This window comes from Apteryx mantelli, chromosome 1, assembly GCF_036417845.1.
Source record: "Apteryx mantelli isolate bAptMan1 chromosome 1, bAptMan1.hap1, whole genome shotgun sequence".
In the NCBI taxonomy this organism is placed as follows: domain Eukaryota; kingdom Metazoa; phylum Chordata; class Aves; order Apterygiformes; family Apterygidae; genus Apteryx; species Apteryx mantelli.
In genome coordinates this window covers 247,344-494,831 of record NC_089978.1, presented here as the reverse complement: position 1 = coordinate 494,831, position 247,488 = coordinate 247,344, and the positions used below count along the sequence as shown (strand labels likewise).

The following is a 247,488-nucleotide window of genomic DNA, read 5'->3' as shown; positions in this document are numbered from 1 at the left end:
ACTTTGCCCCAGCTGGCAACAGGGAAGATCACCAAGACCCGAGCAACGCTCTGCTGCACCTTTGCTGCCAGACTGGAAAAGCTGACGGGCCCCACCTTGCTGGCGGTGCAGCCGTGCGCCTCACGAGTGACCCACTGGTCACTATCTCCAGCCAGCTGGACGTCACGCTGGGGCCTGACTGATAAGCCAGAGCAAAAAAGAAATAAATGGACCTTACAACCCAATGAAGGCCTCTGTTTGCACCTGTGTGCTTTAACCATCCCCACACACAGGCACACGCAAACACACACACACACACACACACACACACACACACTCATGGTTTTCCCGTGGACACTGCAGGCAGCAAAGCTGAAACATCTGGTGACTCTCTATTTTCAACACTAAGCTACAGGGGGAGCCATGGGGCTCAGCATCGTTCTCTCTCCAGGTGGCCTGTCTGGTGCTTCTCGGTGCTCCTCTGGCACTACGTGATCCTCCGACATGCAGGCAGAGGCCCGCTGAAAGGGGTCTGATGAAAGGGGCAGGGTCTAACAAGCAATCAAATTTCACCTTTGCATTGCCCTGGTTCTCCCAGAAAGTGCAAAGGGGCATCGCCACGAGCTCATTCCTGCGGGCTCTCCAGGCCTCCCGCACTTTCTCTGCATCTTGCTGGCAAGAGCAACTCGGCTCTTTTTGCAAGGCCCAAGTCCTCTCCGGAGCAGCAGCACAGGCAGCATCCCCTCCCTCACCAGCAAAGCCCTCTCTGACTTGCAGAAGTGGCTCCCAAAGCCGTGGGGAGGCCCCCTCTCTCCCCTGCCCTGCAGCCCATGGGGGCAGGCACCTCCTGCCCCGGGGCCACGCAGGGGAAATGCAGCGGGTGGCCGTGACCTGGGAGCTCTTGGGCACATGAAGTCTAGGGAGAAGGTGAGGACAGGCCGCGTGGATCCCCAGAGAGCAGCAGCAGCTCCCTCCTGGCCCTGCGGCAGGGCTTTGCCGTGTGGCGGCCGCCAGGGAGCAGCTCAGCCAGGCGTGTTGGGTGGGGAAGCCGCTCTGACCTGTTAGTGGAGAGAGCAGCTGCCCACCCAGGCACACGAGCTCCCCAGACATTGCCCCACAAAGCACCAGCTCCAGCGTCCCCACGCGGCGCCAGAGACCCCAGCAGCGGCCAGGCAAGGGGACGCTGGGGCTGGCAGAAAGACAACACTGCACAGCGGGACAACAGCCACCGAGACACCGGCTCAGGAATGGCGCTGTCGGCTGAGATGGAAGGGACGCTGAGATGGGCAGCGGCAGCACTGGCACAGCCGTGTGCTGGCAACACCATGGTTTCAAGGACATCTTCACAGTCCCAGTTCCTGGAAGCAAGAGAGAAAGTCTGGAGAAAGGAAGACTTTCCCTTGGTTGAGGAGGATGGGGTTAGAGATCATTTAGGCAAACTTGACACCCACAAATCCATGGGCCCCGGTGGGATGCACCCGGGAGTGCTGAGGGAGCTGGCGCATGTTATTGCTAGGCCACTCTGCCTCATCTTGGCAAGGTCATGGAGAAGGGGTGAGGTGACTGGAGAAAAGCCTATGTCACCCCAGTCTTCCAAAAGGGCAAGAAGGAGGACCTGGGAAACTAGAGGCCAGTCAGCCTCACCTCCATCCCTGGAAAGGTGATGCAGCAGCTCATCGTGGAGGCCATCTGCAAGCATGTGGAGGACAAGAAGGTGATCAGGAGTAGTCAGCATGGCATCACCAGGGGAAAATCATGCTGAACCAAGCTGATAGCCTTCTCTGATGGAATGGCTGGCTGGGTAGATGAGGGGAGAGCAGTGGATGTTGTCTACCTTGACTGAAGCGAGGCTTTGCACACTGTCTCCCATAAGATCCCCACAGGGAAGCTCAGGAAGTGTGGGCTAGATGAGTGGAGAGTGAGGTGGCTTGAGAAGTGGCTGAATGGCAGAGCTCCGAGGGTTGTGCTCAGCGGCGAAGAGTCTAGTTGGAGGCCTGCAGCTAGCAGTGTCCCCCAGGGGTCAGGACTGGGTCCAGCCCTCTTCAACTTCTTCATCAATGACCTGGAGGAAGGGACAGAGTGCACCCTCAGCAAGTTTGCTGATGATACCAAAGTGGGAGGAGTGGCCGATACCCCAGAGGGCTGTGCTGCCATTCAGAGGGACATGGAGAGGCTGGAGAGGTGGGTGGAGAGGAACCTGCTGAAGTTCAACAAAGGCAAGTGCAGGGTCCTGCACCTGGGCAGGAATAACCCCATGCAGCAGTAGAGGTTGGGGGCTGACCTGCTGGAAAGCAGCTCTGAGGAGAAGGCCCTGGGAGTGCTGGTGGACACCAAGTTGAGCATGAGGCAGCAATGTGATCTTGTGGCCAAGAAAGCCAATGGTATGCTGGGGTGCCTCAGGAAGAGTGTTGCCAGCAGGTCAAGGGAGGTGATTCTTCTCCTCTCCTCAGCCCTGCTGAGGCCACATTCAGAGTACTGCGTCCAGTTCTGGGCTCCGCAGTGCAAGAGGGATGTGGAACTACTGGAGCAAGTCCAGCATATTGCTACAAAGATGATTAGGGGACTGGAACATCTCTCTTATGAGGAAAGGCTGAGAGAGCTGGGCCTTTTTAGCCTGGAGAAGAGAAGGCTGAGAGGAGATCTTATCAATGTGTACAAGTATCTTCAGGGAGGGTGTCAAGAGGATGGAGCCAGACTCTTTTCAGTGGTGCCCACCAACAGGACGTAAGGCAATGGGCACAAACTGAAACTCAGGAAGTTTCATGTGAACATGAGAAAAAACTACTTCACTGTGAGGGTGACAGAGCACTGGACCAGGTTGCCCAGAGAGGTTGTGGAGTCTCCTTCTCTGGAGATTTTCAAAACCCACCTGGACACCATCCTGTACAATGTGCTCTAGGTGACCCTGCTTGAGCATGGGCATTGGACTAGATGATCTGCAGAGGTCCCTTCCAACCTCAACCACTCTGTGATTCTGTGAAAACCAGGATCACCACAGGCAGCACGTTATGTTCACAGTGAAGAATACTCATCTAACACCATGCCAGACAAGTAGGGCAAAAATGACCTGGGAGTTATTTAAGAGCAGCGCTCGGAAAGGCTCCTAACAGATCACCCACTTCGGAAGCAGAAGCCCGACCTAGAAACTTGCGGGCTGAAAGCAGCTAAGTGCAAAGCAGCACAAGCCCCAAGGCCTGGACCGAGCAGTGAATGTGCCCTGCCCTGCACAAAACGCATGAAAGGGGGAACTGCAGTACAGCTGCTCAGCTCTAAGTGCACACAAAAATCAGGCGTTTGCAAGGAGCAGCCCTGGCACTGCCGACTGGCCCCACCAGCTTGCACTACCCGAGCCCCACGGCTGACAACAGCAGGGAGAGTGAAAATGTTGGTGGGCAATGCAGCACCCCGGGAAGGCACCGCCGCTGTAACCGGCACACGGGCCCTTGTGCCACCGGCGCGGCAGCACGCTAGAGCCTGCACGAAAACAAGGGGTGATGACAGCAATCACCTATGCTGCTTTATGGTGCATTAAATCAAGAATAGGCTTCAGTTCCTTAGAACACAAATGTCTTTCCTGACCAGTAAATACAGAGGGTTTAAGAGAAGAATGACAAAATAACTGTCCCAAGATGGGATGTCCTTGCCATTAACAGCAGCAGCATCACTGATCAGCTACCCCTCAGCAAAGCTGCTGTTTAATAAAAGCCTGCAGGCAGCAACACCTTTAAAGGCAACAACAATTTACCAGCCCCGACGATACCAGCAGCTGAAGTCTCTGACCAGGGCACATTGACTACACAAACTCTGGACAGAATGATTGTCCTTGTTCTTTATTAGGATCTCTGGCAATACCGAGTTGTGAATCCATTCCGTAGGGAAAAATATTCTTGCCACAGTTCTTTGTAGCAGCCTCTATTCCACTGTCATTGCACAAACTAATTCTAGGGTGGCAAAAACATCCCTCAGCGATGAGGAGGTCGTGTTCTGGTGTCCTTCTAACTGCTTCTCCTCTCCACAGTGCTGCTGGCTGTCACGTCCATGCTCTGAACTGGGAACCTGGGCGCATCGTTCACTGTAAGCTCAGCCCCCGTCTAGCATGGCTGCTTTTTGCCAAGTCCATCTGGATCAGCTGTAGTTCCCACCTCTAACTCGCTTTCCCTGCAGTTGGAGACAGCGTGCTCTGGAGATGTGCACTGTGCTGCCAAGACTGCCCAGGCAGCAGCTTTCCAAGCCCAGGCAACATCCCAGCGCTACTGATGGCAGCAGAGCACACCTGCAGCAGGCAGTGCTTCCAGGCACCAGTGTCTTGATGGGGCATAGATGGTCCAGCACCATCCAGCCATTCATTTGGCTACTGCCAAGGGATCTGTGAAGTGTTTCTTGTGCTGTGAGAGGTGCAGACACAGAGAACCTGCTACCAAAGGTGAGGGAGATGCTGGGAGAAAGCGGTGCATTTCCATATTGTCACAGACTCATGCAGTAATGCTGGAGGGTGCGATGGGACACGACGACAGAGCCAGAATCGCCTGGAAGAGCCAGGGCTGCAGACAGGAAACGTGCTGGCAGTGCAGACTGCAGGACGGGAGAGACACTTACCTCCTCGCCTGTGCATCAGGAGGGCTGTAGCTCACATTTCTCAGCAATCTGCACTCACCGAGGTTTTCCTTCTATGCCCCCCTCTCTGGGTGTCTCATCCCTGCCATGCAGATCCCTTGACAGCAATGAGAGGATTGGCATGGCTGATGCTTTCCCTTGTCCCCACAGGGCCTGGGCACAAGCGCATCACAGGCCTGCATGGAGACCTGGAGACCCTCGGAAATGATGCACCCCAGCTTTGCCTCCAAACACTTTTGCAGGAGCAGCATCTCTCTCTGCCTCGAACAAAGGCACAAGCTCTGAGCAAGGCAAAGAAACACCAGCCCCAATAAACAACTCAGTTTCTCTGGCTTCCCATCCAAGACAACATGGACATTACTGTCTCACGAATCTGCTTGCTGTTTACTCCATAAATGATGGGATTTAGCATGGGGGGAACCACTACGTAGAGACAGGCCAGCAGGATGTGGACGTGGCGGGGGATGCTGTGGCCACCAAACCGATGTGTGAAAAAGGAGAAGAACGCCGGCGTGTAGAACAGGAAGATGATGCACAGGTGGGAGCCGCAGGTGCTCATAGCTTTGCGACGGGCGCCTGCGGAGGGCAGCTGGAAGACAGCCCTGAGAATCAGTCCATAAGACACAGCAATGAACACTACATCTATCCCTGCCGACAGCAGGGCAACGGTTAAACCATACACAACATTGACTTTTATACTTGTGCAGGCCAGTCTGGCTACACCCATGTGCTCGCAGTATGAATGAGGGATAACGCGGTTTTTGCAGTAGGACAGCCTTAGAACCAGATGAATACCTGGGAGGACCATGCAGAGGCTTCTGACAACAGCTGCCAGCTCTATTCTCCATATGACTGAGTGGGTCAATAAAGTCACATATCTCAGGGGGTTGCAGATGGCAACATACCGATCAAAGGCCATGGCCACCAGAATTCCTGACTCTGCAATAAAAATAGAATGAACGAAAAATATCTGAGCAATGCATGCACCAAAAGAAATGTCCCTCACTCTGAACCAGAAAATAGCTAACATCCTGGGCACTGTAGTGGTAGATAAGAGCAAGTCTGCTAGTGTTAATGCAGAAAGGAAAAGGTACATAGGCTTGTGGAGGCTTTGTTCTCTCACTATGGTAAATAGCAAGACTAAGTTGCCTAGAAGGGCAAAAATATACATGGAGAAGAAGGGGAGAGAAATCCAGAGGTGAAACTTCTCCAGGCCTGGGATGCCAACAAGGAGGAATGTTCCTGGCCGGAAGGCTGTGTGATTGACGTCTGCCATAGGGGTCTTTGATCTTCTACTTAGAAACACCTGAAAAATAAAGGACAGCACAAGAGAAAGCATAAATGCCAGCAGAGCTCAGCAGCATTGCCAGCTGGGGAAATCCTGTCTCCGCTGAAGTCAATGCAAGTTTTAGCATTCATACCAGAAACTCCGTCACGCTGCAAAACATGAGGAGAGAGTGTGCAGAGCTGCACCCTGCACTGAGATCACATGGCAACTTTTCTGCCCCTCGGTCTGCATTTTGAGGAGGCATGAGGAAGCTGAAAGCTGCTGAGCTAGTCACTGGTTTGTGGGGAGAAAAACAAAAACCTAAGGCCGAGGTAACAGCAGACGCTGCTGGGCTCCATGTGAAGCCCAGTGCTCTGGGAAGGGAAGAGACGCAGCAACATCTGCTTGGAGTAGGCAAGAGGAAAAGCGGGAGGAAATTCAGAGAAAGCCCAGCTAGCAAGGTGGATGCTCACCAGTGCAGCAAAAGAAGGTCAAGGCAGCAAACACAAATTGAAAGGGGCGATTTACATTCAGCCCTAGGCAGAGGCTGCTTCTGGGTGCAGGCCACCCCGCACCCACGGAGCAGAGGTCGTTCCCCCGTTCGAGCCATGCTGGCGAAACACGGCAGCTCCTGCCGCTCGCGAGGGCAAGGCTGGGCTGCCGAGCTGGGAGCTGCACAACGGGCTTCTGCAGCACAGCCCTGGCTGTGATGACCATGCTCTATGCGCTCTCCACCCTGCTGCCACACCTGCCTCCCCCATCACACCCAAACACTCGTCCCTTACTCTGCTACACAGAGCAGCAGTGCCCCATTGCCTTGCAGCTTCGCAGCCCTCGCCTTTTGCAGAAGACAGCTCAGAGATCACCGTGCCGCAGCAACAAAAAGCAGCCCCAGCGCTGAGGACTGCACACGGTGACTCACCAGGTCTGGCCTCATGTGGCAAGGAGAGCTGCAGGCAGTGATCTTGGTGGAGCATTTGCAGTGCTGCTGTCTCAGACCTCAGCGTATTTATGCTCTCTTGCTGCAAGTCCCAGAAGGATGCTTAGGGCCAACAGGGAGCTGCAGCTCTCTGGTCTGCTCTGAGGCATCCAGATGCAGGTGATGAAATGTAAGTCTGAAAATGAGCAGTAGAGGCGCAGGAAGCAAATCCATCTGCCCAGGTGAGCAGGAGGGAGTGTGAAGAGGAGAAAGCTAGCAGAAAGTATAAATGATAATTTTGGAATGGTAACTCCTTCCCATGCAGATGAAAGGCAGCATCAAGCAGCAGCTTGCAGAATGTAGTGAGCCAGACAAAGCGTGGAAGAAAAGACACAACACTTATGATTGCTTTCCCAACAGCAGCTATAGCTGTCTGCCTTGGAGTGAATACCTGGGCCTTGCCCAGCCGTCACACAGACGCCTGACACAGCCCATCCTGCAGGAGTCCGAATCAAAGTGGATGTGCAAACCCTAGGAACTTCTTACAAGTCGCACGCCACCTGCTATTGTGCAGCATCGCTGTAGTGCCTGTCAACACGCCTCAGTTAACAGCGTGCACCTCCAAGGATGCATTACCACTAGTCAATTCTAACTAGCGTCACGTTCTTATCACATATACTCGGCAGAGTTCAGCTGTGAGAGTCTCAAGTATTGAAAGACTTTCCTGATGGGGAAGCAGATCTTCTCACCTGTGGCCTCAGCACCATCGAGAGCTTCACTGTAGCTGGTGCAGCTCTCATTGATGCATGCACACATTGAGTGGAGGAAAGACTCTTCTGTTCCCCCAGCTGCCTCTTGCCCTTGCACCTGGAGGCTCAGCAGTTTTCTGACGGACACCTTTCAGTCCAGTTTCTGGAAGACAGGAATAAAGCTTGTTTGAAAGGGCACGCCAAGCAGGTGCCCCCCACACGGAGCTAGTCCGATGCTCAGCAACCCTGCCTGACAGGACACATTCACATCAGTATGCAGTGAAACTCCCGTGAGGATCTCACAGTTCATGCTGGAGCTCTGCAGCACCTTTAGCCTTGCTGTCTCTCATTTGTTTCTGCAGACGGGAACCTGGGGCACACAACAAAGTTGTGATTTGCCTCCTGCGTTGCTTCTGCCTTCATACCTTGCTCCTCTCCAGCCCTGCAGAGGCAGAAGGTGTGTATGTGGTCTCTGGGTGTGAGAATTAACCACAGCAAATATTCTCATGGCACTCCGAAATGACAAAGAATTACATAGAATTACACGTACATGACTCTCAGTAAATCTGAAAGCCCTTCTCATTTGCCAGGTGCAGACAAAGGGCAACAGCTACCCAGAAGTCGCATAAGCAGGCATTCCCTCCTTAAAACTTCCTCAGCCCTTTTCTGGAGGCTGTTGAGCTCCCACCCGCTCATTTCTGAAGCGTGAGCTCCCTGCCTGGGGGAGAGCCCAGCTACTGCTCAGCCCCATTTTCCACATGGCAGAACCAGTCACCGCTCCAGGATCTCCCCAGGGCTGATGGGGATTAGCATGAGGACGGGTGCCAGCAGTGGGGTTTGGCCACCAACACATGCACATGGCAAGGGTTGCCGCAGCCAAAGCAGTGAGCAAAGACAGCAAGATACGGCACCATGTGGAGCATGGGATGGCCTTTTGCTCATGACAATGAAATTGAGGAAGAACATCTGGCTCACACAAGCACAGAAAGAGACTTCTCTGGAGCTGGACCGAAGGTTCTGCACACCACTATCACAGAATCACAGAATGGTTGAGGTTGGAAGGGACCTCTGCAGATCATCTAGTCCAACTCCCCTTCTCAACCAGGGTCACCTAGAGCACATTGCACAGGATTGCATCCAGGCAGATTTTGAATATCTGCAGAGAAGGAGACTCCACAACCTCTCTGGGCAACCTGCTCCAGTGCTCTGTCACCCTCACAGTGAAGAAATTTTTCCTCAAGTTCACATGAAACTTCCTGAGTTTCAGTTTGTGCCCGTTGCCTTACATCCTGTCACTGGGCACCACTGAAAGGAGTCTGGCTCCATCCTCTTGACACCCTCCCTGAAGATACTTGTACACATTGATAAGATCCCCTCTCAGCCTTCTCTTCTCCAGGCTAAACAGGCCCAGCTCTCTCAGCTTTTCCACCTAAGAGAGATGCTCCAGTCCCCTAATCATCTTTGTAGCACTACGCTGGACTTGCTCCAGTAGTGCCAAATGCCTCTGGGGCGCCCCGAACTGGATGCAATACTCTGGATGTGGCCTCACCAGGGCTGAGGAGAGGCGGAGGATCACCTCCCTCGACCTGCTGGCAACACTCTGCTTGAGGCACCCCAGGAGACCATTGGCCTTCTTGGCCACAAGGCCACATTGCTGCCTCATGCTTAACTGGGTGTCCACCAGCACTCCCAGGTCCTTCTCAGCAGAGCTGCTTTCCAGCAGCTCAACCCCCAACCTCTACTGCTGCATGGGGTTATTCCTGCCCAGGTGCAGGACCCTGCACTTGCCTTTGTTGAACTTCAGCAGGTTCCTCTCCGCCCACCTCTCCAGCCTCTCCACGTCTCTCTGAATGGCAGCACAGCCCTCTGGGGTATCAGCTTCTCCTCCCAGTTTTGGATCCTCAGCAAACTTGCTGAGGGTGCACTCTGTCCCTTCCTCCAGGTCATTGATGAAGAAGTTGAAGAGGGCTGGACCCAGTCCTGACCCCTGGGGGACACTGCTAGCTACAGGCCTCCAACTAGACTCTTCGCCGCTGAGCACAACCCTCGGAGCTCTGCCATTCAGCCACTTCTCAAGTAACCTCACTCTCCACTCATCTAGCCCACACTTCCTGAGCTTCCCTGTGGGGATCTTATGGGAGACAGTGTCGAAAGCCTTGCTGCAGTCAAGGCAGACAACATCCACTGCTCTCCCCTCATCTACCCAGCCAACCATTCCATCAGAGAAGGCTATCAGCTTGGTTCAGCATGATTTTCCCCTGGTGATGCCATGCTGACTACTCCTGATCACCTTCTTGTCCTACACATGCTTGCAGATGGCCTCCACAATGAGCTGCTGCATCACCTTTCCAGGGATGGAGGTGAGGCTGACTGGCCTCTAGTTCCCTGGGTCCTCCTTCTTGCCCTTTTGGAAGACTGGGGTGGCATTGGCTTTCCTCCAGTCTTCAGGCACCGCTCCTCTTCTCCATGACCTTGCCAAGATGAGGCAGAGTGGCCTAGCAATAACATGTGCCAGCTCCCTCAGCACTCCCGGGTGCATCCCATCGGGGCCCATGGATTTGTGGGTGTCAGGTTTGCCTAAATGATCTCTAACCCCATCCTCCTCAACCAAGGGAAAGTCTTCCTTTCTCCAGACTTTCTCTCTTGCCTCCAGGGTCTGGGATTCCTGAGCGCTGGCCTCAGCAGTAAAGACTGAAGCAAAGGCGGCATTCAGTAACTCTGCCTTCTCTGCATCCTTCGTCACCACGGCACCCACCCCATTCAGCAACGGGCCCACATTTTCCCTCGGCTTCCTTTACCTACTGAGGTATTTGAAGAAGCCCTTGTTGTCCTTGACATCCCTTGCCACATTTCATTCCAAATGGGCCTTAGCCTTCCTCGTTGCATCCCTGCACACTCTGACAACATTCCTATATTCCTCCCAAGTGGCCTGTCCCCCTTTCCACTTTCTCTATACTTCCTTCTTCTGGTTGAGTTTTGCCAGGAGCTCCTTGCTCATCCATGCAGCTCTCCTGCCCCCTTTGCTTGTCTTGCTACTCCAAGGGATGCACCACTCTTGAGCTTGGAGGAAGTGATGCTTGAATATTAAGCAACTCATGGGAGTCCTCCAAGTAGGTCCCTGAAGACGCCAAAGTTTGCTCTCCTGAATTCCAGAGTTGCCATCCTACTTAGTGCCCTGCCTCCTCCCCGCAGCATCCTGAACTCCACCATCTCATGGTCACTGCAGCCAAGGCTGCCCCCGACCTTCACATCTCCAACCACTCCTTCTTTGTTTGTTACTACGAGGTCCAGCAGCACACCTCTCCTCCTTGGCTCCTCCAACACCTGTGTCAAGAAGTTGTCACCAATGCTCTGCAGGAACCTCCGGGACTCTTTGAGCCTAGCTGTGCTGTCTCTCCAGCAGATATCACGGTGCTTCAAGTCCCCCATGAGAACCAGGGCCTGGGATTGTGAGGCTACTTCCAGTTGTCTGGAGAAGGCCTCAGCGACTTCCTCTTCCCGATCAGCTGGCCTGTAGTAAACACCCACAACACGGTCACCCATGCTAGCCTGCCCTTGAATCCTTACCCACAAGCTCTCCACTCGCTCTTCATCCACCCCTAGGCACAGCTCCATACATTCCAGTTGCTCTCTCACACAAAGAGCAGCTCCACCACCCCACCTTCCTGGCCTGTCTTTCCTAAAAAGCACGTAGCCATCCATGACAGCACTCCAGTCATGTGAGCTATCCCACCAGGTCTCTGTAACTGCAACGAGATCATGGCCCTGCAACTGCACACAGATCTCTAGTTCTTCCTGTTTGTTCCCCATGCTGCGTGCATTGGTGTACAGGCATTTCAGAGAGGTGATCGAGCATGCAGGTTTCCCAGGAGGGATGCAAGAGGATCCTCCATAGCCACATCCCACACACACTTCCCTGGCTGCATGCACCTGCTGGAGGCATCCTGACTTGAGCTGTGTTTTCCCAACTACCCTGTCACTATAACTCTCCCCTTCCCCCATCTTTCCTACTTTAAAGCTCTCCTTACCAGCTTGGCCAACCTCTTGGCAATGACACATGTGCCCTGCTTAGTGAGGTGGATCCCATCTCTCCCCAGCAGTTGTCGCTCTTCAAACAGGGTCCCATGTTCGTAGAAACCAAAACCCTGTTGCCAACACCAGCGGCGCAGCCAGTCATTAACTTGGAAAGTCTGTCTCCTCCTCCTCTCATCCATCCCCCTCACTGGCAGGATTGAGCAGAAGATGACCTGGGCTCCCAGACCCTTGACCACCATCCCCAGAGCTCCAAAATCCTCTTTGATGGTCTCCAGTTTGCCCTTGGTGTCATTAGTGCCCACATGGAAGAGCAGCAGAGGGGAATAGTCTGATGAGTGGACAAGCCCTGGCAGTCTTTCCATGACATCTCCCACACGAGCCCCTGGCAGGCCACAAACCTCTCTAGACAAGAGGTCAGGTCGGCAGATAGGTGCCTCCATCCCCTGCAGCAGGGAGTCCCCCACAACAATCATCCGTCGCTTCTTCCGGGTGTTCCCGCAAGGCACAGGGTCTGTTGTGCCAGTTGCTTCCCTTGCAGCCATGCCCATCTCCTCCTCATCCTGGAGGGCACTAAACCTCTTCCTCAATTGCAAGTCCTCAGGAGGAGGAGGAGCCTTCCTCCTCCTACAAGCAGCGACCAGCTTCCAGACACCTTCTACAGTGCTATGATGTACCATTTCACATGGCACACAGCCCTCCGGCAACTCCACTGCTGTGGGGGCTTGGGACTCCTGGAGCTGTACAGTCTCCGAGAATACCCTGTCTAGCTCTTGTTCATCCTCTCGGATGCTACGCAGCCTCCTGTCTTCCTCCCATAACTCCCTTACCTGACAACACAACTCATCAACAGCAGCACACCTCCTGCAGGAGAGCTGACTGCCAGCCCAGGCCTCCCGGACAGGCCCCAAGCACTCCCTGCAGCCTGAGACCTGCAGAGCTGCATCTGCTGTCAGTGGGTCTGTCCAGGTCCCAGCCTCTGACACAGGCGACGCAGCCACTCCAATGGCTGCTGGGGAATGTGCTCTGCAGCGTGTCATGACCACACTTGAGGAAGCGTACACCCCAGGGAGCAGAAAGGAAGGTGCCTCCTTGCACCCTTCTGCACAAACTGCTGCAGCTGTGCACTGCCTCTGGGAGCTGAGCTCTGGGCCTGGCTCTTATATAGGCCTCTCCCTAGCACTGACTCAAGGCTGCTTGACCTGCCCTAATCAAGGGCCACCTGAATCAAAGGCCCCAACTCCCTCTGGTCAGGGGCAGCCAACAGAGCTTGTCAGCCACTCCTAGCTAGAGCTTCTCCCAGGAGAAGTCAAGGCCTCCTGCAGTTGTCCTTGCCTAACTTCCCCTTTCCTGCTTGCAGCAATCACCTTCTAGTTCCTCAGGGGTCCTCAGAAAGCCCACAACTTCCAACAAGATCCTCAAGTTCTCGTCAGAGCCAAACACTGCTGCACAAACTGCTGCCTCTGTTCCCTGCCTCTCTTCGCTGTGCTCTCGTCCATGTTTTTGTCCCCATCCAGTGACTATAGGGGAAGGGGCTGTGCATCAAGGCAACTCTCAGAAGTGTGTACTGTGCCCTCATGCCATGAAGTGACACAAACTGTCACTTGTTCTTCTGAGGTAATGGGAATCATGCATGTCCTCGGTGTTCGTTAGGATTAGCCTCCCCTGCTCCTTCACTTGGTTGCTCCATGGATGCAAATGCACTGCTTCAGTATGCAAAGGAGAAACTGTACATGATGTGACAGCAAAATGTTGCCAGCAGCATTTAAGCAACGCTGGCATGTACTCCACCAAAGCTTGCATTGTGACAGCAGGTTTTCAGTTTTGTGAAATGGGTTTTCAGTTTTGTGAAGTTCCCCTCTAGAGCAGTTCTCTCAGGGGAGGGAAGCTCTGCAGAGCAAGAAATCAAACAATGAAATTCCTGCAACTTTGCAGCTCCTCGGGTGGGAAGGGCATTTAGATTTCAGCTCCCAGTCAAGTTTTCAAGTGGGGAAATGGGCATTTCAGTGCCCTAAGCCACGTTTTTCCACCCAAAACTCCTTCCCTGCTTTCACCCAAGCAAGGAGGCAAGGAAGTCTGCCGTGCGGGGCCATGCCAGCCTCAGGCTGCCCTGCACAGGCAGGGAAACGGAGGCATGGGGCTGCACAGTGCTGCTTTGCAAATGCCACCGAAGCCTTGGCTGTAGCCGCAGGTCAGGCAGGACTTGGGCAGACGGCTGGGAAGAGCCAGTGCAGCGGCTGGCTGGGCTGGCTGGGGCTAAGGCAGCAGCCCTGACCACTTCTCCTCCCCCAGACACTGGCGGGGGACCAAGGCGTCTGCGTCCGCTTGCTGGGAGCACAGAGCTGGAGCAGCCTCTGCAGCCCCGTGCCGTACTGGGCTGGGCTGTGCCGTGCAATGCTGGGGTGTGCGAGGTACGGGACCTCTTGGGGCTGTGCAGGGCTGGGGATGCTGTGCAGGGCTGGGGATGCTGTACAGGGATGGGAATGCACTGCAGGGCTGGGGATGCTGTACAGAGCCAGGGGAAGGATGCCACCACCATGACCTCAGCTGTGCTGGGAGGAGGAGATGACGAGTGCCAGCAAGCGCTTTCCAACTCCAGAGGAACAGGGCACATGGAAAGGTGTGACACTGTGCTCCTTTACCCCTGTGATGTGCTCTCTGCCCCTAAACCTGACCTCCCTGTAAACAGCACGTATGCAGGGGCTACTTGAGCATGGGCCAACTAAAGCCCGTCTAGCATGCAAATAGGACTATGAGTCAATCATATCCTCCCCCACCCCATAAATAGGGTGCAGCCCTGGTGATGAAGGATGCAGAGAAGGCAGAGTTACTGAATGCCGCCTTTGCTTCAGTCTTTACTGCTGAGGCCAGCCCTCAGGAATCCCAGACCCTGGAGGCAGGAGAGAAAGTCTGGAGAAAGGAAGACTTTCCCTTGGCTGAGGAGGATGGGGTTAGAGATCATTTAGGCAAACCTGACACCCACAAATCCATGGGCCCCGATGGGATGCACCCGGGAGTGCTGAGGGAGCTGGCGCATGTTATTGCTAGGCCACTCTGCCTCATCTTGGCAAGGTCATGAAGAAGGGGTGAGGTGACTGGAGAAAAGCCTATGTCACCCCAGTCTTCCAAAAGGGCAAGAAGGAGGACCTGGGAAACTAGAGGCCAGTCAGCCTCACCTCCATCCCTGGAAAGGTGATGAAGCAGCACATCGTGTAGGTCATCTGCAAGCATGTGTAGGACAAGAAGGTGATCAGGAGTAGTCAGCATGGCTTCACCAAGGGGAAATCATGCTGAACCAATCTGATTGATAGCCTTCTGGGATGGAATGGCTGGCTGGGTAGATGAGGGGAGAGCAGTGGATGTTGTCTACCTTGACTGCAGCAAGGCTTTCGACACTGTCTCCCATAAGATCCCCACAGGGAAGCTCAGGAAGTGTGGGCTAGATGAGTGGAGAGTGAGGTGGCTTAAGAAGTGGCTGAATGGCAGAGCTCTGAGGGTTGTGTTCAGTGGTGCAGAGTCTAGTTGGAGGTCTGTAGCTTCAATCAGGTGGGGGGACATCAGTAGCTAACTGCAAAGCAGCACAAGCCCCAAGGCCTGGACCGAGCAGTGAATGTGCCCTGCCCTGCACAAAACGCATGAAAGGGGGAACTGCAGTACAGCTGCTCAGCTCTAAGTGCACACAAAAATCAGGCGTTTGCAAGGAGCAGCCCTGGCACTGCCGACTGGCCCCACCAGCTTGTGCTACCCGAGCCCCATGGCTGACAACAGCAGGGAGAGTGAAAATGTTGGTGGGCAATGCAGCACCCCGGGAAGGCACCGCCGCTGTAACCGGCACACGGGCCCTTGTGCCACCTGCGCGGCAGCACGCTAGAGCCTGCACGAAAACAAGGGGTGGCGACAGCAATCACCTATGCTGCTTTATGGTGCATTAAATCAAGAATAGGCTTCAGTTCCTTAGAACACAAATGTCTTTCCCAACCAGTAAATACAAAGCGTTTAAGACAAGAATGACAAAATAACTGTCCCGAGATAGGAAGTCCTTGCCATTAACAGCAGCAGCATCACTGATCAGCTACCCCTCAGCAAAGCTGCTGTTTAATAAAAGCCTACAGGCAGCGACACCTTTGAAAGCAACAACAATTTACCAGCCCTGATGGTACCAGCAGCTGAAGTCTCTGACCAGGGCACATTGACTACACAAACTCTGGACAGAATGATTGTCCTTGTTCTTTATTAGGATCTCTGGCAATACCGAGTTGTGAGTCCATTCCGTAGGGAAAAATATTCTTGCCACAGTTCTTTGTAGCAGCCTCTATTCCACTGTCATTGCACAAACTAATTCTAGGGTGGCAAAAACATCCCTCAGCAATGAGGAGGTCGTGTTCTGGTGTCCTTCTAACTGCTTCTCCTCTCCACAGTGCTGCTGGCTGTCACGTCCACGCTCTGAACTGGGAACCCTGGGCGCATCGTTCACTGTAAGCTCAGCCCCCGTCTAGTATGGCTGCTTTTTGCCAAGTCCATCTGGATCAGCTGCAATTCCCACCTCTAACTCACTTTCCCTGCAGTTGGAGACAGCGTGCTCTGGAGATGTGCACTGTGCTGCCAAGACTGCCCAGGCAGCAGCTTTCCAAGCCCAGGCAACATCCCAGCGCTACTGATGGCAGCAGAGCACACCTGCAGCAGGCAGTGCTTCCAGGCACCAGTGTCTTCTCGGGGCATAGATGGTCCAACACCATCCAGCTATTCATTTGGCTACTGCCAAGGGATCTGTGAAGTGTTTCTTGTGCTGTGAGAGGCGCAGACACAGAGAACCTGCTACCAAAGGAGAGGCAGATGCTGGGAGAAAGCGGTGCATTTCCATATTGTCACAGACTCATGCAGTAATGCTGGAGGGTGCGATGGGACACGACGACAGAGCCAGAATCGCCTGGAAGAGCCAGGGCTGCAGACAGGAAACGTGCTGGCAGTGCAGACTGCAGGACGGGAGAGACACTTACCTCCTCGCCTGTGCATCAGGAGGGCTGTAGCTCACATTTCTCAGCAATCAGCACTCACCGAGGTTTTCCTTCTATGCCCCCTCTCCGGGTGTCTCATCCCCACCATGTAGATCCCTTGACAGCAATGAGAGGATTGGCATGGCTGATGCTTTCCCTTGTCCCCACAGGGCGTGGGTACAAGCGCGTCACAGGCCTGCATGGAGACCTGGAGTCCCTCGGAAATGATGCACCCGAGCTTTGCCTCCAAACACTTTTGCAGGAGCAGCGTCTCTCTGCCTCGAACTAATGCACAAGCTCTGAGCAAGGCTCGGAAAAACCAGCCCCATTAAACAACTCAGTTTCTGCGGCTTCCCATCCAAGACAACATGGACATTACTGTCTCACGAATCTGCTTGTTGTTCACTCCATAAATGACGGGATTTAGCATGGGGGGAACCACTACGTAGAGACAGGCCAGCAGGATGTGGACGTGGCGGGGGATGCTGTGGCCACCAAAGCGGTGCGTGAAAAAGGAAAAGAACGCTGGCGTGTAGAACAGGAAGATGATGCAGAGGTGGGAGGTGCAGGTGCTCATAGCCTTGCGACGGGCACCTGCGGAGGGCAGCTGGAAGACAGCCCTGAGAATGAGTCCATAAGACACAGCAATGAACACTACATCTATCCCCGCCGACAGCAGGGCAACGGTTAAACCATACACAGCATTGACTTTTATGCTTGTGCAGGCCAGTCTGGCTATACCCATGTGCTCGCAGTACGAATGAGGGATAACGCGGTTTCTGCAGTAGGACAGCCTTAGAACCAGATGAATACCTGGGAGTACGATGCAGAAGCTTCTGACAACAGCTGCCAGCTCTATTCTCCATATGACTGAGTGGGTCAATAAAGTCACATATCTCAGGGGGTTGCAGATGGCAACATACCGATCAAAAGCCATGGCCACCAGAATTGCTGACTCTGCAACAAAAATAAAATGAATGAGAAATGCCTGAGCAATGCATGCACCAAAAGAAATGTCCCCCACTCTGAACCAGAAAATAGCTAACATCCTGGGCACTGTAGTGGTAGATAAGAGCAAGTCTGCTACAGTTAATGCAGAAAGGAAAAGGTACATAGGCTTGTGGAGGCTTTGTTCTCTCACTATGGTGAATAGCAAGACTAAGTTGCCTAGAAGGGCAAAAATATACATGGAGAAGAAGGGGAGAGAAATCCAGAGGTGAAACTTCTCCAGGCCTGGGATGCCAACAAGGAGGAATGTTCCTGGCCGGAAGGCTGTGTGATTGACGTCTGCCATAGGGGTCTTTGGTCTTCTACTTAGAAACACCTGAAAAATAAAGGACAGCACAAGAGAAAGCATAAATGCCAGCAGAGCTCAGCAGCATTGCCAGCTGGGGAAATCCTGTCTGAAGTCAATGCAAGTTTTAACATTCATACCAGAAACTGCGTCACACTACAAAACATGAGGAGAGAGTGTGCAGAGCTGCACCCTGCACTGAGATCGCATGGCAACTTTTCTGCCCCTCGGTCCGCATTTTGAGGAGGCATGAGGAAGCTGAAAGCTGCTGAACTAGTCACTGGTTTGTGGGGAGAAAAACAAAAACCTAAGGCCGAGGTAACAGCAGACGCTGCTGGGCTCCATGTGAAGCCCAGTGCTCTGGGAAGGGAAGAGACCCAGCAACATCCACTTGGATTAGGCAAGAGGAAAAGCGGGAGGAAATTCAGAGAAAGCCCAGCTAGCAAGGTGGATGCTCACCAGTGCAGCAAAAGAAGGTCAAGGCAGCAAACACAAATTGAAAGGGGCGATTTACATTCAGCCCTAGGCAGAGGCTGCTTCTGGGTGCAGGCCACCCCGCGCCCACGGAGCAGAGGTCGTTCCCCCGTTCGAGCCATGCTGGCAAAACACGGCAGCTCCTGCCGCTCGCGAGGGCAAGGCTGGGCTGCCGAGCTGGGAGCTGCACAACGGGCTTCTGCAGCACAGCCCTGGCTGTGATGACCATGCTCCGTGTGCTCTCCACCCTGCTGCCACATCTGCCTCCCCCACTACACCCAAACGCTCGTCCCTTACTCTGCTACACAGAGCAGCAGCGCCCCATTGCCTTGCAGCTTCGCAGCCCTCGCCTTTTGCAGAAGACAGCTCAGAGATTGCTGAGCCACAGCAACAAAAAGCAGCCCCAGCACTGAGGACTGCACACAGTGACTCACCAGGTCTGGCCTTAAGCGGCGAGGAGGAGCTGCAGGCAGTGATCTTGGTGGCGCATTTACAGTGCTGCTGTCTCAGACCTCAGCGTATTTATGCTCTCTTGCTGCAAGTCCCAGAAGGATGCTTAGGGCCAACAGGGAGCTGCAGCTCTCTGGTCTGCTCTGAGGCATCCAGATGCAGGTGATGAAATGTAAGTCTGAAAATGAGCAGTAGAGGCGCAGGAAGCAAATCCATCTGCCCAGGTGAGCAGGAGGGAGTGTGAAGAGGAGAAAGCTAGCAGAAAGTATAAATGATAATTTTGGAATGGTAACTCCTTCCCATGCAGATGAAAGGCAGCATCAAGCAGCAGCTTGCAGAATGTAGTGAGCCAGACAAAGCGTGGAAGAAAAGACACAACACTTATGATTGCTTTCCCAACAGCAGCTATAGCTGTCTGCCTTGGAGTGAATACCTGGGCCTTGCCCAGCCGTCACACAGACGCCTGACACAGCCCATCCTGCAGGAGTCCGAATCAAAGTGGATGTGCAAACCCTAGGAACTTCTTACAAGTCGCACGCCACCTGCTATTGTGCAGCATCGCTGTAGTGCCTGTCAACACGCCTCAGTTAACAGCGTGCACCTCCAAGGATGCATTACCACTAGTCAATTCTAACTAGCGTCACGTTCTTATCACATATACTCGGCAGAGTTCAGCTGTGAGAGTCTCAAGTATTGAAAGACTTTCCTGATGGGGAAGCAGATCTTCTCACCTGTGGCCTCAGCACCATCGAGAGCTTCACTGTAGCTGGTGCAGCTCTCATTGATGCATGCACACATTGAGTGGAGGAAAGACTCTTCTGTTCCCCCAGCTGCCTCTTGCCCTTGCACCTGGAGGCTCAGCAGTTTTCTGACGGACACCTTTCAGTCCAGTTTCTGGAAGACAGGAATAAAGCTTGTTTGAAAGGGCACGCCAAGCAGGTGCCCCCCACACGGAGCTAGTCCGATGCTCAGCAACCCTGCCTGACAGGACACATTCACATCAGTATGCAGTGAAACTCCCGTGAGGATCTCACAGTTCATGCTGGAGCTCTGCAGCACCTTTAGCCTTGCTGTCTCTCATTTGTTTCTGCAGACGGGAACCTGGGGCACAGAACAAAGGTGTGATTTGCCTCCTGCGTTGCTTCTGCCTTCATACCTTGCTCCTCTCCAGCCCTGCAGAGGCAGAAGGTGTGTATGTGGTCTCTGGGTGTGAGAATTAACCACAGCAAATATTCTCATGGCACTCCGAAATGACAAAGAATTACATAGAATTACACGTACATGACTCTCAGTAAATCTGAAAGCCCTTCTCATTTGCCAGGTGCAGACAAAGGGCAACAGCTACCCAGAAGTCGCATAAGCAGGCATTCCCTCCTTAAAACTTCCTCAGCCCTTTTCTGGAGGCTGTTGAGCTCCCACCCGCTCATTTCTGAAGCGTGAGCTCCCTGCCTGGGGGAGAGCCCAGCTACTGCTCAGCCCCATTTTCCACATGGCAGAACCAGTCACCGCTCCAGGATCTCCCCAGGGCTGATGGGGATTAGCATGAGGACGGGTGCCAGCAGTGGGGTTTGGCCACCAACACATGCACATGGCAAGGGTTGCCGCAGCCAAAGCAGTGAGCAAAGACAGCAAGATACGGCACCATGTGGAGCATGGGATGGCCTTTTGCTCATGACAATGAAATTGAGGAAGAACATCTGGCTCACACAAGCACAGAAAGAGACTTCTCTGGAGCTGGACCGAAGGTTCTGCACACCACTATCACAGAATCACAGAATGGTTGAGGTTGGAAGGGACCTCTGCAGATCATCTAGTCCAACTCCCCTTCTCAACCAGGGTCACCTAGAGCACATTGCACAGGATTGCATCCAGGCAGATTTTGAATATCTGCAGAGAAGGAGACTCCACAACCTCTCTGGGCAACCTGCTCCAGTGCTCTGTCACCCTCACAGTGAAGAAATTTTTCCTCAAGTTCACATGAAACTTCCTGAGTTTCAGTTTGTGCCCGTTGCCTTACATCCTGTCACTGGGCACCACTGAAAGGAGTCTGGCTCCATCCTCTTGACACCCTCCCTGAAGATACTTGTACACATTGATAAGATCCCCTCTCAGCCTTCTCTTCTCCAGGCTAAACAGGCCCAGCTCTCTCAGCTTTTCCACCTAAGAGAGATGCTCCAGTCCCCTAATCATCTTTGTAGCACTACGCTGGACTTGCTCCAGTAGTGCCAAATGCCTCTGGGGCGCCCCGAACTGGATGCAATACTCTGGATGTGGCCTCACCAGGGCTGAGGAGAGGCGGAGGATCACCTCCCTCGACCTGCTGGCAACACTCTGCCTGAGGCACCCCAGGAGACCATTGGCCTTCTTGGCCACAAGGCCACATTGCTGCCTCATGCTTAACTGGGTGTCCACCAGCACTCCCAGGTCCTTCTCAGCAGAGCTGCTTTCCAGCAGCTCAACCCCCAACCTCTACTGCTGCATGGGGTTATTCCTGCCCAGGTGCAGGACCCTGCACTTGCCTTTGTTGAACTTCAGCAGGTTCCTCTCCGCCCACCTCTCCAGCCTCTCCACGTCTCTCTGAATGGCAGCACAGCCCTCTGGGGTATCAGCTTCTCCTCCCAGTTTTGGATCCTCAGCAAACTTGCTGAGGGTGCACTCTGTCCCTTCCTCCAGGTCATTGATGAAGAAGTTGAAGAGGGCTGGACCCAGTCCTGACCCCTGGGGGACACTGCTAGCTACAGGCCTCCAACTAGACTCTTCGCCGCTGAGCACAACCCTCGGAGCTCTGCCATTCAGCCACTTCTCAAGTAACCTCACTCTCCACTCATCTAGCCCACACTTCCTGAGCTTCCCTGTGGGGATCTTATGGGAGACAGTGTCGAAAGCCTTGCTGCAGTCAAGGCAGACAACATCCACTGCTCTCCCCTCATCTACCCAGCCAGCCATTCCAACCCAGAAGGCTATCAGCTTGGTTCAGCATGATTTTCCCCTGGTGATGCCATGCTGACTACTCCTGATCACCTTCTTGTCCTACACATGCTTGCAGATGGCCTTCACAATGAGCTGCTGCATCACCTTTCCAGGGATGGAGGTGAGGCTGACTGGCCTCTAGTTCCCTGGGTCCTCCTTCTTGCCCTTTTGGAAGACTGGGGTGGCATTGGCTTTCCTCCAGTCTTCAGGCACCGCTCCTCTTCTCCATGACCTTGCCAAGATGAGGCAGAGTGGCCTAGCAATAACATGTGCCAGCTCCCTCAGCACTCCTGGGTGCATCCCATCGGGGCCCATGGATTTGTGGGTGTCAGGTTTGCCTAAATGATCTCTAACTCCATCCTCCTCAACCAAGGGAAAGTCTTCCTTTCTCCAGACTTTCTCTCTTGCCTCCAGGGTCTGGGATTCCTGAGCGCTGGCCTCAGCAGTAAAGACTGAAGCAAAGGCGGCATTCAGTAACTCTGCCTTCTCTGCATCCTTCGTCACCACGGCACCCACCCCATTCAGCAACGGGCCCACATTTTCCCTCGGCTTCCTTTACCTACTGAGGTATTTGAAGAAGCCCTTGTTGTCCTTGACATCCCTTGCCACATTTCATTCCAAATGGGCCTTAGCCTTCCTCGTCGCATCCCTGCACACTCTGACAACATTCCTATATTCCTCCCAAGTGGCCTGTCCCCCTTTCCACTTTCTCTATACTTCCTTCTTCTGGTTGAGTTTTGCCAGGAGCTCCTTGCTCATCCATGCAGCTCTCCTGCCCCCTTTGCTTGTCTTGCTACTCCAAGGGATGCACCACTCTTGAGCTTGGAGGAAGTGATGCTTGAATATTAAGCAACTCATGGGAGTCCTCCAAGTAGGTCCCTGAAGACGCCAAAGTTTGCTCTCCTGAATTCCAGAGTTGCCATCCTACTTAGTGCCCTGCCTCCTCCCCGCAGCATCCTGAACTCCACCATCTCATGGTCACTGCAGCCAAGGCTGCCCCCGACCTTCACATCTCCAACCACTCCTTCTTTGTTTGTTACTACGAGGTCCAGCAGCACACCTCTCCTCCTTGGCTCCTCCAACACCTGTGTCAAGAAGTTGTCACCAATGCTCTGCAGGAACCTCCGGGACTCTTTGAGCCTAGCTGTGCTGTCTCTCCAGCAGATATCACGGTGCTTCAAGTCCCCCATGAGAACCAGGGCCTGGGATTGTGAGGCTACTTCCAGTTGTCTGGAGAAGGCCTCAGCGACTTCCTCTTCCCGATCAGCTGGCCTGTAGTAAACACCCACAACACGGTCACCCATGCTAGCCTGCCCTTGAATCCTTACCCACAAGCTCTCCACTCGCTCTTCATCCACCCCTAGGCACAGCTCCATACATTCCAGTTGCTCTCTCACACAAAGAGCAGCTCCACCACCCCACCTTCCTGGCCTGTCTTTCCTAAAAAGCACGTAGCCATCCATGACAGCACTCCAGTCATGTGAGCTATCCCACCAGGTCTCTGTAACTGCAACGAGATCATGGCCCTGCAACTGCACACAGATCTCTAGTTCTTCCTGTTTGTTCCCCATGCTGCGTGCATTGGTGTACAGGCATTTCAGAGAGGTGATCGAGCATGCAGGTTTCCCAGGAGGGATGCAAGAGGACCCTCCATAGCCACATCCCACACGCACTTCCCTGGCTGCATGCACCTGCTGGAGGCATCCTGACTTGAGCAGTCTTTTGCCAACTACCCTGTCACTATAACTCTCCCCTTCCCCCATCTTTCCTACTTTAAAGCTCTCCTTACCAGCTTGGCCAACCTGTTGGCAAAGACACGCGTGCCCCGCTTAGTGAGGCGGATCCCATCTCTCCCCAGCAGTTGTCGCTCTTCAAACAGGGTCCCATGGTCGTAGAAACCAAAACCCTGTTGCCAACACCAGCGGCAAAACTGTTGTTAACTTGGAAAGTCTGTCTCCTCCTCCTCTCATCCATCCCCCTCACTGGCAGGATTGAGCAGAAGATGACCTGGCCTCCCAGACCCTTGACCACCATCCCCAGAGCTCCAAAATCCTCTTTGATGGTCTCCAGTTTGCCCTTGGTGTCATTGGTGCCCACATGGAAGAGCGGCAGAGGGGAATAGTCTGATGAGTGGACAAGCCCTGGCAGTCTTTCCATGACATCTCCCACACGAGCCCCTGGCAGGCAACAAACCTCTCTAGACAAGAGGTCAGGTCGGCAGATAGGTGCCTCCATCCCCTGCAGCAGGGAGTCCCCCACAACAATCATCCGTCGCTTCTTCCGGGTGTTCCCGCAAGGCACAGGGTCTGTTGTGCCAGTTGCTTCCCTTGCAGCCTTGCCCATCTCCTCCTCATCCTGGAGGGCACTAAACCTCTTCCTCAATTGCAAGTCCTCAGGAGGAGGAGGAGGAGCCTTCCTCCTCCTACAAGCAGCGACCAGCTTCCAGACACCTTCTACAGTGCTATGATGTACCATTTCACATGGCACACAGCCCTCCGGCAACTCCACTGCTGTGGGGGCTTGGGACTCCTGGAGCTGTACAGTCTCCGAGAATACCCTGTCTAGCTCTTGTTCATCCTCTCGGATGCTACGCAGCCTCCTGACTTCCTCCCATAACTCCCTTACCTGACAACACAACTCATCAACAGCAGCACACCTCCTGCAGGAGAGCTGACTGCCAGCCCAGGCCTCCCGGACAGGCCCCAAGCACTCCCTGCAGCCTGAGACCTGCAGAGCTGCATCTGCTGTCAGTGGGTCTGTCCAGGTCCCAGCCTCTGACACAGGCGACGCAGCCACTCCAATGGCTGCTGGGGAATGTGCTCTGCAGCGTGTCATGACCACACTTGAGGAAGCGTACACCCCAGGGAGCAGAAAGGAAGGTGCCTCCTTGCACCCTTCTGCACAAACTGCTGCAGCTGTGCACTGCCTCTGGGAGCTGAGCTCTGGGCCTGGCTCTTATATAGGCCCCCCCCTAGCACTGACTCAAGGCTGCTTGACCTGCCCTAATCAAGGGCCACCTGGATCAAAGGCCCCAACTCCCTCTGGTCAGGGACAACCAACAGAGCTTGTCAGCCACTCCTAGCTAGAGCTTCTCCCAGGAGAAGTCAAGGCCTCCTGCAGTTGTCCTGGCCTAGTTTCCCCTTTCCTGTTTGCAGCAATCACCTTCTGGTTCCTCAGGGGTCCTCGGAAATCCCACAACTTCCAAAAAGGTCCTCAAGTAAATCTGAAAGCCCTTCTCATTTGCCAGATGCAGACGAAGGGCAACAGCTACCCAGAAGTCAGATAAACAGGTATTCCCTCCTTAAGACTTTCTCAGCCCATTTCTGGATGTTGCTGAGCTCCCCACCTGCTCATTTCTGAAGCGTGAGGACATGATGGACGAGGGTGAAATGCAGCTCCAGGATCACCACAGGCAGCACCTTATGTTCACAGTGAAGAATAATCATCTACCACGGTACCAGACAAGGAGGGTAAAAATAGCCTGGGAGTTATTTTACAGCAGCGCTCAGAAAGGCTCCTAATGGATCACCCATGCATGGGACAAAATATGTCTTCTACCAGAGCAAAAGCAAGAGCAAAGGGCTCATGATGCTCAGACAGCCCAGCACAGGTGGCTGCATGTGTACAAAATGCAGGAATGAGGAAGACAGGCATCAGAAAGAAGCCATTTGCTGATCCTGACTCATTGCATGGCAGCACAGCTCCACTGCCAGAGACACAAGGAGGACTCAGCCAAAAAACAGGGCTGTGACTAGAGCAGAGCGGCACGGTGTCCACGATGATGAAATGCTCCCAGGCGATTTGCTGAAGCAGAAGCCCGAGCTAGAAGCTCGCGTGCTGAAAGCAGCTAAGTGCAAAGCAGCACAAGCCCCAAAGCCTGGCCGGAGCAGTGAAAGTGCCCTGCCCTGCACAAAACGCATGAAAGGGGGAACTGCAGTACAGCTGCTCAGCTCTAAGTGCACACAAAAATCAGGCGTTTGCAAGGAGCAGCCCTGGCACTGCCGACTGGCCCCGCCAGCTTGCGCTACTCAAGCCCCACGGCTGACAACAGCAGGGAGAGTGAAAATGTTGGTGGGCAATGCAGCACCCCGGGAAGGCACCGCTGCTGTAACCGGCACACGGGCCCTTGTGCCACCGGCGCGGCAGCACGCTAGAGCCTGCATGAAAACAAGGGGTGATGACAGCAATCACCTATGCTGCTTTATGGTGCGTTAAATCAAGAATAGGCTTCAATTCCTTAGAATACAAATGTCTTTCCCGACCAGTAAATACAGAGCTTTTGGAAGAAGAATGACAAAATAACTGTCCCGAGATAGGAAGTCCTTGTCATTAACAGCAGCAGCAGCACTGATCAGCTACCCCTCAGCAAAGCTGCTGTTTAATAAAAGCCTGCAGGCAGCGACACCTTTAAAGGCAACAACAATTTACCAGCCCCGATGATACCAGCAGCTGAAGTCTCTGACCAGGGCACATTGACTACACAAACTCTGGACAGAATGATTGTCCTTGTTCTTTATTAGGATCTCTGGCAATACCGAGTTGTGAATCCATTCCGTAGGGAAAAATATTCATGCCAGAGTTCTTTGTAGCAGCCTTTATTCCACTGTCATTGCACAAACTAATTCCAGGGTGGCAAAAACAAAAGTCCGTCTGGATCAGCTGTAGTTCCCACCTCTAACTTGCTTTCCCTGCAGTTGGAGACAGCGTGCTCTGGAGATGTGCACTGTGCTGCCAAGACTGCCCAGGCAGCAGCTTTCCAAGCCCAGGCAACATCCCAGCGCTACTGATGGCAGCAGAGCACACCTGCAGCAGGCAGTGCTTCCAGGCACAAGTGTCTTGTCGGGGCATAGATGGTCCAACACTTCCCTGGGTAAAAGCAGGTCACAGGCCTGGAGACATGGAGACCCTCGGAAATGCTGCACCCCAGCTTTGCCTCCAAACCCTTTTGCAGGAGCAGCGTCTCTCTCTGCCTGGAACAAATGCACAAGCTCTGAGCAAGGCTCGGAAACACCAGCCCCAATAAACAACTCAGTTTCTCTGGCTTCCCATCCAAGACAACATGGACATTACTGTCTCACGAATCTGCTTGCTGTTTACTCCATAAATGATGGGATTTAGCATGGGGGGAACCACTACGTAGAGACAGGCCAGCAGGATGTGGACATGGCGGGGGATGCTGTGGCCACCAAAGCGGTGCGTGAAAAAGGAAAAGAACGCCGGCGCATAGAACAGGAAGATGATGCAGAGGTGGGAGCCACAGGTGCTCATAGCTTTGTGACGGGCACCTGCAGAGGGCAGCTGGAAGACAGTCCTGAGAATGAGTCCATAAGACACAGCAATGAGCACTACATCTATCCCTGCCGACAGCAGGGCAGCTGTTAAACCATACACAATATTAACTTTTATGCTTGTGCAGGCCAGTCTGGCTATACCCATGTTCTCGCAGTACGAATGAGGGATAATGCGGTTTCTGCAGTAAGACAGCCTTAGAAGCAGATGAAAACCTGGGAGGACGAGGCAGAAACTTCTGACAACAGCTGCCAGCTCTATTCTCCATATGACTGAGTGGGTCAATAAAGTCACATATCTCAGGGGGTTGCAGATGGCAACATACCGATCAAAGGCCATGGCCACCAGAATTGCTGACTCTGCAACAAAAATAAAATGAATGAGAAATGCCTGAGCAATGCATGCACCAAGAGAAATGTCCCCCACTCTGAACCAGAAAATAGCTAACATCCTGGGCACTGTAGTGGTAGATAAGAGCAAGTCTGCTACAGTTAATGCAGAAAGGAAAAGGTACATAGGCTCGTGGAGGCTTTGTTCTCTCACTATGGTAAATAGCAAGACTAAGTTGCCTAGAAGGGCAAAAATATACATGGAGAAGAAGGGGAGAGAAATCCAGAGGTGAAACTTCTCCAGGCCTGGGATGCCAACAAGGAGGAATGTTCCTGGCCGGAAGGCTGTGTGATTGACGTCTGCCATAGGGGTCTTTGATCTTCTACTTAGAAACACCTGAAAAATAAAGGACAGCACAAGAGAAAGCATAAATGCCAGCAGAGCTCAGCAGCATTGCCAGCTGGGGAAATCCTGTCTCCGCTGAAGTCAATGCAAGTTTTAGCATTCATACCAGAAACTCCGTCACGCTGCAAAACATGAGGAGAGAGTGTGCAGAGCTGCACCCTGCACTGAGATCACATGGCAACTTTTCTGCCCCTCGGTCTGCATTTTGAGGAGGCATGAGGAAGCTGAAAGCTGCTGAGCTAGTCACTGGTTTGTGGGGAGAAAAACAAAAACCTAAGGCCGAGGTAACAGCAGACGCTGCTGGGCTCCATGTGAAGCCCACTGCTCTGGGAAGGGAAGAGACGCAGCAACATCTGCTTGGAGTAGGCAAGAGGAAAAGCGGGAGGAAATTCAGAGAAAGCCCAGCTAGCAAGGTGGATGCTCACCAGTGCAGCAAAAGAAGGTCAAGGCAGCAAACACAAATTGAAAGGGGCGATTTACATTCAGCCCTAGGCAGAGGCTGCTTCTGGGTGCAGGCCACCCCGCGCCCACGGAGCAGAGGTCGTTCCCCCGTTCGAGCCAGGCTGGCGAAAAACGGCAGCTCCTGCCGCTCGCGAGGGCAAGGCTGGGCTGCCGAGCTGGGAGCTGCACAACGGGCTTCTGCAGCACAGCCCTGGCTGTGATGACCATGCAGCAGTGCCCCATTGCCTTGTGGCTTCGCAGCCCTCGCCTTTTGCAGAAGATGGCTCAGAGATTGCCGTGCCGCAGCAACAAAAAGCAGCCCCAGCGCTGAGGACTGCACACGGTGACTCACCAGGTCTGGCCTTAAGCGGCGAGGAGGAGCTGCAGGCAGTGATCTTGGTGGAGCATTTGCAGTGCTGCTGTCTCAGACCTCAGCGTATTTATGCTCTCTTGCTGCAAGTCCCAGAAGGATGCTTAGGGCCAACAGGGAGCTGCAGCTCTCTGGTCTGCTCTGAGGCGTCCAGATGCAGGTGATGAAATGTAAGTCTGAAAATGAGCAGTAGAGGCGCAGGAAGCAAATCCATCTGCCCAGGTGAGCAGGAGGGAGTGTGAAGAGGAGAAAGCTAGCAGAAAGTATAAATGATAATTTTGGAATGGTAACTCCTTCCCATGCAGATGAAAGGCAGCATCAAGCAGCAGCTTGCAGAATGTAGTGAGCCAGGCAAAGCGTGGAAGAAAAGACGCAACACTTATGATTGCTTTCCCAACATCAGCTATAGCTGTCTGCCTTGGAGTGAATACCTGGGCCTTGCCCAGCCGTCACACAGACGCCTGACACAGCCCATCCTGCAGGAGTCCGAATCAAAGTGGATGTGCAAACCCTAGGAACTTCTTACAAGTCGCACGCCACCTGCTATTGTGCAGCATCGCTGTAGTGCCTGTCAACACGCCTCAGTTAACAGTGTGCACCTCCAAGGATGCATTACCACTAGTCAGTCCTTACTAGCGTCATGTTCTTATCACATATACTCGGCAGAGTTCAGCTGTGAGAGTCTCAAGTATTGAAAGACTTTCCTGATGGGGAAGCAGATCTTCTCACCTGTGGCCTCAGCACCATCGAGAGCTTCACTGTAACTGGTGCAGCTCTCATTGATGCATGCACACATTGAGTGGAGGAAAGACTCTTCTGTTCCCCCAGCTGCCTCTTGCCCTTGCACCTGGAGGCTCAGCAGTTTTCTGACGGACACCTTTCAGTCCAGTTTCTGGAAGAAAGGAATAAAGCTTGTTTCAAAGGGCACGCCAAGCAGGTGCCCCCCACACGGAGCTAGTCCAATGCTCAGCAACCCTGCCTGACAGGACACATTCACATCAGTATGCAGTGAAACTCCCATGAGGATCTCACAGTTCATGCTGGAGCTCTGCAGCACCTTTAGCCTTGCTGTCTCTCATTTGCTTCTGCAGAGGGGAAACTGGGGCACACAACAAAGTTGTGATTTGCCTCCTGCGTTGCTTCTGCCTTCATATATTGCTCCTCTCCAGCCTTGCAGAGGCAGAAGGTGCGTACGTGGGTGTCTGGGAGCGAGAGAGGGTGAACGCCATGCACACAGAAGACACTTTTGGCATGAAGTCTGCATCCAGCTGTGCTGAGGGGCTGTAGAAATGTCTCTACTAACCACCACAATCAGATGAGGATGACTATGAGAAAATCCATAAAGAAAGTGGTGTGGCAATCAGCCAGCATGTGAAATGGTACCTCAGGTTGCACTGAATAAACTACAGCAAATATTCTCATGGCATACCAAAATGGCAAAGAATTACATAGAATTACATGTACATGACTCACAGGAAATCACAGAATCACAGAATGGTTGAGGTTGGAAGGGACCTCTGCAGATCATCTAGTCCAACCCCCCTGTTCAAGCAGGGTCACCTACAGCACATTGGACATGATTGCATCCAGGCAGATTTTGAATATCTCCAGAGAAGGAGACTCCACAGCCTCTCTGGGCAACCTGCTCCAGTGCTCTGTCACCCTCACAGTGAAGAAGTTTTTTCTCATGTTCACATGGAACTTCCTGAGTTTCAGTTTGTGCCCGTTGCCTCGCGTCCTGTCGCTCAGCACCACTGAAAAGAGTCTGGCTCCATCCTCTTGACACCCTCCCTTCAGATACTTGTACACGTTGATAAGATCTCCTCTCAGCCTTCTCTTCTCCAGGCTAAACAGGCCCAGCTCTCTCAGCCTTTCCTCATAAGAGAAATGCTCCAGTCCCCTAATCATCTTTGTAGCCCTTCGCTGGACTTGCTTCGGTAGTGCCACATCCCTCTTGTACTAGGGAGCCCAGAACTGCACACACTACTCCAGAGGTGGCCTCAGCAGGGCTGAGGAGAGGGGAAGGATCACCTCCCTCCACCTGCTGGCAACACTCTGCCTGAGGCACCCCAGGAGACCATTGGCCTTCTTGGCCACAAGGCCACATTGCTGCCTCATGCTTAACTTGGTGTCCACCAGCACTCCCAGGGCCTTCTCCACAGAGCTGCTTTCCAGCAGGTCAGCCCCCAACCTCTACTGCTGCATGGGGTTATTCCTCCCCAGGTGCAGGACCCTGCACTTGCCTTTATTGATCTTCAGCAGGTTCCTCTCCGCCCACCTCTCCAGCCTCTCCACGTCTCTCTGAATGGCAGCACAGCCCTCTGGTGTATCGGCCACTCCTCCCAGTTTGGTACCATCAGCAAACTTGCTGAGGGTGCACTCTGTCCCTTCCTCCAGGTCATTGATGAAGAAGTTGAAGAGGGCTGGACCCAGTCCTGACCCCTGGGGGACACCGCTAGCTGCAGGCCTCCAACTAGACTCTTCGCCGCTGAGCACAACCCTCGGAGCTCTGCCATTCAGCCACTTCTCAAGTAACCTCACTCTCCACTCATCTAGCCCACACTTCCTGAGCTTGTCTGTAGGGATCTTATGGGAGACAGTGTCGAAAGCCTTGCTGCAGTCAAGGTAGACAACATCCACTGCTCTCCCCTCATCTACCCAGCCAGCCATTCCATCAGAGAAGGCTATCAGCTTGGTTCAGCATGATTTCCCCTTGGTGAAGCCATGCTGACTACTCCTGATCACCTTCTTGTCCTACACATGCTTGCAGATGGCCTCCACAATGAGCTGCTGCATCACCTTTCCAGGGATGGAGGTGAGGCTGACTGGCCTCTAGTTTCCCAGGTCCTCCTTCTTGCCCATTGGCTTTCTTCCAGTCTTCAGGCACCGCTCCTCTTCTCCATGACCTTGCCAAGATGAGGCAGAGTGGCCTAGCAATAACATGCGCCAGCTCCCTCAGCACTCCCGGGTGCATCCCATCGGGGCCCATGGATTTGTGGGTGTCAGGTTTGCCTAAATGATCTCTAACTCCATCCTCCTCAATCAAGGGAAAGTCTTCCTTTCTCCAGACTTTCTCTCTTGCCTCCAGGGTCTGGGATCCTGAGGGCTGGCCTCAGCAGTAAAGACTGAAGCAAAGGCGGCATTCAGAAACTCTGCCTTCTCTGCATCCTTCGTCACCACGGCACCCACCCCATTCAGCAACGGGCCCACATTTTCCCTCGGCTTCCTTTACCTACTGAGGTATTTGAAGAAGCCCTTCTTGTTGTCCTTGACATCCCTCGCCACATTTCATTCCAAATGGGCCTTAGCCTTCCTCGTCACATCCTTTCACACTCTGACAACGTTCCTATATTCCTCCCAAGTGGCCTGTCCCCCTTTCCACATTCTGTAGACTTCCTTCTTCTGGTTGAGTTTTGCCAGGAGCTCCTTGCTCATCCATGCAGCTCTCCTGCCCCCTTTGCTTGTCTTGCTACTCCAAGGGATGCACCACTCTTGAGCTTGGAGGAAGTGATGCTTGAATATTAACCAGCTCTCTTGCACCCCCCTTCCTTCTAGGGCCTGAACCCATGGGAGTCCTCCAAGGAGGTCCCTGGAGATGACAAAGTTTGCTCTCCTGAATTCCAGGGTTGCCATCCTACTTAGTGCCCTGCCTCCTCCTCACAGCATCCTGAACTCCACCATCTCATGGTCACTGCAGCCAAGGCTGCCCCCGACCTTCACATCTCCAACCACTCCTTCTTTGTTTGTTACTACGAGGTCCAGCAGCACACCTCTCCTCCTTGGCTCCTCCAACACCTGTGTCAAGAAGTTGTCACCAATGCTCTGCAGGAACCTCCGGGACTCTCTGAGCCTAGCTGTGCTGTCTCTCCAGCAGATATCAGGGTGCTTCAAGTCCCCCATGAGAACCAGGGCCTGGGATCGTGAGGCTACTTCCAGTTGTCTGGAGAAGGCCTCAGCGACTTCCTCTTCCCGATCAGCTGGCCTGTAGTAAACACCCACAACACGGTCACCCATGCTAGCCTGCCCTTGAATCCTTACCCATAAGCTCTCCACTCGCTCTTCATCCACCCCTAGGCACAGCTCCATACATTCCAGTTGCTGTCTCACACAAAGAGCAATTCCTTCACCTCACCTTCCTGGCCTGTCTTTCCTAAAAAGCACATAGCCATCCATGACAGCATTCCAGTCATGTGAGCTATCCCAGGTGGTCTCTGTAACTGCAATAAGATCATGGCCCTGCGACCACACACAGATCTCTAGTTCTTCCTGTTTGTTCCCCATGCTGCGTGCACTGGTGTACAGGCATTTCAGAGAGGTGATCGAGCATGCAGGTTTCCCAGGAGGGATGCAAGAGGATCCTCCATAGCCACATCCCATGCACACTTCCCTGGCTGCATTCACCTGCTGGACGCATCCCGACTTGAGCCGTGTTTTGCCAACTACCCTGTCACTATAGCTCTCCCCTTCCCCCATCTTTCCTACTTTAAAGCCCTCCTGAACAGGTTGGCCAACCTCTTGGCAAAGACACATGTGCCCTGCTTAGTGAGGCGGATCCCATCTCTCCCCAGCAGCTGTCACTCTTCAAGCAGGGTCCCATGATTATAGAAACTGTTGCCAACACCAGCGGCAAAACTGTTGTTGACTTGGAAAGTCCGTCTCCTCCTTCTCCCATCCATCCCCCTCACTGGCAGAACAGAGGAGAAAGAGGCGGTGGCCATCCCCGTCCTGGGCCTTGCCCACCACCTGGGGGCCCCGGCACGAGCTGGGCTCTGTCCCCTGCACCCTTCAGCTCACGGCCCTGCCCAACCCCGAGACCAGCAGCCTGGCTGTGCAGTTGACGCTGGCCTCTCTTGCTCCCGGGCAAAGGGTGGAGGACGTGGGACGAGGCCCTTCTGGCCTCTGCTTGCTCCTTTCCTTCCCTGCGTGTGTTGGCCCCACGTGTGGGTGGAAGAGCTCCCTGCCTGGGCAATAAGCAGGGGCTGTCGGGGAGGAAAGAGGGGTGGCAAGAGCAGCCCTGAATGTCTACTGCCAGCCTGTCCAGACGCCTGCCCTTTCAAACAAGCTGTATTCCTTTCTTCCAGAAACTGGACTGAAAGGTGTCCGTCAGAAAACTGCTGAGCCTCCAGGTGCAAGGGCAAGAGGCAGCTGGGGGAACAGAAGAGTCTTTCCTCCACTCAATGTGTGCATGCATCAATGAGAGCTGCACCAGTTACAGTGAAGCTCTCGATGGTGCTGAGGCCACAGGTGAGAAGATCTGCTTCCCCATCAGGAAAGTCTTTCAATACTTGAGACTCTCACAGCTGAACTCTGCCGAGTATATGTGATAAGAACATGACGCTAGTAAGGACTGACTAGTGGTAATGCATCCTTGGAGGTGCACACTGTTAACTGAGGCGTGTTGACAGGCACTACAGCGATGCTGCACAATAGCAGGTGGCGTGCGACTTGTAAGAAGTTCCTAGGGTTTGCACATCCACTTTGATTCGGACTCCTGCAGGATGGGCTGTGTCAGGCGTCTGTGTGACGGCTGGGCAAGGCCCAGGTATTCACTCCAAGGCAGACAGCTATAGCTGATGTTGGGAAAGCAATCATAAGTGTTGCGTCTTTTCTTCCACGCTTTGCCTGGCTCACTACATTCTGCAAGCTGCTGCTTGATGCTGCCTTTCATCTGCATGGGAAGGAGTTACCATTCCAAAATTATCATTTATACTTTCTGCTAGCTTTCTCCTCTTCACACTCCCTCCTGCTCACCTGGGCAGATGGATTTGCTTCCTGCGCCTCTACTGCTCATTTTCAGACTTACATTTCATCACCTGCATCTGGACGCCTCAGAGCAGACCAGAGAGCTGCAGCTCCCTGTTGGCCCTAAGCATCCTTCTGGGACTTGCAGCAAGAGAGCATAAATACGCTGAGGTCTGAGACAGCAGCACTGCAAATGCTCCACCAAGATCACTGCCTGCAGCTCCTCCTCGCCGCTTAAGGCCAGACCTGGTGAGTCACCGTGTGCAGTCCTCAGCGCTGGGGCTGCTTTTTGTTGCTGCGGCACGGCAATCTCTGAGCCATCTTCTGCAAAAGGCGAGGGCTGCGAAGCCACAAGGCAATGGGGCACTGCTGCATGGTCATCACAGCCAGGGCTGTGCTGCAGAAGCCCGTTGTGCAGCTCCCAGCTCGGCAGCCCAGCCTTGCCCTCGCGAGCGGCAGGAGCTGCCGTTTTTCGCCAGCCTGGCTCGAACGGGGGAACGACCTCTGCTCCGTGGGCGCGGGGTGGCCTGCACCCAGAAGCAGCCTCTGCCTAGGGCTGAATGTAAATCGCCCCTTTCAATTTGTGTTTGCTGCCTTGACCTTCTTTTGCTGCACTGGTGAGTGTCCACCTTGCTAGCTGGGCTTTCTCTGAATTTCCTCCCACTTTTCCTCTTGCCTAATCCAAGTGGATGTTGCTGCGTCTCTTCCCTTCCCAGAGCAGTGGGCTTCACATGGAGCCCAGCAGCGTCTGCTGTTACCTCGGCCTTAGGTTTTTGTTTTTCTCCCCACAAACCAGTGACTAGCTCAGCAGCTTTCAGCTTCCTCATGCCTCCTCAAAATGCAGACCGAGGGGCAGAAAAGTTGCCATGCGATCTCAGTGCAGGGTGCAGCTCTGCACACTCTCTCCTCATGTTTTGTAGTGTGACGCAGTTTCTGGTATGAATGCTAAAACTTGCATTGACTTCAGCGGAGACAGGATTTCCCCAGCTGGCAATGCTGCTGAGCTCTGCTGGCATTTATGCTTTCTCTTGTGCTGTCCTTTATTTTTCAGGTGTTTCTAAGTAGAAGATCAAAGACCCCTATGGCAGACGTCAATCACACAGCCTTCCGGCCAGGAACATTCCTCCTTGTTGGCATCCCAGGCCTGGAGAAGTTTCACCTCTGGATTTCTCTCCCCTTCTTCTCCATGTATATTTTTGCCCTTCTAGGCAACTTAGTCTTGCTATTTACCATAGTGAGAGAACAAAGCCTCCACAAGCCTATGTACCTTTTCCTTTCTGCATTAACACTAGCAGACTTGCTCTTATCTACCACTACAGTGCCCAGGATGTTAGCTATTTTCTGGTTCAGAGTGAGGGATATCTCTCTTGGTGCATGCATCGCTCAGGCATTTCTCATTCATTTTATTTTTGTTGCAGAGTCAGCAATTCTGGTGGCCATGGCCTTTGATCGGTATGTTGCCATCTGCAACCCCCTGAGATATGTGACTTTATTGACCCACTCAGTCATATGGAGAATAGAGCTGGCAGCTGTTGTCAGAAGCCTCTGCATTGTGCTCCCAATTTTTCAGCTGCTTCTAAGGCTGTCTTACTGCAGAAACCGCGTTATCGCTCATTCGTACTGTGAGCATATGGCTGTAGCCAGACTGGCCTGCACAAGCATAAAAGTCAATGTTGTGTATGGTTTAACAGTTGTCCTGCTTTCGGCAGGGATAGATGTAGTGTTCATTGCTGTGTCTTATGGACTGATTCTCAGGGCTGTCTTCCAGCTGCCCTCTGCAGGTGCCCGTCGCAAAGCTATGAGCACCTGCGGCTCCCACCTCTGCATCATCTTCCTGTTCTACACGCCGGCGTTCTTCTCCTTTTTCACGCACCGCTTTGGTGGCCACAGCATCCCCCACCACATCCACATCCTGCTGGCCTGTCTCTACGTAGTGGTTCCCCCCATGCTAAATCCCATCATTTATGGAGTGAACAACAAGCAGATTCGTGAGACAGTAATGTCCATGTTGTCTTGGATGGGAAACCGGAGAAACTGAGCTGTTTATTGGGGCTGGTGTTTCTGAGCCATGCTCAGAGCTTGTGCATTTGTTCGAGGCAGAGAGACGCTGTTCCTGCAAAAGGGTTTAGTGGCAAAGCTGGGGTGCAGCATTTCCGAGGGTCTCCAGGTCTCCATGAAGGCCTGTGACGTGCTTGTACCCAGGGAATTGCTGGACCATCTGTGCCCTGGTAAGACACTTGTGCCTGGAACCACTGCCTGCTGCAGGTGTGCTCTGCTGCCATCAGTAGCGCTGGGATGTTGCCTGGGCTTGGAAAGCTGCTGCCTGGGCAGTCTTGGCAGCACAGTGCACATCTCCAGAGCACGCTGTCTCCAACTGCAGGGAAAGCGAGTTAGAGGTGGGAACTACAGCTGATCCAGATGGACTTGGCAAAAAGCAGCCACGTTAGACGGGGGCTGAGCTTACAGTGAACGATGCGCCCAGGTTCCCAGTTCAGAGCGTGGACGTGACACCCAGCAGCACTGTGTAGAGGAGAAGCAGTTAGAAGGACACCAGAACACGACCTCCTCATCGCTGAGGGATGTTTTTGCCACCCTAGAATTAGTTTGTGCAATGACAGTGGAATAGAGGCTGCTACAAAGAACTGTGGCAAGAATATTTTTCCCGATGGAATGGACTCACAACTCGGTATTGCCAGAGATCCTAATAAAGAACAAGGACAATCATTCTGTCCAGAGTTTGTGTAGTCAATGTGCCCTGGTCAGAGACTTCAGCTGCTGGTATCGTCGGGGCTGGTAAATTGTTGTTGCCTTTAAAGGTGTCGCTGCCTGCAGGCTTTTATTAAACAGCAGCTTTGCTGAGGGGTAGCTGATCAGTGCTGCTGCTGCTGTTAATGACAAGGACTTCCTATCTCGGGACAGTTATTTTGTCATTCTTCTCCCAAAAGCTCTGTATTTATTGGTCGGGAAAGACATTTGTGTTCTAAGGAACTGAAGCCTATTCTTGATTTAATGCACCATAAAGCAGCATAGGTGATTGCTGTCATCACCCCTTGTTTTCGTGCAGGCTCTAGCGTGCTGCCGCGCCGGTGGCACAAGGGCCCGTGTGCCGGTTACAGCAGCGGTGCCTTCCCGGGGTGCTGCATTGCCCACCAACATTTTCACTCTCCCTGCTGTTGTCAGCCGTGGGGCTCGGGTAGTGCAAGCTGGTGGGGCCAGTCGGCAGTGCCAGGGCTGCTCCTTGCAAACGCCTGATTTTTGTGTGCACTTAGAGCTGAGCAGCTGTACTGCAGTTCCCCCTTTCATGCGTTTTGTGCAGGGCAGGGCACATTCACTGCTCGGTCCAGGCCTTGGGGCTTGTGCTGCTTTGCACTTAGCTGCTTTCAGCCCGCAAGTTTCTAGGTCGGGCTTCTGCTTCCGAAGTGGGTGATCTGTTAGGAGCCTTTCCGAGCGCTGCTCTTAAATAACTCCCAGGTCATTTTTGCCCTACTTGTCTGGCATGGTGTTAGATGAGTATTCTTCACTGTGAACATAACGTGCTGCCTGTGGTGATCCTGGTTTTCACAGTGCATTTCACAGAATCACAGAGTGGTTGAGGTTGGAAGGGACCTCTGCAGATCATCTAGTCCAACCCCCCTGTTCAAGCAGGGTCACCTAGAGCACATTGTACAGGATCACATCCAGATGGGTTTTGAATATCTCCAGAGAAGGAGACTCCACAACCTCTCTGGGCAACCTGGTCCAGTGCTCTGTCACCCTCACAGTAAAGAAGTTTTTTCTCATGTTCAGATGGAATTTCCTGCGTTTCCGCCTAAATATCATTCTGTTCTTCTCACATATACTTGGCAGAGTTCAGCTGTGAGAGTCTCAACTATTGAAAGACTTTCCTGATGGGGAAGCAGATCTTCTCACCTGTGGCCTCAGCAAAATTGAGAGCTTCACTGTAGCTGGTGCAGCTCTCATTGATGCATGCACACATTGAGTGGAGGAAAGACTCTTCTGTTCCCCCAGCTGCCTCTTGCCCTTGCACCTGGAGGCTCAGCAGTTTTCTGACGGACACCTTTCAGTCCAGTTTCTGGAAGACAGGAATAAAGCTTGTTTGAAAGGGCACGCCAAGCAGGTGCCCCCCACACGGAGCTAGTCCGATGCTCAGCAACCCTGCCTGACAGGACACATTCACATCAGTATGCAGTGAAACTCCCATGAGGATCTCACAGTTCATGCTGGAGCTCTGCAGCACCTTTAGCCTTGCTGTCTCTCATTTGCTTCTGCAGAGGGGAAACTGGGGCACACAACAAAGTTGTGATTTGCCTCCTGCGTTGCTTCTGCCTTCATATATTGCTCCTCTCCAGCCTTGCAGAGGCAGAAGGTGCGTACGTGGGTGTCTGGGAGCGAGAGAGGGTGAACGCCATGCACACAGAAGACACTTTTGGCATGAAGTCTGCATCCAGCTGTGCTGAGGGGCTGTAGAAATGTCTCTACTAACCACCACAATCAGATGAGGATGACTATGAGAAAATCCATAAAGAAAGTGGTGTGGCAATCAGCCAGCATGTGAAATGGTACCTCAGGTTGCACTGAATAAACTACAGCAAATATTCTCATGGCATACCAAAATGGCAAAGAATTACATAGAATTACATGTACATGACTCACAGGAAATCACAGAATCACAGAATGGTTGAGGTTGGAAGGGACCTCTGCAGATCATCTAGTCCAACCCCCCTGTTCAAGCAGGGTCACCTACAGCACATTGGACATGATTGCATCCAGGCAGGCTTTGAATACCTCCAGAGAAGGAGACTCCACAACCTCTCTGGGCAACCTGCTCCAGTGCTCTGTCACCCTCACAGTGAAGAAGTTTTTTCTCATGTTCACATGGAACTTCCTGAGTTTCAGTTTGTGCCCGTTGCCTCGCGTCCTGTCGCTCAGCACCACTGAAAAGAGTCTGGCTCCATCCTCTTGACACCCTCCCTTCAGATACTTGTACACGTTGATAAGATCTCCTCTCAGCCTTCTCTTCTCCAGGCTAAACAGGCCCAGCTCTCTCAGCCTTTCCACATAAGAGAGATGCTCCAGTCCCCTAGTCATCTTTGTAGCACTACGCTGGACTTGCTCCAGTAGTGCTACATCTCTCTCATACTGGGGAGCCCAGAACTGCACACACTACTCCAGAGGTGGCCTCCCCAGGGCTTTGGAAAGGGGCAGGATCACCTCCCTCCACCTGCTGGCAACACTTCCTAAGGCACCCCAGCATACCATTGGCCTTCTTGGCCACAAGGCCACATTGCTGCCTCATGCTTAACTTGGTGTCCACCAGCACTCCCAGGGCCTTCTCCACAGAGCTGCTTTCCAGCAGGTCAGCCCCCAACCTCTACTGCTGCATGGGGTTATTCCTCCCCAGGTGCAGGACCCTGCACTTACCTTTGTTGAACTTCAGCAGGTTCCTCTCCGCCCACCTCTCCAGCCTCTCCACATCTCTCTGAATGGCAGCACAGCCATCTGGGGTATCAGCCACTCCTCCCAGTTTGGTATCATCAGCAAACTTGCTGAGGGTGCACTCTGTCCCTTCCTCCAGGTCATTGATGAAGAAGTTGAAGAGGGCTGGACCCAGTCCTGACCCCTGGGGGACACCGCTAGCTGCAGGCCTCCAACTAAACTCTGTGCCGCTGAGCACAACCCTCGGAGCTCTGCCATTCAGCCACTTCTCAAGCCACCTCACTCTCCACTCATCTAGCCCACACTTCCTGAGCTTGTCTGTGGGGATCTTATGGGAGACAGTGTCGAAAGCCTTGCTGCAGTCAAGGTAGACAACATCCACTGCTCTCCCCTCATCTACCCAGCCAGCCATTCCACCCCAGAAGGCTATCAGCTTGGTTCAGCATGATTTTCCCCTGGTGATGCCATGCTGACTACTCCTGATCACCTTCTTGTCCTCCACATGCTTGCAGATGGCCTCCACAATGAGCTGCTGCATCACCTTTCCAGGGATGGAGGTGAGGCTGACTGGCCTCTAGTTCCCTGGGTCCTCCTTCTTGCCCTTTTGGAAGACTGGGGTGGCATTGGCTTTCCTCCAGTCTTCAGGCACCGCTCCTCTTCTCCATGACCTTGCCAAGATGAGGCAGAGTGGCCTAGCAATAACATGCGCCAGCTCCCTCAGCACTCCCGGGTGCATCCCATCGGGGCCCATGGATTTGTGGGTGTCAGGTTTGCCTAAATGATCTCTAACTCCATCCTCCTCAATCAAGGGAAAGTCTTCCTTTCTCCAGACTTTCTCTCTTGCCTCCAGGGTCTGGGATCCTGAGGGCTGGCCTCAGCAGTAAAGACTGAAGCAAAGGCGGCATTCAGTAACTCTGCCTTCTCTGCATCCTTCGTCACCACGGCACCCACCCCATTCAGCAACGGGCCCACATTTTCCCTCGGCTTCCTTTACCTACTGAGGTATTTGAAGAAGCCCTTCTTGCTGTCCTTGACATCCCTTGCCACATTGCATTCCAAATGGGCCTTAGCCTTCCTCGTCGCATCCCTGCACACTCTGACAACATTCCTATATTCCTCCCAAGTGGCCTGTCCCCCTTTCCACTTTCTGTATACTTCCTTCTTCTGGTTGAGTTTTGCCAGGAACTCCTTGCTCATCCATGCAGCTCTCCTACCTCCTTTGCTTGTCTTGCTACTCCAAGGGATGCACCACTCTTGAGCCTGGAGGAAGTGATGTTTGAATATTAACCAGCTGTCTTGGATCCCCTTCCCTCTAGGTCCCTAACCCTTGGGAGTCCTCCAAGGAGGTCCCTGAAGACGCCAAAGTTTGCTCTCCTGAATTCCAGAGTTGCCATCCTACTTAGTGCCCTGCCTCCTCCCCGCAGCATCCTGAACTCCACCATCTCATGGTCACTGCAGCCAAGGCTGCCCCCGACCTTCACATCTCCAACCACTCCTTCTTTGTTTGTTACTACGAGGTCCAGCAGCACACCTCTCCTCCTTGGCTCCTCCAACACCTGTGTCAAGAAGTTGTCACCAATGCTCTGCAGGAACCTCCGGGACTCTCTGAGCCTAGCTGTGCTGTCTCTCCAGCAGATATCAGGGTGCTTCAAGTCCCTCATGAGAACCAGGGCCTGGGATCGTGAGGCTACTTCCAGTTGTCTGGAGAAGGCCTCAGCGACTTCCTCTTCCCGATCAGCTGGCCTGTAGTAAACACCCACAACACGGTCACCCATGCTAGCCTGCCCTTGAATCCTTACCCACAAGCTCTCCACTCGCTCTTCATCCACCCCTAGGCACAGCTCCATACATTCCAGTTGCTCTCTCACACAAAGAGCAGCTCCACCACCCCACCTTCCTGGCCTGTCTTTCCTAAAAAGCACGTAGCCATCCATGACAGCACTCCAGTCATGTGAGCTATCCCACCAGGTCTCTGTAACTGCAACGAGATCATGGCCCTGCAACTGCACACAGATCTCTAGTTCTTCCTGTTTGTTCCCCATGCTGCGTGCATTGGTGTACAGGCATTTCAGAGAGGTGATCGAGCATGCAGGTTTCCCAGGAGGGATGCAAGAGGATCCTCCATAGCCACATCCCACACACACTTCCCTGGCTGCATGCACCTGCTGGAGGCATCCCGACTTGAGTTGTGTTTTGCCAACTACCCTGTCACTATAACTCTCCCCTTCCCCCATCTTTCCTACTTTAAAGCCCTCCTTACCAGCTTGGCCAACCTCTTGGCAAAGACACACGTGCCCTGCTTAGTGAGGCGGATCCCATCTCTCCCCAGCAGCTGTCGCTCTTCAAGCAGGGTCCCATGTTCGTAGAAACCAAAACCCTGTTGCCAACACAAGCGGCGAAACCGTTGTTAACTTGGAAAGTCCGTCTCCTCCTCCTCCTCCCATCCATCCCCCTCACTGGCAGAATAGAGGAGAAAGAGGCAGTGGCCATCCCCGTCCTGGGCCTTGCCCACCACCTGGGGGCCCCGGCACGAGCTGGGCTCTGTCCCCTGCACCCTTCAGCTCACGGCCCTGCCCAACCCCGAGACCAGCAGCCTGGCTGTGCAGTTGACGCTGGCCTCTCTTGCTCCCGGGCAAAGGGTGGAGGACGTGGGACGAGGCCCTTCTGGCCTCTGCTTGCTCCTTTCCTTCCCTGCGTGTGTTGGCCCCACGTGTGGGTGGAAGAGCTCCCTGCCTGGGCAACAAGCAGGGGCTGTCGGGGAGGAAAGAGGGGTGGCAAGAGCAGCCCTGAATGTCTACTGCCAGCCTGTCCAGAAGGGCCAGCCCACTTTGCAAAAGGGCTTTGGAAATCGTGAAGCCACACGTTCAAAACACCACTCCGGACATTGACAAAATCCTCTTTGGACACGTTTCCAAGGTTGTCCTCGACATGTTGGAAACACCGGCAAAAGAGGAGGGCTCGTGGCTGGTTTCTAGTGCAAGGAAAAGCCTGAGGCACAAGAGAGCCACCTCACGCCCCCGGGGGGAAGGCCCCAGCCGTCAACAAGAAAAAGGGTGGGGGCACCACTAGGCAGCCTGACCCGGCCAAAGGAAGAAGAAAGAGTGACAAGGCAGGCCGGACGCTGCAAAGGGGAACAGAAAGCCCTGAGGAAGAGGGCCCGGACACCGCCAGCACAGGAAACCTCTTGGAAAAGGGAGGGCTTTCGTCCATGGCAGCTCAGAAGAAGGGAGCAAATGGAAGCTGGAGCTGTTCCAAGTGTCCCCAGCACACACCAGGATGGAGAAGAGCCTGGTTAGTGAGGGGCCTCCACTTTTGGCTCCTGCAGCCTCTGCGCCTCAGGACTTTGCCCCAGCTGGCAACAGGGAAGATCACCAAGACCCGAGCAACGCTCTGCTGCACCTTTGCTGCCAGACTGGAAAAGCTGACGGGCCCCACCTTGCTGGCGGTGCAGCCGTGGGCCTCACGAGTGACCCACTGGTCACTATCTCCAGCCAGCTGGACGTCACGCTGGGGCCTGACTGATAAGCCAGAGCAAAAAAGAAATAAATGGACCTTACAACCCAATGAAGGCCTCTGTTTGCACCTGTGTGCTTTAACCATCCCCACACACAGGCACACGCAAACACACACACACTCATGGTTTTCCCGTGGACACTGCAGGCAGCAAAGCTGAAACTCTGTCTGATGACTCTCTATTTTCAACACTAAGCTACAGGGGGAGCCATGGGGCTCAGCATCGTTCTCTCTCCAGGTGGCCTGTCTGGTGCTTCTCGGTGCTCCTCTGGCACTACGTGATCCTCCAACATGCAGGCAGAGGCCCGCTGAAAGGGGTCTGATGAAAGGGGCAGGGTCTAACAAGCAATCAAATTTCACCTTTGCATTGCCCTGGTTCTCCCAGAAAGTGCAAAGGGGCATCGCCACGAGCTCATTCCTGCGGGTTCTCCAGGCCTCCCGCACTTTCTCTGCATCTTGCTGGCAAGAGCAACTCGGCTCTTTTTGCAAAGCCCAAGTCCTCTCCGGAGCAGCAGCACAGGCAGCATCCCCTCCCTCACCAGCAAAGCCCTCTCTGACTTGCAGAAGTGGCTCCCAAAGCCGTGGGGAGGCCCCCTCTCTTCCCTGCCCTGCAGCCCATGGGGGCAGGCACCTCCTGACCCGGGGCCACGCAGGGGAAATGCAGCAGGTGGCCGTGACCTGGCCACCGCAAGGGGAGGTCCAAGACCCCAGCACCACCAGGAGAGTGCCACCAGGACAGACACAGCTCCATGCTGAGACCCTGCAAGGGAGGCCGAATAGAGCCAAAGCTGCGGCAAGAGCAGCGGATGGAGGATGCCCATTATTTCTGGTGCTGGTTTTAAGTGCTATTTGTTTTCAATTTCACTGGAAATTGTTTGCACTGCTTTGTGCTGTTTTATCACAGCGCATTATTGTTCTGGTGTTTGTTTTCATTTTTGTATTTTGCATTTTCTTCCATTATCTGGTCTTTCCTCCCAATGCTTAGTGTTCTTTTTCCACTTCATTATTTGTACTAATTTACAGTCAGTTTGAGCAGTTCTGGGTAGCGCAAAGGAGGAACAATCATGGAGAGCTTCAGTGGGGATCTTTCAAGACAACAAGCACTAAAATTGCAGATGCAAGTCAATCTACATGAATATGATGCAATGCACATGAGGAAGAAGAGTCCCAAATTCCTGTATCAAACAACTTCTTTGCTGGCCTCAGCCTATTTAGCAGCAGAGTTTGCTCCCACTCGGGTCCTTTTGCACAGCTGCATGCCTCCCTGGTCCGGCTGTGCAGCATGCCCGGGGAGCAGAGCCCTTCCCAAACGAGGGCCCCGAATTACTCTAAGACTATCTGACTCCAGCCAACAACCCTGCCGAAACGTTCACTCATTCCTTTGGAGACCCTCCGCAACTGCTGGGCAACTCAGCAGCAACCCTTGTGGTTAATACAGTCCTGGGCTGGGCCCCGGCAGGAAAGTGACTCCGATCAGCGACCCCGGCACAGCTTGGAAACCTGCAGAGAGCAAATCATCACCGGCATGCGCAATGCAAGTGAAGAGCATGTGGAAGATGGCCTCGGGACCCTGACCTCCACTGGCAACCAGACAAGTGCTTGTAGGAGAAAACCCTTGCACGCTATTAAATACACAGACTGCAACAGGCTCAGGAAATGCCCTGAGCTGAAAATAGCCACCATCTGGAAGGACGCTTGGGAGAAGCATCCCACATGCTTGCCCTGCTTCTGCTCACCCCCCACTTCTGACAGAGGACAGGGCTAGGAAGACCCTTGGTCTGAACCAAAATGTTCAGTCCTACGCTCTGATGATGCAAGAAGCAGAGAGGGAGTTTGCAGGGAACTCTGAAAACCTCGTCTCCAACCCCCAGCGTCACATGGAGCCGCAGCACTCTGGCACTCCGGCAGCAGCTCCTGCAGAGCCGGTGGCCATGGGTTGCGGGTGCCCCCAGGACCAGCTGCAGCAGCACTTCGCCCATGTGGCCCATCCACCAAAGAGCAAGAACTTCATCAGTGCAACAGGCACCAGGCATGAGGAATCCCGCAAGAACAGGGTTGGGTTGTTACTGGTTTTGTAAAGGAAAATATGGGGTTTTTTTCAAAATTGCAAAGAAATAGCAACTAATACATTAATATTGTACTAATATTTGGTGGCTCCAGGGCTTTTAACAATTCAGTATTCTGCAAAGCTGAAAGTATCATAATTTATATTATGCTTGAAATTGCTTATAGCCAGTACAGAGTTAATCATGCAATAATAAGGCTGTTAAGCTTCATATGCCAATAAGTGCTGAGGTCGTTATCTCCTAATTACTTCAACAAATTTTAATTAGTCCAGAAAGTATTATCTCAAATCCCTTCAGAGAAGGCAGTGTCTCACTGAGGGACAGACCTCAGCAGATAAGGGTGGAGTGAGATTGCTCGGTCTTGCTACAGATCCTGTGCAGCCAAAGGGGGACCTAACCCAGTAGTGAACACTGTCCAAGCAGTGATAACCATGTGGCAGCCCTGTCCACGTGTCCCTCTGTCTGTACTGCTCTCTGGTTAAAGCAGAAAGGAACATATGAAATGCAACTTGAGGCTGTCCACAGAGAGCTCTGCAGCTCACAGGCTCCTTGGTGACTTTAACTCTCTCTAGAATTTGCATCAAGAGCTCAATAACTAACCATGGAGATGACTTGTTTTGCTCCTGTCTTTATGAAAATAGAAATTCCAGATTGTTGTACAGTCATCCAGGCTCATCACCCATGCTCTGCATGCAAATGATTGCAATGCCATGGGAACAAGGTTCCCATGTGCAAATGATCAGAGCAGCGACTCTGATCATAACCACCACTCGCTCCTGAACACAGCTGTTGTGGTCCTGGCTCGGGTAGAAGGAGGAGAAATTAGCAGAAGAAAGTCTAGAAACTTTCCAATACACTCTGAGTCACTGGGAGCCTTAACAAGCTCTGCAGCAACCTCGTTCTGCTTCAGTGCCTCAATGTTTATTAGTTGCCTCATTTTGGGCACCTTAATAAGAAAATATACATATAAAAACGCACTTTGAGGGCAAACCCTGTACTTAAAAAGTACACCTAGCAATGTAGTTTAAACATTTCCAAATGAGTAGCTGTATTTTTTTGCAATTCATCCACCCTTCCCTTTACATAGCAGCAGGCCTATTGGCAGCAAGACCTCCTCCCGAGAAATTCCCCTTCCAGTATGACATCAGGGTGCCTGCGCACCTGCACGGACCAAGGGTGCTCTCAGGACATGTAAATCAAACATCCTCCAGTTGCACCTCCCTTCTTTTCATACCCCCCTTCCACATCAGAACTGCCACTTCTCCCCTTTGCAAAAAAAACTGTTGCAAGGTTTTCTCTCCTGCCCCATAACTGGAACGAGCGAAGGCAGCAGACCTCACAACACGTCTGCACAGGCTCTGGGAGGTGCTGGGAAGGGCCTGGTGGCCATGGTCCATGTGGGTGTCAATGAGAGAAGGACAAGTGAGAGGTGGCTCTGGAGGCAAAACATAGGTCATTAGGAGAAAGCTGAGGACCTGCACCGCAATGGTCTCTGTGGCATGAGCCAGAGCAGAAAGGCAGGGGATTTATGCTTTATGTTTAGCTGAGAAAACAGCATAAAGAGTCCAGAGTCACCAGGAACTATGAAAAACCTCTGAAAAATAAAAGGAAGCCCATGCAGGAGGTGTGGACTTCAGATGAGCCATGAAAGTACAAGGAAGACCATGAGGGGGTGTTAAATTTAAGTGTGGTGAAACACCAACAGGTACAGAAGAAATGACTAAGGGTTTAGGAGTGAAAACATGGAAACTGAGTGTCCTCAAGTGAAGGATTGAGCAGAGGATGAAAACAGTCAAAAATAATATAGTGTCATTTAATAAAGATGCAGAGAACAGAACCAAAACAGTAATACATTTGCGTCAACGCTGCTGCTATCAGTCTAAGAAATAAGAGGAGAGCTGGAATGTCTGACGTTAATTGAAAGCATCAGTGTAATAAGCGTCCTAGAAACTCGATGGAAAAAAAACCACAGGGACAGTAATACCAAGAGAGAAACATACAGAAAGATAAAGTAGCCCATGCTGGCAGTGGAGTGCACCTGTACGTCAAAGAGAGCTTGAGATCAAATTGAATTAACAAATTAAATTCTTCAACAAATAACAAAATCCACATGGGCTGATATTCAAGACTCAGGAAGAATTTAGTACTGAACCTGTAATATCCCTGTGATGCGACCAGGGTATTCAAGAGGCAGGAGGTAGCGGGAACCACCCCACATGCACATTAGACCTGCTCAGTGTCTTGTGGAGCTGCTCCGACAGAGCTCCCAATGGGAAATGCAACCTAGATTCAGCCTTGCGGAGCTGCATTTCACAGAATAGCTGAGGTTGGATGGGACCTCTGGAGACCATCTAGTCCAATCCCCCTGCTCAACCAGGGTCATCTAAAGCACATTGCCCAGGACCATGTCCAGATGGCTTTTGAATATCTCCAAGGATGGACACTCTACAACCTCTCTGGAAAATCTGGTCCAGTCCTCAGTCACCTTCACAGTAAAGAAGTTTTTCCTCATATTCAGATGGAAGTGTCTGTGTTTCAGTTTGTGCCCATTGCCTCGCGTCCTATCGCTGGGCACCACTGAAAAGACTCTGACTCCATCCTCTTGACACCCTTCCTTAAGATACTTGTACACATTAATAAGATCCCCTCTCAGCCTTCTCTTCTCCAAGCTAAACAGGCCAAGCTCTCTCAGCCTTTCCTCATAAGAGAGATGCTCCAGACCCCTAATCAACTTTGTAGCCCTTCGCTGGACTTGCTCCAGTAGTGCTACATCTCTCTCATACTGGGGAGCCCAGAACTGCACACAGTACTCCAGATGTGACCTCAGCAGGGCTGAGGAGAGGGGAAGGATCACCTCCCTTGACCTGCTGGCAAAACTCTTCCTGAGGCACCCCAGGAGACCATTGGTCTTCTTGGCCACATTGCTGCCTTACGCTTAACTTGGTGTCCACCAGCACTCCCAGGGCCTTCTCAGCAGAGCTGCTTTCCAGCAGGTCAACCCCCAACCTGGACCGGTGCATGGGGTTATTCCTCCCCAGGTGCAGGACCCTGCACTTGCCTTTGTTGAACTTCAGCAGGTTCCTCTCTGCCCACCTCTCCAGCCTCTCCAGGTCTCTCTGAATGGCAGCACAGCCATCTGGTGTATTGGCCACCCCTCCCAGCTTTGTATCATCAGCAAACTTGCTGAGGGTGCACTCTGTCCCTTCATCCATGTCACTGATGACTCACCACACTCAGCTTCAGGAAGGGAACACTGCTGGGAGCGCTCCTGCATCTTGCTAGAAAGAAGCGAAAGGGAGAAGATAATCCTTATAGGCAGTCTGGGACCTAAGGGCATCACGTTGGAAGACTGCAGCCAAGGCGCACCTCCAATTCAGAGCAGCTGAAGGAAGGAGACAAGGGAGACAGCCTGGCTGGACGGGGCTATGGGGAAGGTCCAGCTGGGAGCAGCCTTCAAAAATGCTGCAGACATCTCTGAGAGAAGAAAATAGGTACAAACTCTGGTGGCTTGAATGCAAGTCAGGCCGAAACCCAGTCTGAGAAATAACAGGCGTGCAAACCAGCGCTAAACCCTTCTTCAAACCTCCAGAGCAGGAAGCGTGACAGAGCTCATAGGACCAAGGGATGGTCCCCACACACCGGGAGCACTTGTAGTGGATGAGGCATTTGAAACGCAGATCAACAAATTCTTCTCCGCGTCAGCATTTACGGCTGATGAATTATTGCTTCCCCAGAAGAAGGTGGGGGGACTCGCATGCCAGAACCCCTCTCTGGATGAAGGGCAGTCTTGCCCTGGCCACCGAGCATCCCCAAGGACATAAGGAATGCCTCTCTCCACCTTCAGAGGATGCGCGAGGAGGAGCAGCTTTCTCAGCCCATTGGTCAGCCTGTGCCTGATGCAAAAGGGTTGGTTCCTGTTCTCTTTTTCCCTCTTAAAAGCTTGTCCATCAGCACTGTGGTGGATCTCAGCAGTTTTAAGAGGCCTTCGGGCAGCAGGACAGGCAGCAAGTGCAACAGGTTAATTGTGCAGGATAGTCTTCTCATTCATCTACTTTAAAAGCGACTAATTTGCAATTTTAATGTGTGGCACTGCTTCTTGTGCTGAGAAGAGATAAATAAGGCTTTCCCAGACGGCCTTTCCACGGTTTATTTATGTTTAATACCTTCTGTGTAATTTATTAGATCAACGTAAAAGGCTGACTGCCAGCTCTCTCCCAAAGCAAGCTCAGACAGCTCCATCCTGCCAGCCTTTGTGTCTCCAGGTGCCCGCGGGGAACATCCGGGCATGCAGGAAACCCTTATCAGGAGACCCTGATAGAGACGAAAGCCCCGCGAGCGAGGCACTGCCAAGTGAGAGACATCCCTGCCTCGGGGACTGGACCCAAGTGTGGGAGAAATGCCCCAGACGGGCACTGCCTAAATTAAACATGCGCCGTTTCTCTGTCTCTTCAGCCCTTTAATCATTTTCATTGCTTCTGTCTGAGCGGACGGGGAAGCCTCGCCTGAATAAAGCACGCTAGCTGCATTAAATTTCAACGTTGAATTTCATCCAGAATGGTACAAATCATTCATTATCTTTAGTCACTTAAGTTCCTGTCATTCTTGCCTTGATATATATTTTATTGTGTCATCTGCAAAACAGTTCTGCCACATCTCATGGGCTTTCTAATTAATGCTGTTTCTCTATTAGCAATATTTTCTTGGTAAAAAGCAGGAATTGTATTTAATGAATTTAAACTGACTGATAACATCATTTTGACCTTTTCAGCTGCAGTTCTTCAAGACTCATCTTTAACCTGCTCTGTTTGAAGGAAGACACCACAACAGACACCAGGACAAGCACACCTGTCCTGTCTCACCGTTTGAGGAAAGGTGGACATCACAAAGGAAAGATATAATCAAAAACATTAAGGAGCCATTAGGTGAAAGCTGTGTGCTGATATCCTCACCAGGAGTGCATTTAGCATCACAAAAATGCATTTATCATTGTATCACCACAAGTGTACTGTTAACAATTTATTAATTATTAATCTTCTAAAATGTATTTTGTAACATTTGCATTGTTCCTCCTAGAAAATAGAAAAGAGGAAGAACATTGTAGATGAATTGCACAAACAAAAGACTGAGTCCAGCTGGCTGATGAAATGCTCTTCTATTAGCCACAGAAGTAGTAAATGCAAAGTCTGCATAGGCTTCTGGAAACAGCCAGATGCTACTAACTTCCATTTCTTTGGAACCGTACCTGTAAAGATAGTGTCTCTGGCATATATTTTCATTTATGATATTTAGCCTTTAAGAAACCTTCCCAGATTTACACCAAACCAAAAAATGGTTTGAATATTTTGAACTGTTCAAATCCTTCTGAAGTTGAGCATTTCTCCCCATTCTCTTGCTGTCAATCTTGCACTTCCTGCTGGGATGACAAAATTTAAGCCAGAATACTGTTTACCAAACATTACTACTGCAGAATCATGCTAGTTTGGTCTATAAACTCCTCATAAATACCAAGAAGATGCAGAAGAGGGAGCTCACGCATTTGCAAACCAAAAATAATTGCAGCAAGTGAGCAAGCTATCTAGGTATAACATGCCCGTGCATCAAATAAGGCTCAAATCTCTCTCTTGATGTGCTGTAAGATGAGGGGAGAGCAGTGGATGTTGTCTACCTTGACTGCAGCAAGGCTTTGCACACTGTCTCCCATAAGATCCCTACAGACAAACTCAGGAACCGTGGGCTAGGTGAGTGGACAGTGAGGTGGCTTGAGAAGTGGCTGAATGGCAGAGCTCCGAGGGTTGTGCTCAGCGGCGAAGAGTCTAGTTGGAGGCCTGTAGCTAGCGGTGTCCCCCAGGAGTCAGGACTGGGTCCAGCCCTCTTCAACTTCTTCATCAATGACCTGGAGGAAGGGACAGAGTGCACCCTCAGCAAGTTTGCTGATGATACCAAACTGGGAGGAGTGGCCGATACACCAGATGGCTGTGCTGCCATTCAGAGAGACCTGGAGAGGCTGGAGAGGTGGGTGGAGAGGAACCTTATGAAGTTCAACAAAGGCAAGTGCAGGGTCCTGCACCTGGGCAGGAATAACCCCATGCAGCAGTAGAGGTTGGGGGCTGACCTGCTGGAAAGCAGCTCTGAGGAGAAGGCCCTGGGAGTGCTGGTGGACACCAAGTTGAGCATGAGGCAGCAATGTGATCTTGTGGCCAAGAAAGCCAATGGTATGCTGGGGTGCCTCAGGAAGAGTGTTGCCAGCAGGTCAAGGGAGGTGATTCTTCTCCTCTCCTCAGCCCTGCTGAGGCCACATTCAGAGTACTGCGTCCAGTTCTGGGCTCCGCAGTGCAAGAGGGATGTGGAACTACTGGAGCAAGTCCAGCATATTGCTACAAAGATGATTAGGGGACTGGAACATCTCTCCTATGAGGAAAGGCTGAGAGAGCTGGGCCTGTTTAGCTTGGAGAAGAGAAGGCTGAGAGGAGATCTTATTAACGTGTACAAGTATCTTCAGGGAGGGTGTCAAGAGGATGGAGCCAGACTCTTTTCAGTGGTGCCGAGCTACAGGACGCGAGGCAATGGGCACAAACTGAAACTCAGGAAGTTTCATGTGAACATGAGGAAAAACTTCTTCACTGTGAGGGTGACAGAGCACTGGACCAGGTTGCCCAGAGAGGTTGTGGAGTCTCCTTCTCTGGAGATACTCAAAACCCACCTGGACGCGATCCTTTGCAATATGCTCTAGGTGACCCTGCTTGAGCAGGGGCGTTGGACTAGATGATCTGCAGAGGTCCCTTCCAATCTCAACCATTCTGTGATTCTGTGGTTCTGTAAGGAAAGTTCTCAGATCCCAGGAATATTTGCACCTATGCATTGCCACAATGGGGCAAGATCCGTCATGGAGCTGGATCCCACAACCACTACTCGTTCTGCAGACCCGGGCCTTCTTCGTCTCAGCATTAAAGATTACTTGATGAACTTCCAAACCCCTAAAAAACTGATCTTGTGTTCATTAAAACAAGAGTCACCTCCAGAGAATAAAGGAAACAGTGACTGCACTAAATGCAGACCGTGGCATTCCTCCCAAATACGCTGTGGAGGATGTGGCTGGGATCTGCTTGGGCACCAGGCCCAGGAGGGGCAGGCATGGTGGGGACAGCAGATCGGAGCTGGCCAGGAGAACACGAACCAGGAGCAGCCCCATGCACAGGCGGGAGGCAGAAAGAGCGCTGGAGATGAGCATGGGGCGGTGGGTGGAGAAGCTTCGCAGGGGGATGTGGGGACAGCAAAAAATTACTCACGATCACACCCTTTTTCGTGTCTGGAGACTGAATGAGAAGAAGGCATCTGGAGGACTCGCTGTTTGCCCCCAAGCTTTTCCCTCTTCCCTAAGATTCAAATTTCCAAGTTCTTCTGCGCACTTGCAATGCCCACGGAAATGCTGAAATCATCCACTCACCCTGAAATGCAGCAAAGGGCCGCGAGGACGTGGGAGGAGATTGGAGGTAACAACACAACCGAGCAGGAAAGTCACTTCTGCTCTACAGCCATCGTGCACATCTTCAGTTCTTTCAAATACAGCCTCTCTGAAAAGGTTTGGGCTTGATATAGGTTACACCAGTAAAAGAGAAATAAGTAACTGGCTTCTTTTGGTAAAAGTGTTAGTCCACGATATATATGGGACAGTGCTTTTTTGGTGGTTTCTTCCTTTTTTTCCTCTCAATCTCTATTTTTTTGTGTGTGTGTTTACTGTGTACACGGAGAGAGGAGAGCCATGAAAAGCACTCAGGCAGAAGTTAATAATTCAGCATCCTGGTGGGGGCGTTCATTCCCAGGCTGGTTCTGACAAACACTGACCTTCAGAAAGTTGGATGTAGAAAATAAGAAGTTGGCCAAATACATCCTGAGGCAGAGGCAATAATGAAATTATTGCTAGCGTGACCTGAGGGAGAAGGAGCATCGTTTCTCCAGCCCTTTAAAGCAGCCTGTGGCAAATGCGGATGCAGGAGAGCTCTCGCCATCCCTTTCAGCTCTTCTGCATTTCATCTGCAACTGCCTCTGCCAGATAAAGACCCAGAGATCCAGATTATTGGAGCAATAAGCCTTGGCAGGGGCACATTCAGGTTTTACACAGCCTCAGTTCTGCAGACTTTCAAGGTGTAATAAAATTCTCCATCCTGCAGAGCCTCCAAGCAGGACCAACAGTCCTTCCAAGAGATAAGGGGCAATAATTTTAAGAGCACATAAGTGATTCAAGACCCAAAGCCTGGGCTTCTTGGCTATCAACTTTCCACAGACCCCATAGTCTTACAAGAGCGCTAGCCAGCCGCACGGGAGGTTTGGGAAGGAGGGAATGGCGCAATGGAGGGAAATCCTGTTGATGCCAAGAACTGCCAGATGAAATGTCCCGGCATTTGTTGCACCAGTGGAAAAAGCTAACGGTGGTGGGAGTTCTTCAGCTACGAGGCGGTGACAGGGGACACATTGGGGATGCTAAACCATACACTGCTTTAAATGGAGCTTGAAAAGTTTATGAAAGGTATTAGGTGAGATCACTAACAGCACTAGCAGGCATGGGGCTCCAGGCTCTCTGCTGCTGGGCTGCAATCTCAGTGATCAGCTCTGTCCTTCAAGTTTATTAAATCATGCCCGCTGCCAAAGGAAATATCTTTTATTACTCTGCAGTTTATTACTCTGATTTGTGTTTATTTTTTTACTCTTCAGTTTTGGTTTATATTTCTATTCTGGCACAAGCTCTGCTTTTAAAGCCTGTTAAAATATTAATATATGCACTAACTCAGTATGTTTATTGACCCTACAGTTGATAAAAGCACCTTGCTCATTAGACGTCACACCTAATATGAAAAAAAATATACCTTGACATTATTACTACAAAGAAGCCTCCCACAGTAGCACAATAGACTGCTGTTTTTCTGTTTTTCACACTGAGCTGTGCCCATTTGAACAGCACCAAGAAATGCCGCCTCCAGGTCAGGGTTATCGGTGATGGTGACTAAGAAAACCAAAAGACCATGGGCTCGAGCTGAGCTCCCGCATCATCTCCTGGCATCTCTCAGACACAAACACGTGCTGCGTTTCAGGCATGTCCAAATCAGTGAGGCCAACCCATGCTGAGCGAGTCGCAGCCCTGCCTTGAGAAATTGCATAAAGAAGCTGGGGTCCCACCACCAGGAAATCAGAGGTGCACAACAGACCCCCTGACACCAGCCAAGAGATGCCTCCCACCACAAAATCCCATCTGCAAACTGGGGCCAAGCCACATGGGTCAGGTGCAACCAACCGCCACCGTGGCCCCCCAGGAGACCTGGAGTGGAGGAGCCCCCAAAAGCCTCGCTACGCAAATACCCCATAACGCGCCGCTTCGGGGCTGGGGACGCCGGGCAAGATGAGAGAGGAAGGACTGACACTGCTGTTGTTAAAGATAGCACAATTCCTCATGAATAGCTGGTGTGGCTTCAGGAGAAACATGGACAGCCATGGACAAACGAATGTGCGTACCCCAAAAAGATACAAGAATAATGAAGGAACCTTTCAAAAATGAGAGTTTTTCCCCTCACTCCAAACATTATATTTGGAATTCCGTTTTTTGCCTCTTCAAAAATGTTATGCTTCCTAGCCCATCTGCACAGCAGAGAGGGTCATGAAGATGGAAGTTCTCCTACATCCCTTTGAATGCACATCGAGGCCTTCACGAGACATCTTTCAAATGAGAGTTCACCACTCTGGAAATCAAGCAATCTGTAATACCTATAGGCATTTATGCAGTACCAAAAGGAGTGTCACTGAGAGGATTTGGAAACTGAGGTGTCATGGTCAGTTTGAAGGCTGGTAAAGTAATTTTCCATAGCATGACAGGTGAATTAGAGAGAACAAGAACCACCACAGGAGTGGCAGGGAGGAAATAAGGAGTTTTCTTAGTCAGCTGAAGTGAGTGCAATGCAGAATAATTCAGCTTCCCGATGGGAGAATTCATTCCAAAACTTATCTGAAAGGTACTGACCTTGAGCAAGCTGGATATGAAGTTGATCAAGTGCACCCTGAAACTGAAGCAATTAATGAAATTACCACTAGCGCATATCTGGGGTGGTGCAAACATCATTTATTCTGTGCTCTTAAAGCAGTCTGCGTTGACTGAGTGATCCATCCAGTGCTCTATAATAAGCCACCAACCCCTCCCAGTTCTCCTCCTCGTGCCAGGCAGGCGCTCCCCTGCCAGATATGAATCCATGCAGAGCCTCCTGCTGCACTCAGACCACAGTTATAGCAGCACCATTGGCCCCAGGCACCTTCAGGGTGACTAACAGCTGCTCTGTACACCCTTGCTCTGGCAGTGCATGTTTCCAGAAGTTATAATGCTCCATCCTTGGGAGCCACACTTTGTAAAAGTGTGAGGAAAAGACTCAGGAGAACAAAGATCCCAAATCCCACCGGATCAAGCACAGCTGCTTATCAGCTGGTGTTAAAAGGGATTAAGAGGGAAGGCTTTTAAACCTGAGATGGTCAGGACACCATTGCTGATGGGCAATCAAGGGGAACAAAAACTCACAGCAGGGCTCAGAGATGGGTCAGGCCACCCCACATCTCAGATGTCTATATTCTCTGAAAAGAATTGTGATTCAGTTGTTAAAAACAGGCTTGTTGGGATAATTCACAAGACCGGAACATTAGCAAGACACATCTTTAGGAAAGCACAAGACTAAAGAAGGACTAATTGCTCAGGTTAATAAAGACTCTGGTTAATGTTCCAAGGAGAAAACAATCAGGGCATTAGCACGTGGGAGACTGCTACAGAGAACAAGGAGGTGACAGGGGGTTTCTGAGCTGCCAGCAGAGCTGCTGATGGCACCAGGGCTTTCACTACCAGGAGATGTTAACTGCACACCCACGCAGCTAGGAAAGGCACCAGGAGACTGGGTCCACAAGCCCTGGTGCCGCACTGGTGACAGGCTGCTGGTACAGAAAGCCTGGGAGAATCAGGACCTAATGACGTCTCTCCTGGATTTGACTCTAACCAGTAGGAGGATATGCTTGGGAATGGAAATCACAGCTCCGAGGAGCGACCTTACAATATGATTCTTGAATCTTCTGAAGGGGAAGATGGCAACCTGCAGAATAAACACATGGACTCGAGAAGCAGATCAATAAAGCAAGCGCTTTTATCATGGGCTATCAGTACTGTGCAAAACAAGTTTCAGAAAATCTCATTTCAGCTTGAATCTTAAATTTACTCTGCTTGCCAGTCCTGTTGCTATCCTCCCATCTGCCGCTGGGTGCAACCTGCTGCTGCCACCCCCAGGTAATCTCTCCCCACCATTAACCTTCTGCCACATTCAGGTCTTTGCTGCGAGAGGCAGTCACGTCAGCATCCCTGATACTGCCACAGCAGCACTGAGATGGGTCTCTCTGAAACAGGAGGAAAAGGAGATGCTATCAGTTATGAAAAGGAGGGGGGGGAATGAGGAGGAGGATGGAGGATCTATTAGCTAGGAACTACCTTTTAGAGAAGACTGAATAAAGAAGTTTGATTTAGCAAGGGGGAAAATAGGGGAAGGACCACCAGCCAGGCAGGGAGGAAAGTGAAGAAGCAAAAAAGGCTACCAGATGAGGATTTGGGTCTGCATGGTCAAATCTGCACGAACAAGCAGTGTAGAGATTTGCGATAAAAACATTGCAGTTATTACAGATGAATGTTAATGCAAGGGTGCAAAAGCACCAGAAGGAACAACTAGAAGAAAGGATATGAGAAAGGCCAGGGCTGATGGCACCTGGATCGGGAGGTCATCAGGATCACAGCGCATCTACACACATTCTCGGGACAGCCTAAAACAAAGGATAGATTACACCTAGAAGAAGAGACAGGACAGGGAGGAAATCAGCTGTGCTGCTCAATGACTCAATAAGACAAGACAGAAAGACCACAATCACTGTTAGCTCCTAGAAACTGCAAAAAAACTGCAAAAGGTCACCAACCTAAGGAGCTGGATCTGCTATGGACTGAGGAGCTGCGCACCCATGGCTTTCTGAGGGCATCCAAACGCAGAGGGACGCAGTCCCAGCCTCAAGAGGACGCCGTGGTCCTGCGGAGGAGCCTGGGGCCCCTGCAGCAGGGTCTGCATCCCGCCCTGACCGCCAAGATGAGCACGCGACTGCCGCACGGGCTGCGGCGCTCCGCCAGGGCAGGGGCAGGAGCAGGACGCTGGCCTGTGCCAGGGCAGGCTGCTGCCAGCGGGCTTCGTGGGGGAAACACGTCGCCGGAGTCCTTTGAGACTCCAGGCTCTGCGGGATCGCTGCCACGGGTCTGGTTCAACGGTCACTGCACCCTCGCTGGGGGCTTTCAGGCAGAGCAGGATGCAGGGAGATTTTGCAGGTCAGTCCTCACCAACAGCGCTACAAATCACTCACAAAAGCAGGCTCTTCTACAGCGCTTCGAACAGCTCACTGATGAGGTCCCCATTTGGCTGTCTGCAGATATCACTGGCTAAAATGATGGAAAACAGGTGCTTATCTTCCAGACTATAAAGCATTATTCTAATGGACAAATTAGTGCAATTGCAACCAGCTTGAGGTTGAGTCTGGATCAACTCAAAACCAGTTTCAACAAGTAGATAAGTGCTCTTTCATATAACTAATAATAAATGTTTTTACATAAACCACCTCCAAGCACTCTGGCACTACTTCTCTAAAGCTGTTTTACTGCCAGAGCACCTCTGAAGGAAATAGCCTCCAAGTGGCAACCTTTTACTCCTTTAGAAGAGAGAGGCGATTTTTATTCAAAGCAACAAAAGCACCGTGAAGCAACTCAGCCAGCCCTGGCTGCCAGCTCATTATTCAGGCAACGACACTCCGCCAAAGAAGTGACTGTCATCTCTGGGCAAACCAGGTGGATCTGTCTGCAACTGGTAAATTAATTTCTCATTTCTCCTCTGGTTTAATCCCCGCTCTCAATGAAGCTGAATGGATCCAGGAGACATTCTAGCATCTCATAGACTAAATCCTTCTGCTAAAAAGCCGCACTTTTTTATGCACAGCCCCCTGTATTGCCTGAAGTGCTACCACTGCCCTGGCTTTAGCGAGCATGGGGGCCGTTTGCAGAAGAAACGCTGTTTAATGCTCCAAGGCAGCTCCTTCCTCGCTCCAGGTCCGGAGCGGCTGGGAATGCAGCGCCACAGCAGGCACGGGATACAAGGGAAGTGCCAGAGGAAGCGTGATGAAGTGGCACAGCCTCAGCCCCACCAATACATAGGGAAAGCCCACCGGTGCTCAAGAACAGCACTTTGGGACAACCCAAATGCACGTCAGGACTGCCCCACTGTTTCACCCCAACAGATAACATTTGAGCTTGCACCTGCGTCACTATTAGAGGCTTCCAGGCACCATTTATGCACCTACTGTAGCTGGAGCACAGCATGGACATGTGCACTGTCCACTGCAACAAGCAGCACTGGTGGGAGGGCGAGACCTTACCAGGACAGGAGCAAGGTGCATTTCAGCTTTGGTCATTGCAAAACAACCTTCGCTGTGGAGAAGTGAAAAGTTATCATGAAAAGTGCAAAGGTGCCAATATAGTATTCCTTCGTCTGCCTCCCAAAACTAATAGAAACCTGTGGGCAAGCGTCCTGTGCTCCAAGTCCAGACTTGCAGTACTGTAACCACAAATTGCATAGTAGTGGGGAAAATGTCCACAGGAAAAAAAAAATGTTAAATTGAAAAGCTACCATGAATGGTTCCTGGGTCGATAGTATAACTATCAAGAAGCCCCACTACCTTCAATTGTCTGCCTGCTTAGTCATGACAAATCTTGATGTTTTCTCTGAGGATCTGTAGCTCCATCTATTTCATGGTTTACTATTATTTGGCACAAAAAAAAGAAGCACTATATTTTGAGGCTCTCCAAGCAGAACATAATCCCGCATATAGCTATGCAGATAGAAGCCAAGTTATGTATTGGAAAGAATCTGAATGCCTGAGTATTCTACACAACAGAAAAAATTAATTTCCCTGTCATTTACATTTGGTGCTGATCCATGGCATTCTCTCCTCTGTGCTACCCCTGACTTGAGACATCCAGTCTGTCTGTGCCTGCTTTGCAAACACCCGGTAAGAAAGAACAATAACTGTACAACTAAGTGTTTCTGCAGCATGCAGTACCTGGGCACACGGTAAATCCAATAACTTCTGAGCAAAGCTTTATTTTTTTAATATGGAATGAGATTACTGGGTCGTTAGCATAAGCAGTAATGGCATTTCTTTTTTTAAGACCTTCAAGAAATTTCCAGGGAGATATAATTTCTTCCTCTGAAGATTTCCAGACAGTCCCTAATTTCCTAAACTTTCCAGATAAGCGTCTCTCTGCCTGCATGAGTTCATGCTGACATTAACAGTCCAGTAGATAAACAGATAACAGTCATGGAGCTGCAGCACCTTGGGCAACACTCTGCAGGCTCTGTTTTCCTAGTCAAGGGCCATGGTGAGTTTGCCTGAAGCACATCAATAGGAAACTGAATGGATTTTGTTTCAAGGCATGCTGAAATGAGATCTCGCTACACAGACAAATTGAAAGCGAACAGCAGCTGGTGGACCGTGATAACCGCTGGGGAGAGTCAAGCGCTGAAATGCAAGAGGGCACAAGAGCTGAAGACAGCTCACTTACGAGCTCTGCATGATGACCCCCTTCCAGAGGATGCCTGCGCCGTGCCGCAGTGTTTGGAAGTGAGACCAGACACTCTTTTAGAGCCAGAGGAGTATGTTAGTACGACCTGCGAAAGGGTCTTCCCAGAAGACAGCTTAGAGCCATTACCAAGCACTGAAGGCTGAAACTTCATTTGTTCAATAGTACTGAACTTCAGTAGTACTGAAGGACTATACATTTGCTTTTCACTCAAGTGTCCTTAAAAGACCTCTGTAATACAGAGCCTGCAGTCACTACTGGGCTATAGTTTTGTATAAATAATAAATAAACATGCTTTGCTGATTGTTCATTTGCTGTTGTTTTATTTACTGTGTTTTGTGCCTAGGCTGCAAATCATTTGAAGAATGCAGTGTACCTTATTTCTTACAGGACTTCAGTACATTGTAGAGTGAGTGCTACTACAAATTAACTTCTAAATCTGCTATTTTGAAATATCAAACGGTAATATTTGGAGAAAGGACTTTTGAGTCTATCAGAGGTCAGGATACTGGACTTCAGGCAAATAGAGAATCCTCTAGGACAGAAAATGGATGATTTGCAATACAGCCACAAGAACTCAGGTGGTTTCCATGTGCCTGCCATATGTAGGCCAGAGGCCTTTGGAGATGTACTAGATCTGACTGATTTTGTGGCTTTAGCTATATTTTAGGTTTGGATTGATTGCACAAGGATCAAAGTTTAAGCAAAGTTCATGTAATTACTATTAACTTCACTGGGTCTTCAGTGTCCCAATGCTAATCTATCACTTCCCAATTGACCATGAAACACAGATCTGCAAGAGCGGACGAGCAAGACTGTCACACATTTACGCTGAAAAACAGAGCGCGCAGTGCTTTAACATAAGAATGGGATGTGGGATCTGACGTACAGGGATAATGAGCAGCATGCAGAAGATTCTCCAGTCAGTCTGCAGGTCCTTACTGGTTTCCCCAGTTAAAGCTGATAACCCCTGTTACCATAGGAGGCACAACACTGGTCTCTATAACCACTGAACTGGGATTCTCTCAATTAGCTGGCTAATCAAAAGTCAATACTGGACGCAAAGAAGTATTTGTCAACACTTTGCCACCCAAAAGTGATTCCACAGCTCTGGGCCTAACAGGAGAGTTACCCCGGGTGGGTGGGAAAAGGGACATATTGTGGGGGCAAGAGCAGAAACACAGGACAGGGCAAACTGATGCCTTCAAACCAGGTTTCTAGGACAGAGAGGAAGTTCATGCCATGGAGCTCATTGGGCCACGACAGTACTGACTGACAGGCTTTCACAACATGGCAACTTGCTGCCCTACATCTAGGACCCTCCACTGTTCACCTTGGGACAACTGCATTATTAGGGACAATGACTTGGCTAATTGTATTTAATATGATAGTAAACACTTGAGGCACCCATTGCAATTCAGCTGCCCTGTGCATTTTATCAGGACGACTATGGACCATCAAGAGGGGAAAGTATTCCCAGGACAGCACCATCAGTGGGCTGCGACCCCTCTCCCTACGCACTGCCCTTCCCCACGGCCTGAATATGTGCTCACTCCTTCATGCCTGCCTTTTTGCAAAACTGTCTTAGAGGTTTCCACCCTCTCTCAGTGAGGAAGATCAAGCTGAAAATAGAAGCATTGTGCATTACTAGAAGATGTTTCTTTCCATCTGACAGCACTGAAGCTACCTGAGGTTTTGGCTGCTGGTCAGCCTGTGGGGCAGACTTGGAGCAGGCTCTAAGTATTTTGGGGGCAAGATTAGACAAACACCAGATATATGCTTCCTCCTAAGAGATGTTAGGGGTGTGATTCCCCTGACCGAAAACAGATGTCTAAGCACTTTGTAATAATCCATCTCAGCCAGCCCTTCACCCCGCCCAGGGCCCAGCACCCACCAGGTAATTACATTCAGATAGCAATTCAAAGGACTACACAGACTCTTTCACACACGTTCTTTACACCAGACACCGTAAATGGGAAACTAAGCCACAACCAAGAGCATTTGCAATTCACCTCCGGTATGCACACCAGGAGTGTACATCCAGAAATATCCTACTCAAGCATTTTCACAATGACAGTGAAATTCCACCTTCCTTAGCCCCTAAATCAAGAATTAGAAGGAGCATATGCTTGTTTGATACTCATAAGGGATACTCAGATTGGAATAACCACAAGATAAATTAGGTTAGATACAGGACAGTGACTCAGGGTGGCTTTCCCGAGCCACGTCCTTGCTCTGGATGCAAAGTTCCCTAAAGCCCTGCTCAAGACATTGTGGAAAATGGACTATTCATTTGCCTAAAATACCACCGTTGTCATCCTAGTTCTGAGAGCAATTTACATCAACTCTCTCATGCTCCTGGGACTCCAGATCAGCTTCACCCTACAAGCATCTCCATTTGCTGGGGCATCTATACACCACCACTGTACACACTCGGCACTGAAACTCAGGTGCCTGCAGTGCCACCTGAGCCAGCTCTGCCTGGCAAGTACCCATGGTCTTCTTGCAGACCCACAGAGAAGCTCTGTCTTCACCATTCCCGTGACAGGATAGATGACCACAGAGACCCTGTGCAATTTGGGGAGAGGGAGAGGTTTCCTTGTGCCTTTGACCCTGCACTGCCCCACCGCAGGACAGTTGGTCCTTGCCATGGTGTGGCATAAGCCCACCGCTGTCCCCACCAAGAGTTGCTGGGGGGTCCTGATGCTCCTAAGCGAGGGAGATTTCTGGCAGCGCTCACATTCCCCGCACCACGTCCTCTGCTTGTGCAGAGCTGAGCAGAGGGGCGTCTGTGTGGGTACTGAAGCGTGCCAGGAACACGTTACACTACTACTTCAGAAAACCTCACCATCAGGGATGTTAACAGGCACTGAAAGAGCTAATGAGACGTTAACAGGTGAGATATCAAGAAGATAACTGACAAAATACTTAAGGGGCTACTGCTTTAAAGCACTTAAATAGTAAGTGCTTTAAACTGAAAATCCAAAGAGATAGACAGTCTTTCTGTTGTAGAAGGCAATCAGACTGGTCAAGCACAATTTTCCCTTAGTAAATCTATGCTGGTTGTTCTCGATTGCCTTCCAGTCCTTCAGCTGTTTGGAGAGAGGGCTCCCAAGAAGACATGCTCCATGCTCTTTCCAGGGACTTAGCTGTGACTGAATGGTCCATAATCCTCTGGATCCTCCTTCTTTTCTCTCTGAAGGATGGCAGTAATTTTAGGCTTTTTCCAGTCACCAGGGAACTCCTCCAATCACCCCAATTTTTCACAGATGATAGACAGCAGCCTGGAAATCACACCAGACTGGAGACCTAAGAAAAAACACATCCTTATTCAAGAGTTAAGTTGCAGAGCAGAGTGAAGAAAAATGGCATCGGGGGGTCAGATTGTCATGAGTCAAACCTCTTTATGGCAGTTCAGAGAGCGGGTGCTATAATCTGCAGGCTGCACCCTGCAAAAGCTCAAATTGGGCAGCACTGCCGGGCAGGTGGCATGGGACCCCCTGCATTCAGGGTCCACGTGGGAAGCTCCTGAGGAAGCTGAGCAGACACATCAGGGCAGGAATTTATCACCCCAAAAAGGGTGGAATAGGGACCACTCTAGCTTTCAGGGACCAGTGCAGCTACTGAACCCCAGAAGTACATGTATTCAGGTCCAGAAAAGCAGTGTGAGTAGAGACCACTAAAGACCAGCACAGGCTTGAAATTAGGCACCTGGTTCCTAGACAGATGTTAGAGTCAAAAGGGGCACATGGCTAGCAGTAATTCCACAACTCCACCAGGCTACGACAAATACCTACAAATACTGATGGGCCCAGATGTGTTCCCACAGCTCTGCGCCTCATCAGCCTGACTATAAAACATGCTGTTTTAGTCAGCAGGGCGCCAGAAGAGCTGAAGACTACAGTGATCTGACACAGATGTCTTACAAATATTCCTGCCTAAATCTTGTCACTGTAACATCAAAACATCCGGGCAGAAAGATCATTCTTGAAATGTTTCGCTCTTCTTGTGACAGATTTAACAGGTTCAATGCACCAATTCCATCTGGTCACAGCGAGTGTCAGTTAAGCCCATCATAAGAAATGCTCCATAGGCTGTAACTTGCTGCCAAGGCACAGGGGAATTTATGAGAGCTGGTACCTTGGCACATTTGACAGCTGAAAGGTGCTGCCATCGCCTGCCACAGGGAGTCTGCAACCCTGACTACTGCACCGGGCAGACCGGCAAGGGAGTCCTTCTTCTTCTGTGGGGTCACTTCTTATGAAAACACAGGACTGACCGGAGAAAAGCAGTATTACAAATGAAGTAAGGAGGAGCTGATGAGCATGACTGGACAGCTAATACTAAATGAATAAGTATCAGTATCCTAACAAAGGTTTAAATGGGACATCTGAGGTACTGTGAGGAGGAGGATGTGCAGCTAGATCAATGTCTAACTAAACAATTAAAGATATAAAATGTACTGATCACACAATACTATAAATGTTTGGAGCTTGAGAGTACTTAACATATGGATAAAGTAGCTGATCAATCAATGCACAATAGACGTGATAGGAATGCCACTGGTATAAAACATTATGCAACAAGGATCTAATTAAGCATATGTAAAAAAGAATCATAGTTTGAATTCATTTCTGCTGCACAGTTATACCCCACTGTGTACTAACCGTCAGCTCAGTGTTTTTCTTGCTATCTACAGTTTTGCTGTGATTAAGAAACCAGACAAACAAACTCAGCACTGAGTGCTGCTTTGAAGTGAGCAAGACTGAAAGTGAATCCGTTCCAGAGCAAGACCCCAGCGCAGCTAGTGGTGTCCTGGAGTGTCAGTAGCATACATGTCCCTGGAGAGCCAGAAGTCCCCAAATGCAAACAGTGGCCAACTGAGAACAGCAAGAAATCTTGGGATCCACACAGAATAACAGAATCACAGTATAAGCTGAGGTTGGAAGGGACCTCTGGACATCATCTAGTCCAACAACCCTGCTCAAGCAGGGTCATCTAAAGCACATAGCACAGGACCATGTCCAGATGGCTTTTGAATATCTCCAGAGAAGGAGACTCCACAACCTCTCTGGGCAACCTGGTCCAGTGCTCTGTCACCCTCACAGTAAAGAAGTTTTTCCTCATATTCAGATGGAACTTCCTGTGTTTCAGTTTGTGCCCGTTGCCTCGCGTCCTGTCACTGGGCACCACTGAAAAGAGTCTGGCTCCATCCTCTTGACACCCTCCCTTCAGACATTGATAAGGTCCCCTCTCAGCCTTCTCTTCTCCAGGCTGAACAGGTCCAGCTCTCTCAGCCTTTCCTCATAAGAGAGATGCTCTTAATCATCTTTGTAGCCCTCCACTGGTCTCACTCCAGTAGCTCCATGTCTCTCTTGTTTTGGGGAGCCCAGAACTGGACACAGTACTCCAGATGCAGCCTCAGCAGGGCTGAGGAGAGGGGGAGAATCACCTCCCTCCACCTGCTGGCAACACTCTTCCTGATGCACCCCAGGAGACCATTGGCCTTCTTGGCCACAAGGCCACATTGCTGCCTCATGCTTAACTTGGTATCCACCAGGACCCCAAGGTCCTTCTCTGCAGAGCTGCTTTCCAGCAGGTCAGTCCCCAGCCTGTACTGGTGCCTGGGGTTATTCCTCCCTAGGTGCAGGACTCTGTGCTTCCCTGTGTTGAACTTCATGAGGTTCCTTTCTGCCCATTACTCCAGCCTGTCAAGTTCTGAATGGCAGCACAACCCTCTGGTGTATCCCTGTGTTTTTAACTCCTCTCTACCACATCACACCACACCTTCATGCTACTGTTCTTTTTTATTAAACTATGCATGATAGCACGGTAGGAAACACAGAAATGCAGGTCTGAAAGGGACCTTCAATATGTCATAAAGTCCAAAGCTACACAATGGTAAAGGATCAAGCCACCACAAACAGATCATGTTCAGTAGGTATTAGTCTATGTTAAAAACTTTCAGTGAAAGCAGTTCCATAATCTCTCTTGACAACTTAATGCTGCAGGTCATAAAACAAGAGCACCAGGATTTTCTGGTTTCTTCCTATATCATTTCACAGTACTTCAGAACTTTCTCTCCACCTGCCAGAAGAAAACGGTCAATACCTGCTACTGCGGCACTGCTGGTTTTCTCAACTCAATTTCCGAAGCTAACGAAGCTTCTTTCAGTTTCCTGTGTAATGGCAACATGGATTTTGCATATTTCCTTATGACAAAGGCTTGATGGTATCTTGTACAGCCAGACAATGCCCAGAGGAAAACTTCCTCTCTTGCAGGACAATGTGTATGCTCTACCTTTGCCATTTCCTTCTTAGATGCACAAAATTTTCTTAAGTTGTTTCCTGCTGAGGGTCATAAAAAGAAATTCTCAGCAGTGTCCTGATGGTTCTTAAACAAATGGGTACTAGCAGGTCAGCGGAAAACCACCCTGTACCACTGTTCTGGCGCATTAGCAACATTTGGAGAGAAGATTCCTCATCTCTCAGTCCGGATGATGTATTTTGATGAAAGGCTTCTCTTATTCCTTTGCTTTCCAGCACCCCACCACTGTTCACGTTCTCCCATAAAGCAGAAGCACTGTGCTCTGCCACTGATCACTGGGGTTCCTGATTAACCCGTTGTCTGAAACGCCCTTTTGCTTTGTTTTAGATCATCAGGACCAAGCTTGGTAGTTTGATAACACCATCTTCATCCTCTGTATCGAAACAGATCAGTCCCTTGTGGATACAGCTATTCTATAACTGCTGCTGCGGCTGCTGCATCCAAAGATGACACTCTCTTCACAGGCCACAGGCTGATCTGAGAAGCTGCAAAACACCCACAGAATTTGCCCACCTAAAAGAGAAAAAAAATGCTATCATTTCTTATTTCCCTGCTCTTCACAATTCCTGCTGAGTTAAAGGCAGTAGATGACTCAGTTTCATTTTCAGTGTCAGATGAGTAAGGAAATGTTATTTTCTTTATTTATTCATCGGCTTATGGGTAATTTGTGAAAAAGAATGGTAATTTTCAAGATAATTTTGTTATGCATCTCCATTTCATGTTGCTTTCCCCCAGAAAGTTTGAAAGGACTTTGAGGACAATAAACACAAGAATCCCTGAGATCTTCCCATGGCCTACTCAAGACCATGATACTGTAGTAACTCCACTGCAACTGCCTTATCCAGACTCTTATTTAAACATAGAAAGATCAGTGTCAAAATGACCAAAATTTTAAAATATTCTTTGCCCTCCTCCTGGCCAGGCAGCAGCCCACTTCAGCCCACTGAATGGGATCTTCCCACATCCCTGTCTGGATTGCAGATCCACAGCCCTTTCTAAGTTGAGGTTTGCTTTGATTCTCTTCAATATCCTACTTTCCCCAGAAGTGAAATTTGAAAGCTGCTCCATTCTTGGTATATTTAAACCTGGCAAATTGTTTCTCAGTTCCCAATACTGGTTTGTTACAGAGCAGGGCAGCATTTTTGCTAGGTGCTTGTAAGAAATTCATATGCTCTTTTACACTCCCTGCCCCTGTGCTTGTTCCCAAGAAAGTCAGAGTTGTATCTGCACATGTGCTCCTCCCTTTTACGAAAGACCAATATTTGCATACCCTGCCCCACTTCCATAACATTACAAAACCATTGCAGCTGTGTGTAAGGCGGCACTGGGTTAGCATGAAATGTCTCCAGCATGACCTGTAACAAGGTTAGTAGTGGAGGACCCATGACAAGGTAAGAGCACCTCCAAGGAAACAACAGCTGAAAAGCAGTACAGGAAAACAGAGGTTCACCTAGGATTGTTCAGCCTGGAGAAGAGAAGAGTGAGGGGGGATCTTATTAATGTGTATAAATATCTTCAGGGAGGGTGTAGAGAGGATGGGGCCAGACTCTTTTCAGTGGTGCCCAGCGACAGGACGCGAGGCAACGGGCACAAACTGAAACACAGACAGTTCCATCTGAACATGAGGAAAAACTTCTTTACTGTGAAGGCGCCTGAACTGAGCACTGGACCAGGTTGCCCAGAGAGGTTGTGGAGTCTCCATCCTTGGAGATATTGAAAAGCCATCCAGACATGGTCCTGGGCAGCGTGCTCTAGGTGACCCTGGTTGAGCAGGGGGGTTGGACTAGATGATCACCAGAGGTCTCTTCTAACCTCACCCAATCCGTGATTCTGTGAACCCCTGTAAACTTGCAACATCCACAACATCCTTTAGCAAGGAGCTCCATGATCAACTCCTGCACGAAGAACAAGCTGCTTTTTGTTTTGAACCTGACTCCCGCTAAGTTCCTTTTACAGTCCTTATTGCTTGCGCTGGAAGAGATAGTGAACAGGAAATCACTACCCATACAAGTTAACTCTTTATTACTAGAAATGACTTTGATTTTAGCAGCAAAGTTCCTGCATGCACTCAATCCCTAACAAGGCAGAGATGATGACTAACAGATAACACAATGCAGCATAAGAGCTCTAAAAAGCCATTATCCTCCCCTTCATCTTCAAACAATTGATTAATTAGGTGACATACAGTAAGCATGGCACCATATGTGGCTGGTTTAATATAACTTTATTTGCATCACAATAATGTCAAATTGTACAGTTATCTATATATAAAACTAAGTAAAGATAGATTTACTGCCCTTTCTGGGGGACCCTGCTGTGTAATAAATCTGTCAGGAAGCCATGATCACTGAGAATTTAAATTTAGGTCCAACTCTGGTAATATTGCTAACAATTTCTAAACAAGGCCTTGAGGTGACACAAATATTTGTCCAGACCCAGAGCTACCCATCCTGAACATCCCAGGTTTTCTGGAATTCAGGCTGTACACATGTGACTAGACCCCTTCTTTGTCAGTATACGCCCTTACAGCTGGTTATGAGTGTCCCCACCTGCTTCCAGGGGCCTAGGGAGCTCAGGAAAACCCAGCCCAGCCAGGGCAGCTCTCAAGATCTCATGTGAGTGAGATTTCAAGGGAGCCTTTTCTTCCACAGTTATGGCAGAAATTCAGGGGCTCCAGATATAAGACAATGCCCATCATCTTCCAAACCCTTTGCTTAAACAATAAATATAGGGAATATAATCTGGGGCTGCTTTAGTTACAGTAAGGAGCTGAACCCTTTTGGATCCCCGTGGATCAGCACAGAAGCCACTGTTTGTCCCAGCAGCCTAGGGCGAGGAGAAAATTCCCTACAAAACCTTGTTACATTTAAATCTCTGATCGCCCAGAGGAACTGGCTGTGGCAGGTCTTTGTATCAGGAAATTATGTACTTCCCCTTGGAATTTCTCTCTCTGCTGCCCAGATGGGGAACTACCACAGAAAAGATCTCGCCCCGATTTGTGAGGGGAGGCTGCGCAGGGCTCAGCGCCGAGCAACGTCTCCTTAGCCGCAGCCCGACCAGCGAAGCGGTTCAGCGGGGGCGCCCGAGCCGCTGAGGTACAACCGAGCGGCGGAACCGCCGGCGTCCAGCCCGCACCGCCGCGCTTTCCCACATCACAGCCATCCGGGCCGCCCTGGACGAGCCTCAAAGCCGCCTCAAAGCCCTTAGTTCTCAGGCCTAAGTCACCGCCCTGACCTATGTGTCTCCCCTTAACAGCCAGCGCCCAGCTCTGGCGCCCGCAGAGTCCCCGGGGCTGCACGACCGCCCGCCCCCTTGCCCCGATGCGTCACACGCAGGGTAAGAACCGCCCCGAACTGCCCCGAACCGCCCCGAACCGAGCCACCCCCCCCCCCGCCGGCCTCAGCGCCCCTCAGGCAGGCGGGCGGAGCGGACTACGGCAGCCGGCGGGGCCCAAACCGCACCCCTCCCTCCCCGGCAGCCGGCGGAGCTCACGCCACCGCTGCGCCGTGAGGTCACTTCCGGCGCCCCGCCCCCCCCCGCCCCCCCCCGCATAAGCCTCGCCGCGCGGGGGTTGCGGCCTCTTTGGCAGCGCGCGGGCCAAGATGGCGGACACGCAGGTAGGCGCCGCGCGGCTCCGGGCCGCGCCGGGCTCCTGGGGCCGGGCGGGAAGCGCCGGGGGTGCAGCGGGGGTCTGCGACCGCCTGCGACCCCCTGGGGGCTTGGCTGGGGCGGCGAGAGGCCTGTGGCTTGTGGCCCCGGGCGGGCGGCGGCGTGCCGGGTGGGGGAGGGGTGGGGCCCCCCGTGCCGGTGAGGTGCCGTGGCCCGGGTTGGGGGGGAGGGGGATGGGCCCCCGGTGCCGGTGAGGTGCCGTGGCCCCGGTTGGGGGGGGGGGCTCCCGGTGCTGGTGAGGTGCCATGCCTGTGTTGGGGGGTTCGGTGGCGATGGGCTCCCGGTGACGCTCCCCTCTCTCTCCCCCCAGACTGAGCGGGCTTACCAGAAGCAGCCCACGATCTTCCAGAACAAAAAGCGAGTGCTGCTGGGTGAGGGTGGCAAGGAGAAGCTACCCCGCTACTACAAAAACATCGGTCTCGGCTTCAAGACTCCCAAGGAGGTAGGCCCCAGCCTCCCTGCAGGGCCCCAGGCAGGGATACTTCAGTCCTTCGTGCTCCTCTGGCTCAGGCATCTGCTCCCTTTGTATCCCTGGGGATATGAGGGTCCTGCCATGTGGGGGCAGGTGTCAGGTCACAGACAGGTGCAGTTGTTTGGCTCTTCTGAGCATGGTCACTGGGGTGTCCTGTGGTATCTGAGCTCTGTTCACCCAAATGCTGACGCACACTTCTCTTGCAGGCTATTGAGGGCACCTACATCGACAAGAAGTGTCCCTTCACCGGTAATGTCTCTATTCGTGGCCGAATCCTGTCAGGTGAGCTGCAAAGGTTCCCTAAGGAGTAGTGCTTCAAATGTAATCGTGTGACTGCTGTACAGTGAGCAAACATACAAAGCCCGTGATGCAGGAGTGTTTGTCTAGAGCGGCCTGGAAACTCGGATGTGGTCCTTGAGCTGCACATGATGCCATTCTCACGATGGTCTTCCAAGTCTCATGGTGAAGGGGCTTTGACGACAATGCCGCATGGCTTTGCTGATGCCCAGTGAAAGGACCTACTACTGGTAGTTCTAGATGGGCTGTTCTGTAGCGCAGCTGCTAACATAATGCACCAGCAGATGATGCAGGGAACATAATTTTAGTAAGCATATCATTGTATACTTAGAAGGTCTTAGAAAAGACAAAGGATATAAGTTATTTTATAATACAGTGCCAGTTTAAAGGTTGCAGCCTGGCAATAAGGTGGAAACAGAGCCTTTTTACCCTGGTAGGATTAGGGTCCTAGAGCATCCCTCCAGGGGTGCCTTTTAACTTATGTTAAGGTAGCTCCAGGGGAAATTACTGAAATTACGGGTTACTGCTTTTAGATGTCGAATGTCACTTGTCAGTGCCAATGTTCTCGAACAGCTCTCCTAAAAACCTCTATTCTCTATTAGTTATAAATCAAATCTACGACCCAGTTTACTAATGGTCAGTGTTTGCTTGCTTGCTCTCATCGTTGTCATATTCCCTCCAATTTTGTCACCCAGGTGTGGTTACCAAGATGAAGATGCAGCGCACCATTGTCATCCGCAGGGATTACTTGCATTACATCCGCAAGTACAACCGTTTTGAAAAGCGCCATAAGAACATGTCTGTGCATCTCTCCCCCTGCTTCAGGTTTGTAGAAGTCTATTCTGTCTAGCAGTGATGGGGAGGAGAGTTACCATATGAAGGTCACATGTATAGAAGTACCACGCACGCTCAGAATGTCTAATATTCGTATTTGTAATGCTGAACTCGTGTTCTGTCTTAAGAACTGAAGTGAGCATGCACTTTAGTGCAACACGTGTAGTTTTGTTGCTGTTTCTGACCTGGAACCTGTTTGCTGGTGGTGATGTCTAAACTCACGATGGTCTTCAGAGCCCCTGTTGGTGAAGGGGAGCTGCTGACAATGCCAGTGGCAATTGCTGAACCGTAAGACATGTTCTGGTCAGTCTGCCTGTTGTGCTGTAAAACTAGAGAGCTGCAGCCTGCGGCTTTACAATATTTGAGAAAGGATAACAAACTTGGACAAATTGAGGTTGCCAAAGTAAATGCTGAGGCCAGAGGGAGCAGGTCTAAATCACTGACATTTTTGTCTGCTGAATGCCTCCTGCACCCATCTTTGGTACACAGAATTTCCAGAAGAACCTGGACTGGTATTTCAGTCCAGTTGATTGGCCAAGTTTAAGCCTGCGTGTGACTGAAAGCAAAGCTGGTCTCTGGAGGGTTTTCCTTCAGATGCTCAGTGCTCATTCTGCTTTTGTGAAAAGCTTGCATTTAGTCTTGTATTGGGTTTGAGCAAATGTGGAACGACAGACTCCAAGGCCTTGTGGCAGCAGGGGAGGATGACCGCTTCTTTTTAAGCACATTCTCGCCCTTGCAGCACTTAAGATTCTAAAATAAGCATAAGGTACCATTTAAGTACACAAGGTCATCACTTTCAGTACTGTATTATGCAGTGGCATTTCTGGCATCGTGTAATGCATATACAGAACTAACCAACTATACATGCAGAAAATTCAGAACCGCTAAGATACCTGTAATGTCTTTGCAGGGATGTCCAGATTGGGGATATTGTCACTGTGGGAGAGTGTCGTCCCCTCAGCAAGACTGTCCGATTCAATGTCCTCAAAGTCACAAAGGCTGCTGGTACCAAGAAGCAGTTCCAGAAGTTTTAAAAACAGCATATGGAAGATATTCAGGACAAATAAAACATTTTATAAAAATGTACTCTGTGTGTATAATCTGAAAGAAATAGCATAGGGATGCAATAGCATGTGTAAACTCATAGGACTACAAAAATGAGTGAAATAAGTATGTTTTTTGGGAAGTGTAAGAATATTGTGCAGATACTGTTCCAATATTTTGGGTTTTCTACTCAGAAGAGAGGAGAGTGGAGTGGATGAGGGAGAAGGGGTAAGAGTATTGTGCCTTTATTAATAAATAGGAATCCTGGTATTTTTCTATGGAAGTGACATGCAGTCTGCCTATGACCAATGAATGAATGTTCTTCAAACTGAAGTGTGGTATAGTCAGCTGTCGAAGAGCATGTTCAAAAGAAAAGTCGGCCTTTCTAATCAGTCTTCTCTCTTCCTGACTCTTGTATTCCAGGAAAGGCTGAACAAGACCTAAATATCTAACATGTGCGAAACCTGTGCATGGGAAAGAAGCAAAAAGGGATGTGTTTTGTATACTTTTTAGCTATTTCTGGAAGAGCTTCTGTGGCTTTCCAGTTCAAGCCTGATTCCTTGTATGCTTTTTCACCCTTCCACAGCATAGCTGCAGAAGATAACAGATAGAAAATTACATAGTAATTTGGTTTAAAGTGTAAAGCCTGTTAGTGATAACAAAGGAAGTTATATACTTAAAGATTTCATTTTTCATAAGGCTTAAATATATACTTCAGGAGAAAGATGCCATGTGCTGTGTTTGCACAAAAAGGTGTCTAAGCACATTTTGCAAGGATATGGTGTGTCGGCAGTTAAGCAAATGGGAGTTAATGCTAAAGAAATTTTGCTCTTCCTGCAGATTTTTCTAGAGGTGATAGCTGGTTATAGTTCCAACAGTCATGGAAAAACATGTTATTCTTAGAACTGAGTTAATCTTCCATGTAGGATACTGATCCCACATTCAGGGTAAAAAAAAAAAAAGTGATGGCATGATTCAATATGGATGAAACTTCTGTCTTGTTTTACAGCAGGAAGACAGTGTATATGGTAAGAACAAGAGGTGGAACAATCAAAATTCAGTATTTTAACCCAGTGTAGTTAAGCTGATAGTGTTATTTTAACCCAACACCCATTTAAAATGTGAAGAGGAAAAGAAACATGATTTTGAGCAAGAAAATCTGACCTGTGTTCTTGCAGATGTTAACTAGCCTAACGTTGACATAGCTCAGCATACAAAGTCTACTGTTGGGTTCCTTGTGCTCGTCATGAAGTGCCTAATAAAACAGTAGGGCAATGCTGAGGCTTGCATCTCTGTTCTGGTCATTATGATAGCTGGTATTAGATGGGGCTTCCGTGTACACTGCCAGTGAATTAGACCGTCTCTGGCAGCGTTGCTTATTGAATTAATGCTGAAGTGCTGCAAGAGATAAACGGTGCCCCACAGCTTGCAGAAAATCCTGGATCGTGGTGACTTCTGCATTAACATGGATCTGGCTTACGGAAGTTGCATACCAGTTGTGTATATGTGAGAGCTTCTGGTTTATGCTGCTTTAATCTGCGAGGAATTAGGTGCAAATTAGGAGGAATGCTTGTTCTGAGGCAGGCTGGATGTGTTATGAGTAAGGCTGATGTGCCAAGAAGTTTCTCTGCCTATCACTAACTAAATCCACAAACCTTGTGGGAAGCTTGGGGCAGGGGTGGGAGAAGAGGAGCGCGGGCTCAGCTGGTAGTACAGGATCCCTCTGAAGCGCTGGCAGGTGAGCAGCCAGCACCTGCAAGCGTCAGGGGCTCGAGTTCCCGTCAGGGCTGGGAGGAAGTCACAGCCTCATGTTTTGTTTCATCCCTCCTGTGGCCCCGCTGTGCCTCGTGCGGTGTGGCTGGGAGGGCAGCAGGTCAGGCCAAACTGGTGAAAATGAGGGGACCGGTGCTTTCCAAAAGTGATGGAGGCAAGAACTGAGGAAGCTGGGGGAAGGTCCTCTGCAGGTTTGAGAAGGGCTCTCAGGATGTCCCTGGGTGCCAAGAAGTTAGGGAAGAGCCTGTGCATGGAAGTGCAGCTGGCAAAGTGGTGGAGCTGGGGAGCCCTGGGCTGTAGGACCGCTCTGTAGCGTGGCTGGCTGGCAGAGCGTTTACCTGACTGTCCCTAGGAGATGTTTCTGGCCCTGTGGACCCAGCTGCCATGCAGCCTTTGCGGCTCCTTTGGGATGGTATCGTTAGCTTTGGCTGTGCTGAGCGTGCCGGACGCTTCTTAGTGGGAGTCCCAGTGTGCATCAAGCAGGTTTAGGTAAAACCTGAATTGTTCACCGCTTACACTTACAGCCAGACTAGATCAGAAAGGTCTCTCTGTCCCACTGCCTTGCTATAAAGGCTTTCCCAACACAGGAATGCCCTGGGGATTTAGGTTTTTCAGCGTAGCTTGGCTTGCAGACTCTTGGCAAGAGCACATTAGCTCTTCTAGCTATGTGAGTGTATGCAATCTGTCCCTTAGAAGCTTTTAGAGGAAAGAGATCAATCTGTTCCCCGCTTACTCAGACACTATTTAAGCGACGGGAGCAGCAACAGCAAGTGTCTGAGGGTAAGTTACATGATGCAGCGGGGCTCATTTAACAGCTCGCTGCTGCTGAGCAGAAGAGGTCTCGCTACCCTTCCTTCCCACACGCCCACTGGATCTCCCACTCCGCAGATTTAACTCGCTAACCTGCCAGAAAACAGTCAACTTTTCTTTTGTTCGGATTGTCTTCTGCTGGTTCAACGTCTTGAATCTTCTCACAGCGGGGCCTGGCAAGCGCAGAGTACTGAGAGGGAAGGGAGAGGGGCTCCTAGCCTCCAGCTGGGTTGGGGGAGGAAGGGGGAACCCTGCTTTCTTGTGGGGAGCTATTGGGTCTGCTCATCCCCCTTCCTCAGAGGGTTCAGTGTTGCTTGGTTAGATGAGGAGTCAACTCGGCTGGTTAATTAGCAATGCCTTGATTCAGGGAGGGCTAAAACATGCTTTTCCCTTCCTTTCTTGCATACGCTATAGTGACCAAAGAGTCTGGGGTCACTGGACTTTGTTTTGTACCGGTCTTCATGTTGAAGATATTTGACTCAAAAAGCTAAGCAGGATTAATGCATCTCACTACTGGATCCTCAGAACCATCTTGCCTGGTGCTGGGCCACTACTTTTGGGATGCCAATAGTTTGGGTCCCTTTTTGCTTGGGACTCTGTGTCACCATGACAGTATCCGTATATTATATCTGTATCTGGGCACCGCTGTAATGCAGGACAATCATTGCTGGGGGAGGGAAGGCAGAAAGGTTGAGGAGCAGGCCTTTCCCCTTCTGCTCAGACCAGGGAGAGGTCTGGGAAATAGAGCAGGGAAAAATGCAGCAAGTCAAAAGCAGCTGGAAAGAGGGAGGGTTAATTATTATGGAGAAATGGCAAACAGCTGGGACAAATCCGAGGAGAAAAAAACCATCAGCTCAAGATGAAGCAGGTGCCATCGAGGTTGTGATATTTCGTCCCAAGAAACCCTGGCCTAATGGAGTTGTACAAAATTTGGTTTGTTATATATATGAAACCAGGTGAGTGATCCAGAGGGAAAGAGAAATTCACAGGAAAGGTGTGAAAGGAGGCATAACTTGTAGGCAGATGTTGGGCTTGAGCTGTCTGGCAGCCTATCACATCACCAGAGGAGAGAGGTGGCACATCGCTCTTCTGCTCCTGCTTTCACAGTAGTTGAGTCCAACTTGCAAAAATTAAGGAGAGCTGCTCTGCCTAGAGCCTGTATTTTTAAACCTAAAACCCACTGGAGATGATATTCACCCACTACTACATGGAAATGATGCACAGTGTATTAATAACGTACCGAAGCAGGTAAATCATCTGCTCCGGCTTAGAGGGCGATGAACGCTTTGGTGCATGAGAAAGAGGCACTTTACCTCCCCTTCACTACCGGGGAGCTTGTTACGGGGTTTCTCCGAGAGATCCAGGTCTGAGCTCCAGCTCCTGTCCCGCTTGGGCTGTCGGGAGCGTTTGCTGGGGATGCGGCTTCCTTGTGTCTATGTTGGGTCAGGAGCGCTTCAGAGAGGGGATAGCGCTGGTAGGAGAGGCGGTGTGTGGTGGACCTGGGGAAGGTGCAGAGCAGCTCGGTCACGCCAGCGCTGTGCCGCTGGCTGGGGTCGGACCAGCCGGGATGGCAAAGGCAGCTACCACATTGCTCAAGCTGCTCTGGTCCCCTCGCAGCCGAGCAGCTCCAGGGGCAGATCGGGAGGGGCTGAAACCTCTATCAGAGGCAGCCAGGATCTCTTCTGTTTTATGCGGAAAAACTGGGGGTGGTAGAGCAGTGCGGCAGAACGGAGCCCATGGGTGCATGCAGCGAGTGCTTGCAATGGGAAACACGGAGGGTGTTCACAGGTATGTATTTTCCTAATCTACCGGGGAAAACGTGCATTGACCAGATTGCGTGACGAAGCCGGAGGAGGTCAAGCGAAGGGTGAGGCACTGTGTTAACAGAGTGATTGGCAGAAGCAGAGCTTTGCCTATGTTACCTGTGGGCATTGCTGCTTGCTGTCTCCCGGTTAAAAACCAGGTGTCTCCCCAGAAGATGCAGTCTCGCAGCACGATTTGTCAGAGCCGTTGTGAAACTTCGGGTCCCGCAGCCAGTTAACAACCCTGATGCCTCGTGGAAAGGTCATTCCTGTCCTTCAGAGCCACGGGGTCAGTCTGGTCCCATGGCGCATGGTTTGAAGGCTCCCCGCTGTGAGGGCCACGCTGTCCTGAGACGAGCGACGTAGGAAGGGCCAAGGGAGGAAAACCGCCCTGCCGGCACGTCTTGATGTGCAGTCACGTCTTTGTGATTGCTACCAAGGGGAAAACGAGCCTGGAAAGGGCGAACGCTGCGACGAAGGTAACTTACCCTATTTCCCTTCCGTGGACAGCAGCTTGTGGCTCTGATCTGGACCTTCAGTCTCCAGCGTGGTTCATGGCAGCGGTGACCAGGCCTCCTGCTATCCTGAGACTTTCTGATACGTCACAGCTGTCCCAACCTGTTCTGCTACTGTTTTCTGAGATTTCCACCAAAGTCTGGCAGGGCTACTGGGGAGCTTCCCTTCAGGCTCAGCCAGTGGTCTCCGCCTGTCCCAGCACCTCCCCTCCGGTGTTAATGTGTCGCTCCCCGGGACATGATCAGTGGGTTGAGTCCTCCTGGTGACGGTGGAATAAGGCACGCGATTTACCTTGTTTCGATGGACAGATGGCATAGGGAATGTTTTAATGCACCCAAAGCGCGGGGTTTATTCCTCTCTTTCACCGGGAAGGGTCTTATTTAGAAGAGACTGACACTTTACTCCTACATAGGAGTTTAAAATATGAATCCGCCTACCTTTAAGAGATGTTTATAAGACATATTTCAGACCCGAAGTTCTGCAAATATAAAAGGCCATGCACACCAGGCCAATTCCCATTGCACCAGCAATCCCTGTTTGGGCAGAAACATCCGTTATAACACTAGCAATGCCCAACTCTTGTACCGCTCGGATCAGTAGGTCTCTGTGACTCGGAAAAGCATCCGACAGTTGCTTCAGTTTTTCAAGGGGAGGAACGGAGGAAAATCGCAGAGGCTGGTTGTGGGGATATTTAAAGTGGGAAGGGGAGAAGTGGGTGGAACGAGAGCAATCGTAGCATGAACCCAATCGTGTAGCCAAGGAAGGTGATGGGGATGGGGTGCGACGCTGCGAGCCCCGCGGCTGCGCGCGAAGGCAGCCGGGGTGCGGGAGGTGGCAATAAGCACTGGCATGGGCTGTGCAGCTCCGCCGCGGACACGGTGAGGATGGTGGAACATCTCTAGGGGTAGCGAACCACCAGGTGCCGGTCCAAGGCCGTGAGCGTGAGGATGCCGGACCCTGTCCCGGTGACCGTGTGGGTGAAGAGTGCCCAGGCCAGGCAGGTGTCAAAGCCGATCTCCTGCAGCCTCAGCCAGGAGCTGCACGAGGCGCTGGGCTGGCCAAGGTGCTCCTCACTGCGTCTGCGCTGGGGAGCGCACGGGGCCTCTCGGTCCGGGTGCAACCCCAATAACCGCAGTTTTCTGCCCTGTCAGTGGGCTGCATGGAGCCAAGCAGGGAAGAAATACCCACGTCCATCAGTCCAGGCCTGGAGATGGCTCCAAATGGGAGCAGGGATCGTGAAGCTGGTGGAGCTGGGACCTGCTGCGCCAGACGCCCCAAAGCCACGTTCCTCCCCTCGGCAGCTCGTTTCCTTGCTCAGAGAAGTACGAGACTGAACACTGGTGACAGTCAGCAGCAGCAGCAGCTTTTCCCATCCCGGCCTTTCTCAGCTCTTGTCTCTTCTGCCACGAAATGTTGCAGTCTTTGCATGTACGGTTTTAAATAATTCAGCCTTATGGAGAGATAAAGCCACTGTGTTAAGATTCCCAAAACTCTTTTGGAAATCTTTATTAGACCTTCTAATCAGTCTCTAATAGCCCTGTTGCACGTCCACTTCAATGCTTTCGTTGTGGCTAATGTGTGCTCTAAGGTGTCTTCAAACCAACAGGACTTAGTGTGAAAAAAAAACCACCATTTTTACTATAAAAGTTTATGAGAGGCAAAATTTCACCAGAATTACAGTAGCTATCATTGGAGTTTTTAAATGAGACCTTAGCTTAGCCATACCCTACACGAGGCACCTTATCACCTTTAACAATTTAAAACAAATAGCTTCTTTTGCTTCCAAAAAATATGAGCTTTGGAAAATTGCACACGACACGTGTAGAATAAATGTTCCCATTAGCCGTGAGCAGATGCACGCAGGATTGGCCTGTTCTAAGAATGGTAACGTCTCCATCACGGCAGCAACACCAGACACCCTCAATAAATATTTATGTTCTGTGTCTCGAAAGCAGCTGTATGATGCATCTGTACAATTACGTTGCAGCACTTTATATTCTGTCGGCTGCAGAGCAGGGAGCTGAGCAGCATCCACCAACACCCTGATGAGCTGATTAGGAAACGCAGGATATCTCCCACATGGAAGTTTTGCAGAAGCAGCCGAGCTGCGCTTGGGCTGAGGGCAGCGATTCCCCCCCGAAAGGTGATGTTTTATGGGAGTAGGGAGGTGACCCGGGTCATCAGCGACATGTTAGTTTTCTTTTGATCCCAGGTACAGATAAAGAAAAACCTCATACTGAATTCAGTCAGTGAAGCTCTAGAAGCTGGTAACAGAAATTAATGGTGCAGCCTGTTTTTAATGGAAAATAGGTCCTGGTCAATTAACTTCTGGAAGGAGTTTTATTTAGCAATTGCATAACATTCTCATTAAAAATGTATCAGCGAATCACACAGTAAGTGGGTTACAAAGTGAATAGATTTCCAAATGTATCTGTTAACTGATTTAAATATTAAATAGCTTTGAACTAAGGGTCTATCCTGATTCTAACAGTCACAGTCTCACTGGGTGAAGATTACCAATTATCAAGGAAAAGGAATATGAAATCATTATTAATAAAAGTTGCATTTTTTCCCCAGGCACATGACTCCTTATTCGGCTGGTTCTGAAATGCACAGTTGGATTGTACCAGTGTTATTCAGTCCACGCTGCTCCCTGTCAGTAATTTGGCTTTCGTCCTTATTTATGAATTTCGAACACATCGGTCTCGGTGACAGGCTGGGGATTGTACCCTGCAAAGAAGGGACTGAAGGGACACATAGCCTGCGGTGGGGAACGTGTGCAGGATGCCACCAGGAGCAGATTGGCGACGCTGGGATCCTGCAGATGCTGTGATCCTGGGGCACACGAACAGGGAGGTGTCTACCAGGAGCAGAGGGGTTAGACAACATGCGTAGGGGATGGTGAGACCAGCGCTGGCAGGAATACTTCACAAAATGCTTTGAAAAGCTGCTGAGGGCTCAGAGGAAACCTACAGAGGTGGGTTGGAGCAGAAATTGTTTTGTATTGGAGATGAGGAACTGAACTGTTGAGCTTAAATACGAGGAGGCTGAAAAATGTTTCGATTCAGGCTTTACGTTCCTATGCAGGGGGAATGCATTCAGTGCTGCGGTGACGTTCTTCCACCTGGAAAAACCAAGAAAAACAAATTACTGTTGAGAGAAGCTGAGCACAGGGGATTTAAAAGGCTGTTCCAGAGGAGGGCTGCTCGAACCGCTTCCATCTGGGGACGGCATGCTGCTGCATGAGCTATTTTAGCCCGCCCTCCAGTCTTGAAGTCAGGACTTGGGCTGGTTCAGCCCGGACTCCTGGCTCTCAGGACGAGATCGGCAAGTCATGTTCTGCAGAGGGCTGTGCTGCATTTCCATCCTATGGGGCCTCCCTGATCCAAAGAGCGTGGCCGGGCATGAGTATTGAGAAATGGCCTAAAACTCAATACTTTGGCCAAGGCATCTTTTCCTGATCAGTTTACAGGATCATGCCTTTTCTTCACCTGCATAAGATCACGACAAATACACTTGTGGTTTTCCAACTAATAGGCATTAGCCTGCTTGCTCACATTTTCAAGGCAGCATCCCTTCTGGAGGTTTAACTGTTACTTGATAAAACTAAGCAGACATGTAAATAGCTGCTAGCACTGCAAAGCTGAGAGTGAGGTGTTGCGTTCACATGGGAACAGCTGGAGAGCAGGTTTTGAACTAGCAGGCTGACTTTTTAGCTATCGTTCATTTTGCCTTCTGCGTTGAAAGACCTTCCAGATAAGCCTTTAGAAATATAAATGGGGCACAAAAAGCTGGGGCTCAGTTTCTGCCGTTGGTCCGACGCAGGGAACTTGATGGTCACGGGATGAGGGCGGCTCCTGCTCTGCCCTCCTGGAGCTGCTAAGCAATGGAAGAGCAGAAACGTCTTAGAGGAGCTCTGTGCGCCTCCTGCTCCTGGAAGCTGCTCCCAGACAGGCTCTGGGATGCCAGGAGACCCAGCAAGCCCATGGTTGGAGACGGGCCATGCCAGGAGCCCTGTGATGCTGCTGGGTGTCTCGGTCCCGTCCACGGCCCCAGACGTGCTCAGCCCTTGTCCTGCCCAGAGGCAGCAATGGAGCCAGCCCGAGCGGGGCGTGCGCGGCACCAAGGCTGCCCCCGAGAAGCTTCTTCCCTCCCTGCCACGCGCACGGGGAACATTTTTTTTACCAGTGAGCCAAGGCTCAACGAAGCTCTGTTTTGTTACCCAATATGTCCCTATATCCTCCCAATCTTTTTAGAAACAGCTCTGAGATATTTGCAAATAACGAACCATCTTCCCAGAGCCTGAAGGGACACCGGAGCTCAGTCTGACAGCTCACACACATGCTATGGAGAAACACGCCTCCGCCTAGAACGGGGAGCAGATTTATAAAGCCTTTGTGCCAAACTCTTCTGAGGTTCCCCGCTTAATAGCGGCGCATCTGCTGCGCGCCTGCGCACGCCCGACGAGCCCCGAGCGAGCGACTGCGAGATCGTCTTGCCTTGGCATTTCAGGAAGGGGGAGAGAAGAACATTCTTATATTTAGAAGTAGTTATTTATGAATTAGAAAAATGAATACTTTCGTTGCTGGCGCTGCCGGCTGTGTGGAGGGCAGGTGTACTGGTGTAATGCGTTTTTGAGCTCCAGCAGAGAGCGAGGCAAAGTCAGGAAACACCGCCAATGTAGACAAAGGGCAGAATATTGCTCAGAAATAGCTGAATGATTTTGGAGACTGCAATAATTGAATTGGGATTAAATTTAACTGTATGAGGAACAAGGCCATGCACTGCAGACTAGCAAAAAGATGTTTTTCTCTAAAACAGGATCTTGTCTGTTAGGCAAAACAAAGAAGGTTCAGATGAAGACTATGAGCTGTGTAGTTAATATAGCTGCAAAATAAGGCAAAAAAGACTCTGTAATGCAAAAGATTTCATATTAGCTAAAGGCAAGTGTTTGTGCTATTGTAGAGGGCAGTGGTAGGATCTCACCTGGAACAGCACGTGCTGTTGTGTTTCAGAGAGGCCGTCTCAAACCCAATCAGGAATGCAGAAAGGCTACGGAAATGGCAGGGAAATTAACAGCCGACTCTGAGAAAAGTAACTTATAATACAGCTCGGCCTGTTTTGCTGTCTAAAGCTATAGTGTCTAAAGCTACAGAAAAGGGAAGGAGAATGCAGACAGAAAGGAAAATAAATAGGGGAAAATAAAATGCAGTTAAGCAAAAAGATGATCTTGGAACAAAAAAAGAGTAAGTTTAAAATGGTCACGGATCAGTCTGGGCTGGAGATTAGCAAAAGATGTCTCAGCAACAGGGATGTGAGGTCTGGAACAGCTTCCAGTTGGGATAGCAGGGCAAAAACCTGGATGATTCCAGGCTCAGTGGGCTGGTGATGGCAAGGAAATGGGCCAGGGCACTGAACATGAGGCCACCACACTGTCACCACCACAGCAACCACATGGGCAGAGGACATTTGGGCCAGGCTGGGGCTGAAGCTCACCTCCTTCAGCCTGAGCAGAAGATGCTCCATGGCATCGCCGACGGGCTGTCTGCAACACCCGCCAGGGATGACATCCCAAGGAGGCAGCAACAGGCCTGCGCAGGGTCTCCTCGGCTCGGGGACACCCAGGGTACCCGGGTCCCTCCCACAGCAGGCAGTCCTGGGCTGTGAGGGGAGAGTCCCCATCCTTGGGATCCCGTCCAGGACGAAGGTGGTGGAAGCTCTCCCAGTGTGGCAGGATCTCGCCATGGCCAGACTGAGCACCTTGCCCTTCACAGCAGCTTTTGCTTCCCAGGCAGGTGAAGAATAGGAAACAGCGCTGGCAGTAAAGTTACGGGCGTGCATTAAAATTCAACCCTGCAATGAAAACAGCTTTGTAATGTGGACTCCCATAACTTTCTGAAAAGTTCCTATTCTGGCCTGAACTTTTCCATCTCCATTCCACTGCTTCCTAGCAGGAAATCAAGCCAAAGCACATTTGAATATATCTCAGAGAGCGGAAAATGTCATCTGCCCACTGTATTTCTGGAATAAGGACACAAGAGACAGCAGATTCTTGAAATCGGAAAGCTACTTTGAGAAGCTAATAAATGATTTTCTTGCGTTAGGCACCTATGAAAGCCAAAAGCATAAATAAGTAAAAAAGGGATTAGCAAGATCAATCGATGGCTTGCAAACAGAGTGTTCTCTATTTAGTCTCCAGCACCGGGGGATCCTAAATTATTGATGGAGAAGAGCTAGGAGAAAGCAATTTTTATCTGCCCTTCTGTTATAATCTTCCCTAAATATCTGGCAACTGTTGGAGACCAGAGAGTGCAAGAGGCATCTTTGGCCTGACTCGGTTCTGCCATGTCTTCAGTAGCCAGCTGAAGAGGCACGTAGCAGTGTCACACGTGGCCCTTATGGCAAAGCATGACCGCAAGCATATCTGCAGGTGCCATGCAGACAAGGAGAACATTGACAAGGCGAAGGTTTTTAACCGTGATGGTTTGCACCACAGGGAACCATGTCCAGGGTTTGCAGGGATGCATGGTTCTTGCTCCACTTTCCTCTTCACGGTAGTTTGTCACCCTGCACCCACCTCTGCTCCCCCAAGCTGCTGCCTTCCATGGGCTGAGTTTTGTCCCATCTCAGGGAAGAGCCAGCACGTTTCCGCTTAGCAGTGTGATGTTTCTCCCCCACATGGCCCATAAAAATTCATCCTTTCTGGCAGAGAATGAATTGGGGAAAATAAAATTTCTTTCCCTTTGGAAATTGCCCTTTTCCCTGTCCTCCTGCCCACTCCGAGCCCTGTGCCAGGCAGCCCAGCATGGCTGCAGCGAAGGCACCCGGTCACCATTGGTGTCCCCTGGCCGCAAGGCACCCACGGTGCAAAGCGGAGCAGCAATGCTCCCGGCTCCTGCTGAGCCTGGGGCCAGGGGTGACCCATCAGCGCTGGCATCTGTCCCGTAAGGTCTTCTCCCTGCCCTGTCCTGCTGAGCCTGGGGCCAGGGATGACCTGTCATGCACTGGGTCTGTTCCATGAGGTCTTCTCCGTGCCCCGTCCCCAGCTGCTGGAGAAACTGACCCTGAATCCCCCAACCTGTCAGGAGAGCGGACATCCCAGCCACACAATGGACCTCCCAAGTCACCCAAGCTTGTCAGTTTTATGAACTGAAACACAGCTAAGGAAAAGCAGGGAGGGACTACACAGCAGCGGTGCCTGGTGGGGCATCACAGCTGCCTCCCCGTGTGTGCAGAACCAGGCATCTCACAGCGAGAAGGTGTCACTGAACCTCCTTGAGCAGGGGACCAAGCTCCAACCATGTCATCCCATCGCCCGCACACCACGGTTTGCTTCACCCGGACGTCCCTGTGTTCTGTCCGAGGACTCGCCACACCCCGGCACCTGCCCGTGCCACAGCAGTCCCTCAAGGCTTCATTCCCAGCAATACAGGGGTCTTAATTTCACTGGAGAGAGGCTCTTGCCTGAGTGTGCCAGGACCCTCACACGGGGAGTCTCCCACCTGCCCCACAAGTCAACTGAGTTTCAGCATAAACCTCCAAAATAACCTTCAGTGATGACTCACTTAAAAGTCTTTCGGCCTTTCTCCTCCCCACGGCACCATTTACAACGGGGTAATCGCTAGCACACCACAAACAGCGGTCTTTAAGTGTCTGACGTTCATATAATTTTAGTAATATTCCATTTAGGGTTTGTTTGTTTTTTCTTCAGGCCAAACATGACACATCAAATAAAAGAAGGCAGAAAACAGCTTTAAGGATATAGCGTCCAGGGTGTTGCTGGCAGTGTTGGGAGAAGCTGTCAGTTGTCACCAATAGCAAAGTCACAATGTCTCTGAGCATGAACCAACACAGAGAGCAAAAGTCGTAACTACAGGGTTTAATGCTTCACATCTGTAGAATTTGACTCCCAGGGTTGAGAAACAGGATGAATAGTCCTTTTCCACTTTGTTCTGCATTCCAGTAACTCACCCTGAACTACAGGCCACTGAATGCCTCCTTCAAACCCATTTTTTCCAGGACACCTGGCACAAATGCAGACTACAATAATGACTTGATTAAAAAAGCTTTCTAGGATCAAAAACGTTTATTTACAGAACAGCACAGTCTGCCTACATGAAGTGCATATACAATACGGACAGAATCCCCCTTTCTCTTCGCTGGCATGAACCCTGCAGTGTCTATTTTAGAGCACACACACTGTTTTCGCAGTCAGACCTAGCAGGGCAGTCAACAGGAGGTGCAATGGAAAGAAAATTCCTCCATGGTTCTTCTTGTTGGAACCAGGATGACAAAACTTTGGCTTCTTGCTTCGGCCAAAGAGGCTGCACACCCTGTCCTGGCTTTCCTTGGTCATCACAGCGTACACCAAGAGGTTCGCTCTGGGCGTCACCAGGAGGTAGGTGTGGATGCAGGGAGGCACGTTCCTGCCAAGGCGGTAGGTGAGGATGGTGGAGAGGGCAGGTGTGTATGAGACCAAAGTGGTGCAGACACGGGCAGCGCAGGTGCCTATGGCTTTGACTTGCACTTTCCTCAAAGACAACCTGAAGACAGCCCTGAGGATCAGGGCATGAAAGGTAGCAATGAACGCAAAATGAAGCACAGTCACCAGCAGAGCCACACAGCTATGTAGACCAGGTCGATGGCTGTGTCTGCACATGCAAGCTTCACCATGACCATGGGCTCACAGTATGTGTAGGGACGAGTGTATGGGAGCAGTAGGACAGACACTTGATGAGGAAGGGGCAGGAGAGCACCAGAATCACACTCCCAGCCTGGCAGTTGTGAGCTGGTGAGGATGGTGGTATCCTGGAGTGGAAAGCAGATGGCAATGTACCTGTGCAAGACCATGGCCACTGGTATGGTGGACTCAGTTATGCAGAAGGTGTGAATGAAGAACCACTGCATCAGGCAGGCACTGGAGCTGATTTCTTGGGTCTCCAGCCAGAAAACGCTGAGCTTTCTGAGAGTGCTGGAGGTGGTCATTTGTGGTCAGCACAAAGAGGGAGAGGTACACAGGCTTCTGGAGGCTGATCTATGTCTGAGAGACATATGGCACCCAAGAGCCTCCCAAACCCCTCCTGGAGCCCAAGCAATGACCCTGGGCAGCCCATGAAGGGCAGGGTCCATCTGAATGAAGCTTCCCCACCACCACCTCTACATCTCTTGCCCAGGGATGCCACCCATACATGGCCTGTGCTTCCAGCCCAGATAGATGCCAAATAAATTAGGCTCCTTTTCCATGAAAAAGGTTTTTATGAGCTACCACGGTACTGTCGGATCACAGCGAGAGCAGGTCTTCCTGATGAGCGCTGCTTCGCTGTAGTGCAGATCCACACATGGCTCCCGCGTTCCACCAGGAACGGAAGAACCTAGGGTTAGATGGACTGTTTTTCCAAGTTCAGTATGGGCCATTACTATTGTATTATGGAAAAAAAAGATAGTGGAACAGCCCTTGTACACTTATAAGATACAGAAATTGTTCTGTCAGGTCAGACCAAAGGCCCACATTGCCTCTCTTCTGCCTGGCACAGCAGCCAACAGCAGATGACTATAGAGAAGAGCGTGAGGACAGAGCACCCTTGCTGTGGCATTTCCCCAAAATACTTTTCCAAATTCTAACTGTTCAGAGTCAAGGGCTTCCAGAAGCAGATTTTGTGTCTTTGCTCTTAGAAGACCCCATGTATGTTTATTTCATAAATTTGTCCAATTCCTTTATGAATCCCTTTAAAATTTTTATCATCCATAATATCTTGGGACAAGAAGTTTCACAGCTTAATTGCCTGTGTTATGAAGAAATATTTCTTGTATCAGCTTTGAACTTTCCCCATGGTGATTTCATTTCATGTCACGTGGTTATTGTGTTGGAAGAAACAGTGAACTGGAGACTCTCCCCGCTTGCTTCATGCCTTGCCTAAATAAAATAAATAACTAAACAGATCTAGTATCCTCAGTAATTTAGACAGTGTCTCAGTAACTTTCTCACTCACTGTTCAACTTCTTTTCCAGACTATTTCTGAATATCTTTAACAGCACCATGTCACCTGTAGACAGCACAGACCCCTGTGAAGTGCTACCTGGGTCCTACCTGCACGGTGAAAATCAGCCTCTGACTCCTAAACTCTGCATCCTATCTCATCAGCAAGAGTGAACTACTCAATGAGGCTGGTGGTTTTGGGAACAGAGACAAGAGAGACTTCACAAAAAAATTTAAAAAATTTAGACAAAAAACTGGACAGCTGGTTCTCATGCTGACCCTAGAGCAGATTGCTCTGAGATTGGCATCCTCTTTATTTATGTTGACAAAACAGACACTGGGGAGAGGAGGAAGAAGGGACATCCATCGCTGAGGCTTGCAGGTGCTAGGCAGCCACTCTCTGGTCACTTGGATGCTGTCCATGGAGCTGTTGCCCTCAGTGGCCTGAGACTTTGGAAACATCCATGCTGATGAAGTTTTGATGATTTTGGCGGTTTTCCTGGTCTCCACAAACCTTCCAGCACCTGTTGATTAAAGCCAAGAGACCACTTGATTTAGGAGTGAAACCATCATGTGTCCCAGTTTTTTGAGTCAGGCTCCATCCACAAAATCCTCTGAAAGGCAGCTATGTCATACATCACCGGCTGAGGCCCATGTGCTTGTTCAGTACTGGCAAGCATTGGCTTGAGATGTACCCCGACACTGAGGGCTATTTGCTGTCCTCTCTGGGGACAAACAGCAGGCGAGCATGTGCTCTGCATTGCCTGAAGTGCCTGGCACACAAGGATGGTTTAATAGCACAGATCCGTGGTGTCCTGTGCACCCAGCACAAGGAGAGGTAGATCACTGCGCCGAGGTCAAGAGGTGCAGGGATTCCTGGGAGCCGGTGCCCAGGAACCTCACCAAAGCACAAAGGGAGCAAAAGCTCCACCGCCCACCACCTGCATGGATCGTCCTAACGCAGGGCAGTCCTCAGCAAGTACTCACAGGCCCTGATTCAGATGGTTTTGGCCAAAACAAAGGGGAGCAGCGAGGAGTAGACGTGGAGTCAGGAGTTCATCTCACCACCGCGCACGAGGGGTCACTGCTGGGCTAAAGGGCAGGGGAATAAGGCATGGTCTTTGTCACAGCCCAACTCCCATCCTCGGAGCTCCACAACAAATTTGCGCTCCAGGCTGCTGGCCAAGATAGATAGCTACAACATGGTCACCCACTACTCAGAGCTTGTGTGGGAAAACAGCTGATGAGCATGACATGATGCCCAAAAGCCCCAAGATTCAGTTGCTGACCACAGCAGAGCCGAGAGGTGCGGCAAGGTACCACAGCAAGGACTAAGCCCATCGCTGCACTTGTGCTACTCTGGATGCAGCCAAGTGCTGCTGCATCATCCAACTACAGCACCCATCTCTGAGCTTTTGGGGAGGTCAGTTCCCACAAGGAAAGTGCTCTGAAGGAAGAAAAACTGAAAACTTCTGAAAACTTCTGAAAAACTTCTTTACTGTGGGGGTGACAGAGCACTGGACCAGGTTGCCCAGAAGGGCTGCGAAGTCTCCATCCTTGGAGATATTCAAAAGCCACCTGGACAGGGTCCTGGGCAATGTGCTGTAGGTGACCCTGCTTGAGCAGGGCGGTTGGACTAGGTGATCTCCAGTGGTCCCTTCCAACCTCAACCATTCTGTGATTCTGTGATCCAGGGTGTGGGTATGCCACAGGCTGATTCCAGCATCTGTCCCACCATGAGAGCCGAGGAAGCCTCTGTTTCCAGAGCAGCCAAGGCCCTCAGCAGGAGTCCTCCCTGCAGCTCTCACCCCTGCAGCGCAGACCCCAAGCCGAGCCCAGCTGGCCGTAACATGCAGGGTTGCAGAGGGCTGTGGCGCTGCTGCAAGGAGACCCACAGCTCGCACTGCAGCAAGATTAACTGGCAGAGACTGAGGGGGTGCTTAAGCAAAAAAAAAAAAAAATAGTATTTTGTGGTACCTACAGGAGTGGATAGGAATTGTGCTTGAAATTGTGTGCAGAAATACTATAATAATAAACAGTCATTTTTACCTCCCACTATACTCATTAGAGGATGTGGCACAATGTTACTTCTCTAACAGTTAAGAATGTTTCTATGACTTAAATGTATTAATAACAATGTATCTCTGCTTGCCCTTCTGCCACAAATGATATTAAGCCTAAATAAGTCTTCTTGACCTCGCACCGCTGGTGTTTTGCTGGGCTGCTCAAGCCGCCCTCCCCTAGCATCCCCTTTAAAAGTCCCTCCTCCCTGAACAACCCCCTAGCTGTTTCCCATACCTGCTCCAGGGCACCGGAATAGAGGAAACATGCCCTCTCTCCAGATGCTGCAAATGCCATTTCATTAGCTCTAGGTTAATGTAAAGTCACATCTCAGAACTAATCTGATGTGCGCATGACACCAACAAGCTTGCATGCGCTCACCGTGGTGGGGACCGGAAAGGGCAGCAGGGGAATCCCAGCCCACAGAAGACAGAAGGAATAAATGCTTCTCCAGAAGTCGTCAAGCAGGAGACTATTTGTAATTCCTGACAACTTCTCCCCCAGGCAATTCATAACTGCGTGTCTCGGGTGAGTTATCTTTTCAAGTTTAAATAGCTTTTGGCCTCTAGAGACCAGCTGCTTAAATTTGACTGCGTGATTAAATAAGAGTGGGACGCTGAGCTGCTGCAGGGTGAACCCTGGACCTTCTGCAGAGAGAGTAATCTTGTAGGGAGCATGCAATCACAGAACAGTTGGGGTTGGAAGGGACGTCTGGAGAGACCATCTGGTCCAAGCCTGCTCAAGCAGGGTCAGCCTGAGTGGGTTGCCCAGGACTGTGTCCAGGCGGTTTTGGGGTTTCTCCAGGGATGGAGACTTCGCAACCTCTCTGGGCAACTTGCTCCAGTGTTTAACCACCAACACGGTAAAGAAATAGTTTCTTATGTTCAGAAGGAATTTCCTGCCTTTGTGCCTGTGGCCTCTCATCCTGTCACTGGGCACTGCTGAGAAGCGTCTGGCTCCATCTTCTTTATACCCTCCCTTCAGATATTTTGATAAACACATTGATAAAGTCTCCTCTGAAGCCTTCTCTTTTCCATGCTGACCAGTCCCAGCTCTCTCAGCATCTCCTTATATGAGAGGTGGTCCAGTCCCATCACCATCTCTGTGGCTCTTAGTTGGACTCACTCCGGTAGCTCCACTCTAGGTGGGCTTTAGCTAGCCTGACCCCATCCCTGCACACTCAGACTGTCTCTCGCTATTCCTCCCAGGTCATCAGTCCCTGCTTCCACCTCTTGTACACTTCCTTTATGTTTATTCAGGAGCTCCTTGTTCATCCATGCAGGCCTTCTGCCCCCTTTGCTTGATTTCCTGCTTGCTGGGATGGACCATGCTTGAGCTTGGAGGAGGCAATCCTTGAATATCAGCCACCTCTTTTGGAACCCTCTTCCCTCCAGGGCTGTCTCCTGTGGGATTCTCCCAAGCAGGTCACTGAACTGGCCAAAGGGCACTCTCCTGAAGTCCAGGGTTGTGATTCTGCTTTTCAGCTTTTTTCCTCTCCTCGCAGGATCCTGAACTCTACCATCTTGTGGTTGCTGCAGCCAAGGCTGCCCCTGATTTTCACCTCTCTGATCAGTCCTTCCTTGTTTGCAAGTACAAGGTCCAGCAGAGCACCTCTCCTAGTTGGCTCCTCTCTCACCTGTATCAGGAATTTATCATTGATGCTCTCCAGGAGCCTCCTGGACTGCTTGTGTGCTGCTGTGTTTTCCCTCTAGCAGATACCATGGTGGTTAAAGCCCACCATGAGGACCAGAGCCTGTCAACATGAGCCTTCTTCCAATTGCACTTTCCAGCTGAACCCTCACAGATGTCATTTCTTGGGGGTTCAGTCTCCTTTCCAGGCCCAACACAGACAGTGCAATTTGGGGTGCAAGCCTTGGTCTCTACAGTTTGAACATCCCTCCACAAGACCCATGCAGGGCACATGCTGAACCATCTCCCTCTTTGTGTCATGAGGTTTAAGGCCAAAAGGATCATGAGGCCATGTAATTTGACCTATTCACTGCAGGTCCTTTGCTCAGTCACCTGTGCACTGAGCCAGGTGATTTGGGGCTAGCCTGGAGCATTTCAGTCCTCAAGAGGCAGCACTCAGGTGGCACAGGTGTGACGGTGTGCTCCTTCCCCCTGCAATGTGCTCTTGCCCCCTCCTCCCCAACCTGACCTCTCCATAAACAGCACCTATGTAGGGGCTAGTTGAGCATGGGCCAACTAAGGCCCGTCTAGCATGCAAATAGGACTACGAGTCAATCATCTCCACCCCCCCAAAAATAGGTGGCAGCCCAGAGCCCATTCAGCTCTCCTGCATGGCAGTGGGCTGCACTGCAGAACCTCCCCTTGAGCAGGGACGCCTCTCAAGGTCACTCCTCCAGGTTGAGAGATTCCTTATCCGTGACAGATCCTTGGTAAGTGATTAATAGCATGCTGAACTTTTGCGAACTTTGCGAAACTTTGCTGAGTTATATCTCTAATTGATTGTGCACATAACCCTTTAGACATGAACTTTTGACCAAGTCTGGGGCTAAGACTGGATTGAGCCACAAAGATCTGCTTCGTATCAGTGATTAGAATGAACGTAGACTCAACACTCACGGGGAGGAAAGAAACAAGAAACTGATTTTTAAAGAGTAGAATGACATAAATGTTACAATATTTGCTAAGAAAGAAAGAAAGAAAAAGGGAAGGTCAAAAAGTAAATCCTGTCAAGCAGCATGAAAACTACTCAAAGATGCTATATTGAAGTCTCAGAGCAGATTCACACCTCCTGTGCAGACAACTTGACTGTACAGCAGGACAAGGGAAGATTTTGATGCAAGAAAGCATTCTTTTAGAAACAGAAGTTGGGCCCAAAAGAGGAAAAAGAAAATAACCATCAATCCCAAGAAACCATTATTCGGGAGACATCTGCATGGTGGAACAACATATTACCTCTAAGGATCATGAACTGCAGGCTCATCCACTGCCAACTAAAAGACAGAAACATCACTTCGTAATACTGATATTTATTGTTAGCAATAATAGTAGCAAAATTTCACATTAGCTCTCTATCCATGAGGCAGATTTTTACCCAAGTGCTGTGCAAAATATAAAAAGATACGCTTTAAAAATTACAACTGAAAAGGTCCTGCCAATGAGACCTTCCCAGTCGTGCAATTATCTTCGAGGTGGTGAGCAAGGAACATTGCCTGGAAATTGTGATGAAGCCAGACATGGTGCAATAAATCTTCCACCAGCAGGAGTACAGCATTGTCCACACTTTCCCTCTGTGTCCTCAGAGTTTGCCACTCCTGCTCTTTCTTGGTTCTTTGAGTCATAACTAGAGCCCAAAGACACATTTTCGCCTGGGAGTTCCAGGCTGCAGCGGTTGAGTGAAAGCTTCCTGCCTGGGAAAAAAAAAAAAGCCGCTTTAAGGAAAACTCCCCTCCCAAACCTCAAGCCTTTCATGTCATGGAAACCCAAAGAATGTGTTGGTTCCCACCCCCTCCCCATGGTCTCTATGTGACCAGGTGCCAACAGGCAGCTCCACACCACGTTCCCAGCACCCTGGCAATGCCCAGGGGAGACGGTCTGGCCCCACAGGCAGAGTCGGGACCTGGGCAATGCTGTGGCTACCACACGCAGTGCAAAGAATGGAGCAGCTGGTGGCACGTTGTCCCAGGCCAGCTGCACCCCTGCTCACTGAGAGGGTGCCAAAACTGCTGCGTGATGGTCTCAGCAAGGGTCTGCACGCATGCAACTCATTCCAGTGCTAATGGGAGAGCAAAGAGATCTGCTGTACACCACCAAATAGTTGGTCGTTCACAGCCCTGGGAGACCTGAGTCTCTCCAGTGCATTCAAAATCTTCAAGTCATGCCTGCCAGGCAGGGTTAAAAAAGGCAGGGTTAGTCAGTAAATTTAGCATAAGGACTACATTTTCTCTCTGGTTCCAGTTCTGGGTCCTGCCTGTGCAGACACTCGGTAAATAGGAGGCTGCAGGTGTGAGCCATCCATGAGGCATGAGGAGAAACAGTTCACGACAAGTTCCTCGTGGTAGGGAAGGGGCTGCTGGTGCCAGCGCAGATGGCCAGGCTTGTTTCACCAGCGTTCATGCCACGAGATCCTCCTTGCTCTTCAGCTGGGCTTCAAAGGCCCCCTGGGTCTTGGGCTGCAGGCTCCAAGGCCCACGGTGAGCAGTCACCGGGTGGAGAGCAGGGCATCATCTGGTGAGCCCTCCTTGGTGGATGAATGATACAGCCTAGGCTTTGGAGGAAGGACAACGCGTTTCCTCCCTGACCCACAGACCGTGGCGCTGTGGGAATGGCACGGCCAGTTCTGCGTGAGGAGCAAACCTTTTTCCCCTTCTCCACTTCCAGTGTGCTCGGCGCAGCTCAGCAGCACGGTGGGGTCAGTGCCAGGTGAAGACACTCCAGTTTTGTCTCTCCACTGCCGCCTGCGCTGTCACGGGAGCTGAGAGCAGCTCTGCTCAACGGACAGAGGCACCTGCTTGAGGGTGACCCAAGTTGCTCTCCCAGGCCACGAGATTCATTGATAGATCTCCAGGGAGCAGTTTAGGTGCCCAGAGAGACACCTTGCACTGCTCAAGGTGCCCAGGATGTCTGAGATGTCTGCACAGGGCCGTAGGGACCATGTCTGTGAGCGGGAGCTGGAGCCCAGGTGGGACACTGCAGGGCTCCCAGCGGCACCAGGCACCTTTCCCTGCACCCCAGGAAGGGCACAAGGATGCCTCTCTTCGCCCCCCAGGACTGCGGTGTGAGCAGGGCCGTGCTCAGGGGGCTCTTTGGGGGGCAAGACACATTGCCCACAAGCTTGTTCCCCGGCACATGTCCGCCTCTGTGGCTCTGGTATTCTTGGCACTGCCTGGCCCCGGGGATGCTCCTCCTTCAGTGCCCTTCACAGAGCAAATCAACACACGCGCGGCCACCGCACATCATGGGGTCCCACCGCAGCTGGCATGCAGGAGGCGTGCGAGGGCACACCAAGCCTGTGGCAGCACCAGGCAGCCTCTGCTCCTTGTCTCCGGATCCCCGGAGCATGGGCAGGAGCTGCAAATGCATCTCACCTCTCCAGGCGGGAGCCTGCTGCCCCTGCACAGGGGTGTTTCCAGGATGAGATGTCCCGGGAGATTTTGGAGCAGAGATGGGCCATTTCCAGCACGAGGGGAGCAGTGCTGTGCGGGCTTTCCCAGACCTCCTTCCCGACTTAAGCAATACTCTTCCTATGGCTCCCTCTAGACTCCAGAATGGGATGGCTACTTGGCAGGTTCCCACCTCAGTGCATCAGTGAGAGAGTTTCTGAGGCCTGAAGCGAGTTTTAGAGACTTTCATGGTGCGATGCTCACCCCTGCGCTGGAGGACAGGGCCTCCAGCTCCACGCAGCGGCGTGGTCCCAGCACAGCAGAAGCCCTTATCTCCTTCAGGGTCAAAGAGCCCTGTGCCACAGTGGCTTCAGCCTGGCTCTGCATCCCGGGAGCAAGGTGAGGGACGCTAATGGTGTTTACTCATCACTGCAGTCCTCCTTGGGGGCCATGGGACGAGCCCCGGCCCCGGGCAGCGATGGGAGTCCCCAAGGGAGTTCAGGAGCAAACGTTATAAACACAGCTCCTTGGCAATACCAGACGGACCTGCTCAGCTCCTGCTTCACCCCAACAGAGGCTAGCACCCACCAGCTGCTGCACGTGTGGTGAGTCAGTCTTTATTGCTTTTTGCCACCTCCTGGACATCTCCTGCTCTGGGACAAGCAGCAATGCACTGCAGGGTGCTCTGGCGACGGCTCTGCCTGAGTCCAGTTGCAGACAGCTGCAGTTTAATCACCAGAAACAAGTGAGGCGCGGTGAACCTGCTCCTCCCTGCTTCCTTCCTTCAGCCAAGAGTGCGGGAAACGGGGAGGCAGGAGGAATAAGCTATAAATACAAGATTTGTCACAACAGCGAGGAACATCCAGAAATGTGACAAGCCTCATGACCTGCTCAAGTCCTACCCCACTAGCACAGGGAGCACAGGGCAGCAGGAGGAGCAGAACCCAAATTGTCCTTGGGCAGAGCTTGATCAACGTGTCGCTGGTCTGCTGCTTGTCTGTGACAGGAGGGTTGGACCCTGTGGTCCTCACCTGCACTCTTCTGCTCTTGAGCATCCAAACGTGCGTGCTTCCACCCTGAGAGGCAACCAGAGTCGTACGCGAGATTGCAGGTGATGTCTCTCTGCCACCTGCTACCATGGTGCAAGAGTTCCCCATTGCACTACTTGGGAGAGACTGCCTTTCTCGCAGCTGCATCTCGTCACTAGCTTCATTTTCAGGGAGGATACTTAGGTCTTGGCCTTTCTCCACATTTCTGAATCACCAGCTCCTAGGACATAGCAGAAGTTCTTGACATTAGCCCTGACTGCAGTAATTTGCATTTTGTGTTATTGAATCTCGTCCCGTTGCTGTTACTTCAGTCCTCAAGGACATCTGCTCCTTTCCACATGATATTCCTGATCTCTTCAGTGTTTATGATGCCTTAGCTTGTTTTGTTAGTGATTTTTCATCAGCAAGTTTCCGTGTATTGTGACCTTTAAGAAAGCCCCTTTCTAATCTGCTTTCAGCCCTGTGCTGCCCTTACAACGTAGCTCTGCCCCGCAGCTCCTTGCCCTGCCGCTCCCAAACACTTTAATTGTTGTATTGAGCCACACTATATCCTTCTACCCAAAAATCTGCCAAAAGATGTGCTGTGATGCACAAGCCAAAGAAGTCCCACGTTCCTGTTGTTTGGCAGTCAGCTATTGAGGGAAGCTACCGAGTTAACCTGGCACCATCCACCTGTGCTCAATGCCTGTTGCATGCTGTCACACTCTCCCTTTTCCTCCAGGCCTTCAGCTGTGGCTTCCTTCTGCTCTAAAGTCCTGCTTGCTGTAGAGGTTGGACTAACAGACCTACCCTCACCCGGGTCACCATTTTCTCCTTTTAAACATTTGCTCTTCTCCAATTGCACAATACCCAAGTCTCAGCTAGAGAGATTTGCTAAAAATTGCAGATGCTTTGGAAAGGAATCACTATGTACAATGTGACACAACAGAAATAAAAGCAAAGGCTATTCAGCTTCATACGAAAAGAGGCTGGCATAAAAAGGCCAAAAGAAAAAAAAAACAAGCTTTTCAAGTTTATTCCATAAATATAAAAATAGAGGGGCCAGAATTTCTGTCTATCACAAAATTTGCAGCAGCTAGAGCATGGACCTGCTTTACAGGCAGGAAGATGCATCATGTTTTTGCCTGTACTTGGAGAATAACCCATGAAATCGAGCTCAGTCTGGAATCTCCATGCAGTTCTGGTTACTCAGCTTCAAAAAAAAAAAAAAAAAAGAAAGAAATGCAACACAAAGATGGGGTTGAAAGGACAGAGAAGGAGCAGAAAGACGGAGAAGAGTAATTGGAGGAGACTATTCTGCTCCCAGATCTGGGTCACTGCACTGCTCATAGCGCTGAATTAAGACCAGGTTGCTCAGGACTTTGTCCAGTCAGGTCCTGGAAACATCCAAGGGTGGAGACCACACTGTCTGGAGGCAACTTCTTTCACTGCTTGGCTGTCCCTGTGGGGACAATTCTTTTCCTTATATCCAATCTGAACCTCCCCTATTCCAATCTGTGATCGCTGTCTCTCATTTTCCCACTGTGCACTTCAGGAAAGAGCCTGGCTCCATCATATCTTATCTCCTCATAGGTCATGATGGGCTGCTATTAGCCCACCCGCTCCTGTTATCATGGCGGGATCTTTGGTACTTCACCCTCTGTGCACCTCAGGCCAGGCGAGTGCACGTGCAGCTCGTCACAGCTCTTGGATTCCTCCTGATTGGCATCAATGAACTGATTTCTGGGCATGCCTTTTATAAGTTTTCAGGGCCTTTCATATCAGTATTTCATCTCATCCCTCCTTATTCTTACAGCAAAAATGTCTTAGGACATTTTATGGCTCCAGCCCTGTTCTTTGTCTTGTCACCTTGTCACCTCGGTCAGCGTGTTGTTATTCTTCTTCCTGCTTGGTCATTTGAAGGAAATCGCACATACGGGGCTCTGTGGTAATTAACACAACCCATTCCTCTAGCCCTTCATCTGCAGGTTCTTCTGCCGCTTTCACCCACTCGCACACATGCACAAACACACACATCTGTCCATACTTCATCCAACCGATCTCCATAACGCTTGTTAAAAAATCGCTGCAATTTCTCTAGGCTGCCCCCAACATTTCCAGTCCTGAGCCCAGCAGCAGTGTAAACGTGCCTTTTGCGGGAATAGGGAGGAATCAAGTCCTTTTCTCGATCACTGATACAACATCTTGTTGTGATACAACAGCTCATGAGCTCTTCCAGGGTCAAACACCAGCGCATAAAATACCGGGAGGTGCGAGTCTCCCTCTCACTGATCACTGACCAGAAACGTCTCTGTTCTCTGTTGCACAGGTGCCACAAGATTGTTCCTGCGTTGTGGCTGTCGCCATGCTGGACCCCAATCTAACCACTGTGTATTTCAGCCCCACCTTCCTCACACTGTTGGGGATCCCCGGCCTCGAAGCTGTGCAGCACTGGATTGGCATCCCCTTCTCGCTCATGTTTTTCACCGCACTCCTGGGAAACAGCATCCTGCTCGCAACCATCTGGACTGAGCGCAGCCTCCACGAGCCCATGTACATTCTCCTGGCCATGCTGGTGGCCACTGACCTGGGCCTTTGCACCACCATCATGCCCAAAATGCTGGGCATCTTCTGGTTTGCCCTTCGAGACATCCGCTTCAACGCCTGCCTCACCCAGATGTTCTTCGTCCACACCTTCCAAGCCATCGAGTCAGGTGTGCTTTTAGCAATGGCCTTTGACCGCTTTGTGGCAATCTGCAAGCCCCTGAGACACTCTGCCATCCTCAGCAACCAGGTGCTCAGCACAATTGGGATCCTCTTGATCCTCAGGCCAACAGTCCTCATTGCACCAACTGCTTTTCTGATTAAGCGGCTGCGGACGTACAAGAGCACAGTCATCTCCCACTCCTACTGCGAGCACATGGCCGTCGTGAAGCTGGCAGCCGGCGACATCCGGGTCAACAAGGCTTACGGCCTCTTTGTGGCATTCACAATCCTGGGCTTTGACCTGGTGCTGATTATTGTCTCCTACTTCCTCATCCTCAGGGCTGTTTTCCGGCTGCCGAAGCGGGCGGCGCGGTTGAAGGCAGTGCAGACCTGCGCGGCCCACCTCTGCGTCTTCCTGGAGTTCTACGTCCTGGGCTTCTTCTCCTTCCTCGCCCACCGCTTTGGCCATGGCATGTCGCCCTATGTCCACATCCTCCTCTCCAGCTTCTACCTCCTGGTGCCCCCCACGCTCAATCCCATCATCTATGGCATCAGCAACGCAGCCATCCGCCAACAGGTGCAGAAGATGGTAGGTCTCAAGACATAGTGTCCTTGAGGGCTTGCCCCCTTCTCCCCTCGGCCTGCAGGACAAAATGCGGTGCTTCTCCCGCTGGTGCCCCACTGGCACAAGCCATGCAGTTCATTGGGCACGCAAAGGTGTCACAAAATGGCCTGTTTGCCCCTCCTCAAGGTGTCTTCACCGAGCCATCGATCCCCTTCCTGAGCAGTCCCTGCTCTCCACTCATGCAGTGACAACACTGCCAGCACTGGGGCTTCAGCTGCACCCTTCTTCTCCCCAGCACCTTCACATCTGCCCTGCCACGGAGACAAGGTGCTCCCCAGACAGCCGCAAGTCTCTGCTCTCCCACCCTATGTCACGTCCTCCCCACAGCTGCACCTGCTCCAGCTCCACCAGCTTAGCTCTCCTCACCTCTCCTGCACAAGGACCGGGGATGCATGGCCGCATCCTCCAGGAACCCATGGTCCTAAAAGGGCAGCAACTCTTGTTTACAGCTGTCAGCAGCTCTTGCATGGGCAAGATGTGCAGTCTCTAGCAGACAGTGGTGAAAAAAGACATACCCCTCTCAGTCTGTGCACCAGACCCACCAAGGAGCCAACGGCCTGGCTCTCAGTTCTTGTCAGAAGAGTAACCTGCATGTGGCAGGCACGATGGTGGGATGAATGCCACACGATGTGCCCTGTGCAGGGACCTGCAGGCTCAAGCCCTTGCTAGCCTTGTGCCAGAGGTGGAGCTGCTCTGACCAAGGAGCAGACACCTTGGGAAAGGGGGGACAAGGGAGAGCTGCCTTCAGGTTTACCTTGGACACTGCTGCTGAGCTGCGAAAGGGCACGAGACGGAGGCAGGCAGGAGCAGCAAGGATGCAGGCATGCAGTTGTTGAGATGGGGGTAGTATACAGATCAAGGAGTCGAGAGGAAAATGCTGCCATGAAGAGGTGCAAAAGCTCAAAGAGAAAGCTGAAGACAGGGAGGTGGCAGCTCAGCGATGCAGACGATCGGCCCGTACTGGTGAGCAGCAGGGGTTGCCCCATTCCTGCCGGACTGGCAGCAGCCGGCAGGCAGAGGCTCACGGGCGTGTGAGCAAAGTAATGCTCAGTCCCAGAGTGCATTAGGTCTAACATCTACCTTGCACCTCAGCTAATAAATATTTCTTGCTGTGTAATACGTTGTGTGTGTCATCTCTGCTAAGTGTCTTTGCATGTGGTAAAAGATGCCCGGACCGAGTGACCCAGAAAGGAGAGCTCTAAAGGGACCCTTCCGGAGAGGACAGGCATCCTGGTGGACAATGTAGAGGAAATGTCTATGTGAAATACATCCAGGGAAAGCATCAGGGCAAACATGGGCATTGATGTTTTACCTGCATGGAAATGTGTGCAAATGCATTTATTCAGACATGCTCCCATGAACACATTGCACTCACAACATTAAAAGGCCAGGCAGTAATACCAAGGGAGACACACACTGCCTTATTCCTGGAGGACACACTGATTTATTTCCACACGAAATAACATGGACTAGCAAAGCAATGTCCATTAGGGCTGGGGTGAGTCCCTTCTTGTTCACAGCTCTGCAGGACCAGGGCGATTCCTGCAACTCTCTTCAAAGGTCTTTGGGCTTCAGTCCCACCTCATCTGTGCTCAGCCTCTCTTTCTGTGGCACCTCTTCTCCCAGATCCCAGCACTGCAGAGCTCTCTGGGCACAAGGCAAGATGAGCACCAGCCCCTCATGGCCCCTTAGCGGGCCCGGCCAGCTGCCCCCAACAGGCCCATCTCGGTTTGCACCACCTGTGCTGCACCCTGGCCATCCCACAAGTCACCCTCCATGGGTGCAAGGCTGTGATGGGAGCAGGCTGCGATGCTCAGGCTCCCCAGCACCTCCAGCTCTTCTCTTGGACTTAGGGCAGGAGTCCCGGGAGCTTGTTACTGTGCCTGCTACTGGGCAGGGGTTTCAGCACCACCTTGGGCCTGTGGGGCTGCGCTGGGGGCAGAGGGGCCAGCTGATGTCCCGTGACAGCCGGTCCTCATTTCCCTGTGTCCAAGCAGGAGAGAGCACGGGCCACGTTGCGGCTCTGTGTTGCACCCCACACCAAAAGGCAGCAATGCTCGCACGTGTCCTGGGGCCGGCTCCCAGCACCCTGCATCCCTCCCCCTCCCTCGGCTCCCCTCTCCCCACGCACCTAGCCACACTGCGACACCGAGGTCCCTGGGTTCGGGCAGACAACTCAGAGACTGAGCAAGGAGAGCCGTCATGGCTGCCACGCGGAGGTGGGAACACTTGCAGCAGTGCCTCGTAGCTGTGCAAAGGTTGCCTTTAGCTTGCAGGCAGCAAACATCTCTACCAGGTTCCCTGCGGGAGCTCTGGACCATCAGTTCCCACCCAGCACGCAGGGGAAGCAGATACCCCTGGCTAGCAAGAAAAAGGCATTTATAGCTCCGACACACAACATCTCAGCAGGCATTTCCCTACAGCCCCAGAGACCTTGTCATGCTTTTCCAGGCAGAATTACTCTGGCCAGGGTGGGAGGGAGTTATCCCTTTCAGGTGTCCAGCTTTCTTGCAGTGACAGTGCACTACTTTCTGTTGGTCACTTTTTCTAGTGTACAGCTGTCTGTGCAGTGCCCCAAGCAGAGCATCACCCACAAGGGAGCTCCTGGAGGACAGCAACCCATTCACGCCAAAAAGCAGACCATTCCTGCCAAACATAACCCATTCCTGCCAGACACAACCCATTCCTGCTGCACAGCAACCCCTTCCTGACAGACACAACCCATTCCTGCTGCACAGCAACCCATTCCCACTGCCCTTATCAGGGTGAGAGCTTGGCACATGTGATAGGGATCAAAGGAGGGCACTGAACGTCATACTTTAGCTTCTAGCTGTCATTTTGATCCTATCCAACAGAGCACAGCATGTGTTCACATGAGTTGCTTGGGGAACTGTGGGTGTGTGGCATGGAAGAGCGCCTGGTTTCAGGGCAGCAAAGGTGTGAGTGAGAAATATCCATGTCAGGTTGAGGGGAAAACCTGGACTCCCCATAGCCAAACCTGCAGGTACTCCATACTGTTCCCTCCGGATACCACCCAGGCTGCCAGGCACCAGCAAAGCCAGCACTCGCTGGGGTGTCAGCGAGACAGAAACACTTTGCACTCTGCATTCCTCAGGCTGGGTCGGGACTGAAACCTTCCACCATCCAGAAGAGCAGTTTGCACTGCAGGAGCTTCCAGCGAGCAGCCTGCAATACGTAGGAAAGCCGGGACGTTCCCAGAGACCGCGCTGACAATGAACAAAGCGCCAGGTCTGCCCAGGTGAGGCCACTAAGATATTTACAGCCAGGCACTATGTCTATTTTCCTCCACCTCCTTTCTGAGGTAAGAGGCTCGGCTGTTTTTCACGTCCTTTTCCACCTTCTCGCCCTCAGCGGTCCTGCGGTACTTGTGTCAGAACGGCAATCAGCGGTGCACGCACTGTTCGGAGAGCGCTGCGCTATCCTGGTTGCACAAAGAGGCCACACTGCTCCCTGCTCCCTGGGTGTCCTGACGTCCTGGTCGGCCTGTGCCGACCACAGCTACACACGAACCAGATGGTCCCACTGAGATCCCCAGAACATTGCTAACCAACTTGCAGCTCTTGGCAGCAGTGTACCTTGTGCACTAATCTGCAGGTGAAAAGGCCAGATTTGGACTTGTCCTTTACCATGGGCCATTCAGTTCCTCAGCACTGTCCTCTGCAGTCACGATCACCCCAACTCCCTTCTGCCGCCTGCAAAGCCCAGACCCTGTTTTCTCTCTCTCAGCAAATCCTAGACTCTGTGTTCTCTCTCTCAGCCAATGCCTAATGCACAACACCACTGAGCCTCACACTCTACAACGACCAGGAAATCCAAGTTCCATTTTTGCAGTAGGTTTTCACTGCTGGAGGAGACAGGGAGCAATGATCCGGACTAATGGAGCGGTCGAGGCAAAAACTCCTGCTAGTTTGAAGATGGAGCTTGGTCGGTTTACATGAGGCAGCGGTGCCTGAGCTGGGACAGGGGTGGACGCGTCACCCCTCCTATGCCCCATGGTGTCACCTGCTCCCCTGGCCTCTGAGAGTAACCTCTTTGAAAGGCCACAGCAAGCAAGCAAGGATCCTGACAACTGGAAAAGGTCAGTGTCATGCCCATCTTCAAGAAGGACGAGAAGGAGGATGTGCCTGGGAGCTACAGGCTGGTCAGCCTCACATCGGTGCCTGGGCAGCTGATGGGGCAAACCCTCGGGGAAGCCCTGTCCAGGCACGCAAAGGACAGGAAGGCGGCAGGGAACAGCCAGCATGCACTTAGCGAGGGCACCTGGTGCCTGAGTAGCCCCACTGCCTCCTGCGATGAGGTGACTCTGCATGGATAGAGGGAGAGCAGAGGATGCTGCTCACCTTGGCATTAGCAAGTCGCAGTATCCGTATGGCCAAACTGGGTAGATAGCGACTGAATAAGCGGAAAATAAGGTGAGTGGAAGATTGGCTGGCTCATGGGCTCAGAAGTGGTGATCAGCAGCACAAAGTGCAGGTGATACTGAGGTCAGCACACTGGAGAGCAGGCTGCTACCCAAGAGGACCTCGACAGGCCGAGATGTGCCTGGCAGGGACGGCACGGGCCGCAGCAAAGGCAGGCGCCAAGTCCTGCCCTGGCGCTGGGGGAGCAGCTTTGGGAGTCCTGGGGGAGACACAGTGCCCACGAGGCAGCAGCAACCCGGGGGATGCAGGCAGCCAAACGCCACCACGTCCAGGCTGGGTCCCCCCAGCACCACACAGACAGTGACAGGCTGGAGTGAAGCCCATGCAGACCTGAGCTGGTCAAACACTGGGACAGGGCACAGAGGCACTTTGGCATCTCCATCCTTGGAGATCCTCAGAACAGGACTGCACACGGCACTGAGCAACCTGCTCTAACTGCCCTGGCTTAAGGGGGCTGGGGTGCACCAGAGACCTCCAGAGGTCCCTTCCCACCACCGTGTTTCTATGAGTCTGTGCTGGTGCAGACATGAAGCCAAAAGAGACCTGCCTGGTGCAATTCACTCAGACCCTCAGGAAGCAGCGGGAGGACCTGGGTCCCCATGGTAACACGCAAGGACACATGTACGTGCACTCACATGCACAACTGCGCGCACACGCAGGAGGCCCCACGAGTGCCAACGCACAGGCGCACGCGGGCAGAGCCAGTGCCGACGCCATCACGCCGAGGCTGCTTCACTGGCACTGCTATTTTCAGCTGATTGGGAATGCAGAGCGATCGCACACGCCCTGGTCCGAGGCGGAGGCGTCAGGCAGGTGCTGCCGCGCCGCGTGCCAGCGGCTCGCTGCCTGCTGGAGGAGCAAGCGGTGCAGACGGCATCGCAGAGAGCGGAGCACGTGCCCCAGCACGCGCAGCTCCCTCCCCAGCAGGCTCAGGCCTCCCCAAGCCCAGGCGAGCACATCTCTCAAAATAAACGCAACAGAAGCGTCTTTCACAGCTCCCCAGCACTCGCCTAGCAAATGGCTTTTTTTTGTATGCTTCAAACCCTGTCTCTGGACATGCCCTGTCCTCTCCTGGCAGGAGCAGGGCTCCAGCTATGGGCACCCAAGTGCCGGTGCTGCCAAGCTCCAGAGCAGGTCTGCAGGGACAGAGCCAGGCTGCGCTTTGCAGACACCTCCTCCTCCGCGCCCTGACGTCAGTCGTCATTCCTGGGAGCTGTGATGGGGAGCAAAGACTAAACTCAGAATTTTTGCACCCAAAAAGGGAATCACAGTGAGTCATAAGCACAGGACTTCTCCTGTGCTTGAGGGCACAGACCTTGTCCCACATTTGAGAGGAACGCTCTCCAAACATTAACAGTTCTCACGGTCCCTCCTGAGAGCATCACAAGTTTCCTCTGATCGTCTCCTGGCATCCTGAATATAGGACAATCTCTGCCTCTGTCCTGAGGAGGCAGAAGAAGAGCAGTAGGGGTCTTTGCCCCACTGAGTGCAGAAATGGAAATGCGGGCTCTTTCTCATGCGTCTCCATCGCCCCGTATGCACTTCCAGCATCCAGGCTGCACCCCACCCTCTGCCTCGCCACCTTTGCACGTGTCCACACTGCTAAAGCAGACCAGTTTCCACACATTTCTCTCTTCCCTGGCAAATCTTCCAACGTGATTCACAGCGCTCTGCATTGGCCAAGCCTGCAAGTAGGTGTGCGGGAACAGCAATGCTCGTTCCCATACCCTAGCTGATCACACGCCACCCTGCATGCTGCATCTCCACCATGGGCTGCACACACTCAAACACACCAGCTCTTCCCAGTCCTTCCTGGGATCATGGGTTCCACAAAACCCCACAAGGCTCCTTTTCTGGGTTCAGCCACTCCATGAAGCTGCACAGTCCAAGGAGCTCAGACCTGCCTCAGCTACGTGGAGCTGCAGCCTTTTGGCACAGAGACCTCTCGTCATGCCCAGGGTAGGCATCAGCATGGCTGACGTTGTGACCGTGTCTCCTCAAGGCAGGCCCCAAGGACCTTGCGCTCTGCCGGACACCAAACCAGGCTCCCCCACAGTCTGGCCCCAGGTGGCAGCCCCTATGCTCCTGGGAATGGAGGAAGGGATTCGAAACAACCCAGCGGGGACACGTCGAGAGCAAAGCAGACCAAACCAGTCTAATCTCTGTCCTTAACAGGATAATAGCAAGGAGCTAGGAGGAGAGCTGTGAGCGTAAAGTTGACCTGGGTAGGGCTTTTAGGACTGTTCCACATGATATTTCTGCACGCATGCTAAAGAGGCCTTTTCTCAGTGCATCACTGTGGGGTGATAACATGCACGTAGCTGGCTGGAAATTGCTCGTGGAGCAGTTACAGCAGATCAGTGTCAGCCTGTGAAAGCGTTCCAGCAGTGCTTGTCCGGCCCAGTCTAGAGAACAGCTTCGTCGTGGTTTCAGAGAACAGAACAGAGCGCAGTTTACAAAAGCAACAGGTCACATCAAGCAGGGAGGTCTGCAGGCACTTCTGAGGACAGCTGGAAGATTGGAAACTTGCACCACCAGCAGCAAGCTATTGCAGACATAAAAACCTGAGCAAGGGGCACAATCAGCAACATCATATGCAGGATGTAGAAGGTATTTGCTGTCCTTGGGGCCTGAACACCAAGAAGGATTTGAGCAGACTGGAGAGAGCCCATAGACACTAAGGAGGTTGGGAAGGCTGAAAGGAGCTGAGTATATCTCGAGGTGAAATGGCAGAGCAGTGATGCGATACCAGTCCTGGGAAACAAGGAGAAAAAGAGATGGAGATCAGGTATAAGCAAGAGCTTTCCAGCCAAGGAGGAAAGCAAAACCCTGAAGCTGCATCCTAAAGCATGCAGCCCCACGTGGCCACCAGCTCTCTGCTCCGTGCCAGACACCCATTCCCTGAGCATCCCTGGGCCACCCCCACGGGATCCACCCCCGCCCCATCCCCGAACACAGCTTCACAGCGGGAAATTTGTCTAAATTGACTCCTCCACACAAAACTTCCAGTTCCAGAAAATCAGTGGTTTCTCCTAGGAGCTGTTTTGAAAATGTTTCAAGCAGCTTCATCCACAGCTCACTGTGGGGGTACTTTCAGGGATTCATTAATTTTCCTCACAGCTAACAAATGTATTCCTAAACTGAATGTGTCTGCCTCCAGCTACTGGCTGCTGGTCCCTGACCGTCATGTTCCTCTTGACAACAGGGCCACCAGCACCCAGTGCTGCTCTTCATGACAGCTTTGATGCTCCACAACAAGTTGCCTTCAGTCTCCTTCCCAATAAACTCAGCAGATTAAACTCCTTCTTTCTGGCTAGGAGGCATTTTCCCCACCTGCATCTCCGTCCGTGGCTCTTTTCTTCTTATTCTCCACTTCCAGAGCTGCTCCTGTTCCCATGCCCGTGGTTCCACAGATCCCAGGGCTTTGCCCCCCGTGTCAGCCTGGAGCACATCAAGCTGCTTGTCTGCGACTCCTTTGAAAATCCAAGGCCAGAGCACGGTCCCCACTTGCGTGTCTGGCCAGCAGATGGGACATATTTTTCATCTCTGTTAACATGCATTTCATTTGAAGTGGCCCGTCTTGCCAAGCAATCCAGATGGCTCCGTAAGACTGCTCTGTCTCCATCATTAATTTTCACTCTGCTAATCTCTGCATCTCCTCACAGTTTTGCCAGACGAAATTTAGATTTATTCTCAGAGCATTGATGAAAATGTTGACATGGATAGACCAAGCACTGGCTCTGCAGCCCTCGCGGGGAGAGCCCTCTCCGAGGAGGAATTTCCCCAGCAGCTGCTCCCAGAGCACTGTGAGTCCCTCCTTGTTCTTCAACCTGCCACGCAGGATGACACAGAGCTGTTTTTAACTGAAAGTCGTGAAGAACAGTCACCTGCCTCACAAAGAACATTACATCTGCACCATTACTGGCACAATTAAGCAAGTCACGTCTAGAAAACATCTCTGATGGAGCTGCTTTCCATGGATGCATGGCGTAGTGTTACTGCTCAGTTTTCTGGCTCTTCCATTTCCATTTCCAGGTCTGGAGGCAGGTGAGCTGCCCAGCTTTGCTCAGCCATCCCACTCACCCCGTCAATACACACCACCAGCTGTCTCCTGTTGCAGCCTCTCTTCGTCCAGCCTCAGTGCTGATGGCCCTGTAGCAAGTCTGCAGCCTTCCCTTCTCACCAAAGGTCCAGGGTCTCCATCGCCGCCTGTCCAAGGGACCTGCTGCAGCAAAGGAAGACCCAAAACCCCTCCTGGAGACCACAGGGACCTGCTTCCCACCCTGCACTCACCACCCAACCGCAGCCTAAACTCTGCTGGTGGAGAGGAGCCGGAACGGTGGGATGTTCTCCAGCGGGAGCTGAGCACGGGACTGGGAAAGCTCATCCTCTACTGACCCCAGAGACCACCAGCCGTAAGAGCCTGGCTCAGCTGATTTGCTCTTCTCTGGACTGTCTCCAGCTGATCCACCTCTTCCCAAACAGCAGCACCCACCTGAGCACAGTGCTACAGCAGACATATTACCAGCACTAAGGGGAGACGGATTCACCTTGCAGATGGCACTGTTCGTGCAGCCAGCAGGGCATTGCCTGTTTTTGCACCATTTGGGCATTTTCAATTCACATTCTGCTTGTGGTGCACCACCATCCCAGCTCCTTTCTACAGAGCCGGTACCTGTTCAGCTGTTCCCCATCCCACCTTTATGCAGTTGATTTTAACCACACACATGGCACTTGTCCCAGTCAAACTTTATCCTTTTTTTTCCGGATCATTTTGAATTTGAATCAATTTTTCATTGTAATCCTGTTTTCTCAAATCCTTGAAACCCCTCCCAACTTTGCACTGTCTGCAAGTTTAACGGCTTTGTTCTCCTCCCCATTGTATAATTTGCTAATGAAAACAATTAACAGGACTCCACCTGGGACATCCCTGCAGAAGCCATTCCAGCACTTCCTTCCTGTTTTGACTTTGAGCTATGGTTGCTCCCAGATATGTTTATCCAACATGTTTTTTTCAGTTTCTATCAACATTTTTATCTGACTCATATTTCCCTAGCTTCCATGTGAGGATGCTATGTAAGACAGTGTCAAGAAATCTTGCAGGGCTCACGACACGTGGTATTTCCTGATTCTCCCTACCCCTGGGCTTATTATATATTGTAGAGAAAAACAGATCAATCTGATCTCGAGGAGAAGTCTTATGTTGCCTGTTACCCAGCTCCTTGTCACCTTCCAGGAGCTTAGAAACATCTGGTTATTTGATTCAGTTTTCTTCCAGGAAATGAAGCTAGACGCACTAATCCCCCAGGTCTCCAGCTTCTCCTTTCTCCCTTGTAAAGACAAGGGATACTTTTGCCTTCTCCATGCCCTGGTACCTCCCCATCCTCCACCACATCCCAGGTCTGCTAACGGCTCTGGGATCGGCTCTGCCTGCGCATTAGGTGGCCAAGGATGAAGGCCATCACCAATTGGAAAATATCAAGTTTGAAGGCAGAAAGTCTCAATCTCTCGGAGAAGGTGCCCCTGCTGAGGACAGCCCCATCTTGCAGGAGAGCCATTTGCCAAAGGCAAACACACGCGCACGTCCCAGAGAGCTCACATCCCGACCAGCTCCCTGCTGGTAAGCAGCTGCCCTGGAGATCCCCAGCGCGCAGGAGCCTCGCGCAGGACCCACCGCCACAGCAGGATGCCTGCGCCCCAGCAGCCACCCCAGACCAGGCTCACTCCTCTCCGTCGGCCGGGAACGGAGCCGCCGCGGGGACAGGAGCCGCCGCTGCAAGCGCCTGGTTTCAGTGCCGTGAACGCCACTCTGCACAGTGGGATTAGTCCCAAGGAAACGCAAAGCCTCCAGGGACCACCGCTTCCCACATTTTATGGTGGAAATCTGTTTGCGCACGTTGCAGACCCAATAAAAACACAATGCACCACCGGACGAGGCATCGTGGATGCTCTGGGCTTCCCCAGAAGTGGGACATTAATCAGGCACATCAGTCTGTGCCCAGAGAAGCCACCAAGGGGCCAGGACCTGCTGGTGGCCAGGCTAGACCCGTGGTGGGGCCATCCTCGGCTCCATCCATCTCAGATCTGTGCCTGTGACTCCGCTGTGGGGGACCCAGTTCCAGGATAAGCAACGTATCTTCAGGCAGTTTGTGCTGGGCGAATGATGTTGTTCAATACCACCAGGAAAAGATGTTTAAGTGAAGGCTCAGCTTGCTTTACTCCTGCTCTTTGGCTTGGGATGCTCAGGTATTTTCATCCTGTTTCACGCAGTGAAAGGCTGTTTTGAAAAAAATGAATGAATGGCATTAAAATATATACATAAAATACCAAAACAGGAGTACATTAGCAGCTTTCTGTAGCGGGTTTCTTTACATAGCTTAAAGAGATGTGAGGTTTATGACACTGGGAAGAGAAAAGAAATTGCTTCACCTGTGGTACCAGCAACACCTAAGAGCCGTTGTGAACCCAGGGATAGGAAATAACAAAACAGCCTACGAGAAAGGAGAAGAGTGGGGAGAGAAACACACAGCAGTCTATAGAAAATGCAAGCTACGGCACATTGGCGTTGGATAGCAGAAGTCAAACACTTTGCAAAAAACATCATGCCCAGCAGAGCCAAGAACAGGCAGAATCTGGGCTCGGCGGGCGCGTTGGAGTAGAAGGGGATCATAGGTGGGACTGCCGGACACAATAAATGCAGAACTGTAAAACCAATATTTCCTTCTCCTTTTGTTGAGCAGCAGGATGATGCATCCGTATCTCAGAGGACACAAAAGCACTTTCCAGTTCATTAGGAAATGTTAGAGAGCGTCTGCTATTCTTTTTATTACTTGGCTGAAATAACTCAAAATACACTCAAGGGTCCTAGACAAATTGAATGGGATTCTTGGCCTGCTGTCATTATTTGTTAATAAATCATGGAGAAACTACTGGGGAAACTACTGAGGTCTAAAAAAGTGCTAATGCTGTGCCAACGTGCAAGAAGAGTGCTCGGATCTCGGCAGCCACCGGCCAGCTCCACAATGCAAAATAAAACACACCACCGGGGACAACATCCCGCTGGCGGCAGCGATCAGGAGACCGGGACTCTCCCGTGTCCTTGGGCGCTTGCTGCAGTGGCGGAGCAGCTCCGGGACACAGCGTCAGGAAACCCTGCTCCAGGGCTGCAGCCGGGAGCAGCCGGAGCTCGGGGAAAGCCGGCGCCTCCCAGCCCAGCCCGGCAGCCCCAGGAAATGAATCATCCTCCACGTTTGCTAATTGCACAGGGGGAAGAAACAGAACCAACAAGAGGAAACTTGCAAAGTCACCTGGCAAGCTCCTTTCCAGCCGCTGCCTGTCGCTTCCCCCCAGGGCGTCCGTGCACACCCCCAGGGCAGGAGCGGTGTCTGTCCCTCGCGCCTCTGCAAGTCGGCACTGACCGAGGCACGGCAGGAGGGTACACAGCCAGCTCCCTAAAACCTAAACCTAAACCTAAAGCTGGATCCCTAAAACCATCCCTTCTCCCACGTCAGGAAAGGAAAGCTGCCCCGAGCAGCAGAGCAGCAGCGTTTTGGGTCTGAGAAACCTGGTTTGCTCAGCTAAGAGCAGATCTGAGCAACACTGGCAAGAAGGAAATCTTGAAATACAGAAACGTGAACGACAGCGGTGGCCTGAGAGCATCTAGCCTGCTGCTCCCGAATCCCGTCACCGGGGCCTCTGTGGTTATAAAGCCACCCTGTTAACGGGGAAGTGGAGACGCGGTGCAAGCCCACGGGCACGTCATCTCCACAAGCTTTTTGGGTCTAGATCTGCAAATCTCTGGTGGTGGGAATGGTTCCCAGGATGTAAAAGCAAAAAAATCCTTCGGGTGTCTAATTTTGGTTTTGGAGCACCGCCTCCCCCACCACTGTGGTTTTGCATGTGGAGGAAGGCGAGAGGTTGTTTATCAGCTCCAGATGGGGACGGAGCAGGCGCTTGGGGACCCCACGGCTCCGGTGGGAGCTCCTGCCCGGCTCGGCGCGTTCCCGGCAGACCAGGCGGCCGTCTCCCCGCAGGCAGCAGAGCAGGTGGGAGCAGGCACCGGGCTTGTTCTCCTGCCTCGCCCGGACTGCCCATCACAGGCAAACATCGCCCCTATTTTTATTCTTCTATAAATAGCCTTCTATTGCAACCCAGAATAAAAGTCTGTACATCTCCTACGACCCTTGAAAGAGCTTCAAACCCGGTGTGGCCACTGTTTGGCTTTTGGGGTGGGACACTTCGGGTTGCATGATATTAAGCTGCTTCTGATGACCTAAAAGCAGCCAAGGCACATTCCCTGAAATCAGTATCTATTTTGTGCTTGCCACCACCTTGACCAAAACAAGGTACATTTACCCCATCAGTGACGTCAGCAGGCTGCCGGGGTGACCTGGGAGGAGGCAGGGCAGGCAGAAGAGGCCGGTTTTATGGCCCTGTGTGCAAAACTACCCTGAGCTGTTGCTTGTGTTTAACTCCAGTAAGCAAAAGGGAAGCAGGTGAGGGGCGCACGGCACAGTGCCAGGGGCTGCCGGGGCCAGATCTGGTCCCAGCACCGCTGCCTGAGCGTGCTGCTGCCGGTGCCAGTGCACGAGCCAGGGACCCGCTCCACCAGCCGCATATCCCACCTGACCACGTCACCAGTCGCGGGACGGATCTGCGCCGCCCTCTGCTCCCCTCCCCGGCACGCTGTCAAAGCGCCCCGGGAAGCAGGTGTCCATCCAAGGGGGTGAGAACCACGTTGCAAGACCGCTGCACGAGCACGGATGGGTGGGCATCTCGGATCAGGCCCAACGCTTAACCTTCGTTTGCCAGTGCACTCAATAGACACCGTGATGTCTTCTAGTGCTGATGCTATGATCAAATTTCCCAGAAGACTGGAGGAACCAAAGTCCCTGCTGAAGTCTGGCACAACATTAGTTATGCACGGAAAAAACCCAAAGTACTGGAGAGAAAACACCATCCTTTACAATTCGTAATTAAGGACAAGACACACATATAGATAAGGAAGTTCTCCTAGGCAGTATCTCCCAAGAATAGCAAGGTTTTTTTAGAGGTGGCTTTAGGAGAGTTCAGAACAATAGCTCAAGTATATATCTTTGGCATGTTAGTACCCTTATTTCCTGCCCTGATGTCTGTTCCTCACGTGCCCATAAGAGAAAGACCTGCAGGAGGGATCCCAGCCCTTGCTGGGCCGGTGTGACCTCAGGCACCTTCCTGGTAGCCGACCCTCCAGCCTTGGCCCATCCTGCAGCCGCATTTGTCTCCTTCTCCTCTGACCAGGACCTTCCCAGCGCCTAAAGCACCTTCTCCTCTACCATCAAAGCCCTGGGCATGTCCTACTTTTTTATCTGGTGCAATCCCTTCTCAACAGAGCTCCCATATTTGTCTCCCAGTCCCCAAATGCAGAAATCACACCCACCCTGGCAGGAGCAAGACCCCTGGGCACAACAGCGCCGGATGCACCGGCGGCTGCCACTGGCCAGGCAGGATCCTGGAAGCGGTGGGCACTTCCGCACTGACCCTTCCTCCCTCCCAGGAGGCTCCAGAGAGCACGGCTGAGCGACAGAGGGGCACGGGGATGGGGACGGCAGGCGCAGAGCCTTCCTTGCTGGTGCCTCGGGCTCCCCGCGCGTTGCACCACCCAGCACAGGCGTGGATGTGTGGGTGCAAAAGTGGCAGCACGCGGGGCCAGGGTCAGGCCCCAGGCAGGGCCGCAGGAGATGTGCATCGGCTCCCTGCCGCCAGGCAGCACGGGACAGACCTGCCACCAGCAGATATCACTACGCGCCGCCCACAAGAGCTTTATGGTGAAACCCAGGTTAGGTAACGCAGTGTTAGCGGTTAGTTTATTCAAGTTGGAAAGCATAGCAGGGGTGTTAAAATGCACGGCAAATGCAAACTATGATGCATAAGTATGTTTTATTTCCTCGGTGCAGCTTCCAGCCCCTCACCCTTTCTTCACAATCTTGATGTCCCTCAGAGACGTCAGAGCAGCTCAGCAGGGTCTGGAGCCATCCCGCCGCCTGGCAAAGGTCTTGCTTTTGCACATTAAAAGCTGCGGAACTTCAGGAAGAAAATGAAAAGAGGCAATTTTGTTTGTTTTGGATTCCTTCGGACGTGACTGAACGGCACGCAACATTTGCACTGATCAGTTAGCAGCATGCAAAATCAGGGTTCATGGATGGCAAGCGGACCAGCTGAGCATCGGTGCACCCAGGGCAACCTGCACCATGAGGGTGGTGACAACAGCGAGCACTGGCTCTTCTGTGCGTGCAGCTCACCCCGGTCGCACTGGAGCACCTCTCCGCGCCCAGAGGCAGAGCCGCACACATCCAACGCACAGCCCCGGGCAGACAGCCGGGGTATCCTGGGAAGCCCCAAACCTCTGGCTCTGTGCTCAGCATGTTATCACTGCGGAGACCCAGGGGCTCCCTGAACACAACCCAGCCGCCCCTCGCCAGTGGGTCCCCCCACAACAGCTGCTCTCTGGACCTTGAGGGGCATGCACGGCCCTGGCCTTGGCGTGGCTGCTGCTAGCCGAAGGACTGTGCCGACACCCCAGACTGCAGCGCGTCCCCAGCAGCCCCAGCGGGGACAAGCCCCCGCTTCCTGGGTGCTCTCCCTGCTAAATCACCATTTCCCACCCGGTGTGTTCCCAGAGCTTTTGCTAGAGAGCTGTGAGCAGTCACTAGCCGGGGGGAGAGCGGTAATACCCGAGCACAGGGGAAAGGTAAAATCTGGAGAGTTTTACCCAGCCCCGGGGCACCCAGCAGCACAGGGGCCGACACGGCGGAGGCGGAGAGGCTGGAGAAGGCTGCGCTGGGGCCACCAGCTCTGGCACAGGGGACCACGTTCTGTGTGCAGCCTGCGGCCCTGGAGCGCCAGGAGTGACGGTCCCTGCACCTCGAGGCATGGTGGGGAGACCTTCCCTGGAGCACAACACCGTCCACGCTTGGGGGAATACCTCCGTGCCCGTCCGACCCTGGACACCACCATCGTTCGTCTTCGCGCTCCAGACACCAATGCACCCGACCGGTTGCAGCGTGGGAAACAATTTTAGGTACCACCAGCCTGGACGTCTGCTCTGCATTAATGTTCCCTACTGCAGTGACATCTAGGAGCGCGGTAGTACAGGCAATTTTCCCGTTGAATCTGCTGGGCCTGCACTGCAGAGCTTTTCAATGCCTGAGGAAAGCTGGCAGGCAGAAACAGTGCTAAAATCATGCCAAAACTCAGCTCATGCAAGCTGGAATTTATAAATGAAGGCTTAAAAGACTACGGAGATAATCAACACCTATCAACACTGCTCTGTGGAAAACAGTTCTGATGAAAGTTTGGGCTGATGAATGTAACTGCCTCGGTGTAACGTGTACTGATTGACACTGCTAACACACCACATAGTAGTCTACCAGGAAATTAGCATTAAGCAGCATCAATAAAACATGCTTTAATGCGAGGAACTTGAAAAGCGATAGATCTCTCAGAAGTAGCTTCCAGTGGTGAGGACTCCTCACCAAATACGGTATTTCTCATTCCAGAGGCACAGCTTTCTCAACATTTTCATTGTAATCTGGAAGTGAATTTAAAATAACTGTTGATAAAATTTATGAATGAGACAGACTTTGGCAGACTAGTCAATAGGCAGGATGCCTGGGCAGATATTCAAAGCACTCTGGATCATAAGGACACAGCAGAAGAGCAGCCGTGCCAGGTGAGACCAAGGCCCGCCTCCTCCATGGTGGACAGCAGGGAAGCCCAGAGAAGAGCTTAAGAACAGAGCAAGTGTTCCCCAAACGCTCTCTCAGCCTCCTCTCTTGGCCTCCATGGCTTGCTAGGCTGGAGCCGATGTCCTTGTGGCCACGGCATTCTGGTTTTCTCTTCCACAGTCTCCCCTTGAGCCATGCAAACTGTGAGCATCCGGGCCAAGGCATTCAGCTGCCCATGGCACAAAGAACCACCTGCCTGACTCCCACTGGCTCCTATGGTGGCCCCAAGTCGTGCTTGTGCTGGGACGGCAGCAAGCAGCCGTGCCACGTCACCCCTCTCTGCACCACTCGTGGTTTTATGAGCCTCGGTCACCTCGGCTGATGGCTCCCAGGCACCTTTTTCACTCTCGTGGTCTCCCTCCGGAGCGCTGAGGGACTGCTGAGACAGCAGGGATGTTCCCCACGGGCAGCGTATTACACTCAACGCCACCAAATTTCATTTGCTGTGTTATCAGCCAGGCACTCAGTCGTAGCGGGTTTCTCTGCGGTTCCTCAGACTCGTCCCTCCTCTGCCCTACCCTGCATTACCACTCAATGTCATGAGCAAAATTCTTCACTTTGCTATTCATTGCCTTTTCCAGGTCCTTTGGGGATGTGCAGAATAGCTCAAACCCCAGCACAGACCTCTGCAAACCCCGCAGCCACTGACCTTCCTCCTCAGCCAGAGCCAACCATTTACTCCTACCCCCTTTTAACCAGTTATTTCCCCATGCAGGGTCCTCGCTTCTTACGCCGGGGCTGCTGGGCATCCTCGGTGAGCCGGACCCACCTCATCAAACCTGCTTCTCGTACAGCTGAACGCAAAAGGTCTGTGCGCGAGGCAGACCAGAGCGGTCCCGGGCCAGGCTAAGGGTTTATTTCGTGCTGGGTTAGGCACCGGCCTGAGCGCGCTTCCCCCAGCTCCCCACTGCCGGGCAGTCACCAGGCGCGGCGGAGGGGCGGAAACGCGAGGCCGGGAGCCGAGGGAAGGGGAACTGCCCTCCCCACACCCCGCACAGCCTTGCACCGAGCGCAGCGCGCTGCGAGTCAGCAGCAGCTTCAGGGTGTGAACAGGCAGGGCCCAGAGCCGTCCCTGAGGGTGCCGGTGGCAGCAAGGTTGTGGTCACGACAAGGATGGAGCTTCCTACAACTAAGAGCCGTGCGCCAGCCTGGGACAGAGGGACAGACCCCTTTTGCCCCTTTCTGTGCCATGCTGAAAGGCCGCAGACAACACTGGCCGCTGCAAACGGCTCCTCGCGCCTTGGCCCAGGGCACTCGCGGCCACAGGAATGGCCAAAGCCACGAGTGACCCTGCTGGGATCCAAAAGCACGTCAGATGTGCAGGAACCAAGCGCGCTGAGGAACTGAGTGTAGGGAGAGGACGGCTTGAGAGCTCTGACGGGGAGGTGCTGATACCTAGGAGAAAAAAGCCCCGAAGCTAATTCAGATGGATGGGAGCTTTTAAACCAAAGCAAACATTTTCTCAAGGGCAGAAGGCACTAAAGAGCCCTCAGATGCTTTCAGGCTGGTATCAGATAAAGGTTTAGCAGAACAGGGAGAGTCTGGAAAGGTCTTCCAACAGGAGCGAGCAGACAAGAGAGGAAAAAATTCAGCCAGGAGCACAACCATTTCCTCCAGCTGCCTCCTTAGGAGCCATCCCTGCTCGCACCAGACCTGGGACCAGCCCGGTCGCAGCCATGGCCCAGAGCAGACCAGGAGCTCGTCCGTGGGGACAGGTCCCTGGCAGTCCCCGGCTGCTCTCCGGGGTGCCAGCACGGGGAAAGCATCACCATGGTTCCCACAGCCGCGCTGCCGGCACGGAGCACAGCGCGGCGGGGCTCGCCGTGCGCCGGGAGCAGCCGACGTCCCCCGCGCCGCCCACCACTCGGGAGGGTCCTTCTTCCCCCTGCAGGGCCTCCCCGCTCAGCCGGCACCTGGGGATCCCTCCTGCTCCATGCTCTCCCCACCGCCCGGATGAGCCAGAGGGGCCGCGGCCGGGCTCCGTGCAGGCGCGGGCCACGCAGGCGCCCGGGATTCGGGCTCCACCCCTCCTTGCTGCCTTGGCCTGGGTCTCGTTTCCAGACCACAGTCCATCGGTTCAGGACACCGACGGCACAAGGAAACCCTGCCCTGGCGGAGACCAGCCCGGTTTGGGACGCAGGAGCCCTGGAAAAGGTCACTCGGGCGACGCTGTCGCCATGCACGTTGCCACCCCCCACGAGCACGTTCCCCCGGGATCCCGCGCCGCTCCGTCACGCCACCTCCAGAGCTCGAGTCCCCCATCACCACCCCTGCGCTCCGGGCCGGACACCGGCAGCGAGGCGGGGGTCGGGCGGCACCGCCGGAGCGGGGATCAGGGGCGTCCCGAGGGGCCTCCCCACGATAACCCGCAGCCCCGCAATTACCTTCCTGCTCCGTCAGCTAACGAGGTCGGACTAACGAGCCCGCAGGTTCCCGGCGTGTCGCCCACGGGGGGAGCTGGGGTCCGGCGCGGGGGGGGGTCACCGCGCGCCCCCGGCTGCGCCGTCGGTCTCCTGCCCCAGGTCGGCACCGCGGCCGCCCCCCGCCTGCCCCACAGCACCTGCCTCCCCCCCCCCCCCCCAGCACACCCCGGCCCCACGGCGGGGCTGGCAGGCGGCACTGACCGGGAGGCAGCGGGGATGCCAGCGGGGCCCGTTCCCCCCCTTGCCGTGGGGCGCCGGGCTCCCCCCCAGCCCCACGGCTCGGGGCCGGCACCCGCCGCCTACGCCGTCGGGGTCAGGCTCAGCCCCCAGAGCCCCGGGCAGCGCTGCCTCCGCACCCCGACAGGACCTGCCCCATAACCACTTGTGGGGCAAGGAGGCAGCACCCCCCATAACAGCCCCACCCCGGTGACCCCCCACGTGCGCCGGAACAGCCCCTGCCGCCTCCAGCCCCACAGGGGAAGGTGGCCATGGGGCTGGGCCCAGCAGCACCCCGACGCCGCGCAGAGCAACCCCTGCCTGCTGCCCCACACATTGTCTGCCCCACACACCGCCTGGCCCACACACTGCTGACAAACCCACACATCGCCCAGACCCACACACCACGGACAGACCCACACATCGCCCAGACACACATATTCCTGACAGACCCACAGACCCCTGGCAGACCCACACACCGCCCAGACCCACACCACTGACAGACCCACACATCGCCCAGACCCACACACCCCTCACAGACCCACACACCCCCCACAGACCCACACATCGCCCAGACCCACGCACCCCCCACAGACCCACACATTGCCCAGACCCACGCACCCCTCACAGACCCACACACCCCCCACAGACCCACGCACCCCTCACAGACCCACACATCGCCCAGACCCACGCACCCCCCACAGACCCACGCACCCCTCACAGACCCACACATCGCCCAGACCCACGCACCCCCCACAGACCCACGCACCCCCCACAGACCCACACATCGCCCAGACCCACACACCCCTCACAGACCCACGCACCCCTCACAGACCCACACATCACCCAGACCCACGCACCCCCCACAGACCCACACATTGCCCAGACCCACACACCCCTCACAGACCCACGCACCCCTCACAGACCCGCACATCACCCAGACCCACGCACCCCTCACAGACCCACACATCGCCCAGACCCACGCACCCCCACAGACCCACACATCGCCCAGACCCACGCACCCCTCACAGACCCACACACCCCCCCCCACAGACCCACGCACCCCCCACAGACCCACACATCGCCCAGACCCACGCACCCCTCACAGACCCACGCACCCCCCCACAGACCCACGCACCCCCCCACAGACCCACACATCGCCCAGACCCACGCACCCCCCCACAGACCCACGCACCCCCCACAGACCCCGCAGCCCCGGTCTCCCGGCGGCGCCGCGGTCCAGGCCGGGCGGCGGCTCCGGCTCCTCCAGCTCCGGCAGCGGCAGATCCGGCCCGGGCCGGTGCCGCGGTGCCGCCGCCGCCGTTTCCTGTCCCGCCCGGGCGGGCGGAAGTGCCGCCCCCCCCCACCCCCGGCCGCTGCCGCCGCTGCCGCCGCTGCCGCCGCCGCGGGGCGCTGCCGCCGCCGCCGCTCCCGGAGGGCCCCGCCCGGCACGGTAAGAGCCGCGCGCGCCGCGCCGACCCGCGCCCCGACCGACCCGACCCCGCACCCCACCCCGCACCCGCACCCGCACCCGAACCGGCCCGGCCGCGCCGCTCCTCCCCGGGCTCCGCTGCTTCGGCCCGCGCCGCCTGTTGCACCCGGCGCCCCCCATTGCATCGCCCTGCGCCCCCCTATATACCCCCTGCATCCCCCTGCGCCCCCCCATTGCATCTCCCTGCACCCCCCATTGCATTGCCCTGCATCCCCCTGTGCCCCCCATTGCATTGCCCTGCGCCCCCCATTGCATCGCCCTGCACCCCCCCATATACCCCCTGCGCCCGCCATTGCATCTCCCTGCACCCCCCTATATACCCCCATTACATCGCCTGTGCCCCCCTGCATCGCCCTGCGCCCCCCCATTGCTTCGCCCTGCACCCCCCATTGCATCCCCTGCGCCTCCCCTGCATCCCCCTGCGGCCTCCTATATCCCCCGTGCACCCCCCTGCATCCTCCTGTGCCCCCCATTGCATCCCCTGCACCCTCTATATCCCCCCTGCGCCCCCCTGCACCCCCCATTGCATCACCCTGCGCCCTCTATATCCCCCTCTGCACCCCCCTGCATCGCCCTATGCCCCCCATTGCATCCTCCTGTGCCCCCCATATCCTCCCTGCACTTCCTTATATCCGCCTTATACCCCTGCGCCCCCAGCATCTCCCCCTGCCCCTTGCTCTCTCCCATTATACCCCCCCTGCATCCCCATATATCCCCCCTGCCCCGCCCGCACCCCCTTATATCCCTCCTGCATCCCCCTGTGCCCCCCACTGCACCCCCCTATCCCCCCTACAACCCCTTACATCCCTACTGCACGCCCTGCGCCTCCTGTGCCCCCTATATCCCCCCCTTATATCCCTTCTGGGCCCCCTTATAGCCCCCCTGCACCCCAGTCCTCCCCCTCACTCCCTTGTGTCCCCCCTGCACCTTCCTGCTGCCTCACCCCCCTGCACCCCCTTGCACCCCCGGGTGCCCCAGCCAGCCCCCCACAACCCCCTGCACCCCCGTCCCTGCCTGCTGCACCCCCTCTTGCCCCCGGCCGCCCCTCGTCCCCACCCGCTGCCCCCCTGCGCCTCCGGCCCCCGTGCCCAGCGCCAGGAGCCCCGATCCCTGCCCCACGGGCCCCGTGCCCAGCCCTTCGCTGCGGCCCCTCGCCCGCCGGGGGGGGGCACTGCCGGGGGGCTCCGGGGCAGCCCCACGCGCGCGGTCCCGATCCCACGTGCGGCGGCGCGCCGAAGCCCTCCCACGTGCGCTCCCGGGACGGGGTCCCTGCGCCCCCGGGGGCAGCCGGCGCCCCCCAACTGCCTCGCGGCCGGGGCAGGGCCTCGGGGAGCCCCGCTGAGACCCCGTGCAGCTCGTGACGCGGCGCGGGGCTGCTGCGCTGGGGCTGCCCTGCCCTTTGCCCGGGCTCTGGGCGCTGGCCCGGCTCCCAGCACCCGGCTCCCGGTGCGGCCTCCCGCCGCCCCCGCGCGGCCCCGGGAAGGGGAAACGGGAAGCGGGAAGGTCTCGCCGGCAAATCCGGCCCCGCAGGCAGCCGCGCGGGATCGGCACCGGCCTGCCCGGCCCGGCGCGCCGCGACTCGCCCGGCCGGCACCCTGGTGCGGGCAGCATCCGAGCCCGCGGGGCCTGGCTCCATGGGGCCCCTTTGGCGCAAGGCCCGGCGCCGTGGGGCCCGTTGGCACGAGGCCTGGCTCTGTGGGGCCCGTCGGCGCGAGGCCTGGAGCCATGGGGCCCGCTGGCATGAGGCCCAGCGCCGTGGGGCCCGCTGGTGCGAGGCCCGGCGCCGTGGGGCCTGGGGTCCGCTCTGCCCGGCGCCCTGGGTCGGGCCGCGGAGGCGCCACGCGGTGCCGCCCCGGGGTCCCCATCCCGCGCCCCGGCGCCCTGCCCGCCCCGGCGCCCCCGGGCACGAGCGGGTTACTGGAGCCGGCTCAGGTGCGGGGATGAATCAACCTCGGCGAGGGCGTGCGCGTCCCGCCTGCGCCTGCCGGGAACGGGCCGCCCCACGGCGCCGGGGCGCGGCCGCGGCCAGTCGGCACCGCCGAGACCCCCCGGCGGGGCAGCGGGGTTGGGGCGGCAGCACCGCGCGGGTCCCGGGCGAGGGGGCCTCCGTCCCACGTCCCGGCGCGGCCACCTCCGCCTCCACCTCCACCCTCCTCCGACGGCGCTCTCCTCTCCCCGCAGGCGCACCCATCCCGGGATGCGGCGCGCTGGGGCCCCGCGGCACCGCTGGAGGCCGGGGGCGGGCGCCGGGCGGAGGATCCCCGCGGCGGCGGGCGGCGCGCGCGGCGCCTGAGCATGCCGCCGTCGCCCCGCGGGCCGGCGCAGCATGGAGGGCGCCGGCAGCCTGCTGCGCGGGAAGCCCTTCTACTGCCGCGAGTGGGCCCTGCAGCGGCTGCAGCAGAGCCTGGAGCGCCGCGGCGGCACCGGCGGCGGCGGCACCGGCGGCGTGCTGCTCACCGGCGGCCCCGGCTGCGGCAAGACGGCGCTGTGCACCGAGCTGCTGTGGCCCACGTCGGAGGCCGGGCGGCGGGCCCGCCTTGGGGCCCGCGCGCTGGGCTGGCACTTCTGCCAGGCGCAGGACGCGGACACGCTGTCGCTGCGGCGCTTCGTGCTGGGGCTGGTGCGGCAGCTGGAGCGCTGCGCCCTGCTGCCGGGCTACCGCGAGGCGCTGCGGCGGCCGCCCGCCCAGGCCGCCCTGCAGCCCGGCGAGTGCGAGCGGGACCCTGACGAGGCCTTCAAGAGGTGAGGACCGCCGTGCCCGCGCGGCGCGGTGACCGCCCTGCCCCAGGGCTCGGCCCCCACCGGGAGCGGGACACCGGCACGGCCTCACGCGCCCCGTTTCCCCCAGGGCCGTGCTGCTGCCCCTGCTGGACCTGTCGCCGCCGGCCCAGCCGCTGCTGCTGCTGGTGGACGCCCTGGACGAGGGGGTGGCGACGCCCGAGGGCGAGGGGAAGCCGTCGGGGCGAAGCGCTACCATCGCCGAGCTCCTGGGGCGGCACCATGCCCTGCTGCCCCCCTGGCTGCTGCTGGTCTGCTCGGCACGCAGGCACAGCAAGGCCCTCGCCAGGAGCTTCACCGGTGCGCGGGGCCGCGGGCACGGCGCGCGGTGGTGGGGCTGGGGACGTGGACATGGGGCATGGTGGTGGGGCTGGGGACATAGACACAGGGCACAGTGGGGGGGCCAGGGCGCAGACACGGGGCATGGTGGTGGGAACAAGGACACGGGGCATGGTGGTGGGGCTGGGGGCAGAGATGGGTCGCAGTGGTGGGGCCTGGGGGGGCAGACATGGGTCACAGTGGTGTGGCCAGGGGCACAGAGATGGGTCGCGGTGGTGAGCCTGGGGACCTGGACATGGGGCGCGGTGGTGGGGCTGGGGGAGCAGAGATGGGACGCAGTGGTGGGGCTAGGGACATGGACACAGGGCGCGGTGGTGGGGCTGGGGACGTGGAGATGGGATGCAGTGGTGGGGCTGGGGACATGGAGATGGGGTGCAGTGGTGGGGCTGGGGCACGGATACAGGGTGCGGTGGTGGGGCTGGGGACATGGAGATGGGGCGCAGTGGTGGGGCTGGGGCACGGACACGAGGCACAGTGGTGGGGCTGAGGGGGCTGACACAGGGTGCAGTGGTGGGGCTGGGGACGTGGACATGGGGCATGGTGGTGGGGCTGGGGGCAGACACAGGGTGCAGTGGTGGGGTCGGGGACACAGACACGGGGCTCAGTGGTGGGGCTGGGGACCTGGACATGGGGCACAATGGTGGGGCTGGGGACCTGGACATGGGATGCGGTGGTGGGGCTGGGGGATCAGAGATGGGACGCAGTGGGTGGGGCTGGGGACATGGACACAGGGCGCGGTGGTGGGGCTGGGGACGTGGAGATGGGGCATGGTGGTGGGGCTGGGGACGTAGACACAGGGCGCGGTGGTGGGGCTGGGGATGTGGAGATGGGATGCAGTGGGTGGGGCTGGGGACATGGACACGGGGCGCGGTGGTGGGGCTGGGGACGTGGAGATGGGATACAGTGGTGGGGCTGGGGGCATGGAGATGGTGCGCGGTGGTGGGGCCAGGGGCGAGGAAATGGGGCACAGTGTTGGGGGCACGGAGATGGGGCGCGCTGGTGGTGCTGCGGGATGAAGGCCAGGTTGGTGGCGGGGAGGGGAGTGGGGGCAGGCCCGCCGTGGCAGGAGGGGACGTCTGAGCGCTCGGTCCTGCCCCCAGGTTTCCGGCGCGTGTGCCTGGACGACCTGCGGAAGGCGGCCATCGTGCGGGACGTGCAGCAGTACATCCTGTGCCGGCTGGACCGGGAGCCCGCCCTGCGGCGGCACCTGACGCGCGAGACCGCCGAGATGCTCAACCAGCTGCACATCAAGAGCAACGGCTGCTTCCTCTACCTGGAGCGGGTGCTGGACGGCGTCGCCGCCGGCTCCATCGTCCTCCGGGAGATCCGGCACATCCCCGGCACCCTCAACGGCCTCTACCTCTGGCTGTGCCAGCGCCTCTTCCCGCGGCCGCTCTTCGCCCGCGCCCAGCCGCTGCTCAACGTGCTGCTGGCCGCCCCGCGGCCCCTGCGCCCCGCCGAGCTGCACCAGGCGCTCTGGGCGCGCCGCGCCGGCCCCAGCTGGGACGACTTCCAGCAGCTCCTGGAGGCGCTCGCCACGGTGCTCGTGGACGGCCCCGGCGACACCAAGCTGCTCTTCCACGCCAGCTTCGCCGAGTGGCTGCTGGACGTCAAGTACTGCACGCAGCGGTTCCTGTGCAGCGTGGCCGACGGGCACGCCTCGCTGGCCCTCAGCGCCACGGCGCGGGCGCCCCAGCTCGGCCCCCGCGAGGTGCACGGCCTGGCCCGGCACTTGCTGCGGGCCGGGCTGGGGCTGGAGCCGTGCCACCTGGCGCTGTGGCTGGTGTGGCACGGGGCGCCCCTGGCGCGCTGCCTGCAGGCCGACCCGCTGGAGCCCGAGGTGCTGCAGCTGCTGGTGCTGGCGGGGGCCTGCGTGGGCGAGCCGGGGGCGGGCGGCGCCGGGGCCGGCCCCTCGCCCTCGCCCGGCGTGCTGCGCCGGGCGCTGGAGCGCGAGGACTCGGTGCGGGTGCTGCTGGAGAACGGCGCCAGCGCCAACCAGCGCGACGCCAGCGGCAGGACGCTGCTGGCCAGCGCCGCCCACAGCGGCAACCACGACGTGGCCAGCCTGCTGCTGGCGCGGGGCGCCGAGGTGGAGGCGCCCGACCGCGGCGGGCAGACGCCGCTGACGCTGGCCGCCCGCCAGGGCCACGCCAAGGTGCTGCAGTGCCTGCTGAGCCACGGCGCCGGCGTCAACCGGCCGGACCAGGAGGGCTGGACCGCGCTGCGCTCAGCCGCCTGGGGCGGGCACGCCGAGGCCGTGGCCACGCTGCTGCGGGCGGGCGCCGACGTGGACGGCGCGGACGCCGAGGGGCGCACAGCGCTGCGGGCGGCCGCCTGGGGCGGCCACGAGGACATCGTGCGGACGCTGCTGCAGCACGGCGCCCGCGTCAACCGCGCCGACACCGAGGGCCGCACCGCCCTCATCGCCGCCGCCTACATGGGCCACCACGAGATCGTGGAGCTGCTGCTGGCCCACGGGGCCGACCCCAACCACGCCGACGCCGACGGGCGCACCGCCCTCTCCGTGGCCGCCCTCTGCGTGCCGGCCAGCCGCGGCTACGGCGACGTGGTGAGCTTGCTGCTGGAGCACGGCGCCCACGTGGGGCAGCGCGACCGCGACGGCCTCACCCCGCTGCTGGTGGCCGCCTACGAAGGCCACGCCGACGTGGTGGAGCTGCTGCTGGAGGGCGGTGCGGACGTGGACGAGGCGGACGGCGCCGGGCGCACGGCGCTGCTGGCGGCCGCCTCCATGGGCCACGGGGCGGTGGTGAGCACGCTGCTGTTCTGGGGGGCCGCCGTGGACAGCGTGGACGAGGAGGGGCGCACGGCGCTGGGCGTGGCGGCCGCGCAGGGCAGCGAGGCCGTGGTGGGCGCGCTGCTGGAGCGGGGGCTGGACGAGAACCACCGCGACGCCCTGGGCTGGAGCCCGCTGCACCTGGCGGCGCTGGAGGGCCACGCCGGCGCCTGCGCCGCGCTGCTGCAGCACGGCGCCCGCATCGCCGAGGCCGACCCCGACGGCCGCCTGCCCCTGCACCTGGCTGCCCAGGAGGGCCACTGCCCCTGCCTCCGCCTGCTGCTGGAGAGCCGCTCGCCCGTGGACCACCGCGGCCGCGACGGGCGCACGGCCCTGGCCGCGGCCGCCCTGCGGGGCCACCGCCCCGCCGTGGAGATGCTGCTGCAGCACGGCGCTGACCCCAACGTGCCCGACGCCGAGGGCCGGCCGCTCGTCTACCTGCTGGTGCTGGAGGAGCGCCCGGCGCTGGCGGAGCTGCTGCTGGAGCACGGCGCCGACCCCGAGGGCCGGGACGCCCAGGGGCGCACGGCGCTGCACGTCTCCTGCTGGCAGGGGCAGCTGGAGGCGGCGCGGCTGCTCCTGCGGCACGGGGCAGAGGTGGACGCCCTGGACGCCGAGCGGCGCTCGGCGCTGCACTCGGCCGCCTGGCAGGGCCACGCGGGCGCCGTGCGGCTGCTGCTGGACCGCGGCGCCCGGGTGGACCAGGCGTGCAGCCAGGGGGCCACGGCGCTGGGCATCGCCGCGCAGGAGGGCCACGCCGAGGTGGTGCGGGCGCTGCTGGAGCGGGGCGCCAACCCCTGCCACGCCGACAGCTACGGGCGGACGCCCACCCGCGTGGCCGCCCGCCGGGGCCACGCCGCCATCCTGCGCCTGCTGGAGCTGCACGGGGCCCCGCCAGCGCCCGCCTCGCCGCCCCGCGCCGCCACCGCCGCCGCCACCCCGCGCCGCTCCTCCGAGGGCTCCGGCAGCCCCGCGCCCAGCCCGCCCGCCGCCCCCGGCGGGGGCCGCAGCCCGGCCTCCGCCTCCCCCGCCTCCACGGCCGGGCGCTGCCGCTCCCCGGCCTCCGGCGCCTCCCTGCAGAGCTCGCGGGGCTCCTCGGCCGCCACCGCCTCCACCCGCCACTCGCTGGCCACGGCGCAGACGGTGCCCGTCGACAGCCTCAGCTTCACCCAGCAGCTGCAGCAGCACTCGCTGCCCCGCAGCCGCAGCCGCCCCGCCACCCCGGCCCTGCCACCACCGCCGCCTCCCGCCGCCCCCTCGCCCGCCCGGACCCCCAAGCACAACGGGCTGCACCAGCCCCTCATCTCCATCACCACGCTGGACCCCCAGCTGCACCTCAAGCAGGCGCTGAAGCTGCAGTTCGAGGGCCCCACCTGCGGCTACGACTACAAGAAGGAGACGCCGCTCTGAGGGTCCCACGTGGGTGCCGGTGCTGCACCCGGGCCGGGGGCCCCGCGGGAGGGCGCAGCCCCACGCTGGTGCTCCGGCTGCAGCAGGTGCTCGGAGTGTGGCGCCGCATTCGGGACGGAGCACTGGGCCCGTGCCCCACGGCGAGTGGGGCCCAGTGTGCGGCGACGGGGGGTCGCTGCGCAGGGGGCGACTGGCTCCCCCCAGGCTGCTGCCCCCACGGCGTCCCTGGTCCAGCCAGGGCCCTGCCGGCACCCTGCGGGCATGGGGTGACACCCTGCCCGGGATGGGGCAGAGGGGCTGCCAGGCGCTGCCGTGGGGCAGGGGCAGCCTGCGCCTCCCCCATCACGCTGGTGCCACCGCTGGCCTTAGGCGGCCGCCGCGGCTGAGCCAAGTTCCACCGTGGGGCCAGGCCCACTGGGGCGCCCCGGTGGTGCCCCGCGCGCGGTGCCGCGGGGGTTTGTACAACACAAATAAATGCCACGAGCTGCCACAGCCTCCTCCCTGTGCGCCATGGGGGGGCGGTGTGGGGCACGGCGTGGGGTGTGCCGTGGGGCACACCATGGGGTGTGCTGTGGGGCAGGATGGGGCGCGCCGTGGGGTGCGCCATGTGGAACGGTGTGCGCAGCCGAGCCTGGGGACAGGTGACACGGCCCGGGTGCAGCACTGCCCTCCGTGGGGCGCTGGCTGTGCCACGCCATGGGGCAGGGCAAAGGGGGCCAAGCTCGCACCGGGGGACCGGTGCTCCACTGCCCCCTGCTCCCCACTGACCCTGCCCCGTGCCCCCCCATCTGCCGGCCCCCCCCACCACCGCCCATGTGCCCCATGGCACCTGCACCGCACTCCTCAGTCCCTCCTGCACCCCACAGCACCTGCCCCACACCACATCCCCACCCCAACTCTCCACCACTGTCTCCTGCCCCAGTGCTTCGCCCCCACCTGCTCTGCACCCCTGCCCCCCCCGTCGGGGGGGGGGCCCTGCTTGGGGGTCCCAGGGAGGGTTGGGGAGGGCTGGCAGGGAAGGGGGCAGGAGACAGGGGGCCAGGCCCCCACCGGCCCCTGCCCCCAGGGAAGCGGCCGTTCAGCCGGCAACCCCGGCAGGCGCTCCACGCCGCTGCCACCGCGCCGGAGCCTCCGCAGCGACTCCGACAGCGAGGCCGGAGCGCCCCAACACAGCCGGAGCGAGCGCCGGCACATCCGCGTCCCCAGGCGTCCCCACGCCGCGCGCCAGGCCGTGCCCTCGACCAGAGCCTTTATTACAGAAGGGCTTTTACACAGCACAGACACACGCCGCCCTCCGCATGCACCGCCCCGGCCCCCGGGCCCTGCCGCCCCGGCCCCCGCCTGCCCCACGCGCCCCCCCGGCAGGGGCTGCCCCCGTGGCAGGGGCCAGGCAGGGGAGCCGCTGGGTGTTGCATAGAGAGGAGGCGGGTGGGTGACGCCAGGGAGCCCGGCGCGGGACAGGGGACGGGACGCCGCGCAGCGCCGGGGACCCGCTGAGCCCCCGGGCCAGGCCAGGGGGGCAGCGGGGCGCCGGGGGGGCAGAGCCAGCCTGTCCCAGTGCCGCGGCCGCCCCGACGCGCCCCGGGCAGGGCCCAGCCCCGAGACGCCCCAGGGCCGCGCGCGGGGCTGCACAGGGTCCTGCCCTGCAGTCCCCGGCGTGGCGACCGGCACTCGCCCCTCCGCCGGGCTGCCCCAGCGGCGGCAGCACGCAGCGCGGGCCGGGCGGCCAGGACAGGGCCCCCGGGAAAAGGGCTGCTCCGCACCCGGCCCCGGGGCACCGCCGGGCTGGGCTCCGAGCGCACGCGGGGACAGGCAGCGGACAGTCTCCTTTATACATATTGCAACAAGTTCTCAGCAAAACATTCATCCCCAATAAATTAAAAAGGTCCGTGTCCTGGGCGCAATTAAAAAGGCGACTGCCGGAGGGGGGTCACTCCTCGGGGGGCTCCGTCAGGAAGGGCGAAGTGACCGCGTGGGCCTGTGCGATGGCCGCCAGCTCCTTCAGGAACTCGCTGAAGATGACAGCGCAGTAGACGGCGTTCTTGACGCGCAGCGCCTCGTTCTGCTTCTCGGCCGAGCTGCGGAAGAGGGAGGCTCCGGCGAGCGCGTGCATCACCTGCCCTTCCCGCATGTGCTGGAAGGCGAGCTGAGCCGCCTGGCGCGCCCGCGTCGGGCTGTTGGTGTGCCGCAGGATCAGCTCCCCGATGGACGGCTTCCGGCTCTTCACTGCGGGGACGGAGCGGTTACCCGGGGGCAGGCCGGCCCCAGCCTCCGCACGCCACAACGCGCAGCCCCCAGCCCTCCTCCGTGCAGCTCCCCAGCTCTCTGCATCGCCCCCCAGCCCTCCGTGCAGCCCCTGCCCCACTCGTGGTCTGACACGATGGGGCAGGTGCCCCGGCCCGGGCCCAGCCCCCGCCGGCCGCGCAGGACTCCCCAGCCCTACCCAGCGTCTCCGAGCGGCGCAGGGAGGGCACCGCGCTCTGCGTGTCCGACCAGTCCAGCTTCCCCCGGGCGATCAAGTACTTCTTGGCTTTGAAGAGCAGAGCAGGAAAGTCCTCCTGGCTGGCGGCAAAGCTTTCGATCTTGTTCTTCACGGAGCCGAGGACCTGCGGGAGGCGGGAGCAGCGTCACGGCAGCCCCCGGGCAGAGCAGGCACGGGGACCCAGGGGAGCGATGCCCCACATGCAGTGGGGCGGCACCATGCAGAGAGCTGCTCCAGCTCCCCCGTGCCCCAGGCCAGGCAGCCGGCCAGATGTCCCCGGCCCGACGGCCCAGCAGGACTCCAGCAATCCCGTCCCGGCCTCGGAGCCGCCCAGCCCGGACCCAAAGCAGCCAACATTGGGCTCAGGCGCGAGCCATGGGGCAGCGCCCCGCAGGGAGACGGGAAGGGGAAAAGGCCCAGCCACCCCGAACCCAGAGTGGGATGGGGAAGGGGGCAGCAGTGCAAGGGACAGGAGCGTCCGTCACGTACCCACCTCCAGGCAGGATGGGACGGCAAGAGCTTGGGAAGCCCCAGCTCCCTGCCAGCAGTGAGACCTGCAAGCCCCAAACACCCCCACGCCGGTGCCTCCCGCCGCCCCGGGCGCTACCTGGAGCAGGGACTTGACGCTGGGCTGGAAGACCATGTTGGTGTTGAGCAGGAAGGAGCGAAGCAGGGGCTGCGGGTAGCAGGCCAGCTGGGCCACCAGCCCCGTCAGCAGGAAGTTCACGTAGAGCGAGTTGTGCAGCATGTTCTCCAGCTTGCTGAACAGCACGGTCACGAAGGGGCCTGTGCGGGGGGACAGGGTGCAGGCGCCCGTAGGGACACGGCCACCCACCCCTCCCAGGAGCCTCTCGCCCCCCCCCCTGCCCCGCAGCACGCACCGTGCCGGCTCCGTCCTCGAGGCACAGCCCCTCCAGCCCCGCAGCAGGCTGCAGACAGCCCTGCCCAGGTCCCGGCAGCCCCCCCGCGGCGCGGCGGTGCCGGCGGCTCTCACCTGTGAAGGGCTGGCTGGGCGGCTGCCCCAGCGTCCGCAGGGGGCTGACGACGATCTGGGACAGCGGGTCCAGCGCCCGGGGCAGCGCCCGCGACGAAGCCTCCCCGGAGCCAGCCGGAGCCTCGCTGTCGGGAAGGGAGGCGAAGCTCTCGTAGACCTCCTCCTCCTCTCGGGACAGGGGGGCGTCGGGCGCGCGGGGCTGCTCCTCCGGGCTGGGGGCCGCCCCGCTCCCGTTCTTCATCTCAGCCTCGATCTCCCGCAGCTCCTCCGTGAAGGTCTCGATGCTGACGCTGGCGCCGTTGGGCTCGGCCGGCACCTTGGCCAGCAGCTCCTCTATCAGCGAATCCACCGACTGCAGCGGCTCCCAGCCCGGGGGCTGCGGCCGGTGGGCCGGGGCGGGAGCGGGCTCCGGAGGGGCCGCGGCCCCGTTCTGCGCCAGCGGCACCCGGTGCTCCAGCTCGGGGGGCCCCTCGCCCTCGCCCTGGGGGCTCCTGCGCACCTTCTTCACGGCGACGTCGCCCTCGGGCCGGTTCGGCTCCGCCAGCCCGTGGGCCCCGTTCACCAAGGTCCCCGAGTCCTGGGCGTCAGGGCTGGGCATGCCCGCGCGGGGCTCGCCGCTGCCGGGGGCCGCCGCCAGCCCCTCCGCAGCCCCCTCCTCCGGCAGGCCCCGCTTTTTAGTCCGCGGGGTGGGGGGCCCCGGCGGCCGCGGGGCCCTGAAGTAGTCGGGGCTGAGCGGGAGGGCGCCGTCGGGTGCCGGGGCCAGGCTGCCCGCGCTGGGCTCCTCGCCGTCGTACGGGGCCGACCAGACGCGGCAGGCCCAGACGCAGCGGTCGATGCTGAGCCGCGCGTCCCGCAGGTATTCCAGGTAGTTCCTGTCCAGCTCCGACACCTCCTCCCACCTGGCTGCCCGGTGGCAGGGGCTGCCGGACGGCGTGCCGGGCGAGCGCGGCGCGGGGCTGGCCGCCTCGGGGCCAAAGCTCTGCTGGCGCATGAAGAAGGAGAGGCGGGACGGGGTGGAGGGCTTCGGCACCGTCACCACGGAGGACGTGTCCACGTTGGGGCTGCCGTGGCCTGCGGGCGACGGGAGGGAAGGAGCGATTAGAGCGGAGCAGCGCCGGGGAGGGCGGCAAGCGGCGCTCTGCGGCGCTGGCCAGGGCCGGCGGGTCCCAGCACGGGGGTGCCCCACAGGAGCCCAGCCACGCGGCCCAGCGAGCCCCCGCAGCCCCAGGCAGCAGCGAGGCTGCTGCTGGGCCGCGCGCAGCGGCGGGGACCGGCGCCGTACCCTTGGACCAGGCCGCGTGCTCCTCCTCGCGGTCCGGCGGGGGCAGGCTCTCGGGGCGGCAGCATCGCGGGATGAGGGACAGGAACTTGGCGGCCGTCTTGCCGTAGATGTCCAGGTCCCTGACAGCCCGCTTCTGGCTGAGCATGACGTGGCTGCAAGGCAGCAGGTACCTGCGGGGAACCGCAGGGCTGCACATGTGGGGCTGCACGTGCCCAACGCGAGGGAGCACCACGTGCATGGGAACGGGACGCAGCTGGGGCAGGGGGGGCACAACCAGACCCCCGCCCCGGTACCTCCTCCTGCAGGCCTGTCCCGGAGGGGACGCCGCCCTGGGGTCCTCCCCACACCGCAGCTCTGCAGCCGCAGGACAGCCCGCGCTAAACTTGGGGAGCCCCGGGGTGCAGGGCTCAGCCGGGCACAGCGGGGCCGCAGGGTCCCGTGCCAGCACACGGCACCGCACAGCCCTCGCGGCTCCTGGGGCGCAGGACCCGGCACCCAGGGCTCGCTGCAAGGCTGCGGGTGACGGGGCTGGGCCACGTCCCGAGGGAGCCTCCCCGGGGCACGGGTCAGCCCTCGCGCCTGGCTGCAGGCTCGGGCCGAGCCCGGCACGCGCTGCAGGGCGGGTTACCTGAGCACCAGCTGCAGCATGACGTCCTCGCAGTTGAGGCTGAGCAGGGTCCGGAAGAGGCTCAGAGACACCATGCAGAGCTGCGGAGAGAAAGGCGGTGAGGGACGGGCAGGGCCCCGGCAGACGGGCAGGGGGGCGGCTGGCCGGCAGCAGGCCCGGCGCCTCTCACCCGCGAGTTGCTGTTGATGCGGCCCACGAGGGTGTCGAGGATGGTGCTGTTGTCGTGCCGATGCAGCAGGACAAAGCGCAGGAAGGTTTTGAGCAGGGCCATCTCGCTGACGCTGCGCAGGAACAGGTCCAGGTAGGCCGTGCTGGCGATCATCTCCTCGATGGAGGTCTACAGGCAACGGCAGGCTCAGCGCGGGGCTGGGACCGCGCGGGGCACCCCGTGCATGTGCAGGGGCGCCCTGCAGGGCCCCTCCACCCGCCCCACGCGGGCAAACACGAGCAGGAAACCTCCTCCCGAGCACACAGGAGCGGGCACCGAGGCGTCGGTGAGGAGAGGGGCCACCACGCGATGCAGGCAGCCCGGGGCACCTCCCTGCCCTGCGCCTCAGAGGTCCCTACCTTGTGCAGCGCCGGCCCCATGACGGGCACGAGGAAGCCGTTATGGACGTAGTCCACCAGCTGCTTCTGGACAAGGGGGTGGGCGACCTGCAGGGCACAGAACATCAGAGCAGGGCCAGGCCAGGCTGGACCGCGGCCCCCCAGCCCAACGGGGGGCAACGGAGCGGGAGCCGCCGCAGCCTGACCTGGATGACGGCGTTGCAGAACTCCAGCGAGTTCATGAAGAGGACGAGCGAGGAGACGCCGATCCAGTCCTCGCGGCGCAGGAAGTGCCAGTCGTCCCCCCTCACCTCGATCTTGCGGGGCAGAGAGGAGTACAGGGCGCTCAGGCCCGTGGCCAGGACCTGGGGACACAGGCACTGAGCAACGCCGCGCGGACCCGCACCCGGACAGGGCCAGGACGCGGGGCCCCGGCAGCGGGAGCACGGACTCCCCGGAGCCCCACGGCCAGCTGTGCCACCATCCCTAGGGCAGGAGAGCGTCTCCCGGACCTGCTTTCCCTGCCCACCAGGAGCCGGTAGCACGGGGCAGCTCTGCACGGGGACCGTGCCCCTCGGGCCCCCTGCAAGCCCCAAGGTCGCCTCCAGGCACAGCCATCCCCCACTGCGGCCCAGCGCCATGGCCCATGCGGATTCATCCGCATCCGGTTTGTGGCAGGGCCGGAGCTATGTTTTGCTGCAGCAGGGCAGGATGGAGAGCGGCAGGGGCAGGATGGGCAGCCAGGGCAGCAGGAAGCAAAGCCGGTGCTGGCCGCTGCTGCGCTCCCCCAGGTCCCCCATCAGCACGCGCCGTGCCGCGCGGGGCCCCGTGCTGACACCAGCAGCATCCCCTGGAGCCTCGGATCCAACCAGCCTCCTCAAAATCCCATGGGGAAAGCTGAGCCCAGGGAACAGCCCCCTCCACCCCAGTACAAAGCAGGGGAGCTTTGCTTAGAAACTAGGCTCTACGTTCCCTGCTGTCCCCAACCTGCCGCCAAGCGCAGCATCTCCGGGACCTCCCTGCTCCAAGGGCACGGAGCTCCCCAGCCACAAGGGCAGGATCTTCTGTCCAAGGCCGCCCGCGGCTCCTGACCGAACAAGCTCAACCCTGCATGTGCAGCAGAGGCCCAGGGACCACTCCAGGGAGCGACGCATCGGGTCGGGTCAGCCCAGCCCTGCCACCCCGCGCAGCCCCGCGCCGCCCCGAGCCTTACCGGGCAGAAGTACGAGTTGTCAGTGATGGACTTGGCCACGGCGTGATTGCTGGCGGACATGGCCATGATGAGCAGCAGCGCGTCCCTGGCCTGCTGCCCGAGGACACCCTCGTGGTGGATGAAGGGGATAAGGAGGGAGAATATGATGAGGTTGGCGGGGCCCTGGTCCGTGTGGCTGTGGAAGAAAAGCTCCAGGATGGACGGCTCCTTGGCCACGGAGACGCAGAGCTGGTTGAGCAGCAGGACGAGGCTGTTCTCCAGCAGGGACGAGGTGGGCTCCGCGCACAGGCTCAGCAGCCGCAGCAGGGGCGTGAGCACGGGCTTGTGCTGCAGCAGGGGCTGGCGGGCCTGGCTGATGAGCATCTCGTAGAGCTTGAGCTGCTCCACTTTGCGCTCCTCCGTGAGGTCTCCCTGCAGGTGCCAGCACAGCAGGCGCTCCAGCAGGTTCTCCGACACCACGAACTCCAGGATGGGCCCCATGGCCGACTCGCCCCGCGGCCGGTCCTCCGCCAGCAGGTTCAGCATCTGGTAGGTGTTGTTGCGCACGGCGCTGAGGTCGTCGGGGGCCGGCTTGGAGCCTCGCTTCTCCAGGATCCGCAGGACCTGGGGAGAGCGGCGCCGAGTGCCACGAGGCGGGGAAGGCGGCGGCGGCGGAGAGCAGCCCCGCTCGGGGCCTCATCCCTTCTCGCCAGCCCCGCGACCGCCCGGGGCTCACCTGGGACCAGTGGTTCTTGAAGACCATGAGGCAGGTCTCGGGGTCGGCCGTGACGGGGCTCTGCAGGCTGACGCTGCGGGTGGCCCTGTGCCCTGCCGCCCGGGGGTTCAGCTTGCTGAGCCAGCTCATCCTTTCCATGGGGAGGGCGGAGGCCCAGAGGCAGGCGGGGGAGCCGAGGGGACGGGTCACGGGCAGCGGCGGGGCGCCCCGCCGACGGATCCCGATCCGACTGCTGCCTGGCGGAGCCGCAGGGGCACGGCGGGGCGGCCGGTCCGCAGGGCCCCACACTCCATGCTGCTGCCACCCCGGCCTGGGCTGCGGGGAGAGAGCGCGGAGCTCAGAGCCCAGGGGGACGCAGGCGCTGCCGGGCCCCTCCGCCGCAGCGTGCCCAGCACCCCGGGGAACGGGATGCCAGAGCGAGGGCAGCGCAGCCGGCACAGCCCGTGCCTCACGCCAGCAACGCCCTGGGGACGCGCAGCATCGTTCTGGCTCCCCCTCCGCGCCAACGCGTCCATCCTGTCCCCGGCCCCGCTGCACGGCCTCCGCTCCCCCGGCACGGCTCCTGCCCCGGGGCCCTGGTGCGACGCAGCCGGTGAACACCCCAGCGCCGGTCCTGGCGCTGCAGGAGCCCCTGGAGCATCGCCCACCTCCGCTCTGCCAGCGAGGCCTCGTTGGGCCCCGCTCGGCCCCCGGGAGCTGGGAGCAGCACCCGTCCCACGGTCGCCTATCCGCCCGCATCGCCTTTGGCTGGCGAATCCTCCCTCCCGCAGGAGGGAGCTGGGAACCTGCAGCCCTGCCCAGAGAGGACACCCCTCGTCCCGCGAGCGCCACACTGCTGCCGGCGCTCCCTGCCCTCGGGCGCCGGCCACCCGGCCGGAGCGGGCAGCTCCAGGAGCGAGAGGGGAGCGGGAGCCGAGCCCCAGCCCGCGAGAGGGGGCCGGACCCCCCCAGCGCTCGGAGGGGAACGCAGGCAGGCAGCAAGGCCGCCTGCACGCCAGTGTTTGTCTTGGAAATGCCGGCAGGGCCGCGGCCCCGCCAACGCCTGGCTGCGAGCGCGGCTGCGGCCGGCACAGGGAAGGGGGAAGGCTCCCAGCCAAGGAGGAGCCGGTGCTCTCTGACGAGCCGGTGCTCCCTGCCGAAGGGAACAAGCCGCGGCTTGTCCGAGCCCAGACACACGGGCAGAGCCGGAGGCAGCCCGTCGCGAGCCCCGCTGTCCCGGGCGCGGAGCTCCCCCGTGGCCGTGAGCATACGCGTTACCAGCCCGGGACGTGACTACCAGGGAGGAGGGCGAGAGGCAGACGTTCCTGGCGCGGGGGCCACCTCAGGCCCCCTTGGCACGGGGCCCCGGGCCGGCGTCCCCGCACACCTGCCTCCCCAAAAGCCGCGGCCCGCAAGCCCGCAACGCAGGAACCGGCGCCGTGAGACGCCTCGGGCCAGGCCGTTCTTCTCCAGCCTCCCCGCTACCTTCCCCCGGGCGGGCGTCCAGCTCACTGGTGCGACACGCAAGCGCCGCCACCGCCGGCCGGGACGGGGGACCCAGGGAAGCGTCGCGGCAGGTCACGCGGGGACAAGCTCCCAGGCAGGGCTGTCAGCAGCACCGGGCGGTTAGGAAACAGGCCGTCGGGAGCAGCCCGTCACAAGGACGGGTCAGCGGCCACGTTGCCGAACGCCACGAGCTCAGCTGCGGCCAGGTCACCAGGGGAGGAGCGAGCCCCGGGACAAGTCCTCGGAGGCTGGGAGAAGCCGCGGGACGACGCACGTCCGCTGCCACGCTGGGGCTGGCGGGGCAGGCGCCGACCCCGCGCCGAGGTCCGAGCTCCCAGAAAGACGGTGCCGCGGTGCGGCAGGGCTCCGCGGCGCGGGCGCGAGGGCGGTCCTGGCCCCAGCGAGTGGGCGAGAGCACGGGCGGGCCAGGCAGGCAGGGAGAGCGCGGGGAAGAGACCGCGCTGCCGCCCCCGTCCCCGCAGCCCCTCGCGCCCGAGCGCAGCTCCCCGCGCAGCCTCGACGGACCTCGCGCCCTGCTCCAGGCCCACGCAGATGCATCCGGCGCCGGCTCCGCGCAGGGAGGAGCGCGGCAGCGGGACAGGGCGGAGCGAGCCCGCCATCATACCTACGTGAGCAGGGACCTCGGGCGGCAGCTCCCAGGTCTTGCACAAGAGCCGGCGGCGGCAGCCAAAAGCCGACGGCTTCGCCCAGAGCCGAGACGCGCGCTCCGGCAGGCGGTGCCAGGTCCTGGGCGCTCGCCCAGGACGCCGCAGCTTCTCCGAGCCCCTGAGCAGGGGCCGGCAGCTCTGCTGGGCTGTGCTCCAGGCGCAGCCCAGGACGCTGCCCTCGTGGCGGGAGGCGCGGGGATCTCCCGGCCGGAGCCCGGGGCTCGGGAGCTGGTGCCGGCGCCGCGAGCAGGACGGCTCCCTCCAGGAAGGAACCCGCTCAGCAGGGCCGGCACCGCAGGCTGGGGCCGGCGGCTGAGCCGGCCAGCACCCGAGGGACAAGGAGAGCACACGGCGAGCGAGGCTGCCCGGGAGGTGGGGACGGGGAAGACGAAGTGCGGGTGTGCCGGGGCAGGAGGAGGCTCCTGGCCGCGGGCCCTTCCTCCACACCCAGCTCCGCACTTTGAACCCGGGGAGCCGGCTCGGCACGCGGCGCCGCTCGGCAGGGCCGCCACCTGGCGCGCCTCCCGCCTCCCTCGGGCCGCGCTCCCCACCCGGGATGTCGCTCCGGGATCACGGGGAGCCTGCCAAGGCTCAGGCAGGGGGCACCGCCGCAGCTGCTGGGGGGGGCACGGGCAGCCCCCGGTCGGGGAGCAGCCCTGCGTGCTTCCCCTCCGCGCGCCAGCCCGGAGAGCCGTGTGCTCCCACGCCAGCTCCCATGCCCTGGGATCCCTGGCCGGAAGGGCAGAGCCGGGCAGCGGCACGGCACGGGTTCCCCCAGCGGAGGGGCATCAGGGACAGGGCCGCTGCCAGCCCTTCTACCAGGGAGCAGGGATGCCCACACGCCCCTTACACAGCTCTTACACGGCTTTGCTCTCCCAGCTCGGTCGGCACGTCCACCCCGTCCTCCCCAGCAGCTCGGGGCGGGGGGGGAGCGCTCCTCCCCACCCCAGACCCACGAGGCGGCAAACCCCCGCGCACGCCGTCCCGCGCAGCGCTCCCGCCGCCCACGGCGCCGCCGCGGCACCTCTCCCCGGCACATCCTCCCTGCGCCAGCCCTGCAGAAAGGAAGCCGGGGTGGCGGCGAGCCCGTGACAGCAGGCTGTCATCAGAACCACAGTCGCTATCTTGGGATGCGCGGAACAGGCTGGGATAATCTTATCTTCAGCCTGCTCGGCTCGGGAGAGGCCTTGGCTGGGGCGCTGATCCAATTCCTCAGCATCCCGGTGCCGAGCGAGACACCGACCACGGAGAAGGGAGCAAGCGGGCGCCCAGCAGCCGAGGCGCCTCGCAGCGGGCAAAGCAGGGCGGACGCTGCTCCCCACCCCGCCGCGGGCAAGGGCCGTGCTCCGAACAGCGCGAGGGCAGCCCCTGCCAGGACGAGGGCGTTTCAGCCCGGAGGAGGGCGAAGGCGGAGGAGCGGCTCCCCAAGGTCTCCGGGAACGGGCGAGACGGAGCTGGGCAACGCGACGCAGCCGCAAGCACGGAGCGGGCGAACGGCGAGGCTCAAGGCCCGGCCTGGCTCCGCAGAGCTGCGCAACCAGGTCCTGCAGAAGCAGCCAGGCGCCGGCACAGCGGAGCGAGACCGCTGCTCAGCACGCGCAGGAGAAGGAGGCCTTCAGGCAGGCGCAGCCCTCCTCCCTGCGACAGGATTCGGGGGCAGGTGGAGGAGCTGATGACCCGGGCGGCCACCGGGAAAGGGCAGGCTGCCCGGCGAGCTCCTGTAACGCACCAGCTGGAGTCTGGGCAGGGAACGTGGGCAGACCGCGCCAGGGGAGGCTCCTCCGCGCTGGAGCCGGACCCGAGGGAGGAACCGGGTGAGGACAAGGTGGAAGACAGCTCAGGGGGGAGCGACCTGGAAACAGCTCGCCGTCCCAGAAGGAAGCGAACCGCGCAGCAAGCCGGGCCAGCGGCGGGCTGCAGCGAGGAGCTGGAGGGCAACTCGCAGGTAGGATCCCGAGGGCTCGAGCACAGCAGGAGAAAGCGGTTAAAGCAGCGAGCAGTTCCTCAAAGGGAAATCAAGTGTCGCAAACACGAGCTCGCCTGATGCAAGGGGCCGAGGGGAAGCGCAGCACGAGGCCAAGTCGTGAGCGTCGCGGCCCCAACCAAGGCAGCGCGCAGGAACGAGACCCGGGGCAAAAGTGGGGACAGGACAGCACAGGCAAAGGCCCCAGGGGCAACGCGTCGAGGGTGCGGGGGCCACCGGCAGCGCTGCGCTGGCAGATCTTCAACCCCCCCACAACAGGCTGGGCACCGGACGATACGTCAGATAACGCCGAGACCGCTAGAGCGCAGAACGTCGTCTTTCACGTCAGCCCCCCCCAAAAGGGCCGGGACGGCCGGGTGATGAAGCCTCAGCCTTTAGGGAAAGGCGGGGAAATCCAGCCTCGTGATTCCTCCGCACCGAAGGAGCTGGGCCCAGAGCGAGAGCGAGGTGCCGGCAGCAGGCAGGGGCAGAGCGCAGGGCAGCGAGGGCCGGGCAGTGCCGGCGGCAGGCGCCGTGCCTCGCGGCTGCAGCTCCCTCGCGGGAAGGGCGCTGCTCTCCCAGGCGCCTCGTCACGTCTGGGAAGCGCGTGGCCGCCGCTGCCCCCGGCTCAGGACAAGTCCCGCAAGCAGGCGGAGACTCCTCGGAGCGCCTCCTCGGGGGAGAAGCGCCCGTTCCCGAGCGCGACAGTCCGGAACCGCAGCGCGCGGCACGGAAGGGACGGGCACGGGGTTGGGGGCCACGGCAGCCCTCGCCCCCCCGGCACCTCGCCGGCACCCCCCGCGCCCGCGTCCCAAGCTCCCCTGCAGCGGCCGGGGGCACGCGGCGCCCCACGTGCTCCCGCCCGCGCCGTGCAGATGGCGCGACGTGACTGCGAGGGAGCCGCCGGGGCTATTTATAGAGCCCCCTCCTCGCCCCGCACCCGCTGCCAGCGCTCGGGACCCGGAGCTGCTCGGCCCAGCACCGAGCGTGGTGCCAGCCACGGCCCCCCATCGGCCTCGCGCGCCCGCCAGCCCCGGCACCGGGGCAGAGCCGCAGCCCCGCATCGGCCTCGCATGCCTGGGCCAGCCGCCAGCCCCAGGCGGCAGCAGCGCTTCCCTGCCCTGCACGAACCGGCTCCAAGCGGCGCACGGAAAGCTTGACAGCTCGGAAAGTCCGCGCGAGCAGCCCCAGCACCGTGAGTCACAGCTGCTGCGTTCCCAGCGGCCCGGCCCCGCCAGAAATAACCCCTGCCGGCTGCCAGGCTGCAGGAGCTGCCGGGCAGCCGGCTCCGGAGTGGGGCCGGGGCAGGGCGCGCATGCCGAGCGTGCCGGCGGCGCTGCGAGCGGGGACCCCTCCCCGGGCCGGCAGCTCCGGGAGCACCGCTGGGCAGCACGGCCCTCTGCACCCGCAGGGGACGAGGCGGATGCCGGCCGGGCCTCATCCACAAGCATCCAGCCCCGCCACTCCGCGCAGCTCCACATCCCGGACAGGCCCGGGACAGCGGCACAGCTCCGGCCTCCAAGCTCTGCTCACGAGGGCACGCGCCCCCGCCGCGGGCAGCCTGACGCCCTGCACGCAAGTCACGGCCATCCGGCTGCTCTGCGCAACGTGGGCAGCGTGTGCAAACCCGCAGCTTTGCGAGCACCGGCGCAAAGCTCGCGCGAGTCACATCAGCCAGGAGAAGGACCACCCCGAGAGCTCGGGGCACTGCCTGGGGAGACGCCTGGGACCGTCTCACAACCGAGGAGGGCGCCGAGGCCAGGAAGAGCTCGCCACAGCGCAGGAGGTGGCCTAAAGGGGAAACGAAAGCAGCTATTAAAGCGAGCCCGAACCACAAAAGAAAAAGGGAAAAGAGGAAGTCAACAGCAGCAGACCTAGGAGCAGCAGGATTGGTAGAAAGCCGATACGGAAATTGGGAGGATAATTCTCAGGCAGCAGTCTTGAGGACTTTTCAAATACGTTACGAACGAAAAGAACAAGTCCAGGGCTAGCTGAATATAACGTCGTCAGCAATAATGCAGAAGGAGGCAGATGTATTCCCTGCATGTATTTTAGGAACCAGCCAGATGTATTTATATCATACAATGATAAGCTTCCCATTCCGACATGGGTGAAGCTTTACTGCAGTTACTATAGTTAGACCTTGCTAAAAATCAACATATCCAGACATCTTGTGCCAGCGTTTTAAAGAGCGCGTCAAGAAAGCACTAGCCTGCCCATGCTGCGTCGCAGGAAAAACAGGGCTTTAAGGAAGGGCCAGAGGAGTCGGGCTGGAGGGACGATCCGGGTGGCACGCGCCGCGGCGCGGCACCAGTCCCGGACCCGCTAGCGACGTCTGCTGCAGGACGCCGACGGAAGGAGGACAGTGCGAAGCCTCCAACCTGAGGTTACGGAAAATAGATCTTTTTGGGCTAAAACGCTCTCTGATGAGACTGCAGGTTTGGTGGAGAAAGACAACAGGGCGGACATAAGACGCCGCTTCCTGGAAGACTTTTGACTTGGCATCACGTGGCGTTTTGATTAAGAAATTAAACGCGGTGAAACCTGCTTGGGGCACACGACAGGGACCGACACGTGCCAAGGGAGACGCCAGGCGGGACAGTCGGCAGGAGCGCCAGCCGGGGAGGGTGTCGGAGGCCTCGTCCTTCTCGTCGCCAGCCCCCCGCGACACCTCCGCGGCCAGCAAAGCGTGCGGACGGCAGAGGAGAAACCCAGCCCAGGGACGGGCACCGGCGCCACAGAGGCGCTGCAGCCGGCGCAGGGTCCCGCCGGAGCCCCCGAGCGGGGCGGCGATGCCCGAGGAGGGTGCAGCACGGAGGCCCCCCTCTTGCCTTGCTCCGATGCACCGGTGTCCAGGCTGGCGCTCCCGCTCCAGCAAAGCGGACGCCAGGCGAGCGAGGGCTCGGAGCAGCCCCAGCGGAGATCAAAGGGCTGGAAAACCTGCTTTTCATGAGGGACTTGAGCAGCTCAGTCTGCGCATTGAAGAAAAAATTATAGGGCGGCCTCATCCCAGGGAAAGTTTCTCTTGGAAAACAGAAATTTAACAGTAAGGGCTCCTCAGCCCAGCAGACAAAAGCAAAACACAAACCACAGGCCAGAGTTGAAATGCAAGAAATTCGGAGCAGAAATAAAACACATCAAGGTCTGTGGGGGCAGCTCATTGCCCAGAGCGCCGCCGCAGCCCAGGCGGCTCCCCATGCAAGGGTCACAGCCCTCCACGGATAACGGAGGGCGATCCCAGCAGCCGGAGCCCGGCTCGGGGTCGCCACAGCTTCCCTCCCGGCCCCGTGGCCAAGCCTGGCCCTCTGCAGCATCCCCCGCCTTGGGGCTCGGGAGAGCCCTGCAGATGCCCAGCCGACGCCGCAGCCTCCCCAGGGCTGGAAACGCCTTTCCTGGCACTGCCGAGAGCGGGAGCGGGGTGGAAGCGTTCACCAGCACACGGGACAGGCAAAGCGGAGCCGGCAGCGTCTCGCGCGGAGGAACGGTCCGAGTTGCACAACAGGCGCGACGGCGGCAGCCCCTTCGCTGGGTCAGCAAGGGTCCGTGCGGTCACAGCAGCTCCGCGCCCAGCTCCAGCCACGCGCAGCAACCGCAGCCCAGGACAGCAAGAGCCGACGGGAGGCCGGACACCCAGGGGAAACAAGGACAGGGATGCTCGGGACGTGGCCTGCCAGCCTCGGTCCCCTTATCTGCAAAGGCCTCCGGCTCGGCGGCACGAGGTGCACGGCGCAAAAGCCCTCGGACCGCTGCGCCCTGCCTCCCGCCCGTGACCCCGCTCCCGGGGCTGTGACAGCCACGCGCAAGGCAAGGGGACCGGCCTGCACCGACCGACGCCGTCCTGCACCCGTGGTCGGAGCAGGTCCACCGGGACCCTGCACACGCCGGAGCAGCGGTGCAGGAGGCAGAGCCAGCCCAGTTGCACAGGGCAGAGCCGGCGCTCGAGACCCGGCTCCGGGCTCGCAGCCGTGTTTGCACTGGCACACGCCGGCTCTGGCACGTGCCAGCCCTGGCAGGCACCCAGGAACCACGTGGAACAGAGGGCCGGGAGACGACAGCCGGGAACAGCCTGCGCGGCCGGCCAGCACTGCGCCCTTGCACGGGGCGAAGCCGGCCCAGCGCTGCTCGCGAATCCCTCCCCGACCTCAGGGGAAGCACACGCTCCGGCACACAGGGACAAAGTCCAGACACCGGGGGGACGAGGGAGTTCCCAGACACACCGGCCCCCAGGTCAGCCCAGGCCCGCAGCCCGCGGTGGCCTCACCCCGGGCGCTGCCTCTGCCCCCAGAGCCGGCGGCGGCACCCGAAAGGGTCCCAGCAGCCGTGGGGAAAGCAGCTCCGGGGAGGCGCTCCGTCCTCCCTCCGTGCTGGTGCCGCGGACAAGTCACGGAGGGAGCGGTGCCCCTGAGGGCCTGGACCCTGCACATGGGGGCCTGGACCCCGCCGGCCTCCAGCTGGCACCGGGCTCGTCCGGCTCTGCCCCAGGGAGCAGCCACAGGCGCGTGGCCGCAGGCTCCGACACCCCACAGCGACCTCCAGTTCCCACAGCCGAGCATCCGCCAGCGGCCCGGCCCGCGGGGCCGCACCTGCATGAAGCCACGGTAGAGGGGCACGAGCCGGCGCCAGTTCCCAGCTCGGCCAGCACGACTCCTGCACTGCAAGCACACCCCTAACTGGGTCGCTACACCCCCCTGGGGCCTTGCGTCCCAGCACGGGCGCTCCGGGGCCGGGCCCCCTCACGCCTCCAGGCTCCCGGCCCCAGCAGAGCCGGCAGCGCTCCCGCAGGCGCCGGCAGCCGGCGTGCCGAGGGGCCAGACCTGCGCCCAGCACCGCCGAGGGCCAAGCAGTAGCAAAGCGCATCAGGCGGGGAAAGGCCACACCAGCGTCACGGCACCTGGCCGATGACGAGGGCTCCAACTGAATCAAATCCCCGAGGCTTGCCCACGTCCAGCACGGGGACCCTGCGGGGGTGCAGAAGGCTCTGCACACCCGTAGCGGCGGGATGGACAACGGATGCAGTGGCGGGACGTGGCAGCTTCTCCTGGAGAGTCTCTTCAGATGTTGGCCAAACAGAAGGCTCTTCACATCCGCAGCGGCGGGACAGCGAGGATGCTGCAGCCTGGCCGCAAACAGCTTCTCCTGGAGAGTCTCTTCAGATGTCGGCCGGACAGAAGGCCCTTCACATCCGCGGTGGCGGGATGGCGAGGGTGCTGCAGCCCAGCTGTGCACAGCTTCGCCCAGGGAGTCTCTTCAGATGTCGGGTGGACAGAAGGCTCTTCACATCCGCAGCGGCGGGACGGACAATGCGCCCTTGGTGCCGGCCTGGCAGGCAGGCTGGCCGCTGCCCCGGCCCAGCGAGCGCCCAGCACACATGGCGCCCCACGGGCCAGTCCGGGGCTGCCGGCTGTCCGGGATCGCCTCAAGTAGGACGACGCGAGGGACCGGCACCCCGTCCCGGCTGGGCACAGCTCCCGCCCGCGTGGGGCGACCGCCGGCCACAGTGGGAGCTGGCCAGCCCTGGCTGCAACGCCTGCGGCACCGGGCGCAGCAGGAGACGAGCGCACGGCCCAGCCCGGCAGCGCCCGGCTCTCACGGCGCGGTGCGGCACGCGGGAGGTCACCGAGGGCAGGGTGCTCCCGAGGGCACGTGTCCTGCCCCAGGCGCGCCGGCAGGGAAGCGGCGCCGTGGGGACACCTCTCTTCGGCCGCCAGCCGGCCCCCAGACCCGTCCCCCAACCTCACCCCGTGCACGGCAGGCCTTCCCCCCCCCCCACGCCTCCCGAAAGCCCAGCGCAGAGCGCCCCGCACACCCCCTGCTCCGAGAGCCTCCTACCTGGGATCCGGGTGGTGGGGGGGTCCCGTCCTGTCCTGTCCTGTCCCGTCCCGTCAGCACCGCAGCTGGGGGAGAGGAGCGAGGCGTCACCGCAGAGCCGAGCCAAACCGGGGGAGCAGCGGGCCGGCGCCCCAGGGCTCCGCGCAGGGAAGCGCTCCCAGGAGGAGCACGGGGCAGCCCCGCTCCCGGGGGGGGGACGCAGGGAGCGGAGAACCCGCCGGGGGGGGGGGGGCTCGCTCAGGGCACTGAGGCACGGGGTGCCGGGACCCACAGGGCGACACGACACCCCCGGGCCCCCACTCGGGACACCCACCCGGGTCACCCCCAGCCCCGCACCCGGGGGGCACCCGAGCCAGGACACCCGCGGGGCCCCGCGCCGGGGACATCCAACCCGTGACACCCGCAGGCCTGCACCCAGGGCCCGCACCGGGGACACCCCCCACCCGGGGACCCCCACCCGGGTCACCCCCGGGCCTGCAGCACGGCCCGGCACAGCCGCCCCGCACGCCGCGGCCCAGGAGGAGGCGGCGCGGCGCCGAGGCGGCCGCGGGCCCGGCGCAGGCGGCACAAGGGCACCGGGCGCGGGAGCCGCCGCCGCCGCCGCGGCCCGGCTCGGCCCCTGCCCCGGCTGCGGGGGCCCGGCGGGTCCCCCCGGCGGCCCGCACCGGGCGCGGACCCCGCAGAGGAGGCCCCCGGCGCCGCGGCCCCGGACAACCCCGCGCGAGCGCCGCGCCCGGCCTGGGGCCCCCGCGGGCCCGGGCACCGCGTCCCCGGGCACCTTGCACCGGGGCACCGGCCGGGCCCTGCTCGCGGCACCCAGGCCGGGCTCCCCCCGCCGCGGCTCCGCGCCGCAGGCCGCGGCCCCGTCCCCGCGCAGCGCCGCCGCCGCCGCCGCTCACCGGCCGCCTCCCGCGCGGGCCCCGCGCGCCCGCCGCCATCTTCCCGCCGCCGCCCGCCGCCGCCGCCGCCGCGCCGGCCACGCCCCGACCGCCCGGGCCCCGCCCCCGGCCCGCCGGCCCCGCCCCGACCGCCCGGGCCACGCCCCCGGCCCGCCGGCCACGCCCCCGCTCTCGCGCCCCTCCGCTGCGCGAAGACCACGCCCCCGGCCCGCCGGCCACGCCCCCGCGCCCGTGCCTGCGCCCGGGGGCGGGGCCGCGCTGACGGGGCGGGGCCACCCAGCCACCGTTGCCGTGAGGAGAGGGCGCATTGGCTGCGCCGCGCGGGGGCGGGGCCAGAGGGCGGGGCCAGGTGGGGAAAGGGTTGGGGGGGGGGCTGCGGCGGGCGGGCATCGGGCGCTGCGCGCGGGCACAGCCCTGCACTGGGCACTATCCCTGCACAGGGCCCTGGGCACCGGGCACAGCCCTGCACCGGGCACTATCCCTGCACAGGGCCCTGGGCACTGCTCGGGCACTGGACACGGCCCCTGCATCGGGCAGCAGGAACTGCCCTGCAGCGGGCACAACCCTGCATGGGGTCCCAGGCACAGCCCTGCGCTGGGCAGTGGGAACTGCCCCTGCACCAGCCACAGCCCGTGCACCAGCCACCCAGCATCACCCCGGCACCAGCACCGGGAACTGCTCGGGCAGCGGGCAGTGCCCTGCACTGGGCACCGGCACTGAGCACTGTGCACTGGCACCAGGCACGGGTGCTGCCCTGGCACCACCCCTGCACTGAGCACCAGGTGTCGGGTACCTAGAACCGGGCATTGCCCCTGCGCCGGGCCTTGGCACCAGGTATCGGGCACCAGGTACTGGGTGCTGGGCGCTGAGCACGGCCCCTGCCCCGCACCGGGCACTGGGCAGTGCTGGGGGCACCCGCTGCCTGGCCCCGGCACCGCTGCACAGCTCTGGCACCGCTGGCCCTGCGGCCCACGATGCCGGTGCTGGCGCGGGGTCTGCATGGCCCCGCATGGCCCCAGCACCCGCACCAGCACCTCCAGCTCCACCCGGCCGTGCCCGAGCTCCGGCCTCGGGGGTTCCGGCACTGCTCCCTGCTCCCTCACACCACCCTTCCTGCCCGGCACAGCCCGCGCCCAGGCAGGGCATCCCGGAGCCGGCAGCTGCCTCCAGAGACCGGCGCCGCCCTCGGCGCGCGGCGGGCGCAGGTGAGCCGCCGTCCCCGGGGCCCGCCGTTGCCAGGATCCGCCCCGCACCGGCAGAGGCGCGCTGCCGCGGCTGGAGCCGGACCGTGCTCGGTGCCGAGCCCGCACTGCAGGATGCAGGGCCTCCGCCGGGCGCTGTCCCGCCGCCGGGCCCAGCCCCAGCTCCAGCCCGGCACCGCCACGGGGCCTGACGCCACGGCCGAGGCCGGCGCCCGCGCCCCACGCGCCTGCGGGTGAGTGGGGCCCCGTCGCTGCCGTGGGGCCAGGGGCGGGGGGGGCGCGAGCTGGGGATCCCCCCCGGCGTGGGGCGGCACGGGGGCACGGCGCGGGACGCGGGACGCTGCGGTGCCCGCCCTGCAGCCCCTCTGCCTGCCCCCGTAGCGCCGGCGCCCCCCGTAGCTGCATCCTCGACCCCTCCGGAGACTGGTACTACTGGTGGATCAGCGGCATGGTCCTGCCCATCATGTACAACTGGATCATCCTCATCTGCAGGTGCCCGCGACGGGCACGCGGCGGGTGCCGGTGCCGGCAGCCCCGGTGCCCCACGGGGAACCGGCCCCACGGGGCGGCGCGGGGGCAGGCAGAGCCTCTCCGCCGGCGCCGTGGGGTCCCGGAGTCCCGGCAGCCAGCTGACACCGGCATGCCGGGACGCTGGGATGCTGCGGCGGCCGAGGGCCCGGCAGCCCCGGTGACGCCGCCTGCACGGCCAGGTCCTGCTTCACCGACCTGCAGGAGCAGCACGCGCTGGTGTGGCTGAGCCTGGACTACGTCTGCGACGCGTTCTACCTGCTGGACATCGTCGTCCGCTTCCACACCGGTCAGTGCCCGGCACGCGCGTGCGCGCTCGCCCCGGAGCCCCCCGGCCCCGCAGCACCCGTGGGGCCCGCACCCTCGCCCTGCCCCACATGCACAGCCTGCTGCGGGTGTTGCATGCACAAGCGCACGCGTGGCTGCATGTACAGACGTGTCAGTACGCGCACGCGTGCATAGATGCGTGTGCACACTCGTGCCTGCCGTGCACCTCCACGCATGCGTACGCACGCGCACGTATGCACGTCCCTGTCCCTATGCGGACGTGCACGCTTACCCACGCACACACGTCTCTACGTGCATAAATGGATGAAAGCACGTGCACACGCAGTTAACGCACACATAACATAACCCCGGCAGGCAGGGCTGTCACCCCAACCAGCCGTGGGGCAGGCAGGGGTTAGGTCGGCATTTGGGTGCTCCCGACTCCCCAGCACGCGGAGCCCCTCGGCACCATGGGCCACCAAAGCGGCATCCCACGAGACGCGGGTCCCGGGGCCCCTCTGCACCCCACGCCGGGCACCGCGTCCTCCGCCAGCCTCCTGCCGGCAGGGGGAAGCCCCAGGCCCCCCCCCAGAGCCCATCGCCGCCCGCTCGGGGACCCATCCCTCTCGCTGGGGACCTCCGTGGTCGTGCACATCCCGGCAAGGAGCCCCCGGCAGCGATGCCACGTCCCTCATCCCCCCCCGGGCACCCAGACCCGGGACCCTCCCCACTCCCAGGGTGGCCGGGGATGTCCAACCCCTGCAGCCAGGGTTCCCCATGGCATTGCACGGCACGGCCTCCCCCGCCGCCCCCAGGCTTCCTGCAGGAGGGCATCCTGGTGCAGGACCGTGCCCAGATCCGGCAGCGCTACCTGGGCTCCTCGTCCTTCATCTGGGACGTGGCCTCGGTGCTGCCCACCGACCTGCTCTACCTCCGCCTGGGCCTGGGGGTGCCGGTGGTGCGGGCCAACCGCTGCCTGCGGGCGCCGCGGCTCTTCGAGGCCTTCGACCGGCGGGAGACGCGCACGGGCTACCCCAACGCCTTCCGCATCGCCAAGCTGATGCTCTACGTCTTCGTCACCATCCACTGGAACGCCTGCCTCTACTTCGCCCTCTCCACCCACCTGGGGCTGGGCGCCGACGCCTGGGTCTACCCCAACGCCAGCCGCCCCGGCTTCGACCGCCCGCTGCGCCAGTACCTCTACAGCTTCTACTTCTCCACGCTCATCCTCACCACGGTGGGCGACACGCCGGAGCCGCAGCGCGAGGAGGAGTTCCTCTTCATGATCGCCGGCTTCCTCCTGGCCGTGCTGGGCTTCGCCACCATCATGGGCAGCATGAGCTCCGTCATCTCCAACATGAACGCGGCCGACGCCGCCTTCTACCCCGACCACGACCCGGTGAAGCACTACCTGCAGACGCACGGCGTCAGCCGGCGGCTGACACAGCGCGTGACCCGCTGGCACCAGCACCTGCGCGCCCACAAGAAGCTGACGGAGGAGCGGGGGGTGCTGCGGCACCTGCCGGCGCGGCTGCGGGCCGAGGTGGCCGCCAGCGTGCACATGCCGGCCCTGAGCAAGGTGGCCCTCTTCCAGAGCTGCGAGCGCGGCGTGCTGGAGGAGCTGGTGCTCAAGCTGCGGCCCCAGGTCTTCAGCCCCGGCGAGTTCGTGTGCCGCAAGGGCGACGTCGGCCGCGAGATGTACTTCATCCGCGAGGGGCAGCTGGCCGTGGTGGCCGACGACGGCGTCACGCAGCTCGTCACCCTGGGCGAGGGGCTCTACTTCGGGGAGATCAGCCTCATCAACATCACAGGTGAGCCCGCGGCACCGGCGCCCGCGGCACCCCCGCGGCCCGCGGCCCCGGCCCCACCGCAGCCTCCCCGTCCCCAGGGAACAAGTCCGGAAACCGGCGCACGGCCAACATCAAGAGCATCGGCTACTCGGACCTCTTCTGCCTCTCCAAGGAGGACCTGACGGAGGTGCTGACCGAGTTCCCCACCGCCCGGGCCATGATGGAGGCCAAGGGCCGCGAGATCCTGCTGCGGATGGACAAGCTGGACGTGAACGCCGAGGCGGCAGCGGAGGCGGCGGCGGAGGAGGCCGAGCGCCGGGCGCAGGCGCTGGAGGAGGCGCTGGAGGGGCTGCAGACCCGGGTGGCCCGGCTGCTGGCCCAGCTGGAGTCCAGCGCCTTCAAGCTGGCGCTGCGCATCGAGCGCCTGGAGTGCCAGCTCCAGCTGCGGAGCGCTGCCGGGGAGCCGGGTGCTGCCGGGGAGCCGGGTGCTGCCAGGGCACAGGTCCCTGCCACGACGCGGGGTCCTGCCAGGGGATGGGGTCTCCTCGGGGTGCAGGGTCCCACCAGGGCACAGGGTCCTGCTGGGGCTCAGGGCCCTGCCGTGACGCAGAGTCCTGCCAGGGGACGGGGTCTCCTCGGGGTGCAGGGTCCCACCAGGGCACAGGGTCCTGCCGGGGTGCAGGGCCCTGCCACGACGCAGAGTCCTGCCAGGGGACAGGGTCTCCTCGGGGTGCAGGGTCCCACCAGGCTGCCGGGTCCCACCAGGCTGCCGGTTCCCGCCAGGGCGCAGGGCCCAGCCACGCCACGGGGTCCTGCCGGGGGACAGGGTGATGCCGGGGGACGGAATCCCTCGGGGGCTGCGGGGGCACAGGGTCCCGCCGGGGCGCCGAGTCCCGCCAGGACGCAGGATCCTGACACACCGCAGGGTCCTGCTGGGGGACGAGATGCTGCCGGGGGACAGGGCGATGCCAGGGGACAGGGTCCCACGGGGGCACAGGGCGATGCCCGGGGACAGGCTCCTGCTGGGGGACGGGGTCCTGCCGGGGCACCAGGTCCCACTGGGGCGCAGGGTGCTGCCGGGAGCCGGGGTGCTGCCGGGGGCCGGGGCAATGCCAGGGGCCGGGGGGCTGCCGGGGGCCGGGGTGCTGCCGGGATTCGGGGTGCTGCCAGGGGCCGGGGCGCTGCCGGGGGTCGGGGCAATGCCGGGGGCCGGGGCAATGCCGGGGGCGCGGGGACGAGGGGAGCAGCCCCCCGGCGCTGAGGGTGAACCGGCCGCAGCCCCGCATCGGAGGTGCGAGGTACCGGTGACCATAGTTGCTATGTAACATTGACAACAGTTGCTAGGTAACAATGACAACAGTTGCTAAGTAACAATGACAACAATTGCTAGGTAACAGTGACCGCGTTGCTGTGTAACATTGACAATAGTTGCTAGGTAACAGTGACAACAGCTGGTAGGTAGCAGGAACAACAGTTGCTGGGTAACAGTGACAGAAGTTGCTCAGGGACAATAAGGACAGTTGGTACCTGAGAGCGACAACAGCTGCAGGGGCAGGGACAGGAATAAGGCTAAGGATAGGGATAGGGATAGGGATAGGGCAGGGACAGAGATGGGGCAGGGATAGGGACAGGGATGGGGCAGGGGCAGGAATAGGGATGGGGCAGGGATAGGGGCAGGGATGGGGCAGGGGCAGGGGCAGGGATAGGGATAGGGATAGGGACAAGGCAGGGGCAGGGGCAGAGACAGGGACAGGGATAGGGGCAGGGACAGGGGGAGGAATAGGGATGGGGCAGGGATAGGGGCAGGGACAGGGATGGGGCAGGGGCAGGGATAGGGATAGGGACAGAGCAGGGGCAGCAATAGGAGCAAGGAGATGAGGAGGGTAGGGACAGGGCGGGAGCAGGCATAGGGATAGGGACGGGGCAGTGATAGGAACAAGGAAATGGTCAGGGGCAGGGACAGGAGCAGGGATGGGGTGCGGTCAGGGATAGGGGCAGGACAGGGGAAAGGCAGGGCAAGGGCAGGGGCAGGAGTAGGGGCAAGCTAGGAAGCGGGGCAGGAATGAGGCAGGGACAGGGGCAGGGATGAAGCAGGGATAGGGGCAGGGATTGGGGCTGTGATAGGGACTGGGGCTGGAATAAGGGCAGGGATAGGGACACGGACAAGAGCAGGGGTAGGAACAGGACTAGAGGCAGGGATAAAGGATAGGGATTGGGACAGGGCAGGGGCAGGGGCAGGAACAAGGGCAGCGGCAGGGGCAGGGACAGGGGCGCCGGACACCGGGCACCGGGGCCGCAGCAGCGGGGACCGTGGCGCCGCCCGGGCCGGGGCGCCGGGGAGACGTGGGAGCGGCCGCAGCTGCTGGCGGGGGGGGGGGGGGGGTTCGGGGGGGTCCGGGGGGACTGGGGGGGGGGTCCGGAGGGCGCTGCCCCGCGACGCGCCGAGCCCCCGCCGTGCGCCCAGCCGGGCCCGGGGGGCTCCCTCCCCGCAGCCTCCCCGGGCCGCTGCCGCTGCCGCTGCCGCTGCCGCCGCGGCCCTGCCCGTCGCTGCTCCCTCTGCTCCGCGGACGCGGCTCTGCCAGCGCCGGGACCCCGCGCGCGCGGCGTCCGCTGGGTGCGCGCTGCCCCCCGACCACCTGCTCCCCCCTCTGCGGTCCCCCTTCAATCCCCCCCACTGCCCCCTGCATCCCCACTCTGCCCCCATGCCCACACTGCCCCCTGCATCCCCCCCACTGCCCCCTGCATCCCCCCACTGCCCCCATGCCCACACTGCCCCCTGCATCCCCCCCACTGCCCCCTGCATCCCCCCACTGCCCCCATGCCCACACTGCCCCCTGCATCCCCACACTGCCCCCATGCCCACACTGCCCCCTCCATCCCCACACTGCCCCCTCCATCCCCCCCACTGCCCCCTGCATCCCCCCACTGCCTCCCCATCCCCCCACTGCCCCCTCCATCCCCACAAATGCCCCCCATCCCCACACTGTCCCCTGCATCCCTCCCAAAGCCCCTGCATCCCCACGCTGTCCCCTGCATCCCCACGCTGCCCCCTGCATCCCACAAATGCCCCTGCATCCCCCACTGCCTCCTGCATCACCCCACTGCCTCCTGCATCACCCCACTGCCCCCTCCATCCCCACACTGCCCCCTCCATCCCCCCCACTGCCCCCTCCATCCCCACACTGCCCCCCCATCCCCCCACGGCCCCTGCATCCCCCCCACTGCCCCTGCATCCCCCCACCGCCCGCCGTCCCTCCACCCCCCCGGCGCCCCTCTCGCCCCCGCTCCCCGCCCGCTCCCCGCCCCGGCCGCCGCTGGCGCCGCCCCCGCTCACTCGCTCGGCGGCTCCGGTGCGAGCGGGACCCCGCGTCCCCGCCGCCGCCGCCGCCGCCCCGGAGCCGCGCGATGGGCGCCGGGCGGCCCTGACGCGCCGACATGGACCCGCGGCGCCTCAACGACTCGCTGCAGGAGCTGCTCTGCCGCCCGGGCGCCGCCGCCGCCGCCGCCACCGGCACCGGCAACGCCACCGGCAACGCCACCGGCACCGGCACCGGCACCGCCTGGAACGGCTCCGCCTGCGACCTGCTGCTCCGCAGGGGCCTCCGCGGGCCCCCCGCGCCCAAAGGTGAGCCCGGACCGGCGGGACGGGACACCCCGGGGCCCCCCGGCCGGACAGCGGTCCTGGCCCCCGCCCGTGCCTCCGGGGCGCCCCGTCCGCCTGCCCGGTGCACCCCCCGTGCACCTCGCCATGCACCCCATCTGCCTGCCCGGTGCACCGCCCTGTGCACCCCTTCGTGCACCCCGTCGTGCGCCCCATCCGCTTGCCCAGTGCACAACCCTGTGCACGCCCCTGTGCACCCCCCATGCACCCTGCCGTGCGCCCCATCCACCTGCCCGGTGCACCCCACCGTGCACCCCACCGTGCCCTATCTGCCTGCCCAATGCACCTCCGTTCACCCCACCGCGTGCCCGGTGCACCCCGCGTTCCCGCCCCAGTGCAGCCCGGAGCACCCGCGGTGCCCCAGCCCTGCCGCACCTGGCTCCGGTGTGTCCCCCCGGCCGCTGTCCCCAGCAGGGTCCCAGTCGCCGGCCCGGCAGGGCTGCACGCCCAAGCGGCACCGGGCGGCAGGACCCCTGCCTGCACAGCCCCACCGGGGCTCCGCGGCTCCAGGCACCGCAGCTCCACGGTTCCGCGGCTCCGGGCTCCGCAGCTCCGGGCTCTGCAGCGCGGGCAGCCGTGCTGGACGCCTGGATCCCGCCCCAGCTCCCGGTGGGGACAGAGGGCAGCCATGGGGCTGGCATGGCAGGGGCTACCGTAGCCGGGGCTGCCCGGGGGGGGGGTCCGTAGGGCGCTGCGGCAGCGGGGATCCCGGTCCCAGCACCAGACCGTTCGTCTCACGGGTGGTAAACAAGCACAGCCACGTCTGACCGCAGCCGGGGGGGCTCGGACGCCCGGGTCGCCTCTCCACAGCGGGAGGGCAGCGAGGCCTGCGGGCTGGAGCCGGGGCTGGCGCGCGCTGGGACTCGGCGCAGGGGCAGGACCGGAGCGGCCCCCCAGCCCCATGGCTCTGCTCCAGCGCCGGGGCCGCGCGCCAGCCCCTGCCTGCCTGCCTGCCCCACGCCAGGGGCGGCACGGCCAGCACCGAGCTGACGCACCACGCCGAGGAGAGGAGAGCCCTGCCGGGAGGGACGGAGGGAGGGAGGGAGGCGCCATGGGGTGTCCTGGCGGCATCCACCGCGCCGACGGGAGCCCAGGCATCCTGGCGCCCGCTGCTCGCGTGCCGGCCAGACGCCTGGGAGAGCCAGCGGGGGCCCAGGCGTCCTGGTGCCCGCTGCCCACGTACTGGCTGACGCCTGGCAGAGCCAGTGGGGGCTCAGGCGTCCCCAGCCGCGCCGCCCTCCCCGCGCCGGGCGCGCTGGGCACACGCGGCTGCCGCGCGTGACGCCTGCCGCCCCGCAGACCTGGACCTGACGGTGCGCGTCCTGCTGTACGCGCTGATCTTCGTGCTGAGCGTGTGCGGGAACGCGCTGGTCGTGGCCGTGCTGCTGCTGAACCGCCGCCTGCGCACCGTCACCAACTCCTTCCTGCTGTCGCTGGCGTTCAGCGACCTCATGCTGGCCCTGTGCTGCATGCCCTTCACGCTGGTCCCCAACCTCATGGGCACCTTCGTCTTCGGAGAGGCCGTCTGCAAGCTCATGGCCTACCTCATGGGTAGGCAGCGGGGGGGGGGGGACGCCGGGGAGGGCCGCGCCGCCCCACGCTGCCGCGCTGACCCTCGCCGCCCGCAGGCGTCTCCGTGTCGGTCTCCACCTTCAGCCTGGTGGCCATCGCCATCGAGCGGTACAGCGCCATCTGCAACCCGCTGCAGTCCCGCGTGTGGCAGACGCGGTCGCACGCCTGCCGGGTCATCGCCAGCACCTGGCTCTTCTCAGCGCTGCTCATGCTGCCCTACGCCGTCTACAGCACCACGCGGGTGCTGCCGGCCCGCGGCGCCCGCCCGCCGCCCAGCCAGTGCACGCACGACTGGCCCAGCGAGCACATCCGCCAGGCCTGGTGAGTCCGGCGCCCGCGCCCCCCGCCGCCCCCGCCGCCCCCGCCGCCCCCGCTGCCCCACCACGGGCGCCCTCTCTTCCAGGTACGTCCTGCTGCTCCTCATCCTCTTCTTCATCCCGGGCGTGGTGATGATCGTGGCCTACGGGCTCATCTCCCGCGAGCTCTACCGCGGCATCCGCTTCGAGCTGGACATCAAGGGGGAGGCGGCAGGTGAGGGGCCGGGGAGGGCGCGGGGCCGGGGCCGGCACCCCGCGGGGCGGCGGGGCCGGCGGTGACCTGCCCGCTCTGCCCGCAGCGCAGCGCAGCGGCGGCGCGGAGCCGGTGCCCGCCTGCGACGAGGGCGACGGCTGCTACCTGCAGCTCTCCCGGCCGGGCGGCGCGCTGGAGCTGCGCGCGCTGGGCGCGGCGGGCGCGCAGCAGGACCGCGCGCGCATCAACTCCTCGGAGGCGAAGCTGGTGGCCAAGCGGCGCGTGATCCGCATGCTGGTGGTCATCGTGGCCATGTTCTTCCTCTGCTGGCTGCCCATCTTCAGCGCCAACACGTGGCGCGCCTTCGCCCCGCGGGCGGCCCAGCGCGCCCTCTCGGGGACGCCCATCTCCTTCATCCACCTGCTCTCCTACACCTCCGCCTGCGCCAACCCGCTCATCTACTGCTTCATGAACCGCCGCTTCCGAAAGGCCTTCCTGGCCACCTGCGCCGGCTGCCGCCGCGCCTGCCCGCGCCGCCCGCTCGACGAGGACGTGGCCAACGCCAACGCCTCGCTCTCCAAGTTCAGCTACACCACCGTCAGCAGCCTCGGCCCGCCCTGAGCCCCGGCGCCCGACGGCTCGGCGCCCCCCGGCCCCGCCGTGCACCCCGGCACCTCGCCGTGCACCCAGCCCCGGAGCATCCCCAGCGCCCCAGCACCCGCTGTGCCTCCGTGCACCCAGCACCTGCCGTGCACCCAGCACCCTCCGTGCCTCCGGCCCCGCCGTGCCTCCGTGCACCCCGGCACCTGCCGTGCACCCAGCACTTGCCGTGCACCCAGCCCCAGAGCAGCCCCACCACCCCAGCACCCTCTGTGCCTCTGTGCACCCCAGCACCCTCCTTGCACCCCAGCACCTGCCATGCACCCTGCACTTGCCATGCACCCCGCACTTGCCATGCACCCAGTCCCAGAGCAGCCCTGCCACCCCAGCACCCACCATGCCTCCATATGCCCCAGCAACCTCCATGTGCCCCAGCACCTGCTGTGCCACCAGCCCCGGAGCAGCCCCAGCACCCTCTGTGCACCCCAGCACCCTCCGTGCCTCCGTGCATCCCAGCACCTATCATGCCTCCGGGCACCCCAGCACCCTCCATGCGCCCCAGCACTCTCCATGCGCCCCAGCACTCACCGTGCCTCCATGTGCCCCCACCACCCTCCGTGTCTTCTTGCACCCCAGCACCTCCGTGCACCCCCAGCCCCGCCGGGCACTGGCACGGCTCCAGCACCCCATCTGCCCCGGCAGCACCCCACACCTCTGTGCACCCCCAGCACCCCAGCCCCGGCCTCCGCACCCCTCTGCACCCCCGGTGCCGCCGGCGCCCCGGGAGACGCCGGCCTGGCCCAGCCCCACACGCCCAGGCAGAGCCCACGGCGGAGCCCAGGCCGGAGGCTGGGAGCTGGGGCCTGGGGCTGCCTGTGCCCCAGCCGGGGGTCGGGGACACCAGGGCCGGGGGCTGCTCTCGCCCCACGTGGCCGGGCTGCTGCGGTCAGGCCCCAGGACCGGCCCCAGTGCAGCCGCAGTGACGCAGCACCCTGCGAGCCCGGCCTCCCTGCTCCACTCCCCGCCGGCTCTGGCTGCAATAAAGCCTTGACCTCGTCCCGCCTCGTCCGCTTCTTCCCGCCGGGCTCAGCCCCTCCTGCCCAGGGGCAGATGGGGCAGCCCAGGGCACTGAGCTGCACGGGGGGCACTGGGTGGCTCCACGGCAGCGGGAGCAGCAGGAGCAGCGGGCCCGTGTCCGGACCGGGCTCGTCTGCAGCATCCTCAACACACCTCGACTCGTGCACACACGCGTTGCGCGCGACGCACCGTGCCGGCACACACGTGCACGCAGCACCGGGGCACTGCAGCACGCCGCAGCGCGCACAGCTCCGCACGCACAGGTAGGCGCGGAGCTGCACACGAACGTGCGCACACCTGCCCGCAGCGTGCACGGGTGTACGCACGCGCTGCACAGCGCAGCACCTGCACAGGTAAGCACAGCCATGCACACCGGCACACAGGCGCCGAGCTACAGCACGGAGCTGGGCAGACGCCTGTGCACGTGCGCACACAGGCACACAAACCTGTGCACACACCCACACGCGTGTGTGCACGTGACCGGTGCGGCAGCGCGCAGCTGTGCACACCCACACACAGAGCCGCAGAAGGGTCGAGGTTGGAAGGGACCTCTGGAGATCACCCACCCCAACGCTCCTGCTCAAGCAGGGTCACCTAACGTCCTGACCCCACACTGCAACCCTCGCTGCACCCCCACGGCCCCCGCTGTGCCCCACTGAATCGCAGGGCCTCCACTGCGCAACTCCCCACACCCCGCTGCATCCCGCAGCACCCACTGGGCCCCGGCACTGCGGAGCTGGCACCCCACGGCTGAGCTCTGCACCACTGTGGGCGGACACCGCACCACTGCAGTGGGGATGCGGCCCATTGCACGGGGCTCTGCCACACTGCCGGGGGGTTCAGTTATCCCTGAGCCCTGATGATATGGGCCAAAAGAGCCCTGTGCCGACTCCACCCCCCCCCCCCCAGGCCCTGCCCAGACTCACAGAATCAGGGAATGGTTGAGGCGGACACGACCTCTGGAGATCATCTAGTCCAACACCTCTGCTCAAGCAGGGTCATCTAGAGCAAGTTGCACAGGATTGTGTCCAGGCAGGTTTTGAATATCTCCAGAGAAGGAGACTCCACAACCTCTCTGGGCAACCTGGTCCAGTGCTCTGTCACCCTCACACTGAAGAAGTTTTTCCTCATGTTCAGATGAAATTCCTGATTTTCAGTTTGTGCCCGTTGCCTTACATCCTGTCACTGGGCACCACTGAAAAGAGTCTGGCCCCATCCTCTCGACACCCTCCCTTCAGATACTTGTACACGTTGATAAGATCTCCTCTCAGCCTTCTCTTCTCCAGGCTGAACAGGCCCAGCTCTCTCAGTCTTTCCTCCTAAGAGAGATGCTCCAGTCCCCTAATCATCTTTGTAGCCCTTCGCTGGACTTGCTCCAGTAGTGCTACATCTCTCCTGTACTGGGGAGCCCAGAACTGCACACACTACTCCAGATGTGGCCTCACCAGGGCTTTGGAAAAGGGCAGGATCACCTCCCTCGACCTGCTGGCAACACTGCCTGATGCACCCCAGCATACCATTGGCCTTCTTGGCCACAAGGCCACATTGCTGCCTCATGCTCAACTTGGTGTCCACCAGCACTCCCAGGGCCTTCTCGGCAGAGCTGCTTTGCAGCAGGTCAACCCCCAACCTGTACTGGTGCATGGGGTTATTCCTCCCCAGGTGCAGGACCCTGCACTTGCCTTTGTTGAACTTCAGCAGGTTCCTCTCCGCCCACCTCTCCAGCCTCTCCACGTCTCTCTGAATGGCAGCACAGCCCTCTGGGGTATCGGCCACTCCTCCCAGTTTGGTATCACCAGCAAACTTGCTGAGGGTGCACTCTGTCCCTTCCTCCAGGTCATTGATGAAGAAGTTGAAGAGGGCTGGACCCAGTCCTGACCCCTGGGGGACACCACTAGCTACAGGCCTCCAACTAGACTCTGTGCCACTGAGCACAACCCTCGGAGCTCTGCCATTCAGCCACTTCTCAAGCCACCTCACTCTCCACTCATCTAGCCCACACTTCCTGAGCTTGTCTGTGGGGATCTTATGGTAGACAGTGTCGAAAGCCTTGCTGCAGTCAAGGTAGACAACATCCACTGCTCTCCCCTCATCTACCCAGGCAACCATTCCATCCCAGAAGGCTATCATCAGCTTGGTTCAGCATGATTTCCCCTTGGTGATGCCATGCAGACTACTCCTGATCACCTTCTTCTCCTCCACATGCTTGGAGATGGCCTCCACGATGAGCTGCTGCATCACCTTTCCAGGGATGGAGGTGAGGCTGACTGGCCTCTAGTTTCCCAGGTCCTCCTTCTTGCCCTTTTGGAAGACTGGGGTGACATTGGCTTTTCTCCAGTCTTCAGGCACCGCTCCTCTTCTCCATGACCTTGCCGAGATGAGGCAGAGTGGCCTAGCAATGACATCCGCCAGCTCCCTCAGCACTCCCGGGTGCATCCCATCGGGGCCCATGGATTTGTGGGTGTCAGGTTTGCCTAAATGATCTCTAACCCCATCCTCCTCAACCAAGGGAAAGTCTTCCTTTCTCCAGACTTTCTCTCTTGTCTCCAGGGTCTGGGATTCCTGAGGGCTGGCCTCAGCAGTAAAGACTGAGGCAAAGGCGGCATTCAGTAACTCTGCCTTCTCTGCATCCTTCGTCACCAGGGCACCCACCCCATTCAGCAACGGGCCCACATTTTCCCTCGGCTTCCTTTACCTACTGAGGTATTTGAAGAAGCCCTTCTTGTTGTCCTTGACATCCCTCGCCACATTGCATTCCAAATGGGCCTTAGCCTTCCTCGTCGCATCCCTGCACACTCTGACAACGTTCCTATATTCCTCCCAAGTGGCCTGTCCCCCTTTCCACTTTATGTATACTTCCTCCTTCCGGTCAAGTTTTGCCAGGAGCTCCTTGCTCATCCATGCAGGTCTCCTACCTCATTTGCTTGACTTCCTACTCATAGGGACACATGATCTTGAGCTTGGAGGAAGTGATGTTTGAATATTAACCAGCTCTCTTGCACCCCCCCCTTCTGTCTAGGGCCCTAACCCTTGGGAGTCCTCCAAGGAGGAACCTGGAGATGCCAAAGTTTGCTCTCCTGAACTCCAGGGTTGCCATCCTACTTAGTGCCCTGCCTCCTCCTCGCAGCATCCTGAACTCCACCGTCTCACGGTCACTGCAGCCAAGGCAGCCCCCGACCTTCACATCTCCAACCACTCCTTCTTTGTTTGTTACTACGAGGTCCAGCAGCACACCTCTCCTCCTTGGCTCCTCCACCACCTGTGTCAAGAAGTTGTCACCAATGCTCTGCAGGAACCTCCGGGACTCTTTGAGCCTAGCTGTGCTGTCTCTCCAGCAGATATCAGGGTGCTTCAAGTCCCCCGTGAGAACCAGGGCCTGGGATTGTGAGGCTACTTCCAGTTGTCTGGAGAAGGCCAGCGGTGTAGAACACCAGCGGTGCAGCCAGTTATTAACTTGGAAAGTCCGTCTCCTCCTCCTCTCATCCATCCCCCTCACTGGCAGGATTGAGCAGAAGATGACCTGGCCTCCCAGACCCTTGACCACCATCCCCAGAGCTCCAAAATCCTCTTTGATGGTCTCCAGGTTGCCCTTGGTGTCATTAGTGCCCACATGGAAGAGCGGCAGAGGGGAATAGTCTGATGAGTGGACAAGCCCTGGCAGTCTTTCCATGACATCTCCCACACGAGCCCCTGGCAGGCAACAAACCTCTCTAGACAAGAGGTCAGGTCGGCAGATAGGTGCCTCCATCCCCTGCAGCAGGGAGTCCCCCACAACAATCACCCGCCGCTTCTTCCGGGTGTTCCCGCAAGGCACGGGGTCTGTTGTGCCAGTTGCTTCCCTTGCAGCCATGCCCATCTCCTCCTCATCCTGGAGGGCACTAAACCTCTTCCTCAATTGCAAGTCCTCAGGAGGAGGAGCCTTCCTCCTCCTACAAGCAGTGACCAGCTTCCAGACACCTTCTACAGTGCTATGATGTACCATTTCACACGGCACAGAGCCCTCCAGCAACTCCACTGCTGTGGGGGCTTGGGACTCCTGGAGCTGTACAGTCTCCGAGAATACCCTGTCTAGCTCTTGTTCATCCTCTCAGATGCTACGCAGCCTCCTGACCTCCTCCGGTAACTCCCTTACTTGACAACACAACTCGTCAACAGCAGCACACCTCCTGCAGGAGAGCTGACTGCCAGCCCAGGCCTCCCGGACAGGCCCCAAGCACTCCCTGCAGCCTGAGACCTGCAGAGCTGCATCTGCTGTCAGAGGGTCTGTCTGAGTCCCAGCCTCTGACACAGCCAACGCAGCAACTCCAACGGCTACTGGGGAATGTGCTCTGCAGCGTGTCATGACCACACTTGAGGAAGCGTACACCCCAGGGAGCAGAAAGGAAGGTGCCTCCTTGCACCCTTCTGCACAAACTGCTGCAGCTGTGCACTGCCTCTGGGAGCTGAGCTCTGGGCCTGGCTCTTATATAGGCCTCTCCCTAGCACTGACTCAAGGCTGCTTGACCTGCCCTAATCAAGGGCCACCTGGATCAAAGGCCCCAACTCCCTCTGGTCAGGGGCAACCAACAGAGCTCGTCAGCTACCCCTGGCTAGAGCTTCTCCCAGGAGAAGTCAAGGCCTCCTGCAGTTGTCCTGGCCTAGTTTCCCCTTTCCTGCTTACAGCAATCACCTTCTGGTTCCTCAGAAAGCCCACAACTTCCAACAAGATCCTCAAGTTCTAGTTAGAGCCCAAACACTGCTGCGCAAACTGCTGCCTCTGTTCCCTGCCTCTGTTCGCTGCGCTCTGTGGGGACTCCACCCCCCACAATGCCCTGCCCAGACTCCACCCCCCAAAAGGCCCTGCACGGACTCCATCCCCCACAATGCCCTGCCTGGACTCCACCCCCCACAATGCCCTGCCTGGACTCCATCCCCCACAATGCCCTGCCTGGACTCCACCCCCCACAATGCCCTGCCTGGACTCCATCCCCCACAATGCCCTGCCTGGACTCCATCCCCCACAATGCCCTGCCTGGACTCCACCCCCCACAATGCCCTGCCCAGACTCCATCCCCCACAATGCCCTGCCCGGACTCCATCTCCCACAATGCCCTGCCCGGACTCCATCTCCCACAATGCCCTGCCTGGACTCCACCCCCCACAATGCCCTGCCCAGACTCCATCCCCCACAATGCCCTGCCCGGACTCCATCTCCCACAATGCCCTGCCCGGACTCCATTCCCCCCCCCACACACACACACACAATGCTCTGCCCGGACTCTATTTCCCAAAGTGCCCTGCGTGGACTCCATCCCCCACAATGCCCTGCCCAGACTCCATCCCCCACAAGGCCCTGCCCAGACTCCATCCCCCACAATGCCCTGCCTGGACTCCATCTCCCACAATGCCCTGCCCAGACTCCATCTCCCACAATGCCCTGCCCGGACTCCATCCCCCACAATGCCCTGCCCAGACTCCATCTCCCACAAGGCCCTGCACGGACTCCATCCCCCACAATGCCCTGCCCGGACTCCACCCCCCCCACAAGGCCCTGCGCGGACTCCATCTCCCACAAGGCCCTGCGCGGTTCCATCCCACAATTCCTCGCGTCTGACTCCGCCGTGGTGTTTGTGTTCCCGTCGCCGGCTGCAGTGCCCTTTGCCTGGCCCCGCCCCCAGCCCCGGCCCCGGCCCCGCCCCCTCGCTCGCAGCCGTCGGGCGGCCATGGCGGCGCGGGGGCTCTGCCCCGGCGCGTCCCGGGCGCCGGCCGCGGCCCCGCTCCTCGCCCTCTGCTTCTGCCTCTGCCTCTGCCTGTCGCTGCCGCTGCCGCTGTCGCCGCCGCGGCCCCGGACGGAGCCCGCCGCGGCCGGCTGGGGCTGGCGGAACCTCACGTGCCCGGCCTGCCGCCTGCTCTTCGGGGCGCTCGGCCTGGCGCTGCAGGTACCGGCCCCGCGGACCGGGCCGGGCCGGGGCGGCGGCGGCGGCGGCGGGGAGGAGGAGAGGAGCCGGGGGGACGGGCCGGGGGCTTGCGACAGGCACCCGGGGCGGCCACGGGCACGGGCCGGGGCAGGGGCTGGGCACGGCGACAGGCTGGGCGTGGGTCGTCAGCCGGGCAGGCGCTCGCGACCGGGACCGGGCCGGCAGGGGTCGGGGCTGGAGACAGGGCAGGGACTGGGGACAGGCCGGGACAGGGACTGGGGACAGGGACAGGGACAGTGACATCCTAGGACAGGTCGTGACTCCGGACAAGCACTCGTGACGGGGACAGGGACAGGCCGGGAGGGGTCAGGGACTGGGGACAGGCTGGGACAAGGACTGGGGACAGGGACTGGGGACAGGGACAGCCCAGGGCAGGTCGTGACTCCAGACAGGCACTCGTGACAGGGACAAGGACAGGCTGGGAGGAGTCAGGGACTGGGGACAGGGCAGGGGCAGGGTGGGACAGGACTCCAGACAGGCGCTCGTGATGGGGACAGGGACAGGGGCAGGCTGGGAGGGGTCGGGGACTGGGGACAGCAACAGCCCTGGGTAGGTCGTGACTCCAGACAGGCGCTCGTGACAGGGACAGGGACAGTGACAGGCCGGGAGGAAGAGGGAGGGAACGGGCCAGCGCAGCCCAGCCCAGCCCAGCCCAAGGCGGCTGATGGGGCGGGACAGGGATGTTGTTTTTTACCGAAAGGGGAACCGGCCGCGGCGCCCGGACGCCCGGGCCCGCGTCGCAGGCAGGAAAGGTGGCGACAGCGAAGGGCAAGGCAGGGCTAGACCCGACGCCTGGCTCCTTCCGCGGCCCTGGGGCGGCGGTGCTCAGAGCGGAGCGGGGCCTCACAACTGGGTCACGAGTGGGCGTCTCCGGGAGGGAGCTGGGACGCCCGGGCCCGCCCTGGCCCCGGGGCCGGGCCCCGCCGCACGCTGGGACGCGGGGGGCCTGCAGCGCTGCCCCGCCAGCAGCCCCCCCGAGCCCCGACCCTCTGCCTTGCAGCTGGAGCCCAACGTGGCGCGCGTGGGGCGCGTGGCGGTGCGCGTGTGCCAGGAGCTGCGGCTGGCGCGCCCCGAGATCTGCCAGCAGGCCGTGCAGCTCTTCCAGCAGGACGTGGTGTCGGCGTGGGCCCGCTCGGTGCTGCGCCCCGGCGAGGCCTGCGGGCTGCTGCTGGGCCGCGGCTGCGGCCACTGGGACATCTACGCCGACTGGAACGTCACGCTGCCCGCCGCCCCCAAGCCCCCCGTGCGCCCGCCCGCGCCCCCGCCGCCCGGCGCCCCCACCGCCCGCCTCCTCTTCCTCACCGACCTCCACTGGGACCGGCACTATGTGCCGGGCAGCGAGCCCGCCTGCCGCGACCCGCTGTGCTGCCGCGGTGCCGCGCGCACGGCCCCCGGCGGCGCCGGCTACTGGGGCGAGTACAGCAAGTGCGACCTGCCGCTGCACACCATCGAGGCGCTGCTGGCGCAGCTGCGCGGCGCCGCGCCGCCCTTCGACGCCGTGTACTGGACCGGAGACATCCCGGCCCACGACGTCTGGCAGCAGCGCCGCGAGGACCAGCTGCTGGCGCTGCGCACCGTCACCAGGCTGCTCCGCAAGCACCTGGGCGCCCTGCCCGTCTACCCCGCCGTGGGCAACCACGAGGCCACCCCCGTCAACGCCTTCCCGCCGCCCTACGTCCGCGGGAACCAGTCCTCGGCCTGGCTCTACGACGCCATGGCCCAGGCGTGGCAGGACTGGCTGCCCCCCGCCGCGCTGGAGACCCTCAGGTGGGGCGGCCACGGGACGGCGTACGGGACCGGGCGTGGGGCGCTTGGGGCTGGCGCGGCTGCGAGCATGCGTGATGGGGCGATGTGGGGGGCGAGGGGCTGGCAGGGAGGCGAGCGGCACGGGGCGCTCGGGGCTGGCGGGAGCACGGGCGTGCACGTAGCCGGCAGGGAGGCTCGGCAGCGGGGCAGGCAGCGCTCACCACCCCCTTCCCCGCAGAGTTGCCGGTTTCTACACGCTGCAGGTCTGGGCCGGCCTGCGCCTCGTCTCGCTCAACATGAACTTCTGCTCCCAGGCCAACTTCTGGCTCCTCATTAACTCCACCGACCCCGCGGGGCAGCTGCAGTGGCTCGTGGGCGTCCTGGAGGCTGCCGAGCAGCGAGGGGAGAAGGTGAGAGCCGGCAGGGAGGAGGGGGCCAGTCGGCGCCCCGTGTCCCCTGCCCGGCCGGGGACACAGGCTGCCCCCGGGGTGGGCTGACAGCATCCCTGTGCCCCCACCAGCCCTTTGCCCCCTCGGCTGCTGCCTTGTAGGTGCACATCATCGGGCATATCCCCCCGGCACACTGCCTCCGGAGCTGGAGCTGGAACTACTACCGCATCGTCAACAGGTGAGCCCTGCCCCGGCTGCTCCAGACACCGGGGCTCCCACGCCAGCCCTGCCTCCGCTGGGAAGAGCTGACAGATCCTGCCCCACAGCCGGCTCAGCCCTGCCAGCGTAGGGAGAGGATGGGTGGGTGTTGTTATGCTGGTGTGCCCCAGGCTCCGCGTGCAGCTCGCAGGGACCACCAGCCGGGGCGGGAAGCCAAAGCTGCAGGGCAGGGCCGCGCTGGAGCCGGAGCGAGGGCCGGACGGAGCAAGCGCCAGCAGGCACAGCCCTGGGAGCACGGCGTCAGATGAGCCCAGCATGCGACGGGGCGCCTCAGGCCATGCCATGAGCTGCGCTGCGCTGCGCTGGCTGCCGGGGCAGCGGGACAGGGAGGGGGTCCGGCCGCGCTGCACTGGCTCCCCGGGCAGCACCGCAGGGATGGGGAGGAGGGTTGGAGGCTGGCCCCACGCGGCAGCCCTCAGCGTGCGCCGCCCCGTGCGCAGGTTTGAGGGCACCATTGCGGCTCAGTTCTTCGGGCACACGCACGTGGACGAGTTCGAGATGTTCTACGACGAGGAGACCCTGACGCGCCCCGTCTCCGTGGCCTTCGTGGCCCCCAGCGTCACCACCTACATCAACCTCAACCCCGGTGAGCTCTTCCCTCCTCTGCCTCCCCCTCCCGGTGCTGCCACGCAGCTCCCGTGACGCTGCCCGCCCTCCTGCCCGCAGGCTATCGCGTGTATGAGCTGGACGGCGCCTACCCTGGCAGCTCCCACGCCGTGCTGGACCACGAGACCTTTATCCTGAACCTCACGGAGGCCAACGCGCCAGGGGCGAAGCCGCGCTGGCAGCGCCTCTACCGTGCCCGCGAGGCCTACGGGATGCCCAGTGCCTTCCCCGTCGACTGGGACCAGCTCATCCGCCGCTTCCAGGATGACGAGAGCCTCTTCCAGCGCTTCTGGTACCTCTTCCACAAGGGCCACCCGCCCCGCGAGCCCTGCCACGAGGCCTGCAAAGCCGCGCTGCTTTGCTCCCTGCGCACAGGGCGCTCCATCGACCCCAGCCTCTGCCACGTGCTGCGCCCAACCCTGCCCTTCGCCCAGATCCAGGAGCTGTGGAGGCAACGGCAGCTGTGCTGAGGGCAGGGCGCTCCCAGGACGCGCGCAGCACCTGCGCTCAGCGCCCCCAAGACGCGCCTGGTGCCCGGGCTTGGTGCCCCCGGGCTGTGCACGGCCCCCAGCTCCGCAGGGACCGGGGCCAGCGGAGGGGATGGCTGCCCCGAGGCAGCACCCAGCTGTCCTCACTGCTCAGCGGGCTGGGGGTGCCAGTGGTTGACCCCCAGATCGGCCCTCCGGGACGCCGGGGGCCGAGGCAGGTCCCTGCGCGGTCCTGCACGCCGCCTGCCGCAGCCCCGGAGGAGGCTGCGTAATAAAAGGTGCGATGGACAGAGCTGGCTCCTGTCCGCAGCCCTCCCTGCAGAGCCGCGGGCCCCTCCGCGCGGGCCGTGCAAGAGGGGGTAAGGCGCCCGCCGCCCCTCTTCCGTGCGGCGCAGGGCGGGCCTGGCGTCACGCCAACGGGAGCCAGGCTGGGCTGGTGGAATGGGTTTATTAATTATTTAGTACAACACAGATCTTTGTTACAGCAGAGGTGGCGGCTCCAGGGCCAGGCAGGCGGCGCCAGGACCCGGGCGAGCCCCCGCACTGCAGGTTAGATCACATGCATGGGGGCAGGGCTGGCCCCGCACCCCCCGGCCACGCAGGCGCCCGTCACTGCCCCCGGGGGTGGCACGGGGCCGCCGGCAGTGCGGGGACAGGAGCCCCCGGCCGGGCCTCCCCGGGCCCCTTCCCGCCCGCCCCACAGGCACGGCCGGAGGGGGCACAGCTGCGCCTGGGCCGCTGCTCTCGGCGCGCCCCCCCTCCCTGCACATCGCGCGCTGGAGCGAACCCAGCGCGCCCCCCCCTCGCGCTCGCATGCACACAGCCTGCAGGTGCCTCGCACACCACATGCACGGGTATCCACGCGCGGGACGCAGCCGCGTCGGCGCACCGCCCGTCTGGCGCGCGGGTACACTCACACACACACACGCACCGCGCACGCGGCCAGGCTCACGCGACGCCCGGGCGCCCGGCGCTGCCACCCCGTCCCGTCCGCAGCAGGCTGCCCGCAGGCGGTGGCACAGCGCAGGGGCCACGGGAGGGCGGGGAAGGGGTCTCGGTCGCTCCCTTCTGCCCAGCTCACGGCGTCTGCGCGCCAAGGCGCTTGGGCTTCAGGCTGCCCAGGAGGGTCTGCACGCCCTTGCGGACGGTGGAGCCCACCCGGCGGGCCACGGAGTCGGCAGGCGGCGCCGGCAGGCAGGAGCTGGAGACCTGGGGCCGGGCGTCCAAGCACTTCTGATAGCGCAGCTGGGGGCAGAGCGGAGGCGTGAGAGCCCGGTGCCAGCACCCACCCCGGTGCCCGCCCGCCCATGCCGCCCGCGCCGCAGCGGGGACTCACCATGCAGGCGGCCTGCAGCGCCTCGCTCAGCCCCGCCGCGTTGGGCTCGCACCAGACCATGTGGCAGCGGAAGGCGCCCGGGGCGCTGGCCATGATGAAGGCGAAGGAGCGCACGTCCCGGCCCACGCCCATGAACGACAGGAACCGCACGCGGCACTCGCACAGCACCGCCTCCGTCTGGGGGCACAGGAGTCAGGGCGTCTCCGCGGCCCCCCCCCCCCCCGGCACGGCCTGGCAGCCCTCCCGCCCGCGCCCTGCAGCCGGGACGAGGCCCCGGGGCGCCCGCGGCCCCCGGCCGGGCGCCGCCTCACCTGCTCGTGGGTGATGGTGAGCGTGGCGGGCGCCACGTTGACCACGATGGGGGTCCAGTGCTCCCTGCTGCTGGTGGCCAGCGCCGACTCCAGCGCCGCGTTGATGACGTCCATGCCTGGGGAGGGGGCCGAGCAGGCTGACGCACCGTTGCCGCGGGGGGCCGGGGCGCCCCGCTGCCCACGGGCAGGCAGAGGGCCCGCGCCGCCGTGCGCCCTGCCCGGGGCCTTCCCCGCACCGCTGCGCAGGGCGCACGGCATGCGCAGCCCCAAGACGTGCGTGTACCCACACCCGCACCCCCCCCCACGCGTGTGCGCGCACCCCACGCCCAGTCCTTCCGCAAGGCGCGCTGCCCGTGCCCCACACTCACCCACGGGCTTGGCGACGGGCACGCAGCCCAGGTAACACACCTGGAACTTCTGCACCACCTCGCTCTTGGGTGCGGGGAACTCCACTGCGGGCAGAGGGCAGGGTCCGCTGTACCGCGCTGCACGGCCTCCCGAGCCCCAAAGCGCCCCCCCAACCCCAGCCCTCCACGGCCTCCTGCACCCCCAGCTGCCCCACGGCTGGCCCTGCACAGCCTTCCCCATCCCCATCTCCTCCAGCCCAGCCACGGAGTCCCCCAACTCCCCACGCTCAAGCACACACAACATCCAGACCCTCTCCTGCCTCCCCCCACAGATGCACGTCACCCCCACCCGTGACGCCCCTTCAGAGGCCCCCCCCAGCCCTTGCTCCCTGCAACGTACCCTGGAACGGGATCTCCACCATCTTGGAGGAGTCCATGGAGAGGCCGTTGGCCAGTGCCCGTGCGCTTCGCCGCTCCACCATGATCTAGGGAGAGAGCGTGAGGGGCACCAGCCCCCCGTCACCCAGTCGTGCCATGGCTGCCGAAGCCCTGCTTCCCGCAAACAGGTCTAGGAACCCCACAGCAACCCAGGGACATCAGGGAGAGCTGGGGGCCAGGGATCCCACCTGGGAGCAGACACGGGGCAGGCTGGGGGCCGGGGGGGGGTCTCACCTGGGAGCAGACCTCGTGCAGGCTGGTGGCGATGTTCTTGGCGGGGCTCTCGCAGCGGAAGACGTGGCACTTGAGCATCTGCGTCAGCTGGTCCCGGGCCACGTAGGCGAAATCCCTGCAGGGAGGCGCTGCGCTCAGGGCCCCCGCTCCACGGCCTCCAGCCCACCCCGTGCCCCCACCCCGGTGGCTCCCCAGCACGGTGAGGGACGGACTGGGAGACGAGGGGTCCGCGCGCCGAGAGCAGGGCCGGGCAGCGGTGCCGTACCTCTCCCTGTGTCCCGCGTCAGAGCAGCAGGAGAGAGCCAGAGAAGAGAGTTAGCTGGGGCCGGGGCGTGCGGGTTCCCCACGGCCCCCCCGACACGGGGGTCCCCACCGCGACAGCGTGGGTCCGTGACCCGGCCCACGAGACCCAGGCCTGCCCCAGGACGGCTTGGGGGCTCAGCCCCGACAGCCCCACACCCCCCCTCTGCTTCGTGCACAGAAACCCCTATGGCCCCACGTGCACAGGCCCCCGATGCGCTTTGCATGCACGGCCCCTGCCAACGCCCCCGTGCCTCGCGTGCACACGATCCCTGCGCACCCCTGCACCCCGCGTGCGTGCAGATCCCCGCACACCCCACGCTCCACGTGCACGGGACCCCCCGCACACCCCACGCCCTGCATGCACATGGACCCACGCACATCCCCACGCTCTGTGTGCACGGGACACCCTCCAGAGCACCACAACCTGCACGCGCACAGCTCCACCCCACGTCCCCACACCCGGCACGCGTGGGGCATCCCCGCATGACCCCCACCCTGTGAGCACGGGGCCCCGCACGGTCCCTGCACGCACAGGAATCCCTGCGCAGCCCCCCACCCTGCAGGCACAGGATCCCCCATTCTGGCCCTGCAGACCCCTGTGCCCTGGGTGCTCCCCACACAGTCCCCCCACCTGGGGTCCCCAGCTCCCCCGCACGCCCCTGCTGTGCTGCATCACAGGAGATCCCGCACGGCCCCAAGCCCTGGCATACAGGGACCCCCACGTGGCCCCCCCAGCACGAAACCCCGTGCCCAGGCGCCACGCGGCCCCGGCGGCTCCCACCTGCCGCTGTCGCGCCCCACGCCCCAGACGCGGATGCTGGCCACGGGCTGCGCGTGCAGCAGCGCCTGGTCCTGCGGGTCCACCAGCTTCAGCGTCTGGCTCTCCAGGAGCAGGAGCATGGCCCGGCCCTGGGGGAGAGACGCATCAGGGGCCCGACGGGGGGGCAGTAGGGGCCAGAAGGGCAATATGGGGGCAGAGAGCAGCGACAGGGGTCGGAGGGGTGATATGGGGCCAGAGAGCAGCGTTAGGGTCTAATGCGAAGGGCTGACGGCTGGTGCTGGAGGGGAAACGCAGGAGCCAGAGAGGGGCGTTAAGGGCCAGAGGGGTGGACGCTTGGGGGGGCAGGGTGACACAGGGCTGGAGAGCAGCGTTTGGGGCAGGAGGGACAACGTTTGGGGGCCGGAGGTGGGGCACGGGACGGGCACTCACCTCTCCCCAGGTGCCCGGCGGGCCGTGCTGGTGCAGGGACAGCTGGCGGATGCAGTTGTTCACAGCGATGCTGCTCTTCCCCGGCGCCAGCTCTTCTTCGCTCATCTCCACCCAGCCCAGCGAGCGCACCGCGAAGCACTGCAGGGGCACAGCACGGGCTGGCACGCACCGCCGGGCACGTCCCCAACCGGGGCAGGGGACAGGACGGGCCCATTCCCAGGGACACGGAGTCCCCTTCCGGGACAAGGCCAAGGAGGATGGCCGGCTGCCTTTCCACATGCACGAGGCACATCCAGGGCCCTCCGGACACTCGTCCCAGGGGCAGGGCTGCCCATCCGCGCTGAGCCACAACCATCGTGGTGGCAACGCCGCCATGATGCCAGGGCAGGAGGGGGCCCAGTCCCCCTGTGACACTGGGCAGAGGCGAAGCAGGGGCAAGCAGGGAAAGGACCAGACCCCAGCGACGTGTGGGTCTAGGGGGACAGGGCCTGGGGAGAGCCGGGCAGGAGGCCCTGCGTCGCGGGAGGAAGGCCCCAGCACTACGGCACCCGTGGGCCTGGGCCTACCTTAGAGCCCAGCTTGTCCTCTTCAGCCTGGGCCATGCTGCAGGAGCAAGGGAAGTCGTCACCATACTGTCCCTGTTCGCTGCCCTGGGGCCCCCAGGTGGTGGAGACCCCAGAGGAGCCCTGCTCTAACCACAGAGCACCGCCACCCCGGGCCGAGAGCCCAGGCGCCCGGCTCCCAGCACCACTCGACTCCCCGGCCACCCCGGGAACCCAGACGTCCGTCTCCCAGCACCACTCGACTCCACGGACACCCCAGGAACCCAGGTGTCCAGCTCCCAGCACCACTCGACTCCCCGGACACCCCGGGAACCCAGGTGTCCAGCTCTCAGCACCACTCGACTCCCCAGACACCCCAGGAACCCAGGCGCCCGGCTCCCAGCACCACTCGACTCCCCGGACACCCCGGGAACCCAGGTGTCCAGCTCCCAGCACCACTCGACTCCTTGACCACCCCAGAAACCCAGGCGCCCGGCTCCCAGCACTACTCAACGCCTCCTGGACACCCCGGGAACCCCAGCGCCCGGCTCCCAGCAGCACTCAACCCCCCAGGAACGCCGGGAATGCCAGCGCCCAGCTCCCGGTGGGCAGGCAAGCAGGGCCCACAGCAGCCCCACACACCTGACGCCCGGCGAGGCCAGTCCCGGTGCCGGCGGCTCCGCGTCCTGTGCTCCAGGCTCCCCAGTCGCCTCCTCTGCTGCAGAGTCCTGGGGAGGGAAGAGGGGGCTGGCAGAGGCCAGACGCAGCAGGGTGTCATGTCCCCCCCCACCACCACCAACCAGCCCACGGCCGCCTCTTACCTTCCAGAAATCCCCGTCGCCAAAGCGCTCAACCGGGGCGAAGCCGGTCCAGGCGAGCTGCGGAGAGAGCGGGGCCGGCTCAGTGAGCGCGCACGGGGCGAGGCGTCCCGAGCGGGTCCCCACCGCCTGCCCGTCCCCCGCGCGCCCCGGGGCTCACCGGCTGCTCCTCCGACGGGGTGTTGCCCTGGGAGCTGTGCGCCGAGCCCCGGGCCAGCCCCGAGGGCGGCTCCCACTGCGTGGTGCCCGTGGGGATGTGCCAGTAGTAGGTGCCCGAGGTGTCCTGCACCCGCATCCATCCCGCAGGCAGGTCCGAGTCCGTCTCGAAGGAGTTCCGGGTCCAAAATGAGTCTGGGGGTGGGGGGGGAGGGGTTGAGAGGACCCCTGCACGGCACGGCCCCCCATGGGCACCATGGAGCCTCCCTGCCCCCCAGGGCTGGACACCTGCCCCATTGCCCAGTAAGGTAGGCTCCTCCCTATCAGGGCGAGCACCAGCCCCCACATCAGCATGACCATGGGGGTCCCACAGACAGGTAGGGCACAGACCCCCCCATTGCCATGACCATGGGGGTCCCATGGCCAGGCAGAGCAACAACCCCCCATCACCATGACCATGGGGGTCCCATGGCCAGGCAGGGCAACAACCCCCCCCATCGCCATGACCATGGGGGTCCCATGGCCAGGCAGGGCAACAACCCCCCCCATCGCCATGACCATGGGGGTCCCATGGCCAGGCAGAGCAACAACCCCCCATCACCATGACCATGGGGGTCCCATGGCCAGGCAGGGCAACAACCCCCCATCGCCATGACCATGGGGGTCCCATGGCCAGGCAGGACAACAACCCCCCATCACCATGACCGTGGGGGTCCCACGGCCAGGCAGGACACTGCCCCACACATTAGCATGAGTGTGGGGTGTCCCACGGCCAGGCCGGGCACCAGTCCCCCATAGGGACAGGGGACCCCACCGCCAAGCATGGCACTGAGACCCCATATTCAGTGGCCCCGCAGGGCAGATGCGTGGATCAGGCCTCGTGCCCTGGCTCAGGACCCCCAGGACTGGGGGGCAGTGCCGCAGCCGCCCCCCCCACACGCCAGGAGACCAGCCACGCCACGGAGAGCAGCCCGAGCACCAGGGCAGGGAGGGCTCCCCGCGCCGCTGCCCCAGGCCCGCCGGCACCAGCCCCTGCCCGCAGCCGCCCCGGCGCCCCGGCCCTGCTGCGCGGCCCCTACCTGGGCGCGTGTCCAGCAGGACGATGGCCAGGAAGTAGTCCTTGCTGTACATGGCGCTACCGCCCCATCCCGGGGTCCCGCCGGCGGGGACCGCACGCTGCCGGCCAGAGCGCAGCCTAGAGCCCCCGCGCCCCCCGGCCGCCGCGCCGCCCTCTCGCCGGAGCCGCGGGGGACGCGCGGTGCAGGGCCGGCCCTAGGCGCCCGTCTGTCCGTCCGCCCGCCGGCGCCTCCCTGAGCCCCCAGCCCACGCGGGCGTCACGCCGGCCGGGGAGGTGCCGCCGCGCCCTGCCATGTCCCCCCCCTCCCGCACCGGGCACGAGCGCCGCGCTGACGCCGGCAGCCCGCATCCTTCCCTGCCCGCCGCCGCCGCGGGGCACGGACCCCCGCCCCGCGTCCGGGCGCCCGGCATCGCCCCAGCGCCGGCCGGCACGGGCCCGCGGCCCTGGCGCAGCGCTCACCTGCCAGGACCGCCGGGATGCAGGGATGCAGGCGTTTCCCCGGCAACCACTGACGGCATCGCCACAGGCCGGCGCGGCGCGCGGGGACGGGGGCGCGCGGCGGCAGCGGGGACGCGCGGCACTGCGGGAGCGGGGCGCTGGGGGCCACAGCGGGGCCGCGCAGCCAGGGACGGGGGGGGCGTCGGGGTGCAACGGGGCTGCGCGGCTGCGGATGGGGTGCTCAGGGACACAGCGGGGATGGGGAGACGGCCCAGCTGGGGACAAGGCTGGGGTCACACTGGGGGTCACTCAGCCGGAGATGGGGTGTGGGGGGGGTCCAGCGGGGGGGGGGGGCCCGGCGGCACAGGGTGCTGCGGGGGTGCAAGCAGCTACGGCACAGCCAGCGGTGGGGGTTTGGGGAGCATGACGGGGGACCGACAGCCAGAGAGGGGCGCGGGGTGACCGCGCAGCGGGGACGGTTCGCCACAGGGCGCAGCGGGGACCGCTCATCCAGCGACAGCGTGGCGGGGCACAGCCAGACACAGGAGCTACAGCGCAGACAGCTAGAGTAGGCAGAGCCCCACGGAGCCAAAAGCGGGGTGCCACGGGGCGCGCGGCGGGGTCGGGGAGAGCGCGGGAGCGACGGGGTCGGGACAGCCGCGGACGGGGTGCCGGAGCGGGCACAGGCAGGCCAAGCGGCGGGGAGACGGGGGGGCAGCAGGGCAGGGCCCCGGCGGGCTGCCGACCCCCCCCCCCCCCAGCGGGCAGCCCCGTGCCCACCTGTGTCGTCGGGGGAGCTGCAGGCAGGGCTGCCCTGGCTGAGCGTGGCCCAGCTGGAGTCCTCGTCGCTGGCGGTGCTGCTGCGCACGCCGAAGAGCAGGCTGGCGCTCTTGCCGTGCTCCCGGGGGGCGCGCTCCGAGCTCTGCTCCGACTCGGCCGTGATGGGGTCGCTCTGCACCGGGGTGGAGTCCCCGTCCCCCTCGTCGTCCTCCTCGTCGTCCTCGTCGGCGCCCCCGCCCTGCAGGTCTATGAGGAGGCCGCCGCCGCCGCAGCCGGCGTTGAGGGCGTTGCGGGCCGACACCTCCAGCTCCTCGGGCGGGGGGCCCAGCTCGTTGCGGTTCTGGTCGCGCTCGGCCGCCTTGCGCAGCTGGTTCTGCCCGTCCTTCACCCACTTGGCGTTGGCGGGCTCCTCGCCGGGCGGGGGGCCCAGCCCCGCGGCGCTCTGCAGGTCGGTGCACGCATAGATGCGGCGGCCCTTGGGGGAGCCCAGGGGGGCCTTGGCCCGCAGCACCTCGCCGGGGGGGCCCTGCAGCGCCAGGCTCAGCCCCAGGCAGCTGTTGTCGTTGGCCAGGTCGCTCCGCTTGCTGAGGGACCCCGACATGGCTCCGGGGGCCTGGGGGCACAGGGAGAGGTGGCACCGGGCGGTCATGGCCCGGGGGGACGCGGCCCCGCGCGGCCCCGCGCTCACCTGCTGCTGCTGCCGCCTGCGAGGGCTCCTACACGCCCCGGGGCGCCGGCGCCTCCGTGTCCATGGGGCCTGCGGGCACGGCGGGCTCAGGGGGCCGCGGGGGCGAGCACAGCCCCACCGGCGAGGGGCTCCCCGCGGCCGGAGCTGCCCCGCGTCCCGTCCCCCCCTCCCCGCGGCCACCCACGCTGCCCCCGGGCACCTGCTCAGCCCCACTGAGCGCTGGGGTGGCGCAGACCCCGCGGGCGCTGCACGCTGCCCCGCTGCCCACCCCGGCGGCCCCAGCCCCGCAGGCTGCAGCCCCCTCCGGCCCGGCCCCTTCCCCACCTGCCGCTCAGCCCCACGCGGCCCCTCCACGCACCCCGGCCGGCAGGGAGGGGACCCCGCTGCAGACCCCACACCGCACCAGGCCAGCCCAGAGCTCCGCGTGGAGCCCCCCAACCTCGCTCTGCCGTAGGGGCCTGGCACTGTCACCACCCTACAGCCCCCCCCCCGGGGGTCTCCATGGCCCTCGCAGGCCAAGCCCCACGCTGCCCCCTCAGCCCTCTGCCCCCTCCCCAGCCCCCAGGCCCTCTATCCCCAGCACTGTGCCCCCTCCCCGGCCCCCAGGCCCCTTGTCCCCACCCCCAGGCTCCCCTCCCCAGCCCTCAGACCCCCTGTCCCTGTCCCCACCCCAGCGCCCCGCTCCCCAGACCCCCGTCCCCAGGACTGTCCGTCCTGCCCATTCCCCCAGCCCCATGTCCTTCCCCAGCCCCAGCAACAGCCCCAGCTCTCAGACCCCCCTCCCCAGACCGCAGGCCCCCCTCTCCAGCCCGTGCCCCCTCCCCAACCCGTATCCCCTCCCCAGATCCCCTGTCCCCAGCCCGTGCCCCCTCCCCAGATCCCAGACCCTCTGTCCCCAGACTGTGCTCCCTCCCCAGCCCTCACACCCCCTCCCCAGACCCCCTCCCCAGATCCCAGACCCCTCCCCAGCCCGTGCCCCCTCCCCAGACCCCCCCCATCCCTCAGACCCCCTCCCCGGACCCCAGACCTCCTGTCCCCAGCCCGTGCCCCCTCCCCAGACCCCCCCCATCCCTCAGACCCCCTCCCCGGACCCCAGACCCCCTGTCCCCAGCCCCTGCCCCCTCCCCGGACTCCCCCCCCATCCCTCAGACCCCCTCCCCGGACCCCAGACCCCCTGTCCCCAGCCCCTGCCCCCTCCCCGCACCCCCCGCCCCAGCCGCAGCCGGCGCCCCCGGCCCCCAGCGCCCGCGCGGCCCCCAGCGCCGGGCCCGACCTCATCCGAGCCCCCAGGCCCGGCCCGGCCCGGCCCCCGCGCTCGCTGCAGCCGGGCCCAGCGCGGCTCGGCCGGGTCACGCTCGGCACCGGGCGCCGGGCCCGGTCCAGTTTCCAGGCGGGGACCCGGCCCGACCCGACCCGCTGCCCGCGGAGCAGAGCGGAGCGGCCCCGCGGCGAGGAAGCGCCGCCCAGACCAGGCCAGGCCAGGCCAGGCCAGACCAGACCAGCCCGGGCCGCCGCCAGCCCCCGCCCCGGCCCCGGCCCCGGCCCGCTGCGGCCCGCCCGGTACCTGCGGCGGCTCCGCTGGCGGGGTGGGGGGGGAGGGGGCTCCGCGGCCGCTTCCGCTTCCGGGGGCGGGGCGGGGCGGCGGGGGGCGGGGCGGCGGCGCAGCGCAAGCGGGCACCGACCGGCACCGACCCGACCCGACCCGACCGGCACCGACCCGCACGGGATGGACCTGACCGGCACCGACCTGACTCGACCGGCACCGACCCGACCCGACCCGACCCGACCGGCACCGACCCGCACGGGATGGACCTGACCGGCACCGACCTGACTCGACCGGCACCGACCCGACCCGACCCGACCCGACCGGCACCAACCCACACGGGATGGGCCGACCGGCACCGACCGGCACCGACCGGCACAGGATGGACCGACCGGCACCGACCCAACCCGACCCGACCGGCACCGACACGCACAGGATGGACCTGACCGGCACCGACCCGACCCGACCCGCACGGGATGGACCGACCAGCACCGACCTGACTCGACCGGCACCGACCCGACCCGACCCGACCCGACCGGCACCAACCCACACGGGATGGGCCGACCGGCACCGACCGGCACCGACCGGCACAGGATGGACCGACCGGCACCGACCCAACCCGACCCGACCGGCACCGACACGCACAGGATGGACCTGACCGGCACCGACCCGACCCGACCCGCACGGGATGGACCGACCAGCACCGACCTGACTCGACCCGACCGGCACCGACCGGCACGAGATGGACCGACCAGCACCGACCTGACTCAACCGGCACCGACCGGCACGGGATGGACCGACCAGCACCGACCCGACCGGCACCAACCGGCACCGACCCACACGGGATGGACCCAACCGGCACCGGCCTGACCCGACCCAACTGGCACCGACCCGCACGGGATGGACCTGACCGGCACCGACCCGACCCGACCGGCACCGACCGGCACCGACCGGCACCGACCCGCACGGGATGGACCTGACCGGCACCGACCTGACTCGACCCGACCGGCACCGACCCACACGGGATGGACCCAACCGGCACCGGCCTGACCCGACCCAACTGGCACCGACCCGCACGGGATGGACCGACCAGCACCGACCCGACCAGCACCAACCGGCACCAACCCACACGGGATGGACCCGACCGGCACTGACCCGACCCGACCTGCCCGCACAGGTAGGACCCGACCGGCACGGGATGGACCCGACTGGCACCGACCGGCACCAACCCGACCTGACCCAACCCAACCCAACCAGCACGGGATGGACCCGACCCAACCCAACCTGACCTGACCCAACCCGACTCGACCAGCACAGGATGGACCCGACCGGCACCGACCGGCACCAACCAGCACCAATCCGACTGACACGGACTAGCACGGGATGGACCCGACCGGCACCGGACCCAGACCGACCAGACCGGACCAGCACCGACCAGCACTGACCTGAGCAGCACCAGCCAGCATGGGACCAACTCGCCTGGCACTGGCCGGAACAGACCGGCACCGGACCAGCACGGGGCAGACCCCACCGGGACCAACCGGCACTGACCGGCACCGGACCAGCACGGGGCAGACCCCACCGGGACCAACCGGCACTGACCGGCACCAGACCAGCACGGGGCAGACCCCACCGGGACCAACCGGCACTGACGGGCACCAGACCAGCACGGGGCAGACCCCACCGGGACCAACCGGCACTGACCAGAGCGGACCTGAGACAGGCCTGACCGGCACCAACCGGCGTGAGACGGACCCAACCGGGACAGACCGGACTGGTACCAACCTGAACGGACTGGAACCAACCGGCACTGACTGGACCGGACTGACTGGAATGACAGACCGGACCAGCACTGGCACCAGACCAGGATGGACTGGAACGGACCCAGCTGGCACCAGCATGGAGCAGAACAGCACCAGCATTGACATGGACCCAACCAGCACCGACCGGAACGGACCAGAACAGCGCCAGCACCGGCACTTCACCAGCACCGGGCAGCACGGAGCGGCGCAGTACAGTGGGACATGGGACACTGCGCACAGCACGATCGGTGCAGTGTGGCACAACACGGCACCGGCTGGGGCAGCACCACGTGGGCCAGAGCTGGTTGGAAGAGCTCGGTGCGGTGTGCCACAGCACGGCACAGTGCCGTGTGGCACGGCCCAGAGGGATGCAGTGTGCCACGGCACGGCACAGTGCCATACGACACAGCACAGACGGGTGCGGTGTGCCACGGCACGGCACAGTGCCATACAGCACAGCACAGAGGGATGCAGTGTGCCACGGCACGGCACAGTGCTGTACAGCACGGCACAGAGGGGTGCAGTGTGCTACAGCACGGCACAGTGCCGTACGGCATGGCACAGAGAGGTGCGGTGTGCCACGGCACAGCACAGTGCCATATAGCACAGCACAGTACAAACTGGTGCGGTGTGCCACAGTGCAATAGACCACAACACAGCACAGACGGGTGTGGTGTGCCATGGCACAGTGCCGTGCGATACGGCACAGACAGGTGCACTGTGCCAAGGCACAGTGCCGTACAGCACAGCACAGATAGGTGCGGTGTGCCATGGGACGGCACAGTGCCATACGGCATGGCACAGATGGGTGCAGTGTGCCACGCACAGCACAGTGCAGTAGAGCACAACACAGCACTGTCAGGTGCACTATGTCAAGGCACAGTGCCGTACGGCACAGCACAGATAGGTGCGGTGTGCCATGGGACGGCACAGTCCCATATGGCACGGCACAGACGGGTGCAGTGTGCCACGGCACAGCACAGTGCTGTGCGGCACCACGCAGCACAGGCTGGTGCAGTGTGCTACAGCACGGAGCAGGGCGGAAGGGTGCAGCGCGTAACGGCCCAGCACGGCGCAGAAGGGCATGGAGTGGGGCGGAAGGGTGCAGCGCGTAACGGCCCAGCACGGCGCAGGAGGGCACGGAGCGGGGCGGAAGGGTGCAGCGCGTAACGGCCCAGCACGGCGCAGGAGGGCACGGAGCGGGGCGGAAGGGTGCAGTGCATAACGGCCCAGCACGGCGCAGGAGGGCACGGAGCGGGGCGGAAGGGTGCAGCGCGTAACGGCCCAGCACGGCGCAGGAGGGCACGGAGCGGGGCGGAAGGGTGCAGTGCATAACGGCCCAGCACGGCGCAGGAGGGCACGGAGCGGGGCGGAAGGGTGCAGCGCGTAACGGCCCAGCACGGCGCAGAAGGGCACGGAGCGGGGCGGAAGGGTGCAGCGCGTAACGGCCCAGCACGGCGCAGGAGGGCACGGAGCGGGGCGGAAGGGTGCAGTGCATAACGGCCCAGCACGGCGCAGGAGGGCACGGAGCGGGGCGGAAGGGTGCAGTGCATAACGGCCCAGCACGGCGCAGGAGGGCACGGAGCGGGGCGGAAGGGTGCAGCGCGTAACGGCCCAGCACGGCGCAGAAGGGCACGGAGCAGGGCAGAAGGGTGCAGCGCGTAACGGCCCAGCACGGCACAGGAGGGCACGGAGCGGGGCAGAAGGGGGCAGCGCGTAACGGCCCAGCGCGGCGCAGAAGGGCACGGAGCAGGGCGGAAGGGTGCAGTGCGTAACGGCCCAGCACGGTGCAGAAGGGCACGGAGCGGGGCGGAAGGGTGCAATACCACATGCACACATCACAGTGCCGTGTGGTGCGGCATGGAGCAGCACAGAACAGGCTACTACGGAACAGCGCAGCACAGTGTGTACGGCACAGCACGGTGCGGAGCAGCACCAAATGGTATGGTATGTAACAGCACAGCACACGCTGCAGTGTGGCACAGAGCAGCACTGAAGCGTACGGTGTGTGACAGTACAGCAGAGCAGAGCAACACAGCACTGAGCAGCACAGTACGGCACAGCACGGCACAGTACAGTACAGCACAGCACAGAACAACATGGCACCGAACGGTACAGTACCTAACAGTACAGCACGGTACAGTACAGCACAGCGTGGCACGGCACTGAACAGTACGGTATGTGACGGCGCAGCACAGTGCAGCACGGCACAGAGCAGCACGGTGCAGCACACAATGGTGCAGACCAGCACAGCCTGGCAGGGTGTAGCGCAGTACAGGGCGGGACAGCATGGTATGGTGCCGAACGGTGCGGAGCAGCACAGCGTCATACAGCGTGGTATGGCACGGCGTGGCACTCAATGGCACGGTATGGCCAGAAGAAGGCAGTATGGCACAGCGCAGGCCGGAGTGGAATGGCACAGAGCAGAAAAGGGTGGTGCAGTAACGTATAGCACAGCACAGTACAGTAACATACAATATAGTAACATATGGCACGGAGCGGCACAGAGCTGCACGGTACAGCACAGAATGGCATGGCACAGCACGGCATGGCACAGTGCAGCAAGGACAGACAGGGCACCGAACAGCACGGAATGGCACAGAATGGGTTGGTACAGCACAGGACACCGCAGCGTTGTATGGAGCGGCACAGCATGGCACAGGACAGTGTGGTATGGCATGGCATGGAAAGGCACGGCGGGGAACAGCACAGCACGGCACAGGAGAGTGCGTTATGGCATGGCGTGAAGCAGCACAGTGCAACACAGGGCAGTGCGGCACAGCATGGCACAGGATGGAACCGTATGGCACACATCATTGCAGCACAGCGCAGCACGGCATGTTACAGCACGGAGCAGTATAGCACAGGATGGGACAGTAGGGAACGGTACAGTGTGGTACAGCATGTTATGGCACAGCACAGTACGGCAGAGCATGGTGCAGCTCGGCACATTACGGTACAGCATGGTACAGCCTGTTGCAATATGACACAATGCAGTACGGTGTAGCATGGGCCGGTGTCTGCGGCACGGCATGGCACAGCATGGCACAGTACAGTAGAGCCCAGCATGACCAGGACACACCTGCACCCACTGGGCTCCTACCCCACTGCCCCGCACCCACCAGGTACCCACACCCACTGGGGTCCTCTGAGTGGCAGGGCTGGGGGCGCTGGGCTGTGTGGGGCAGGGAGGTGACGTGCAAGGGCAGGGCAGGTGCAGTGTGACTGCAGTGTAGATGTAGCGCAGGGACCATGCAGTGCAAGGCTGTGCAGGGCAGATGCAGTGGAAGTGCAGGGCAAGTGTAGCATGGGGGCTGTGCAGTGCAAGGCCGTGCAGGGTGGATGCAGTGTACAGGCAGAGGAGGTGCAGCCCTGGCACTGTGCAGTGCAAGGCCGTGCAGAGCAGATGCAGTGGAAGTGCAGGGCAGGTGCGGCACTAGGGCCGTGCAGTGCAAGGCCGTGCAGGGTGGATGCAGTGTACGGGCAGTGGAGGTGCAGCGCCAGGGCCATGCAGTGCAAGGCCCTGCAGAGCAGGCCATAGGCCATGCACAGCCCGGTGGCCTTGAGGCCCCAGCACGGGGCTCTTGAGGCAGCTCCCGGAGCCTGCTGGGGCCCGGCAGCAGCAGTGCTGCTGCGCCGAGGCCTGGCTGCAGGCACGGCACAGCGCCACGAGCTGCAGTGGCGCAGGACGGCCACTGGCGGGGCTGGGGCTGCTGGATGCAGACACGTCACCACACAAGGACACTGCGGTGGCCGTGCCAGTGCCGTCCGGCCCTGCCTGGACAAGGTGGGGGTGGCGCAGGACGGCCACTGGCGGGGCTGGGGCTGCTGGACGCGGACACGTCACCACGCGAGGACGCTGCGGTGGCCGTGCCAGTGCCATCCGGCCCTGCCTGGACAAGGTGGGGTGGCGCAGGACGGCCGCTGGTGGGGCTGGGGCTGCTGGACATGGACACGGGACCATGCGAGGACGGGGGGGGGCCTGGCACGGGGATGGGGATGGAGCCGAGGTGCCGCAGGGCAGCTGTGTCCCATCTGTGCTGCCCCCCCACCTCCCGACACCCCCCGGACAGACCAGGCTGGGGGGCTCGGGGGTCCCGCTGACTTTATTGGCCACGCGGACGCGGGCTGGAGCCAGATGAGCCTCGGCTCCCCGCAGGCTGCCGCGAGGGACCCAGGCGTCCGGGGGCACCCCCCCCCCCCATCACTGGGGGCACTGGAAGAAGTCGGTGCTGATGTTGCGCGGGGGGGTGGGCTGGCCGGCCCCCGTCAGCTCGGCCACGCTCTGGTACTTGTAGTAGTTGGGGCCGTGGAAGAGGAAGATGCCGTCGTCAGTGCACAGGGCGCCGTCCACGTGCGCGTGGGGCAGGGGCACCGCCACCTCGGCGCGCCGCGGCGTCTCCGTCAGGTCCACCAGCCGGATGCTGTTCCCTGCCGGCAGAGCTGCCCGTCAGCGCCGGTGCTGCGCCCACGCAGCCTGAGGGGCCCAGGCGTCCCCCCCCCCCCCCCGCTGCCCACCTGAGATGACGTAGAGCTTTTCGGAGTGGGGGCAGGTGAAGGCGGCGTCCACGTTGATGACACCCAGCTCGTCATGCAGGGCCCGCGGGTACCCCTCCACCCGCTTGTAGCCCTGGTCCGAGCGGTAGATGGAGACCTGCGAGCCCTGCGGAGAGCCGGGCACAGGGGGGGACGGGATGAGACGGGCAGGGGATGGCCCGGCACGGGGTGGTCAGGGACGAGTGCGGGATGGACGTGGTACGGCCGGGGACAAGCGCCAGGGCACAGGCGGGAGCAGGGAGCACCATGGGCTGGGGCCAAGAGCAGCTCTGCCATCCTGCTGCGTCCCCGAGCCGCCCACGTCTCAGGGGAGATGTCCCTGAGCCGCCCTGGTCCCTGAAGGTGATGTCCCCAAGCTGCCCCTTGTCTCGGGGTTGACATCCTCAAGCTTCCCTGGTGCCGGGGTCTGATGTCCCCAAGTTGCCTCAGTTCCTAAGGGTGATGTCCCCCAGCTGCCCCATGTCTCAGGGGTGATGTCCCCGAGCTGTCCCAGTCCCTGAGGGTGACATCCCTGAGATGCTCTGGTCCCCAAGGGTGACGTCCCCCAGCTGCCCCGTGTCTCAGGGGTGACGTCCCCAAGCTGCCCCCTGTCCCGGGGCAGAGGCTGGCACAGGGTCCCCTGGTGACCGGCAGTTCCCGCCGGCCGGCCGGGGACAGGGATCAGCTAGGACCCGGCAGAGGCTTGGGGGGGGGGGGGGGCAGGGTCCATGGGGCCCCACGGCGCCACCCCCCCCCCATGCGGACCTGTATCAGGTACATCTTCTTGTCCCAGGCGAAGGCCGCGTCCACCTCTCCCTGCAGCTCCGGCCACGTGTGTTCCAGGGGCCAGGCATGCCAGCCGTCCCGCTGGGAGTCCAGGCGGAAGTACTGCCCGCCTGCGGGGGGGGCCGTCAGCGCCGTGCACCCCGACCCACGGCACTGCCTGCCCCCCCCCCCCCCAGCCCCACGGCGTTGCACATCAGCACCCCACGGCACTACCCAGCCCCACGGCACGGCGCACCAGGGCCAGGCCCGCAGCCCCCAGCCCCACGGCACTGCCCAGCCCCAGGGCCCCCAGCCGCCCGCTGCCCCACGGCCCACGGCCGCCCCCTCACCGCGGAAGGCGTAGACGCGGCCGGAGTCGTCGGAGGCGAAGGCGTCGAAGGGGAGCTCGCTGCAGCGGTCGCCGGCGGCCGCCCGCGACTCGTTCCCGGGGCCGCTGTACCCGTGGCCTGCCGGAGAGCCGCAGCGCTGGGCACGGGGATCGGACCAGCCGGGGGTTTGGGGGGATTGCACCCACGGGGGACAGCCGGGGGCTGGAGGGGTCGGACCCCAGGGCAGCCAGCTGGGTCCCTGCTGCAGGGCCGGGGTCCCCTGGGCTGCTGTGGGGCTGGCAGCCCCGGCACGTGGGGCTCCCTGTGGGATGGAGTCCCTGGGATGGGACCCCAGGGTGCAGATCCCCAGGATACGGGTCCCTGGGAGGGGTCCTCAGGGTCCACGGTCCCGGGGTGGGCGATCTGGGGCAGGTTCCCCAGGACAGGTTCCCCAGGTGCAGGTCTCCAGGCTGCATTCCCCTGGGATGCATCCTCAGGGTGCAAGTCCCCAGGATGTGGGTCGCTGGGATGCATCCTCAGGGTGTAGGTCCCTGGGATGTGGGTTTTTGGGACAGGTCCCCAGGATATGGGTCCCCAGAGTGCAGGTCCCTGGGATATGGGTCTTTGGGGTGGGTCCCTGGGATGTGGGTCCCTGGGATGCATCCCCAGGGTGCAGGTCCCTGGGCTGTGGGTCTTTGGGATGGGTCCCCAGGATATGGGTCCCCAGAGTGCAGGTCCCTGGGATATGGGTCTTTGGGATGGGTCCCCAGGATGGGGGTCCCTGGGATGCATCCCTAGGGTGCAGGTCCCCGGGATGTGGGTCGCTGGGATGCATCCTCAGGGTGTAGGTCCCCAGGCTGTGGGTCTTTGGGATGGGTCCCCAGGATACGGGTCCCCAGAGTGCAGGTCCCTGGGATATGGGTCTTTGGGATGGGTCCCCAGGATGTGGGTCGCTGGGATGCATCCCTAGGGTGCAGGTCCCCGGGATGTGGGTCTTTGGGATGGGTCCCCGGAATGTAGGTCCCCAGAGTGCAGGTCCCCAGGATGTGGGTCCCCGGGATGCATCCTCAGGGCGCAGGTCCCAGGGATGTGGGTCCCTGGGATGCATCCTCAGGGCGCAGGTCCCAGGGATGTGGGTCCCTGGGATGCATCCTCAGGGCGCAGGTCCCAGGGATGCGGGTCCCTGGGATGCCTCCCCAGGATGTGGGCCCCCAGGGTGCGGGTCCCCGGGGTGGCGCCCAGGCCCTCACCTCGGCCGGGGCAGGGTACGAAGTAGTCGCGGACGTCGCGGGGGTAGCCGGGGGGCACCTCGCCGGTGACGGGGTCGAAGCGCTGGAAGCCGGTGCCCCGCAGGCAGTAGTAGCGCTCCAGCCAGCGCAGGGCGGCGGCGCAGGGCCCCACCGCGGGCCACGAGCGCTCCTTGGCCACCCGCAGCTCCAGGTCGAAGGAGTACACCGTGTCCCCTGCGCGCGCGCGGACGGCACGGCATGGCACGGCGCGGCACCGCGCCGCATCCCGCAGCCCCTCTGCTGCCGAGCCACCCGCCGCCCCGCCGCGCCCCATAGCGGCCTCTCGGCCACCCCCCCCCCCCCGCCAGCCCCCCCGGCCGCCGCGCTCACCCTTGAAGAAGAGGACGCTCTCGCCGCGGCACTCCTCGGGGTGACACTCCACGGCGGCGTCCAGCCCCCCGGGGACGCCCGGGAACTCGTCCGCCACCCGCCGCGGGAAGCCGGCCCGCAGCTGCCCCCCGGCGTAGGCCCACACCTGCTCGCCCTGCAACGCGCCCCCCCCCCCCACGGCGTGAGACGCCCCCCGCCCCCGCCCGGGGGACAGACCCCCTGGGGGCAGACTCGTGGGGCGAGACCCACTGGGACCAGCCCCATGGGGACAACCCCACCACATCACCCACCTGGGTCAGCCCCCTTGGGACCGGTCCCACCAGCCCCCATGGGGCCAGCCCCAGACAGACCCACAGGGTGACCCCCCCCCCCATAGGACATGACCACCCCAGCAGACCCACTGGGACCAGCCCCAGACAGACCCACAGGGTGACCCCCCCCCCCATAGGACATGACCACCCCGGCCAGCCCCACTGAGACCCACCCCGGCCAGCCCCACGGGACCAGTCCCAGACAGACCCACAGGGTGACCCCCCCCCCCATAGGAGAAGACCACCCAGGCCAGACCCACTGGAACCACCCCAGCCAGCCCCACGGGACCAACCCCGGACAGACCCACAGGGTGACCCCCATAGGACAAGACCACCCTGGCCAGCCCCACAGGACCAGCCCCAGACAGACCCACAGGGTGACCCCCCCCATAGGACATGACCACCCCAGCCAGACCCACTGAGACCCACCCCGGCCAGCCCCACGAGACCAGTCCCAGACAGACCCACAGGGTGACACCCCCCCCCATAGGAGAAGACCACCCAGGCCAGACCCACAGGACCAGGACCCTGGGACCACCCATCCCATCCAGCCCCACGGGACCAGCCCTCCCCGCGCCAGCCCCACGGAGCAGCCCAGGGGTCAGGGCAGCAGGGCCACCTGGCCGCCCCGAGAGCCGGGCCGCGTCAGCGCCGTGGGGCTGCCTGCCGTGGGGCAGCCCCCCCCCCCGCCCCCAGCCCTGCCCACCGCGGCGCCGTGGGGCGGCCGTGCCTGGAAGAGGTAGAGGCTGTCGTGCTCCTGCGGGTGCTGCCGGCGGTGGATGCGCAGCGCCGCCTCCACGGGGCCCCCCAGCTCCGGCCAGGATGCGGCCAGGGGCCGCCGCTGGATGCCCCCCCGGGACCGTTCCCACACGTCCTCGCCTGCGCAGGGGCAGCGCGCTGCACCCACGGCGCCCTGCCCCACGGCCCCCACCCCACTGCCTGCCCCACAGCCCCCCCACACACACACCCTGCCTGCCCTCTGCCCCCCGCCCCGCTGCCCCTGCCTGCCCCCGACCCCACTGCGGGCCCTGCCTGCCCCACAGCCCCCCCCCGCTCCCTGCCCCACTGCCCCTGCCTGCCCCCCACCCCGCTGCGCCCCGCCACCCCTGCCTGCCCCAGGCCCCCACTCGACCCCAGGACCCCAGCTCTGACCCACCCCACGTTTACCCCCCACATCTCCCCCCCGTCGCGGCCCCCGGCCCCACCTCGGAAGAGCAGCATGGTGCCGTTGGCGCTGAGCGTCACCGCGTCGAGGCCGCCCTCGTCCCCGCACAGCTCCGACAGCTCTGCCGCCGCGGGGTCAGCGCCACGGGGGCTGCCCCACAGCGCCCCACAGCGCCCCACGGTGCCCAATGGTGCCCCACACCACCCACGGCGCCCACAGTGCCCCATGGCACCCCACAGCACCCCATAGCGCCCCACAGTACCCCATGGTGCCCCACAGCACCCACGACACCCACAGTGCCCCACGGCACCCCACAGCGCCCCACACCACCCATGATGCCTCACAGCACCCACAGTTCCCCATGGCACCCCACAGCGCCCCATGCTACCCATGGCACCCGCAGTGCCCCACAGCGCCCCACAGCGCCCACGCCACCCCACAGCATCCACAGCACCCCAGGGCACCCACAGTGCCCCATGGTGCCCACAGCGCCCCACAATGCCCCACAGTGCCCCACAGCACCCATGTGACCCCACAGTGCCCCATGTCGTCCACAGCAACCCATGGCACCCTGCAGCGCCCCACGGCACCCACCGCACCCAGCGGAACCCCACTATGCCCCACAGCACCCCACAGGCACCCCACAGCTCCCCATGGCACACGCACACACACCTGGGCACCCCACACACCCCTCTGTGCCCCACATGCCTCCATGCCCCACACACACCCCGTGCCCCCCTGTGTGCTCTCACCGGTGTCATTGCTGGGGGGCTCAGCCCCATGGGGGGGCCCCACTCCGACCACCCCAGGTTTCCTGTGGGTCCTGGGAACAGGCAGCACCGTGGGGTCAGGCATGGGGCAGGGCATGTGCCCCACGCCGGCATGCAGCCCCCCGCCCCACATCCCCCCTGCCCCACATCCCCCCCCGCCCCACATCCCCCCCCGGCAGCCACTCACAGGGGCCGGGCGCAGGCCAGGGCGAGGGCGCAGGCGAGGCAGAGGGCAGCCGTGGGGCGGCGCATGGTGGGGCTGGGGCTGCTGCCGCCGCCGCCGGCCCTATATGGGGCAGAGGGGCCGTTGCACAACCGCGTTGCTCAACCCGCGCCGCCCCGCGACCTTCGCCCGCCCCGCCGGGGGGCACGCGGGGACGGGCCACGGCGCGGGGTCACCCGGCCCGAGCCCCACGCCTGAACCCCGGCCCGCACCCCACGCCCACCCCCATGGGGGGCAGGGACGTGGATGGGGGGGGGTCAGACCCCCATTGGGGACCAGGGACGTGGATGGGGGGGTCAGACCCCCATGGGGGGCAGGGACGTGGATGGGGGGGTCAGACCCCAATGATGTGTGGGGTGCCCGGCGTGGGGGCGATGGGTGCAGCAGGTGCAGCCTGGCGCCATCCCAGCCCCTTCCCAGCACGGCCCCCCCCCTGCCCCCCCCCCGCCAGCCCCACTGCTGGGAAGGGCCTTGGCTCGGCCCCACGGCTCCTGTTTGCTCTGGCCGCCGGCCCTGCCGCCACGGGGACGGGGACGGGAACAGGGACGGGAACAGGGATGGGCACCCAGCCCTGCCTGGCACTGCCGGCCACGGGAGTGTCCCGTGCATTACCTGCCCCAGGGGATGGGGGGGGAATGGGCACCCCACACATGTGGGGCACGTCCCGTGGGGAGGAACGGGCACCCCCCATGCAGTAATACCCTTGATGCTCGCAGTGCTTGCTAACCCCCCCCCCCCAGGTCTCCAGCACCGAACTACATCACCACGAGGTGTCCGCTCTCCTCCTCTTTGGTCCCCGTCGCCTCGCCTCGGCCCCGGCTTCCGTGGGGCGTCCCCACGTCCCTCCAGCCAGTCGGGGCTTCGCACTCACCGTGGCTCTGGCGAAGACCTCAGCCTGCCGGAGCGCGAGGAGGTCTCCTACAGCCTGCGCCGGCGGCGGGGATTTTCCCATGGCATGGCGGTACGTGCCATGCCGTGCCCGCCTTGGGGGAATGCCGGAAGACGGCCGCTTAGATTGCCCAGCCTGGGGTTTGGTGGGTCCGCAGGTGGGTGTCCTCACTCCGCCCAGCCCTGGCCCTTGAACGCCGTCACCTGGGCTGGTCTGAGCAGGAGCCGTTGCTGGTGCTCGCTCACTCGGATCGGGAGAAAAGTAACCCTCGGGTAGCTTTGGAACCGTCTTAACAGCAAAAACGTCCGTGGCTTATCAAAAGTTAGCATCATCTAACACGTTAACCGATTCAATTGTTTCGGCTGGGGTGATCAAGCGATAGCCTAGTATGGTTTTAACTAATTGTCTCACTAACGACTTAATGACAAACACAACAATAATCGGTGGGAACAGCCCGTACGACATACATTGAACAGTCCGTGCCCACCACCCACCGAGCCCGGCAGCAAGTGTCCCTGCCAAGCACCGCTGGCGCGCTCCTCTTGCAACGGTGGCAGCACGCCGCATCTGCTCTAGGACGTTGGCGACGCTACGCCAGCTGTGCGGGACATAAAAGCAGCGGTCTGCTCCTTCTAGGCCTAAGTGTTGGCAGAGACCTCCAGATGTGGCAAGCAGGAGGTCAAGGCCTAACTGGTTCTCTAAGGTCATCTGTGAGTCGGCATGAAGTGCCACGCATAGGGAAGAGGCAGCATCCGTGGTACTGTTCACGTGGAGTCCTAGCGCTGCGGCCAGAGCAAACAACTCTTCTTTAGGCTTGAGCTATCCAACAGGCGGCATCAGGGCCCTTAGGCTGTTCGGTGCCCACCTCTGGAAAGCAGGCCGTGAACGGCGTCGACGCGTTGCAGAATAGGAGTTATTCATGTCACTAGTTGTCAGCAAGGCTCCTGGGAGAGGGAGGACACATCCTAGGGTGCACCGTCCTTGGAACTGAAGAGGAAGTCTTGCCCGTGCGGCGTCCCCACGGAGCCACCCCAAGGCTTGAGGGAGGTCACGAACAGCAGCAGGACACTTCTGCTCTTTGCATGGGAAGAAGTCGGCATCATCGTCGGGACGCTCATAATAAGAGACGTTAATAAAAGTACAAAGTTTATCTACAAAACACAGGGGAATAAGGGCAATGCCGAGCTCCCAAATATAGGGTCAGACATGTGCATCATCGTGTGGACCAGCAAAGTTATTAGAGGTATCCAAGCACTGACTAGTATTCATCTGGATGTACCAAGGAACGGTATACCAAAAATTTACAACATGGGATCAAGGGTACGCTGCCCACTGCTCCACTTCCCGACAGCACTTCTGAAAGCGGGGTCGGGTTCCCCCATTGCAATAGGCAGGAACAAAATCAGAGGCGTTAAGATGCAAGATATTGTCAGGGGTGGTGTAAAAATAATCCACCCCTGAAGTGAGGGCGCAACCTTTCTGGAACCCGAAAATTTGGGAGTTGTCTGGACTGTTGTACGTGGTTCAGTTGTGTTGGCAAGTTACTTCCAAACAGAAGGTCGCGTCTGACAAGGGGGCAGCTAAGGGCAAATGGTCCACCCCGGGAAAGGGGGCCCGTGTATCCCGTGGGGCAAGGGCGTGATTGGCTCCACCTGTGGAGGGGAAAACTTCAAGGTCATCCCAAGCAGCAGCATTTGTCTCAGCAGCGGCAAGGGGAACTGCTAAATCTTCTGCTGAGCTAACATCACTCATACACAAAACCCAGCCAGACACCTCGAGGGCTTGGGAGATGCTGCGTACAAGAGGAACAGCAGCGTTCTCAGTGGCTGGGTGATCCAGACTATGCAGAGTTTATCCAGGGATCAGCAGTATTACTGGGGAAAAGGAAAAGAAAACAACAGTAGAAATGGCTGGCGACCACACATGTCACCCATACCGGCGAAGGCCGTGTCGATGTAGGTCTCGCAGGGCTAAGCTTCCTCCCATTCCAAAAACCAGGATTCCGAGAAGAACTCCGGTGAGAACTTTTATCTCCACGTTGGCGTGGAGGGCGCGTTCTTCCAGGGACGTGGTGGCATTTTCCACCTGTAAAGAAAACACAATTTCTTTGGCTCAGTTGGGTAAGATATCTCGCAAGCGTGACATGACACCGGCCCTGGACGGTGTAACCGGTCCAAGCCCGTCCCCCAAGGGGGCGGGTGAGAGTAACAGCGATGTGTTTATCATTGGGTAACTTGGCACAAATCACATCTCCTGCGTTCCTGCGAACCTGAATCGGCTTCTCCTCTTCCCGTGAGGGACAGAGGAAAAAGCCCTCTCAGTCGGATGTCCCCAGTGGGAGAAAGAACTGTTGCAGGCACACGCTGCTTCCCACAGATGTGCACGACATCCTCCGCGTCCTAACTTGGTATCATCATTTTGGGCACATCGGGCCTTACGCTGGGCCTTCAATAATCCGTTGGCATGTTTGACTATCCCGTTAGCCTGGGGACAGCAGGACGGATGATACACCCACCAGATGCCTTCATCCATGACCCATCATACAGTGGTTTTATTCTTAAAAGGTGCCCCGTCATCTGGTGGGATCTCTCTTGGCCACGGTAACGCTGCGAACCAGCGCTGTAAACCTTCCAGGACGGATTCCCCGTTTTGTCTTCTGCGTGGATGAACTCTCGTTAATCCTGATATCATCTCCACCCCCACCAATACGTATTGCCATCCCTGTGGGCATCAGGGTAAGGGCCCGATAAAATCTACTTGCCACGTTTCCCATAGTCCTTTCGCTTGCCGGAGTTGCTGGAACGCTACCTTGCTCCCAGTTTTACACCCTCGTAACAGTAATACTGCAAAAAATATATAATAATGCTGCAACCCACTACTACATGCCTGCGCTGCTGCACCTTCCCGGGCCACCCTCGCTGTCGACCTTTGTCATAAAGGTCTTCAGGACCAGAGGGCCCCACTTTCACGCGAAGCCACGTTAGCAAGTTGCGTATTACCTGCGTGTCAGTCCGCATTCCTGCATCCGGCAGCAAACGCCTGGTCTTGGCTGACTGGTCTGCGGTGGTATTTAAACCAGCTGCAGGGGTATCAGTATCTTGCTGCGCATTTACATGACCCACAGCTAAACTCCGACCATTATCTCGGGCTAATTCCCGTAAATGCTCCCCCAGTTTCTTCCCCCACACTGCAGTTTCTCCTGTTTTCCACTTCTTGCGTTCCCAGCGCGGGAGTCACCGAGCAGCTCCGGCCCAGACAGCGCGTGAGTCTCTGTACACGTAGCAGGTTCCTCCACTGAAAGTCTCTACAGCTGCAGTTAGCTCAGCTGCCTGAGCTGGTCCCTCCAGATCAATCCGAAACCGTTCCTGTCCGTCTGCCCTAATTCCTGCAGCTCGGCCCCTCCGGTTTCCTCGCTCCCGAATAGCACTACCGTCCGTGAACCAGACCGACTTCCGCATGTCCTTATGAGCCAAAATGCCGTCAGGGTCTGGGGCACTGGGTGCTGGGAAAGCTGAGGGATCTGCAGGTCCCGGGGCCTGCCACGCCGTGGGAATTTCTGACAGTCTGGCGGGGCAGGCAGCGGCGCTGCCGGGCCACGTCCGATGGGCTAGATAGATAAAATATCCACTTCTGCACAGTGGGATGCGTGGTTACGCCCTGAGGAGGGGAGGCATCCTCCCGAATTCCCCACAGGAGGGGAAACGGGGTCCGGACCGTAGTATCCGCATCGTCTCCGGTGATGGACTCCGTATCCAACAGGGCTTGATAAACTGCAAGTAGCCCTTTCTCAGGGTTTCAGGTTGCCGGTCTGTGGCTCCCCTCCATGTTCAGCCCCCCCAAAGGCAAGGGGAATGAGGGATCCGCCCTCTGGGGATCCACAGTCCCCATGGATATCCCTCATCGCTGATCCCAAAATGTAACTCGTAAGGCTGAGATGGAAACTCTGGACCCATAGTTTGGTATTGCTGAACTGAGTGAATTAAGACTCTGAGGGCTTCTTCGTGCTCTGGCCCCCATCTCCAGTCACTTCTTTAATAAATTATACAATGGTCTGGCGATTGACTAAAACCTGGAATACGCTTTTGCCAGAACCCCAACGTCCCTCACGCTTGCTTTAATTCTTTGCCATGGGAAGGGGATGGAGGATTTTCTGAACCGGGTAAGGACATCTGGAGGAACCATCCTCCGGCCACCCCGTCAGATCACCCCCAGGAACTGGACTTCTTTACTCGGTCCTTGCTGCTTCTCGGGGGGAATATCCCCCCCTCCCAGAGTGCGGAAATGGCTCTTGATGGTGTCCGTGGCATGGACCACTGCTTCTTCGGTATCGGCCACGATAAGGATGTCGTCTATGCACTGTAACCATGTCGCTCCCGATGGCCGTGAGACCCTTTCTAATTCTTTGGCCAGACAGTATGAGCTGCGGTTGGGGAAAGTTTGACCCCCCGGGGGGGGGGGTTGCATGGGTCCCCTCTCTGTGCAGTCTTGGAGGCCAGTATACTTCTGAGCGGCCATGCGGGCCAGCTCCCACGGGGAGGTGCCCTACCAGGATCGTCACCCTCGTCTCACCTTCATCTGGCCCCATCCAGCTGCTGGGACGGCGCGGACCAGCCCGGCCCCATCCAGCTGCTGGGACAGCGCGGACCGGCCTGACCCCATCCAGCTGCTGGAATGGCATGGACCAGCCCGGCCCCATCCAGCTGCTGGGACAGCGCGGACCAGCCTGACCCCGTCCAGCTCCCCAGGGCCGGCATGGATGATCCCACCCCGGTCCGGGGCGCCCCGTCCCAGCACAGACCAGGCTGTCCAGCGATGGGCTGCAGCGTTCCCGGGCACTTGGGCCCCCCCCCCCCCCCCCCCCCCCCCGGTTGCAGTGCCGGCCCAGCCGCCGGGCCCGGACAGCCTTCCACCCTTCTCGCCCCATCCCGGGACCGGCCGGATGCAAGGGGAACGCCGCCCTGCAGCGCTTTGCCGCCAGCTCCGCTCCTCGTTTCCCCGGGGTCCGCAGCCAGACCAGGCACCGAGCCCCGCCGAGTCGGCACCGTCCCGGCTGCAGCCGGCGCCTGGCAGGATGCGACCTGGGCTGCGCCGCTGCCGAGCTCCGGGCAGCGCCGGCTGCAGCCTCCGGAGGGTTTGGCCGCAGTGTCCCGGTCGGCTCGCCCTGCCGCCTGCCGTGACGGGCCGTGACGGGCTGGGCCATGCACGCGATGCCCCAACGGCTCTGAGCGGAGCGAGATGCCCTGCGCCTGCCTTGTGCAGCGGTGTGGCTGGAGCCCTCCGTGCACAGCCCCCGGACGCGGTCCTGCCGCACCTCCGGGCCGGGAAGTGCAGGAGAGCTGCCGGAGCCCCTCTGCTGCCGGCAGCACAGCCAGGCTCACCGGGGAGCCGGGGCTCAGCATCGTGCCTGGGCTCAGCATCGTGCCGGGGCTCAGCAATGTGCCGGGGCTCAGCAATGTGACAGAGCTCAGCATCATGCCAGGGCTCAGCAATGTGCTGGGGCTCAGCATTGTGCCCACAGCTCAGCAATGTGACAGGGCTCAGCATCATGACCGGGGCTCAGCATCATGCCTGGACTCAGCATCGTGCCAGTGTGCCAGGACTCAGCAATGTGCCAGGGCTCAACAATGTGACAGGGCTCAGCATCGTGCCAGGGCTCAGCAATGTGCCGGGGCTCAGCATTGTGCCCATGGCTCAGCAGTGTGCCAGGGCTCAGCAATGTGCTGGGGGTCAGCATCATGCCTGGGCTCAGCATAATGCTGGGGCTCAACAATGTGCCAGTGCTCAGTAATGTGCCGGGGCTCAGCATCATGTCAGGCTCAGCATTGTGCCCAGGCTCAGCATCGTGCCGGGGCTCAGCATCGTGCCGGGGCTCAGCATCGTGCCAGTGCTCAGCAGTGTGCCCGGGCTCAGCAATGTGCTGGAGCTCAGCATCGTGCCCATGCTCAGCATCGTGCCAGTGCTCAGCATCGTGCCCGGGCTCAGCAGTGTGCCCGGGCTCAGCAATGTGCGGGGGCTCAGCAGCAGAGCAGGCACGTCCTACAGCTGACACCATCGGCAGCGTGGGCTGAGCCTGGCAGGGCCCGGAGGCTCTGCGGCACGGCGGTGCTGCGATGCAGGACGCTTCCTGCGCAGGTGGCAGGGACAGGAGCCCCCGGAAAGCCGCGAGCACGTCCTGCCACCAGCCCGTCCCGCGGCCAAGGCCGGCGGTGCTCGCCGGGGAGCCACTGCCCTCCGAGAGCCAGGATCGAGCCAGGACCGCCCGGCGCCTGGCGCTGCCAAGCACGCGCGTCAGCAGCACGCACCGCTCGTGGCGACGAGCCCTGGCCGCAGCGGGCACCGGGCAGCAGCCGCGTCCCGCTCCCACGGGCCAGAGGAGCCGCGGGGCGCAGGTACTTTCAGAATACTTTATTTTGTACATACAGTTTGTTAGCGCATGGCAGCGGGCCGGCGCGGCCCCGCCGTGGGGCAGGGGCAGGCGCTGGCGCCCAGGCTGGGCTCGAAGCTGGGGGGAGCGGGGCCGCGGGGCCGGGCAAGCGGGGCGGCGCGAGCTGCGCCGGCGGCAGCATCCTCCGCGCGGCCAGGAGCCCTGGGGTGCCGGGCGCCCCCCCACTCCGCACGCCTGCCCCATGCCCTGGGCACGCGTGCCCACTGGGTCCCCAGCACCCCACGCCTGCCCCCAGGACCCCCGCGCGGGGGGTCTCTGCCGTGGCAGCAGCCAGCACGTCCCCGGCCCCGCAGCCCCCCCCTCCCCTGCACCCGGGGCTGGGGCCAGGCGCCCCGCGCCGCAGCTGGACCCGTCCTCGCCCCCGCTCTGGGCCCAGCCGCCCCCAACGCAGGGGTAAAGTGCAACGAAGGCCCGGGCGAGGGGCGCAGCGCCGGGGGGGGGGGCGCCCCCCCCACAGCAGCCCCACGCCGGGCAGGAGGCGAGCGGCAGGGCAGGCGGAGCCCCCCGAGCCCGGCACCGCTCCCTCCCGGGCTGCCCTGCCCCACGGCACAGGGCGCCCGCTGGCCGGGGACCGGCGACCGCGGGCTGCCGGAGCTGGCGGAGCTGGCGGCCTGGGAGCCGTGACCACGGGACACCGGAGCTGCCGGCTTGGAGATCCGTGATCACGGGACACCGGAGCCGCCAGCCCAGGAGCAGCGACCACAGGGCACCGGAGCTGCTGGCCTGGAGATCCGTGACCATGGGATGCCGGAGCTGCCAGCTCGGAGAGCCGTGACCACAGGATGCCGGAGCTGCTGGCTTGGAGATCCGCGACCACAGGACGCCGGAGCTGCCAGCCCGGAGAGCCATGACCACGGGATACCAGAGCTGCTGGCTTGGAGATCCGCGATCACAGGATGCTGGAGCTGCCGGCTCGGAGAGCCGCGACCACGGGCCGCCGGAGGTGCTGGCCCAGCTCCGCAGCCCCCACGGGTGCGTGGCGCCGGGGCCGAGGCCAGGCAGGCCCGTCCAGCACGGGGGCACCGGGGCCGCCCCGCGCGCGGCCCGGGCCCCGCGGCTACTGCAGGTAGCGATAGGCCTTGAAACAGTGATTGCCGGAGTCGGCCACCACCACGTGTCCGTCCGAGGTGAGCGCCAGGCCCTGCGGCCCGTACAGCGGGTCGGCGGCCGTGTTGATGTAGGAGAGGAAGGAGCCCGAGCTGTCGAAGACCTGCGGAGACAGGGACTGAGAGAGCCGCCGTCCCCCCTGCCACCGCTGCCCCCTCCTCGCTGCCACCGGCCCGGCACGGCACCGTCCCCACGGACCCCAGCTGCCCCAGAGTTCACGGACCCCATCACCGTCCTGGCCGCCCCCATGGGTGCATGGACCCCATCCTTGTCCTGGCTGTCCCCAGGGTGCACGGACCCCGTCCCCATCTTGGCCACCCCCCTGGGTGCACGGTCCCCATCCTGGCCACCCCCAGGGTGCACAGACCCCAACCCCTTCCTGGCCACCCCATGGGCGCATGGACCCCATCCTTGTCCTGGACGCCCCCAGGGTGCACAGACCCCATCCTGGCCACCCCCCTGGGTGCACAGACCCCGTCCTGGCCGCCCCCATGGGTGCACGGACCCCGTCCCTGCCCCAGCCGTCTCCATGGGTGCACGGACCCCGTCCCGGCCACCCCGGCCGCCCCCACGGGCACAGGGACCTCGTCCTGCTCAGCTCCGTCCCTGCTCAGCCCAGCCTGCCCTTTGCACACGTCTAGAGCAGCGGTTGGTGCCACAAATCCCCGTCCCTGCCCAGGACCAGCTCTGCGCACCGGCCGCCCGCGGGACCGGCTGCCGGACGGGGCTGGGGCTGGGTCTCGCCCCAGGAGGGCTGGGGGAGCGCGCTGGGGCGGCGGGGCTGCCGGTGGGGCTGCCCTCGCGCTGCGATGGCCGGTGCAGCCCGGCCGGGCGCGGCGGCGGGAGAGCAAGGGCCCGTGCTCGTACCTGAATGCGGCTGTTGCCCCAGTCGGCCACGATAATGTTGCCGTTGGCATCCACGGCCACGCCGGTGGGGGCATTGAACTGCCCGTTCCCCTCGCCGTGCGACCCAAACTTGAAGAGGAACTCGCCGTCCGCGTTGTACACCTGCAGGAGGGAGCAGTCAGCACGGCACGGCACGGCACGGCACGGCGCGGGGCAGCTCCCAGGGGGACACGCGGGGCCGGGGAGCACCGGGGGTCCTGGCGCAGCGGGGCACTCACGGGACCCTGGCCGCGGGACGCCGGGAACGGGGCCGCCGCCACCACGCTCACCTTCACGGAGTGGTTGTGGAAGTCGGTCACCACAATCTCGTTCTTGTTGTTGACCGCCACGAAATGAGGCCCTGGGGAAGAGAGGTGCTGAGCTGGGGACGGCGACGGCCCTGGTGTCCCGCGCCGGGGCGAGCGGTGCCGCCGGACAGCCCCGACCCCCGCACGCCCGGTTAGTGCGGGTTAGTGTCACGCCAGCAGCCGGTGAGCCCAGGCGCGAGGGCGTTAGTGCACGCAGTGACCGCCCGCCCCCGGGCCAGCTGGGGGCCGCGGAGGGCCAGCCCACGCCGGGCACACAGTCCTGCACCGGGCACACGGTCCTGCACCAGGCAGGCGGTCCTGCACCGGGCAGTCCCACACTGGACAGACAGTCCCACACCGGGCAGACGGTCCTGCACCGGGCAGACGGTCCTGTACCGAGCAGTCCTGCACCAGACAGACAGTCCTGCATCGGGCACACAGTCTTGCACCGGGCAGACAGTCATGCACCGGGCAGACGGTTGTGAACTGGGCAGTCCTGCACCGGACAGACAGTCCTGCGCTGGGCAGACAGTCCTGCACCAGGCAGTCCTGCACCGGGCAGACGGTCCCACACCAGGCAGACAGTCCCACGTTGGGCAGACGGTCCTGCACCGGGCAGACAGTCGTGCACCAGGCAGTCCTGCACCAGGCAGACAGTCCCACGTTGGGCAGACGGTCCTGCACCAGGCAGACAGTCGTGCACCGGGCTGGGGAAGCGGCGCGATCCCTGAGCCCGAGGCAGCGCGGCACCCCTCCCGTCGCAGCCCAGACCCCAGGCGCCCTGGCGCGGCACGGCGCTCCGGCCGGCAACGGCGAGGCGCACGGTACTCACCCAGCCCCGGCCCCGGCCCAGCGGGAAGCCAAAGGCATGCAGTAAGGAACAGGGGACTTGCCAGTCGGTGTATTACCATCGAGTGTACCTGCAAACTGCCGCTCAGCCGTGCCACGGCTCCCGAACTTGGTGACGAGCTTGCCGTTGGACTGGAAGATGAAGACGCAGCAGGCTTTGTTGTCCACCACGATGATGTGGCCGTTGCGGTCCACGGCTACGCCCTTGGGGCCCATCAGCCGCCCGGCGCCGATCTTGGTCTGCGGGCGGGAGACGGGCGTCAGGCAGCGCCCGGAGCCTCCGCGCCGGCCGCCCCGGCCGTGCCGCCCGCTCACCTTGAACTTGCCCTCGGGGGAGAAGATGCTGACCCAGCGGTTGTCGTAGTCTGCGATGATGATGTCCCCGTTCATGTCCACGGTGACGCCCGTGGGGCGCTGGAGCTGGCCAGGGGAGCGGCCCCGCACGCCGAACCGCAGCCGGAACTGGCCCTCGTTGGAAAACACCTGGAGGCCCGAGCGGGGGCTCGGGTGAGCGGGGCCGGACGCGAGCCGGGGGCGAAACCCGTCCCGCAGGGGCCCGGGGGCAGCGCCCGGCCGGCTCCTACCTGCACGCACTGGTTATTGCTGTCGGCCACCACGATGCGGCCCGTGCTGGAGGTGGAGATGCCCTGGAGGTTGGTGAACTCCCCCTTCTCCCGACCGCGGCTTCCTGCAGGCGGACACGGGTGAGGGGCCCCATCGCGCGCCGCGTGTCCCCCCCCCCCCAACCCCGGCCCCGCGGCCGCCCCGCGCCGGCTCACCCACGCGGAAGATGAGCTCGTCCTCGATGGGGTTCTCCTTCTTCTTGCCGCTGCTGTACATGCTGGACGGGCGCCGCACGGCCTTCTGCCGGATGTGCCCGCTGCTGGGCGACTTCACGCGGCGCTTGACGTCATCGGGCGACGGGGGCACGTCGGAGGCCTTGACGGCGCGGACGCGGAAGGGGCTGCCGCGGATGGGCTGCCCGTAGAGCAGGATGGAGAGCAGGAAGTCGCCCTCGGCGCGCGGCGTGTACAGCAGCTCGTAGGTGCCGTTCTTGTTGTCCAGCACCTCGGACTCGGCGGCGTTGCCGTCCGGCGCCGTCACCTGGAAGCGCAGGCTGGCGCTGCCGCTGCGCACCAGCTCCCCGTCCTTGTCCTTGGTGGTGACGCTGAGCGAGGAGGGCTGCCCCACCACGGCGTGCCGCAGCCCCTCGCCCGTGGCCACCGTCTTGTGCGCCGTGGCGCTGGTGGTGATGAGCACGCCCAGGTTGAGGATGGACTTGCGGACGCCGTCGGTCTCCACCACGTAGTCGAGCTGGTCGTTCTCGTGCGGGTGCTCGGGGAACTCCTGGCTGGCCAGCTCGCTCAGCCGCTCGCTCATCTGCTTCTTCACCAGCAGCACCTCCGTCTCCGTGCCGTGGTGCAGCGCCTGCTCCGTGAAGGCGCAGCTGCTGAGGATGTTCTCCTGGCCCTGGCACAGGGCGTCCAGCTGCGCCTGCAGCACCTGCCGAGACAGGAGAGGGTCACCGCCGGCACCCGCCGGGATGGGGCACCCGCGGCACCCGCCGCGATGGAGTCATGTGCGGCACCTGCCGCGATGGAGTCATGTGCGGCACCCGCCAGGATGGGGCACCCGCAGCACCCGCCGCGATGGAGTCATGTGCAGCACCCGCCGGGCTGGGGCACCCACGGCACCCACCGCGATGGAGTCATGCGCGGCACCCGCCGGGCTGGGGCACCCGCAGCACCCACCATGATGGAGTCACGTGCAGCACCCGCCGGGATGGGGCAGGAGACAGCTGCAGCACCCGCCAGGATGAGGTACATGCAGCACCCACCAGGATGAGGCAGAGGAGACCTGCAGCATCTGCCAAGACGGGGCTGGGGCACCCACAGCACACGCCAGGATGGGGCAGGGGGGACCCACAGCACCCACAGGATGGGGCAGAGGGGACCTGCAGCACCCGCCAGGCTGGGGCAGGAGGCACCTGCAGCACCCACCAGGATGAGGTACCTGCAGCACCCACCAGGCTGGGGCAGGGGGGATGCGCAGCACCCGCCGGGATGGGGCAGGGGCAGCGGGGCAGGCTGGGCTCCCTCCTCCCCTCGGCCCGAGGGTGCTCAATGCCGCCCTGCTCCGGACCCGCTGCCGGTGCCCGGCGGCGCGGTGCCCGCAGGCGCAGTGCCAGGCAGTGCCGCGGCGCAGCCCGGCCGCGTGCACGGGAGCGCTGCTGCGCCGGCCTCGCCGGGACGTGCTGTTTACACAGCCCGGGACGCGTTTGCCTTTTTTGGGAAGAGCTGGGCACCGCCGACTTCGCTCGCCGGGGCCCAGCCGAGCCGTGGGCTCGCCACGCGCAGGAGGGGGGGATCCCGGCGCGTGGGGCGCGTTACCTTCTGCTTGGCCCCGCAGGTCGCCTCCAGGTCCCGCACCAGCAAGCCCTTCCGCTGCTGCAGAGCCTTCTCCAGCTCCTCGAAGGTGCTGCTGATCTCGGACACGGCCTCGTTCTTGCGGTCCACCAGCTGCTTGCTGATCTCCGTCACCAGCCCGATGGCCGCCGCCAGCTGCGGAAGCCTGCGGAGCGGGCGGGCGGTCAGCGCGGGGCAGCGGCCACGGCCCCCGGATGTCCCCGCGCGGCGGTGCCGTCCCCCCCCCCCGCCGCCGCCGCCGCCGCCCCGCGCCGCCGGTACCTGCTCTTGATGGCGTCGAGCTGCTGCTGCAGGGCCGCCTTGTGCTGCTCCACCACGTCGCGCAGCGGCACCGTCACGTGCTCCCGGTGCTCGCCCTCGGTGCACTCGTGGCACATGGCCGTCTCGCACGACTCGCAGTAGAACTCCATCACCTGCGGGCGCCGGGCGCTCAGAGGCGGCCCCGGCCCCGCGCGCCCCCAGCCCCGGCCCCCCCGGCCGCCCGCCGCCGCCGCCGGGACCCACCTTGCCCTCGTGGTTGGGGCAGGAGAGGGGCTGGCCGGTGACGGCGCTGACGGGGTCCAGCCCCGGGCCGGGGTGGGGGCCGGCGCTCTCGGGGTCCCGCTGCAGCACCTCCATGAGGTTGGTGATGAAGAAGTTGTTCTGCAGGGCCGCGACGCCCTTCTCGGGCAGGATGGAGGTCTGGCGGCACACGGGGCAGGAGAGGGTCAGGCTCTGGGGTGGGATATAGTTCTGCAGACACCTGGGGCAGAACGGGCACAACGAGAGGGTCAGGACTCGCTACGGCGCGGGGCGCGGGCAGGCGGCATGCGCAGGGAGCGGGGGCGTCGCGCAGGGCGGCACGGGCACGGGCACGGAGCGGAGCAGCAAGGGGCAGACAGCACCAGCGGGACAGACGGAGGGACGGACGGGGGCAGCACCGCGGTGCATCGGGGCGCACAGGGCAGGGGGATGGGGCTGGATGGGCAGAAGGTGACAGCAGGACAGACAGACAGATGGCAGCACCGCAGTGCATCAGGGCACACGGGGCAGGGGGATGGGGCTGGACGGGCAGACAGCAACGGCGGGACGGATGGACAGACGGGGGCAGCATCGCGGTGCATCTGGGCGCACAGGGCAGGGGGATGGGGCTGCATGGGTAGAGGGTGATGGCAGGATGGACGGATGGACGGATGGATGGGGGGCAGCACCGCAGTGCATCAGGGTGCACAGGGCAGGGGGTTGGGGCTGGATGGGTAGAGGGTGACAGCTGGACGGACAGACAGACGGGGGCAGCACCGCAGTGCATCAGGGTGCACAGGGCAGGGGGATGGGGTTGGATGGGCAGACAGCGACAGTGGGACGGACGGACGGACGGGGGCAGCACCGCGGTGCCATCAGCCCCCAAAGCAGGGCTGGACGGGGGGGGGCAGGAGGAAGGGCGGTGCTGAGCAGGGGGGGCAGGTGCGGGGAGGGGGCAGGGCAGGTTGGGGGGCTGCTGTGGGGCAGGGGCAGCGGGGGCCCTGGGGGGACAGAGAGAGCAAACATCAGTACCACGGCGCGGCCCCCCGCTGCCGACACAGCCCCCCGCCCCACACCTGCCCCACACATGGCCCCAGGGCACTGCAGCCCCCAGCCCCACACAAAGCCCCACACATGCAGCCCCAGGGCACTGCAGCCCCCGGCCCCCCACGGGGCCCCCCACGGGGCCCCCAGGGCACCGCAGCCCCCCGGTTCACCTCTCGCAGAGGAGGTGCAGGGCGGTGCAGTGGGGCCCGGGGGGTGCAGGGGGGACGCGGCAGGGTGCAGTGGGGCCCTGGCTCGCATCTCAGAAGGTGGCAGGGATGCAGTGCGGCCTCAGATCCCCTCACACAGTGTGTGTGGGGGGGGGGAGGATGTGGGGGGGTGCAGTGGGGCTCCAGCTAACCTGTTGCAGGAGGATGCAGTGGGGGATGCAGTGAGGCTCTGCCTCCCCTCTTGCAGAAGGTGTTGGGGGTGGGGGCTGTGATGAATGCAGTGTGGATGCAGTGGGGCACAATAGGTGTGGGGGGTGCAGGGCAGCACAGCATGGATGCCGTGGGGTGCAGTGTGGATGCAGTGGGGCACAATAGGTGTGGGGGGGTGCAGGGCAGCACAGCATGGAGGCAGTGTGGATGCAGTGAGGTGCAGTGTGGATGCAGTGGGGCACAATAGGTGCGGGGGGTGCAGGGCAGCACAGCATGGAGGCAGTGTGGATGCAGTGAGGTGCAGTGTGGATGCAGTGGGGCACAATAGGTGTGGGGGGGGTGCAGGGCAGCACAGCGTGGATGCAGTGTGGATGCCATGAGGTGCAGTGTGGATGCAGTGGGGCCCAATAGGTGCGGGGGGTGCAGGGCAGCACAGCATGGATGCAGTGGGGATGCAGTGAGGTGCAGTGTGGATGCAGTGGGGCCCAATAGGTGCGGGGGGTGCAGGGCAGCACAGCGTGGATGCAGTGGGGATGCCGTGGGGTGCAGTGTGGATGCAGTGGGGCCCAATAGGTGCGGGGGGTGCAGGGCAGCACAGCGTGGATGCAGTGGGGATGCAGTGAGGTGCAGTGTGGATGCAGTGGGGCCCAATAGGTGCGGGGGGTGCAGGGCAGCACAGCGTGGATGCAGTGGGGATGCAGTGAGGTGCAGTGTGGATGCAGTGGGGCCCAATAGGTGCGGGGGGTGCAGGGCAGCACAGCGTGGATGCAGTGGGGATGCCGTGGGGTGCAGTGTGGATGCAGCGGGGTGCAGCAGGGCACAGCAGCCCCAGGTCACCCCCTGCAGCTGTGTCGAGAAGGGATGCAGTGAGGCACAGCGTGGGCACAGTAGGGTGCAGTGGGGATACAGCAGGGTGCTGTGGGACCCTGGGTGCTCACCTCCCACAGAAGGTGTGCAGTGGGGCAGTGCAGTGTGGCCTGGTGTGGATGTGGGGGGGGCAGCTGGGATGCTGTGGGGCACAGCAGGGATGTTGTGGGGCGCAGCGGGGGTGTAGCAGGGTGCTGTGGGGATGCAGTGGGGTGCAATGTGGATGCAGTGGGGATGCAGCAAGGTACTGCAGGTCCCTGGATCAGCTCTCACAGAAGGTGTGCAGTGGGGGGATGTGCAGTGGGGCACTGCGGGCCCCAGTCTCACCTCTCGCAGAAGGTGTGCAGTGGGGAGTGTGCAGGGGTGTGCAGTGGGGATGCAGTGAGGCACAGCAGGGGTGCAGTGGGGTGCAGCAGGGATGCAGTGGGGCACTGTGGGCCCTGGTCTCACCTCTCGCAGAAGGTGTGCAGTGGGGGGTGTGCAGTGGGGTGCAGCAGGGGTGCAGCGGGTGCAGCAGGGGTGCAGTGGAGTGCTGCAGGGGTGCAGTGGGGTACAGCAGGGGTGCAGCAGGCACAGCAGGGGTGCAGTGGGGCGCAGTGGGGCACAGCAGGAATGCAGTGGGGCGCAGCAAGGGTGCAGTGGGGCACAGCAGGGGTGCAGTGGAGTGCTGCAGGGGTGCAGCAGGCACAGCAGGGGTGCAGCAGGGGTGCAGCGGGGCACTGCGGGCCCTGGTCTCACCTCTCGCAGAAGGTGTGCAGTGGGGGGTGTGCAGTGGGGTGCAGCGGGGATGCAGGGGGGCACAGGGGGGGTGCAGTAGGATGCAGCAGGGGTGCAGTGAGGCACAGCAGGGATGCAGTGGGGTGCAGCAGGGGTGCAACAGGCACAGCGGGGGCGCAGTGGGGTGCAGCAGGGGTGCAGTGGGGCATGGCAGGGATGCAGTGGGGCACAGCAGGGGTGCAGTGGGGTGCAGCAGGGATGCAGCGGGGCACTGTGGGCCCTGGTCTCACCTCTCGCAGAAGGTGTGCAGTGGGGGGTGTGCAGTGGGGTGCAGCAGGGGTGCAGCAGGCACAGCAGGGGTGCAGTGGGGCGCAGTGGGGCACAGCAGGGGTGCAGTGGGGCGCTGCAGGGGTGCAGTGGGGCACAGCGGGGGCGCCGCGGGGCGCCGGGGCCCCGGTCTCACCTCTCGCAGAAGGTGTGCAGGCAGGGCAGCACCTTGGGGTTGCGGTAGCGGTCGAGGCAGATGCTGCACACCAGGAACTGCTTGTCAATCTGCCGCACCACGGGGCTGGCGCTGGGCTCCCGCTTCGCCATGGCGGCGCCCCCACGGCCCCACGGCGCTCGGCCTGCCGGGGGGGAACGGGGGGACACGGTCAGACCCACGCTGCCCCACGGCGCTCGGCCTGCCGGGGGGGGGGACGGGGGGACACGGTCAGACCCACACTGCCCCACGGTGCTCGGCCTGCCGGGGGGGGGACGGGGACACGGTCAGACCCACGCTGCCCCACGGCGCTCGGCCTGCCGGGGGGGGGACGGGGGGACACGGTCAGACCCACGCTGCCCCACGGCGCTCGGCCTGCCGGGGGGGAACGGGGGGACACGGTCAGACCCACGCTGCCCCACGGCGCTCGGCCTGCCGGGGGGGGGACGGGGACACGGTCAGACCCACGCTGCCCCACGGCGCTCGGCCTGCCGGGGGGGGAACGGGGGGACACGGTCAGACCCACGCTGCCCCACGGCGCTCGGCCTGCCAGGGGGGATGGGGACACGGTCAGACCCACGCTGCCCCACGGCGCTCGGCCTGCCGGGGGGGGGGACGGGGGGACACGGTCAGACCCACGCTGCCCCACGGCGCTCGGCCTGCCGGGGGGGGGACGGGGACACGGTCAGACCCACGCTGCCCCACGGCGCTCGGCCTGCCGGGGGGGACGGGGACACGGTCAGACCCACACTGCCCCACAGCCCCACAGCAGTCAGGGCAGCCCCGGTCAGCTCCCAGCCCCACGTGCCCCGGCCCCCCACGCCTGCCCCACATGCTGGGCGTGCAGGACCCTGCTCAGCCCCCACAGCCCCAGGGCACCCGCAGCCCCCACAGCAGCGCCCAGCCCCACACGCTCTGGGGCAGGCCGGGACAGGGGTCCCCAGCCCCCTCCAGCCACATACACAGTCCCTGGGTGCCCACAGTGGCGCCTGCCCCACGCCTGCCCCACGCCGCCAAGCTCTGCACCCCACACACCCCCGCAGCCCCCGGCTGAGCCCATCCCCGCAGCGTCTGGGCGCTGCAGCACCCTGGTCCCGGACACCAGTGCTGGGACGGCGCCATGGGTGCCCCCCACGCCAAACACCCCCCCGCCCCACAGCACCCCCCACCTGCCCCATGGCACCGCCAGCATTCACCTCACCTGCCCCACAGCACCCCCTTCCTGCCCCACGGCACCCACCACCTGCCCCATGGCACTGCCAGCACCCCCTTGCCTGCCCCATGGCACCGCCAGCATCCACCTCACCTGCCCCATGGCACCCCCCTGCCTGCCCCATGGCACCGCCAGCACCCCCTTGCCTGCCCCACGGCACCACCAGCATCCACCTCATCTGCCCCACAGCACCCCCTGCCTGCCCCACAGCAACACCAGCACCCCCCTGCCTGCCCCACGGCACCTCCAGCATCCCCCTCACCTGCCCCATGGCACTGCCAGCATCCACCTCACCTGCCCCACAGCACCCCCAGTACCCCCCGCCTGCCCCACGGCACCCCTTTGCACCCACCCGCCCTGCCCCACAGCATCCCCAGCACCTACTTTGCCTGTCCCACAGCATCCATGGCACCCACCTCGTCTGCCCCACAGCACCCCACGGGCCACCCACCCACGTCGCACTGCACTCCAGCACAGCTCGGCCATGAGCGCGCCCCACCGCACCAGCCAGCCCCGGCCCACGCCCAGCCCCTCCGCGCGCCCCAGAGAGCAGCGGTGCCCCCCGCCCCACGGGGTGCAGCACCGTCCGGCCTGCCCCACGGCACTGCCAGGGCGAACGGGCACCGTGCCCCGGCCCCACGGCGCACGGCACCCGCCCCACAGCTCCCTGCACTCACGACGCACAGCGCGCTGCACCCCCCCTCCCAGCACACTGCACGCACAGCGCGCTGCACCCGCCCCACTCGCGACGCCCCACGGCGCCCCGCCGCCCCCGCGCGCCCCGTCCCGTCCCGGCCCCGCTCACGGCGCTGCGGCGGCCCCGCGGCTGCAGGCCCCGGCCCGGCCCCGCCCCGCCCCGACGGCCATTGTGCGGGGCCGCCGGGACCGGCGACGTCACCGCCCCGCCCCGCCCCGCCCCGCCCCGGCGGCACCGCGGCACCGGGGCCCCGCGCGGCACCGCGACACGTGCGGGCGGCCCGGCCCCACGCGCGGCAGCGGAGGCGCCGGCTCACGCCGCGGCTCCCCGTGCCCGGTGCCCCCCCCCCCTCCCCCGCGCACCGGGAGCCCCGGTGCCCGGCGCCCCTCCGGCCCCGGCCCAGGGCCACCCTGCGGCCCCCGACGGCCGGCGCTGCCCCCCACGCGCAGCCAGCGGGGCTGTGCCCGCCCCACGGCCCGGGACAGGGCCGGGGCTGACCCCCATGTTCACCCGAGCCAGCCTGATCCTGCCCCCCATCGCCATCCGAGCCGGTCTGATCCTGCCCCCCATGTCCACCCGTGCCGGTCTGATCCTGCCCCCCATCCCCACCCGTGCCGGTCTGATCCTGCCCCCCATGTTCACCCGTGCCAGCCTGGTCCTGCCCCCCATCGCCATCCGAGCCGGTCTGATCCTGCCCCCCATCTCCACCCGTGCCGGTCTGATCCTGCCCCCCATGTCCCTTCCTGCCGGTCTGATCCTGCCCCGCACGCCCAGCCAGCGGGGCTGTCCCCGCCCCACGGCCCGGGCCACGGCTGGGGCTGACCCCCATGTCCCCTCCCGATCCCGTGCCGGTCTGATCCTGCCCCCCATGTCCACCCGTGCCGGTCTGATCCTGCCCCCCATCCCCACCCGTGCCGGTCTGATCCTGCCCCCATCGCCATCCAGGCCAACCTGGTCCTGCCCCCCATCGCCACCCGTGCCAGCCTGGTCCTGCCCCCCATCCCCACCCGTGCCGTGCCCCCACCCCGCCGCTTCCGCAGGGCTCGGCCCCGCTGTGACATTCAGGCCGCCCGGCCCGGCCCAGCCCAGCACAGCCCAGCCCAGCACAGCCCAGCACAGCCCAGCACAGCCCAGCACAGCACAGCACGGCTCGGCCCGGCCCGGCCCGGCTCGGCTCACTCACCCGCAAGGCAGCTCCGCACGAGCCCGGCTCGGTTCAGCCGCCGCCGCGGGCAGCCGGTGCCGGCGGGGCGGGAGCGCGCATCGCCGCCGCGGCTCGGCCCGGCTCGGCTCGGCTCGGCTCGGCCCGGCTCGGCTAGGCCCGGCTCGGCCCGGCTCGGCCCGGCTCGGCCCGGCTCGGCTCGGCTCGGCTCGGCTCGGCTCGGCCCGGCTCGGCGCGGCAGGGACTGCGCCAGGGCTGGGCTCCCACCGCAGCCGCATCTGCCAGACCGGCCCGCACCACCGGCCGCGGGGGGGGCCGCCGCTCGCCCTTCAGCCCGAGCCCGCACGGGACCCCCCCCGCGGCCCCCCGGGACCGGGAACGCGTCTCTTCACTTCATGTTCCCCGTCCCGGGGGGCCGCGGGAGGGTTCCGTGCGGGAAAGGGGAGAAGGAGAGCAGGACGCACATCCCACCCCCCCCCCCGGCAGGAATGGTCGGGCCCGGGCTGTGGCTCTGCAGTGGGGGGGGCTCCGGGCGCGCCCCCCCCTGCATCCCCGGGGTACCCGGCTGTCGCCACGGCAACCGCATCCACGCCGAACCCCCCCCCCAAAGTGGGGGGCACCCAGGCCTGGTGCAGTGCACCCCAGGGGGAACGAGCTCCCCCCTCCCCATCGCACCCCACTGCGGCATAGGCCCGCTGCCCCGTGCACAGCCGAGTGGGGTGGGGTGCACCTCCCCGCTGCACCCCGAGAGGGGGGTGCACCCGCCCTCTGCGCGCACCCCTAAGGTGGGGCTCCCCCAGCGCACCCCACATGCAGGGCCGTGCGCCTGCCTCGGTGCATGTGTATGAGCGCGCTGCACCGCTGGGTGCAAGCACTGCACTTGCCTGCCTGCCAGCACCACATCTGTGTGCGTGTGTGTGTGTGCGTGTGTGCGTGTGTGCGCGCACATGCACATCAGCGTGTACCTGTGGGTGTGCACACCGCGTGTGTGCGCAGGTGAGAACAGTCAGCACCTGCGGGGGTGCGCGTGCCCTCCACAGCTGTGTGCCTGTCTGTGGGTGCATGACACTGGTGTGTACACACTCCCCGCCTGCGCAGGTGCGTCTGTGCGTGTGCGTGCTGCACCCGTGTACACGTGCACTCCCGCCTGCGCAGGTGGGTCTGTGCGTGTGCGTGCTGCCCCCGTGTACACGTGCACTCCCGCCTGCGCAGGTGGGTCTGTGCGTGTGCGTGCTGCACCCGTGTACACGTGCACTCCCGCCTGCGCAGGTGGGTCTGTGCGTGTGCGTGCTGCACCCGTGTACACGTGCACTCCCGCCTGCGCAGGTGGGTCTGTGCGTGTGCGTGCTGCACCCGTGTACACGTGCACTCCCACCTGTGCAGGTGCGTCTGTGCGTGTGCATGCTGCACCCGTGTACACGTGCACTCCCACCTGTGCAGGTGGGTCTGTGCGTGTGCGTGCTGCACCCGTGTACACGTGCACTCCCACCTGCGCAGGTGCGTCTGTGCGTGTGCGTGCTGCACCCGTGTACACGTGCACTCCTGCCTGCGCAGGTGGGTCTGTGCGTGTGCGTGCTGCACCCGTGTACACGTGCACTCCCGCCTGCGCAGGTGGGTCTGTGCGTGTGCGTGCTGCACCCGTGTACATGTGCACTCCCACCTGTGCAGGTGGGTCTGTGCGTGTGCGTGCTGCACCCGTGTACACGTGCACTCCCACCTGTGCAGGTGGGTCTGTGCGTGTGCGTGCTGCACCCGTGTACACGTGCACTCCCACCTGTGCAGGTGCGTCTGTGCGTGTGCATGCTGCACCCGTGTACATGTGCACTCCCACCTGCACAGGTGGGTCTGTGCGTGTGCGTGCTGCACCCGTGTACATGTGCACTCCCACCTGTGCAGGTGGGTCTGTGCGTGTGCGTGCTGCACCCGTGTACATGTGCACTCCCACCTGTGCAGGTGGGTCTGTGCGTGTGCGTGCTGCACCCGTGTACATGTGCACTCCCACCTGCACAGGTGGGTCTGTGCGTGTGCGTGCTGCACCCGTGTACACGTGCACTCCCGCCTGCGCAGGTGGGTCTGTGCGTGTGCGTGCTGCACCCGTGTACACGTGCACTCCCGCCTGTGCAGGTGGGTCTGTGCGTGTGCGTGCTGCACCCGTGTACATGTGCACTCCCACCTGTGCAGGTGCGTCTGTGCGTGTGCATGCTGCACCCGTGTACATGTGCACTCCCACCTGCACAGGTGGGTCTGTGCGTGTGCGTGCTGCACCCGTGTACACGTGCACTCCCACCTGTGCAGGTGGGTCTGTGCGTGTGCGTGCTGCACCCGTGTACACGTGCACTCCCACCTGTGCAGGTGGGTCTGTGCGTGTGCGTGCTGCACCCGTGTACACGTGCACTCCCACCTGCGCAGGTGGGTCTGTGCGTGTGCACGCTGCACCCGTGTACATGTGCACTCCCACCTGTGCAGGTGGGTCTGTGCGTGTGCGTGCTGCACCCGTGTACACGTGCACTCCCACCTGCGCAGGTGGGTCTGTGCGTGTGCACGCTGCACCCGTGTACATGTGCACTCCCACGTGTGCAGGTGGGTCTGTGCGTGTGCGTGCTGCACCCGTGTACATGTGCACTCCCACCTGCGCAGGTGGGTCTGTGCGTGTGCATGCTGCACCCGTGTACATGTGCACTCCCACCTGTGCAGGTGGGTCTGTGTGTGTGCGTGCTGCACCCGTGTACATGTGCACTCCCACCTGCGCAGGTGGGTCTGTGCGTGTGCGTGCTGCACCCGTGTACACGTGCACTCCCACCTGCGCAGGTGGGTCTGTGCGTGTGCACGCTGCACCCGTGTACATGTGCACTCCCACGTGTGCAGGTGGGTCTGTGCGTGTGCGTGCTGCACCCGTGTACATGTGCACTCCCACCTGCGCAGGTGGGTCTGTGCGTGTGCGTGCTGCACCCGTGTACATGTGCACTCCCGCCTGTGCAGGTGTGCCTGTGCCTGTGCACCTCCACCCGCAGAGGTGTGTCTGTCTCCGCCTGTGTTTCTGAGCGCTCAGCGCCTGTGTGCACGGCTGCACAGGTTTACACAGCCGAGCCCGTGTCCACCCCGAGCCTGCCTGTCTCTGTGCGCGCACACGCATGTGCAGCGACACCCTCCTCCCTGCTGCCCCCCACCTCCCGCCTGGCTCGTCCTCAGGGCCTCGAGGGAGCGTGCGGTGCCCCCACAGCGCCTTGGGACGCACGTGCCAGGCCCCTGCGTGACACCGCACCCCACCGGCTGCCAGCGCCGGGCCCCTGCTTTTGCTGTGCCCTGCAGCTGCAGCCTGCGCCCCAGCCCCACGTCCCAGCCCCACGCACCCCAGATCCACGCACCCCAGCCCCACGTCCCAGTCCCATGCCCCAGTCCCACGCACCCCAGTCCCATGCACCACAGCCCCACATCCCAGCCCCACGTCCCAGCCCTGGCGCTGGCCCGCTCACCTCGCCATAGGAGCCGTCCGGTCCGCGGCGCTCACCACCTGCGCTGCAGCGGGATGGGGCCGGCGCCGAGGGGCTGCCCAGGCTGCGGCGCAGCAGGAGCCGCCAGCCCTGCCCCAGCGGCTGCGGGATGCTCCAGCCCCCAGTAGGAAGCAGGAAGGGCGCAGGGAGGCGGGCGGATGGGTGTGCGCGGACGGAGGACGGATGCCGCACGTGTGGCTGCGGGGACGTGCACGCACCCTCACGCGAGCGCTTGTGTGCACGCGGGGTCCCGGACACGCCGCCGAGGGCAGGGGCCCGGCTGGACCCCCCCCCCCCGGCGCGGGCGCTGCCGGGCAGACGGCTCGCAGGAGCTGCACGGAGCGGGCGGCGGGAGCCGTTTGCCTGCGACGCCTCCCGTGACGCTCGCTCTGTGCCGCGGCCCTGGCGGAGGGCCGGACCCAGGCGCAGCAGGAACCGGCCGGGCTGCATTCCCATGCCGCCGCCCTGGAGCCAGCACCGGCATTGGCCCTGGAGCCGGCAGGCAGGCAGGGCCGGCACCAGCACCGCTGGGGACACGGCCGCCCCGCGGGGCGCAGGCCTGCAGAGCTACCGCGCGAGGACCACGCGGCACACGGAGAAGCAGACGGGGATGGGAGCATCCAGCAGGGACCGAGCAGGGTCCATCACGCCTGACCAGCCTGATCGCCTCCTCTGATAAAGCCACTGGATCTGCGGATGAAGGGAGAGCAGCGGACGTCGTTTACCTCGACTTCAACAAGTTTTTTGACACCGTCTCCCACAATGTCCTCATATCCGCCAGGAGACTGAGAGGAGGGATTAGCTCCCCCCACACACACACACACTCAGCACTTGTTAAGCCGCATCTAGATACTCTTTCCAGACACAGTTTGGGGCCCCCAGCACAGAAGAGGCTTCAGGAAACCGGGATGAGTTCAAGGGAGGCCGCTGAGACGGTCGGGGCTGGAGCACCTGCCGCGTGGGGCAAGGCTGAGGGACCGGGGCTTGCTCATCCCGGGGGAAAGAAGACTTCAGACCTCGGAGCAGCCTGCCAGCGCCCACGCGGAGGTTATCGAGGAGGCAGAGCCAGGCTCTTCACGGCGGTGCCTGGCGGGAGAACGGGAGACAGCAGGTATAGGCTGAAACCGGAGAGGTTCGGACTGGATACTGGGAAAAGTTTTCTCTCCGTGGGAACAGGCCAGCACTGGAGCAGGCTGCCCGCAGAGACCAAGAAACCTCCATCCTTGGTGGTTTTCACAACACAACCGGACAGCCACGAGCAGCCCGGTCTGACCCCAGAGCCGCCCCTGCTTTGAGCAGGAGGTCGGACCGGAGACCTCCCGGGGTCCCTGCGCCCCGCGCTGCTCCGTGACTCCCTGCCAGAGTCGCTTTCCACGTGGGTTTGGGCGCATCCCCACCTGCGCCGGCCCCGCAGCCTCTGCCGCTCGGCTCGGCTCGGTGGTGCTTGCTCCTCCGCGGCGGCGGAGACGGACCCTCGAGGGCCGCGGCGCAGCCCCAGCACCGGGGGCGGGAGGGGGCTGAGACGGGCCGTCAGGAGCCCCGGAGCCGGTCCCGGAGGGGACGGGGGGACGCGGCCGCGCTCCCCTGCGCAGCCTGGCACCGCTGGGCCCGCGGGCGCACAAAGACGGCGCTCACGGGGCTGCCGCGGCGAGGGCCAGCTCAGCTGGGCCGTGGCCCCGTGCCAGGCCGGGTGGCCACCCCCGGGGACGGGAGGCTGCCGGCACCGCAGCCACGGGAGGCTCTGAGCACCCTGCCGCGAGGGGGCACCGGGTCCCCAGCGCTGGGGCGCACCCGGAGCTTGCACAGCCGGGGTCCCGCAGAGCCGGGCTGCAGCGCAGAGCATGGCCACGGCACGGAGCAGGATCACGGCATGGAGCAGGGCCACGGTGCAGAGCATGGCCACGGCACGGAGCAGGATCACGGCATGGAGCAGGGCCACAGTAGAGAGCATGGCCACAGCATGGAGCAGGATCATGGCATGGAGCAGGGCCATGGTGCAGAGCATGGCCACGGCACGGAGCAGGATCACGGCATGGAGCAGGGCCACGGTGCGGTGCAGAGCCATGGCATGGTGCAGGGCCACAGCATGGTGCAGGTCCATGACACAGAGAAGGGCCACAGCAGGGCCATAGCGCAGAGCAGGGTCATGGCATGGTGCAGGGCTGTGGCACAGAGCAGGGCCATGGCATGGCGCAGGGCCACAGCACAGAGCAGGGCCACAGTGTGGAGCAGGGCCACAGCGTGGAGCAGGGCCACGGCATAGCGCAGGGCCATGGCACAGAGCAGGGCCACGGCGCGAGGCAGAGCCACGGTGCAGTGCAGGGCCACGGCGCAGAGCACAGCACAAACTCCTGCGGGGCGGCAGCAGCAGGGACACGGCTCCAGCCCAGCTATGCCGGATGCTCCCTCCGGGCTGCCCGCTCCGAGGACGCTGGGTCTCGGCAGCTCGCTCGGGCGCGGGGTCGCTGCCCGGCAGGGACGGGGAGGCGGGAGGAGATCCTCAGCGTTTATTGGCACCACAAAAACAGGGACAAGCACGGAGCGGAGAGGGGGAGGATAAAAACCGGAGCCCGCTGCGCCCGCCCGCGGTGGGGGGGGTCCCCAGCCCCCAGGCAGCCCCACGGCAGGGCACCCGGGGGGGGGCTCAGCTCGGGGGGGCCCCGCGCGCCCTGCCGCCCGCCAGGCGCCGCAGGAAGGCCAGCAGGGCCGAGCCGTCCCGGGGCGCCTGGGGGGGGTCGGGGGCGCCCAGCTCCGGCGGGGCCCCCTTCTTCTGGAAGAGGCTGGCCAGGCTGAAGCGTGCGGGGCCGCCGGGCGCGGGGGCTGCTGCTGGCGCGGGGGGCTCGGTGCCGTGCCCCGACGGCCCCCCCGTGCTGCCGGCCGGGGCGAGGGCGGGGGTGGCCGGGGGGGGCTCGGCGCAGCCCGGTGCCCGGGGCAGGGCTGGCAGCGCCGGGGCCGTGTGCCGCCGCAGCAGGGGCAGGACGGGGCTCCCGCAGCCCGGGGACGCCGGGGGGCTGCCCCCCGGGCCGGGCTCAGCGCCGGGGCGCGGGGAGAGCCAGGGGTGACGGCCCGGCTGGGGCGTCCCCGGGAAGGGGCGTCCCGTGCCGGCGTCCCGCGGCGCCACGTCCCGCGCGGAGCACGTGGCGACGGAGCGACGCTTCTGCCGCTCCCGCTCCAGCTGCTGCCGCCGGCGCTGCGCCTGCTCCCGCGCGCGGTTCTCCTGCCGGGGAGAGGCGGGTGAGGGCCGCCGGCGCGGGGCAGCACCCGCACGGGGCCGGAGCACCGGGGTCAGGCCGGTACCTGCACGGCGAGGAGGAAGCGCCCGGCGAAGCGGTGCAGGACGGCGCAGAGCTGCTGCAGCCCGCCCGGCGCCGCCTCCTCGCAGTAGAAGTCGAGGGCGGCGGCGGCGGCGCGGCGCAGCTGCTCCAGGGCTCCGCGGGCCGCCCGCAGCTCCCCGTCGGCGGCGCGCAGGAAGGGCTGCAGCTGCGGCCCCGCGCCCTGCTCGCCCGGGCGGCCCCGGGCCCGCGCCAGCCGCTCCGCCAGCCGCCGCAGCTCCCCCTCCACCTCCGCCTCCTCGACCCTGCGGGCACGCGGGCGGGCGCTGGCACCTCGGCCAGGGCGCAGCTCCCCCCCCCCCCCGCCCCCGGGGAGCCCCCCCCCACCCTCGGCTCCCGCCGCGCCGCCCCGGCCCCAGCGCCGCCACGGCCCCGCCGTGACGCCCCGAGGTGGGGGGCGGCGGGGGCGGCCCCGTCCCGTTGGGCAGGGCCCCCGCGGCCACCATGACCCCGTCCCGCGGGGACAGGGACCCCACGGCCCCCCTGACTCCGGCCCTGTGGGGCAGGGCCCCCACAGCCCCCGTGACCCCATGCCGTGGGGACAGGGCCCATGTGGCCCCCCTGACCCCATCCCCGTGGGGCAGAGCCCCAGCAGCCCCCATGACCCCGTTCCATGGGAACAGGGCCCATGTGGCCCCCCTGACCCCATCCCCGTGGGGCAGGGACCCGCATAGCCCCCGTCCCTGTGGGGCAGGGACCTGTGCAGCCCCCCTGACTCCAGCCCTGTGGGGCAGGGCCCCCGCGGCCCCCCTGACCCTGGCACTGTGGGGCAGGGCCCCCACGACCCCCATGACCCCATCCCGTGGGGACAGGGCCCCCATGACCCCATCCCATGGGGCAGGGCCCACGCGGCCCCCGTGACCCCATCCCATGGGGCAGGGCCCACGCAGCCCCCTTGACTCCAGCCCTGTGGGGCAGAGCCCCAGCAGCCCCCGTGACCCCGTCCCGTGGGGCAGGGCCCACGCGCCCACATGACACCGTCACATAGGGACATGGCCCACGTGGCCCACTTGGCTCTGGCCCTGCGGGAACAGGGCCCACGCGGCCCCCCTGACCCCGTCCCCATGGGGTAGGGACCCGCATAGCCCCCGTCGCCGTGGGGCAGGGACCTGCGCAGCCCCCCTGACCCCATCGCCGTGGGGCAGGGCCTGCACAAGCCCCGGAGACCTCAGGGGGCAGGGACCCGCGCAGTCCCCGTCCCCACGGGGCAGGGACCGGCGCAGGCCGCGGCGCCCTCACCGCGAGGCCGGGCCCACGTGCGGCAGCTTGCTCGGGAAGTCCAGCAGGCCCTTCTCCGCCTTGGCAGCCTCCTGCGGGAGGACACGGCAGCCCTCGGCACCGGGGGGGGGGACGGAGCCGCCGGACACGAGCCACCCGGGCGCGAGCTGGGCTCAGGCGAGCGGGGGGAAGCGGCTGCCGCGGCGCTGGGGGAGCCGAGGCCGGAGCGGGGCTCGGCCCCACGTCCCCGGCCGCAGGGAGGCCACGGACACCGCTGTCGGCGACGCCTGCGCCGGACCTGGAAAGCGCCAACCCGCCTGGGCGCAGGGGCTGCGGGGGAAGGCGACGGCAGCGGCGACGGGCGCATCCGGGGCCGGCCTCGGAGGCGGGAGCCAGCGCCGGCGGACGGCCTGGCCGGGAAGGGCAGCAGCACGGAGGGGCAGCGCCGGAGCAGCCGGGGGGGGGGGAGCCCGCAGGAGCTGCCCCAGGCGGGACAGATCGCACCGGGCTGAGCTCACACCCGGGATCCCCCAGCCCAGGAAGGAGCCGGCCCCGCGCGGGCCGGGGAGAGCCCAGGCAGCAAGGACACCCACAGCGCCTGCGGGGACCCCTTGGGGCAGTGGGGACCCCCTGGGGCAGCAGGGGACGCGTGGTCCCCCTTGAGCTGCGGGGCCCATGGGGACCCCCCCTCAAGCCACGGGGACCCCCTCAGGTAGCGGGGCCCATGGGGACCCCCCTCAAGCTGCAGGGACCCCTTGGGGCAGTAGGAGCCATGGGGACCCCCCCCTCGAGCCGCAGGGACCCCCCTCGAGCCACAGGGACCCCTTGGGGCAGGGGGGGCCCTGGGGACCCCCTCAAGCCATGGGGACCCCCCCTCAAGCTGCGGGGACCCCCTCGGGCAGCGGGGACCCCCTCGGGCAGCAGGGGCCGCGTGGTCCCCCTCGAGCTGCGGGGACCCCTTGGGGCAGCGGGGACCATGGGGATCCCCCTCAAGCCGTGGGGACTCCTTGGGGCAGGGGGGGCCCTGGGGACCCCCTCGAGCCGTGGGGACCCCCCTCGAGCCACAGGGCCAGGGGAAGGCGAAGCGCGATGCTGGGGACGAGGCTCTGCCCGTGGCGGCCAGGCCCGGGGCAGCTCCCGGGGCCAGGGAGGGGCAGGAGCGGGCGCAGGGGGGACCGCGACCAGCGCAGGACGCCGCAGCCAGGTCTTGCAGGAGCAGGGTAGGGGACATACTCCGGGGACAGACCCACAGCAGCGGCGCCGGGCAGCGGCAGCCCCCCCGGCAGCGGCAGCCCCCCCGGCAGCCAGGCGCCGCGGCCCCCCGCCCGCCGCGCTCACCGCCGCCACGAAGTGCAGCAGGTCCGTGCCCGGCTCGTTGGCCTTGGTGTCGGGCAGCTTCAGCAGGGAGGCCAGGCGGAAGCCGGCGGCGCTGCCCGCGTAGCCGCCCTGCGACGGAGAGCGGGGGCCTGGCGCGGGGACGCGGGAGCAGCGCGGGGGCCGCGCGGCAGCCCCGGGCCGAGACCCCCCCCCATCCCCACCACCACCCGCGGCGCTCACCGAGTTGAGGTAGTTGCCCGCTCTCAGCACGAGGTGGAGGATGGCGTGCAGCTCCTCGCACTCCAGCACCTCTGCGTGGGGGGGAGATGGGGTGAGACGGGGGGGGGACGGGACACGGTGCCCCCGCCGCCCCGCGGCCCCCACGCACCCACGGCGGCGTCCGTCAGGGTCTGGATGGCGGTGCGCAGCGCGCCGAGCCGGGGGAAGAACTCCTCCTTGAGCACCAGCAGCTCCAGGCGCCGGGCGTAGCTGGGGGGGGCCTGGGGTGAGCGGGGCGGGAGCGCCCCCCGCCCCCCCGCCATGCCCCCCAGACCCCCCCCCCCCCCTTGGGCCCGGGCCCACCTGGGCACTTGGGTGAGCAGCAGCATGAAGAGCTCGGGGTCGGCGAGCTGGCGGGGGCTGCCGGGGAAGGAGCGCAGCCGGGCGACCTGCGGGCAGAGCGGGCATCGGGGGGCGGGGGGGGGGGGGCACCACCACCACGGCAGGGCGTGGGGGGGGGGGCGCCCCCGTTCCCACCGCCGCCCCCAGCCCTCACCTCTCCGGCGCTCGGCAGCATCCGCGACAGCTCCCGCAGCTTCTCCGCGCCGTAGGGCGCCCCGACGCCGTCCCGGATGTCCAGCACGATCTGACGGACCGGCCTGGGGGGCACGATGCGGGTCACGGGGGGGCAGTTACGTCCCCACCCCTGGCAGGGGGGCACGGGGGGGGGCAGAACCCCCCCGGTCCTGCTGCCAAGGGAACAGGGAGCGGGTACCCCCGTACGCCCCAATGTGTGGGGCAGCTACCCCCCCACCCCCCCCACTGGAGGGGGGGGCAGTTACCTCCCACGTCGCCCCATGTGGGAGGGGGACCAAGGGTCAGTTCCCCCTCCATGTGGGGGGCGGGGGGCAGCTCCCTCCACATCCCCCCCCACTGGGGGGGCGGGGGGCAGCTTTCCCCACATCCCCCCCACTGGAAGGGGGGGGCAGCCCCCCCGGCCCCGGCCCCGCTCACCGCTTGAGCTGCTTGAGGAAGACGCCGAGCGCCAGGCTCCGCTTGGGCTCCAGCAGCGAGACCTGGGCACAGGGCGCCGTCAGGGCGGGCGCGACGGGGCGGCCGGGGAAGGGGCCGGGGGTGCCGGGGGGGCGGCCGGGACGGGGGAAGGGGCCGGGATCCCGGGGGGGCGGCCGGGACGGGGGAAGGGGCCGGGATCCCGGGACCCCGGGAGCCCTCACCGCCGGCGGCGGGCGCTGCCCCGGGGAGGCGCCGCGGGGCTCCTGGAAGAGCTGCCGGAGCCGGGGCAGGTCCAGCGGCACCGGGGCGGCCCGCGGCGCCCACACCGAGCGGCGCCCGCGCACCCGCGCCGCCGGCAGCGGCTCCCAGTGCAGCGCCCGCAGCCGCCCGCCCCCCGCCGCGCACGGCGACGGCGGCCCCGGGGGCGGCGGCAGCGGCGGCGGCGCGGGAGGGGGCGGCGGCGGCGGCGGCGCGGCGGGGCGGCGCGGGGAGCCCATGGCGGGGGAGGGGGGCGGGGGGACGTGCGCGCCCGCCGCAGGCTCGTACGGGCGGGGCCCGCCCTGGGCCCGCCCTGGGCCCGCCCTGGGCCCGCCCTGGGCCCGCCCTGTTGCCACGCCCCTCCGCCCCTAGGCCACGCCCACCGCATTTAGCCACGCCCCTTCACGTCACCCCGCGCCTCGCCATGCCATGGTGCCCCACACCCTGCCCCTTGCCACGCCCCTTGCCACGCCTCACCGACACGCCCACCACGCGGAGCCCCCCTTGCCCCGCCCCTCGCCCCGCCTCTCTGCCCCTTGCCACCCCCTTCTGCCCCAGCGACACGCGCCCTGTACGTCACGCCGCCCCACCGCAAGGACCAAGCCCCGTAACCACGCCCCCTCCACCCCGCCGCGCCCCATGCCACGCCCCCTTGTCCCTTCCACGCCCCCCGCCAGTCACGCCACGCCCCCCGCCACGCCCCCTCCTGGCTGTGGGGAGCCCCGGGACGGACCGTGCTGCGGGGTGGCCGTGGGCAGCCCGGGGACGATCTGGGCCGTGGGGTGGCCATGGGGAGCCCCAGGGTGGTCCACACTGTGAGATGGCCGTGGGGATCCCAGGGGTGGTCTGCGCTGTGGGGTGGCTGTAAGGAGCTCCAGGGTGGTCCGTGCTGTGGGGTGGCCGTAGGGAGCTCCAGGGTGGTCCGCGCTGTGGGGTGGCCGTGGGCAGCCCAGGGATGGTCTGCGCTGTGGGGTGGCCGTGGGCAGCCCGGGGATGGACCACGCTGTGGGGTGGCCGTGGGCAGCCCTAGGATGGTCCATGCCGTGAGATGGCTGTGGGGAGCCCGGAGATGGTCTGCGCTGTGGGATCCCTGGCCTGGGATGGATCCAGCCCCCCACAGGCCACGGAGAGCCCAGGCAGCAGGGCTGCAGGGACCATGGGGACTCCCTGGAGCAGCAGGGCCACAAGGACCACAGGGACCCCCTCAAGCATCAGGGCCAGGGGGACCATGGGGACCCCCTGGAGCAGCAGGACTGCTGGGACCATGGGGACCCCCTCGAGCAGTGGGGCTATGGGGACCATGGGGACAGCGGGGACACCCTCGAGTTTCGGGGCCACGGGGAACCGCAGGGACCCCCTGGAGCAGCGGGGCCACAAGGACCGTGGGGACGCCCTCGAGCACGGGCTGCCACCCACGCACCTCACCCCCAAGCACGTCCCTCCGCAGCGGGGCTTGGCCGAGGCCGCACACGCAGGTGCGTGTTCACACCCAGCCTCAGCCCGAAGGCTCTGGGAAAGGAGCTCTAACGTCTCGGGCTGCGCCATAACCAGGAGACCCCTGGTTACGAGCCCATGTCCCGTCCTCTTTCCGAGGGGCCATTGCTGCCGGACTTTGCAGACCTTGGGCCTGCCCTAGTGTGGCCCCTGTCATGGGAATGTAGGCACTTGGCTGCGACTATATCTTGGCCAGATTAATTATTCTCTAAAACAAACTAAGCATTTACCAGCCATCTACCTGCAGGAGCAAAGCCCGGCTCAAGCACCCTCCTAGCAGCAGCCTGATCTGTGACCAAGGTGCTCGTCAGGGGGGTGAAAGCCCCACAGCGTCTGTTAGGAGCTGCCCGAGGATCCCCTCTTCCCGCCTCGCCACTCCGCTCCGCTCCTGTATCCCGTCCAGAGCGCTTGGAGGCTCCTTGGGGGCCTGTGAGCAGCACACGTCCCATCAGTCCCTGAGGATTGAATCCCCTCCTGGAGGTCATTCCCCAGCACCTCCCCTCTCCTCCTCCCCACCGGCAGTGGAATTACCCTGCGTGTGCTTCGAGAAGGTAAGAAGCGCTGCAGTGGATGAGAGCAGAGGCCCAGCTCCCCAGGACCCTGTTCCTGACAGTGAACAGCAGAAGATGGCTAGGAAAGACTTTAAGGTAAGCGTGCGAGTCTCCCCCAGCAGCCTCTCCCAGCCTCCAGGCCTTCTGAGCCAGAGGTACTCTTTATATGTAATATCTCCGGATGGATTTTCTCCTGCGCATTCATCCCGTTCATTTTTCAATCCATGTAAACCACGATTATCCGTGACGTCCTGCAGCAAGGCGTTGTACAGCTGCTACATACCGTTTGAAGCACCACCTGCCCGTTTTAAACCCGATGCCTGACCATTTCACAGGGTGTCCCCCATTCTGTTCTGGCGACAGGCAGCAAAAGTCCTTGCATCATTATCTTCTTCTGCTGGCTCCAGACAGCTACGTTTTCACTGCGGAGCAGAATTAGGCTGGAGAAACAACGAGCTGCCTGACACCTTTTTAGATGTGGAAGCTAATCCGGGTAAGGCTGCACAAAAGCAGGATCAAGCCAGGCAGGTCACTGTTCAATCCTCTGGCCACCTGCTCAGCGTGCAGAGTGTGCAGGGCATGGAGGGCAGCAGAGGCAGCGAGCCTGCGAGGGGATCAACCGCCCATCATCCTGGGTGCCAGAAACCTCTGGGAAGAGGAAGCACAGCCCCTCGCAGGCGGGCTGGGAGAGCGCATGGCACCACGGGGTGTCCCACCATACTCAGGGCACCGCTACTTCTGCCTCCCCCAGACCCTCCCGGCTCAAGCCCCGTGGAGGGCAACCACAGAGGCCGGACCTCCAGCCCGTGGCAGGATCAGTACGAGGCCATCAGGAGCAGCCAGTCTCACCCCCCAGGACCCCTCTTCCACCTCAGGGCGGCAGGGCCACCCCACATCCGGGTCAGATCTCAAGCCCAGGGATGCTCGTGCCCAGAGCTCCACACACGCGGGTGATTTGTACCATTTTATTCTGGAATCTTTACAGAAGTGGGGAGGGAAGAGGGGGTCAAGACCTTCACCGGGGAAGGGAGGGGGTCAGATCCAGACATTAAATTACCAGGGATTAAATTAGCAAGAAAAACAAACTGTTTCGTCTCAGGAGAAAGTGCCCAAGTGCTGCATGTGGCCAGGGCTGGAGGCAACGATCAGCTGGAGCAGGACAAAGCTCTCACACGTGTGGGATGCTGGCCAGACCTCAAGCCCTGTTGTGCATGGCACACACACCCTAACCCCACGCACACACACATGCACACGCACCTGCCCCGGGACACAGCCACTGTTTGGTCCTTGGTTTGAGTCCCCACAGCTCCCACGCCAGGGGTCAAGCCCCTGCAGGTGCTGGGTAGAAGCAGGGCCCCCGTTCAGGGCCCAAGCAGTCGGGGTGGTGAGAGGAGGATCCACATCCTGGCCAGAGCGAGCCATAAGCCCACCCATACCTCGCTAGCAGCAGCATGCCGAGTCCCCTCTCCGGCAAACTAGTGACCAGCCCTGTGGACTTGCCACTGCCTCCAGAGTGACACCCGCATACCTGGCAAGCACTGCCCTGGCCAGAAGACATGGGAAGTGCAAATGGAAATACTGGGGCCTGGGAGACAGCCAGGCACACCTCGCCCTGCGCACCCAAGGGGAGTGTAGTGTGAGGCTGGGGTGGAGAGCCACCACCCCAGCTTAGCTGGCGGAGGGAGTGCAAGAGCAGCTGAACTGCAGCTGCCTAGGAGACACCAGAGATCAGCTAGGGAGGGAAATGGAGCAAACCTAAAGCTGGGGCAGGAACCCAGGAGTCCTGGCTGCCAGCCACAGCAAGGCTGGAAGCCACAACCCACCCCCCCTTCAGGGGGACAGTGAGGGGACCCAGGAGTCCTGATGCCATCCCTCTGTAGCTTCGTCTTCATTTGAAAATAAACATTTTTGCCACAGGGCAGGGGTATTCCTGGCCCGGCTTGGGCCCTTGCTGAGTCAGATCATGGGCTATCGGGAAAGAGGCCCAGCAGGGGAGTAGGCGGGGATGCGCGGAGCACACCCCATCCGCCCCAAAGGGGAGACGGTGGGAGAGCTGCGGAGTGTCCCACCCCATCCCCCAGGGCGCGTGGCAGGGTCTGGAGTGTCCCACCCCAGAGAGGGAGGGCGTCTGCTGCCCCTTTGGGTACCAGGGAGATAGGGAGGGCTCCCAGCTGTCTTGCTGAGGGGTCTGTACCAAGGGAGAGCAAATGGGCAGGGTTGGACTCTGCCCCGAAGAGGAGATGCAGGATGGGGCAACCCCAGCCCTTCCAGGCTCCTCTCCCCAGGCAGCACCAAGAACCTGCTCAGAGCCTCCCATTTCCCCCCAAACCAGGGCCCCCCTTGCCCTGTAGGTGGGTCCCTGGGCTGCAGCAGGGCCGAGGCCGCGTCCCCCCGCTCACCACTCGTGTACGCAGTCTGGCCCTGCGCCAACGGTCAGAGGTCAGAATTCAGGTCCATGGTTTCCCCGTCCAGAGCACAAGGTGGGGCAGGTTGGAGTGACTCACTGCTCCTCCAGCCAGGAGGGCTTCTCAGCACCTGGGGTCTTCAGCTTGATGTTGAACTGCTTGAGGGTCTGCTCCAATTGCTGCTGGTTCCCAGCGAAGTAGGCAGAGATGGCGTTGTGAAAGAGCAGCAGCTGCTTGTGCATCACCTTGATCTGAGGAGAGCAGGAGGGGTCAGCATGCAGGGACCCGGCCCCGCACCCAGGGGTGGCGGGAAGCAGCAGAGAGCAGGGACATGGTCTCTGCCCATCACGCGAGGAGGAAATCAGAGCTGCTGCCAACAGCTCCTGACAGCTAACCCTGAAAGCCAGGAGAAAGCTGTTCAGCAGAAGCCCCAACAAGTGAAAGGCAGGCAGAGAAGGAAGCTTACCCGCCCTTCCCCTCCGGGCTCCCAGCTGCCTCACAGGTGCTGTCCACCAGAACACATACTTCAGCCACGTGGCTGCAAGGCTGCTCAGCCCACAGCAACACAGCCAAGGGACACAAGCAAACAGCGGACCCCCATTCCACACCCCACGGCCCCTTCCCAGCCCCACGTCCCTTCCCACCTTGTTCTCCTCCAGGAACTTCAGCTTGATGGCCACATCAGCACGCAGCTTTTCGTACTTGTCCTTGTGGCTCTGGAACTGGCTTTGGGCTGCGTCCAGCCGGCACAGGGTGCTGGCATCCCGTGGGCCCATGCTCAGCTCCTCCAGGTCTGTGCGGTACGCGTCGTACTCCAGCCTGCGCAGGGACAGCGTCAAAACTACACTGCGGCCCCTCCACAACCGCCCCCCCCCCACCCCGAGGGAGCCTCAACACCTGCCAGCAATCCAGCCCCAGTCATGGCCTGGGCTGAAGTTCTGCCCCAGGTACCCCTCACCTGGCTGTCTCGTACTGTTTGACTGTCATGAGCGTATCCTCCATGGTCTTGTTCACCAGTGTGTTGATGCTGGAGACAAAGAAGTTGACTGCCCCCAATAGTGTTTCTCCATTCTTGCAGAGCAGCTTTTGCGTTTCTGCGTTGTAACCAAACTCCTCCTGAGACAGGAAGGAGGATGAGTCAGGGTCTGCGTTTGGGCAAGGCCTGCTGTCCCTGCTCTCTCCTCCCATGCACCCAGCATCAGCCTGGCCCTAGTTGTACCCGAAGAAGTGCTGGGACAGTCATTTATACTCTCCCCTGCCCTCTGGCTTTCACCAAGCACAGTTATCCTCAACCTCTCCTGCTTTCCTCATGCATCTGGGGGTGCTGCTGAGCAGAGACCTGGTCAGGCTGTGGTGCAGACCCCCGGGTTAACCTGAGTCTCCAGGTCTCTGCTCAGGCACAGGGGTGCTCATAGGATGAAGGCAGACTGCGGCACAGGCAGAGACACGGCAGGAACAACCTTCCCAGTGGACGTACCTGCAGCTCAGGAGACTTCTGGCTGAGGTCCGCAAAGGCATCCCCCAGGGCATGCTGTGTCTGCACCAGGCTGTAGAAGTGGTTGGTGAGAGCCCGCGCAAGCTGCAGCACACACTCGTACTTGCGCTTTGTCTCCCGGAGCAGCTCGATTTGTGTCTCCAGCTCCAGGTCCACCGTGCGGGAGCCCCGGCCAAACCTCTCCGAGATCAGCTGTTTGGTACACTGCGGGGTGGAGGGGGGAGATGTCAGGAGGCCCTGCATCCCTGGCCGATGGGAAGGAAGCGCTCCCCGCTACCTAGGGCGGCGGGGAACTGCAGAGCTGTCCCTGGGAATTCTGCAGGGAGATCCTGAGATGCCTTCCCCACCTCTCACACCACCGTGAAGGGCTGCTCCTTCAATCCCTCGTGCAGGGACTCGGCCCAACCGCAACTCCCACCTGCCTTGCTGGAAGGCCTGGTCCCTCTGCAACGAACCAGGCCACCCTCAGGGTCCCAGAAAGCAGCTCACCTTGTATGTGTTGATGCCCCATTTCTTGACAATGTCGAACTTCTCCACAGCAATACCACGGACAACTTCCTCTCCTCCCACGGCTGGGCTGGGATGGGGCTGGTGCAGCCCAGAGCCTGGAACACACACACAGCCCCACACGTGTCGCCAGCTCAGCGGGGCAGCACAAACCTCAGAGCCCGTAAGGCTCAAAGTAGGGCAGGCAGCCTGCGAGTCAGCCTACGCCCGCAAGGGCACCGGCCAGGCTGCTCATGCAAAAGCGAGGGTCCCTTCACAGTTGGCCACCACAGCTGCTCCCAAAGGGCTTGGAGAACTACAGGCGGTGCAGGTCTCCCCACAGGGACACAACAGGATGTGACAAAGTAGAAGCCAAACAGCCTCAAGCTCCAGGGCACCATCCACCCCCTGCACAGCCATGCCCTCATCCGATCCGCTGCACTGCCTGTGAGGTTGCCACCTGTGCCACCTTCAGCACAATCCTGGGCATCCTGCTCCCACTTGGAGCCCAGGGCAGGGAACAGCTCACTCCTGCCAGCAGAAAAGAGCATGAGCGGGCAACACAAAGTGCTCTAGCCAGATTCTTCCAGCGCTGCAAGCTTTCCAATCTGCTCCGAAGTGAGGTGACCTGATGTTTCGTGCACTCAACAGAGAATCTGGTCCTAGAGCTCTTCCAGAAAGGTCCCAGACAAGGCCCTGGCATTGGCAGCAGCGGCTGCTGTTTGTGTGGGAGAAGGCACTGGCCGTATGGGTGCTGACAGGGCCAGGCCCCCGTTCTGCCCCCTTCCCAGCCCAGGCACATCTGGTCTAGCAAAGCGAGGCCCTAACGCTTCCTGTGCTGGACTGCGTTTCACATATTCCTCAGTGCAACACTGCTCAACCTCGTCTCCAGACGGAGCAGGCTAGATGGGACGGGGAGATGAGCAGCACCATGGGCGGAGGCACATGGGTGGGCTCCTTGCTGCAGGCATCATCTCCCACGGCCAGGCACGACTCAGACCTCACCCTCAAGACACCCAGGTCTTTAGCAGTGCCATCCTCTCCCTCGCGGCATCAGGACCAAAATCCTTACTGCATATGCCAGGGGAGGCAATCACTGGGTAATGTTTCCTACTAGCGGCTGGTGGGAAGCTCGTGGACTCATCTGCCTGCATACAGGTAGCTATGCTGGGGCTGCAGCCACGTCAAAACACGCAGAGGTGGTCCGAGGAGCCCCAGCACAAACCAGGCACCCTAAACCAGGGCCACAGAGCCCAAGTCCAAGGCAGAGAGGTCCCAAGAGGCCATGGAGCACCAGCGAGGGGGCCGGGGCAGCCGCAGTACCTGCTGAAGCACTGGCCTGGTTGGCCATCCTGCTGGCGGCAGATGCACTGGGGGAGACGAATGGTCCTCGGGGTGAGCGAGGTTTGACAAGACAGCCTGGAAATGGAGGGACTGGCAGGTGTTGAGCAGAGAGAGGCAAGAGGAGATGGGGTGGTATGAACGGCACAAGGAGCAGGAACAGCAAGGACAGAGGACGAGTGTTCAGGCAGGATGGCAGCAGGGAAGAGCAATGGGAGCAGATGAGAGATGAAAGTGTGATGTGAAATCAGATGACACAGCTGGCTGCCAGACGGACAGCTCCCACACCAGAGGTTCAATGCCACCCAGGTCCCTCTCCCTGCTCCCTCCCAGTCCCACCAGCCCAGCTGAGATCACCGTGCCAGCCAGCAGCAGCACTGAACCAGGAGCTGGGGCAGGTCAAGCCAGGAGTGATGAAGACACAGGAATGGCAACCACTGAACAGAGCTTGTTCTCCCGCCCACTTGCGCCATTCTTCAGCACAACAGACTGTGAGCAAATGCACGTGTCCCCTGCACCTGGGCAAATTCACTTGTTCAAGCCTAGCCCAGCACAGAACGGCCTGAAGTCAAACAGGCTGATTTGCTGTGGAAGAGCTGCTTTGGCCACGAGTTGCGACACAGAAACTTGTTTGAAATGGGACCGCAGGGGAGATAGGGTGAGAGATGTGGCTCAGAGACCGGCAGAGCCCTGCCTGAGCCATGGGGCTTGTCCACAGACACCGTTCCTGGGCAGCGTAGGATGCTTGCAGCCATGCCGTGCTGTCAGGAGCATCCACAACCCTGGGACTGGTTTGAACAAAAAGAAGAGGAAATAAGCGAGGAGCTTGGGGTCCACGGTCACCTGGCCCTGTCCTCCCTCTGCAGGCGGGTTATCCCGAGTCATTATGGCAGAACCGGCGTGAGCCTAAGCCAGCACTGGCCCATCTCCTGACCTCCCCACTCACCCAGGACCTGGAGAAGCGGTGGGGTACCAGAACCGCCCCCACCTCGCTCACACCAGAAGGAACAACCCAAGGGATGACCCTTGCCTCAGCACGGCCCACATTCCCCAAGCCGCAACCCACTGCCCCAGGCAGGTGCCCCTCCGACTGCGGTCGGACCCTCCTCAGCTGGAGGCCCCACACCTGCAAGAGAGCCAGGAGTGTCAGTGGCCCAGGCCCTCCCAGGGCACCTCTGCAGCCTCCCCTACTAGCTGCCGTGCAGGTGAAGCAGCCAGAGGAACGGGGTTAGTGGGAAAGCAGCCCCTCCACTCCCCGGAAGCCAGGCTCTGTCAGGGACACCCGCTCGGAGGGGCACAGCTGTGCTAGGGTGCAGGTACCTGCACCTGCCCATCGGTGAAGCCCCAAGCCCACCGTGCAGAAATGGGAAGGAGCCACCTTGTGCCGGGAGGAGCCACAGTCCAGGGAAGGAGGCATTATACCGAACAGCCGGGCCTAGACAGAACCGCACATCAGGGCTGCAGAGACAGGGACACGCTCCACGGAGCCCACGCGACAGCCCAGGACAGACAAAGCTGTGCTTGAGGCAGAGCTTCTACCTGCGCACCCTCACACAGGGTCCTCTGCTAGGCACCGCTGAGGGCCATCTCTCCCACCTGGCACTGCCTGCGGGATCGCACCCAGGGCTGGGGATCGGGCTCCTGGGGTCCACAAGGAATGATTCCCTTAGGCTTAAGCAGCTCCTCCCTCCCCAGCAGGCTCCCGGAACCCAACGGGGAAGAGGACAGCTCCAAGGGGAGCCGTGCTCTCCTCTCCCACGGAGGAGACGTTCCCTTCTACCTCCACTGCCAACTGGGAAGCAGCACCCACCTTTCCCCTGCTCCCAAAGTCCCATCTGCGTGGGCCTGCGCTGAGGCCCAACCTACCTTTGATGGTGCTGGTGGGGATGATGCCCTCAGCGGTGCCTCCATAGCCGCCAGACACAATGCTGGTTTCATTGAGGTTGGGCCCTGACACCATCACCTGCTGCAGGTCCTGGAACAGAGGAGAGCAGAGAGCTGGGGCAGAAACAGGCCACTTGGCCCCAGAGAGCAACACAGACCCTATGCAAAGGGCCTCTGGGCCACGGGGGCAGAGCTGGGTCAGCGGCAAGGCCCTGTCTGCCCCACAGCAGCCAGAAGAGCAACATCTGGGCTGTCTAGCATGCCACCGTCCTGGCCCCTGCTGACGGGCCCCAGACGCAAACCTGCTCCAAGCCGTCATCCTCCGGCAGGCTGCCCGCGTCCCCGTTGCTGCTGATGGGGATCTCCATGGTGGCAGCCTTGCTCATGATCCCCTCCGACATTGTCAGGGCCTGCAAGGACACAAACGCTCTGCTGGCAGCTGGAGGGAGCCTGGGAACAGGCAGAGATGGCCATCACCCCCCCCCTCATGTGGACAGGCGTCCTGGGGCTTCCACACAGGAAAATGCCGGGGCTTCTCAAGCCAGGATCCAGCAGGGCAAAAGACAAGGCTGAGCTCCAGGACGCTGAGCCGTAGCTAGCGGACACCAGGCAGCCGTTCCCTGGCTCACTCACAGCAGGACTAGAAACCGCACACGCTGAGCGGCCTCTAGGTCCACCTAGGTCCCCCCGCCCCACAGCTAGTGCCTATCTGAGCGCAGGCACTCCTCTAGGACAGCACCTCCGAGGCACCTCCGAATGCGTCACCCTGGCCTTTCCAGCAGCTCCTCTGCTCTTAGAAAAGCTCCCGGAGAAGGCTGTGTGCCCTGCAGGAGACAGTCCCAGGTCCCGCTCAGCGTCTGGGAGCGGCAGCAGCCGATTCCACCATTGTGTACTGCGCTTTGGAGCATTTCCTCCGCCCCTCCATCAGCCCCAACTCATGCATTTCAGAAAGGGGACAGTGCTTCCCCTCCCCTTGCCACTCTTTTGCAGTCTGTCCTGTTCCCAGGCTAGGGAAGCAGGCTCTGGCTGCCCCAGGACAACCAGGACCTCACAGCACAGCAACTGCTGGCTCAGAGCCTAGGAAAACAGAGCCAAGAGCCACGTCCACAGCCAGGCAGGGCTGCGCATCAGAAGAGGGAGCAGTGGCTGGGCAGCGAAGAGCCCATTCGTGAGGCGGCGGCAGGACCCGGGTGGAGGGGGCCACGAGCCAGGAACAAACCTTGCTGGAACAACGGGCCTTCTCAGGAGCGGTGCCCAGACCGGTCGGAGCACATTCCAGTGCAGGCAGTGCCAGGCACCTGTGCACACCTCTGAGCCGTTGCACTCCGTTAGCTACCTGCTCCCTGACAGGGAAACAACCCCTAGAAGGCCCGGACCCCACAGGAGAGGGCTCTAGCATGGATGAAGCATGCATGCAGAGGACACAGCCTCCAAACACATTCTTCCAGTGGAAGCGGTACCGTATAGCTCATATCCAGTGGTCTCTGCACCTGCCTTCAGGCTGTAGCTCGGGAGCAGCCCCCGAACAGTGGCCTTTGCACCCTGCTCCAGAGCAGGGAAACTGCAGCATGGGAAGAGGAACAACTCACAGCCAACTAACAGCAGAGGCAAAGCTGGAGAGAGGACCCGGCAGTCCTGAGTGCCCGCAGCTCTGGGCAGGACACTCCACCTGGGTGCCACCCGCCCCTCTCTGCTGCGGCCAGGCAGCACCAGGTAAGCACAACAGTTCCAGTCACGCGGGGACCTGCCAGCACTGGTACTTGCTCTTTGACAGCAAGTTTATAGATCTGGTCCTGTATCAAAAACGGTGGGAGTCACCACTAACCTTAGCAGCAACCCAACACGAACGAGCCTTAGCAAGTGCAGAAAGCAGGATGCGAAGGGCAGAAGATGCGACCGCAGCAGCACTCCCTGATCTCCCTGAGCCAAACCTCTACTGCCACACGGCCCAGGCCCTGGGGAACCCCCTGCCCTGCGGGCTTGCCTTGAGCAGACAGTTGCTCCGTTCTGGAGGGGCTGCAGCCCCATGGAAAGACAACGTTGCCCAACGGCACCTGGCACTGGGCTCTTCCCGCCATGAGTGGGGTGGCGGGACACATCCACAGCCCCCTCCAGAAGCAGGGCACCATCTCCTGGCCCCAGTGGGCAGCAGGGACAGACGTACCCCCCTCCAGCTGTGCACAGCTGTGCCGCCCTCAGCCACACCACCAGCGCGGCAGCCGCTGAGGCCAGGCATGATCGCCCTGGAGGGACTTGAGGTTCCAGGAAAGCATCCAGCATGCCCTCACGCTGCGGGTTCCCAGCACGGAGCCCCTGCACGCCGGCAGCGCGCACGGCCGACGAACACCTGGCCCCGGCACACGCCCTGCCCTGGGACACGTCGCAGGGGATCACGGCCCGGGCTCACCGAGGGGGGCCCGGCCAGCAGCCCCATTCCCGCCGCCCTGCAATCAGCGGCGCCTCTCCTTGGGGCACCCAGCACCCCCGTCCCCGGACACCCGGCGCCTCCGGGTCCCCCCACTCTGCAACCAGCACCCCCTCCTCGGGGCACCCGGCGCCCCCCGGCCCAGGTCCTGGCCCTCCCGGCCCCGGGCACCCGGCGCCCCCCGGCCCCAGGGGCCCCGGTCACCCCCGGCCCGGGCCCAGAGCCGGCTGCCCCTGCCCGCCGGTCCCCGGTCCCATAACGCCCCCGGCCCGGGCCCCCGGGCGGGCCCCGCCGCCCACCTGCGCCGCCCCGGCCGCTGCCGGGTCCCCCCGCCCCGGAGCCTCCGGAGCGCCGATCCGCCTCGGCCCCGGGACACGCCGGAAGCCACGTCACACCCCGGGCAGGGGACGCCGGGAGACAGGGCGGAAGTGGCATCACCAGGGGGCGCCCAGCAACAGCGCCGGGCGGAACAGAGGCGGAAATGACCTAATCCCCGGAAACTCCGGCCCGAAGCGGAAAGGCGCTTCCGAAAAGACCGGAGGTGACGGAGAGGGTCGGGGGTGGCCGGACGTTGCGTCATTGCCCCTGCCGGAAGCCCCTGTGCGGGCATGGAGCTGCACGGGGAGCAGCAGCAGCAGCAGCTGCGCAGCGTGAGGGCGGGACCGGGCTGGGGCGCTGCAGGAACTCGGCTGGGTGCCTGGGGCTCAGCGGGGCCCGGGGGGATAGTGAGGCCCGGGGCGCTGCGGGGCTCGGCGGCGGCTCTGGGGCGCTGGGGGTCTCGGCGGGGGGTCTCGGCAGGGCGCCATGTGGTGCTTTGGGTATTGGTAGGGGGCGCTGGGGTGCTCGGTGGGGGGCCTGGGGCGCTAGAGGGCTCGGCAGGGTGCCAGGTGGGGCGCTGGGGGTCTCGGCAGGGGCCACTGGAGGGCTCGGCAGAGGCCCTGGGGCACTAGGGGTCTGAGCGGGGGGCGCTGGGGGGCTCGGTGGGGGCCCTGCGGCGCTAGGGGTCTTAGTGGGGAGGCGCTGGGGGGCTCAGCAGGGACCGGGGGTACTAGGGGTCTTACCGGGGGGGCACTGGGGGGCTCAACGGGGACCTGGGGTACTAGGGGTCTTAGTAGGGAGGCGCTGGGGGGTTCAGCGGGGACCAGGGGCACTAAGGGTCTTAGTGGGGGGCACTGGGGGGCTCAGCGGGACCTGGGTCACTAGGGGTCTTAGTGGGGGGGCAATGGGGGGGCTCAGCGGGGACCTGGGGCTCTAGGGGTCTGAGCGGGGGGCGCTGGGGGGCTCAGCAGGGACCTGGGGCACTAGGGGTCTTAGTGGGGGGGCAATGGGGGGGCTCAGCGGGGACCTGGGGCTCTAGGGGTCTGAGCGGGGGGCGCTGGGGGGCTCAGCAGGGACCTGGGGCACTAGGGGTCTTAGTGGGGGGGCTGGGGGGTTCAGCGGGGACTTGGGGCACTAGGGGTCTTAGCTGAGGGGTGCTGGGGGTCTTGGCAGGGGACTGGGATGCTGACAGGCCTCGAGCAGGGTGAGCGTGTGCCAGCGCTGTTTGCTGTTCCAGCTGCGGGACTTCCTGCTGGTCTACAACCGCATGACTGAGCTCTGTTTCCAGCGCTGCGTCTCCAACCTGAACTACCGCGTGCTCACCAGGCCCGAGGTGAGCCCAGCATCGGGCCTGTCTCGGGACACCCGGAGCTGGAGCACCGCGGGTCTCGCAGTGCTGCTTACCTCATTGTGTCACGGCACCGGGTGGGCTGGAGGGGCTGTGGGGAGAGGCAGCGCGTGCCCCTGATCAGGAGCCCTCCTGCCATGCTGACACCTCCCCATCCTGCAGGAGATGTGCCTGGACAGCTGTGCTGGAAAACTGGTCCACTCCAACCACCGCCTCATGAGCGCCTACGTGGCACTTATGCCCTCCATTGTGCAGCGCCGTGTCTCGGACTATGAGGCCAGTGCAGCCCAGGCGGCTGCAAATTCTGCCGGGGAGGTACCAGAGGCACCAACTGCCCTCGCAGGTGCCGGGGGCCCTGATGCCCAGCCTGACTTGCAGGTGGCTTCTGGCAGCGGTGGAGCCACAGAAGGGGCCTCAGGTGCGGGCACGTAGCACAGCTGTAACTCCTGGGCCCTGCCTTCTCGCAGCAGTGGTGGGCTGGGTGGTTGCAGGCTGGATCTGGGCCCCGTATTACCAGTGTGAGAAGTAACTTGTGGGCACTGCAGCAAGATCTGGGCCTCCACATGCTGTTGGTAGTCCTAGTCTGGAGCAGTAGCTCCTCTCTGCACCGAGACCAGACCTTGCAGGTCCACATCCTCGAATGCATCTGCGTCAAGAGCAGCCTTCTGATGTTGGCCAAATCCATTCCGTCCCTGGTTGCGCTGGGGCTGGTGCTGGCGGCTGGCACTGAAGGCATTAAGGGAGAAAACTCTAGTGCCTGTGGTTCCGGCCAAGAGGAGCTCCGGGCCAAACTCCGCTTTGCCTTAATGACAGCCGCCCTGGGCTTTTGTGCTCCGGACTTGGAGCTTTTGTGTTTCTGGGAAAGCGTCTCGCGGTGCCAATAAAAGAGCGATCGCGAACGTCCGGCTGCGGATGTGCGGTGGGGGCGAGCAGAGACCTTGCTCGGCCAGCGCCCTCCTGCGCGGGGCGCCCGGCGGGGCGGGGCGGGGCGGGGGCTCCCGCGGGGGCGGGGCCTGCGGCAGGCGGGCGGTGGGCAGGGGCGGGGCCTGCGGCTGTGCGTTACGCGTGGAGGAGGGGCCTCGGCGGGGCGGGGCAGGGCCCGCGCGGGGGCGGGCTGCGGGGGCGGGGCTAGGCGGGAGGCGGAGCTCGTGGGCGGGGACAGGGCGGGGCCTGTCCGCCCGGCTGCGCTGCCGCGTGCCCGGCAACGGTGGGCGGCGGCCATGGAGCGGCGCGGGGCTCCCTGCGGCGGCGGCGGCGGCTCAGGTGCGCCGGGGCGGCCGCGCTGGGCCCGGGGTGCCTCCCCGCTGAGCCCCGGGAACCTGCCACCCAGGGGCGGTGTCACGGGCTGCGTCCCGGCGTGGTGGACCGTGTCCAGCCGTGTCCCGTGTCCCGGCAGGGTGGGCCGTGTCCCTCAGCGGCCAGGCCGTGTCCCATGTCCCGTGTCCCAGCAGGGTGGGCCGTGTCCCTCAGCAGCCAGGCCGTGTCCCGTGTCCCATGTCCCGGCAGGGTGGGCCGTGTCCCTCAGCAGCCAGGCCGTGTCCCATGTCCCATGTCCCGGCAGGGTGGGCCGTGTCCCTCACCATCCAGGCCGTGTCCCATGTCCCATGTCCCAGCAGGGTGGGCCGTGTCCCTCAGCGGCCAGGCCGTGTCCCATGTCCCATGTCCCGGCAGGGTGGGCCATGTCCCTCAGCAGCCAGGCCATGTCCCATATCCCGGCAGGGTGGGCTGTGTCCCCCAGCGGCCAGGCCGTGTCCCATGTCACAGCAGGGCGGGCCGTGTCCCTCACCATCCAGGCCATGTCCCATGTCCCATGTCCCAGCAGGGTGGGCCGTGTCCCTCAGCAGCCAGGCCGTGTCCCATGTCCCATGTCCCAGCAGGGTGGGCCGTGTCCCTCACCATCCAGGCCATGTCCCATGTCCCATGTCCCAGCAGGGTGGGCCGTGTCCCTCAGCAGCCAGGCCATGTCCCGTGTCCCATGTCCCGGCAGGGCGGGCTGTGTCCCTCAGCAGCCAGGCCGTGTCCCGTGTCCCAGCAGGGTGGGCCGTGTCCCCCAGTGGCCAGGCCGTGTCCCGTGTCCCGGCAGGGTGGGCCATGTCCCTCAGCAGCCAGGCCGTGTCCCATGTCCCATGTCCCAGCAGGGTGGGCCGTGTCCCTCAGCAGCCAGGCCGTGTCCCATGTCCCATGTCCCGTGTCCCGGCAGGGCAGGCCATGTCCCTCAGCAGCCAGGCCGTGTCCCGTGTCCCGGCAGGGTGGGCCGTGTCCCTCAGCAGCCAGGCCGTGTCCCATGTCCCGGCAGGGCAGGCCATGTCCCTCAGCAGCCAGGCCGTGTCCCGTGTCCCGGCAGGGTGGGCCGTGTCCCTTAGCAGCCAGGCTGGATAACTTTGTAACGTTGGGCTGTCGCACAGCAGTGGCCAGGAGGGCAAAACAGGTACCTGACACAATGCGTGTGGCTTTGGGGCAGGGTGGAGAAGGCCCCGGTGCCGCGTAGCCCCCCGGTGCGGCCGGAGCACCGCTGGCAGCGGGCGCTGCTCTGCACGGGCAGGTGGGCTGGAGCCGAGGGTGGCGCCGGCATGCGCAGGGCCAGTCCCGTAGCACCGAGCAGGGCTGGGGTGGCAGCGACGGGGTCCGTCTGGGAAGTCTGGTCAGTGAGTCAGGGTCCAGCGGGGCAGGGCAGGGCGCAGCGATACCTGCGACGTGGCTCTGGTGAGCGCCGGGGCCCGAGCCGAGACAGCGCTCGTGGGCCACGGGGAGAGAGTGCCTGGGTGGGGGTCCCCGGTTGGGCTGCGAAAGCCTGTGGGTGCCCCCAGCCCCTTGCATCTCCACAAAGAGTTAGTAGCACCAGGGAAAACGATCAACGATGTGGAATGCCTCCCTTGTCACATTAATTTTAGAAGAGCTTTTTCCATGCTCTGTATTACTGTCTTGAAGAATTCATGGCCACAAGACGTTAAGGCTAAAAAGATAAAGCTTTAATAAAGGGATTGGACTAACTTGTAGGGGATAGGTTTATTGGTGACCCCTAAAAGTGATGGTCTAGGAAGTCCCTAAATCAGTCATTGCTTGAAGCTGAGGGAGATCATTTGTGTAGAAGAGAGAAGCCAGGGAACAGGCTGAACTGTATTTGCCCTGTTTCTTACACTCTCTTCTGAGCGTTCGCTGCTGGCTGCTCGGGAGAGCACGGGGCTAGCCGGCCCTTCAGCCTCATCCATCTGGGCAGGTCTGTGTCATCCTTGCTCTGGGCTGCACTCTTGGCCTCTTTTTTGTGCCTTTGGTTACAGCTCTGGCCCTTCTCTTCTGCAGGTGCTCGGAAGGCCATCTGCTCACAACCGGTGAAACGTGGCGGGGCCCAGACTCTCCGCCAGCGCCTTGAAGCCCAGCTCCAGGAGTCGGGGAGACCTGACCCCCTGCTTTTGGATGCTCTTGTAGCTGAAGTGATAGTTGTGTTTAGGAGGGTGCTGAAGACAGGCAGTCGAAGGTCATGGTTGCACCTGCTTTATGTTTTGCAGCTGCTCAGACCCTTTCAGGAGCAGCTGGGTGGCCACAAGGAGCTGCTGCCCTTGCTGAAGAGCCTCTGCCAGCAATATCACAACAGCCAAGCCTTCGTCTCTGACCTGGATATCTTAGGGGCTATAGGCAAAGTGTTTCCTAAGGCTCACCTGATGCTGGATGTAGGAGTCAGGGAGTCAGAGCCTTCAGCCAGGCTGTTGCTCAGTGGCTCAGGGCCGGTCTTCGCAGAACATCCTGGCCCATCTGTCTTGGAGAGAGAAACAAAAGATCAAGCAATAACATCATCACTGCATCCAGTGTCCTCACAGGAGCTGCAGAGGTATGTGGGTCTGGTGGAGCTGATTCGGCACACTGGAGGAGAGGGTTGGGCCTCCTGCCTCTAATTCTTGGTACAGACGTGCCTAGGACACTCCAGTGTGCTCACTGAGGCCTGAGGCCCTAATGTTTTTCCAGTCTCTGGTTTGTTTTTATGGGTTGCAATCAAAAAATAGTTTCTGTGCAGTGGAGAGCCTACCCACAGCTCTGACCTCTCATCTTCTCTAGCTTTTCTCCCTGTGAGCATTGTGGTACTCAGACTGACGTCACTAGATAAGAGTGCATTGCAATGGGATATTTAAAGAGTAGCCTTTCAGATAACTTGGTGGAATTCTCTGCCTTATTGCTCCTGCAGACTGGGCACCAAATGAATAAAAACTGAAATAGAGATGGCAATAAGGTCCACTGGTGGCTTTTGAACAAAACAGTCCAGATCTGGCAGAGATTATTTAGATAATCCTTTTAGGATCAATCTGTTTGAATTGGATGGATTAAATTCAGCAGGGACTTAGCAGGAGAATGAAGCACTGACTCCTGAAATCTGCAGAGAAGACAAAGGTGGTGCTGTCAGTACCGGGAAGAAGCAGATCATTATATATTAGATGGTTCTGAAAGCTGGACTAGCAGAAATAAGATTTAACTGTAATAGCACACAGAAAAATCATGGACATGGGAATTATGCAAACCAGGGAACACATCTATTGTAACTGATGAAAGGGAGAGTTCTGGGAGCTCTGGTTGGCAGCAGTATCACAGAGCAGATGTTTATGGTGCCTCTGGGGGGGAAAAAAAAACCAAATGGGATCCTAAGAACTGTTAGGTGAGGTATCATCAGTGAAGGTAGAGGAGGACTAATACCATTGTGGAAAGCACTGGTAGGAAAATCCCTAAATATTGCTTATACCCTGATTCCTTTCTTCGGGAAGGTGAAATTAAATTGAAACAGTTGTCAAGAGGGATTACTAGAATGATCATGATAATGAAGAGCTTCATTTACAAAAAGAGATGAAAGGCTTCTTTTGCTCCAAGAAGAAATAGTTTTCCACATACGCAAATAAGAGTGATACAACCACATCTTAAACTAATTTAAGTTCCTTAGTTTATGAAAGATTTAAGTACAGGATCTGCTATTCTGCCATATAGAGTTTAAAGTGTGATGTGAGCCCTGGATGTCTGAGTTGGCTAGCATACCAAACAGAAAGGAGCTACTCGTTGATTGAGTTTGTTTGCCTGTGTGATACAGGCGTAGTCTCACACTCCTGGGCTTTCGCTTCTTGACCCTTGAGACCAGGAAGGGCTTCTTCGTCCTTATGTCCAGTTTGGCTTACAGATTTATTGTGCCTTCATCTGAGGCATTGGTAACTGGCTACAGAAGGAGTAAGACATAGATGGGATCTGATGCTTTTCTGCTCAGGTATTTCAGGACCTTGATTAATGTTTGATGTTGATGCACTCAAGATGAGATCAGATTTGGGATCAGGACAGAAATTTCTCCCAGATCAGATTGGCAAGGATCACTGAGGACTTTTTTTCTCCATTTTTCCTTACTATGGGCTGGCCCAAGTCCTGGGATTATGAGGATATTTATTTTAACGAATCCCCTGCTATAGTTTCCAGATCTCTTTGTGCAGTAACTGTAGTTGCATCTTGGGGTTTTTGCTTTTGGACCTAAAAGTTATGGAGCAGTCTATAGTCCGTAGAGGGTAGGAGCACATGAGGCAGATGTTCAGTGTCTCTAACTAAAAAGCTATTGCACAGATGCCTGCAGCTATGGGAGACAGCTCAGTCTAAGTAGTCACTTGGAAGTGTGTCCAAAAAATTGGGAAGAAGTTTTTTTTCCCAGGTGTTCCAGGCTCTTCCAGTTCTGTGAGCCTGTTTCTCTGCTCTGTGACAGAGTTAAAGGACTTTTTCTGGCCTTAAGAGGAGTGAATGTCTGTGCTGCTGCCTTCTTTTGATCTCGTGTCACAGGGTAGCTTTTTTTAAATGTGTGCATGGCATTTTCCCACAGTCCTCTCATTTTCATTTCAGGCCACTTTCAGATACAGGCAAAAAGGCTACAGGATCTGTCCTGCAGGGCTTGGAAGAAAATGATGCCTCATCCCAGCCGCCCCTGACTGGCCTCCAAGCATGTGAGACTTTCATGAGAAACAGAGACTTGGGAAAAATTGACTGTGCCTACCTAAATGTTGCCCCCAGCAGACACTTCCGGTAACTAGCGGTTTGCTACTCAAAGAATAGAATTAATGAGTACAGTTGAAGAAAGATCTGAATTACAAGATTCAGTGACAAGAATCTTAAAGAAACCAAGATGATATGAAATAATAGAGCAAGTTCTTTTCGTGGTTAAAGATTAGAAATGGAGGGTAGACACAAATGGTTGGCTTTGACAAGTCGAGGGGGTCACAAGTGAAGAGCCACAGAGATCTGTTATGGCCTGTGTGGACCAGTGCATTCCCCTGTGACCTGGAAAGGGGGCAAGATTTGCTGATGATGCTGTGTCCAACATATTTTAAAAAGGGTTGGGAGACTACAGAGAATTTTATAAGGGCCTTATGGCACTGAGTGACTGGCCAGTAACCTGGACAATAAAATTAATTGTGGATAATAAAAGGTGATACATGCGGAGACAAAAAGTTCTGACTTTTCAGTTAACACGTTGGGCTCTGAGGTGAACTTTTCTTCTCAGGACTGAAGTTGTTGGGTTGTGACTAGACAGGTCCATAAAAATGTTGGCTCAGTAATGAAAAAAAATGCAAATCAAATGTTAGGAATTATTAGGAAAGGAATAGAGGTCAAAGCAGAGAACATCATTATGCCAGTGTGTCAGTCCTTGGTTCACCCACACTGTGAACACTACTAGCAGTTTCAGTTCCCCATCTCAAACAGGAACAGAGAAGGGCGGTGGGAGGTTCAGGAGGGACGACTGAGTGGCTGCATCTCTGCAGCTGGACAGGGCAATTGACGGGGTCCACAAGAGAGAGAGGATAAGCCATGAGTGACCTGCGGAGGGTGGGTAGGGATCACTTGCGTACCCTCTCTTCTAACACAAGAATGAGGACCATCAAATGAAGCTGAAGGGAGTAGGCTCAAAGCAAAGAGAAGAAAGTTCTCCGTACAAGGTGATGACAGCCTAGAACTCCTTGCCAGAGGATTTAGTGGGTGCTGAAAATTTGCATGAGTTCAAAAAGCAGGTACCTAAATCCATGGAATTATAATCCATCAAGGGCTACTAAGCACAGATGCAGGACCTCTGACTCGAGAAATCAGTGAATCACAAGCCACTGGGGTTCAGGAGAATATTTGTGAGAAGTGTGTGCTTCTCCAGTTCTTAAACACTTATCTAGGCATCCCCTGTTGACTAGCACTGGAGATAGGTACTGGACTAAACAGACCTTGACACTACATCTGTTCTCGCACATTAAACAATACCAGAAACCATTACCAGGCACAGGAATATGTTACTTGACTTTTCCATGGTCCCTGGTACAGCTTAGTCTATGCCAAGTAGCACTCTCCCAAACAACTCTGGGGAATCACTCATGAATAAACACAGGCCAGGAAGCCAGCCCAATAGGCAATTTCAGTACAGCCACCCTCTTGGGATGAGCAAAGGAGTTTAATACTGTGGATGCTGACTGTTCATTGCCATTCGGTCTGTGTGTCAGGAGAATTTTCCCAGGCACATTTAGATGTAGCCAAGGTCTGGCTCACTACTACTGTTTCTACTTTATCTTCTTTTGTTTTTTTGTATTAAAACAGATGTTTTAATCTCAAATTCCTTGAAAAATACTACAATGCCTGTGTGCAGGAGATCAGACTAGCTGATCAAAGCAGTTCTTTCTGACTAGAGCATCTGTGAATTTTATACATGCACTCGGAAACTTGCCTCCCACACACATTCTCACAAGCAATTCCAGGGGCCTGCATCCTTAAACTTACTCTTATACATACCCACCGACAAGAAGCTGTTTAAATCTTTTCTCTAACTAGCTGGTCCTACCTGCCAACACAAGAGCAGGAACAGCAGTGCTGTTGACCCATGCGTCCTGCGTCTGTGTCTTACCCTGCAGACCCTACGACCTGGTAGTGGTTCCCCGGCACAAGGCAGAACCTCAGCACTACGTCTTCTCATCATTTGGAGTGCTGCATGTGCACCCTGAGGATGGAGCCAAGACCATGACACTAGCAGAGTGGCACCGAGAAGTAATGCTGTGGCAGTTGCTCTGTTGCTTTCCCTTCTTCCAGCACTGCCTTGAGCACAAAGTCTTTACTAGGTGAGTGATGCATGTGAAGTTCTCTCTGTGACACCAAATGGGAATTGCAAAAAAATCCTGCTCTCCACAGAGGGTCTGCAGGAGGATGCCTGGACCTCTTTGGCAGGGAAAGGGGATAGCTTGGGCAAATGAATGGGAAGGACCCGTTGCAGTGGGCCAGTGACATTTAGTTGCTGCATGGGATGGACTCCTCATCCTGCCTCCTGGGCTGCTCCCTTCTCCTGTTACTGTATCGCCAGGGCATAGCTCTAAGTTTTACACTGTCTGTCACTGCCAGCTGGTGGAAGAACGTGAAGCGCTGTCAGCTGCAGAAGCGTCGAAAAGCCCTAAACAGCCGTCTGCTTCTGGCTGTTCCCCACTTTGCAGCAGCCCTGCTCCACATCTCCAGGTGAGTGTGTGTGCATATGTGCTCAGGACTCATCCCTGCCTTTGTCTGGAGTCTGACCGTGAGCTGTAGCGTTGCTCGGCCCGGAGCCCAGCTGATGGCAGACTCCTGTCTAAGCCCCTGTGTTCTCATCCCCTGGGATCTCAGTTGAGAGCTGGGGGCTCACATTCTTATGAGCGAATGCACTGCTTTCAGACTCACCTGTGTTCCTCCCTGAGGAGCTTTCTTGTTATGCCTCTTGCTGCTTTTGGTCTTAAGGGGTGCAACCTTCTCCCCTCTGTTTACCTGCTATGATCCTGTGTCTCTCCTGGATCAGTTCTCGAGTGGGGGAACAGGGCCGCAGCACTCATGCCCTATTCAGTTAACCATGGGATGCTGTGCAAGGAACCATTTCTGGAGTGCCCTTTCAGGGCTTTATGCTTTTGTCCCTTTCCTGAAATGCTTGAGAGAGTGCCCAGGCATGAGAAGACTTGTGATATGTTCTGTCCTCCCCCAGACTCCTGCAGGAGCTCCGATCTGTGCACTGGCTGCCCCAGGATGACTCCACGTGCCACACCTTTCCTGGATTGCAACTGAAACTAGTGCAAGAGAATAGCCATGCCCAAAGCCTGCTCAGGAGATTCTTTGCCCTCTGTTCATCCATACTTGAGTTGGTAAGTGTGGGCTGGAGCCCTGGGGTGACCTTTGCGTTCTTCCCTGTGGTCCCTGTCCTGACAGCTATAAAGATCCTAGGCTTCTCCTTTCCTCTGATGTAAGGAATCATAAATTCAAGGTTGAGATTTGGTGCTGCAGATCTCTGGGCTCTGCATCCAATGTTCTTAATATTTTTAAGAAAAGAGGTATTTAGCAACCTATGCTCCATTGTCTTCCATACTCCTTTTCTTTCCCCAGACACAGGAGAAAGAGCCCTGATCCCTTTGGGTCTCTTCAGCAGCATGGGGTTGATATAAGGAGGGAGTGGGATTTCTCTTAGGATGCTTTTTATTCCTCTCTCCCACCCCTGAATGACAACTGGAATGACTGATTTCAGTCCTGCTGTGTTTGGTTTCTGGGCAGGTGCGAAATGACACTTACAAGATGGTGCATGGTCTGCAGACCCAGGTGCAGGGCTGCAGACTCTATGTCTCCAAAGAGTCTCTGTATAAGCAGAGGGTGCGCTATGAGTGCCTGCAAAACAGATTGCAGCAAGCTGAATCCTGGCTGCAGCGTCTGGGTATGTTGGCAAAGCTGACGAACTTCCTGATCTGCCAAAACTTGGTTTCCATTGTGCAGGAGGAGATCACAGCATTTGTCAGCAATGTCTTGCAGGTAAGGAGGGAGCTGGAGCTCTGCTGTTTGTCAGTCACAGAATTTGAAGTCAGAGGGACCTTTGGCTCATCTTATGAAATGATCCCATCATCTTATCCCATCCAGCTCAGCCCAGAGACTCTGCCAGCCATGCTGGCAGTGAACCCAGTACCTTTCTGAGTGTTCATCTTTGTAGTGCTTCTTCGCCTTTTAGTTCGGCTTCTTGTTACACTATGAAAATGTTACACTATGGAGCAGGGCTGTGCAGCATCTACAGGGCTGAGGGATACCTCACCCATCCAGAACCTAATTGTGTGCCTGGGACACCTTGCAGGTTCCTTCTTCCCCTACTGGGAAATTTAGGGTCACTATCCACACAGGTCGCAGAGAGAAGCTTCCCCACAGAACCACTTATTGCTCTCCTTCCAGCCTTGTCTGTGCTTTCTCTCCCATACAGGCAGATGGCATCAGGCGGAAGGCTGTTCTCAGAGTACTCCTGGTGTTCGATGCTGACAGTCGGTTGGTCCCCCATCCCTCTAGTCAGCAGCTGGAAAGTTGCCTGATGGGGGCCCTGGGTTTTGTGATGGAATCTGTCTTGCAGGTTAGCATCTCTGACTCAGGCTGGTTGTTACCCTTCTTTGCTATGCCAATTGCACTTAAATTAGTAGAGGTTCCTTGTTCCATGGTGTGTCCCATGCAGATGTCCTCAGACAAAAGCGGAATTGATTCTTATGTCAGTCTTTTTCCACTGTTCCACCAGCATCAAAGCGTTGGAGATCAGGCAGTGATAACACAGTGCTCATGAGTTGGAACAGTTGCCATTTACATGCAGTGTCCCTGGAAAGATCTGAAAAAGATCATTGCTTCTAACAAGTCTCTATGACTAGTGTGGGGACAGTGATAGGGTTCTTGAGGAAGGATGAAAGTCGTTGCTTTCCTGGTTGGCGAGTGTGCAGAAGGGTTAATCATGCTTTGTAGCATGAATGGGTCTATATGGCTTTGCCTGAAAAGTAGCGGTTTCTGTTATGCAGTTCCTTACACTGGAGAGGGGTAATACCTCAGGAAAAGTAATCCATGAGGAATGCTTTTTTTCGAGCACCTGAAAACTTCTAACTCTTCTTTCCCTGTAGGTAACCCAGAGTAGGGGAAAGAACCAAGAGGCGCATCCTGAGCACAGTTGTGGAGACCGAAAGAGTCCTGAAGAGAAATGTAGGGGAGTGGAAGACAGTAGGTACCTCTGCATCTAGTGCACTGTACTAGTGTTCTTCCTCGCTTCTGCTCTCTCCGTGCTGGCAGAAGCAGTCCTGGGCACAGTGGGTTTTATTTGAGGGTGGATATTAAACCAGAGAAAGAAGGGACATTTCCTTTGCTCACTAGCACTGAAGGAAGGTGCCTGCTCCTGACCTTGCTGCAGGTGCCTGTTGAAGCTTCTTTGTGTCTGTTTCTGACTTTTGCACAGGTCTTAGGAAAGCAAATAAAAGAAATATTGAAAATCTGGAATTTCGGTCCCCCAGTGAACTGCCCTGGAGTCAATCTACTGAGGTATTATGTGACCAGGAGCCACAGCTAGTTCTTCATCCAGACATGAAGGCTGCTGGGGGTCTGAAGGTGACTGGACACCAGGTGAGGAGCCATTATCCACTGCCATCGTGGGACCAGCTGTCCCAGGACCTGTACATGGACAACAGCATCCAAGAAGCCTTTGATCAGCAGCGGGCTTTGCTGGAGGTGAGTGTGAAAGCTGGGGTTGTGGCTCAAGACCTTCCTACTGTGTGTTAGCATGCCAGCAGATGTGGGAGCACTTTTCTCTCTGGGACAGAGCTACGAAAGAGACTGATACACGTCTCCAGAACAGCCTTTTGGTAGCCTTCCTAGAGCTTCCTATACCTCCTTCTCTGTGCCCACCTCAGTTGTATCAGGTATATACAGACCATCACTTCTTGATATGCCACTGCCATCTCTTCAAGTGGTGAGTCTGCTTCCAGCGTGATGTGGTTGCTAGGAATGGCAGTGACAGACTCACAGCTGAGTCAGTCTGAGATTCTTTGATGTCTCCAGCTCCTCCAGTCAGCCATTCCCTTGTTTGTAGTTAGGCTATAGAATTTTGGGAAAGCCCCATAAAGTGGAATCTGATCTTAACGGAGGCTCATGAACATTGCTGTCATCTATAGAAGAACCATTGCCCTGAGCCTCAGTCTGAATTCCCTTTCCTCCTCTGGCCCTTTTGCAAAGTTTATTCACTTCTTGCTGCAGGAAGGCCCCAGCTTGTTGTTGCAGTTTGGCCATAGAAAGCTTTCCTATCTCTGGATTGTTCCAACATCCTGTTCATGCCTTGTAAAAGAAGCCAGTTGTGTGCGTCTCATCCTGATGCAGACAGGCAGTCTGTGCAAGTAGTGGGTGCTAGAGTGAGCCATGGGTTCTGGAGCAGCTGTTTTCAGCATCACATGGATTTTCTTAGCAAACTTCGAGGCTGATGGTGTGGAGGGCCTGCGATGAAAAATGCCTCTCCTTTTGATGAGGCTGTGTGGTTAACTGTCACTCTGAAGACAGGAAGCTGTATTTGGAAGGCCAGTGAGAGAGGCTGGCACTGTCCTGTGACTGTTTCCTGGGCCTGACTGAACTCCCCACACTGTCCTGGTAGGCAGCAATAAATGAGATCCAAGAGATCTGCAAGGAACATAAGTGGGTGGCAGAGATCCACAGCTTTGCACACAGCTGGAGTTCCACGAAGCTGGAGCTGATGAAGGGCTGGCCAGCTGAGGATTACATTCAGAGGGTCACGCAGCTTCGTGCCTGGGCAGAGCGTATCAAGGAGGTGCCCTCTGATATCATCACCTGCAACCGGCTGCTCTTTGTGGACTGCAGTAGCATTCAAGAAGAGATTGGTAAGGAAGTATGAGAGGCATATGGAGGATGGGAACCCTGCAAGGTTGACTTATGGGCCTTGTGCGAGGCACTGACACAAAGCAGAGACTGGAGGGAGTGAAAATCATGGGGGATGAGCAGCAGGTCCCACAAGGGTGGGGAGGAATGAAGACACTTGAATGCAGACTAATCTCAAGGGAAGAGGCAAGAGGGCCTGAGTGGGGATCCCCCAGGAGTCGGTGTCAGCAGCACTTTGTTATGAGTGCAGTTTCCTGTTTTTCCTTTTTCGCTGTGTGACCATGCACTGATGCCTACTCTCTCCACTGCCAGGCCCCTTGCTAGTCTTCATTACCGAAGAGATCCTTTCTCTGCTCCTGAGTGAGACAACTCACCACGGCCAACTCCTCGTCTCTGAACTGAGCGGTGTAGTGCAGCTCTACCAGAATGTTGGTGCTGACATCTTTACGGTAGCCAAGCGCTCCCAGAAGGTATGACTGGTCCCATGTGCTGTATAGTGCACCTGGTACCCAGCGTATCTCCCCGCACTGCGGCTCTACGGTGCATGGGCTGCCTGCAGTCAGTCTGTTTGTTAGGGAACTAGCAACAGCTGGTCTTGGGGAGGTCAGAATGTCCCATTTGCCTGATCTTATTGTTGGACTTTATCGTGGCAAGTCCACTCCATTCTAGCCACACTGTTCCCCTCTTTCCCTCATTTTTTCATAGCTGTTGTCAGCAAGGCTCTGAGAGCAGCAGGTTTCAGAGCTAGTAACTTCTTCGGGCATGGCATGTGCTGAATCGGTGCTTCTGAATTTCTAGCTTCTCCCTAGCTCTGAAATAGCATAAATTGTTAGCTTCTTCTGGACTAGATCCAGATGTCACAACCCCTGAACACGCTTCAGTAGAGCATTCTCCCTCATTTAACATAGGAAATTTGCTGTTATAGACATCACAGGGCCTTCCACAGGAAGATTAACTTTTCAGCAGCAGATCAGACAGGAGGTCTAGATTCATTTACCAAGAATTCTGCTCAGACTAATAGCAGAGAGAATTCCCCAGTCAGTTTTTTGAATTCACAGTGTCTCTCCTATTCCTCAGGCTGCAATCTCCAAGACTGCCTTGGCCTACCTGTCTCTAAATTTTGACTTAATATTATACCACCTGTTTTCCCTGAAGTGCAGGCAGGGTTGGAATTGTTTTTTTCAAAGTTGGTGTCTGATGTGCGCAGTCTATCAGTATCTTCAGTGTTTTTCCTCAGGTGTATGGTTCTCAACTATTTGTAAAGCAACTCCCTTCTAAGCCAACAATGAGATGTAACTGCTTTCAAGTGGCTTCTCTGAGTGAAGTTAAGACATTTAATCTTTTCTCATGGTGGAATCCACTCACTAAGTGGGGAAAGAAACACGTATGTCCCTGAATCTAAAAACATGAGCACATATATATCCCCCATGGGATGGGGGAGAGCAGTTAGTTTGTTCAGATTCCCTAGAAAGTTTTACTGCCGCAGTCAGTTTCTGTGCAGCTACTTTTTGTGCATGGCTGTCTTCCTTCCTCCCCTCATAGTGTCAGGGTGCACGCACAGCATATGAGGAGCTTCTGACATGTGCAGAACTGAAATACTGCATGTACATAGTAAGCCTGCAAATTCCTGGGAGATTTCCTGCACATGTGGGAAATGACTGCTGCTTGTGTGCAATGACATAGTGGAGAGGGGAAGAGATTGCTGTGAAGATGAATGGAAGCAATATGCTGCTTTTGCTATGACAGTCCTTCAGGTTGCCCCCTTTTTCACAAGGGGAAAACGGGTGTGATCAATGAATTAACTGGATTAGCTCTGTGTACTGCAAGATGACTAGAAGCGAGGTTGGGGAGCTGGGACCAGAGCCTTCAGTGGAATTATGCAGATTGATGTGAGGTGCAGTTTGGCAGCAGGTTGAGACAATGCTGCTCAGACTGCAGGATGTTGCTTTCTCTCCGTGCAGCTGGAGCAGTATCAGGGCCAGATGGAAGAGCTGCAGGAGAAGGTGGAGTATGTGCGGGCGTTGAACAAGGCCATCGGGCAGTGCTTCCGTCAGCTCAGTCCAGAGGAGGAAAACCTGGAAAGACTGGTGAGGGTCTTGTCAGGGCATGCTGTGAGGACAGAGGAGAGCATCCAGCTGTCAGCTGGCCTACTTTGGACTCTTTGCATGTGGCCCCAATATATTCTAGTAGTTTGGAGTTGGTTCTGTCCTCCCCCACCAAGGTCCCTGCAGAGCTCCAGCCACCCATTCTCGCTTGCAGCATCTCAGGTAACAGTCTCTGATCAACAGCTGATGTTGATCCAGTCTTCTCCGATCACAGTTTTCCTTTTCTATTTTCATATTTTAATGATCATTTTCTAGAGTCAGAGATGAAGTTGTTTCTTAAGCTGTTTGTGTGCAGACACACCCACACAGAGCTTACATACATGTGACTGGTGCATTTAATGCTTTTTGTCTATGTGACACCTGTGCCCCAA

General features: G+C 60.5%; 19 protein-coding genes and 2 non-coding genes across 29 annotated transcripts; 11 read left to right on the top strand and 10 right to left on the bottom strand.

Moving 5' to 3' along the window:
* Positions 1-4,912: 4,912 nt before the first annotated feature.
* Positions 4,913-5,869, bottom strand: LOC136990977 (olfactory receptor 52Z1P-like). The gene has a single exon (XM_067289449.1). The coding sequence runs from the start codon at positions 5,867-5,869 to the stop codon at positions 4,913-4,915; it is 957 nt and encodes a 318-aa protein (XP_067145550.1).
* Positions 5,870-16,891: 11,022 nt separating this feature from the next.
* On the bottom strand, positions 16,892-17,848 carry LOC136990976 (olfactory receptor 52Z1P-like). Its single transcript, XM_067289448.1, has one exon. It carries the CDS (start codon positions 17,846-17,848, stop codon positions 16,892-16,894), a length of 957 nt encoding a protein of 318 aa, XP_067145549.1.
* An 8,922-nt stretch (positions 17,849-26,770) lies between these two features.
* On the bottom strand, positions 26,771-27,727 carry LOC136990975 (olfactory receptor 52Z1P-like). The gene has a single exon (XM_067289447.1). The coding sequence runs from the start codon at positions 27,725-27,727 to the stop codon at positions 26,771-26,773; it is 957 nt and encodes a 318-aa protein (XP_067145548.1).
* Positions 27,728-35,415: 7,688 nt separating this feature from the next.
* LOC136990974 (olfactory receptor 52Z1P-like) lies at positions 35,416-36,357 on the top strand (the record flags this gene model as incomplete). The annotated part of the gene is made up of 1 exon (XM_067289446.1): positions 35,416-36,357. A coding segment is annotated over one exon (942 nt), but the record flags the coding sequence as incomplete, so codon positions are not given.
* A 33,512-nt stretch (positions 36,358-69,869) lies between these two features.
* RPS11 (ribosomal protein S11) lies at positions 69,870-72,693 on the top strand. The gene is made up of 5 exons (XM_067302551.1): positions 69,870-69,952; positions 70,315-70,446; positions 70,683-70,758; positions 71,469-71,598; positions 72,518-72,693. Exons 1-5 carry the CDS (start codon positions 69,938-69,940, stop codon positions 72,639-72,641), a joined length of 477 nt encoding a protein of 158 aa, XP_067158652.1. The 5' UTR covers positions 69,870-69,937; the 3' UTR covers positions 72,642-72,693.
* On the top strand, positions 70,897-70,987 carry LOC136991195 (small nucleolar RNA SNORD35). The gene has a single exon (XR_010883239.1). It is a non-coding gene; the product is annotated as a small nucleolar RNA SNORD35 (small nucleolar RNA).
* LOC136991194 (small nucleolar RNA SNORD35) lies at positions 71,808-71,901 on the top strand. The gene has a single exon (XR_010883238.1). It is a non-coding gene; the product is annotated as a small nucleolar RNA SNORD35 (small nucleolar RNA).
* A 5,757-nt stretch (positions 72,694-78,450) lies between the features above and the next one.
* Positions 78,451-86,537, bottom strand: LOC136990973 (olfactory receptor 52P1-like). The gene is given in 3 exon segments (XM_067289445.1): positions 78,451-78,636; positions 85,753-86,180; positions 86,183-86,537. Coding segments are annotated over 3 exon segments (969 nt in total).
* An 11,514-nt stretch (positions 86,538-98,051) lies between these two features.
* On the top strand, positions 98,052-98,999 carry LOC106488020 (olfactory receptor 52A1-like). Its single transcript, XM_013946848.2, has one exon. The coding sequence runs from the start codon at positions 98,052-98,054 to the stop codon at positions 98,997-98,999; it is 948 nt and encodes a 315-aa protein (XP_013802302.1).
* A 22,601-nt stretch (positions 99,000-121,600) lies between these two features.
* On the top strand, positions 121,601-126,705 carry LOC136991053 (ankyrin repeat domain-containing protein 50-like). The gene is made up of 3 exons (XM_067289539.1): positions 121,601-122,097; positions 122,204-122,433; positions 123,573-126,705. The coding sequence occupies exons 1-3, from the start codon at positions 121,682-121,684 to the stop codon at positions 126,674-126,676; spliced, it is 3,750 nt and encodes a 1,249-aa protein (XP_067145640.1). The 5' UTR covers positions 121,601-121,681; the 3' UTR covers positions 126,677-126,705.
* Positions 126,706-127,916: 1,211 nt separating this feature from the next.
* FHIP1B (FHF complex subunit HOOK interacting protein 1B) lies at positions 127,917-145,420 on the bottom strand. Of its 3 annotated transcripts, XM_067302392.1 has the most exons (13): positions 145,381-145,420; positions 144,482-144,546; positions 134,537-134,851; positions 133,822-134,424; positions 132,815-132,973; positions 132,630-132,716; positions 132,232-132,399; positions 132,063-132,142; positions 131,435-131,604; positions 130,153-131,223; positions 129,766-129,944; positions 129,120-129,282; positions 127,917-128,902 (listed from the first exon to the last, which is right to left on the bottom strand). In XM_067302392.1, the coding sequence occupies exons 3-13, from the start codon at positions 134,672-134,674 to the stop codon at positions 128,607-128,609; spliced, it is 3,114 nt and encodes a 1,037-aa protein (XP_067158493.1). In that variant the 5' UTR covers positions 134,675-134,851; positions 144,482-144,546; positions 145,381-145,420; the 3' UTR covers positions 127,917-128,606. The 3 variants fall into 3 exon arrangements, with proteins under 3 accessions (XP_067158493.1, XP_067158560.1, XP_067158414.1); XM_067302459.1 differs by lacking the exons at positions 144,482-144,546; positions 145,381-145,420 and adding an exon at positions 137,551-137,579; XM_067302313.1 differs by lacking the exons at positions 144,482-144,546; positions 145,381-145,420 and having other exon boundaries at positions 132,815-132,925; positions 134,537-134,757.
* Positions 145,421-146,696: 1,276 nt separating this feature from the next.
* CNGA4 (cyclic nucleotide gated channel subunit alpha 4) lies at positions 146,697-150,583 on the top strand. The gene is made up of 6 exons (XM_067289444.1): positions 146,697-146,815; positions 146,964-147,074; positions 147,293-147,399; positions 148,193-149,188; positions 149,266-149,634; positions 150,558-150,583. The coding sequence occupies exons 1-6, from the start codon at positions 146,697-146,699 to the stop codon at positions 150,581-150,583; spliced, it is 1,728 nt and encodes a 575-aa protein (XP_067145545.1).
* A 2,019-nt stretch (positions 150,584-152,602) lies between these two features.
* On the top strand, positions 152,603-155,773 carry CCKBR (cholecystokinin B receptor). The gene is made up of 5 exons (XM_067289538.1): positions 152,603-152,792; positions 154,128-154,379; positions 154,457-154,721; positions 154,804-154,931; positions 155,017-155,773. Exons 1-5 carry the CDS (start codon positions 152,603-152,605, stop codon positions 155,529-155,531), a joined length of 1,350 nt encoding a protein of 449 aa, XP_067145639.1. The 3' UTR covers positions 155,532-155,773.
* Positions 155,774-162,265: 6,492 nt separating this feature from the next.
* On the top strand, positions 162,266-166,342 carry SMPD1 (sphingomyelin phosphodiesterase 1). Of its 2 annotated transcripts, XM_067302239.1 has the most exons (6): positions 162,266-162,505; positions 163,545-164,311; positions 164,529-164,700; positions 164,841-164,917; positions 165,399-165,544; positions 165,625-166,342. In XM_067302239.1, exons 1-6 carry the CDS (start codon positions 162,290-162,292, stop codon positions 166,032-166,034), a joined length of 1,788 nt encoding a protein of 595 aa, XP_067158340.1. In that variant the 5' UTR covers positions 162,266-162,289; the 3' UTR covers positions 166,035-166,342. The 2 variants fall into 2 exon arrangements, with proteins under 2 accessions (XP_067158340.1, XP_067158331.1); XM_067302230.1 differs by lacking the exon at positions 162,266-162,505 and having other exon boundaries at positions 163,140-164,311.
* Positions 166,343-167,051: 709 nt separating this feature from the next.
* On the bottom strand, positions 167,052-176,330 carry APBB1 (amyloid beta precursor protein binding family B member 1). Of its 2 annotated transcripts, none has more exons than XM_067302086.1 (15): positions 176,296-176,330; positions 174,732-174,800; positions 174,044-174,656; positions 171,752-171,942; positions 171,595-171,651; positions 171,416-171,501; positions 170,798-170,834; positions 170,232-170,369; positions 169,803-169,930; positions 168,719-168,833; positions 168,447-168,531; positions 168,068-168,151; positions 167,700-167,815; positions 167,389-167,565; positions 167,052-167,297 (listed from the first exon to the last, which is right to left on the bottom strand). In XM_067302086.1, the coding sequence occupies exons 3-15, from the start codon at positions 174,642-174,644 to the stop codon at positions 167,130-167,132; spliced, it is 1,983 nt and encodes a 660-aa protein (XP_067158187.1). In that variant the 5' UTR covers positions 174,645-174,656; positions 174,732-174,800; positions 176,296-176,330; the 3' UTR covers positions 167,052-167,129. The 2 variants fall into 2 exon arrangements, with proteins under 2 accessions (XP_067158187.1, XP_067158259.1); XM_067302158.1 differs by having other exon boundaries at positions 174,044-174,659; positions 174,738-174,800; positions 176,296-176,327.
* A 5,878-nt stretch (positions 176,331-182,208) lies between these two features.
* HPX (hemopexin) lies at positions 182,209-192,141 on the bottom strand. The gene is made up of 13 exons (XM_067289443.1): positions 191,992-192,141; positions 191,683-191,784; positions 190,620-190,768; positions 187,759-187,857; positions 187,554-187,624; positions 186,837-186,922; positions 186,367-186,510; positions 185,326-185,479; positions 184,957-185,169; positions 183,728-183,844; positions 183,378-183,508; positions 182,595-182,739; positions 182,209-182,507 (listed from the first exon to the last, which is right to left on the bottom strand). Exons 1-13 carry the CDS (start codon positions 192,139-192,141, stop codon positions 182,281-182,283), a joined length of 1,788 nt encoding a protein of 595 aa, XP_067145544.1. The 3' UTR covers positions 182,209-182,280.
* A 2,932-nt stretch (positions 192,142-195,073) lies between these two features.
* TRIM3 (tripartite motif containing 3) lies at positions 195,074-211,494 on the bottom strand. Of its 3 annotated transcripts, none has more exons than XM_067301843.1 (12): positions 211,239-211,494; positions 204,676-204,838; positions 201,208-201,445; positions 200,965-201,116; positions 200,668-200,848; positions 199,057-199,780; positions 198,862-198,965; positions 198,593-198,760; positions 198,337-198,517; positions 197,411-197,481; positions 197,103-197,243; positions 195,074-196,338 (listed from the first exon to the last, which is right to left on the bottom strand). In XM_067301843.1, exons 2-12 carry the CDS (start codon positions 204,804-204,806, stop codon positions 196,186-196,188), a joined length of 2,244 nt encoding a protein of 747 aa, XP_067157944.1. In that variant the 5' UTR covers positions 204,807-204,838; positions 211,239-211,494; the 3' UTR covers positions 195,074-196,185. The 3 variants fall into 3 exon arrangements, with proteins under 3 accessions (XP_067157944.1, XP_067158021.1, XP_067158087.1); XM_067301920.1 differs by having other exon boundaries at positions 198,349-198,517; XM_067301986.1 differs by lacking the exon at positions 211,239-211,494 and adding an exon at positions 207,787-207,852 and having other exon boundaries at positions 198,349-198,517.
* A 2,254-nt stretch (positions 211,495-213,748) lies between these two features.
* LOC136991051 (FH2 domain-containing protein 1-like) lies at positions 213,749-218,719 on the bottom strand. Its single transcript, XM_067289536.1, has 10 exons — positions 218,578-218,719; positions 218,357-218,418; positions 217,899-218,001; positions 217,706-217,791; positions 217,512-217,612; positions 217,364-217,434; positions 217,145-217,252; positions 215,828-215,898; positions 214,554-214,833; positions 213,749-214,473 (listed from the first exon to the last, which is right to left on the bottom strand). Exons 3-10 carry the CDS (start codon positions 217,917-217,919, stop codon positions 213,901-213,903), a joined length of 1,311 nt encoding a protein of 436 aa, XP_067145637.1. The 5' UTR covers positions 217,920-218,001; positions 218,357-218,418; positions 218,578-218,719; the 3' UTR covers positions 213,749-213,900.
* A 2,891-nt stretch (positions 218,720-221,610) lies between these two features.
* On the bottom strand, positions 221,611-231,205 carry ARFIP2 (ADP ribosylation factor interacting protein 2). Of its 3 annotated transcripts, none has more exons than XM_067301504.1 (8): positions 230,995-231,205; positions 228,573-228,680; positions 228,253-228,361; positions 225,049-225,164; positions 224,542-224,763; positions 224,023-224,180; positions 223,709-223,883; positions 221,611-223,315 (listed from the first exon to the last, which is right to left on the bottom strand). In XM_067301504.1, exons 2-8 carry the CDS (start codon positions 228,669-228,671, stop codon positions 223,160-223,162), a joined length of 1,035 nt encoding a protein of 344 aa, XP_067157605.1. In that variant the 5' UTR covers positions 228,672-228,680; positions 230,995-231,205; the 3' UTR covers positions 221,611-223,159. The 3 variants fall into 3 exon arrangements, with proteins under 3 accessions (XP_067157605.1, XP_013814198.1, XP_013814199.2); XM_013958744.2 differs by lacking the exon at positions 230,995-231,205 and adding an exon at positions 229,010-230,754; XM_013958745.2 differs by lacking the exons at positions 228,253-228,361; positions 228,573-228,680; positions 230,995-231,205 and adding an exon at positions 226,369-226,465.
* A 62-nt stretch (positions 231,206-231,267) lies between these two features.
* TIMM10B (translocase of inner mitochondrial membrane 10B) lies at positions 231,268-233,264 on the top strand. The gene is made up of 3 exons (XM_013958747.2): positions 231,268-231,345; positions 232,251-232,346; positions 232,524-233,264. The coding sequence occupies exons 1-3, from the start codon at positions 231,304-231,306 to the stop codon at positions 232,791-232,793; spliced, it is 408 nt and encodes a 135-aa protein (XP_013814201.2). The 5' UTR covers positions 231,268-231,303; the 3' UTR covers positions 232,794-233,264.
* Positions 233,265-234,040: 776 nt separating this feature from the next.
* On the top strand, positions 234,041-242,412 carry DNHD1 (dynein heavy chain domain 1). Its single transcript, XM_067289442.1, has 8 exons — positions 234,041-234,239; positions 235,662-236,187; positions 238,212-238,391; positions 240,254-240,457; positions 240,735-240,845; positions 241,339-241,495; positions 241,899-242,150; positions 242,344-242,412. Exons 1-8 carry the CDS (start codon positions 234,041-234,043, stop codon positions 242,410-242,412), a joined length of 1,698 nt encoding a protein of 565 aa, XP_067145543.1.
* The last annotated feature ends 5,076 nt before the right edge of the window (positions 242,413-247,488 follow it).

Bases quoted from the DNA above. Each gene is read 5' to 3' on its own strand.
- LOC136990977 (XM_067289449.1), bottom strand. From the start codon at position 5,869: ATGGCAGACGTCAATCACACAGCCTTCCGGCCAGGAACATTCCTCCTT.
- LOC136990976 (XM_067289448.1), bottom strand. From the start codon at position 17,848: ATGGCAGACGTCAATCACACAGCCTTCCGGCCAGGAACATTCCTCCTT.
- LOC136990975 (XM_067289447.1), bottom strand. From the start codon at position 27,727: ATGGCAGACGTCAATCACACAGCCTTCCGGCCAGGAACATTCCTCCTT.
- RPS11 (XM_067302551.1), top strand. The intron at 70,447-70,682 runs GTAGGCCCCAGC...CTTCTCTTGCAG, and splicing joins GCTTCAAGACTCCCAAGGAG to GCTATTGAGGGCACCTACAT. The intron at 70,759-71,468 runs GTGAGCTGCAAA...TTTGTCACCCAG, and splicing joins TCGTGGCCGAATCCTGTCAG to GTGTGGTTACCAAGATGAAG.
- LOC106488020 (XM_013946848.2), top strand. From the start codon at position 98,052: ATGCTGGACCCCAATCTAACCACTGTGTATTTCAGCCCCACCTTCCTC.
- LOC136991053 (XM_067289539.1), top strand. From the start codon at position 121,682: ATGGAGGGCGCCGGCAGCCTGCTGCGCGGGAAGCCCTTCTACTGCCGC. The intron at 122,098-122,203 runs GTGAGGACCGCC...CGTTTCCCCCAG, and splicing joins CCTGACGAGGCCTTCAAGAG to GGCCGTGCTGCTGCCCCTGC. The intron at 122,434-123,572 runs GTGCGCGGGGCC...TCCTGCCCCCAG, and splicing joins CCTCGCCAGGAGCTTCACCG to GTTTCCGGCGCGTGTGCCTG.
- FHIP1B (XM_067302392.1), bottom strand. From the start codon at position 134,674: ATGGAAAGGATGAGCTGGCTCAGCAAGCTGAACCCCCGGGCGGCAGGG. The intron at 132,717-132,814 runs GTCAGGCTGCGG...TGTGCCCTGCAG, and splicing joins TCTGCAACGCCGTCATCCAG to GTCGCCCACCCCCTTGTCCA. The intron at 129,945-130,152 runs GTGAGAGCCGCC...CCCCCCGCACAG, and splicing joins GCCCAGCCAGCCCTTCACAG to GCCCCTTCGTGACCGTGCTG.
- CNGA4 (XM_067289444.1), top strand. From the start codon at position 146,697: ATGCAGGGCCTCCGCCGGGCGCTGTCCCGCCGCCGGGCCCAGCCCCAG. The intron at 146,816-146,963 runs GTGAGTGGGGCC...CTGCCCCCGTAG, and splicing joins CGCGCCCCACGCGCCTGCGG to CGCCGGCGCCCCCCGTAGCT. The intron at 149,189-149,265 runs GTGAGCCCGCGG...CCCCGTCCCCAG, and splicing joins CAGCCTCATCAACATCACAG to GGAACAAGTCCGGAAACCGG.
- CCKBR (XM_067289538.1), top strand. From the start codon at position 152,603: ATGGACCCGCGGCGCCTCAACGACTCGCTGCAGGAGCTGCTCTGCCGC. The intron at 152,793-154,127 runs GTGAGCCCGGAC...GCCGCCCCGCAG, and splicing joins CGGGCCCCCCGCGCCCAAAG to ACCTGGACCTGACGGTGCGC. The intron at 154,932-155,016 runs GTGAGGGGCCGG...CTCTGCCCGCAG, and splicing joins CATCAAGGGGGAGGCGGCAG to CGCAGCGCAGCGGCGGCGCG.
- SMPD1 (XM_067302230.1), top strand. From the start codon at position 163,209: ATGGGGCGGGACAGGGATGTTGTTTTTTACCGAAAGGGGAACCGGCCG. The intron at 164,312-164,528 runs GTGGGGCGGCCA...CCTTCCCCGCAG, and splicing joins GCCGCGCTGGAGACCCTCAG to AGTTGCCGGTTTCTACACGC. The intron at 164,701-164,840 runs GTGAGAGCCGGC...GCTGCCTTGTAG, and splicing joins CCGAGCAGCGAGGGGAGAAG to GTGCACATCATCGGGCATAT.
- APBB1 (XM_067302086.1), bottom strand. From the start codon at position 174,644: ATGTCGGGGTCCCTCAGCAAGCGGAGCGACCTGGCCAACGACAACAGC. The intron at 171,943-174,043 runs GTGGGCACGGGG...CCCCACCCCCAG, and splicing joins CAGCTCCCCCGACGACACAG to ACTCATTTTGGACCCGGAAC. The intron at 168,152-168,446 runs GTACGTTGCAGG...CTCTGCCCGCAG, and splicing joins GGTGGAGATCCCGTTCCAGG to TGGAGTTCCCCGCACCCAAG.
- HPX (XM_067289443.1), bottom strand. From the start codon at position 192,141: ATGCGGAAGTCGGTCTGGTTCACGGACGGTAGTGCTATTCGGGAGCGA. The intron at 185,480-186,366 runs GCACGGCCGCCC...GGCGCGTTGCAG, and splicing joins ACAGCCTCTACCTCTTCCAG to GGCGAGCAGGTGTGGGCCTA. The intron at 185,170-185,325 runs GTGAGCGCGGCG...GCGCGCGCGCAG, and splicing joins GAGCGTCCTCTTCTTCAAGG to GGGACACGGTGTACTCCTTC.
- TRIM3 (XM_067301843.1), bottom strand. From the start codon at position 204,806: ATGGCGAAGCGGGAGCCCAGCGCCAGCCCCGTGGTGCGGCAGATTGAC. The intron at 198,761-198,861 runs GTAGGAGCCGGC...TCGGGCCTCCAG, and splicing joins GCAATAACCAGTGCGTGCAG to GTGTTTTCCAACGAGGGCCA. The intron at 197,244-197,410 runs GTGAGCGTGGTG...TCCCTCCTGCAG, and splicing joins TCCACAACCACTCCGTGAAG to GTGTACAACGCGGACGGCGA.
- LOC136991051 (XM_067289536.1), bottom strand. From the start codon at position 217,919: ATGCTGCCGAGCGCCGGAGAG. The intron at 217,613-217,705 runs GTGGGCCCGGGC...GGCCCCCCCCAG, and splicing joins CTGCTCACCCAAGTGCCCAG to CTACGCCCGGCGCCTGGAGC. The intron at 217,253-217,363 runs GTGAGCGCCGCG...TCTCCGTCGCAG, and splicing joins CGGGCAACTACCTCAACTCG to GGCGGCTACGCGGGCAGCGC.
- ARFIP2 (XM_067301504.1), bottom strand. From the start codon at position 228,671: ATGTCGGAGGGGATCATGAGCAAGGCTGCCACCATGGAGATCCCCATC. The intron at 225,165-228,252 runs GTAGGTTGGGCC...TGTGTGTTCCAG, and splicing joins CCCCACCAGCACCATCAAAG to GCTCTGGGCTGCACCAGCCC. The intron at 224,181-224,541 runs GTACGTCCACTG...TTCCTGTCTCAG, and splicing joins AGAAGTCTCCTGAGCTGCAG to GAGGAGTTTGGTTACAACGC.
- TIMM10B (XM_013958747.2), top strand. From the start codon at position 231,304: ATGGAGCTGCACGGGGAGCAGCAGCAGCAGCAGCTGCGCAGC. The intron at 231,346-232,250 runs GTGAGGGCGGGA...TTGCTGTTCCAG, and splicing joins AGCAGCAGCAGCTGCGCAGC to CTGCGGGACTTCCTGCTGGT. The intron at 232,347-232,523 runs GTGAGCCCAGCA...CCCATCCTGCAG, and splicing joins GCGTGCTCACCAGGCCCGAG to GAGATGTGCCTGGACAGCTG.
- DNHD1 (XM_067289442.1), top strand. From the start codon at position 234,041: ATGTCCCTCAGCAGCCAGGCCATGTCCCATATCCCGGCAGGGTGGGCT. The intron at 238,392-240,253 runs GTAACTAGCGGT...CTTACCCTGCAG, and splicing joins GCCCCCAGCAGACACTTCCG to ACCCTACGACCTGGTAGTGG. The intron at 240,846-241,338 runs GTGAGTGTGTGT...GTCCTCCCCCAG, and splicing joins GCCCTGCTCCACATCTCCAG to ACTCCTGCAGGAGCTCCGAT.